At 39.5% G+C, this 231832-nt stretch overlaps 1 protein-coding gene and 1 pseudogene across 4 annotated transcripts; both read right to left on the bottom strand.

The window, feature by feature from the left end:
- Positions 1-24336: 24336 nt before the first annotated feature.
- Positions 24337-25630, bottom strand: LOC117424831 (putative nuclease HARBI1; annotated as a pseudogene).
- Positions 25631-37818: 12188 nt separating this feature from the next.
- Positions 37819-199839, bottom strand: LOC117424599 (protein BANP-like). Of its 4 annotated transcripts, XM_058992559.1 has the most exons (14): positions 199599-199839; positions 192009-192110; positions 189878-190073; positions 189285-189376; positions 183332-183531; positions 178611-178718; positions 176714-176889; positions 151987-152226; positions 146081-146254; positions 134993-135111; positions 131608-131679; positions 126900-126944; positions 62586-62729; positions 37819-39471 (listed from the first exon to the last, which is right to left on the bottom strand). In XM_058992559.1, the coding sequence occupies exons 3-14, from the start codon at positions 189945-189947 to the stop codon at positions 39355-39357; spliced, it is 1557 nt and encodes a 518-aa protein (XP_058848542.1). In that variant the 5' UTR covers positions 189948-190073; positions 192009-192110; positions 199599-199839; the 3' UTR covers positions 37819-39354. The 4 variants fall into 4 exon arrangements, with proteins under 4 accessions (XP_058848542.1, XP_058848543.1, XP_033897000.1 ...); XM_058992560.1 differs by lacking the exon at positions 192009-192110 and having other exon boundaries at positions 189878-189955; XM_034041109.3 differs by lacking the exon at positions 192009-192110.
- Between the last annotated feature and the right edge of the window lie 31993 nt (positions 199840-231832).

The following is a 231832-nucleotide window of genomic DNA, read 5'->3' on the forward strand; positions in this document are numbered from 1 at the left end:
TATCAACTAAATATTATAAATAATTTACAGGGAATAGCTGTCTCTCAATCTCATGTCACTGGTGTTAAAATTTATAAAAAACACCACTTTGAAAAAAACACAACATCCTTGCCAACTTCTTCCTGGGTGAAAGGTTCATTGGAGGGGGGGCTGTTTTGAAAAGGACATGGTGAGTGTGCACTCTCTCTTCATATGTTAGCAATTTGATGATTAATTTGGTAATTTCATGCGAGGACTGGTGTTATACAGTTTATAGTAAGGGGGAAGGAAATTTGATTAAAATAATTGATCAAATTGCATGATTAAGTGATTTATTTACAATTTAAGAAGTGTGGTTTGAGCTACTGTGGCCACCATCTTAGATATGCCATCTTGTCTGCAGATTTGTCACTGGTGTTATCGTCACTGGTGTTACTGTTCCTGCTGGTAACACCAGTGACATGATGACTAAATTCAGGAGACATCCGTTCAGCATCAGATGGCAGTACAGCATCTACCGGACCCTGAGGGAAAACCTGACCAATGATTGCCTGATCCATATAGACTTTAGTGAGAACTTAACTTGCAAGTACGCTTCAGAGATCCAGTCAGTTCACTTCAGGAGGTCACACAAGCAAGTGACGCTCCACACTGGTGTCCTCTATGTGGTGGAGGAGCCCCCCATCTCCTTCTGCACCATCTCACCCAGGCATGATCCAGTGGCCATATGGGCACACCTGGATCCCATCCTGGACATGATAAAACACCAATAACCTGCTGTGCAACACCTTCGCTTCTTCAGTGATGGCCCTGCCACACAATATAAACAGAAGGACAACTTTTACATGGTTTGCATGGAACCTTACAAGAAGGGCTTCCAAGGGACTACGTGGAACTTTTTCGAGGCCAGTCACGGAAAGGGTGCTCCAGATGGAGTGGGCGGTTCATTAAAGAGGTCAGCCGACCTCTTGGTCCGCCACGGTCTTCTACCAGGAGTTGAGGGACTCTGGCAGTCAAATACAGTTGTATTATGTCAGCGAGGAAGAGGTGGAAAGAAAGGCACAGAAGATGTCTGGGGTACCTCTGGTAACCATAAAAGGAACCATACAAATGCACCAGGTTGTAAGTATCACACCTGGCATCCTGAAATATAGGGACATAAGTTGGCGTTACCCTGGCGTTATACTGGAGGTCGAAGAACATAATGTGAAAGTTAAGTGCATGCACAGGAATAGAGTCAACAAGTTCTACTGGCCAAGCCCAAGAGATGATATCAACTGGTATGGGGATGACCAGATTGTTTGATATTCAATTATTTCTAATGTTACAACAAAAAACACAATGGTAGAAATAGAAAAATGTCACACAATAGAACTTTACACATACCTGTTTAAAGTAAATTATTACTAATCAAAACAATTTCTTAATATTATCATTAACCTTTTCTGTCTTTGATTATATATGCAAATTACATAGTCAAATTACATTCTGGAAAGCCTGAACTGTCATCTAAAATATAGGTAACACCAGTGACAAAAAGGCAGCACAAGCATTTTTTAATGTAATGTAGTAAAAATATAAAAATACATTAAGCTGTCATTTATGTTGATTTATAATGTTAAGGGGTTAACTATTATCTGACTATAAGTTTTGGTTTAAAAAAAAGAATTACATTTGGCTGTTCAAAAAGCCACCATTTTCGTAGAATGACCCATTACTGAATTACAAATGGTACATTGAAATTTCGTTCTGTTTGATATTTTATTTTAAAACACTGAAACTCAAAATCAATTATTGTAAGGTGACATTGGTTTTATGTTGGGAAATATTTTTAAGAAAAATAAAAACCCTGAAATATCTTACTTGCATAAGTATTCAACTCCCACACATTAATATTTGGTAGAGCCACCTTTCGCTGCAATAACAGCTTTAAGTCTTTTGGGGTAAGTATGTACCAGCTTTGCACACAGTGATTTTGGCCCATTCTTCTTGGCAGATTTGCTCCAGGTTGTTCAGGTTGGTTGGACGACGCTTGTGCACCATTACTCCACTCCCAGCCACTGAACTCTGTAGCTCCTTCAAAGTGATTGTTGGCCTCTCTGTGGCTTCTCTCACAAGTCTCCTTCTTGTTTGAGCGCTGAGTTTTGAGGGACGGCCTTTTCTTGGCAGTGCCTGGGTGGTGTGATGCAGCTTCCACTTCCTGATTATTGATCCAACTGTGCTCACTGGGATATCCAAACACTTGGATATTATTTTGTACCCTTTCCCTTATCTATGCATTTGTATAACTTTCTCTCTAACTTCTATAGAATGCTCTTTGGTCTTCATTTTCCTTCAGATTCACAGCCTGACCAATGATCCTTCAACAGTGGGGTTTTTATCCATAAAATGTGACAGCAACTTTAATGGTTCACAGGTGGAGGCCAATGGTAAGGTAATTGTGTCCTCGTTAGGGCAATTTCTTTCATCGGTGTAAACTGGGAGCTTCCACGGCACAGGGGTTGAATACTTATGCAAGCAAGATATTTCAGTTTTTTATTTTTCTTAAAAATATTTCCCAACATAAAACCAATGTCGCCTTACAATAATTGATTTTGAGTTTCAGTGTTTTAAAATAAAATATCAAACAGAACGAAATTTCAATGTACCATTTGTAATTCAGTAATATGAGAGAATTGGTCACGGGTCTGAATACTTTTGCAAGGCACTGTATTTTTCTTAATTATTTTTATCAGAATAAAATGAAATAGATAATGAGACACTTCTGCATGATCTGTTACTGTCTATATCTCAGGAATACTGTGGCCAATAACCAGTGGAAGAGCACACTCTGAATTTGGACAAATAATTGATAAGTGTTGTACTATAGTACAGAAAAGTACTGTTCATAGAATTAGATGGGCATAATGTACAATGTAAACTGTAACACTAGAATCCCATTGTGAACAATCAAAATGTTACCTGTGATCGGGATGTATTTTGACTGCAGTTGTGCTGCATTTACTTTGCATTTTATTTTATTAATTTTGTTAGGGATCTATAGTTTACCAATGTTGACTAGAGGTGACACTTCTGGTTGAAAATGTGACACAGTGGGCAATAATGCTGTATTGCTCACTAGAGGTCACTTTTTATAATTATTGACTGTTGATGGAAATCTGTGATGTTGTGGCTGTGGCTAATTTTTATTTATTTATTTATATTTTATTGTGGGGTGGCATCAGGTGGCACTATTGACTGCTCGACCATTTTTGAGCAACAGCATAAACTATTGTGGTCCTTAGTCAATTGGGATGCGTGATCTAAGGTTATAATAATGTAACATATTTCTCTGTGCATCATCTGTCACAGGCTCCATGCAGGTTGCTGTTCTTCTGTAGTTCCCAAGTAGGCTTTAAATGGTAAGGATCAGCTTTAGACATTACGATTGGGAGGACAATGATACAGCCCCAACAAGCCAGTTGGATTACAACATTTAAATAAATATGTGTTAAAAAAGGATTTGGGTTGTGTTATGACTTCTATACTGTACACGTTTGACAGGTATCAATTTAACCTTTACTTCTTGCTAAATACCGTATTTGTACAATGTATAGTACAAACACATTCCCATACCTTTACAAATCAATTAGTGGATCACACCGCCACTGATGTCTATGTCTGAGCTAAGAAAGAATACCCCCCTTTTTCAGCAGTACAGCTAGGTCTATGTCCAAAGGTTTTGCATCACCTAACATTTTAGGATTGAGACTTAATTTAAAAATAAAAACTATATGAACATAATTTAGATAATTTATTTAACATCATGTAATCAATGAAACTACTAAATGATATTGCAAAAGTCTACCAGAAGCCATAATAGTAGTACAGTATTTCATGTTAGATTTTGAAATGTCACATTTTCAATGTTTGTCAGTTTTTTATTCGGTATATGGAAAACTACAAAGCAGTATGTAAGTCAGCAAGTTTCAAAATGAGTTAATTCTGTAGGGTGATGCAACATTTTTGGCCTTAGCTGTAGTAGTAGGTTGTGTGGCTTAGCCTTGGCATTCTTCCAGCATTGCCATAGGTTCTCTATTGGATTCACATTTGAGCTCTAGGGAAGCCCGGTCTTCACTGTCAGAGGCTTAAGGAGTCTTGTAGTATGATTGGGATCATTCTCGTGCAGGAAAGGAAATCCTGGACTAATTAATAACTTCCCCAGGGTTGAGCATGTTAGACCAGGATATTGAAAGCATTCGGTTATTGTACATGCCATTGACCAGCAGATCTCCAACGAGGGACAGCCTTTGCTGTCTCTGGCAATACAATCTATTCCTAGTCCGCATTAACTTCTTCTGCTTGTTTTTGTTGCACAGCACAGTTTGTATGACAATGTTAAAAGTCTGTGTCATTCTCACAAACTCTTGTCATACATGTTCTGAAATTAATACGGTGAGCTTATGTCCTGGGTGTTTATTTGCACTCCAGTAAAGGGTTGTTTAGAAGTGTAATTGAATAGGCTATCATCCTTCATCCTAGGGGATTTTTGGGAGATGGCCGATACAGCTGGCACACAAAATCCTTTACTGAAGTCATCAGTATCAGGCCACGTCTAGCCCAATTGTTTGAAAAACCATGGGGGTGTGTGATAGAGAGAGAAAGGATTGATGCTGTAAATCTCCCTCCCGATTAGAAAGGGCGCTGTGTAAGGGGGAAGGTAAGCTGCCTCCTAGATCTGCCACCTCGGTGGTAGGTGGAAACCGGAAGGTGACCATATTAGGAGGGGCGCGTAGCTGCAAGTACTCAGGACGATTCCATTGCAGTCAGCTGCGGGGCAGCCCTCTATTGGAGAAACCATGGCGACGCGTTGACTGCAGGGAGGAGATTGCTGGGTACAAAGGGGAAGCAGCTACGTCAATTCCTCCTCTTGCGCTGAGAAACTGAGCCACCAGCCGCAGCTGAGAAACTGAGCCTCCAACACAATGAAGACCGAGGGTGACCCCCAGCGGGGTAAGAGTAGAGCACCCCTCCCCGTTGCCAAATCGGCAGCGGGACACGCAGGCTCCGTGGGCACCCTTTCACCCTACTTGTTACCGGTGCCAGGAGGTCGGCCACCTGGCTAGGAATTGCCCAGCAGCAATGGAGTGTGGCGTGGCCTCCCATTATGTTCTAACAGCACCAGGTAAGTCCAGGGGTAATGATTGGGAGGGGCCTTGCATTGTTGATGTACGGGTTGGTGAGGTGAGCACCCACGCATTAGTGGACTCAGGGTGTGGGCAAACTTTAATTTTGAAAGCTCTGTTGAAGGGGGTACCTTGGTGGTCACGCGGGGTTGTGGTCATTTCCTGCATTCATGGGGATAACAAGGACTACCCCCTCACCAAATTAGATTTGACCATTGGAAGTTATACCCGCCGTGTAATCGTGGCTGTGGCTGAAAAGTTGCCCTATCCAGTTATTTTGGGTCGAGACTGGCCACATTTTGATAGTATGATTTATAAAATGGTAAAACTAGTCTCCGGTAAGGCCATGGGAGCAGCAGGGGAAGCTATTGGGAATATTTTTCCGCTGCACACTGACCTGTTCCATTCCCGATTTCGCCCGAAAAAAACAAAACGAGAGCGAAGGGTTGAAAAATGGGAAGGAACATTAATAAGACAAGGTTGGGGCTTGGTGGGGGATGCTGCTCAATCCATCAAATGTAGGGGAAAGGGGATTGGGACTCAGTGTGATCTGCGGGGGGAGGTTACTGAGACCCCCAGTGCTGAAGCTACTTTAGCTCCGCTCGACATCCCGAAATTCAGGGACCGAGATGTGGACCTAGCATTGGAGCAAAAGAACGATCCTTCGCTGGTACACATCTGGGGGCAGGTTTGGTCTATCGAGGGGAAGGATGTAGAGGATAACCGGCCCTGCTGGTCCCACTGCCCTTGATCTCAGTTCCCTTTGAACGCATTGCTAGAGACATAGTGGGTCCATTGAGCCAGTCTGACTCTGGATATACACACATTTTGGTAGTGGTGGACTATGCGACTAGATATCCAGAGGCAGTACCATTGAGATCCACTAGTGCCGCAGTAGTTGCTCGAGAGTTAGTACAGATTATAGTGAGAGTAGGGATTCCAAAAGAAGTCCTCACTGATCACGGAACTAACTTCATGTCACAATTTTTGAAAGAATTATATAAATTATTGCAAATTAAGTCCATTCGAACCTCTGTTTATCATCCGCAGATGGACGGTTTGGTGGAACGTTTTAATCAGACTTTAAAACAGATGCTGAAGCGGTTTGTTAACCAAGAGCAGAAACATTGGGCTAAACTCCTCCCCTACCTAATGTTTGCAGTGAGAGAGGTGCCTCAGAGCTCGACCAGGTTTTCTCCCTTTGAGCTCCTGTATGGGAGGCAACCACGGGGCATTCTTGATCTTGTGAAAGAAGGGTGGGAGGAGCAAACAAAAACTTCCAAAAACATAGTCAAGTGCGTAATCATGTTAAGACACCACCTGGAATTGGTTGGTCATTTGGCACAAGTGAACTTAAAACTAGCTCAGCATCGCCAAGAGCAGCAGTACAACAAACAAGCAAGAATTCGGACCTTTTGGCCAGGTTGCTACTTCCCACATCGGAATCTAAGTTGTATTAAGTGGTAGGGGCCATATGAGGTGATATTGGGAATTGGTAATGTGAATTATGAAATTAGACCACCCGATCACCGCAACAAGACTGAAATTTATCACATTAATTAGCTAAAACCCTGGAATGAAAGGGAGGCCCTATTTGTAGCAGGTGACAGTGTAGAAGAGGATTTTGGTCCCACTGTCGATCCACCAGCTACAACTCATATTCCGATGGGGGAACAGTTACTTCCGGATCAGAAACATGAGCTCCACCAGGTGGTGGAAAGGTTTAGTGATGTTTTTTCTGACTTGCCCAGCAGAACTAATGTTATTTCTCATGCTATTATTACTCCACCAGGTGTCAGGGTCCGAGAGAGACCGTACCGGATCCCGGAGAGTCGCAGGGGTCCTGTCCACAAGGAGGTGGAGGATATGCTAAAGCTTGGAGTCATTGAACCTTCCCGCAGCGAGTGGTGCAGTCCGATTGTGATGGTGGGAAAGAAGGACGGCTCCACTCGGTTCTGTGTGGACTTTCGAAAGGTTAATGTCATCTCCAAGTTCGATGCTTATCCAATGCCCCAGGTGGATGAGCTTCTCGACCGACTGGGTAAGGCGCAGTTAATTTCGACCTTGGATCTGACGAAGGGATACTGGCAGATTCCACTCACTCAGAGCTCAAGAGAGAAAACTGCTTTCTCTACCCCAGATGGCTTGTTCCATTTCCGGACTGTGCCCTTCGGGTTGCATGGAGCTCCAGCCACTTTTCAGAGACTGATGGACCAGGTCTTTACTCCCCATCATCATTACGCAGCCGCGTACATTGATGATGTGGTGATTTTTAGCTCCACCTGGGAAGAGCATATTGTTAGACTTTTAGCCGTCCTTCAGTCTCTGAGAGAGGCGGGGCTAACAGCCAAACTGGGCAAGTGTGCATTTGGCAAACAAGAGACCCAATATCTTGGCTACATTATGGGTAATGGTCGGGTGAAGCTGATCGCCTCCAAAGTCCAGGCGCTGGTGGCGAAGGCAATCCCAAGAACCAAGTCACAGGTGAGATCACTATTGGGGTTAGCCGGCTATTATCGCCGTTTTATCCCCGAGTATGCCACCATAGTCAACCCCCTAGTCGAGTTCACCCGAAAGGCTGCTCCAAAATTAGTTAAATGGACAGGGCAGTGTCAGGAGGCATTTGATATGATTAAGAAGCGACTCTGTCAAGCTCCCGCTCTAATTTCACCAGATTTCAGCAAAGAGTTCATCCTGCAGACCGATGCCCCCCACATTGGTCTGGGGGCGGTCCTGTCCCAACAAGTTGACGGGGTAGAACACCCTATTATTTACCTGAGCAAAAAAATGGCTCCTAGGGAAATTAACTACTCCGTCATTGAGAAGGAATGTTTAGCTATTAAATGGGCTACTCATGCTCTTCGCTATTACTTGTTGGGGCGTTCTTTCTCTCTTATCACTGATCATGCTCCTTTAAGGTGGTTACATACGATGAAGGATAATAACGCTCGGATAACTCGGTGGTATCTGGCGCTGAACCCTTCCACTATACAGTGAAACATTGTGCGGCTAAGGAGCATCAAAATGCAGATTTTTTTTCGAGGGAGGGGGGACCATTGGGGAATGTAGAGTTGGCCGAGTGTTCCTTCGGCATCACTCTGAGGGGTGAGATATGTGATAGAGAGAGAAAGGATCGATGTTGTAAATCTCCCTCCCGATTAGAAAGGGCGCTGTGTAGATCTGCCACCTTGGTGGTAGGTGGAAACTGGAAGGTGACCATATTAGGAGGGGCGCGTAGCTGCAAGTACTCAGGACGATTCCATTGCAGTCAGCTGCGGGGCAGCCCTCTATTGGAGAAACCATGGCGACGTGTTGACTGCAGGAAGGAGTTTGCTGGGTACAAAGGGGAAGCAGCTATGTCAATTCCTCCTCTTGTGCTGAGAAACTGCGCCACCAGCCGGAGCGTTGTATTTTTTGGATTACGTGTTGTTTGCTGTGTGATTTTAGAGGCGGAGTAGGAGCGCGGGACTGCAGCCACGGAGCCAGTTCCAGATCACAGAGCACTACCTTCCCTTCACCAACATCAGCACACCCTGTGTGGATTACAGAGCACTCATGCACAGGACACTCGGGATTTCATTGTGGACACTTTCTGTTTGTTTTTGTGTTTTTGTTTGTCAGCCAGCTGTGTTCCCCCCAATACCCTCGCTTGGTAAAGGGGAGGTTTATTTTAATAAACACAGACGTTTTTTTGGGAGAAATACTGTTTCAGGACTGTTATTTATTCACACACCAATCGCATCCGTCACAGGGTGAAAGAAGCCCAGAATTCTAATATTGCTGACAGTTTAGATCACTTACAAACTGTCAATGTTAACAAACTGCACAGACACAGGCCGTACTGAACCTCGTTTCCTTACTTGGAATTGAATTACACTCGCCATATTGTTGCATGCAAAAATACATTTCTCCATAGAAGTGTCTTATCAGATTTTATAGTACATTTCAATTAGCCAAAGATAGTTCTCCAACACGGACTTTCCAAATGTAAACATGCCAGAGAATAGACTTGCTTTCAATGTACTGTAGTTGTCCTGATTGTACTGAATGACTTTACATGCTTTGTTCTGTCCTGTAGAAGTTCATGGCTCTGTGCACGTATGTTTAGTAATAATTGCAAACACCAAACAGAACTGCATATTTGAGACCTATGTAGCTCTTTTAGGATAAAATATATTATTTAAAAAAGCTGAAGTTTTTGTTGGCACAGCTTTATGATCGATTTCTAAAGTAGTTCATTCATCTTTTAATGCAATGAATAAAAAGCATGGCCCATTGCTAAATTGGTATTCAGAAATTTTGAAAGAAACACATTTTATAGCAAACATGGTGTTTGCAATTACTACTAAACATATGTACACAGTATGTTTACTGTGAACTTCTACAGCATGTACAAGACAGTAATGCACAAGCAGCCCACTTGCAGGGCACTTTGTTCAGTACAACAGGGTGAATGAATGTTCTACAGCTACAGTACATTGAAAACAAGTCTATTCTCTGACAAGTTTATGTTTGAAAATCAGTGTTTGAGAACTATCTGTGGCTAATTTGAAACATACCATAAAATCTGATGACACTTCTATTGAAAAAAATTAACAATATTTGTGCTGTATTTGGACTTTTACAGGTAAACTGCAGTACAGTAGACTCTCGCTAATCCAAGCAAGCTGAGACCGGAGACAGTTCAGATTAGTCATATGTTCGGTTTACTGATCACAATCTGTACCATACATACGTCTTTCATCATCATGGCATTGTTCAGATTACAGGTCAATTTGACTGGGGTTCACAAAGAACAGCAAGTACATTTGAATGGGTTCTGTTCCTTGAATACTGAGTTACCATCATTTTTCTCTATATACTGTATAGAGAGAGAGAGTAGCCGGGGTTGGCAGAATAGAGGTCATATTGCCACATGATTTGAATAAAATGAGAAAGGCTGTTCAGTGCAAGTTCTAAGGATCTCCAGCCTTAAAGCAAACTCCAAGCTAGGTGAAGGGAGATTTAGAGAAAACAGATTATAATTCAATACTGGAGCAACAGAAGCCACTACTCAGAAAGCATCATAACACTGTAAGGGAATAATGTAAAAAATATATATTCAAATGATCCTTGCACTTTTACAAGAGACTACTGTATTGTATTTGCCGGTATTAAATTCACAGTCGGAGATACAGTAAATTTAGACGTGGTCCTCCGTACAGAACACAAAGTGTGCAGGCTGTTCTATTGTATCTGCAGATAAATAAGATGCCGTTCACACAAAATGGTTCTGACATGAATAATAAGTAAAGGAGACACTTGAGCACCAGTGCATGACTGTACCATTTAGAGTAGCCACAATAGGACAATCAGATTACAGAGCAGTACCATTCTGCAGGGCGGACACACACATATACAGTGGTTTGCGGAAGTATTCACCCCCTACCAATAATGTCACATTTTGTTGAAATACAAATAATGTGGGCAGAGTTTTTCAAACAAACCTTTTTTTATTCAAAGCTGTAGTGGTTAAACTGAACACCGTTATATGAGGAGGAGGTTAAATGTCAGCAAAACTTGCAAAGAAAATGTACAAAATGAAATTTACTGGTTGCATAAGTATTCAGTCCCTTAAGTCAGTACTTGATAGAAGCATCTTTTGCAGCAATTACTGCTATGAGTCTTTTTGGCTAGGTCTCTACTAGCTTTGCACAGTAGTATGGTTACATTTTTGCCCATTCTTCATGGGAAAATTGCTCCAGTTCTGATAAGTTTGTTGGGGATCGTCGATGGACTGCAAAAGTCTCGCCATAAATTTTCGATTGGATTCAAGTCAGGACTTTGCCTGGGCCACTCAAGAACATTAATTCTCTTATTGTTCAACCACTCCAGTGTGGCTTTGACTTTCTGCTTTGGGTCATTGTCCTGCTGAAATGTGAATTTCCTCCCCAGTTTCAGAGTCTTCGCTGACTCAAACAGGTTTTCCTCAAGGATTTGCCTGTACTTTGCACCATCCATTCTCCCCTCTATCCTGACAAGCTTCGCAGTCCCTGCTGAAGAGAAGCATCCCCATAACATGATTCTATCACCACCATGCTTGACAGTTGGGATGGTGCTGACTGGGTGATGTGCAGTGTTGGGCTTGCACCAGACATAACGCTTGGAATTTAGACCAAAAAGTTCAATTTTTGTCTTGTCTAACCACAAAACCTTTTTCCACATGTCTGCAGTATCATCTATATGCTTTTTCGCAAACTCCATACGTGCTTTAAGATGAAGCCTTTTGAGTAATGGCTTCTTTCTTGCCACCCGTCCATACAGGCCAGTGTAGGGACCGGCTTATTGTTGATGTGTGAAAACTGACTCCCATCTCAGACACAGAACTTTGCAGATCTCTCAAGGTCATAGTTGGCTTCAGAGTGACATCTCGAACCAGTTTCCTGCTTGCCCAGCTGCTCAGCTTGGGAGGGAGACCTGATCTGGGTAGTGTCTGGGTGGTATGATGCATCTTCCACTTCTTAATGATGGACTTCACTGTGCTGAGAGGGATAATCAGCGCCTTTGAAATGTTCTTCTACCCTTCTCCTGCTCTGTGCCTCTCTACCACTTTATCCCTGGTTGCTTTGTTGGATCACTATGTGAGTTGCAGCTTGAAAGTCTTTATATACCTGAGGGAAACTATCTACAAGTTTAAACACAGGCTGAAACCATTTCATTAATTTTGTGACCTTTCAAATCATTTGCACCTGAGCTGATTTAGGGTTGCAGTAGCAAAGGGGTTGAATACTTATGCAACTGAGATTAATCTGTTTTTCTCAGTAAATCTTACTTATTTATATTCTATATGCATTTTTTTTAACTTTATCAATATGGAGTAGTTTGTGTAGATTCTACATGTTAAGTCTAATTTGAAAGCGTCATGGTGTATGCTCAGGTGCCAACAAAATGTGAAAAAATGTTGTAAAACAATAAAATGTGGAAAAGTCCAAGGGGGGTGAATACTTCTGCAAACCACTGTGTATATATATATATATATATATATATATATATATATATATATATATATATATATATATATACACAGTGGTTTGCAGAAGTATTCACCCCCCTTGGACTTTTCCACATTTTATTGTGTTACAACATGGAATCAAAATGGATTTAATTAGGTGTTTTTGCCACTGATCGACACAGAAAAAGTCCATAATGTCAAAGTGAGAAATAAAATCTACAAATTGTTCTAAATTACTAACAAATATAAAACAGAAAATAATTGATTGCATAAGTATTTGCCCCCTTTGCTATGACTCTGGTGCAACCAATTGTCTTTAGAAGTCACATAATTAGTTGAATGGAGTCCACCTGTGTGCAATTAAGGTGTTTCACATGATTTCAGGTTAAATACACTTGTCTCTGGGAGGTCCCACAGTTGATTAGTACATTTCCTAACAAAAACTACATCATGAAGACAAAGGAACATTCAAGCAAATCCGGAATAAGGTTCTTCAAAAGCACCAATCAGGGGCAGGATATAAGAACATTTCCAAGGCATTGAATAGCCCCCAGAGCACAGTAAAGTCCATTATTAAGAAATGGAGAGAATATGGCACAACTGTGAATCTGTCTAGAACAGGCCGTCCTCAAAAACTGAGTATCGGGGTGAGAAGGGCACTAGTGAGGGAGGCCTCCAAGAGGCCTATAGCAACTCTAAAGGAGTTACAGTCTTCCACACCTGAGCTGGGAACAATAGCTCGGGTGCTTCACAAAACTGGCCTTTATGGGAGTGACAAAAAGAAAGCTATTGTTGAAAAAAACTCACATCAAATCTCGGCTAGAGTTTGCCAGAAGGCATGTGGGAGACTCTGAGACCAAGTGGAAGAAGATTCTATGGTCTGATGAGACAAAAATATAGCTTTTTGGCATCAACGCTAAGCGCTATGTTTGGCACAAGCCTAACACCACACATCATCCTAAGAACACCATCCCTACCGTGAAGCATGGTGGTGGCAGCATCATGCTATGGGGATGCTTCTCTGCGCCAGGGCCTGGAAAGCTTGTGAAGATCGAGGGCAAAATGGATGCAGCAAAGTACAGAGAAATCCTGGTGGAAAACCTGCTGAAGTCTGCAAGGGACCTGGGACTTGGGAGAAGATTCATCTTCCAACAGGACAATGACCCCAAACAAACAGCCAAAGCCACACTGGAGTGGCTTAAAAACAAAAAGGTCAATGTCCTGGAGTGGCCCAGTCAAAGCCTGGACCTCAATCCAATTGAGAATATGTGGAAAGAGTTTAAAATTGCTGTTCACCAAAGGTCCCCATCCAACTTGACGGAGCTTGAGCAATTTTGCAAAGAAGAATGGGCAAAAACTGCAGTTTCCAGATGTGCAAAGCTGGTAGTGACTTATCCAAATAGACTCATGGCTGTAATTGCTGCCAAAGGTGCCTCTACCAAATATTGACTCAAGGGGGTGAATACTTATGCAATCAATTATTTTCTGTTTTGTATTTGTAATTAATTTAGAACGATTTGTAGATTTTATTTTTCACTTTGACATTATGGACTTTTTTGTGTTGACCAGTGGCAAAAACTCCTAATTAAATCCATTTTGATTCCATGTTGTAACACAATAAAATGTGGAAAAGTCCAAAAAGTCCAAGGGGGGTGAATACTTTTGAGAGCCACTGTATGTATATATATATATATATATATATATATATATATATATATATATATATAGATATATAGATAGATAGATAGATAGATAGATAGATAGGCTATAAAAAAAACAGGTGATTCCAGCTGGACTATCAATATTATTAATTATTGTTGTTGTTGTTAATGTATGTATGAATTTTCTTATAACAAATGCCCTTATCCAGGGCGACTTACGGTTCTTAGAAAAAAGCACATTACAAAAATCAGATCAGTGCAGACATGGAGCAATAGCAGTTTGATAAGCGCGATCACGGCTAATACTGAGAAAAAAAAATGGATGGTACTGTAACAGAAAACAAATTCAAAAAATGTAAATGGATTAGAATAGGTAACATATCTGTGTGACACCCTTCACAATTATGTAGAGAGAAGTAGAGAAATCATAACCTCATTTTCCAGCAAACAGCACAGCATAGATACATCTGTTTGAATTCCGTAGAATCTGTGATGGCCATTTAAATATTTAGCTTAGCCATGCTAATGCTTGTTTAAATGATAAATATTAGATACAAATGTATGCATGTGCGCAAATTTTATATGCTTAAGCACAACATTATTTGAATTGCTCTGAAGGCCAAATTTGAATGAAAATGGCTCAATTTTGTGATAAGCATGACAGGCTTGCAATGTGCAGAATGTTTCTATTACATGCATTTAGCTAATAGGATAGTGCCCTACCCTCAGCAACATTGGCAAAGGGCAGCAGTGCCCAATAGATCAATCTGTAAACTATCCCTGTAGTTGCATTCTCCAAAGGCTCCCTTTCCTTTTCATGCCACTCACCCGGTAAAGACACAGCTGACTTTTGTTTTAAGTATTGTTATTTATTTCTCATTGATATCAGAAGCATACTTTGACACCCACGATCTGCATTCCAAGCTATTGACTATGCCATACAGGTGTGGTAGGAGCAGGGGCGTGGTGAGTGGGGGGCAGTTGGAAGGGGCTTTCAGCAGGAGTATGAGTAAGGGATACACATGTGCAGACTGCATCCACAGGCAGCGTTCTTGGCCGGCTCCATGCTGAGATTCCCGTCTTCGGGGCTTCCGAATAGAGTAGTGTTTTCAGCATTGTGGGTTTGTTTCACAGTCCACATTTCTGTAAATATGTTCATGTATAGTGTAAGGAGCATGGGTCGGAGCTACTCTGGCTGACAGGTGTGTTTCTGTAAAATAAAGAGTGGAGTTTGATGCTACAGAGATATTTTGTCTGTCTCCTTCATGTTGACACTTATCCAGTTAGCAAGTTGCTACAATATATTTTTATTTAAGTTTTATGTTGAATAGCCTACACTATCATGTGGTCCTGTGGCAAAGTGGTAAGTGGTATCAGGTGTATAGCAGGTGCAGTGCGGATACAGTAATTCCAAGAACACACAGACAACAAAGTACGGGATATGATTGATTTAATGGTGTATAATCCAATGGTTTGATGACCAGCCAGTAAATAATAAAGAGCTGGCAATACACAACAATGTGTATTGCACAGTAATGAAACAAAGGGTTGCAGTCCCTCAAATAATAGACACGGTACAAAACACACACAATTAGACACACACGAGTATATGTAATTGTGGCAAAGTTGTAAGTGGTATCAGGTGTATAGCAGTATACAAAGTACGGGTGAAAATGATTGATTTAATGGTGTATAATCCAATGGTCTGATGACCAGCCAGTAAATAATAAAGAGCTGGCAATACACAACAATGTGTATTGCACAGTAATGAAACAAAGGGTTGCAGTCCCGCAAATAATAGACACGGTACAAAACACACACGATCACTGTTCCAAAGTGAGTGCTCTCAGTGCTTGTGGTGAAATACAATATAATACGTTCTATTAGTGAAACAAGTGCTGATAACAATGTTTATTCGTGACGGTAGTGCAGTGGTGATCCGGTTTCGTGCTGGCCCTTGGCGACAGCTCCAGATCTGTGTTTAGCCGTCTAGTGATAATAAACACAGACAATTACTAAACAGACAAACAAACAAACTCCTTTCATTAATTATTTTGGGCAATCTCCCGGTCCTTCCAGTTTCCTCGTAGCGAAACCCAAGCGAAAGAAAAGATTTACAATTCTCCAGCCCCTTTTATGCGATTATGCATGACCCCTTGGTAAACGATTGCAGCTGATTCTATTGTCTGCAGCTGCTACCTCGTTTACCTTCCAGGTCAATACATTCTCGCACTGGAGTCCTGTCTTTTTCCAGGCTGATTGACTTTCCAATCCAGGGAATGAACTGTCAGGACAACCTGTCCAAAGCCTTTCCCTTTCGCTATTTCGTATCCTCACAGGTCGAGAGGGAGATTTACAACCAGAACCAGTTTCATTTCTCCATTTAGTAGCTTATTTATATATTTGTGGGGGTGGGCATGCAAATTCGGGGGTGCCAATGATACCGATGTCTGTTAAGCTTTGATTCTGCATTCCATTTGCAGGTTACATTTGAGTGTAGACTCGTCTGAGGAATACTGGTATGTACTGTACATCTATGATATATATATATATATATATATATATATATATATATATATATATATATATATATATATATATATATATATATATATATTAACTTGCTTAGGGGGGCAATTATTTCAACTTAAATGAAACGAGCTGAACGGGCAATGGAATGAAAAAGGAGCACCTTTCATACATTAACTTTACATTCAAAACGCCGACAAAATGTACCAATGCAGTAATCAGTAGCCTAGCCTACTACTGTATAAGCAGTGTCTTTGATACTGAAATCTATGTGAATGCAAGGTAAGGAGGTGCAAACTGTTGCTGATCGATCTATGGCTGATATACTGCTGTATGCGTCTATTAAAGTAAAGCTTTCCTGCATTATACAGGTAGTTGTTTAGTATCTGCTGGCTCAGTCTATGTTACATGCCGACGGTATGTACTATGATACCGTGCTGTACTCTTGATTCTGTTTTGGCAGTTATTCTTTCAGCACCAAGAAAGCGTGCTTGAGAAAGTGATTCGTTTTCTTTCGGTCCAAAAGAACGATCATGATTGCAGCTTCCCTGTTTATTTTTTAAACATGTATTAAAACTAGTGATGCTGCTCTCACAATTGTTCTTTTGAATATAATCATTATATAGATGTGGATGGAACCTTGTGTGATCGCTGGGTGTTTTCCATTGTTGTAGTACCTCGGAAAGCGCCTGCATTTCACTTCAGTGATTGGGTGAGTGAGTGCTGGAGTGATGTGCGCGGAGTTAAGGTTTGCTTTTTAAAAGTGTTATTTTGTGCCTCGCAGAACTGGTTTTGTGCTTGGCGCACACTTTCGAACATGGCAGGATCTCACAAATTGTAGGCCACTCCCGCCAAATTGCGCTATGCATACATTATATTTGTGCACAGAGCAAAACAGATTGTGGCACGCAAAAAGAAGTTTTGAATATGGCACATTTTGCGCATTCGCAAACCTTTCGAATATCTGGGCCCTAATCAACCAATTTGTTATTCCACCAATGCAAACAATTGTACATAATGAAATAGCTGGTATCGAGCTATAATTTAATCCTTAGGGAGATCAAAAAGGGTAATGCAGACCCTAAATACTCTCCCTTCTTCTCAGTACTCTCCCTCTATTCCTGGGTTGTTCAAGAAGGTTATGAGTCTGCACTCTCTGTTGTAAGAAATGCCCCTGAAAATTCGCAATATTGCGAATTTCACAGAAATAGTGTATTTGGCTGCTTACTGTGAAATACGCATTTTATTTTCCTTACAGTATTTTCCATTACAGTACTCTTCACCTGCACTGTTGATTTTTATCAAGTAGAAGCAGGCTCAGCTACAGTAGCTGTACAGGTCTGGCACTTTCTCAAGCACGCTTTCTTGGTGCTGAAAGAATAACTCCCAAAACAGAATCACGAGTATAGCACGGTATCATAGACATACCGTTGGTATTATTGTTTTATTGTTATTATCATTGTATTTGTAGATGTTAATTTGTGGGACTACCAATGTTAATTAGCTGTAGCTAACTTGGGTGCTATGCATCGCATGTTTTAATCATGAATTTTTTTTATTGCACATGGTCCATAAAAAAAAAAAGTCATGCATTTGGTTACTAAGGCAACAGGGTCAAACAAATACCGGCTTCATGACTGGTGAAATGACACATACTACTAGAAATGTACAGTGTGTATAAAGAAAAACACAAAAGTTTCTTTTTTGTCATTTTAGGTTTGCAGTTAACGATTTTGGTTTGATGCAGCAAAATAGGCTGTAAATTATACGGTCATTTTAATTGTTGTACATCATACGTTTTAAAAGTTTACAAAACTCGAAAATGTTGCTGAATTTGTTAAAGATTGTTTTTAAAAAATCTATTTTGTCTGCTTGCTGCTTTTTCTGCAGTCTTGTTTCCAGCAGACATTTGTTACATTAAAGAGGCTAAATGTTAAAATGCTTCAGCCTTGGTTTTTGAATGATGTTCTTGATGAACTATCAATGGTAACACATTTTAGGCAATTTACATCAGTAGAATATAATGTAAATAGATTTTTTTTTTATTTCATTATTATTTTTTTAAATAAAATGTCGATTTCGTGACACTCCGTGAAATTCGTTGCTTTTTAAAAAAAATGTAATTGTCATTCGTGAATTTCTTTAAAAAATATCATGAATTCTCCGGGCCCCTATGACTGCTGCCATAATGCTCTTTCCTATCAGCTGCTTTCTGACTTTTGTTGCCCCAAATAAGACCAATTTGAAATTGAGAGAGGGATTCTACTCAAGGTATTTCTTGATGCCAAAAAAGGACGGCGGCCTTCGCCCCATCCTAGGCCTGAGACACCTCAACGGGTTCTTGAGGTAGAGGAGGTTCCAGATGGTCACACATCGCCACATCCTCCAGTCTGTCCGGCCGGGTGACTGGTTTACAACAGTGGACCTGAAGGACGTGTATTTTCTGGTTCCTGTCCGTCCAGAGCACAGGCAATATCTCCGCTTCGCCTTTCATGGGAGCGTCTTCGAGTTCTCTGTGCTGCCATTTGGCCTCTCCTTAGCCCCCTGCACATTTTCAAAGTGCATGGATGCCATCCTAGCTCCCTTGCAGCTGCAAGGGATCAGGGTGATAAATTACCTGGACGACTGGCTGATTTGTTCCCAGTCCCAGGAAGGAGCAGTGGCCCACACAGTGATTGTGATGGAGCATCTGTCGAGGCTAGGTCTCACCCTCAACGATGCAAAAAGCCAATTAACACCGGTGCAGAGTGCTGTCAATTTGGGTCTCCGGCTGGATTCCCTTGCAATGCGAGCCTACCTGTCGCACAACAGGGTAGCTGCTATTCGCAACTGCCTGACCCTGTTTCAACCAGGGTCCACAGTGTAACTAGTGTTGTGCCAGAAACTACTGGGTCTGACGGCCGAAGTGGCTCAATGCCTTTCGGCTACACCCCAAGCATGACAGACACCGTCAGTTGACAGTGTCTCGTCTGTGCTGGAAAGCACTACGCTGGTGGAGGCAAGCCCCTCACCTGAGCAAAGGCGTAAGGATGGGAGTCATTTACAACCATCAAGTGGTGACGACAGACGCATCCAACTCCGGTTGGGGGGCGGTCTGGGCAGACAGAGGAGTCCGCGGATCCTGGCCAGGCCGCTGGACGGCCCTGAATATAAATGCACTAGAGCTGAGAGCAGTCCACCTCGCGCTGCAATATTTTCTCCCTGTGCTCCGCAACAAACATGTCCTTGTCCGCACGGACAACATGTCTGTGGTTGCATACGTGAACCACCAGGGAGGGCTTCGGTCCCATGGGTTACACTGCATAGCCCCTTCAGCTGCTGATCTGGGCACAGAGGCACTTCCTGTCCCTCCGGGCTGTACATCTCCCGGGAGTGGTGAACTGGGCGACGTACTCCTCTCCAGGGAGGGTCCTCACCCATCAGAATGGCGACTGCACCCTCAGGTGGTGCAGCGCATTGGGGAATGCTTCGGGGAAGCCCAGGTCGACCTTTTTGCCACAGCAGAGATGACCCATTGCCACCTGTGGTTCTCTCTCCGCAGCTGCGGGGGTCAACTAGGAGTCCTTAGTGCACAAATGGCCCAAAGCGCCATTATACACTTTCCCGTCTATACCGCTGCTCCCTGCCTTTCTCAAGAAGGTCAGGAGAGGGGAAGCGACAGTTCTCCTGGTGGCCCCCAGATGGCCCTGGAGAACCTGGCTTTTGAACCTCTGCCAGCTGCTGCAGGGCCAGCCCTGGGAGATCCTGCTGCGAATGGATCTCCTCAGTCACACGAAAGGCATCCTCTGGCACCCAGAACCAGGCAGACTCCAACTGTGGGTCTGGCACCTGAATGGGACCGTCTGTCCGCCCTAGGGCTCTCAGACGCAGTAGTAAGTACACTGCAGAATGCTAGGGCTTCTTCCACAAGAGCGTTGTACGCCTATAAATGGAAATATTTTCAAAACTGGTTCATGGCCAGAGGCCATGATCCCGTGTATTGCCCTATAGCAGTTATATTAAAGTTTCTGCAAGATCAACTAGAGGCGGATAAATCCCCCTCTACGTTGAAAGTGTACCTAGCAGCCATATCTGCTTGCCATGTTCCCATCGACTTAGTATCCCCGGGCGCTCATATACAGACAGAATCGGACGGGACGAAAAGTGTATCGGACAGTATTGGATGGAACTAAAGGTGTATCGGACTGTACCGGACGGGTTTTAGTCACACCGCCGGTGTCGTAACCATGTGTGTCCCCGAGTATGATAGTGCCGCCGGATGCATTATAATACAGGGAGACACTATCAGATAGGCGAACCCGTCCGATTCTGCCTCCCGTTATTAATACACATCAAAACAACATAACAACCAGTAGTATTTGCGTGTCTGTATGAAACAAAATGAGTTCAAATGTATTAAAATTAGGTTTGGGTATTAAACTCAACATTTTTGTTGGATATCTAATCCACATCATATATTTGCAATATAAACCCGAAATAGAAAATGCATGAAGTAGTGCTATATGCACCAAAATTGTATAAAACCGTGATGATTTACTAAAGGTAATACTATGAAAATGTAATCAATAAACGTTAAAGTCGTATGCTGGCCTGCCCCACCGAATAAAATGTATTGTACTTCAAGCGAGAGATGTGACATATAAACCTACCTTTATGAAGCTACGTTAGTTTTATACCTCTACAATAGCTACTTTGATTTAGCCTTAACAAATCAAAATCCTCCAAAACCTGTTTTCATTTCAAAATGTAATCTGACAAACCAATAAGATTCAAACTGCTAGTTTTCCCTTAAATTCAAAATACCAATCAGCATGAGAAAAAAAAATACAATGTTTGAAATAAAACGGCAAATAAGGCTTTCAAATCGTTGGATGTGTAACTGACTTTCATCAAGAAGAGATTGTAGAAATGGAAATTCATTTATTAGTATAAATCGTCATGTTTTATTTTCAATATAAAATTGTTTAATACTTCTTGGACGTAGCCTGCATGTTATTTAGTATACTGTGATTTTAGTTTTTTTAAAGAGACTAATCAAAACCTTAATTTATATAAATAAAGCAACAAGCAAAGTCCTTATTCCTCATCTTTCTCTACTTGTACCTAAAAATATATTGAGGGCTTCTGGCTTTTGGTGTTTTTACTGTGTTTAACTGTAACTCCCCTTTTAAAATTAGCCTAAGCACTGTTTAATGTGTTTTGGTTTATGAATTAAAATGGAGCAATGTGTTAATTGTGAAATTAATTAATAAAGGAGGAGGCGAAAAGTTGGAGAAGCACCCAAAACCAGAAGCCCTAAGTGTGTGTAATAGGGACGGTCAAATCCAAAAATTTGAGAGTCAGTTCTAGAATCGATTCCTGATCTGGGAATCGATGGAATCGACTTTGAGACTATATTCTGAATCATATAATTCCCAATTCCGATTCTTTTTTTAAAAAAGGGAAAACTTTAAAAGCAACATAATATATAAACTATATTTAGAATGTATTTATTTTGTTGTTATCCAGATACTGTACTTACAGCAGTGACTTAACATCACGAATTTACCAAGAGGGGAAAAAAATGGATTGTTTTATTTTTAAATTGAGAATTACGGCAGAAATTGATTTGTGTGAATTAATAATCTGTGATGTTACAATACACCCATGAGTTACCAGCACAGTCAGAGCTACAAATCTAAACGGAATATAAACGGAATGCTTGGATGCTGCTTGCTGATTGGCTGTTGAGGATTTTTTTAACGGGTAGCTAGTAGCCTACTGTACATAGCATATTAAACTCGCCTTAAATATACACATTGTTGTGAACAGTCTTTTTTAAAAATGAGTGACACTCCTCATTCCTTTCGTCACATTTGATCTTTTCAGAGGCATGAGAGTGGACAAGTGGCTAGAATTACAAGAAAAAATACAAAGCAAGAGACACAAAGATTTAACAAGTCATCAACTTAATGAAATCAAAGAAAACACAAATGCTTGGGCAGCTGGTGTTTTTATTGATTTGATGAAACATAAAGAAATAGTAATCGACTTAAAACAGTTTGTCTTCAAAATCTAAATGGTAATTTATTCTTCGGTTGGTCAACAGTACTCATTTGATATGTTAGCCTCCGTGCTGGGCCCAGTTCCTCGTAGCTGGTTTAACTCATTCAGGCTAATCAGACGTTAGCCTGATTCAATTAACCCGATAAGTCAGGCTATCCCCGTTCCTCGACGGCAAATACAGGCTAAAAGTGTCTCGTTAACTTGATTTCGACTTAAGAAATCCGGATAATTGCGTGTGCTCGTGCTACCTCAAAAGGGAGAATCACAGAGCACTGAAACAATGATCTTCACGAAAGATGACGTTGAAAGAGAGAGCAACTTTTTTCAGCCCAACTGAGCAAGAGCTTATCATGGAAAGTTTTGAGGAATATAAAAGCATTATCACAACTAAATGCAACACTGCTGCTGCTGCCAAGTCCAGAGAGGAAGCATGGAAAAAAATTGCAGATAAGCTAAATGCGTAATTTTTTTTTTTTTTTATTACACAGGCTATGTATTTACCTAATTATTTCACACACGTCCAATTTAAATCTGCATGCTTGTAGTAATGGAATGTAACATGGACTGAGAGTTTGCTGCATGAGAATGGTTAGCTCTCTATTGTTTTGTCATAACTTGCCCTTGTTCTTTTTTTAATATATAATACTGTAGTATTATGTTGTACTAATTAATCTGTCTGATATAATTGGTGTTTCTTTAACTTTGTAGCCAAATTAACAGGAAATGTTTAGGTATTTCGCTTTTCCATACATGTAATAACAATCCCATGGGCATTAAACAGACTTGGCAGCAGGTTAAAGTAAAGTATAAAAACATTATTCAAAGTGGTAAGTATTTATACTAATTATGGCATGTCATTGTGTAGAATGACTTGTCAATGAGATGTGTTTTACAATATCAGCGAACAAGAAGACGGTGGAACGGCAGAAGACTGGAGGGGGACCTGTGGACATTCAGTGACCCTGCTGCAGCCGCCACCAATAATTTTGGACCCAGCAGAGGAACCTACTGATGTAAGTTAATAGTGCTTGGTCTGTCATGTAATGGTTCTCTATACGTAGGCTACATTGCGTGTGTTATCTAAAACCGATTAAATTGTTCCTGAGTTCCTATTATTCCTAATATTCTGTAGCAGACTGCTGATCCAGACGATGATGTGGAGACCATATCAATGTGCTCTATTCCTGAGGAGGTAAAAGCTACTTGTGAAAACTGAAGTACTATTCCTATTCAACTATGCTAATCACAGTTGATTAAACTGTCTCTCCATTGAGTGCTACATTGGACTAAACGTTACATTTCTTTAGGGAACTGAACCACACCCAGAGCATGCTGAGCCTGGACCTGTGGGAATAGAGAGGTGACTGCTCATTCAAGACATACCAGTGCCATTGTAGTAAGGAGAGGCAAGACTGTTGTGACCAACTGATTACCACATTAAACTGAATTATCAATGCTGTCTTTTAGAGAGACACCGAAAGCCAGGAAGATGTGAGGTCTCTATACAAGCGCTACCTTTGGCAGGAGATTGCTTATCACCAACTGAAAATGAGAAAACTAGAAAATGAAATACAATTGCTTGATAAACAGCTGCTGGATGTAAGTGTAACCATGTGAAGAAAGGCTTTTGTCTAAAAACCCATTTTGAGTGGTGTGGTCTGTCATGGATTACAACTGTACCAAAATAAATCTTCTGCTTTTCTATTAACAGGACCATCCATGAAATTCCAAATAAAGGATTTATTTTTGAACATGATGTTCTTGTTTTGGCATGCTATTGCTCACTGTTCGTAATGTTTATGAAAACTGGGGGGATCTTAACAAGGCAAAGATTAACAAAAAACAAAAGGAAACAAATCATATATCCATTAAACAAGTGAAACAAATCATACATCCATTAAACAAGTGAAATAAATCATACATCCATTAAACAAGTGAAATAAATCATACATCCATTAAACAAGTGAAATAAATCATACATCTATTAACCAAAGTAGTGGTATGCAATGCGATCCCTTGCAGCTCGGCCGTTCTGCTGATCCAGCTGCACCGGATCCACATCATCTTCGGGCTGGGCTTGGAAGACAGGGACCCTCTCCTTTCTTATGGTGGCAATGTTGTGGAGCACCGCACATGTGCCAATGATGTCGCAGGCTCTGTCTGGTGCAACCCTCAGACCACGAAGACAGTTGTCCTTGCAAGAGCCACATTGAATTGTGCTTGGGGCCCTGGTGTTGGTTCTGGGTATGGGGTCATTAAGAAGGGTCTACATGCACAGCCTCTGTCTCCAATTAGGACCCCATCATAATGACCTATGAGATGAACACTGTTAGATCACGTCATAAAATAAAAAATTAAGCAATGATTTCTGACAAATAAGATTATTTCCTATACCTTCCTCGAATCTCTGGCACAATGTAGACTCTCTGAATATTCTTGAGTCGTGGACAGAGCCTGGCCACTTAGCATCTGAGAATGATTGAGGTCAAGTCATGGATGACGTACAGTATTATCCAAAGTCTGACACCTACTGTCTAGCACTGGCATTGTATAATTGTCATTAAAATGTTGGATTATTTGCATCAGTTGCTGAATTGTAGCTCATTTTTTTATTTCATGTAAGTGATAAATACCTGTACATTAATGCTGTGAAAGGATTTCCTGTTCACAAAATCTGCTTCATTTGGTCCTGAGGGTGCCTTGATGGGGATCTGACTGCAGTCCACAGCACCAATAACGTTGGGGAACTCTGCATAATAATGTAGCCTACTTAATAAACGATAACGATGGGATTACCTATTCATTAAATTGCATATAAATCTAGTAAATTACCTGCGACTGCATAGAAGCCCTCTTTGATGCCATTTCCCCTTGTATGTCCCGGAAATGTGATGAACACATAAAGAAATCTCTTTAGGGTGAGATAGACCCTTCGGACTGCACGGCATGCAGCGGCTTTGTCGATATTTTCAGCATTGCCAACTGAGTACAGGAATGCGCCACTAGCCACTAGTTAAAAAACATATAGTCTGTGTTACTGTCAACGCACGGCTGCGCCGGGTGGTATTGGCAATGTACGGCTCAAGTAGATTTATTAGGTAAATGATACCTTGCCGACCGAATCTATAGCACTCAAATACAAAAACATCTGAATGATGCAAAGGATCTTGGCGATCTCTCAGTACTCTTTCCCTACGAAAAGCTAATCTAATTAAAATTGCTCCTTGATCTATGGGATCTCTAAGGAAGGGCGCTGCCATTTTAGAGGGGTGTGTCAAGTGCTTTCATTGGGTAGAAGTACGAGTTTTTATACAATGATCCGGCTGACTTTAAGATTAAGAATGTGTTGCTATGGTAACTTAGTCGGCTAGACTTTAAGCTTGCTTCGTGGAACGGAAAAAGCCAGACTTCTGTCAAGTTATCCTGAGAGTTATCCAGCTAACTCAGTTAGCCAGCTACGAGGAACAGGGCCCTGGTCTCAATCACTCCGTAAACAGTGCTGCTGACATAACCTACAATGATAGCCTGTTAGTCACCAAGCATTTAAAAATGCCTAGAAGCACTGTCCAGCCTGACACCACTATCAACAAGATTAAAAAAATAAAAATAAAATATTATTGAAATAATATTAAAATAATACAAATGTACTGTACGTTATATTGAATAAACGATTACCCCATACAGGCAGTAGTGGTCGGTAAATTAAAAAAAAAGAAAAATTGCTGAAGACGGCAAGATATTACTGAGCTTACGTTAAGCACAGCTGAAGGGCAGCAACCTCGGGAGAAAATGTGACAGATGGCGCACAATAAAGGCAGATTAAAACTGTGAAAAGATTGAAGTTGAACTAATAAGACCAATAATATCAATTTAAAGTTAGATGAAGTTAAGTTAGATAAGTAGACTTGTGAATTTGATTTTAATATTTAAACAGCTTAAACTTTTCTGTCTTTCCGCAAAGTAAGAAGTAAGGATGGGGAGTCGATCACAGACGAATTGATTCCCGACTTCGTTTTCGTCAAGTTGCGGAATTGATTCTATTTTTTTTTTTTTTTTTTACAATTTAGTCGTTGCCAATTATTTTTATTATTTTCTCCCAATTTAGAATGGCTGCTACCACCCCTGCGCTGACTCGGGAGGGCGAAGACGAACACACACTGTCTGTCCTCTGAAGCGTGTGCCGTCAGCCAACCGCTTTTTTTCACACTGCGGAACACACACTCTCTGTCCTCCAAAGCATGTGCCATCAGCCGACCGTTTTTTTTTCACACTGCGGACTCACCATGCAGCCACCCAAGAGCTACAGTGTCGGAGGACATCGCAGCTCTCGGGCAGCTTACAGGCAAGCCCACAGGCGTCCGGCCAGACTACAGGGGTCGCTGGTGCGCGGTGAGCCGAGGATACCCTGGCCGACCTAACCCTCCCTCCCCCCAGGCGACACTCGGCCAATTGAGCGCTGCCCCCTGGGAGCTCCCGTCCTCAGTCGGCAAAGGAATAGCCTGGACTCGAACTTGCGACGTCCAGACTATAGAACGCATCCTGCACTCTACGCAAGTGCTTTTACTGGATGCGCCACTCGGGAGCCCCTTATTTATTTATTTTTAAAGAAAAAAAAAACCTTTCAACTGAATGTACATTTTAGCAAAAAGACACTATCACACGGGGAAGCACTCTTGGTTATGACATCGGTGTAAACCCGGCGCTATGGCCTTAATGCCGTTGCAAACGCTTGATACATGTCCCCCATTGTGTTTCCCCTTTGACTGCTCTGTAAATTGCTTTTATTTTCTATGGTGCAATACAAAGTAAGCCTCCTCATCTCCCTGAACATTTCTTTTTATTTTTTTTACAGTATCGAAATTACGCAAGACATCCACCACAACTTTGTTTTTTCTTATTGGTTTTTAAACTACGCAAAATTCAAATAAAAATAAATTATGTTTTTGGAAATAAGGGAGTTTTAAATTTAAAAGGAGCATACAACATTCACAATTCATAATTTCAATACTGAATTATAAAAGCTGAGCAAAACTAAAACAAACTTCTTAGTCTGGTAGTTTACAAATGTAATCAATATCAATAGGTTAATAAGAAACATGCTTACATATTTTATAGAAGAAAATAGGGCAAAAACCTCCAGGACAGCTTTATAATAGACTTCTGAAGTCAAAGGATACATAAAGTATGAAAACATTATTAATATGAATGACATGCAGGAAATCTAGCAAATCATTAATTCAGTTTTTCTATTAAATAACTTTTTCCATTTAAACTTTCCAAGATTTAGCAGCAATGTGGTAACATTTTAGATGAAATGCCCCCTATCATTTTTAAAGTAACACTATACACTATTAATTATCCAGGCCATTAACAATGCATTACGGGGGTGTGACAGAAATATAGTTTTGGTTGTAAATCTCCCTCCCGACCTATGAGGGCGCTAAGCAGCGAAAGGGAAAGGCTTTGGACGGGCTGGCCTGACAGTTCTTTCCCCGGGCCGGGAAGCCGGTCAGTCTGGAAGAAGGCGAGACTCTGTTGCAGGAACGTATTGACCCGGAAGGGAAATGATGTAGCAGCTGCAGACAGTAAAGACAACTGCAATTGTTTACCAAGGGATCATGCGTGATAGCATAAAGTGTCCAGAGGTTCGTAAATCTTTACCTTCACTTGGTTTCAGAGCATATACGGAGCTGGAAGGACCAGGAGAGATTCCCTCTGAACTGTGAAAAAGAATTAGTGAGTGTTTTGTTTGTTTGTAGCACTGTTAGTAATTGTCTTTTGTTTTGTGAATTCACAAGACAGCTAACACGTCTCCGGAGCTGTCGCCTTGGGCCAGCACTACCCGGAACAACAACACCACAGTCACTGTTTGTTTGTTATCACCCACCTCGAGCACTACTGCACGCACCCGGACTGGTGATTGTGTTTAGTATTATTGTGGGGCGGTGTGACAGGATGGTCAAGGGGTGACGTCAGGCCAGAAAGCAGGAAGAAACCAAACAAAGTAACTGCGGTGTAAAGAGACGTGGTGTGTGCCGTTTATTTCAATAACAAAAATAAAATAAATATTTAAAACACAAACAGTGCTCATAGAGCAAAACAATCACGAACACAAACAATAATACGATCCTAGGTGAGGCTGGGCAGTTGCTGTCATTGTTCCTAGAATCTTTGCTTTATTTGTTATTTCCTGTCTCCTCTCACTCTCCCGTATTCTCCTCTGTACTCCCCACCACCCCGAAGTGCAGAGAGCTGCAGGTTTTTATACAGGTGACCATCTCCCGATTTAGCAACAAATTAATCACTTAATTAATTCGGGAGATGGCCACCTTCTGCATGAGGTTTTTAATTATTCCTGGCAGAGGACGAGCACCCAACCTCGCCTCTGCCAGAACACAGTTAAAATAAAAACAAAACAATAACAAACCACACGGCTACGGCGTCATATATATATATATATTGTGAGATAGAGGGTTGTGAGAGACAGCAGGGAGGGGGTTAAAACCTCCCTGCAATAGAAATGCACCGTTTTGATTTGTGTTGCTTTATTGTTTCATTTGATTTTCTAATTGATTTCTTAATTGTCTTATTGTTTTGTTTAATTGTTTTATTGTTAATTATCATCCGCACCTGGGCGCTATTGGAAATTAGGCCCAGGTGCGGGGTTTAAAAGGAGAGCAGGCAGTCTGCTCAGGGCTGCTAAGGAGAAGGAGGCAGAAGGGAGTGCTCTGCTTCCTGGCAGTCCCGAGGAAAAAGGTACAGTGCAAACCTGTGTGGTTAAGTTTTGTGGAACAGGGAAACGGCTTAGCCGTCCTGTGATAGTTAGGTTCCTGCGTGTGTAGTTAGTGCTCAGAAAGAGCTAGGTGTTTATTTTGTGTGCTTTGTTTTACTTTTGTATTCATTAAAAAAATAGCGCAACCGCGCTGAAAAAATCCATTTGAGTGTCCTGGGTCGTGTTTTTCCTCGGGACTGCCAGGAAGCAGAGCACTCCCTTCTGCCTCCTTCTCCTTAGCAGCCCTGAGCAGACTGCCTGCTCTCCTTTTAAACCCCGCACCTGGGCCTAATTTCCAATAGCGCCCAGGTGCGGATGATAATTAACAATAAAACAATTAAACAAAACAATAAGACAATTAAGAAATCAATTAGAAAATCAAATGAAACAATAAAGCAACACAAATCAAAACGGTGCATTTCTATTGCAGGGAGGTTTTAACCCCCTCCCTGCTCCCTGCTGTCTCTCACAACCCTCTATCTCACAATATATATATATATATATATATATATATATATATATATATATATATATATATATATATACACATAAATACAATAAATAAATGATAATACATACACAAATACGACTCAGGGGCGGGTCGTATTTGTGCGATGCGAAGCAGCAGGCAACCCCAGACGTGGCATCCCCGAGCGGAGCGGGCGTGGCATAAATAAACAAATAAATGTGCAGGGCTCCTCGCCCTGTTACACATCCCCCCCCCCCCCCTTGTGCAAAGCACACCTGGCCCAACGGCCACCTCCCCCCTTGGTCCCAAAGTCCCGCTTCAAAAAGTCCTGGTACGGGCCACAATGGCCAAGGGTGGCGGCCACGGTGGGAGGTCCTTCTCCCACCCCAACAGCTGTAGCGGCCAGGCTGACCGCACACAGGCCGGCTCCTCTGGCCAAAGAAATCTTGGCAGCCACCTGGCTGCCCATGGGGGTGGTCTCCTGACCGCCCACCCCTTCTTCATGGCCAGCAGCTCCCCTCTATGGGGCTCCAGCCACAGTATTTCCTGCTGGCAGGACTGGCAGCGATCCCAGGTGAAGCGGAACTGGTGACGACCCCAGGCGAAGCAGAGCAGGCAGCGATCCCAGGTGAAGCGGAACTGGTGACGACCCCAGTCGAAGCAGAGCAGGCAGCGACCCCAGGCGAAGCAGAGCCGGCAGCGACCCGAGGCAAAGCAGGACCCTCAGCGACCCCAGGCGAAGCGGAGCAACAGGCAGCCCCAGGCGATGCGGAGCAGCAGGCAACCCCAGGCGATGCGGAGCAGCAGGCAACCCCAGATAATGCGGAGCAGCAGGCAACATACCGATCAATCATCTCCTGATCACTCGTTTTATCACCAAACTCCTCAATAATGCAATCCAAGTCATTATTTTATTACTATAACATCTCAAAAAAGCTCTGCAAATGTCCGTGATAGTCTCTGTGCGCTGATACAGTAACAGCCAGCTTGTTTCCTTATGACCACCCATATGGGATGCCAGGGGCAAGTATGACTAATCATGCGATACGCCTTTTTTTATTTATTTATTTTTTTTATTGGCTTGTCTCGGCGCCTGTCGCTCCCACTCGGCCATTGAATAGTTTTCTCGGCTTTTTCCGGAGAAAAAACTACTAGAAACCCGTTTTTTGCGTTTTTTTGATGATGTCGGACACGGTCCGACAATGGACCGGATAGGAATAATTGCAATGTCGGACCAGGTCCGACAATGGACCGCAAAGGGTTAAAGAACTAAAAAGAAGCTAGGTATTGAAACTTAAAAAGAAAAAAGTAACCCTTTCTAGACAGAACAAATGTTTAAAACTAAAAAAGCTATGTTATACTGTGGCAAAGTGCCCCGCCCCTGTGTGCATTTGTGTGTTCTGTGTATGTATGTATGCGTGCGTGTGTTAATGTTGGTGTATAGTCATTGGTACACGGGATATAAACGGGTCTGTGTTTCACGTGTATTTAAAAAGTGTAGATTTGTATTTAGGCACGAGGAGAGCACAAATCACTTCACGTGCTGGTTAAATGTAATATGCGAGCACGGGGTTGCACAGAATTAATTCACGTGCTGGGATTCAAGTGAATAATTAATTAGTAATTGAATCCCAGCACAACAGTATATATAGAGACACATTTTCACTCACTGGTGGTTAGGTGTTCGGTGAGTGGAGAACGAGTGTGGAGAAGGAGGTAAAAAGAATAATAATAATAATAATAATAATAATAATAATAATAATAATAATAATAATAAGGAAAGAACTGTCTCACTCACCGTGTTTCGTTTGTCTGTCTGTCTGTTTACTGTCTAGTCCGTTTTGTTTGTCTATTTATTTTGGCGCAAGTGCCGTGTCCCGTGTTTTCTGTTTAAACCTTTTATTTTGTCATTAAACGCTGAGTGCAGCCATTGCACTCAGCATTTCTCATCACCATCACCGTCTCTGTGTATTCCTTTTCTGGTCTGACGCCACCCACTCTGGCCGTCTTTGTGACATATACCTATTTGATTTTATTTGATTGTGTTGTTACTAAGCATAAAGGTTTTAAATAAAGAGTATTCTGATCTAATAATAGAGTGACAAAACTCTCTGAAGAGAAATAATATGTTTTAAATAAATGGAAACAGAATATTTAAACTAACAAGTGTTTTTGCTTGTTTAACACTAGAAGGACCGGAGATATACTCATACCTAGAAGCCTCGCAGCAGTCTTTCTGACGGCTGTATTCAAAAATAGTATAATGAACTGAGAAACAGTGGGATGTAATAGTTTTTATTTTTATTTTTTATTATTGAGTATGTTACATAACCATCTGAAAAACCGAAGCATACATATATGTCAGCTGTGGATCTCTCCAGCTCCTTCAGAGTTACCATTGGCCTCTTGGTTGCTTCTCTGACTAATGCCCTCCTTACCTGGTCACCGAGTTTTGGTAGACGGCCTTCTCTAGGCAGAGTCGCGGTTGTGCCATATTCTTTCCATTTTTTAATAATGGATTTAACCGTGCTCCGGGGGATGTTCAAAGTTTGGGATATTTTTTTATAACCCAACCCTGATTGGTGCTTCTCCAGAACTTTATCCCGGACTTGTTTTGATAGCTCCTTGGTCTTCGTGATGCTGTTTGTTTAGATATGCTCTCTAACAAACTCTGGGGCCTTCCAGAAACAGGTGTATTTAATCTGAGATCATGTGACACTTTAATTGCACACAGGTGGACTCCATTCAACTAATTATGTGACTTCTGAAGGCAATTGGTTGCACCAGAGCTTATTTAGGGGTGTCACAGCAAAGGGAGTGAATACTTATGCAATCAAGACTTTTCAGTTTTTTATTTGTAAATAATTTTGAAAAATATGTAGATTTTTTTCCCCACTTTGACATTATGGACTATTTTGTGTAGATCAGTGACAAAAAACCCTAATTAAATCCATTTTAATTCCAGGTTGTAACACTACAAAAATGTGGAAAAGTCCAAGGGGGGTGAATACTTATGCAAGGCACTGTAAGCCCAGAGCAAGACCTCATTTGATACCATTGAACTTGATCTTGCAAGCTGACGTGGTCCATGCTCTGAGGGTCTCTGAAAACCTTTTCAAAACTTTACCCCTGCTGAGCCACCTGACTTCTGTATGATAAAGTACATCACTGTACTCAGCAAGTATCAATGATACTGAAGTCGTGGGGAAGCTTCAGTATTCATTTGAGCAATGATTCTCAGACTTTCGTAGAGACACTCAAAAGCTGAAGTTATTCGCTGACCCATTTCCAACTGACCCAGAAGCAGTGGAATCGAGTATTCAATTTGAACTTATCAACCTGCAATGCTGACTCGCTTTGCAGTAAATACCACAAAGGAAATCTGCTCAGTTTCTACAATTGCCTTTGAAAAGTTTCCAAAACTGCGACAGAGAGCGATGAAGTTTGCTTGTCTTTTTGGAAGTATGTTAACTTGAGAGTATGCCTTTTCTCAGCTGAGTCTCAACTAATCTAAGCAACGGAATCGGATTATGGATGATAATCTTGAAACAGTTATGCATCTGCAATGTCGAAAATAAAACCTGACATTTTGAAATTGGTTTCTGAGAGGCAATGCAACACGTCACATTAACCTACGTAAGTTATTAGTGTTTTCCATCCAGACATAAGTTCTCACTAACAGCCCAGGTTTTTGCTTTTTCCAATTAAAAAAATGTTCAGGGAAAAATAATAATTGTAGATTGCTTGTGCACAATAAACAATTCCCACAGTCCATTTAAGTCCCAGAACATGATTGTTTTAATTTGTAAAGCAGCGAATCATTTAAAATCAATGACGAGATGCTGGTTGGATCAAAAGCCCAGACTATTAATGAGTTCCCAGGACAGATAAAGACTGTAAAAGTGATTTCAAGCAAATTAAACTGTAAACTGTAAACACCGGTCATAGTTCCCTGCATTTTATATAACGTAACCATTATTACCTTGTTATTGTTTGGTAGAAATCTTAACAGAAACTAGGCTGTTAACAAACTTTGGCATTTGGGTCTTCATATATACAAAAAATATTAGTATCTGGTTTTGTACAGTGCCGTGAAAAAGTATTTGCCCCCTGTCTGATTTTCTGCATTTTTGCACATTTTTCACATTGTATTTAGTCAGATTTTTTTTGTGGGTTGTAGTAATATATAGAGGGAGTCTGAGAGAAAAAATGACACCAAAGTTTGGTGCTTCTTTCATTTGTTTGGTGTGCAAGGTAATCAAACATGCAATCTTCAGGTGTGAAAAAGTTATTACCCCCCCTGGTTAACTCAACCCAATTAAAGGGATAATTAGGGTCAGCTGTTTGAGTACTTTGGTTAACAACCAGGCCTGATTTGGGCCAGCCCTGCCCAATATAAATCTGACTACCTTTGGCCCTTACCATCAAAGTTGTCAGCATACACGTTCTAGAGGCACATCATGCCACAAACAAAAGAAATTCCTGAAGACCGCCGGAAAAAAGTTGTTGATGCCTATCAGTCTGGAAAGGGTTACAAAGCCATTTCTAAGGCTCTGGGGCTCCACCGAACCACAGTCAGAGCCATACTGTCCAAATGGAGAAAGTTTGGGACAGTAGTGAATCTTCCCAGGAGTGGCCGTCCTGCCAAAATCTCTCCAAGAGCAAGGCGTAAAATCGTCCAGGAAGTCACAAAGAACCCTAGAACAACATCCAGGGATCTGCAGGCCTCTCTCGCCTCGGCTAAGGTCAGTGTTCATGACTCCACCATCAGAAAGACACTGGGCAAAAATGGGATTCATGGCAGAGTAACAAGGCGGAAACCATTGCTCACTAATAAGAACATAAGAATGCTTATCTCAAGTTTGCCAAAAAGCACCTGGATGATCCTCAAGAGTTCTGGAACAATGTTCTATGGACAGATGAGTCAAAAGTGGAACATTTTGGCCGACATGGGCCCTGTTATGGCTGGTGAAAACTAAACACTGCATTCCACAGTAAGAACCATAGTGTCATGGTTTGGGGATGCTTTGCTGCATCAGGACCTGGATGCCTTGCCATCATTGAAGGAACCATGAATTCTGCTCTGTATCAGAGAATTCTACAGGAGAATGTCAGGCCATCCGTCCGTGAGCTGAAGCTGAAGCGCAGCTGGGTCATGCAGCAAAACAATGATCCGAAACACACAAGCAAGTCTACATCAGAATGGTTGAAGAACAAGAAAATTAAAGTTTTGGAATGGCTTAGTCAAAGTCCAGACCTAAACCCCATTTAGATAGTTGTGGCAGGACCTGAAACTAGCAGTTCATGCTCGAAAACCCACAAATGTCACTGAGATGAAGCAGTTCTGCATGGAGGAGTGGGCGAAAATTCCTCCACGGCGCTGTGAGAGACTAATCAATAACTACAGGAAGCGTTTGGTTACAGTTTTTGCTACTAAAATTCGTGTAACCAGTTATTGAGTCTAAGGGGGTGATTACTTTTTCACACGGGGGCATTGGGTGTTGCATAACTTTCTTTAATAAATAATGAAATATGTATGAAATTTTTGTGTTATTTGTTCACTCAGGGTCCCTTTTATCTAATATTAGGTTTTGGTTGAAGATCTGATGACATTCAGTGTCAAAAATATGCAAAAATGCAGAAAATCAGACAGGGGGCAAATACTTTTTCACGGCACCATATGGTTAAAAAAACAACAACAAAAAAACATGTTTTATTAGTGGCCCTCAGAAGTCATTCGGATTGTCAATGTGGCCCTGCCAGCAAAAAAAGTTGTGCACCACTGCTATAAGGTATATGAATTATATGTTCACTTTGGAGAATGATATATTGTATGTGTAGGATTTAAGAACATAAGAAAGTTTACAGACGAGAGGAGGCCATTTGGCCCATCTTGCTCGTTTGGTTGTTAGTAGCTTATTGATCCCAGAATCTCATCAAGCAGCTTCTTTAAGGATCCCAGAGTGCCAGCTTCAACAACATCACTAGGGAGTTGGTTCTTTTTTCAGGTCGGAAAAGTCCCCTGGGTCGACATTGTCAATACCTTTTAGAATGTTGAATGCTTGAATCAGATCACCGTGTAGTCTTCTTTGTTCAAGGCTGAATAGATTAAATTCTTTTAACCTGTCTGCATATGACATGCCTTTTAAACCTGGGATAATTCTGGTCACTCTTCTTTGCACTCTTTTCTAAAGCAGCAATATCATTTATGTAACGAGGTGACCAGAACTGAAAACAATATTCTAGATGAGGTCTTACTAAAGCATTGTAAAGTTTTAACATTACTTCCCTTGATTTAAATTCAACACTTTTCACAATATATCCAAGCATCTTGTTGGCCTTGTTTATAGCTTCCCCACATTGTCTAGATGAAGACATTTCTGAGTCAACATAAACTCCTAGGTCTTTTTCATAGTTCCGTCTTCAATTTCAGTATCTCCCATGATATTTATAATGCACATGTTTATTGCCTGCGTGCAGTACCTTACATTTTTCTCAATTAAATTTCATTTGCCATGTGTTCTGAATGCTGTCTAGATCATTTTGAATGACCTTTGCTGCTGTAACAGTGCTTGCCACTCCTCCTATTTTTGTGTTGTCTGCAAATTTAACAAATTTGCTTACTATACCAGAATCTAAATCATTAATGTAGATTAGGAATAGCAGAGGACCTAATACTGATCTCTGTGGTACACCACTGGTTACCTCACTCCATTTTGAGGTTTCTCCTCTAATCAGTACTTTCTGTTTTCTACCTGTTAACCACTCCCTAATCCATGTGCATGCATTTCCTTGAATCCCTACTGCGTTCAGTTTGAGAATTCATCTTTTATGCAGGACTTTGTCAAAAGCTTTCTGGAAATATAAATAAACCATGTCATATGGTTTGCAATTATCCATTGTCGATGTTGCATCCTCAAAAAAATCAAGCAGGTTAGTTAGACACAATCTCCCTTTCCTAAAACCATGTTGGCTGTCTCCCAGGATACTGTTAACATATTGGTAATTTTCCACTTTGGATCTTATTATAGTTTCCATAAGTTTACATATAATAGAAGTCAGGATTATTGGTCTGTAGTTACCTGGTTCGGTTTTCTCTCCCTTTTTGTGGATCGGTATTACGTTTGCAATTCTCCAGTCTTTCGGTACAACCCGTGTTGCATGATCTTGGTTAGCGGTTTGTAAATAACTTCTTTCATTTCTTTGAGTACTATTGGGAGGATCTCATCTGGCCCAGGGGATTTGTTCATTTTAAGAGCTTCTAGTCTTTAACACTTCTGCCTCTGTTATGCTAAAGTTATTTAAAACTGGATAGGAACAGATCAACATGTGGGGCATTGTTGTCCGTGTCCTCCTTTGTAAAAACTTGTGAAAAGTAATAATTTAATATATTTGCTATTTTTTTTTCTTCGTCTATGATTTTGGAAAAACATTTTGGAATTGGTTTTAGCCCCCTTAGCAATTTAGCGGTGGGCACTTTAGCTTTTTGCATTTTATAGCCTGAAGGCTAACCATATGATAACCATATTTGTATTACTGTATTGAAGTATTAATGCTGTTAAACCTGTAAAGGCACTGGAAACGCCCAGACTGCCTATTAGCAAGGATCCAAAGTGGCTTGCAACCACCTGATCCATTATTAAGCATTTAATAAATCGAAGGAGTACAAATATTGCTCTGATTCATTAAAACTTCAAATTAAATGAGTCTGTGTGATTTTCTTGATTATTAAAAAGTTGTCTGGACATATAGCACGCCCAGTGCATGAACAAAACCACTTACAGGAGTTTAAAACCCAACTGTATAAATGGGTAATTGTATGTAAAAATAATGTGATATCTGTATAATGTGAAATAATGTGATATCTTGTAACAATTGTAAGTCGCCCTGGATAAGGGCGTCTGCTAAGAAATAAATAATAATAATAATGTGCAAATCTGACAGCGTTGCACATGAACTAAACAAGAAAATGTGAACCGGCAGTATTTCAAGGTATTTAACCTATTCACACTACCTAAATAATGTGTTGATTGGGAATGAATTGAAAGAATCCAGTACCAAAGCGATACCGGAGAAGTGACAAAGAATATCAGTAGAAAGATGACAAAGCCAGAGCTAATGGAGCTCAAGATAACCGTTTTGGGTTTGTGGGCTTGGAGACTGGATTGTTTTTAATTTGTGTAAAATAATAAACACAGTCTTTGCAATGTAAATTACATATTATTTAATAACACGACAGAACCTATAAAGGCACTTTTTTTTCTTTTAAATTAATTGAATATAGGCATGGCAAATATGTCCCCTCAGCAGTACCATGTATAGACAGTCAAAGGCAAAAATTGCCAAAGTCAATTTTTTTTGCATACTGAAGTTAGTCATACTAAATAAATACCAGTGGAGGCTATTCAACTGATCTAATTGGTGGCAAATGCAAATACTGCAGAGGGATGGAAATAAAACCCACATTGCTGGGCAGTTTGACCTGGAGCTTAATTATCTGCCGTAGATATGTGACAAGCTCAGGTGTATCTTAATCATCCCATAGTAAAAGCTGTGGTTTTTCCTACTGCAATCATTAGAAAAGGGGCTCTCCCAGGTACACAAATCAGGGACCTGTTTCAACGATCAATGATCTGACCCCCATTAGCAGTTCTGTACAGCCCTCAAAAGGCTGAGACTCCACTGTGGTTGATGAGATTAGAAGTGCTCTCGTTTTATTTGTTTTTCATACAGTGGGTGCAAATGGGGTCCACACACAATAGTAAAAATGTTTTTTGTGGCACATGGAGCTACAGTAATATCAAATAACAACAGGGTTTAAGATCAGCCTCTCTTCAGATCAACTGAATAGACACCAATTATGCCTTTCCAAAAACAAGACTCCAACTGTACAGCTCATTTAAAAATGAGTGGAACTTTCCCCATTGTGTTTTCATTTTTCCTATATAGTTATTAATATTATTCAAATATTTCCATTCAGGCAATACTTTTAAAAGACTTACTGGACAGAAGATTAACCTTCTTGCTCTTTTTTTCATAACATCATGCCTGACTTTGGCAGTTTTTGCTTTAGACTACTGATACAGCTGCAATGTAAAATATGTTAAAAACGCAATTTATGTCCTGTGCCTGGATGACTGCATGTTTTACAGACTATTACAGAAAAGCAAAAATGTTTACAGTGTTTTCAAGTGACAAGTATTGTATTATTGATATTGAAATTGCTGAGTGTTCCCACTTCTGTTGAAAATAAAACCCACACCAACAGCTTGTACTGTACTGAGGCAGAGCAAAATGATCTGACAGTAGTGTTTGCACTCGTAGAACAGTAACAATGATACTGTAGGGATATTTCCAAATGAAAAAAAACAATACAAAAACAGCAGTGTCACAATCTGCAGCTACCATAAAGGATACTGGTAGTTATTGAACTAACAAATGTCTTTATTGCTGAAAAGAAACCTCTTGCAAACATTGTTACTGTATCTACTCACTGAAACACCAAAACAAAGCTGTCTTTTTTTTTATTTTTTATTAAACAATCTATACATATTCTCCTACTGGTTGTATTCTATGTGAAATAGCAAAGCTTGTCACAGAAGTCTTTGAAAGACGTGAAAAAAATGACAAATCGCAGTAGCACCTTGTCTGAAGCAACATACATTTTTTTGTTTGTTTTGTTTTCTGAAATTTAGTTTCAGATGTACTTCTTCTCCCCGGGGTGCGGTGTGGCTGACATCTCTTCAGCTGCCTGGCATCTGGATCTGTAGCACCTCCCCGTTCTCCCCCTGCTGGATCTGAATCGCCCCGTGCTTCATCTCCAGGTCAGACTGCAGCGTTGAAGTCAGAGCCTCTGTGCCCTACACAGCAGGGAACAAAGCAAACACACTTAGGCTTTGTCTTTATTTGAACTCTACCCCCTACAACAGCAGCGTCCAGCTTCCATTCCCTCAACACCCACAGGAATGGCGAGTGCACTGAATGCTGTTCACTTCTGGACACACTTTTCATATAATCTTATATCAGAGAGGAGGCGCCACTGGGACAAAAAAAATCATCTTTTGGGTTATGTCCCTATGATGTGGCCTTTTCTGATCCTGTGCACAGGACCTTTTCGATAAAAAAAGTCCAATAACATACACAACATGGTATAAAAGCAACTGCATTGAGAAGTGTATTTTACTTTGCGTTTTGTTTATGTGCAAATACATTGCCATTTATTACAAGGCTCTCTGTATTCATTCAAGTAGAAACCTTCCCCTTTAAGGTGTTTTTGTTTTCCTTGAATCGGTTTTTGTCTTTTAAGGGATTTAAATGTTTTTGCACGTAACTGGCACGCAGTCACAGTTCTGAAATGCAGTAAGGGAGAGGGAAAAGCAGTAGGAAAGAAAGGGAGTTCAGAGACCGAGAGATATATTCCTGTAGCAAATGAACCCGGCTCAAATTGTTTCAGAGATATCCTGTTGACTGGGATTTCTTAATAGACCTATGGCCATTGTTGTTAACTGCATACTTTCCAGCATATTGGGCAGAGGGGTTTAAAATGAATCTCTTTGTTTTTAAGTTCAAAAGCTCATTAAAAACAACAAAACTGTATAGTGTCATATGAGAAAATGCCAGCATGTTACTCATCTAATATCTTCGATGTACAATTGTAAAAATAGAAATGGCACATAAATAAAACTTTGAAGTAATTTTTCAAACTTGCACATAACTGCTTCCATATGTTTATTGCTAGATAAAATCTATTTCAATGAGATTAAAAGAAAAAATAACTAAATTTAACCCAGTGCGATTTAAACATTTACAACTGGGACTAAAATGTGTTTCAGATATTTTAACTTTCTGTGCAGAATCTGTTTGTTGTTTCAAGATGTTAAAATTGATACATTTCACATCATTCTTCTCAATACCGAATTTTGTATCTGTTCAAAGATCTATTGTTGTTTCTGCGTAGATCATTAATTACTAACTATTCCTGCAAAAAATGCTTCTGAAAAGTCTCCTGGTTTTCAGAAGTGAGGTGGGTAAAGCTATTACAGGTGCATTATGCACTGAAGACCTAATATGCTTCCCCACCTTTTTGCTGGCACACTATTGATCAATATTCCCCCTTTTTCTATTAGTTCTACACTACAGGGTACCATGTCGACAAACAGTTCCGCACAAGGCAAGGAGTGAAGCCACACATTATTAATAAATGGTAGATCACTGCCTTCCTTGTTACCAGCGAAATAACCAACGTTGTTGTCTTTTGCTACTTTATTGCAGTGTCTATTGATATATGAAAGGTCTGCCTATGTGTATGTAATGGACAGTATTGTGTGATACACTGCCGTTACAGATTCTGTCCTGTCCCGTAGGTGTGATGAGATCAGGGTAAAAGCTCTGAAGCCACGAATGCAGAGGAGCCCGGCTCTTTTGCATTATGGTTTAGACGCTTGCTTGTGTTGTGCAGGGTCACCAGTTCACGCCCAGCCTCCACCCTGTTACATTTACATTCACTGTCATGACTCATTCAACACTCATGAAAAAGCAGATAAGATATAAACCTGAAATACAGCCCTGGCGAGGGGCTAGCAATATAAGATTGGACAGCTGAAGTACCCTATACATTAAAAATTACATACCTCTTGAACTGGTAAAAACAAGTCTTTAAGTGTAATCACTATAATTTGAACAAATAAAATAAAATATATATATGTATGTTTGGTTTTCCTGACTACAGCAGAGTTGCAGGTGACACTTGTGTCTGTTTAAGTCATAGGCTTCAATGGAGGGAAGCATGAGTGCATGTTGTGGAACTACCTTTAGAACAAGGAAACAAAGTGGTACAATCTGGCACAAAGCCTAGTCTAAGATAAAGAAGAATGTGCAGAATTGTACAATACGAACAAATATATTAAACACATACATAGGAATCATATTTCTTGACACTTCAGCTCCAATACTCTACCAGTTTCCAAATACCATGTGTTACCGCTTTTACGCGTCAGTTTTCAGAATCATAGTTACAGGCTCTTATATACACATTGGCTTTTTAAGAATTGTCCTTTTTGGGTGTAAGTGGAATTTTAAAAGAAACAGGAGGATGCCTATTAAATACGTACAAAACAGGATCATAAGTACACTTACACCTGGAGAAGAGGCTTTTGAGGTCTCAAAAAACAGTGTTTGTATATCAAAGTTAATCTAATAAAACAGTATGAAATTAAAAACTGCCCTTCATATTCCGAAGAGAAGGCCTAATAAATAAACATAAAACAGAATACAGAAATTCTCTAATTAGATACCACAGTGGATGGATTTTCTTTTTAGGAATGCCAAAAATATGTTTATAGGCAACACAATTTAAAAAATAAAACAGCTGTCGGTTCTTCAGACAAAAAAAAAAAGAAAAGTAGTCTGATGACGTTGTGGTTTTCGCAAGCTTAACATTTTTGAATGCCACCAATACCACTAGAAAGAGCAGCCAGCCATTTATCTTCACAATAACACATGGCTGTGATGTTCATATTCTTGGCTACCAGGCAAATAGTTTGGTTTTGTTATTGTATCCTGTTATACATCACTGTTGCACAAATCCAAAATCTTACTCCTGAATTGAGTTGCATAAATGAAAAGTTTACTCCTTCTACCCTGGCACATATTGATAACATAAGAAAGAGAACTAATGATGGCTTTGGCATCCACACTACCAAGTGAGAATCCTGTCAGTCTACTTAAGGCAGGGGTCGGCAACCTCAACGTAACCAGGGACCGCTGTGACGGTCCACAAAACGGCTTGTGGGCCGCCACCGACAAAACTGAACAATTTTTAACTCAATTATCAGATTGTAATACCTACACAATACCAACGAACTTACAGAAACACACTGGCAAAGCATGGAGTACAGGTATACTGTATTTATTTAAAAAAAAAAGGAAATCTTTGAACAAAGACATTCCGCTATACCGCTCCACAAAACCACACAGAATTCAAATAGTGCTTAACACTAATCTGTGCAACAGCAAAGATAAATAACTATTTAAATGGGTTTCATTTACATTTACTAGCTGCATATTACTTCTGTCTTTCTCAAAGAAAAAAAATAAAATAAAAAATAAGTGCGCAAATAGTATTTTGAAGGTACATGGATTCCCACCAAAAGCAGCCATAACACACAAATGCAAGTTTAATCTATTTCCATTTAACATTACATGTGGTTATTAAATTATACATTTTGCTCCCAGCAAGAGAAAAAAAAAACATTTCTCTTAACAAATTAAAACAAACTATTTATTTAATTTGGCCAACTTGATTACGTACTTCCACGTGACGTTGGCTGCGTGCCTTGAAACTGCTGCCTAGCAACCACTGACAGACTGCGTGCGGCGTGAGAAAATCACTCCAGTAACAACACGGAAGCTGGCTGCGCAAGTGCTGAGGTGGCGGATCAAATTAATGTTTTTTTTAAAATGTAATACATAAAGAAACTCAGAGGGGCCGCCACCAAACCTCAAATGGGCCGCCATTTGCCGAACCCTGACTTAAGGTACCTCATTTGGTCACTGAATGTTTTCAAGTCAAAATCCAAAAGGCTGAGACTAATACTAAATGTGCTCAATGCTAGCAGTGTTAAGCCCATCCGCATCTTCAAACACTCGCTCATAAATTCCACGGTAAAACTAGAAGTAACTTTTCGTCTTATACCTTTGAGGGTATAGCTGATTTAAGCAAAACAAATGGAAAAGGGAAATATGGGTTCCTGAAGCAAAAGGTACAGTATGATGTTTGCACGAATACTGTGTTTTCATACACTTCTTCAGATAAGACAGTGTGACGGTACTTTCAGGAGTTGCTCTTGTTCTAGTTTCCTATCATAGATATGACATAGGCTAGATTAGTCAAAATGTTTTATAGATGATGAGCCAGCGCTATCAATTGATCTGGAACTTTGGCTCAAGTTCCCATTTGTTTTTCTGGCATTACACTGCAGTGCACTAGATGGTTCTGGTGCCTACTAATATACAGACACCGCTCTAGCCTATATTACATACATCTATGGCGTAAGAGCAGCTCCTTGGCAAAATTGGTAAGAAACAACAAACTTGTTTGTAAGCGCCTGTGACAGAGATCGAAATGATTATTGGTGTTAGATCTCCCTCTCGACCTGTCAGGGCACTGTGTAAAAGGAACAGAGTACCCTTAACTAAATGGCATGATAATTTATTCCGTAGGGTAGGTGGAGGTCAGTCATTTAGGAAAGGGGCGAAGCTACGGCATCCAAACTCAGTGACCCAGACAGTAAACGGTGTGGCATCTGAGGATTGGAGGAGCGGATGCGCTCGTTAACCTAGGGGTCATGAGCAAAGATATAAATAGGGGTCATAGCGTACGTGATCTGTTCCTTTTGTGAATGGTTAGGAAAGAACCTAAAAGGAGTCCCTGCATGTAATAACCATGAGTGTTCTGTTAGTCTGTCTTGTAAACATTGTTTGTTTGTTTCGTTTGTCTAAAAGATTACTAACACGATCCGGAGCTGCAGCCGCAGGCCAGCATTAAACCCGGACACCAGCACTTTCCACTGAGAACTGTCTTTTCACCACAAGCACTTAAATCACGCACCATAGGAACCGTGTCTGTGTATTTTGTGTTTTGTGTGGGTGATAAAACTGGAATTTTTGGTTCCGGGTCAAACCCGTTTTTACAAAACTGAAGTGATACACACCGCTGTAATCACTTCCAGCATCATTATTTACAGGTGTTTTGCCTTAAGGCTATGGACATTGTAGTAATTTATCAATAAACATACTTGCACCTGTTAGTAATTGTCTGTGTGATTTGTACCTGCACTGCACTCACCGGTATCCACTCACCACTTTGCCACAGCGCCATATAAATGACAAGAAACCAATGTATACTTGTGATATATGACAGTTCTACCTAAGATTATGTTCTGAAAATGTGTTAGTTCCAGATAAAATTAACAGCAATGAAGACCCCGTGGGCATTCAATAACTTGTGATGAGTCCTTAATTGTTTCCTGTTGTCAAATGCTTAAAATCCACCATGACAAACCAGTTGAACGCATTACACTGCTACATTTGTCTACTTGACAGCTACCTGGATTTTCAACATCATTTTTCTCAAGCTTGTAGTTGTTTGACCCCTGCTGTTTGGGGTAAATAAACAGCAAGCATTTTTCTCTTAATTAAAAAATGATAGCCTAACATACAACCTAATTCAAACCTACAACAGTGATTTTTAATTTGACTTTTTTTTGCCCTTTTTACATCTTATCAACCTATACCCATTAGGATAAGACACAGCTGAACCTTTTTAGAACATTTTACAGCAGTGGGGAATCATCCTGCATTGCATCAACCATTTCTTTTTGGCGTAATCCCGGGATAACCAAGGATAGGTGGCTGATGCAATGCAGGTTGATTCCGAAGTGCAGTAATCTTAATGTGGCTTATCCTGACGAGGGTATACTGGAGGTTGATCAAATCAAACCCTTGACTACTTGCTCACTTAATATGCAACATATTTTAATTGGTCAATATGTACAGTGTGCCAAAATATTAATTTATTATCAACATTTTATTTTTCTGTATGTGTGACTGAAAACTGGAATCACACTAAATATATTAATAGTAACTGGGATATTGTCGACACAAAAAGCCTATTATTATGCAGAATATTAACCATCTCTAGCCTTCTACGGTTGCCCTGTGTTATACCGCCCCCCTTTATAACGCCACCCTCGCATACCGCCAGCTATTCTCTCTGAACAAATGTCACCAATATAAAAACAGTGCTATTTTTACCTGGTATATCGCCACCCCGCTGTCCGCCATCCGCCAACTTCCCAAGCCAAGTTTCCCTCATTGTAGCGCCAGCAAAATAATCATGGCCAATTAAAACAACAAAGTTATGCAGTTAACCTTTGACTCGCTTTCCTAATTCGTTGTTAACTGAACATTCATACCACTGTGTGACAGAAATACAAGGATTCTTGGTTGTAAATCTCCCTCCTGACCTGTGAGGGTGCTAAGCAGCGAGAACAGAGTTCCCTGGACGGGCTGGCCTGACAGTTCTTTCCCAGGGTTCAAGGGAAGTCGGCCAGCTAGAAAGGGGACGGGACTCCATTGCAATAACGCATTGACCCAGAAGGGAAACAACGTGGCAGCCGCAGATTGGAGATGCGGTTGCACTTGTTTACCAAGGGGTCATTTGTGACAGCATAAAAGGGAACGGAGAATCGCAATCTGTTCCTTTGCTTGGTTTGTGTTTTGAACCTAGAAGGACTGTGAAAGACCCTGTATAGTGAGACCAGTATCATGAGTGTTTTGTTTGTTTGTCTGTGTATAATTTGTCTTGTTTGTAAATTACTAGACGGCTAACACGATTCCGGAGCTGTCGCCAAGGGCCAGCACTAAGCCGGAACAGCACTGCACTACTGTCACAAAATAAACTGTATCACCCTCCATGAGCACTACTGCACGCACCCAGGACTGGTGACCGTGTTGGTATTATTTTTTATTGTTTGGGTCTGCAAGCCCGTTGTTGTTTACCCCGTGCAGTACACATTGTTGTATATCTATGAATCTCTCTGTCTGCTTCATTACCGCACTGCATCACCCCTGCACCGGTTTCCACTCAGCCACACTCATCAACACTACCGCTCCCAAAGCAAAACAGAAAGTAGAAAATGGCAAGTCGACGCTACATTTAACACCAGAAAAAAATCTGCATGTATGCATCTGAAAATAAGAAAGCAAGGCATCGCAAATGTTTTCTCACCTAAGTGAGGCATACTGTTAATCGAAAGACAATCGGAGACATTTTGTTTCAAAAAAGTGTTTGCCTGTACATATTCAACATTTTTTTTTTAACTGCTGTGAGAGGGGAGGGATTTGGACTGACCGTCAGGTGCATGCTGGAGCCTGTAGGGGGGTTGTATTCTCTGCGTATTCCCACGCTGTCAGGCAATGTGTTATGACGGGACTCAGCTGTGAGGAAATCGGCTGACGTGCTGTCATTGGCTGGGGGGTGGGACTACACGGGGTGAATGAATTAATAAAAAGGCGCTGTTTTGTATTCTCTCTGGCTCATGCAGGAAACATAGTGCAGCATCACTTCACGGCCGAATCCTGAACAATCAGAGGCTCTGGAACAGCGACTCGGAGAGACGGAGTGGCACTTCAGCGTGAGGCTTACAGACTCGGGGTGCAAGCAAGGCACACAGGTTTACTTATTGGGATAGTATTTTAGTTAGCGAGTTTAGCGGGACTGAGCCGTCCCACAGTATACGAAAGGGTGCAGAGCAGTGCCTGTTCCTTGGGGCTCCCACCGCTAGAGGGAGCAACGAGCCGCGGAAAAAACCTGCACACTTTATTTTGTAGTTTTTCCTTAAAGTATTTTGTTTTCCTTTTTTCTTTCTGCTTTTTACTTATTGTTCTTTTGGATTACACACCTGTGTGTTGTATGAAGACGGGGCACAATACCATTGTTGGCAGAGTGTCCCGAACTGTAACAAAACACCTGCCAACTGAGCGTGAACTAATAAATCTGGGCACCTGTGTCGGCGTTTCATATTTGAACTTTGTGTCTGTCTTGTGTCTTCCCACACCCTACTGCACTGCTTAAAAAAGAATGCTGTTGAGCTTAAATTGCTTTGTGAAATAAATAGATGGCATTGTTCAATGGGGGATAGTATTCAGCAGGCTTACAGTCGTGCCACAAACAGTAAAGTTCAAATGACCAGTACAGTAAAAAAAAAAAAAAATGTTTTTATGGAATTGTTGTTTGGGTGATTTGACACTAAGGGCCGGACCAAATCAAAGTTACCACTTAGAGAACGACGACGCGAAAGCATTCGTGGTAACAAAACACAAGAAAAATTCCAAGCGAAATCTCACAGAACCAAAACAAGCCCTTTTCGCCCTTCAAAAAGCAGCTATCGCTTGTTGACTACATACAAGTGTGTTGAGAAGGGGGAGTGGTTTGCTATCGCCCGACCAAATCTACTCAATTCCAGCTATAAATCACATCACAAGACTTTCGCAGGACCGGATTTTATAGTCAACTTCGAGCTTAGAACATAAGAACATAAGAAAGTTTACAAACGAGAGGAAGCCATTCAGCCCATCTTGCTCGTTTGGTTGTTAGTAGCTTATTGATCCCAGAATCTCATCAAGCAGCTTCTTGAAGGATCCCAGGGTGTCGGCTTCAACAACATTACTGGGGAGTTGGTTCCAGACCCTCACAATTCTCTGTGTAAAAAAGTGCCTCCTATTTCCTGTTCTGAATGCCCCTTTATCTAATTTCCATTTGTGACCCCTGGTCCTTGTTTCTTTTTTCAGGTCAAAAAAGTCCCCTGGGTCGACCGAGGTGACCAGAATGGAACATAATATTCTAGGTGAGGTCTTACTAATGCATTGTAAAGTTTAAACATGACTTCCCTTGATTTAAATTCAACACTTCTCACAATATATCCGAGCATTTTGTTGGCCTTTTTTATAGCTTCCCCACATTGTCTAGATGAAGAAATTTCTGAGTCAAGCGAAATCGAAAGCTATCGTGTATTAAGCAAATAGTAAAAAAAAAACACTAAACATCATGATATTGAAAAAAACAGTACATGCCTCAAGATGCTCCACTGACCTCATATATCGAACACTCACACACAACACTGAATAATTTTAAATGAATAACGTACAGTATCAAATATTAGTATATGTATTATTCCTATTATCATAATATATGTTGTGTTTGTTGCACCCTTAAACGAAACACGCACAACATTTCTTTTGCCTACTTTTTTTTTTTTGTCACAGTTCGAGTTAAATGTTTAATAAAGCAATACGTATTATTTATTTAATACGTACAAACAATAAACTCTTTTCTACTCACGGAGAGGTTTTCTTGAAGCAGTGTCTCTTTCAGTGATGGCAAAGCTTTTTAGATACATTTTCTTTCATTTCTTATCTTTGTAGTAAGCTACAACTACGGACAGTACACTTTTTTTTTTTTTTTTTTTTTTAAGTCCATGGACATATTCACACGTCATCTGTGACGTCACCAACCTCTGTTCAAATTATTCTTTTCTTAAAGGCACAGTGCTCCATTACATTGAACTTTGATCAAACTCAAGGATAACAAATGTAAACAAACCAGAATACTAATAAAGAATGTATGAATGTTTTAACCACTTTAAAGATATTAACTTTTAGTTTTAAACATTTAGTTACTCTCGTAAAGTACTTCAACATGTTGGCCTACACAGAAATATTATGAAGCCCAAATTCTCGGCATGCAAGAACAAGCCCACCGTTCCAGTACAAGGGAGCACATTTTGGCTATACCGTGTCAGCATGCGGTCCCCTCGAAATGTATAAATCAGTGTATTTAACAAAATCAAGATGACATTTTTTAATTTGCTTTGGGTTTTTGACAAAAGAAATAATAATAATAATAATAATAATAATAATAATAATAATAATAATAATAATAATAATAATAATAATAAACTACCCGTTTAAAAAAATCCTGGTGACAGTGTTACGTTTGTTTTTGGATGTTCTATTCACCCCAAGTTTTTTTTTTATTATTATTATTATTATTTTTTTTTTTTTTTTTTTTTTTTTAAATCTTGGGCAGTTACTATGCAGCCTTGTGCACAGCAGGGCTCTGGACAGCACCGTGCCAGTCGGGTATGAGGATGCATTGCATGGTGCTGACACAAGCCAGGGAGCCAGGGCACGGTATGGATTTTTACAAAAATCATGAAAAATCATGTGGCGCGCTTTCATAAGTGTCAGAACAATGCAGCATGATGCTGCAGACGTCGTGGAAACGAGGTAATTGCCAAGTGTGTGTGCGTGTGTTTGTGTGTTTTCTTTCAAACTCACCTCAGTAATTTTCAATATTTTACACAATAAAAATAAAAGCAGATAATTGAAATTATTATTATTATTATTATTATTATTATTATTATTATTATTAATAATAAACTTTTTTTATTATTATTACTACTAGTCGTAGTTGTATGTAATAGCATTCATTCACGGATATTCAAATGAAACAGTAGTACAACACAGACAATTTTTTTTCTGCCCTGGCTGTCTTCGCCTGCCTTTTCGCATGTTACCGCCTTGTTACCGCCTTGTTTCCGCCCCTTCAAAAGGTCACAAATACGGTTGGGGATTGATCAACAGCTGTTTTCATGTTGCTTTCGGTGGTCCCTCCTACTCCTGCGAAACTTCTCTCCGCCCATTTCGCGGATTGGAAATGGCTAGTTTTGGTTTCGTGATAAAGAAAACGCGATACGGAAACTAGCGATATTATCGCATAAACTCTTTCGCATGAGCGATTGGGGTTTGATTTGGTCCGGCCCTAAATGAGTGTTTATTTTTTATTATTTTTTTTAAGTATAAATTGTTCCTCACAAGTAACCATGTATGTTTCATACAGATGGAAAAAGATGATAAAACATCACTAGCAGACCTACTGTTGTGTTAAGAACTAGTACTATAGTTTTAAAAAAGATGAATGTTTTATTAAAATGGCCTGAACATACTGTAATTAAAAAATAAAACGTTTGAATTTATTGCAAACATAAAAGGTTGTGTGTGTGTTTTTTTTTTTGTTTTTTTTTGACCCTCACTATAAACGCCACCCTTGCTTATTGCCCGTTTTTGCCCATGGCCCTTACCAGGTGGTATAAAGAGTGTTGACTGTATATTTCCACCTTCCCTTTATCCCACAGAAGCTATTTTTTTTCAAAAAAGAAATATAAAAAGTAACAGCTGGAACTGAATGTACATCTTCAGAGATTGCTCATCTGTGGTGTTGAGAATCATTCCTGTTAATATTTTTCATATTGTACAGTTGTGATGCATGTCAGCAACAAGAGATTGGGCTAAGACCTGTAAATAACCTTGCTAGTTAAAAACAAAGTCAACTAACCCTCTTTCAGCTGGCTGGTAACCTTGGAGCAGTTGTACTAGTTTTGGCAGTCAGTGCTACAGGAACATGGTGAAAAAAACAGAAACAAAGGCCTAGAAGCCACCAGTGCAATGAGCTTCGTGTCCTTAGCTCTTAACAACATTACCACACAATGTGTCAGTTTCTTCTTGAGAATGATAAGGCCGAGGGGGTGTGTTCAGGTCAGGATTGAGATACTGCTGGGCTGTGAGGGGAAGTCTCATGGCTTGTGTCTTTAACACCAATTGTAAGCTAGTTACATGAAAGTGTAAGGCTTTTACACAGTAATAAAAAAAAATACCTATTTGATATACAGCCGGTATTAAACAAATAAAAATAGATGTTCACATATGGCAACATAGCTTAATGGTTTTCATAAATGCTTTGCTGGAAAAACTAAAAATGTCTTTAAATATTATGGTTGTTCAATTGGACATTTCTATCTAGGTTTAGATAGGAAAGGTTTAACATTAAGAACTTCAGTTCAACCACAAGTTATTTCAAGTTGTTTCAAATATTTCCTCCCTGAAATACAAAGAAGAAGTGTTTAAAACCCATGTGTGAATTTCTTCAAATTCTAACTGAAGTGATTCTATGGCAACTACATAGCTAGCTTGTAAAAAAAAAAAAAAATTACATAAATTACACACTATTCAAGACACACCATTGCTGATTCAGAATTGAACATTATCAGATCAGAAAGCACCAGCACACCATAAATCAGTCATTATAAACGCAGCCTTTAAATCCTTCTCAAGTTTGCAGAAGATAGTCACTAAATTACAGGAGCAAGACAATTCTAAATTGCCTCTAAAGGAGGTCTAGCTGATTACTGGAGGAGGCTGTGTGGTCCAGTGGTTAAAGAAACGGGCTTGTAACCAGGAGGTCCCCGGTTCAAATCCCACGTCAGCCACTGACTCATTGTGTGACCCTGAGCAAGTCACTTAACCTCCTTGTGCTCCGTCTTTCGGGTGAGACGTAGTTGTAAGTGACTCTGCAGCTGATGCATAGGTCACACACCCTAGTCTCTGTAAGTCGCCTTGGATAAAGGCGTCTGCTAAATAAACAAATAATAATTATTGCTGCCATAGTTATGTTAAATAGTTGAGTAGTATGCTACAGCACAAGATCTCAGAGCCTGAATACCAGACAGCATTCAGCATAAAGGAAAAGAAAAACAAACCACCTAAAATCATTTATTTGTACTTATTTATCTTCCAGTTTCTCATGTCAAGTCAAACGTGTCTTTTCGCGCACCAAAAGTAAGCAACAGATGTTTTAAAGCCACTGACAGTGCTGGAGCCAGGCTGAGAAATGTTGTCATGGATTTGTCGTGCTCCTGACCAGTAGGGGTCGCTAGCCTCAGACAATAATCCACCCCATAGGAGAGCCAATTTTTGCCGCTCCCAGCCAAAATTGACAACCTCGCATTGATTACTATGCAATCCAAATGTCAGTGTTGAAGTGAAAAACTACGCACCCAAACATGTACTTTTATAATACAAGCCACAGAATCACTCTGGGAGACTGTTTGGCTCCAGTTCAACATTCCTACGCATTCACCTTTCAGTCTCATTTGTTTGAGACACAGAACTACAAGTGCAGCATCACTTCCACCATAGGACATATGGGGTGCTGAAGCAAAAACAGATTTGTATTAGTGTAAATAGTTTGATGGTCACAGTTACGCCACCAGTGGAGATGGGTCCTTATTGCCACCATGCTTGGGACAGCATTGCAGGGAGTGTTCAAAGAGCTGAGAGAGGAAGTTCTCATGGTGCCCACTGGCACTGTGGCCGACTGTCCTTCACCTCTCATGGACTACAAACCCAAAAAGGATCCTGCAGTATATTTTTGCAAGGGTTTTTAATGTCGCTAGTTGTGGGTTGTCAGGAAGGCCTGTTGATTTACTTCAAAAGCTTCCTGAGAAAAACAGGAATGAAGACATCACAGACAGAGCAGATAAAAGAGGGCGGCTGGATGAGGAATCACTAGAGGGAAGTGATGAGGTAACAGGACCAGAAAGAATCCCTTTGAACACATCTGGGGGAAAAAAATCATTCATTTTCATAAGTGAGGAAAGCTAGTCAGGCCTAAAAATATTAGTGCTGGGATGAACATGAGATTTTCATCTTCGGATATTCGCTCATAATTTAAATATTCATCCATTTTTCAAAAAGTAATAAAATCCATTATATTGCATAGCAGAGAGACAGCATAGCAGCAGAAGCAGGGGACGTGGCCGTGGCCCGTGTATGTGCCTTTATTTTATAGCAAGACCTTATAATATGTAACACGTTAAAATAGAAAAATATCCCAGGAGTAAAGAAGTTGTTGCGTAGGACTTACTTTAACCCAGTGAATTAACTACAAAACAAAGGATGCCAAATAACAGTTCAAGTTAAACATTGTTTTGTTTATTTTCCCGAAATAATACATTAAGACACAGCATTTTATTTTATTATTTAATTTTTTTCATTCCTTGCCACTTCAAATAAAACAAACGTGGAAATGGCGTTGTAAAATGGTGAAAAAAAACTCACCATTTTGCTTCTCGTTTATTACATTCCACATAACAAAAACAAAAAATATATAATATCAGGGCTAGAGGTTAACTTTAAAGCAGTAGTGAGAATTTGCTACCTGCCTGGAAAGTAGGTAGCAAAATGGTCTTATTCGGTAGCGGTTTATTCGACTAATAATTATATATAAAAATAATTAAAAAAATAAACACCTACCTACTGTTTTAAATAAGACTGAATATCCCAAACTCACATAGTAGGCCTATATTTAAATCAGAAAGCACTGAAACCAACTTGTGCTCAACTAAGCAATGGAACCAATGCAATTCCTTGTCGAAATGTATTTTGTTTTATCCTTAAGTTCTACAAGAATGCAACCATATCTGTCACCTAAGCATTTGATATGCCATCAGTACGGTTAACCAGGTTATGTTTCATTGGTGCAAATTAAGCGGTATGAAATTATGTCATCAGTTGTTGACTGAGATTTCGGTAACTAACAAATCATTACACACATTTCACGGGGCGGGAGCCAGGCTACCTGTAGTGATGTTGCATGACTTCTCGGAGAGCCGCTCACCGTTAAGACCAAGCCCTCGGCAGGACGAGGTCCATGTCATGGTGAGGTCACCACCACAGATTATGAGAGGGCTGTGTCATGATGCAGCTAACTCCAAGGCTGGGCGCCCGACACCCTCAGGGACATAGAGGTAATAAAGATTGAAAACATATAAAAGAGAGGGCCCCGCTGTTTGCGAAGGCTCAACATATAGAAGGGGGGTCCCCGGCGTTTGGGGGACCCAACACACAGGAGAGGTCTCTGCCGTTTGGGAGATCCGACATACGAAAGAGGGGATTGCCTTGTGTTACGAAGGAAGAGCTCCTTCTGCGAGGTTAGCTAGAAGAAGCTTAGATCCTTGGATTGCAAGGGGAGCGATAGCATATGAGATGCTAAAAGGTTGTGTTTGGCCGGGGGTCCCCTCTGACTCACGGAGAACCTCCCTCAGTAGGTAAAGGAAGCGTAGCTTGCACAAAGGTCGAGGAAGTGTGACTCACTAACCCCCCCCCCCCCCAAAGGATGGACCCCCGGCTCCCTGCTAAAGATTCTTATGAGTGCAGACAAACAAAAGAACTGCCAATGCATATTCAAAGAAAGAAAGAAAGAAAGAAAACATTAAAACACAACAAAGAAGATTAGTAACTGGATCCCTACTAACTAAGTGAAGACCCTCCGCTCAGTGGAAAGGAAAAAAACCCTTTCTTTTTAGGGGGAAACCTTTAGTGGCCCCGGCGGAAGGGTTGTCCCCACTCAGGACATACTAGCAATAGACTGTTGTGCAGAAGATATCTCAGATGGGGAAGAATGTATGTATGATTCAACTGCTGATGAGGTCCAGCTCCTCATATTTTTAATTAGATGCTGGTTGATCATTGCTCTTGCTGCTGATGTGGCTGCCCAGATTCTGAATGAATGAGGAGTATAGAATTGCCGGCGAAGTCCTGCTCTGGAAACCAACGTGAACAGATGAGATGTGGACCAATTCCTAGATGTAACGGTCCGACTTGCATTGATGAACAGGGGGTCAGAATTTGAAATATGTTTGTGTTCTGCGATATATTTCTGCATGGAAGCAAATGGGCATAGGAGGAGAGTCAGTTTTTTGATAGCTGAATAAACTGACCTTGCTGAAGCTTGGGAATGTGCAGGAAGAGGATAAAGTGGGAATCTAAGATGAGCGTGACATCACTGCAGTGAATACCCAGCATAGGAAAGCTGGCAATAGAAGGAAATGCGTATTCTGAGCATCTTAAAAAAACAAAAAATGCAGTTAGACATATAGTTTCCATTGTTAGGTCATCAAATGTAGAGAAGCAGCCTTGACGAAAGATTGAAATCAAATTGCCCAGAATATCTACAGAGATAGGCAGATGAGAAGAAGCGGTCGGAGAGCTCTTAGAGATTCTGCACAGGAGGAGACGGACAGCTGGTATTGATAGGAGAGTTGGGGAGGTAATGGATAGCAAGTGAAATTGGTATTGTATTCCTGACAGATAGGATTTGATTATAGCTGGTGCAAGATGTAAAGAGTGCACTATAAAAGCCATAATCCAGTCCTGGTTGAATGGGGTCAGATTAATCCTGCTTTGGGAGCAGAAAGACAAATAGGTTGTCCAGCCAGTGGAATAAGAGGATCTGGTGGAAGGAGCCAGTGCTGCAGCCATGTATACTTGCGCTGCATTGAGTAGTCTGCTGATAGTTGGATTCAGTTGAAAATTAGCTGGTTGAAGGGTGTTACTGCTGGAGTTGGCAGAGCTGTAGGAACCAGATGGTGAAATCTGGAAATGACTGCAGTAATTGCATAATAAGAGGAACAGCCTTTATTGATAATATGAACTGTAGATTTGTTATCGCAAAAGAATAGTATTGATTTCTTTGACCAAAGGTAATCCCATAGATGTGCTGCTACGACTACTGTGTAAATTTCAAGAAGAGCTGTGGATTTTAGATATGCTGATAGGTTTTCAATTTCTAGTGGCCATGCACTAGAAAACCATTGATTGTTAAAAGACCTCTGAATCCCGTAAATGAAGCATCCATAAATAATGCCAGGTTGGGAGGTGCTGAAATTAAATCATCATAGAACATAGACAAGCCGGTCCAATGCTGTATGAGAGCAGACCACATTTTCCTAGATTCTTTCCTAGATTCTGATGAAATATTGATGTAGGAGTCCAAGATGGTTTTAGAATGAGCATCCCTGCAGAAACTGCACATATGGATGTTTTTGTACTGCCTGAATGAGCATATGTTGGAGTTGAAATTATTACAGATTTGTCTTCCTCCTGCATATCTGATTCTTTGCCCGAACTTGTCTTCCCTTGTGGATTTCTCAGGTGGGGCTGAAGAATGGATGGAGTTAGGGATCGAGATTCTGTTTAAAAAGGGGAAGGAGTGATGCAGACTGCTGATCTGGAAGAGGTTGATGCTATGGCAGCTTTCGGGCAGAAAGAGGTTGAGTGGCCGGTGGAACCGCAGAGCCCACATGCATTAGCTCTGAGACCACTGAAAATCCTGTTGAACAGATCTAAATCAGGTTGTGCCCAGTCAATGATGTAGTAATCTGATGCCAAAATAGCTGCTGGTTTTGCTGAAAAGGATTTGTTGTAGTCGAAAAACATTGTCCCTCCATACCTGACAGACAGCTCCACGATGTAGAATTCATAAGAATCCAGTTCTTGCCTGCGGTTCGGTTATACAGAACATAGCACATCTCTGTACATAGAAGGCTAGGACGAATTCCCCCAGGGTAAGATTCTTCAGTAATCTGGGGTCTCTGGATTTCAGCGTGACTGATAGATCTCCGCAATCCACAACTCTATGGTTCAGAAACTCAGATGCAGCCATCAACAGTGAAACCAGGTTAACATACTTACCTTTGATTATGCTTAGTCGAATCTGCAGGGATACTGAGTGACGAATGGCAGTGGTTGAGGCGACGGAACCATATGCTGTGGCAGTTGCAAGGTTGTAGATTGGAAGCTCAACTGTAGGGACCGGGGACCAGGAATGGAGGAAAATACTGTAACTGCGGAATATACACGCAGGGTTGATATATACAGTACTGTGCAAAAGTTTTAGGCAGGTGTGAAAAAATGCTGTAAAGTAAGAATGCTTTCAAAAATAGACATGTTAATAGTTTATATTTATCAATTAACAAAATGCAAAGTGAGTGAACAGAAGAAAAATCTACATCAAATCAATATTTGGTGTGACTACCCTTTGCCTTCAAAACAGCATCAATTCTTCTAGGTACACTTGCACACAGTTTTTGAAGGAACTCGGCAGGTAGGTTGGCCCAAACATCTTGGAGAACTAACCACAGTTCTTCTGTGGATTTAGGCAGCCTCAGTTGCTTCTCTCTCTTCATGTAATCCCAGACAGACTCGATGATGTTGAGATCAGGGCTCTGTGGGGGCCATACCATCACTTCCAGGGCTCCTTGTTTTTCTTTACGCTGAAGATAGTTCTTAATGACTTTCGCTGTATGTTTGGGGTTGTTGTCATGCTGCAGAATAAATTTGGGGCCAATCAGATGCCTCCCTGATGGTATTGCATGATGGATAAGTATCTGCCTGTACTTCTCAGCATTGAGGAGACCATTAATTCTGACCAAATCCACAACTCCATTTGCAGAAATGCAGCCCCAAACTTGCAAGGAACCTCCACCATGCTTCACTGTTGCCTGCAGACACTCATTCGTGTACCGCTCTCCAGCCCTTCGGCGAACAAACTGCCTTCTGCTACAGCCAAATATTCAAATTTTGACTCATCAGTCCAGAGCACCTGCTGCCATTTTTCTGCACCCCAGTTCTTGTGTTTTCGTGCATAGTTGAGTCGCTTGGCCTTGTTTCCACGTCGGAGGTATGGCTTTTTGGCCGCAAGTCTTCCATGAAGGCCACTTCTGACCAGACTTCTCCGGACAGTAGATGGGTGTACCAGGGTCCCACTGTTTTCTGCCAATTCTGAGCTGATGGCACTGCTGGACATCTTCCGATTGCGAAGGGAAGTAAGCATGATGTGTCTTTCATCTGCTGCAGTAAGTTTCCTTGGCCGACCACTGCGTCTACGGTCCTCAACGTTGCCCGCTTCTTTGTGCTTCTTCAAAAGAGCTTGGACAGCACATCTGGAAACCCCTATCTGCCTTGAAATTTCTGCCTGAGAGAGACCTTGCTGATGCAGTATAACTACCTTGTGTCTTGTTGCTGTGCTCAGTCTTGCCATGGTGTATGACTTTTGACAGTAAACTGTCTTCAGCAACCTCACCTTGTTAGCTGAGTTTGGCTGTTCCTCATCCAGTTTTATTCCTCCTACACAGCTGTTTCTGTTTCAGTTAATGATTGTGTTTCAACCTACATATTGAATTGATGATCATTAGCACCTGTTTGGTATAATTGTTTAATCATACACCTGACTATATGCCTACAAAATCCCTGACTTTGTGCAAGTGTACCTAGAAGAATTGATGCTGTTTTGAAGGCAAAGGGTGGTCACACCAAATATGGATTTGATTTAGATTTTTCTTCTGTTCACTCACTTTGCATTTAGTTAATTGATAAATATAATCTATTAACATGTCTATTTTTGAAAGCATTCTTACTTTACAGCATTTTTTCACACCTGCCTAAAACTTTTGCACAGTACTGTATATATATATATTTATTTTTCACTAGTTAAAACAGGAGAAGTACGCAAGTTTATAAAATAAACTTCATACCTTTAAATTGTATTCATGTTGTTCTGTACTGTAGGTACTTGAGTATTTAGCCCCTTAAGTCAGTACTTGGTAGAAGCAACTGTTGCAGCAATTACTAAGTCTTTTTGGATAGGTCTCTACTAGCTTTGCACAGTAGGATGGTGACATTTTTGCCCATTCTTCACAGGAAAATTGCTCCAGTTCTGATAAGTTTGCACCATCCATTATCCCTCTATCCTGACAAGCTTCCCAGTTCTTGCTGAAGAGAAGCATCCCCATGACATGATGCTGCCACCACCATGCTTGACAGTTGGAATGGTGTTGACTGGGTGATGTGCATTGTTGGGCTTGTGCCAGACATAACGCTTGGAATTTAGACCGAAAAGTTCAAATTTTGCCTGACCACAAAACCTTTTTCCACATCTGCAGTATCATCTACATGCTTTTTCGCAAACATGCTTTAAGATGAGCCTTTTTGAGTAATGGCTTCTTTCTTGCCACCAATCCATACAGGCCAGCTTTGTGTAGGGACCGGTTTATTGTTGATGTGTGAACACTGACTCCCATCTCAGACACAGAACTTTGCAGATCTCTCAAGGTCATTGTTGGCTTCAGAGTGACATCCCGAACCAGTTTCCTGCTTGCCCAGCTGCTCAGCTTGGGAGGGAGACCTGATCTGGGTAGTGTCTGGGTGGTATGTTGCATCTTCCACTTCTTAATGATGAACTTCACTTTTTATATCATATTAGGGTGAAATCACTACCTTCAACTTCAAGAGGTCGTACTGTATACAGGAAGGCAGGAGACATTGAAAACATGTCAGTCAATGGAAAAAGCAGTGACTGGGTGGAGATTTACAAAAGTAATGGTAACTGATTTACTGGAATTATTATGCCTGGACTGCTTTGGAGTGTGTGGAGAAGCTGTCATTTCAATCAATCAATCAATCAATCAATCAATCAATCAATCTTTATTTTATATAGCGCCTTTCATAGTGGACCACCATCACAAAGCGCTTTACAAGATAGTGAGGAACAGTGCATAATACATTAAATACAGTGAAATACAGGGCATATACATTAAATACATTGTGGATGCGTGTGTCATACAGAATAAGATGAACCTGAAATAGCAATTTAGACAGCAGCTAATAACATATATCCTGCTTAAAGAGCATTGAAAGCAAGAGAGAACAAGTGGCTCTTGAGAGTTGATTTGAAGCGAGCGCCTGTGGGAGCTTGTGATAGAGAGAGAAAGGATCGATGCTGCAAATCTCCCTCCCGATTAGAAAGGGCGCTGTGTAAGGGGGAAGGTATGCTGCCTCCTAGATCTACCACCTCGGTGGTAGGTGGAAACCGGAAGGTGACCATATTAGGAGGGGCGCGTAGCTGCAAGTACTCAGGACGATTCCATTGCAGTCAGCTGCGGGGCAGCCCTCTATTGGAGAAATCATTGGCTGCAGGGAGGAGTTTGCTGGGTACAAAGGGGAAGCAGCTATGTCAAAACCTCCCCTTGCGCTGAGAATGAAACGCAAACGGCTGGAGCCTGTATTGTTTTTATGATTTTGGATTACGTGTGTTTTGTGTTGCAGAGGAGGAGTGAGCCGCGGACCGGCGATTATAAAGAGCACGTCCTTGCACTGCACAGCACAGCACAGCACCGCACTGCACCACTCACGGCACCACGCTTCTCTGGAGCGAGAGCACTGCGCGCACAGAGAACGTGGGGACGGACAAAGTCCCGTTTTTGTTTATTTTTAAGAGAGCTGCCGTGTACCCCCCAATACCATCGCTGGTAAAGGGTTGGACTTATTTTGTGTTCTTTGTTATTATTTTTATTATTATTAAAGTCCACAGACTGTTTTGGGAGAAAGGATTGTGTGGACTTGATTTATTTACTGCACCACTGCACCTGATCACAGAGCTACACGCACTAAAGCTGAGAGAGAGTTCCAAAGAGCGCTCTCCTAGTGTGGTGCACTTTTGCTTGGGTATAACAAGCAAGCCAATCAGAGGATCTCAGCTTGCATGCAGGGACATAGCAGGTTGGAGAGATACTCTGGACCTGGAGGAGAATTTTGAAAGTAATCATGAACTTTATAGGTAGCCAGTGCAGCTGGGCAAGACAGGGGGTGCAGTATCTCTGCATCCGGGAGAGAAAGGTGATGTTTCAGAGGTGGTAGAAGGAGGATTTGACTACAGAGGAGATTTGGGCATCAAAGGAGAGGTTACTATCCAGAAGTACACCAAGGCTTCGTACAGTGGGGGAAGGCAGCAGCAGACAGTTTCCGAGGTTCAAGGCAGCAATATTGAGATTCTTGAGTTGCGTTTTTGATCCTATTTGAAGTAGTTCAGATTTGTTAGTGTTGAGCTGAAGAAAATTGGCAGACATCCAGGCCTCGATGTCTTGGATGCAAGCTGAGAGCCAGACCATGGCAGAGGGACATCCAGGATCTAGTTTTACGTAGAGCTGGGTGTCATCTGCATAGGAGTGAAACATGAGGCTATGTTGGCGGATGAGGTGACCCAAGGGAAACATGTAGATGTTGAAGAGAAGAGTCCCAAGAACAGACCCTTGAGGGACACCACAGGTGACCGGGCTTGTGTCACCACTGCTTCCATCATAGAAGACAGACTGCATGCGTCCAGATAGGTAAGAGGACAGCCAGGAGACACAGGTTCCAGCGATCCCAGCATACTTCTGAAGACAGTCAAGCAGAATGCTATGATCTATGGTATCAAAAGCAGCAGTTATGTCAAGGAGGACAAGGACAGGGGGAGCAGCAGCAGCAGCAGCAGCAGCAGCAGCAGCAGCATTAAGCAGAAGACCATTTACAATCCGGAGCAGAGCAGTTTCGGTACTGTGATGCGGCCGGAAGCCAGACTGCAGAGATTCAAGCAGATTGTTATCTGTGAGATGTTTCATAAGCGGGCTGGCTACAGCTCTTTCAAGAGTTTTGGAGAGAAAAGGAAGATTGGACATGGGACGGATATTTTAGTCTTGTTGCCTGTCCTGGAATGGTGCTCTGGAAAGGAAAGGCTTTGTTCACCTAACTGACTGATCAAAGAGGCAGTTTCAGAACAAGAGGCTATCATCCTCTTTCACCCAAAAGTGTTAGATTATTACAGTAGGCAACCCATTAGCACTGGGTTTACAGACAACATTAGAGTGCTGCTGTGTGAAAAGAAAATGATAGGGCAAATTAGATTTGCTTAACCCTGGCGGTATCTCCCCACCTAGCACATTTAATTGGATTATTTCTTGCTAGCGAAATCCGTATGCTGCCAACAAGCTGTGCTGTAGGAAGGAAGGAACCTATGTTGGGGGATCAGCAGACTCCCCCGAGTCTAGCTGTGCCCAGGCAAGGTGTTAGAACCTGAATCGGGATTATAGTATTTTTGATTCTTTGGTAACAGGTATCCTTACCTTGAACCTTGAACAATGCAATGGGTGCAATCTTACATTTCTGTGCATCAATGAGAGAAACGAGCCTTCCTAAGAGCGTACCTATATCGTGTAGCAGTGCTTGAGGCATAGCAAGAAGACACACACTTTACAGCAGTGTGGAGTAGTGGTTAGGGCTCTGGACTCTTGACCGGAGGGTCGTGGGTTCAATCCCACGTAGAGGACACTGCTGCTGTAGCCTTGAGCAAGGTACTTTACCTAGATTTGCTCTAGTAAAAACCCAACTGTATAAATGGGTAATTGTATGTAAAAATAATGTGTAAAAAATAATGTAATTGTATGTAAAAATAATGTGATATATTGTAACAATTGTAAGTCGCCCTGGATAAGGGTGTCTGCTAAGAAATTAATAATAATAATACATTTCAGCTTTAGCAAGTCTACGGCCTTGGTTTGTTTCTGTTGCAACAGATACCCTTACTCCAGGGTACTTGAGACAGGCAAATCTTTCTTTCCTTCTCGTCTGTGGCAAGATCCACCGAGGTTCGATCATTAAACCCCAACTGTCCTGGCTAAAATGCAGTTCTTACATGTTCCAAAAATCACCACTAATAACAACAACAACAACAACAACAACAACAACAACAACTAAAATGGAAGCACTTTGAGTCATTGGCTCTTTGTAAAATTATTTTCCTTCCCTGGCAATGAGATGCTCAGCAGATCTGTTGTAAGTGAAGTGGGGTGACACGCACTGGCCTGTGAGAGCTCTGGATCCCTCAGGAGAGGACTTCCTGAGCTGTGCTGGAAACACTTACCTGAACTGCAGCGGAGTGGTCAGTTACTGGAGCCAGCTGGACATACTGGACTTGGATATCGCTGGCTTGGAGGGGTGACCCGTCCACTCCTGCCGTGGAGGCATCGGTAGATGCCACCGCGATGAGTTGAGCACCTCGGAGCACCTGAGGAGAAAACAGAGGAAAGGTCAGGGCCACACACAGTAAGCATCTGCTTAACGGGATCAATATATTGCTAGTTGGAAAAAAGAAATACATAGCTGCACAAATCTTCTAGTAATGCTAATGGTCAGGAAGGTGCTATTCTGGCCCTGTTACAATTCAAGTGTATTTACTGTATAGCAGCACTGAGATTTTTTAGGTTATGAAAATCAAACAGGTAGTGTGCATTTGTGTCTCTTTAATGTATTTAAAGAGACTTAAAATCTCTTTAAATATATGTAAAATACCAGGGAGAGATCAATACGAAAACAATATCAGAAAAGCAGACTGTGTAATAGTAGACTATGTGAGTTTCCGTGTTAACAATGCCTTACAATAATTGAAATGCTGTGTTCATAAAATGCGTAATTGTTGTTCAACTACACAATTAAAAATAAAGACATTTTCTGATAATATGTTTAACTATAGCCTTGTGGTTTCTTTCAACACATTCATTGAGATCTCTAATAAAAACAAAAATGTAGATGGCAGGAGCACTTGTTGGCAATTTTTTTAACGAAAACTTAGAAACTCAAATAGGTCCAGCTGTTACCTTTGGCTAACAGCAAAGTCATGTAGCCATTTAGCTGAACTTGTGTAATTGCAAGGGTTTTCCCTTGAATGTCAAAAACTGGCAACACAAATAACTACCAGACTAACCAAAAATAGGGAAGTGGGACACTGATATTAATCTGTGGAATTTCTTTATTTGTTTTCCCTTTGCAAGCTTCAATCTGGAATGGAGGCTTGTTAAATTCATCAAAAACTAAAGAAAACAGACACGTGATTAGCCAACTGTCTTCAGAATCAGTTTCTTTAGGCTCCTGTCACATTAGTACTGTGTCGGCCTCAAACTGTGCACAAATTAAAACCTCTAAAAGCCTTGTCTTTCCAGGTTTGTTGTTTCTCACAGCTTGCTTGACTTTCTAAAGGAAAATCTGGAATTTTAATGCTGCACAGAACAAGGCCTAAGAAACGCACTTGATTGAGCGTCTTAAATTAGAGAAAGAATTTTGACACAAATCCTCATGTCTTCTGTGTGACCTCTGACACCTAATCTCATGGGATTAAGTTTAATTTGATCCACATTTACGGAAGTCACCGTCTCCTAGACCGGATACACTCGATTCAGCTTGGGTTGGCGCTGCCTTTTTTATGTCCTCTCAAATCATTCTCATGACCTTGTATTCCATTTCATTCCGCACAGAGCAGCTTACAGAATATAGTACTGCTCTACAACTGGTGTTGCTCGCTTTTATAACAAAAATGTACCCTAAATGAATAGGTTTCCTGATCTCCAGGAAATTCAAACTTGACTGCTCTGGAAGACTGAATGAATGGCACAAATCAAGTTAACCCATCAATGCTAAAACTGTAACCTGACAGCAATGGTTACTTTCAAGACAATAATACACCCATCTACCATGCCAGAATAGTGTGTGACTGGTTTGAGAAGCATAAAAGAGACTTTAGGCATCCTCCATGGCCACCACAATCCTTGGATCTGAATCAAGTTGAGCATGTTTGGGATGAAATTGAACAAAGTATTCATCACTGAATGGATTAACATTCCTCAAGACACCTCAATCCTACTGCTTTCAGTCAAAAAAATAAACCATGCAGCAAAGGGCTAAGTAACACTGTTTTATGCCCAATGCATACATATGTTTTTGTATAATAAATGAATAAATCAATCAATCTTGTGACATGTACAAAAACAATTCAACCTTGCAGCTAACTTGGAAATTAAGTACAATAGTTTTTCCGGTTGAGGTGGAGGGGTTTTTTTGCAAAATAATTGCTGAGTAGCAACCAACTGAAGAGAGTCATGCTACACTTACAGATAAAGCCTGTCAGTAAACCTCCATTGACTTCTGAATGACTCAAAGCATAGGAAGGAGGTGGTTTAATTGGCCAAGGTGGTTCCCATTAAACCTTGCCTCAGGCACAGCTTGGGATACAACTGCATGTACTGCACTTACAAAATACAATAAGCAATTATTTGAAATGTTCAGTATAACAATTTATAGTACTGCTCCCTGAAACATGGCCAGATTGTTTTATATGTACAGTACTGTAGTTCAATTTGGAAGTACAGTACGTATAAAACGCAAGTTTAAAAGCTCATCAATTCAATTGGCATAGTTCAAACTCACCCCAATGGTCCAACTGCAATCAGACCATGGGACCTACAGCAAAGGTACCAGGGTGCACCAATTTGTCAATGTAAAATATTTTCAGCACTAAAATGGAGACCAGTAATAATGCCATTAAGAAGTAAGAAAATCAATTTCTAAGCTCTGATGCTGGTATTCCTTTAATTTGGTGGCAAACTCAGGCTAGACTAGGAAGCAAGTTTACCAAACTTTTGAAGGAACTAAACTAGGAAGCAAGTTTACCAAACTTCTGAAGGAACTAAACTAGGAAGCAAGTTTACCAAACTTCTGAAGGAACTAATCCTGCCCCATAGGTAGTTTCGCTCAAAAAGTAGTACAGCTAAGGACTAGCTGTACTACAATAAAAGTACTGCAAGCCAATATCCACATTGCACACACTTGTTCATAAACACCCGGTCCATGCTGCTTGGTTCTGCTGTTTGTATTGATAATCTGTCAAATACAGTAGTGTGTAAGCAAATTCCGAAAGAGAGGAGGTCATTCGGCCCATCAGTGCTCGTCCGGTTTCTAATAGCTAATTGATCCCAGGACCGCATCCAGACAAGCTCTTGAAGGATCCCAATGAATCAGCAGCAATAACATGACTTGGCAACCCACTGCTCTCTGTGTGGAAACGTACCTCCTACCCTCTGTCCCAAATCTGTCTCCACTCAACTTCCAGATGTCCTCTGGTCCTTGTTTTTTTGTGTTGGTGAATAGGGTTGATGGTACTTAGCTTCAACCCTTTCAAAATGTTTTATTAATTTATTTTTTTATCTAGGCTAAATAGGTTCCGTACTACCTAACCTCATAATTCACACACGTTAGACCCGGGTCTAGCTGCTCTTCTATAAGCTACAATATCCTATTTGTAGAATAGAAACCAAAACTGAACACAGTGTGGTCTCACCAGGGCACTATACAGTACAACCTCCCTACGCTTACTAAAGTACATAACAAAGCATACTGTTCGTGTTTTCATTGCCTTGAAAGCAGTAATCCTGTGTGAAGACATATCCTATTATTTTACTGTACAGTGAGTTCGGATTCGCTTCTTCTTTTGAAGGCTACTCACAGTACATTCTTTACATCTACAGACTGTTAATGTGATCTGTTTGTCTCTCAGTAATACAATAAATGTCTTGAACTTTCTCCAAACTTTTTATCAGACTCCCAACCTTCTGCAGCCATTTCAGATAGCATTTAGACATAATCCAATAAACAGTTGATTTTATACAAATGAAACTAACATTTACGGTGCTTTACTATGAGGATCCCCTATGCTGGTTTAGTATTTACAGACAAGCTGAGGGATGTGTGCATCATGTAGTTTGCACTTCTAAGGGTCCAGAGAAAGGCTTAAAAATTGTTCATATTCCATTGTTCATAAACATCCGGTCCATGCTGCTTGGCTCTGCTGTTTACATTGATAATTTTGTACCTAAACTAATTGAATCTGCTTAGACAAGTAAACAGGGGTTTCAATTACTTAGACAAGTAATCAGGGGTTTCAATTACATTTTTTTTTATAAAATCCAAAAGGATAGTACTATGTGGCACAAATGAAAGTTGAATAATAGCAAGTTCAGCAATCAAATCAATGACTTTGGTGCATCCTCCCTGTAAAAAAAAATGTGTAGCAATCCTATTTTGTTTTCCATCACCAGAAGTTGTATGTCTGCAACTTACTTTGTGCCCATTATTGTATCCCTAGTGAATATGATGCTCTCCACTAAAGAATTCTGTAACTTTGCTGAGAATATGCCAAGTCGGTCAGATCAGCTGTCTTGCATCATCAAAGCACTATTGTTGACTTATTCAGTGGTGTCTATCTTACCTCATCTGACATGCATTGCTTGTCTTAAATTGATAGGGGTTTGATACAAAATTAGATCCACCTGTACGCTTTGTGTAAACAGGCTGTCTTTCACAAGGCTGGCTATAATCCAAATAGATGCCTGTACTCTGGAATATATCAAATCTTCCTCTGACAAATGCCAGTTTTGTTTGCGATGAGCAAGGCAGCAGACTTAACCGACTTTAACAGTGGTCACGGTTGGCAGGTATGTCTGTATCACTGGAGACTGGTTAGGTTTCCAGAACAATTTAAATATCTTGCAATTTTTTTTGCTGTGCTGAAATGCCTGGCTTTCAAAGAGATGGGAGTGCCCAGGAAACAGCAGGTCCTAAAACCTGATTCAACACATCTCTCACGCCCTCGGATAGATCACTTAAAAAGTACTTAAGAACAGCTTGTGTGGTGTAGCATCGGAACTGCATTAGAGCCGTGTGCGGGAACATTTAGCAGTAAAGGGCAGGATCTTGATAAATCTGCCCCAAAGGGTTTTATTTTAATCCCATTACCTTCAATGAATGAGCACTGCTGTTTTACAGTCTAAACAATTCAATTACATTTCAAATGTCTGAGTTAGATTTAATATAATAAAGTAAACACTTACATTAAACTCTTTAAAATCAGATTAATATTGTTGGAGGAATTAGCTGAAAGATCTGTCCAATATCACTGGTATTTTATAGCATAATTTAAATTATTTAATCCAGCTATTAGACAAACATTTTAACTAGGAGGGAATTTATCAAACAAAAAAATCCAAATATCAACTAAAATGCCGAACATAGCAAATCACACCAACAATTACGCTCATAGATCTATTAATAGTCAACAGTTTGGTACAAAAGTCTGTAACTGTGTGTTTCTGTGTGTCATTCTTTGATTTTCAGATCAAAGACTTTCATAGAAACAAACTATAACACATACCATACAACAGGTCAAAACCATAAGCTAATAACTTTAACACTGAGTTCCCATAATCCAATCAGATTTTTCCATGGCATTGTGCAGCGGCAGGGAATTTTAATCAAACCGGTACTGTCCTCAGGATCATGTTTATATAAAAAGCAGTAAAACCAATGTGTAGCAAGTCTCCATTAAAATCCAGGCTGAAACCAGAACATTTAATCTAAAACAGACTGAAAAAAAGACCTAGCATGAATGTAAAACTAAACCCAGCTTTTAAAGAACGAGTTTGAGGAACATTTGTTATTGCATTATGAAAGTAAATCAGACTGTTTTCCATCACATTTAGGAAAAAAAAAAAAAAACACACAGCAGCCATTCTTCTTTTTTGCTTTTTAAGCTGCCCCACAATCCAAATATTGCGGCATTAATCAGTAGAAACAAAATTTGAAACAACACGTGTGGAGTTATTGTAACATATCTTTGGAAGTAGTCATTGTGTAAGACTGTTGTTTCCACAGCCAGTGACAATTTACCCTTAATTGTACAGATTCCCTGCAATGGAAGGAATCTGTCATTCTTTAAGAAGTATGCTTCGCTTCAAGCAGTTCAAGTAAAGTGAAATGGTTTGCTCTTTCCTCCATGGAAATATGTTAGAGGCAACATGCTCTCTCTAAGAATGTGAAAGTAAGGCGTTATGAACCATGTGTTGGAATTCTGTAATTACAGTAGCGTACTCCTTTCCTCCGACACATAATGATGCAGTAACACCTTCAAATTCTGGAAACAAGTACTTTTGTTTAAGCAAACCTTAATTAAGATTTTAAAAAACAAATCTTTTCAGTGCATAAAACTGATTTGAAAGCTGAAAGGCAAAATGACACTTGTATAAGTGCTGATAATGCCCTGCTTAAAAAAATAGTAAAGTTTCTTCCTAATTAATTTCTACCCTGTTTAATATCTTATTTGTGTACTCTATTATTCTCTATTCTTGTTTTCATTATTTACCCACTATTCCAGCCAACATGTCCTTTTTCAAATCAGACATTTGTAATTTCAGCCCTTTCTGCATGTGAGTTAGTAAATCTGTACAGAGAGAGAGAGAGAGTTCGGTGACATATCATTTTGTTTCTATTACCATTAAGGTAGTTTTAGATGCAAGGTCCACACTTCTGTGCACTCAGTCACACTGAACTAAACAGCCACCACCCACTGCTACTACCTGCAGCAGGAGGAGGTAAAAAAAAGCCATATGTAAGCTATGTTTTACAACAAATGCATATAAAGCTAATATGTTCTACATAGGCTAGTGAGTTGAAATCCGCTTTATATGTAAAAATGTAAATTTGGGGGCACTACACCTTTAAATAAATAAAGAGATGTTAATAGGAGGCCTAGTGTACAAGACATATAGAGCCTAAACCAGACTACTGTACATATGCTACATGCTTAACTGTGAAGAACAGGTGGTGCAATAAAGCCATGTCTTGTGCAGCAAAGACATTTACTAGCTGCATCAAAGAAGTTAAAAACACTATTAAACAACTGATTTATGAGGCTGGGGACCATAAGTGTGATGCATTTCATCAGAAAAGTCCAAGCTGAGCATTAGAATAAGCACAATATATATTTGTAGGCTAAAAAATAAAAACACAAAATGTCAAAAATGTGAAGTAAAATGGATAGATCGCTCAAGCCCTGACAGCCAAAGAGAATAAGAATCCAAAAGATTTCGAAAAAAAACTTTGGTACTGCTGACACTGATACGGTTTGTTTAATCCCTTCTCTGCTGAGGCCCTTGTAACGCCCTGTGCTACAGGCATTTTTTGAATTTGGGACTGTCCTGGCTTGCATCAAAATTACTCTATATTCCTTTTCAGCTACCCCTGGCAAACTATATATATTTTTTTGGTCACGTTTCTATTGGTGCCAAGTTTTTGTGGTTTATTTGGACATGTGACCAAAAAATACAGCTATTATTGTAAACAAAATGCAACTTTTTCATAAAATGTATTATACCTGCATCACATTTAGTCCCTAAAATGCTAATGTTTGGTGTAAGAATGCAGAAAGTTTTAAGCTGCTGGATGTGCCTGTGCCTATGTGGAAATCTTTCAATTGTTTTTGGGGGGTTTACATGCTCTAGACAGATACCAGACCACTTTTAATTTGCCACTTTGAAAAACGCAGCCCATTGTCTATTGTACACACCCTGATTTCAAATGGCTACTACTCAATCAAAGAATAAGAGAAGTATATATTTTCTGAAACTGCACAAGATAAGGATTTTATAAATGGGTAACATGACCTTGTGCGTCAATGGGGTGTTACCTATAATCCTTCTGCAATTTGAGGTAATGTCACTGTGTGGCAGGATGGCTTGCAGTGGTGAGGTGTGGTGACGTCACGGACCAGGAAGTAACTGAACCAAAACAGTGGATGGGCGGGTGAAGCTGAATGCTACGGCACTCAGAGTGTTTAATAAATAAATAAACAAAACAAAAAGATTTAAACAATAACAAAACACAAAACAAAAAGGCGCAAGGGCCAAACAAACCACATACAAACAAGTGTCATGCTGGCTAATCCAGCACGTTTTAGTAATTGTTATTTTAAATTCTGTCTCCTCTCTATCTCCCCGTATCTCCTCTCTGTACACCCAACCCTGCCGAGGGGTTAACTAGCTGTTAATTATCTTATTACCCCTCGGCCACAGTCTGCACGCGTCTGGTAAGGATGCGTGACTGTCAGCTAGATAAATAATCAGTAGCTGATCAGCCACGCATCCTCACGGGGTTTTAAATTATCCACGCCAAAAACAAAAATACAAATAATAAATAAATAGGGGTGGGGCACTCTGCCACACACTGCATATCGTAAAAGTCACTTTTTTCCTTATATTTGGACCTGTGAATCTAACAGCTTTTGTTCCTCTGTTAAAAAGACAGTGTTTCTGGATTGCCCCGAGTGTCCTGAATTCAGAAATACCAAATATGTGCACCTTCTATAGTTTGTCAGGCATTTATAGGTCCTAGACTGAGGCTAGGTCACTTTGACTGTCCACTTTGAAAAACGCAGCCTATGGTCTATTGTACCCACCTTGATTTCAAATGGCCACTACTCCACCAAAGAATAAGATAAGTATATATAAGTACATATTTTCTGAAACTGCACAAGATATGGATTTTATAAATGGGTAACATGATGCGTCAATGGGGTGTTACCCATAATCCTTCTGCAATTTGAGGTAATGTCACTGCATATCGTAAAAGTCTGTAAGGTCTTTATAGGTCCTAGACTGAGACTAGGTCACTTTGAACTTTCCCCTTCCAGGTAACGTTGCTGCATGACAACAGCTGACTTTTAGTACCTTTTGTTACATTACTGGTCATGGTGGTTTGTTCTGGGGTTTAGTCATTCTAGTACTCATGTACCGTGTGGTACCTTTCAAAACACTCCTCCAAACAGAGGCCTGGCTGAGAGGGACAGTGTGGACAGTAGTACCGTGTATTTCTCCGCATGCCCTTGTGGGCATACACGGCACTTTTTTTGTGGCCTTGCTTTACTCCCAGATGGTGGCAGCATCCATATAAAATGATGTTCAGTAAGTCTAGCCACTGTCTCTAATCTTATTGTTTCTGGCATTTCCTGGCTTGCAAATATGAGTCTGGAGATGACAGAAAGGTCTGAAAGGCTACAAAAGTAAGCTTGTTTTCTGTAGCCGTGCAGTACACAACATGGCTGTTGTATAATGAAATCTGGACCATGTACATGGCGAGTTTTTTTATACCATGCCATGGTCTTCCTTGCAGCACTGTACGGCTCCAGCATTTGTTCTGACTTATCTACACCTCCCATGTGTCTATTGTTGTCCAGCACACACTCAGGCTTGTCAAATTCAGGATGGTCCCTCAGAAGAGCATTAGAATTGTCATTACAGTGTAAAAAATTTAAAATTAATTGGAACCTGTCCCGGTTCATGGTGGCAGGGACAATTTGGCAAGTGTGAACAAGGTCAGTGGACCAATATAAATCAATTCTAGGTTTATTCACCAGTCCCATCAGAAGGGATAAACCCCAGAACTTTTTCATTTCAATTAGATTAGTGGGGACCCATTTGCGTACCCTAGAATATCGCCCCAGGTTGTCCCCATATTGTGCCATGTATTGCTGGGCATACAAATTGGTCTGAATAACCAAATACTCAAAAAAGTCATCAGTGATGAACAACTGGAAGACGTCAATTGGGGTCAATCCAGTTGTGTTCACCCTGGTACCTGGTGTGCCAGAAAAAAGGTGGAATTTGAGGCTGGATGTTGTTAGGGAGGTCCAATCGTAGAGTGGCTGAAATCCACCACCCCTTGGTCCAAGACCTACTGTACCCTGTTCTGGTAGGGGCTCAGGCTCAAAGTTTTTTTTTTTTTAGCCTGTGATCGCTGAGTTTACACCATGGGACAAAAAAAAAAAAAAAAAAGATTCGAACTGCAGTACCTCCTACACACTTGATATGTTACAATGGCGTCATTTGATAAAAGCCAGGAGCAGGAAGTGTCTTCCTCTACCTTCATATAAACAAGATGTAGTCAAATACAATAGGCAGACGTTACTGCAAATTTCATGAAACACAGGTCGATAAAACAGCTACTAATCAAAGGTAAACTTTTTTTATTGTCAATCCACATTGAAAAGAAAACGAAAGTTACACAGAGTGTTTTAAATTCATTCGGGATGTTTCACAGTACAAGCCAAAGACAGCCACCACTTGCGTTCAAATAGGCTGTAAATTACATTTAACAACTGCGTCACATCAGATATATTTTGTCGGTGAAATATAGTGAAATTAAAGACAACAACTGAATAAGTTATGTAATAACTCCTCAATGAGCGACCCCGAGTGAAAAAATCTGTTTTTTTTGTTTTTTTAATCATGTATTTCAATTGGATGTACCACGTACGTCCTTAGCACTGGGGAAGCGATTTTTTGGATATACCAGGTACGTCCGTAACACACAAGAGGTTAAAGCAGCTTAGCTGGATGTCAAGAGTGGTAAATGCTTTATTAAACACAGGTAGAAAGATATAACAATCACACTGTAAGAAGGCCAGCCAGGTATAAGAGGCAGTGGCTATGTGAGAACCGCAGCGCATAACCGGTCACAAAGAATGCCTTCTTTGTTTAGGTGCTGATGGGTTCCCAGGACCACCAGTTCAGCTTTGTAACTCTTATCTGTCTGTGACCTTAAGAATCAGAAAGTGCAGTTAAAATCCTGAACAATTCAGTCCTGAAAGTCAACTTCACCTGCTGGGTCTCTCTCTCGCTTGCTCTCTCTTCATTTAAGAAGGGAGGGCTTTTTTTGTATTTATCAGAAGTCTTTTCAATGCTTGATTGCAGCATGCGATGGGAATGGTCCAACGGTGAATACAGTGAGGACAAGTGAAACGCTAAGCCAAGGTTACGTCAAGAGGAGCTTACATTACCGTATACACTGTGGGGTTAGCTCTGTATGGGTTTTTAATTTGACCTCATTTGAATTCAGGGGAAGGCGACTGTAGACAACGGTTTTTAAAAACATTGTCTCTTGTTTGTTTTATTTTTTTTTTATGTTTCTTCAGAAAAAAAAAGTATGTATAAAAAAACTTCTACTTCTCTATTCTTGTAAATGTTAGGCTCACTCTATAATATCCTTTCCTGCCTTAGGGGAAAATTAAACATGAAAAGCTGTATACTGCAGAAGGCACGAGCCGAAATGGCTGTCTACTTGACTTGTAGTTTTACATTAAAATGAAAATCCAACTCTCATCGTTCTTGCTCAAATCCACAGTCTGGCTTCTTCCCCTGTAAGTTAACTGGTGTCAGTGAGCTTGTAGTTGATTTTCAGACAATCCCCACAGAACACAGTGTAGACACTGTAGTGCCTTAGATTACATCCAGCTGATTGCACAACACCTGCACAGTATTACTGTAGGCAGGCCCTGCCTCATTCATTAAAGATACTGGATCTATGCAGGGCAGCGCAGATGTACTCCTAAAATGGTAACTGACAACACACTACACCAGCCTGCAAAGCGAGGGCCAAACAGTGCTCTACAGATTACATCATGAACTTTGAGAGTTCTTGAAAGCACAGAGGAAATAACCAATGATAGCCCTAAAATTGTACCTTACAGCATCAAAATCTTGTCTCACAATCCTATCAAATTCCACATTACTGTATAATCAAGGATAAGACGCATGAGATGTATTTGGTTCCATGCCGTTTTCTTTGAAACTGCAGTTACTTTTTTGTTTTCCTATATAAGCCCAGCCACCTGTGTACAAGTATAGACTGAAGATAAGTGCAAATGCTAGACTTAGATGTGTGTAAGTTACCAAACCATCAGGAATGGAGAGTGTTCAGTCTGAAATGCCTGTAACTCTCTTGTAACAGTAATTTCTATAAGTTTCAATGATGAATGTATGGATACTGTATTGGGTACTGTATTAATAAACACTGTACCCATCTTAACATGAGGAATAATAATAACAATATTTAACTGGTAGCATTCCCAGCATCTGCCCTACAGCCAGGGCCAGCCTTAGGCTGTGCGGGGCCCTAGGCGGTGGTGATTAAGTGCAGGGTCGAGAGCTTAAAGTTAGTATATAGGTGCATTATGCAATCATATGCACCTACATATACTAACATTAAGATGCGGTACATAACATTAATGAATACTTGTTTCAGTTTGTTTGTTAGACTTTATCATTTTATATAATTCACAACTTTAAAGCACTCACAATTCCAGTCTACTTCAAACATATCACATATTAACTTTTCCTAAAATAACCATGCCACAGTAGGCCTATTGAAAAATACTGTAATGCCTGACTATAAATGGGTTCGCGGCGAGAATAACCAGGCAGAAATAAATAAATAACCCAGTTGCAGTGGGCTAAGGAACGAATACACTGGACACTGGAGGATTGGAAAAACATTGGCTGGTCTGATGAATCCCGGTTCCTGCTGTTTCACGCTGATGGGAGGACTAGGGTATGGAGAAAACCACATGAGTACATGCATCCATCATGCCGCTTGTCAACATTGCAGGCTGGTGGTGGTGGTGTGATGGTGTGGGGTGTGTTTTCATGGCACACATTGGGCCCCTTGATAAAAGTGGAGCAACGTTTGAATGCCACAGGAAATCTGAACATCATTGCCAATCAGGTGCATCCCTTCATGGCAGCAGTGTATCCATCTGCTAATGGATTTTTTCAGCAGGATAATGCCCCATGCCACAAGGCTAGGATTGTCCAGGAATGGTTCCACGAACATGACAGTGAATTCAGCTTACTGCAGTGGCCTGCCCAGTCACCAGATCTCAATCCAACTGAGCATCTGTGGGATGAGATGGAACGAGCTATTCGGAGTAGAGATCCACTACCAGCCAACTTGACACAACTGTGGGAAGCATTGGAGTCAACATGGGCCAGCATCCCTGTGGGACGCTTTTGACACCTTGTAGAGTCCATGCCCCAACGAATTGAGGCTAATCTGAGGACAAAAGTGGGTGCAACTCAATATTAGGAAGGTGTTCCTAATGTTTTGTACACTCAGTGTATATATATGGGGTGCCATGTGTGGGGAAAAAAAGTATTTTTTTCCAGATTTAACTTAAATCTTGTATTTCTTCCCCAGATTTACAAATGTTGTGAAAATAAATACATATTTTTTTAAATGTGTACATTCAGATATAATTTATAAATCTAGTTACAAGATTTAACATTTAATGTTGCTGGTGCTATATAAGTTACCCTAGCGCTAGAATCTAGCACCATAGCGCCAAATTTGCACCCCTGAGCGTTTTGCGCGCACATAACAAACACATTCAATCTCACAGCAGTCCGGCTGAGCACAGACCCTCGCTCACCTTGCCTTAAGGTCGGCCCTGTCTACAGCTATGGCCAAAGCTTATGCATCACCCTACAGAATTAACTATAGAACCAACACAGTTTAGTTGGTTCTTTTGCCATGCAGTTGTTATATTAATTAGGCAGCCTATTTCCGCGCCAGCAAGAAGCGCCAGCAAACAGAAGAGCTTCAAAAAAAGAGCCGGGAGTCTAGCTGTGGGAGTCCACAAACCCACCACGTGTGCCCTGGACCCTCTCCCCACTCACCTCTTTCAAGCTGCTGCTCCTGCTCTACTTCCCTTCATCTTCTCCCTTATCAACACCTCTCTCCTTTCTGGTCTTTTTCCCTCTGCCTTCAAACAAGCCTCTATCACTCCCCTCCTCAAAAAACCTACCCTCGAACCCACCTCCCTCCAGAGATACCGTCCTGTCTCCCTCCTACCCTTCCTCTCCAAAACCCTCGAGCGGGCTGTACACCGCCAGCTCTCTGCTTTCCTGTCCAACCACTCTCTGCTCAACCCTCTCCAATCTGGTTTCCGCTCTGCTCACTCCACTGAAACTGCCCTCCTGTCTGTCACCAACTCACTAAACTCTGCCCGAGCTGCCTCTCTGTCCTAATTCTCCTCGACCTCTCTGCTGCCTTTGACACTGTCGATCATTCTATTCTACTATCCTCTCTCGCTGACCTGGGGATCTGGCCTGGTTCTCCTCCTACCTCTCCAACCGCACTTACCAGGTAACCTGGCATGGAGCAACCTCCACACCTCGCCCTCTCTCAACAGGAATCCCCCAAGGGTCAGTCTTGGGTCCTCTCCTGTTCTCTCTCTACCCCCGCTCCCTGGGCCCCATCATCGCATCCTATGGTTTCTCATACCATTTCTATGCTGATGATGCTCAGATTTTCCTCTCCTTCCCCACCTCTGACTCCACCATCCCCTACCGTATCTCTACCTGTCTGTCTGCTATCTCCTCCTGGATGCACTCGCATCACCTCAAACTCAACCTCTCTAAATCTGACCTCCTGTTCTTTCCCTCCTCTGATCTCTCTATCTCCGTTCCTCTGGAATCTACCACACTCTCTCCCTCCCCCTCAGCTAAGAACCTCGGAGTCACCCTGGACCCCTGCCTCTCTTATTCCCAGCACATCTCCACTCTGGCACGCACTTGCCAATTCTTCCTGAGCAACATACGAAGAATCCCACCCTTCCTCACCAACTACGCCACCCAGCTCCTGGTCCAGGCCTTGGTACTCTCCCGCCTAGACTACTGCAACTGCCTTCTGGCTGGCCTCCCTGCGTCCGCCACCCGTCCGCCAACCGTCCGCCAACCGTCCGCTCCAGCTCATCCAGAACTCCGCTGCTCGCCTGGTGTTCTCTCTGCCTCGCTTCTCCCACGCAACTCCAGTACTCCACTCACTCCACTGGCTCCCGACCACCGCTCGCATCCAGTTCAAGACTCTTGTACTAGCCTACAGATGCCTTGACCAGACTGCACCCAGCTACCTCCAGACCCTCATCTCTCCCTACACCCCCACTCGACCTCTCCGCTCCGCCTGCACTAGAAGACTGGCTCTACCTCCGCTACGCTCCCCTGCCTCCAGAGCCCGCTCCTTTTCCACCCTTGCCCTGCAGTGGTGGAATGACCTTCCTACAGATGTCAGGACTGCCCAGTCCCTGACCACATTCCGGCACCTCCTCAAGACTCACCTCTTCAGACAGCACCTGTAGAACTCCTCTGTTTTTCCCCTGGGACACTTATCACCCTTCCTTAAATGCGCTTTACTTGCTCTTATCTGCCCCCTATTTTACTGCATTTAATCCTGTACTTCAGAGTACTGTAATCTGCCAAGTGTTTAATCTGTAGTATTTTGTATTTAATTATATCCTGATGTAACTATCACTGACACTGTTATCTGCTGTATTATTGAATTGTATTTTGTCACACTTGTACTTGCTTGAACCAAAGTCATTGTATTTATCATTGTATTTATCTTGCTCTTAATTGTATTATTACCTGCACTGTGTTTCTTGAAATGTATTTGTTTACGACTGTAAATCGCTCTGGGTAAGGGCGTCTGCTAAGAAATAAATAATAATAATGATAATAATAATAACTAATTCTGCTTCACAAAGATCGAATGAAACCTGCTGAATAATGTTACGTTAACACATTAAATTGCATGCTGTTTTGTAGTTTTCCATATACTTAAACTGGAAAATTTGACATTTTGCAGGTTTCCCATGAAAGATGCCACCAGCCTCATTAATGCTGCCATGCAACACCGGTGCACTGGGGATCTGTAGCCCTGCCAGAATCTCTCAGTTTAGCCTGGGTGACATCCTAATGGACTGAACTGGTATTTAAAACCATGTCCTGCAGAGTTATAAAAGCCTACTTCCCATACAGTGTCATAAAAAAAAATGGCTTGGTTTCTTGTTTTTTGTTTTCTTAAGCGGATTCATAAATCTTACCTGTCATGCATTTCCTTTTGTTATTTAGGTCTCACATATGGAGTTTTGAATAAAACACATGTTATATCAATTTCCAATGCTAGGTTAAAGAGAGTTCTGTTTGCATGCTTTAATTTCAAGTAGCCTTGCCCATTCCTCATCAGACAGATCTGCATAAAATATGGAAAGTGATTGTTTAACCAAATATTGACCCAACAACATTAATGACAAAACCGAATGCCCAGCTAACTTTAAACACTGTCTCAGTAAATTAGTTACAATGTATACAGGGCTGTAGCCAGCCATTAAAAATGACAGAGGCACTAGCCAAAGTTTAGCTAACAGGTTTTTTTCTGAATAAGATACTATTATAGAATTTTCAGTATAAAATAAAATAAGAAATGTAGCAATGCCAGACACTATACTTCATTTTAAATCCTAATCTATCAAACAAATCATTTTAATAGTGATGCCATTATCCAAATACAGAGACGAGTGCTTGCATGCATAAAGTTTTGTGTGATTAATTACAAAATCACGTTCAGCAATAAAATTAGCTTAAGCGGGTTGACAAGACAGAGAGAGTTTAGCTGCGTAAGCACATCATAACCAATGAGGGCTGCAGCTCAAGCTATTCGGCTGACCAGTCGATTTGATAGGCTGTTTTGCTGTGTTCTGATTTATACTCATAAATATGCATTTGACTTCTATTAATGTGATTGCGAGGCTCTTTGCAAACCGCAGCCCTATGATCTCTATACAACCCATAAGTATCCCACTTACTTCAAATGCAAAAAGTGATGAAATACATTTTTATTAGCAGCAAAGCAACGTGTAAAAGGGCCTAAATAAATAATTATTAGTATGATTTTAACTGTAGCACATGGCTTGGGTGCCTCATAGCTGGCTATGGCCTTGGTATACAACTGCACTATACATATAATGGACTATTCAATTAATCTAAGCACTGGATAACTCAAATACAGCCATTGTTTAAAATTAAAATAGGACCAAACCTGGCATTTTACTTCCTTTTTAGATTGTACTTTTAATGGTTAAAACGATGGCAGTATTTTGATCCACCACCTTTTAGATCATTTGAATAGACCCCATTATATTAAAAGCCCAAACTTACAGTTTTAACTTGTGTGAATTCTGACCATCCCTATAAGCAAACTGTCCATTTAATACTCTCAGGTCCTTTTAGAAAGGATGCAATCCAAAGGCATAGGAAAGGGTGGCCTGACTAAGTTTGTTATAAAGTATCTTTTAGTATTTCTAAAGGGAGGTCCCACTCGCTGACTCAGAGTAACACCTATAGACAATGCGTTCATGATCACTGGGAAACCCACATGAGAGGCTGCAGTGATCAGGTCAGAAGGAACTTGTTGTGTCTGGAGGACTCAATGGGAAAAAGCCTGAGGTGCTAAACATGACTCACAATAGGGGCTTATACAAAAAAAGAAAATAAAAAACCCAGAAACAGCAGCAAAACCTCAAGGTACGAAATGTTCCCACTTTAGAACAGTGCTCTAGACAGGTCACATGATGGAGAGGGTAAACCCAGCTGTCTGAGGTTCTGTCTTACATGCCATAGCAGTTAATGCATGCAGTATCTCTGACTCACAAGCACAGAGATCCAACAACCTTTAAAGGGGTAGTGCACAATACTGTAGGAAAAAGTTTTTACATAACTAATTCTTCCAGGACAACTCTAGGACAACTAAATAAAAAGTTTCAATGCTATAGGTAGTAGCACGCAAGTAAACAAACTGGACAGCCATCAAGGTCTGGTTTGGGATGAAGTAAGTGTACAGATGGGTAAACAACGTAGAAAACAGTCACCCGAATAAACTAAATGTGATTACAGGACACTGAAGCTGTAAGACACAGTAAAAATAAAACCCGCCTTTTCAGATGTCAACATCAATTCAAAATGTTTCAGAAGCAACTAGGGAATTGTTACTTAATATTTTTTGGAAGTAAAATGTGCCTCGTATTTCCAAGTATCCATCACGTTTTATATTTATATCCTGTCTGCTGATTTTGTCCTGGAATATTTGTTCTTTGCTACAAATCAACTTGTAATAACATGGTCTTCAGTTTAACTATCCAATAATTACCTCTATAGTTCTTGTGGAAATGTACCAAGAAAGTGAAATTATCCCTCCACAACGACGGGCAGCTTGTATATCATTTCGTGGTATTTACAGAATTAGCCAATATTATTATGTCTTTGATTACAGAAATGTCACTGTTAATTATTCAGTCATTTAGACTCAAAAACCAGTGTTATTGTATCGAACTCATGGTATAGTAACGAGAGCTTTAGTAGCAAGTGATTTTCAAACTAAATGTGTTAATTAAATCAATCCGTTAATGCTTTGAAATTGAGTCGATGAGGTCGTTAATGAAAGCTTAATTACCTTGGGTCACATACATCACTTCCCGTCTCAACAACTTGAAAAGGGGAACTCGTTAATCAAAATGCATGTTAACGAGGTCAAGAAAAATGAATGGAAGCATAATTCACTGTTATGGAAACTACTAGTGTAAGGGAGACAGCTCTCGCACTAGCCAAAAGGAAATAAAAAATAATGGCAATATTTATTGTGTGTATAATTTCTAATCTTCATTTAAAATTGTACATTTTGTCATGCAGAATGTACATATAAAATGCTGATTTACGATTATCTCACGTGTGGGTAAAAATCGGACGGCATGGATTAAAAAATAAATTAAAAAAATAATTAAACACCATTAGTCATTTATCCTCATTTGGGGGGATATTTTGCCACAGTTTACTATATACAACTCTTTTAATGTGCATGTTGCAATCTTTTTTTGGAAAAAAAGAAATGAAAAATACCGTAAGCCATCTATATATATTGGTTGGAATTTATTTTCTTATGATAACTTTTGTATGTATTGTAGCTTTTCCTCTTTTTGGGACAGAAATGAGACTGCAACCGTGAGTAGATTAAGGCTCTAGTCGTTTATTTATGGTACAGCAATAATTAATAAAATAAATTCATAAAGTGAGGGAAAGGAACTGGGAGTCAAAAATGAAAATAAATGATTACAATTTCTTAGCAGACGCCCTTATCCAGGGTGACTTACAATTGTTACAAGATATCACATTATTTTTACATACAATTACCCATTTATACAGCTGGGTTTTTACTGGAGCAATCTAGGTAAAGTACCTTGCTCAAGGGTACAGCAGCAGTATCTCCCACCGGGGATTGAACCCACGACCCTCCGGTCAAGAGTCCAGAGCCCTAACCACTACTCCACACTGCTGCCCAATTTTGTTGTTTATAATTAATTGTTCAGTAAAGTCCTCTAACCGTGCATTCTCTCTGGTAATGTGGTTTTTATGATCATGTCGCCTTAAGTTCTAGCCAGGATTGTAGATATTTCTTTTCGCCTACTGATTTCACCACTGTACTTTATGCATCCATGCATCCCTTCCTGCGATGTCTTGGTTATGAATGTGTGTTCAGGGCTTAAGGTTACAAATTGTTAAACCAAGTGAACATTCATAGCCACAAGTATATAAAAGTCTAAAATATTTCCATAACTACAAATATTGAATTATCTAGGTAGTCTCTGTATCGTCTGCGTCACAGCCACTGTCTGTTACATTTCTGTTCCAAGCCAAGTTATAGTCTTTCGTTAATTAAAACCCAAATTAGCAAACTAGCTCCTGAAATTATGACAACACGGACTTGCTTTTAAACTCCCAGGCAAACAAAATAAATAGTCACAAGAAACCCTGCTTGTTAAGATATTAACATTATGGGGCTCCCGAGTGGCGCATCCAGTAAAAGCACTCGCTAGAGTGCAGGATGCGCTCTATAGCCTGGACGTCACCGGTTCGAGTCCAGGCTATTCCACAGCCGACCTTGGACGGGAGCTCCCAGGGGGCAGCGCTCAATTGACCGAGCGTCGTCCGGGGGGAGGGAGGGTTAGGTCGGCCAGGGTGTCTTCGGCTCACCGTGCACCAGCGACCCCTGTAGTCTGGCCTGGCACCTGCGGGCTTGCCTGTAAGCTGCCCAGAGCTGCATTGTCCTCCGACGCTGTAGCTCTGAGGCAGCTGCACGGTGAGTCTGCAGAGTGTAAAGAAGCGGGCGGCTGACGGCACACGCTTAGGAGGACAGCATGTGTTCATCTTCGCCCCTCCCGAGTCAGCGCAGGGGTGGTAGCGGTGAGCTGAGCCTAAAAATAATTGGGCATTTCAAATTGGGGAGATAATAATAAAAACTAATTGGCAACGACTAAATTAAAAAAAAAAAAGATATTAACATTATTTTGTAAATGAACATAATTTTGGAAATCACATTAGGACGACTATGCTTGAAAATGCCAAAATCAATGCTACATACCGATTTCTTAATTAACATTGGAGTTACCATTTACGAACTTTTGAAAATTTTGACAGTTCCGGCCTTCAAAAATCAATTCGTACTTTCAAATTATTTTCTATTTATTTTACAACAGGATTTTTCCATATGACCACAGTTCAAAGCACTTGCTTACTTGCTATACAAATGGAATCCCTAACCTAAAGCTGCACTGCTTGTTGCACGTCACTTTAGAGCAATACAACAGATCTGACATACTTTGATAGAGGGCTTCCTTATATATGAGTGCACAGACACCCAGGCTGGAGAACATATTTCCTTCAACGTAGCCCTCAAAAATGATCCAAAGCCACACACACGCTCCCTGAGGTGGCCCAGTCTGTTGACAGAGTTTGGTGGATTTTGAAGACCTTCACCAATTCCTATAAGCAAAAGATGATCATCTATCTGCATTCCTCAAATGCAAAACAGCCTCTAACTTCAAAAGCAACCCCTCGCACCCACTGTGTAGGGATAGATGAGATAACAGTGACTTCAGTCAGTGCTTGACACAGATAACACGAGCAACTGTACAATTACACCTACATCCCAGGAAACCCTTTCAGATGAGAGGGATTCTTTCTTGATCTCATTTTGTCTGATAATGTACATTTGAAAGGCCTACCATAACACTGTCAAAAAGGTGTCTGGCAACTGACTCAACTTGACAACATGCTTACATTTTCCTGGGGGGATACTGGACCACCTGTGACTCCTTCAGAGAGAGTGGGACTGGAAAGCTGCAGCAAAGACAGTTCTTCAGAATGACCCACCCGTATTAAAGATACAACACCCGAGTGTCAGTGCAGACTTACTGTGTGAAAATGCTGTATTAGTTTTTCATATACACCTGTTGACACTAATGGAGTCATCTGGCATTAAGTATTAGATTGCCACAACTGTATCCTACTCGGTCTTTCCAGGAAAACTTGCGGGATTCCAAAAAAATATAGCGTTATCCGTCCCCAGGTGTTGCTACAACTGTTTAAATAACGTACCTGTAATTTTTTCTTTTCATTGTTAACATCCTGACAGCTTCTTACACTTACAACTTTAAAGTCTGTTTCAAAGGTTTTATTTTCAAAATGGCCGCTCTAGTGCACTGGTGTTTGAGATCTGTCCTCTAAATCACTGCAGGAAGAGTGACTAAAAAAACACAACAAGCGCTCTGGCTTTTCAGTTCCGTACCACATCATGGATTGTTATTGCTGTGTTACCTGTTTGACAATGTGGTCAATAATCCTTATGTTATCAGTGCACTAGAGCAACCATTTTGAAGAGCTTTGAAACAGACTTTAAAGTTATAAGTGTAAAAAGTTGTCAGGATGATAACAATGAAAATGAAAATAAAAATATTACTCATGCTTTTCTGTAAGGTTTCTTCTTCGGAGAGGAAGGGCTTTGAGGTGCAATGGGCTCATTTATTAGCCTGTCATTCCTTTAAACTGGGTTCAGCTAAGATCACAAGTAAAATAGGTCTGCCGGTCTCAACCAGACATTAGTCCACAAAAACAGCCACGCAATTCGCCTCAACTGTCAGTCTCTGCTTGAGAGAGGCTCAGGACTGAATGCCAGGCAGGGGGTATTCAGATCGCTGGTAGAGTTGTAGAGACTGGAGTGTAGCATGTGCCATTGTCCCTCACCTGTCATAAACTCATTAATAATGCAATTAAAAAGACTATTGGTCTTTTTTTTTTTGTTAAATAACGTGACAATGACAATGTAAAATTGCCAAACAAAAGTTCCCCTTCAGGTAAAAGTCAGCACACAGTACAGTAACACGTCTCTGCATGTAGCTTTTGCAAACACATCAGCATGAATCAAACAAAAACGTCAATGTCCTTAATTTTCCTATTGAACCCTTAAGAGAAACCAGGTGTTGGGGAGTCTTCCATAAAGAACTCCCCGAACGACTTAAAAACTACAGTAACAACTGAAAAGATTTATGAGTGTAATGTCTTTATTTGGCTCTGTTGGCCCTGTGCTTGTAGCCACAGCAGCATTTTTTTTTTTTTTTTTGCTTTAAAATATGTTCTCTGCTACAGCATAAACCCTTCAATTGTAAGGTAAGCTCTTTTGGGCTTTCATGAAATATACCCAACACATTCACATCTATATGGAAAAATTCTTCACACTGATAGAAGAAAAATCAAACTATTGAACTTGTATTGTAACGCTTGAAATGTTTTTGCTTACGATTGTAAGTCGCCCTGGATAAGGGCGTCTGCTAAGAAATAAATAATAATAATAATAATAATAATAATAATAATAATAATAATAATATACTCAGTATGCAAAACCATGATGACCACCGACCAAAGTCGAGAGACAGGGGTGGTAAACTAGATTAAATGAGTCTGGTTTAACTGCTTCAGCATCGACACAGGTTTGAGTACTGAAAGAAAAATTTCTCCAACAGCTTTCCAATCCACCCTCCTGCTTTATACCTCACTGGAACATGATTTCTATACTCTGTATGTACGGTATTAAAGCCTGATTAAACCTGATTTTATCATTCAAAATGGAACCTGATTATTTGGACTGTAAAAAAAAAACACTATGTTGAACACTATACAATCTAAACCATTTATGAAAAACTTTTAGTGACTAAATGGAAAACAAATGAGCCACCTTTCCATAAACAGCAGGCAACAAGTGCACTGCTAGTGAACCCTGAAAACAAGGTTGAACCACTGCAATCAAGGGGGGGGGGGGTTCCCAGCTGTGACTCACTGAGCAGGGAATCAGTCTTTTAGCCCCAGTCCTATCTTACTACAATATAACTTCAAAACAATGTGAGTCAATTTAAGTCACAGAGCTGGAACGGAACCTGTCCTCTGGGACTCTAGCTGACTCAGTTAACAGGGAGGTCTACCGTCTATTGGGAGAGGAGTGCAACCAAGCCGTGGGTTAAGCCATTAATATAAAAAATATTTTTATTGGTTTGCTGTAACACTATCCAAATATTCCCACACTGGAGTATTGTATTTTGGTTATCTGGTCACATGTCTCAACACAATATTCTTGTATTGATACTCGTTACAGCAATGCAATATAGTATTTATCATATTAGTATAGTTGTCCAATATCCAATATTCTTTTTAGGGGTATAATATGTCATTAACAGTAGATTGAAGTGTTGGAAGATATCTTTTGGTTTCCTTAAGCCCGCCGCACACAGACCGACTCAAGCCGCCCTGACTCATCTCATCTGAGTATGCACAGATTCTGCGATCAGTTGTGCTCAGTTTTGGTTTGCGGTCACAATTGAGTTTTTCCTGATTGGGTGTCTGTGGCAATGTGCCCCGCCCCTGTGTACATATTATGTGTTGTATGTTGCGTGCGTGTGTTAATGTTGGTGTATAGATTGGTACACGGGATATAAACGGGTCTGTGTTTCACGTGTGATTTAAAGATGTAGATTTATATTTAGGCACGAGGAGGGCACAAATCACTTCACGTGCTGGTTAAATGTAATATGTGAGCACGGGGTTGCACGTAATGAATTCACGTGCTGGGATTCAAGTGAATAATTAATTAGTAATTGAATCCCAGCACAACAGTATATATAGAGACACATAGCTCTCACTCGGGGTTGGGTGTTCGAGAGTGGAGAACGGGTGGGAGAGAAGGAGAATGTAAAGTAAAATAATAATCTATAAGTGTTTGTACTCACCGTGTTTGTTTGTCTCTCCGTGCACCGTTTGTTAAGTGTTTAGTACGTTTTGTTTGTCTATTTATTTTGGCGCAAGTGCCGTGTCCCGTGTTTGTCTGTTCAAACCTTATATTTTCTGTTCTGTTTATTAAATGCTGAGCGAAAGCATTCGCTCAGCTTCACCAAACCCCAAATCTCTGTCTGTTTATTTCCTGCTTCTGGTCTGACGCCACCCACTCCGGCCGTCTTTGTGACAGTGTCGCACACTGCTAAGACTGAATTACTGACCACAACTAGATACTGGGGATTACTATGTATGCAAATTTAATTAATACTGCCCTGTACACATTTTTGTATTAACTTAGCCCAACATAGCGACCCTCACATTATGCATGGCGTCGTATGCTGATTAGACGGTGGAAACAGCTCCGCAAGGCAACCAAAAGAAGCGCTTAGCCTATTAATTAATTGACCATTTACACCGTGCAAACGTTTCAGGCAGTGTTTGACTTTTTGTATAGTTTGTCTACTACACTTTACCCTGTGGTAAATAAAATCCAACCTGTTGATTTTTATTTGACATTGGCGTTTTTTTCTCAGCGTGTGGATCTAGGGGCTTGTGATTTGTGACCTATTGGAGATCGACGCACCGGTTACTTCTGTTTTAGCGCAGTAAGGAAATATAGGTTGCCAGTAGATTGATAATAAAAAGGTAAATTTATAATTTACCTTTGATTAGTAAACACCTAAAAAAACTATTCAAACGTGCACATATCTAGTATTTTTGAATTCGGGACACTCGGAGCAATTCAGTACTATTTTTACCTGTGGAACTAAAGCTGTCAATATTCCGCCATCTTGTATGACAAACCTGCTTCACCATTGGTCGACACCCTTATGACTAATCGGTCTCAATCAGTCTTGGTCGGCAACTGCCGCACAGAGACAGACTGATCACATCTGAATGAAACTGCGTCTGAAAAAGATTCAATATGTTCTATCTTCAAATCTGTAGACGTCCCGACTGAAATATGCATAATCTTGGTTTTAAGGGCACGCACACTGCTACGATTCATCCAGACTCTGTACAGCCACTTGAGATGAGATGAGTAGGGACGGCTTGAGTCGGGCTGTGTGCGGTGGGCTTTAGTCATCCAAGTTGTGTGGAAGTTGTCTGTCAAGATATCTTAAAAAGAATGGTCAGCTCATATTTTGCACATGTTGGTTTATAATTAAATCCACATTTTCTGTTGATTACAGGAAATGTGTGCTCAAGAGAGCGGTGGTGATGGTGCTAGAATAAATAGAATGTCCCTGTTGTCCAATATTAACAAACACAGTGCCAAGCTGTCAGACTGAGCACCTTTAACACTGTTAGACCAACGTTTTGGCTAGGGCCTTTGATCAGTGTAATGTTGCCTCCATTATTACAAAATCCTATTTTATATCCATCTGCTTAAGAGGGTACTACTTTGAATTGTATATGCCACCAAAAATCTGAGGTCAATTGCACTGTGTAACCAGTCCCAACAGTCTAGCATGCAGAGAACTCCCCCAGCTGGGAGTACTTATAAAACATCAGGAAGGGATCAAATCTTCCCAGTGGACAAACCAATAGTACCCCACAACAGAATAAAGTATGTTTTTTGTTGTTTTCCCAAAAGCTAGGGCTTTGCTGGCTGAGCTAAAGGAAGGGCTCCCTCCTGGTAGGAGTTCCTTATTAGCCTGGACAGCATCCGCTTATTGGGTTTCAATAATTACAGCTACTTTCCCTCCCTACAGGGTGGTCACTTCCCACTATCAAGGCAATTCGAGCTATTAGTATCATAAAAATTAAGTCACCATGACCTACATCTACTGTACTGTAAAGTATGCAAATTCTGCCTTTATTTAAATGAAATGCAGATTAGACAACAGTCTAGTTTCTCCATATGTCCCTCTCAATAATTTGTCTCAAAGTTTTCTCACAATTGGAGATGAGCGGATCTCTAGTTATACAGTGCTATAAATTCACATCCTGCCTGACATGTAATGGGAGCCCTCATAGTTTCGTATGGGCAGAAGATGGGGTCCTATTACCTGTAACACAGGAAGTGAACTATAGCATTGTGGGAAGAAAAAAAAAAGGGTTTGCTTGAAGAAAAGTGGAATAAAGACTAAAAAATAAAAAGACCATCAGCAAAAGAAAGGTGTTATTTATTTCAATATAAATGCACGATATGGTCAAAACCAGAATGTATGTGTGTGGCAATAATTAAAGAGTAAATAGATTCAAATGCCATTTTAATTGTACAGTGTTTTTCGTCACTCTGAGCAGTTCTGTAGTCTGTTACTCCCATACTGAATTGGTATTATTTTTGAGCTTGTCTGGCGTATCATTGACTGCCTTCCTTATTCCATTCAGATCATGGGACAATGAAGCACCCAGGATGAAATGGTAAAGGAAAGGGATATTAAAATGGCTTTTGTAGTTACTTGTTCTATTATAAAAAACAAAAAATACTAGAATGAAAGAAAATACTTTAAAGGAAAATGTTCTCTGCTTTGTATTTCGATGCCAGGATTTTTCCACAGTGCTCTGCAGATGTGAAATCACCTCGTCTGGTTCAACATCCTATCTCAGCAGTCTGCCCCTGTTCCCTCAAGCAATCCTCACTGTTTCCATGCACGCTGTATTATTTGGGGAGAGCTGAGCACAACAATTACAAGAAACATCTGGTTCACTTTACATAGGTATCACCAGGCCCACAATTACACATCTCTACGGAGGCAGTAAACTGGAGCATCCTTTACATCGTAGCTCAACGCAGAGAGATGTATTCTTATTACTCCAAATAAAATGACAGTAAATACTACACACACTAGCTAGTGGCATGTCTTTGAACAGCTTTGCCTTGCCTTTCGGAGTGGAATTGAGATCAATTTAAATGTTGGAGCGATTAGCACTGGAACTCCTGGGAAGGCTAATTTTGTGTGTTCACATGAGATGTTTACATGGCATTTTACTGGTGTCTGCGCATGGAAAACATAAACAGACAACAAAATTGTACCATACCATAAATGCAATACATTATGGAGGACCGCAGGATTTTTAAACAACAATCTAGAAAATTTCTTGTTTATTTTATTCCAAAAAACAGACTTTTAGAAAAATGTTAAAGTTTAGATCAGGGGTTTTCAACTGGGGGTACACATACCCCTGGGGGTACTTCTAAGGGTCATAGGGGGTACGCAGGACGACTCAGAAATGCACAAAAAAAAAAAAATGAAATTATTTTTTTTACAGTATTATACAGTGTCTCTAAACCACTGTGCACACACATTACATTTTTGTTTACAGCTCAAAGCGAACTGCAGACAAAATTAAAAAATAAAAAAAACACAGAATATATCACGTCCGTACTTATGCATACGTGATTTCGATTGAGTGGACAGGATTTCCATTAGGGTGGGTGAAGCAGGCGTCTGGCGATTGTGCCTACGGAGAGCGTTCTGTGCTGCTCATGAACTTTGCTGTTTTCAGCTTGTTGTACAATTGAATACTAATTATTATTACTATTATTTAGTCATTTAGCAGATGCTTTTATCCAAAGCAATTTACAGAGACTTGGGGTTTGACCTCCTGGTAACAAGCCCATTTCTTTAACCACTGGACCACCAAGCCTCCTATCAGTGAAGCGCAATCTTTCTGCATTTTTTAGAAGTACAGTCTACAGAAAATGCAAAATCGACAGAAAGTTATACTGAATCCCTTTGGATAACTTTTATGTTGGCTTTTATAAAAACGTTTATCAGTGTTAGTAGTTATAGTTTTATCTTAGTAAATGTTAACGTAAAAAAAACATTTACAATTGTACACTATTTTATTTACTGAATAGAAAGCAAATACAACTCTTTCCAAAGAAATTACTAAATACTTGTCTTTTAATTCTGTGCATTCCACATACTATAATTAAAAGTTTTAAGAATTAAGCCCACTGTTTGTTATTCTGTCCTAAACCACCAGTTTGTCACCCAAAATAATCAGTTTGCTAGTATTTATTTTTTATATATATTTTTGCCGCCACCACCGTCAGTTTGTATGTAACCCAGTTTATGATACATCACTTAATTAGAGAGGAAAGACTTTGTATTTCATGGCTGGGTTGCAGCTTTATTAAGATTTTGTTTGGTTATTTTGTTGTCTAGCTTTAAGAAACTGAAAACAGCTACGATATATGTGGTGTACATTTTGTGGAAATTGGCTGTATCGCACATGAATGGTTGATTCTACAACATTCAGGAAACACAGAAGTACTAAAACATAACGGGTAAAAGACAAACTTTGAAGTGATACCATATACAGTCAGCACTCGGATATCCGTTACCCGTTTTACCAGCCTTTTATTAAAAATAAAATCAATCCCCATTATATATATGTAACAAATTAATGCACTTACCCGCCACACACGATTTCCGACTCTGTCGCCAATTTTCTAATACAAAGCCCATCTCTTCAATGTTACAATGTACTTCTTTATCCATCACAGAAAGTGTTTTTTTTTTCTCTCATGCCAAATCAGTCTGTCTTTATTGTACACACTCCAATTTCACATGACGAAAATGCAATGTAAAAGTTAATTAAACAGTTTAAGATACTGCAATACATTTTTTTTTTTTTTTTTTTTGCTTTTGTGCATTTTAATTTGAAAGTGAACTGTGGCATTAAGGCCTTATCGAGCACTATATTCTGCAATTTTGAATACTGACTTGGGATACTGTTTTAATTATGGAAACTTTTAAAAAAACATTTTTATCATTTGCTAAACTGCATAGTCTTTTACGTTTTACGCAGTTCTGTGCATGGGTAACATTTAGATTTAATTTTGCTGTTTGGTTGTTAATGGAAAATTTTGCATACTGCTACAATATGTACCGGATTTAAAAGTACGTACTGTATTACAGTCCACGTGTCCACAGTCATCTCTTTTGGCAAGTGATATTTTCAGAATCATATTGTTCTGATTAAAATACTTATTCTGTTGAAAATATAGTACTGTACCAACAAAACCAACTACAGTACATCTAAATGGAAGCCTACTTATTTTAAAACACAGTCCTTTCAGCTATGTATTTTTTTCTTCTGATCAAATTTTTATTTGAGAAATGAGATATACATAATACATCAAAATGTAACAAAAGAACACTCCCATTCTCCGTTTAGCAGCACGACCAAAGGAGAGCGAGGAATGACTTTCCCGAGCACCGTTGAGCAAACCCGATCCCAATATACAGCCACATCCGGATATTCCCAAATCATGTGAAAAAAGGTGCTCATGGCTCCCTGGGGACAAAGTGCACACAATGGAGTATCAGTAAGTTTCATTTGGAACTGTCTCCGAGGAGTTAGGTATATTCTATGAATAAAATTAAAATGGATCAGCTGTTGATTAGGGTTTTTAGAAGCACAGCATAGAGTATCCCAGACAGTATCCCAGCAAATGTCTTCATTTGCAGAAATGTCCCTATTCCAGATAGTTTTATTCACCAATTGTTTATATGTTTATATTTATATCTTAATAAATGAGTATAAAGTGTAGACAGCAGCCCTTTTGTTTTACCCCGTGTTCAGCATATCATGTAAAGTATGAGATGAAAGCTCTGTCCCCCAGGGAACACCACAGACACGCATTGCAGAATGAAGACGTAAGTAAAAAAAGAAAGAGGTACCTGGAAGATTATAATGAAACTGTAAGTCCTGTAATGTACATAGGTAGTTGTCTTTAGTAATATCTGCTAGAGCATGAACCCCCTTTTCACTCCAGTGAGGGAAAAGAGAAAGGGCGGCCATCCGATAAGAGTGCAGTGAGGAGACCACTTTGTTCGTGATTTAGTGTGCTTTTTAACAAATGCCACACCATGATCAAATAAGAAATTATGGGTCCAAAACGTAATTTACATAGTTTAAGGGAAATTCCAGAATAAACCAAGTCTAATAGGAGACACTAAGTTTTCTTCTAATTGTCGCCACGATACAAGAGTATTAGCATCAAACCACACTGTAATCGGTCGCAACACAAAAGACGAGAAGTAAAATTTGAAATTTGGAAAAGACAGCCCTCCTGAGGATTTTTCATGATGTAATGTATGAAATTTAATGCGTGGCTGCTTCCCTCTCCATGGAAACTTGGAGATCACTGAATGCAATTTGTCCCAATAACCCACCGGGGGAGGGAGTGGAAGCATCGAACTGAAGAAATGTATACGTGGAAGAATATTAATTTTTATTCAGGAAATGCGGGCTTGAAATGAGTTAGGGAGTTGTGTCCATCTGTTTAGATCATCCTCCATCTGTCTGAATGTCTTATTAAAGTTAGTGATTACAGTCATATGTAAAGATGAATACATTTCAACTACGACATATTTGAAGTGTTTTACAACCTGTATGTCTATGGGCAGCGCTATATCTGCGATGCAGCATTCAAAGGCATCAGTGCAGATTTTGACCAATTAATTTTATATCCCGATAGTGCACTAAACTCATCAAAAAGGCAATTTTTTATAAATAATAGTACATTGTCATCATACAGTGAGATGTTGTGTATTCTTGATATCAATGGGGGTAAAAGTAACAGATTGACGGACTGCTTGTGCTAGGGGCTCCAGTGAGAGAGCAAACAGCAACGGAGAGAGAGGGCAGCCCTGATGAGTACCTCTAGAAATATCAAACTGCGAAGAGCATTTGGTGCCAGTAAGACCCATCGCCGATGGATTTGCATATAAAATTGTTATCATTTTGATTAACTCTGTCCCAAGTCCCATGTGATCTAACACTGACCAGCGATCATCCCATTCAAGACAGTCAAAAGACTTCTCAGCATCTAACGAGAGGACAGCACACGAGGCATCAATATCCATAGCTGAATGTATAATATGCTGGAGACGACGAACATTATCTGCCGCCGACCGGGTCTTAATAAAACCAGTTTGATCATGGTCGACTAATTTAAGCATATGGGATTCAAGCCTACGAGAGAGTACTTTGGCATAAAACTTGACGTCTGCCTCTATCAATGATAGGGGGGGATAACTAGAGAAGGGTCATTTTCTTTTTTCAGCAACAATGGTATAATGGCAGTGTTAACATCTCTGTGGAAAGAACCCCTCTCTATAGCCGCCTGCACCATCCCCAGTAGCACGGGTCCCAGGTATTCCAGAAAGTTAATTTGGAATAAAAGGACAGAAATTCAGTATTTATTAGGAGTGGGTCAGATATTATGACCTTGCACGGTCTTCACAGATGACAAATCTGAAAAGCGTTCGTTGCTGCGAAGTTTTAAGGCTAAGAGGGGACTTGCTCTACTGCCATTAAAATAATAGTTCTGAACCCTGTGCATAAAGAAATCAGCACGTCGTCTAAGTAAAAGATTAAGGTCCTTCCTCGTGACATCCAATTCGAGCGCAATGGTTTCTGAAAAATAACTCTGTAAAGTATGCTCCAGAAGAGCCATTTTGGTTTCCTGTTCTTTAATTTTACTCAAACGTGATTTATTGAGATGAGATACTATGCAAATACTATGGTATTGTCTCTAATAAAACACTTTACTGCGTCCCATAAAATACGAGGATCATTAACTGAATTACGGTTAAAATCGAGAAACCCATCAAGTTTGGACTGAAATGAGGTGTGGAAGGATTCAATTTGTAATAATGTTGTATTAAAGCGCCACTGTGTGGCTCAATTTGGGGTATCAACAAGTACTAGTCTACAAGACAAAGCGCTGTGGTCCGAGAGAGACATCGGTAAGATATCAATGTTATATATTTCAGAAAACAAAGATTTCGAAGCAAAGATATAATCAATCCTGGAGAAGGATTTATGTCTAGTCGAGAAAAAAAGTAAACTCTTTAGCCGATGGATTGCATACCCTCCAAACATCAAGAACTGCGCAGTCAGATGAAAAATCTCTGCAAATGCCAAGGACGGTGGAGTCTGTGTACTAGAACCTTGCTGTTTAGTCGATCTATCGAGAATCGGATTCATCACCGCATTCATATCCACTCTATTAAACAAACTAATTTAATTCAAGTAATAATTTGGTTAATGAGTTAAAAAAGTGAGGTTCAAATATCATCGGTGCATATACTGAATATACATAACGGTGCATATACATAACGGGGGAGTAGTGGTTAGGGCTCTGGACTCTTGACCTGAGGGTCGTGGGTTCAATCTCCGTGGAGGACACTGCTGCTGTACCCTTGAGCAAGGTACTTTACCCAGATTGCTTCAGTAAAAACACAGCTGTATAAATGGGTAATTGTATGTAAAAATAATGTGTAAAAAATAATGTAATTGAATGTAAAAAATAATTTGATATCTTGTAACAATTGTAAGTCGCCCTGGATAAGGACGTCTGCTAAGAAATAAATAAATAAATAATAATAATAATAATAATAATAATAATAATAATAATAATAATAATAATAATAATAAACAAAGACTTAAAGACCAACACTCCCTCAGGGTCCCACATAACAGTATGAGGAAGTAAACCAATCAAGGTCCCACCCCCCTCCCACAATATAGCCACCACTGTCCCAAATCCCCCCCAACTCAGCAACATCCCCCCAAAGAATCAAAACAATGGTACAGGAAAAGAAAACGTCAGTACCCCCCAACCTATACAATAAGTACTCATGGCAAATTAAACAGCTGAATTCAGAAAAATACTTTTTCTATTGTTTTCGGTTTATCAATTACTTTCCTCTTCTCATATACATATATATAAAAGAAGAAAAGTAATTAATAAACTTAAAACTCACTACTTTAATAATGACCTAATTTCAACATCAATTGCTTTGCGTCTTCATGAAGAAGTATTTCTAGTGATAGATGAGTATCTTTTTGTCTCCCGATTCTCCGTGGATGTAGAGTTATAGAACAGTTAAACATTAAACTAAAACATAAAAATCCACTTCATACTTAATCTGTCTTCATATACAGAGGGAAAATAAACCATTTTTCAAATAGTAATACACTTGGCAAGCCATCCAGTGAAACATCACTCATATTAACACAAACTGGAGGTTTAATGCACTTTTTGGAAGCACCAACAGACTGTTTCTATGTTGTTCCTCTGAAATATCTGCTCCTCCTGACACACTCCAGCCCTTGCAATGTCGGTCTCGCTGGGTGGAGCATACGAGAATCTCTTTTGCAGTAATAAAACAAAACTCAGGTTATGCACGGGCTTCGCAGCAAACTCTGTATATAAATATAAGAAAATCCCCTGGTCTACAATGAAAGCAATCGTTAGAAACCTCCATCCGCACAGCAGGCTTAGTCTGAGAACTGACTATACAGTATGACATAGACACAAAAAACAAAACATGAAGGAGAAAGCATGCACTGAGCAACTTCAGATCCCCATGTATAACTCTGAAGTGTAAAGCACACCTGTGGCTTCAAAAGAGCTCTCAGAATCATGTCTTACCTCCAAGTACAGCAGCGTTGAACCTGCCCCCAGGTAAGAAACTGCCTCAAATGATAAATACCACATGGGGGGGGGGGGGGGGGGGTTACACACTGGTGTACCAGATGTACTTCGAAGTTACGCATGATTCTGAGAGCTCTATCGAGACCATAGAGGTACATCTGAGTTTTTAAAAGTCATCAGGATGTGAGGACTGAAACAGAAATGTATATACAAAGTGAATCTAAACAAAAAGAAAGTATTAGTTAAGATAAATCGTATATTTCATATGTTTTGCTGTAAAAATAAAATATTATGCTATATATTCTGGGATTTAAAATGTTAGTGCTACCAAGACTTTTTTTTCCATCATCCTGTATTCTGTGAATGGTTGCAAATTTCTTTTTAGACACAAATCACTGTTTTGATTTGTTTATTATTACTCATCAGTGACTCGCTACTAGAGTCACTTCACCACCCACAACTCACACCCTTCCATTTTGTTGTTTGAATATCAAATTGCTGTACTATAGTTCAGAAAGAGGGTCATTAATTTAAACTAAAACTCACAGCAACAAGTGTCCATGTGAAAGACTGGAGCAGCTACAAGCCATTGCAGAGACTGTGAGCCCCATTCACAAAGCTTTAACCCCAGAGTTATTTAAAGACTTGTTTTGATGACTGAACAAATAAAAAAATAATAATTTAAATCAATTAAGAAAATCCTGTGTGAAATGGTGAATAACATTAAATATCACTGAATCAAATCAAATGACCTGCTTCTGGATTGACCTTTCGACTAGACAAAATCGCCTTCGGCAGGGATATGCATCCCCATTTCTTAGTTAGTTTGATCCTTAACGGACCACGTTGTAGATTAAAGTTTATCTCCAGCACATAATCCTAATAAACAGTCATAAAGTTTATACCATACAGTACAGTTCCCAAGAGATAAGATGCAAGCTATTTACTTTATTTCTAATACATTAGCAGGGCCATGTAACTGCGAAGCATGAATAAACACAGATAAGCACAGGTCTGTTTTCCTTCTTCTTCCAACACTCCCTGGAGAGAGTTGCTTCCAGCCCAATGCTGCATGCCACTCGCTGGTAGTTTTTCTTGCACACCATTTTAAAAACAAAGAAAAGCCAAAATACAAATAGAATTAAGAACAGACATTTATTCTAAACAAATCCATGTATTTTGCAGTACAATTGTTTGGGTATTTATGGTGAATGTGTGTTTTTGGAAAACTAATTCCAGCAATCGATAATGCAAACATAATCGATTATTGATCTGCATTATTTTTATAACAAAAAATTCATTGATTGATTAATTGTGACCTATTTTGAGCACATGCATGCTTTCAGTTGTTTGAATACTTCTAGTTTTTGAATAATAAAGCGTTCTCAATGCATTGATTATTGTTGATCAATACTCCAATTATTCTTTCAGGAAATGATGGTGATGGGATGGTGTGTCTTGAGGCATGGGCAGTGTTAGGTTTGAGCCACACATAGCGCTTTGAGTTTTGGCCAAAAAGCGCTATCTTGGTCTCATCTGACCAGAAAACCACAAAACCTTTTCCCACATCGCAGCTGGGTCACTCTCATGCTTTCTGGCAAACTCCAGACGTGCTTTCAGATGGTACTTTTTGACTAACGGCTTCTTTCTTGCCACCCTCCCAAACCGGCCAGTGTTATGCAGAGCTCTTGATATGGTTGACTGGTGCACCATTACTCCACTCCCAGCCACTGAACTCTGTAGCTCCTTCAAAGTGATTGTTGGCCTCGCTGTGGCTTCTCTCACAAGTCTCCTTCTTGTTTGAGCGCTGAGTTTTGAGGGACGGCCTTTTCTTGGCAGTGCCTGGGTGGTGTGATGCAGCTTCCACTTCCTGATTATTGATCCAACTGTGCTCACTGGGATATCCAAACACGGATATTATTTTGTACCCTTTCCCTTATCTATGCATTTGTATAACTTTATCTCTAACTTCTGTAGAATGCGCTTTGGTCTTCATTTTCCTTCAGATTCACAGCCTGACCAATGATCCTTCAACAGTGGGGTTTTTATCCAGAAAATGTGACAGCAACTTTAATGGTTCACAGGTGGAGGCCAATGGTAAGGTAATTGTGTCCTTGTTAGGGCAATTTCTTTCATCAGTGTAAACTGGGAGCTTCCACAGCACAGGGGTTGAATGCAAGCAAGATATTTCAGTTTTTTATTTTTCTTAAAAATATTTCCCAACATAAAACCAATGTCACCTTACAATAATTGATTTTGAGCTTCAGTATTTTAAAATAAAATATCAAACAGAACGAAATTTCAATGTACCATTTGTAATATGAGAGAATTGGTCAGGGGTCTGAATACTTTTGCAAGACACTGTATATATATATGGAACGGCATATAAACTCTATGGTGACTATTCAATTGATTTAAATACTGCCGTATTTAGATTCTGTTGAGATCAATCAAATAGACCTCTATGACAGCTACCAAACAAAACAAACCCAGAAATCTCATCCACAAATCTCACACCAATTCCTCCCAGTAGAACTTATGCTAAAGGAATGCCCATACCAAGTGTACTCCCAATTAGACTAGCAGTTATTATGATATAGCTAAATACATAATACTGTCTACACACTCACAATTAGGGGGTCACCACTATAGCCCTGTCCCCCTGAGGGGGATAATAAACATCACCAGGAACATAAAGAGGATGTCTCAGAAGTACAAACAACGGTGAGGCATATTCAATTGTTTTATTCAGGTTTGGATGTTATTACCGGTTTTACTGAATTCATTAATAAATTACTGTTTTTTTTTACCTTTTAATGGTAACTCAGCTTCTTTAGTGTATTCTTTCTGTAAAAACATATAACACTTCATGGAGTATGTTTGTTATTGCTTGAATGGCGATGGTACTCAGATCCAGCACTGTTTACATCGATTGAATAGAGCAGTGGTTCCCAAACCGGTCCTGATAATTTGCTGAATTTTCAGCTCTTGTTGCATATTTCACATTAGCTATAACATTTTCTAAGTAACTTGAACTCTGCAACTGTTTAAGAGCTGAAAACAATTAGAAAGGTCTAATTAAGCAAATTATCAGTTCAATTAAGGGTCTAGTTAAGTAATTGAGAGCTCAGTTAGAATGAAAACCAGCAGACACAGGGGGTCCCGAGGACAGGGTTTAGGAACCACTGGAATACACCCCAGTGTACAGCATATGGGCCTTCTAGAGCCCAAAACCTTCACCAGAGCAGTATGTATCACACAGGATCCTACAGCACATGTTAACACAGTTCTAACTGTAGCGAATAACACAGACCTGGTCTGTCAACTTACAGATAATATACTTTTTTATATAAAACTTCAAAGCAACCTGATAAATAGGAGGCACAGCTAGATTAGGGTCATGAAAAGTTTAACAATCCCTCTCAAAAGCCCTGAGCATTCCAAGACCTCCAAGCCACACCACGTCTGAAACATGTATTTACTCTATGGGTTACAAATCTATACATTACTCTTTAAATGCAACCCCCTGTCCCCTCCTTCCCTCGAAAGATTTATTAAACCACAGCGTAATTCAAACAACATAAATCTGCAAAGATGGCCTGTTCTGATACCTCTGTTGCTGTATATTGGGGATTGGGGATGGGGTAGTAGGGGTCTGCTAGTCACTTACTGCTCAAGTTTTTTTTTTTTTATATGGTCCTGTGGGGTAACCACTGCTATAAATTCATTTTTTCAATGTTATTATTTTACTGAACAGCTCTTGGGTCCTGCCACTGAAATCTTGACAGGTATTCAGGGTTGAGGAGAATTCCTGTTTTTCAATTTTATATTCCATTTCCAATTCATTTTAAAAATCAATTCAATAGGAATTGGAATTGATATTTGAGAGACATAATTGTTGTGATTGTTCAACTGCTTTCATTTGAAGCCAATTTAATTAATTAATCAATCTATTTATTTTGATATAGCGCATTTCATGGCAAGCCATCCCAAAGCGTTTTATAAAACAAGCAGAAATTAAACTATAATATCAAACATTAATTACAACAATTAAAAATACTAACAATCGAGAATACCATATTCTCTTAAAATGAGAATCTCATTTTAAGAGAATACAGCAAATTGCAATTTTGAGCAATGATGTGTTGGAATTCATTATAAGGGAATGGGAATTGGGATTGAAAAACAGGAATTGACCCCGACCCTGCAAGTATTTTTGTTTACAGTAACAGTTTTCAATATGGTTCCTATGGTGTACTTTAGTGTACTAGCCAATGTTTGTTCACTTGTAGTAGATATTAGTATGATAATTACAGTGTAACTACATGTAGTTCATTTACCTGTATTTTGAAGCCAGTCTATTTTTTGGATAATAGTTAACTGTAGTAACCTATTTTAAAACTAATAAAAATAAGTTAAGCTATTATATTATTAGACTTTGTATTAAACACAGAACCTTTCAGATTATAGCCTGGTCTGATGTGAAAAAGCTTAACGCAGAAACGTCAGCTATTAAACATCACTTTGCCGTAGTAAAATGTATTGGAGCTAAGCTTTAAAGTGCTGATATCAGCAGTACGGTTATGTCAAGTTATTTCTTGGCCCATTTCAGAAACTGCTCGTGGCTGACCCTAACAATCTTGCCTTTCATCTAGTGGTCATGGGTTAATAAACATGAACCATCTCATTATTATAGTTTTTACAGCCTGTACGTGCTACTCACTGTTTTACTGCTCCTAATGTGCAAATCAGTGGTACAGTACACCCTGAAAACTGGGGGTCCATTTTACCCAAGTGTTAGAGGACTTTACAATAAAGGCCAGGATCTTTTAGGCCCATGGTATGCACTGCTAAAAGTGGCACCAGGATGAACAGGCCTTGGTTAGGTTCTAGGCAGGCTAGGTTAAAGCAGCTGTGTGTCTGTACTGATCTTGAGGGGACTTCACTGCAATGTCTTGTAGGAATGCAGGAATAGCTGTGATCCATGAACCTCTGTTAACATTGGCTTTCTCTCTAAATAATAAAACATTTCTGGGAAATGAATGAGACAGAAGAATTTATGGCTTTCTTGCATGAAAAGAAACAAGCAGATGCGTTATACACTTCGAATGTCAACAGTTACAACGTGGGCATGTAATCGGGAGTCCATAAGTCCTGCCACCTGGGTTCATATTTCAGCATTCTCCAACATGCGTCATGCTCGGGCTGTCACCATACTGTACAAGGACAGGACAGCAGATTGTAGTCTGTGACAAAAGGGAGAGATTATAACCCCCATTTGAGATCCCCAACCCCAGCAGAGTAACACGCTCTACTGAGATCAGCAAGGAGCTAAGCAAAGAGCGCCTTACTTATGCCAGAAGAATGCCATAAAGAAATGTAAATAGTAATTAATTGCAAAGCAGCTTGATGTCAGAGAAGTGCCATGTGGTGCTGGAGTATATAACTAATAGTAAATCACCAAAATATGGCCTGAACTGGAAAAGGTCAATGCAATCCCAGATGTTGCTGTGCTGCTGAGCTCTCCCCTGGTCATGAGACAGCACAAGCAGGGGATCCCTTTGACAGCTGCTTGTTGTAGCACAAGGTGAGCGGCGTCACCCGAAGCGCCTTGCGCAGGATCCACCAAGCCTTAAGGGAGACTGTTCAAAATCTCTTTAGAAAACAGGTATTCCAGTAAATTAGAAGCATTACTGAAAATAAACTGACATTGTGGGTCTAATTCTCATGAGATATTTAACAGAAGAACTCTAAAGAGGCCTAGGAAGAAAATATATCCACTCAAAACCAGCTGGTGCAGGCAAGTACAAAGATTTTGAATGACTTACATATAAAAACACAGATGGCTGGTTTCACAGACCCTGATTAGAACTAAACTTGCTTTATCCAAGGTAAGGTAGTCTAAGGTTCATGCTTCTGTTGTCTTTCGACAAAGTTACTTACCCTTGGATTACATTTTTATTATGGTAGCACTATCTTTCTACAGGCTTTTAATTAATGTCAACACTGCCTTAAATGCTAAAACCATCATTATCATTATATATAGACTGTGGTTGGCAACCTGACTGGCAGAATTCATAAACAGGGAATTATTTTTCCTATTTGTTTTTATTTCAATGTGCTACCCCTGTCTGTCTGCTCTATAGTAAAGGTGTTTTTTCTAGCGGATTTAGTGTAAAAGGGGAAAGAAGAGATGGAAGCCAGTCATGGCCTTAAGGACAGGACATGAATCCTATTCAACTGTCTGAGAAACAAGGCCAGCCTGGCTTGTCATCAAATCTGTCTGCACCTCAGCAAGCAAAACAATAATACCAAAATAATATAAAACCTGTATATGTTGTTAAAGTACTATGAGTGTTTGCACTGGGAGGTCAATATTTTTTAAAAAAACAATATTTCAGTTGGGTTATCCGAGACGTACTGTCCAAACGAGACAGATAAGAGGAGTTGGAGAGGCCGTAACCATAGTAAAAACATTTTTGGGCTTTCCTGAAGGATAAAACAAATGTTTCCAACTAATGTTTAATGACGTTCAAATACTTGACCATGGGTGGTAAATTTGGTAGCCTGCCAGCAATGTAGATTGGCCCCCCTAAAATTCTGGGCATTTGTAGCAGAGCAATGCCACATATGAAAATGGGTATGTCAAGAACAGTACGTAACAGTATGTCACTATGACCAGCATTCTCAGAACTTCAAATAACATGTCAGAAATAATTTTATCAAATCATTAAAGTAGTACTGTCCGTAGCGGTTTAATATCTTTAAACATCTTACACCATGCTATATCTTTGATTTCCATTACCTCCGTACACAAGAACCTTATTTTGATGACATATCAGTGTTGTATTGAAACAATTTTCTTTTTATTGCTGTCCTAATATAACAAAGCTGTGTTCAGTAACCGTCTGAAAAAATTGGCAAGCCCAAACGATGGCTATACATTTGAAATAAACCACAGTTGCACAAACAACTTTACTTTTAGTCCCATTGAACGATTTAGGCTAGTTGTGATTAAGAGGGAAATAAAAAAAAATACGAATCGTTCACTGCAGAATTCAACTTGCAGGACTACCCCAAAAACATCACAAAATTATGAGAAGTCCCCATGAATAAGCTTATATAATAAGACTAATGTATTTTTCTCTTTGCCTTAGTCAGTGCTTTCTTCATCCAGCATCAATAACTTCAAACACTAATAAAGGTCTGAGGTAAACTATAGAACCTCCAGTTTGGGGTAAAACGTGAACTTGGTCTTCCAGTTCACTGAAAACAACAAAGTTCTTCCTCGTCAAAATATTATAGGTATTGCTTTTAAATAAATAGGTAACACTTTTAAAAGCAATACCTATAATATTTTAACAATTGAAAGCCAAAATACAAGCATAAGGGAATTCTACTTTTATAAACCAAATGTTTTATTTAAATCAAATTTCTGTATAAAACTATTTGCTAATTAATTCCTGTGTAACACAGTGAGACACTCGGAGGCACAGATAAAAAGAACATTCCTGGCACATGTTGTATAAACACTGTAAGAACCACAGGCAAATCATCAATAGCAATGGCATGATACATATTTCACAAATTCTGCAAGGTCTACCGAAATGGTTACCAGGGAAACTGAAAAAAAAGTCTCCATGTTCTAAACACAGTAGATGCTTTCAATTATTTGTCAGGGTTATTATAAGCATTAGATATTGTCTGGAGAAGTTTTTCAGTTCAAATTAAAAGTCATTAAGAGTTCAGGGTTTTCTTGTAGTCTGAGTACACAGCCTCTTTGGCAAATTATTTGTTTCCCAATTACTCACAGTGCAGAGTGACTAACTTCTGGACTTTTCACATAACAAGCTGCTGACATGTAGGTAGATATGTGGATGAAATTTTTTTTTTAAAAATTCAGCTTACTGAAATACGTACAGGCACAAGGAATAAACAATAGGCTGAGAGTGCAGACAGTGGCTGACTCATGGGCTCTATTCACAGAACATTAACTCAGGAGTTATTTTAATTATTATTTTTCAGAGGTTATTTTAATTATTATTTTAATTACTATGTTAATTTTCTTGAAACTCTTCTAGCCTGTAGTTGTTTGTGATTTCTGCTCATGACTTCCTCACTTCCCTCATCAAATTCACACTGTCTTGCCTCATGAATGCAAACACATCCCTAACAAGGATATGGATTCAATCAGAAAATCCTGGTTTCCCTGTACTAGAAAGACATTCAATCAAATTTTCCAGCATTCTAAAGCAGTTTTAGGCACTTTTTTCCAACACAATGGAATATTTAAGGAAAAAGGTCTACATCAGTGGCCGGCAATTAAATTTGACGGCTGGCCATTTGGCCCGCTGGCAGCCGCATGAATTCAATATTAAAAGCAGAAGCACGAAACAGGTTGACAAAAGAATCTTTGGAGGACTGCCTGTGTATTGTTGTCACGTCTATCACACCTGGAGTTCCAAAGCTGATCGCAGAATGAAAGTGCCATTTTTCTTATTAAATTTGTCATGATGCAATGAAGCATTTAAAATAAAAATGCATGCTACTTTTGAATTGTGTTTGATGTTATTCTGCATTCCTGACTATGTAGGAAAAATGCCCTTTCTCATTGAATTTGTCAATGTAATGAAGCATTAAAAATATATATATATATATGCTACTTTTGAATTGTTTGATGTTATTCTACGTTCCTGTCTATGTAGGAAAAGTGCCATTTCTCATTGAATTTGTCATAATGTAATGAAGCATTAACAAAAATGTATGCTACTTTTGAATTGTGCTTTATGTTATTCTGCGTTCCTATCTATCATGAGGATTCCAATACCCTAATGAGGCATAAATGTATCATCACAATCAGCAAGTATTGTACTTTGGAATTGATATTGCTAAACACTTAATTTTCGCAAGAAATATATGAAGGTCATACGGAGAATCCCCCATGACAGTCCGTTTGCGGTAATATTAAAATGAAGTTCCGCTCTCGCTCAGCCATTGATACAGCCCTGCCAGGAGGCAGGAGTCTGGATGAGCTGGCCGGTCTAACTGCAAGACTGCAGGCTGGGGTAAATTCAGAATATTGCACTGCTTAAAGTAGTATTAAACTAGAAATAAGAGTTTTAGTGAACAACTACTAGACAGCACCCGTAATGGAACTTTATTGAAAGAATCATAGAACAGCAGTGTACCAACTGTAAAGACAATGTCTGAAAGCTTGTGGTCTGTATCATTAATGTGGTCAGAGGTCAAAACAAGTACCACTGGTACATCAAAGTGTAACTATTAGTCACTGCCCCCTGCAACACTCTGACCCTAGTACAGCATCAAGACAAGTACCTCTGGTACATCAAAGTGTAACTATTAGTCACTGCCCCCTGCAACACTCTGACCCTAGTACAGCATCAAAACAAGTACCACTGGTACATCAAAGTGTAACTATTAGTCACTGCCCCCTGCAACACTCTGAGCCTAGTACAGCATCAAGACAAGTACCACTGGTACATCAAAGTGTAACTATTAGTCACTGCCCCCTGCAACACTCTGAGCCTAGTACAGCAGCAGGTATAAAAAAATTTCTAAAAAAACACATCACTAAGAAATATCACAAAGACCTTTTTTTTTTTTTTACATCCCCTGGGACAGTGTTGATGGGGGGCAGGTTAATGGTTCTACTCTGTTTTACCTGCTGGCCTTTTGAGGTTCCTGGGTTTTCACAATTAATTTTATAAAGAGACCCAAAGAGGCTTTCTTTGAAGACATTCACTGGCAAAGCCGTAGTGGCACTACAATGGCAATTGTTTACAAGGAGGCAGCTATAATAGTATGAGGCTGATATTGATGGAATCGCACCACTTTTCATGTTTTGACCATATCAGTACCATGGAATATGCACAATACTTGTTCCAAATCTATTGGTGTTGCCATTGCTGGTTACGCTGTGGTATGTGAAGAGCTCTGCCCTGCGTACTACAATGGTATTACTGTACTGTATAACTGTAGTTTTCAGTAAAGGGAATGTTACATAGAGTCTTTTTCATTATCTTAGCTAACAAACCGTCGATACATGTTTCTCTTTTTTTTATTCATGGGAAAGTTTTTCAGACACATTATTATTATAATTTTTTTTTGTGAAAATACTTTTACATGAACACAAGGTTAGAGTGTAAGGATGGTAATGCTTGTCTTGACATTGGGTTCATACGGTTTTAAAGACAAATAATGTTTTTTTTTATTTTATTTGACCAAGATAATTTGACATGAAACATATTGCAGTACAAATAAAGCAAGCTCATTAAAGTTTTCTTTCGCATTCATCAGCAAGCTAAAACCTTTTGAATACAGTCCTCATTTAGTACCAGCATCAATTACAGTAAATAAATGGTTTTAAAATTTCTATTGGGATACCTTTATAATCCCAGTGTCAACCTGAAGAAAACCTAGCAGAAACATTACCAGACCACAGCATTATCAGCAACAGCAACAAAACTAATTCAGAACCAATATACCACAGTGGCCATTATACTGCAGTATAGCACACTTTCTGGTACCATGTCACTACAATGGATTACCAGTGTATTGGGTTAGGTATGTTAAAATATTTCTGCCGTTGGCTTATACAGGGTACTAATGTGACTGCACCTTCTCCTGTGGTACCATTATACCAATAATGGCAGTCTAAGAAAAAGGGATTTAACTGAAGTTTATAAAATCCTCAATGGCATAGGTAAAGTTAACTTGGGTCCCAACTTCAATCAGATGTGTAGGACTAGAGAGCACTACTGGGGACGATACAAAGCAACCACATTCCGTCCTATTAAATAAGAGCTGTTTCCACGGCTACAAATGCTGTTCTGAATACCATGACTGCCTTGCACGCTGACCAGTGATTGCCCTGCTTTCCGCTTGCAAGCAGGTTCATTGAGGTCTCAGTGAGAATGGTTAGTAAAGCGTACTCAGGGCAGGTTGAGTGAGCACACAGCACGGCTCAAAACAGGAATGACAGCATAAACGCTAAAAGTCAAAATCATAAACTTCTTCATGCAAAGCTGAGCTATAAAACAAATGTGAGAATGCTTAATTATTTGTATTAATTAGATTTGCTTTTTTTTCACTGTTCTCATCCCATTGGTTTTGCCCTTAGTACAGAACTTTTGTTTTGCAGATCATCTCCTAACATCACAATAAGTGCGCTTGGGTTTGTAGAGTGAGTGTTATGGTCTTTTAACGCGACAGATGATTTTAATTTAATTTAAAAAGTACTTTCTTCACAGCCCCGAGGGATCCAGCACTCAATCAGATGCTAAGCAGTAGTTTTTTTCAAGCTTGGAACAATGGACAATTCAAAGCCTCACCTGAAGCAATTATATAATTTGCAGCAGATCCACCTAAATATGAGGTAAATATTATAGAAAAACAAATGCATCACAGATTCGATAATCCAGATAAAAATGTTTAATGACAGAGCTTGTTATTTATTTCCTAGTGAACCAAATATTGTGTGGTGTAAAATATGTAATGGATGTTCACATGATACCTTTTTATTATTTTTTTCCAAATGCTGGTCCACACCATCAGCATAGCTGTCTGCTCCTCAACCTAATCATTCACAGCTTGTGGGCTTTGACCAATTAAGTATAATCTAGGACAGTTTCAGTGGGACTGCTGCATTGCAAAACTGAAACAGTGGTGATGTTTTCGCGTGACTTTGTCAATCTGGTGTGAATAGACAAGTTTCACATAAATTATGAATTTATTCATTCAAATGGCTGAATCTTTTGATATCACTTCAAAAGGATACACACACACACACACATATATATATATATATACACATATACACACACACATACATATATATCAGGGTTAAAAACGAACAATATTTTGCTAGTCCTGATGTTAACTTACTTGTCCTTATGTGAAGTGCCTATGTTGGAATCAACAACAGTTGGGGTCCCTAAAAAGAGACCTAAAAACTTAATTTTCCCCAAAAATAAACACTGTTATAAATTTAGATTTATAATAATGAATGTACTCACATGCACACGCAGTCTTCAAGTCCAAATTTAAAGACAGTATGTTTCACTGTAGCCCTCAGGATGAAATTATTAGCTAGGTGGCTAAATTATTATTATTATTTTTTTTTTTTAAATTTGCCTCAGGTGAGCGGTTCTCCCCAGGAATTTTGTACAGCTGGTTGGCAGAACTTTTAACGCAAAAACAAAACTGTCTTACCTTAAATCTATAATAAGACAAAGAATTATAATAATGATAATGAATAATAATCCACCCTAATTCATACCCAGGCTACACTGCTCCATCTACCCCCTGATCCTTTGTGATCTTTTTTGTGTTTCTGGCAGAGCTTGCACATCCTACCACCCAATTCCTTGCTGTAAAAAAGCCATTTCTATTTTTTCCCCACATAACATCATACCCACTATCACAATGTTGTTTTTTTTTGTTTGTTTGTTTTTTACACACTGGCATTGGAATCTGTGCAGAATGATCTCTGTGAACGCACCCCTAGTCTGTTAGCAGCACAATCAATTCTTATCGTTAAAGGCACAGTAGCATCTGCAAGACGGGCGGATCGGGGTTGTTCAGCTGGGCGTCCCCCCAGCTATAACGGCCTGGGGAGAACCCTGTATATATTATATATATATATATATATATATATACACATATATACATACACACAGTGCTCCTATTTTATAAGGTGGCCCTTTATACTGCGTTACAGGTTATAAGGTGGTGCGGTTATTGCTCCCATTTGCCCCATAATGCTATTACACTAACACAGTATTCTCGTTATAAGGTGGAACACAAACAACACAGTCTCTTAACTATGGCTCCCGACTACAGCGTTATAAAGGGGGAGCACTGTATGTACACACACATATACTCCAGTTACAACCCAAAATCACATTACAACCAAAAGCACATAAAAAAGTATGTTTTCAATTTAGACTTATTTGCGGTCCTATGTTGGACCAGGTCCGACATCATCAAAAAAATGCAAAGCACAGGTCTCTAGTCGTTTTTTCTCCGGAAAAAGCCAAGGGAACCATTCAATGGCCGAGTGAGACCGATAGGAGCCGAAAAAAAAAGGGGGTGGATCTGAGCAATACACATAGCCCTGGCACCACAGAGATAACATGGCCATAAATGAACAAGATAGCTGCTTCCGCATCCAGCACTCAAAGAATATGAGACGCGCTGAATAAATGGACCGCTAAGGGTTAAAATAATTCAATGTTTCAACCTGCCTAATGGTTCCACAACCGAGGAGGACAACAGCAAAAAGATCTAGCTCCAGTTGATTTACGACTGCATGTAAACCTTCTAATCTGATGCTTTTGTTAAGGAGAAATCGGTCATAAACTGCAAGTTATAGTAACTAAACTCAACCCTATTTCCGCCTGCTTTTCATTGTTTTCATTTATGTATGTGTAACTACTGGATAGTTTGTGCTGCATGCATGTAACTTATACCAAATGAAAGGCCACAAAAATTCCTTTCATATTATAGAAGTTGCAACAGGATCAGGCTTACTATATGTGGTAGAAAATACATGTTAAAAAAAAAAAAAAAAAAAAAAGGCTTTTCCAAAAGAATCATGTTTGGTCACTGCTACATATTTTGTAATCATAGATGGCTAAAACACTCTACCATTGAACTTCAATATGAAAGGAACATGGGGAAAAAATAAAGCAAATTGTGTGAAAAACAACTGTTTTATTAGCACTTTTACCAAACTAGCATAATCGCAACTTTTTTTTTTTTTTTTTTTTAATGAAATATGGAACACTGAAGATAACTATTTACAATTTTACATGCTCAGGCCATGTCTATTACTTTCTGTGCTATTCTGTAAAGCAGTTCCTGTCTGGCACAAGACACAATGGATAAAACACTCTCTCTGGTCTACAGCTTCTCTATCAAGCTCTCTCTCTCTCTCTCTCTCTCAACTACGTATACGGGCATTGCATGTATAAGCTGAGACTCCAATGATACTGCCCCTTTCCGTCTAGCTGGTAAAATGACAGAGCAAATCGACTCAATTTGGAAAGCCCAGTTCTTTTAATTAATTTTTATTTCAACCCAGCTCACAGCTGCCACCCCCGCACTGACTTGAGAGAGACAAAGACAGACACACGCGTTCTCCGAAGCGTGTGCCATCAGTCGTCCACTTCTTTTCACTCTGCAGGCATATTACAGGCAGGCCCGCAGGCGCCCAGCCAGTCTACAGGGGCCTCTGGTGCGTGGTGAGCCGATGACACCCTGTCCGACCTAAGCCCTCCATACCTGGTCGTCGCTCGGCCAATTGTGCGCCGCCCCCTGGGAACTCCCGTCCACAGTCGGCAGTGGAATAGCCTGGACTCCAGGCTATGGGGCGCATCCTGCACTTCACGCGGAGTGCTTTTACCGGATGCACCACTCGGGAGCCCCCTTTAACTGGAGCTTTTGTCCAGGACATTTTAAATTAGTGATAATAAGTGGAGGAAGACATTAATAGGAGTGATATTGTGGTTTTTTATTATATAGAAAACATTCCCTGTTGCAAATCCATTTCAGTCACTATGGGCCAGCCAGACTGCCATGTTGGTAACCCTACTGCCTATTGACGGTGTCATGGCAGGTGTTTCTAGTTTTTTGTATCTTCCAATACAACCCAAACGCACTGGTGAATTTGCATTGAATACAAAATATACATTGCAAGAACTGCTTTCTAAAAGAGAAAACAGATCTATGCCACATGGTTCTGCCAGTTATGCTAATTACTGTACATAGCTGTAATCTTCATTTTTTTCCACAGGCCTCACTTTGTAAAATTTGAAACAGGAATGACTGCTAGCACGATTGTGGTTTAACTTCATTTCAAACCAGGACAAACATGTTGACTGCTTCTACATTATTCAGTTTGGTTTGGAAAATGTAAGTGTGACATATAAACATTATACATGTATACAGGATAGGATACATCAGCCAAAGCGTCTTTATAGAAGGAAGAGCCAACACCATCTACTGGAGTCATCAGTTATTTGGGATCAAGTTTTCTAAGGCATTGCTGGCAATAGACAACTGAGCAGAAGGCACACTGACCAATCAGTATTTCCATTCCTTAACGATGCATGAGTCCTTGTTTTCATACTAACATGCTAACAGTCAATCAAGGGGAGCTATGTTGTTCAGCTCCTTTGAACAACATAATTGCCTCACAAGGTGCACAATTTATTTCCATATACTGAGTGGCCACAATCCCCTCTTATATTCCTACATATAAAATTCTTATTTTAAGGGCCACTTTTTTTAGTTTATTAACTGTTAACAAACGTTTATTTTGAGCTAAGGGTTATACATTAGATCTTTATAAACTAATGTAATGGGCAGTGTTGTGTGATGCACTGCCGGATTCTGTTCCCTGTCGCTGAGATTAGGTTAAAAGCTCTATAACCACGAATACAGACGAGTCCGGCTCTTCTGCATTGTGGTTAAGAAGCCCGCTAATAAAAATCTTAAATAGCTAAACATTACTATATCAAAAATTTGAACCGATTTTAAATATATGATTGACTTGGAATTGATAACCCATAGGGCTCTGATGTTTGTAGTTTTAGCTGGCCTATTATATATTAACTAACAACTAATAGAAAAAGAAATAATGTATATTAACATGTTTATCAGCTGGTTGTTAATAGTTAATAGGCGGCCCTTGAAATATAGTATGACCAAAATCCTTAAGCACTAATACTACGAACTAATACGAACTAATATTTTGTTAACCTGAAATGGGTCATATTGTTTTAATCTGGAAAAACTCCTGTACTGCAGTCAAGGGCAGTTACAGCTTTGGGAAGAAAAAAAAAAAAATCTGACAAGTGAAGTTAAACAGCCTACTGCCTTTTAAATTACATTTAGAGCTGAGCTGTATATACGTCTATCAGGTTTAATGATAAATGTTTAATGTGCCTATCAGGTTTAATGTTACTGTATGGGAAATCAGGTTGTTGTTACAGCAGGTACTATTAAATGTGTTGTGTCATATATGATTTCAAAACTACTTTTTAGAAATGTGAAGTTGTTAGGTATTAATTAAATGTGGTCCTTCTGTTTGCCTGTTTGCACAATGACAGTCGGCGCCGTTTTATTGGGATGCCTCGGGAGATGTAAAAATATCCTGAATAAGCGGCTGTCCCAATTAAATGAATCGCTGTTTTTTATTTCTACATGAAATGAAAAAGAATGAAATCACATCTCATCACAAGGTGAGACATCTGCGATGTTGACACGGCAACTTTCTTTGTAACAGCAGTAACCACTGGGGACTCCAGCTCTTTCAGGAGTTCAACATGGCTTACGCAATTTACCAAGTCACAGTGTAAATCACGTACTCACTGCACTGTGCTACGCGAATCTGTCTTCCTCTGAAAAGCGATCTCCGTTCATCATTTGAAAGTACCGTATCCCAATTAAACAAAGTGACATCCCAATTAAACGACAGAGCACTGTGAAGAACCGTCTCCCAGAATTGTATCCCATTTAAGCAGAAATCCTGATTATCAGTTTCCCAATTAGTTTCAATCAACAACAATCTGTGTTTTTAATATAGAACCCGTCATGACTAAACTAACTAAAACTATTTGTATTTTTAAACTAAATCGTTTTATTTTAACTTTCCTTAGAAATGCATCTTCCGCAGTGAATTGTGGGATTGTAGTTCTGGGCAAGATGTAATCTCCGATTAAACTAGACAAAGAAATACAAATCCCAGTTTCCACAGCGGTAGCTCTTAAGTTAGGTTTAAGGAATAGCCGCATTTAAACGATGAATCAGCTGCATTTGCAGCTTTGCAACATGTTTTCATTGTGAGCTTACAGCCTCAGTATGGCAGTACAACAGTAAAATTGACAGTGCCCAGGATGAGAGGAAAATTAGCTTCCAATCTGCTTTTAAAACACTCATTGCGGAAGTTAATTGCCATTGATTGGAACTCAATTGTAAAGGTGATGGAAGGTCCACTTTTCTTGTTTTGAAACCAACACGTTAAATGAATGGATGTATTTAATGCCTGCCGACAAATACTTCTTAAAGTTAATTACTCGGAAAATACGAGCATCGCCACACCCAGACCACCCAAGTGACCTGTATTTCGCAGGTTAGACCTGCAAATTGACATTAGAACCCGCAGACACGCAGTCATTGCACAACCCGCAAAATAAAAAGTATATGAAAGATTCAATTTAAGCTGAATCTTGGTTCCCTGGCCTCAGTGCACAGCACAAAACTGGAGTCTTATGTGACCGCGCAGTTATCAGCTACAAGACGGTCTTGTTTGTAGAGTATAGATTGCATGTACACTCCATTCATTGGTGGTTTCTGAATTCAAGTTGCAAATTATAGCATTTTAAATTAACCAATGTTGTTGTTTCCTTTTTATTTTATAGATTCGAAATGTATTTTAAATAATTGAAGTCAGATTAATCATTGCCCAAAACTTTCTCGAGGAAAGGGGATACCCCAAACCCCCCACCCCCTTCGAGGGGAAAGGGACTATAACTATCTTTAGGGTATTTAAACTAGAATATTTCTGATAACTGCACAGAAGGATGAATGTAGTACATACACATCAGTAGTGTAAAATCAAAGAGGGTGGTTGGGCTCTGCTTCCTTAAAGGTTCAAAACACCCATTTGCACAGGTAAGTTGGGTCAGATTGCTTTACTGCGTGTTCGGTGTTGCTTTATTTTTTAGCAACTGCAGAACGTAAACTCTTCCGATCAACTCTCAGAAGCAGCAGTTCCAGGAAAAGCACAGCGAGTTCAGGTTTGTTGAGAGTATGGGTAAGAAGGAAGGAACTCTAAACAACTCTAAAAAAATCTCTCAGTCTGGTAAAGAATATGTACTTAGAGCTATCGGATGTACAGTAGTGTGCAAATTTATTAGAACGACTCAAGATTTCATTTATATCCTTTGTATACCTACCTGAATGAAATAACTTTTATTTCACTTTCCGTAGAAATGTGTCATCTCTGCAGTGAATTGTGGGACTGTGGTCCTGGGCAAGATGTAATCTCTGATTAAACTAGACAAAGAAATACAAATCCCAGTTTATATTTACTTTGCTCTTAGCATCACGTCTAAGTTCTCTGTACACTGAAATGTAAATATGAACTAAATATGAACTTTGAGTTCATGTTGTCCATAGAATATCCTTGAAAAATCAGGTCTTAAATCTCAAGGTCATGGTACTGAAATTCCATCTCTTCACCTTTTTGTTGTGAAAAAAAAAGGCAGATGGTATGTATGCTGACAGTGGTTTAATGAAGAGCAGGGGAACATTCCAGCATTCAAAGTAAAGTGCAGATAAAAGCTGTACACACCACCATAAGCACAAAAACTGTTTGAAAAGCAACTTGCTAGCAGCCTGGAGATACCAAAACGCAGGGGAATGAGTTTTTTGACAGTATACTTGTCATTGGTAAGGGGTTAAAACATACTGTACGCAATATTGCACATGCTGTACAGTCAGCTCTCACATATCCGTCCCTATAAAATGTTGACTTTAGTGACGGTTAAACGAGTGTGACGTATATCTGATTATTTAATCTGATCTGATGTGTATGTAGGTGAGCACGTTGTAACCTGCCCCCTACCACCCAAACAACCCCCTGCCCTGCACACACACACACACACACACACACACACTTTGTACGGAAAGAAAAAATATGACTTGGGGAACTGTACAGGGAGACATATATTGTAGCACATACTTTTCTTTTCTTTGGCACTGTTGCCGTTTAATTTCTTATTTTTTTCTTATATCTGACATATCACAAGAGATCGCTCATGGTGATGGTAGATCGCTCATGGAAGATTTGATTCAGCAGGGTCAAGGCAGGGTATTTGCAGCAATCAGTCTAAAATTTTAACTATCTGAAGACGGTCCTAGTGTTAGTTTAGTTTTTTATCCAGAGGGGTCTTTCATTGAAATGTGTTACGAGTTGGGGGAATAACGAAGCAGTAAAAGACAAGAAAAACACTGTCTTTTTTCAGGGATCACAAACAAGATAGTGTCAGAAAATACATAGCTGAAAGGACTGTTTTAAAATAAGTAGGCTTCCATTTAGATGTACTGTATTGGTTTTGTTGGTACAATATTATATTTTCAACAGAAGTAGTATTTTAATTCAGAACGACATGATTCTGAAAATATCACTTGCCAAAACAGACGACACGTGGACTGTAATACAGTACATACTTTTGAAACCAGTACATATTTTTCTAGCATTATGTAAAATTACCCATTAACGACCCAACAGCAAAATGAAATCAAAATGTTACCCACGGACAGTAATATTTAAAAGGCAATGCAGTTTAGCAAAAGATTTAAAAAAACACCAGTTTCCAGAATTAAAACAGTATCCAGAGTCAGTATTCAAAATTGCAGAATATAGTGCTCGATAAGGCCCTAATGTCACAGTTCACTTGCAAATGAAAATGCACAAAAACAACTAAAGATCACAGATTTAAAAAAAAAATGTATCACAGTATCTAAAACTGTTTAATGGTTAACTTTTACATTTCTGTGCCTTGTCTCGTTCGCTTTTTTTTTTTGGAGGAAGCGCTGTCTAACTGCACAATAAAGACAGACTGATTTGGCATGAGAAAAAAGAAAAAAGAAAACGCCAGCTGTGACGGATAAACAAGTACATTGTAATATTGAAGAGATGTGCTTTGTATCAGAAAACTGGTGACAGAGTCGGAAACCGCTTGTGACGGGTAAGTGCATTAATTTGTTACATATATATATAATGGGGATTGATTTTATTCTTAATACAAGGGCGGTAAGACACGACTGACGTGTATCTGGTAATGGATATCAGAGTGCTGACTGTATATAGCAAGAGCAGTACCATATTACTAGTTCTGCAATTCATCCTTTTTTTCTTAATTCTGTACCATGTATTAGAAGGAATAAAATACACTAAATGAACATATACCACTTTAACCTCATCTAGGAGTTCTGGTCAGAGGATAAACCACAAGAGTGGTTGACGAAATAACAGCCTTATATGTGCAGTGGCAAATATTATTATTATTATTATTATTATTATTATTATTATTATTATTATTAAGTTTGGGATTTGGCTCAAAGGACTACATAGAAAGCCTCAACAGCTATTGGTCCCCTCACTTGTTTGAAACAGGAGAGGGGACCAATATGCCCCGATTCTGACTGCACAGAAGAGATTGATTTGCAGCCTCCCTCTGTCATCCTGTGATGTCTTTCCACACCACCAGTGATTTACTCTCCGAGCTGCTGGTCTCTGCCTTGATCAGAAAGCAACTTTATAAGGTGGGCATTAACTAGCTATCAAGTTGGCTCCAATTTACAATGGCTGCAGTTACCCAGTGGAAGCCATCACGTCACTCTCAGCATTTGCTGCGGGAGCTCAGTGTCAGACACTCTGTGGTCAGGATGCAGATTTCTTTATCCTTCTTTGAAATACTGTAAGTTCTGATCTGCTCTGCAGTTAGGGTTTGGATTACAATTAATGAAAGAAAGAATGATTTCATCAGAGAATGGCTTTCGTTGTGGTGAAAGTCATTTCATTAGGGTTGGCTTCCATTCCTGAACAGAAGAAAACATGAATAAATTACACCAGCAGCCACACACAAGGGGGGTTGTGAGAGTTTGAGCAGCTACTGTACACAAGATGGCGGCTCCTACTTTGCCATAAGCAGCTTTGCTCAACCCAGTGTTGATCAAGGCGTTATGGTGACGGCTCCCAACAGCCCCATAATTCCAGTCGGAACACATATAGTGAGGGCTCTTATCTATGGCTGCAGACAACAGGGGGTGCATTGTAGCATATTCTGCTTGCTGGTAACTTTTTAAAACTCAGAAATACCACATTTATCCAAATTGGTATTTCTACCTGATGTATTTCTTACATCCATTAGAGGCAGATTGTTGCAGGGGTGGCAGGTTAGCGGTTACATTATGGTGTACTGTACCAGATGCTGTTGGAGGTTAAACATGATTCTGAGAGCTCTATTGATGATGCTTTAAACGGATACATTTAAAAAAGTAATATGATAACAAACAAATATTGATAGGTGAATTAAAACAACAGGAAGAATACATTAATTAAAGATAACTCGCACCCATACCAATTCTGTACACTTTAGCCCATAGGAGGAATTAACAAGAAAAACGTTCCAAAGTGTTGCTCTCTTGGCTACTACAACACTGATCTATTGTTTAGACAAACAAAAAGTAAACTTCTGTTTTCAATATCAACCATCTGGTTGGAGCTGACTTGCAGATGCGCTTTATGAATTAAGAGCAGGAAACAAGCTTAAGCAAAGTGACTCATGGTTGGAGCCTACAGCGGGTAGCATATTCCCTCTCGGTTTATAGCGGCCCGTGGACCCCTGAATGGAATAGCAATGGCTCGAGGAATTCCTAATATTCCCTGCTACGGGAGCTGGTTCTCACCGATTTGGGATGGCTGGGAATAGTTCAGGACTGTCTTTACAAATGGGAAGTGTCAAGAGTTTGTGTTAATAGGCAATCCATTCGACATCACTTCTCCCCAGAAAAACATCTTTGGGACAGCAGATTTGACATAAATTAATAAATCTGTGCATGTGTCCTATGAATAAATCAAAGGTCCTATATTATATGGAACTGTAGTAATTGTCTACCTCTAAACTGTATAACACTAACAACATAACAAGAACTTTTGCTGTCAAATTAAGCTCTAAAATACCAGGACCAAAAGATCTGCTTCAGTAAAGGCACTTCCAAACAGATTTATGGTGTTTATTGAAAGTGCAAAATGTTTTGTATTTGGGGCTTACTCATTTGATCAAATTAACAATTGAGAACACAAACTGAAACACAATGCATGTGCTTCAACATCCGATCCAGTGAGCACAACAATAAATTACATGCAACAAATCAACCAATCACAGTTACACATCTGTCAAAACTCCAGTACATCTTATATTGTGTACAGATGTCTTCATGTGCATGACACAAACGTCACAACACATGTTTAGGGTTAATATTAATTGCCGAGTAAAATCTTTTGGAAGGTGTCTCTTATTATAAGCGACATCATCTTGCACAGTTTGAGCTGACAGAATCCAAACTGGAGAAGATGACATCTCGAATACAATAAGAGACACCCTACACACAAAGTATTAACTTTATAATGTATTTTTAAAACAGTACAAGCTCCTTTTAGTTTGCAAATATCCATTGTGAAAGAAGCATCAGGAATAATAGCTCTCATATTTTTTTAATCCTGTATCTTCTTATGTGTACGATTGATGGATCTGAAGTCAAACTCACAAGGATTGTGGAAGTGGTTCAGTCATGCCCAGCAGGTTTCTATTGGTATGTGTGCCCACATGTCTTCAAAGGAACACAGTGTTCTGTTACATACTCATATTTGTGCTTAACGAGCAAGCTTGCATCCAACATACCAGTTGTTTACAAACAAACCAAATGCAATTCTGTTTTCCATACTGACAACAAAGGCAGACTGCTTGCATGCATCTCCTTATTTCATTTATAACCTCAAGGAAAAATGGATGGTTGTAATTGACTACAGCATTTACATTCATTTAATTTTTTTTCTCCTTATGAAAATGTTTCTTAGTTGAATTAAGTTGAAGGTTTATACACTGCTCCCACACAGGAGTGCTGCCACTGTTGCTGTGTGGGTAAGTTAGCAAATATAAAATTACCGAAACACCATCTTTTCTTCTCGCTCTACTCTATGACACCGTTCACACTACTGGGCCCATATTTAGGTCTGCAACCCTGTTCACATTTGCGTTTTTAAGGTGCCTTTGTGCAAAAGCAGGCCTAAAATGTGGCAAACTGCTTGTTTTTTTTATGGAACGATAGCCTGCACTCAGAATGGAAGAGCTACCAGGATATACAGTAATACTTTTATAGCAGATGTGTCTTATTAATATTATTTTTTTTCAGTAAAGCACAGTAACAATTTTATGGTATATATAAAAAAAACATATTGACTATTTTGACTTACTGTTATGGTGTGTAACAGGGTGACGGTTCGAGCTTACCCCCACCCACAATCACATTATTCTCGTAAGAACACAGAGGTATTTAGAATGCGGGAAACAGCAATTTGCTAGTGTTGACAGGTATAAATCTTTATTTTTGTAATGGATACTTCACTCAGATTGCAAATGACTATCAGGTTGTATACAATGACTGACATTCACAAGACAAACTCACGACTGACCACCTAATATTATTATTATTATTATTATTATTATTATTATTATTATTATTATTATTATTATTATTATTTATTTCTTAGCAGATGCCCTTATCCAGGGCGACTTACAATTGTTACAAGATAACACATTATACATTATTTCACATTATACAGATATCACATTATTTTACATACAATTACCCATTTATACAGTTGGTTTTTTACTGGAGCAATCTAGGTAAAGTACCTTGCTCAAGGGTACAACAACAGTGTCCCCCACTGGGGATTGAACCCACAACCCTTCGGTCAAGAGTCCAGAGCCCTAACCACCACTCCACACTGCTAATAGTACTACCGCTCCCTCCGAAGGAAAGACACGGCATTAAATAATGTTAAATACATTACACATGTTTCTTTTCATTTATACATATTTGTTTAACCTGCATGCATACCGTCTTTGTTTACAAACACGATCGTTAAACTATTCTATCGTTTACTCATTATTATTACCATTGTTATTATTCTCTAGTCCCTAACCATTACCAGTTAAGACTGAACATTAGCATTACCCTTTCTCTTGGAAGATTACCAAACATATGGCTATAACTAGGGCCACGGAAAATTCACGATTTCACGGAAATCGTGCATTTGACTGCCTACCGTGAAAATTATTATTTTTTTTTTACATTACTCTTCACCAGCTTTTTTCATGTAGAAATCATAGACAATTACATAGAATTGTCTGCAACAATAATAAAACTACGACTAATAATAGATCTTATCATGGTGTCAGTCTTGGATGTCACATCTTTGCCACTAGATGCAATCCCTGATTTCACAAGCTGTAGAGATGAAATTGAATCTTACAAGCACCTTGCTGCTGAAAGTGGCAAAAATGTCAATATTGTTGATTTCTGGGTGAGGTCTGAAATCAGATTCCCAAACATGGGAAAAATTGCACGCTGCTTTTTGTCAATTCCACCAAACTCTGTGGATGCAGAACAAGCAGTTTCCGCATATGGACAGGTTTTTACACCACAAAGACAAACCATGAGTGTTGAAACTGCAACAAGATGTACGATGCTGGCCTTCAACAAATAACTAGTTTGCTGGTCATGGGCCAGATAATTATTTTGTGTGCGTGCGTGTGTGTGTGTGTGCGTGCGTGCGTGTGTGCACAACACGCTAGATGGATAAAAAGTCACATACGATTTCTTCTTCTTGTTTTTCCTGTTCTTGTTCTTCAGATTATTTTGTATAGGTTGATTCGCTCAAGTAGCATGATGTTATGTGGTTTTAAAACGTCATATATAATTTAGTGTGTGTAAAGAAAAACACAATGTTTCGGTTTTGTCACTTGCACATAACCATTTTTAACATTTTGTTTTTCAAAGTCAGCATAACGCTATACAACACAGTCCGTTTAATTACTGTATGAACATAGCCTAAGTTTTAAACGTTTACAAAACTCGACAAAGTTGCCGAATTTGTCATTCAAACTTGTTTTGTTTTAATCAGTTTGTCTGCTTGTTAATTTTTTCAGCCAACACATTTAAATGACCCTTGTTTGCTACATTTTAAAAGAATGTTTTAAACATTACAATGTAAATGTTGACTCAGTAGCTACCATTAAATGTTAAAATGTTTCAGCCTCTGTGATTTTCTTTGATGCGTTATTAATTTTAATAGACTTACAATAGAAACTTACAATAGAAACTTTGAAATTTTACATTGAAATATTACAGTGAGGGTCTCGGCCTCACATGGTGCATCTTAATATTTGTGGATGAGAGCAGTATTTTATGTGTGTGTGTAAAGACGCACACTTCTGTAGCTATGTATATCATTGCGTGCAAAATAAACAATGGTGGCTGAATATGCCAAGTCGCCAGCACCATTATTGATCTTTATTGAGATCCACAATCCTGCAGTTTTTATATATATCCCTTAGTTCCTAAATAACAAGAAGAAAATCTAATTGTGACAATTTAAGTATAATTATGAATGCACTGCAGCTTGTATATTATGTGAAAGAAACAACTAACCTGCAGAGCATTCAGCTTCCTATTTACCTTTCGCGCGTCAGAGTATGGGAGTGTCTACTGAGCTATGCAACCACACTGGTCATGTGATAGGAAAAGGCCCGGATTGCAGGCCCTGGACTGCATCGAAACGCCAGCCTAAATCTGGGACAGCCGTGAGCTGCCTTTTCTTTTTTGGAGCATTCACATATGAGAAAAGGTGGCCCTGGGCAAGTGTGAATGGGGTTTATGACCACCAACAAGCAAGTATTTTGATCTGATTATTTATTTAAAATGTTGGCACTTGTGAATTTAGTTCTCATGAAAAGTAAAGGTCAACGGCACTGACTGCAGTCATGAGAGCTTTCCCTCACAGCTCTGCACCCAATCTTCACCTGAACATCTGTGTGCCTTTAATCAGTACTAGGCCTCTCTCAAGCAGAGACTGACGTGGTTTTGTGATGTGGGTTAATGTGAACTTTGGACAAAACCAAGCTTTTGTCTTGTGTCTACAGCTGTGTTCACACTGAGTCCATTTAGAGGGTTTGGTCCGCACTCTGTATGGTTGGTGTGAAGTGTGAACAACAAAGTCTGCTTGGGAAACGAACCATACCGAGTCCACCTTGGCAAATGCACCGAGTCTGGTTCACTTGCTAAACCTCAATGTGAACAACAGCTGGACTCGATCCTTTTGCATAGAGGAAACTAACTATACTAGGTAACCTGACTATGAAGTAAACATTTCGCTGTTTAGTTCATATTCTGAGGAAAGAAGTAGAGCAAAAAAAACGATAAACGTCTCGGGGAACTACATTTGGGTTACCAGACACCTTATGAAAATTTAGATTGTCACAGTCCTTAATTTTTTGCCCCTTTCAGAATCAGTAAAATTGTTAGTCATCTTGGTTTTGCTATTGTATTTTTTTTTTTTTAAGTACAAAACTGTATCAGCGTGTTCAGCAAGTTAATAGCAGAGAACTGTATTAGCTTGTGTGTTAGCGCCATTCAAAAATAAAATAGACAATCTTATTGATTATTTGTTTAATCATTTTGATTGTGTATACCATATGTTTAAATGGTAATACCTTAAAACTTCAAATAATTGCAGGTCTCAAATAATCACCTGTCTCCAATATGCACCGGGTCTGCTGGCAAATATTGTAAATAAACGCTGAGTCTCTATTAAACGCTGGGGTCTCTGTCATTGAACTGAGGGAGATGAGGAGGAGCTTGAGCATAATGAACTGCATATAAGTGACAGCGTTGAAAGTGACTCTCAGGATTATTATTAATAATAATAATAATAATAATAATAATAATAATAATAATAGAAAACCTACATGTAATGCATATTTGTTTGATGCAGTTATTATGTTATTAAATTTTGATAATTTTATATGCGCTGGGTCTGCTGGAGGCGTTTAATTGAAGTTTTACGGTAGATTAAATCTGGCTTTTTGTACTTTTAACATGTTTTGACAAGGTGAAAAATATAAAGAAAATAATGAGTTGTTATGATCTGCAATAAATTCACCAAATGTTTAATTTTTAAACTGTTATTGTGTTATTTTATATACTGTTATTTTTGTTAACGGCTTAAGATGCCTTGCAGGATGAGGCAGCAGTGTGGAGTGGTGGTTAGGGCTCTGGACTCTTGACCGGAGGGTCGTGGGTTCAATCCCAGGTGGGGGACACTACTGCTGTACACTTGAGCAAGGTACATTACCTAGATTGCTCCAGTAAAAACCCAACTGTATAAATGGGTAATTGTGCGTAAAAAATAATGTGATATCTTGTAACAATTGTAAGTCGCCCTGGATAAGGGCGTCTGCTAAGAAATAAATAATAATAAAAATAATAAATATTGTAAACATCCGGTTCTAACACCATATAAACAAGCCGAGTGCACATGCAAACTACACTGTGAACACAAAGAAACTTGGTCCTGAAAAAAATTGAAAAGGACCAAAAAAAAAACATTTAGCTCACATCCAAATGAACTCTGTCCCTTTGCAAATAAGTGTGAACAGCAAGCACATTGATACATTGTTTCAAACTAAACGAAACAAACCGAGTGTGAATGCAGCCTTAGACGCACCACCTAGCCCTTCATCTGAATGGATCTCAGTTTCCACTATGACTTTTAAATTGATAATACCACTTGCGCTTGTTTTAGCAAGTACAAATTATGCTCTTGTTGCATCAGAAACAAATCATGCGCTCAACACTTCTTACAAAAGTTGTTCGACATTTATACAAATACAATAATCAACTTTTATCAATTTAGTCTATAAAACTACAAAATGCCACCTGGAGAGACCTTCTAACATTACTGAATGACAAATGGTAGAAAATAAATACACATCAAGAAAGTTGTATAACAGCATAATTTGAGCCAAATAAAGTGCCTGCACCATATTCTTATTATTGTTTAAATCATTTTTTAACTACAATTTGACCCCCATTTTAACACCCAACTCAAGTCGCCTCACTACTGCAACCCTCATACCAATCAAGAGGACTGAAGATGAAGAAGAGAGACCTCCATTCTCAAGCCAAAAGCCTCTGCCAAGCTACTGAACCCTGTAGGCAAGGCACTGGAGACGCTATGGCCAAAGCAGCGCCTCCTACAGATCTCTAGCTAAGATAGGCAACTCAGCATTGAACCCGCATTCGCTTTTGAACTACTCTATTTATTTTCAACCTTTTCCCTGCCATACAAATCTACAATAACACTCTCTGTAAAGTTTAATTTAAGTATTATCACCTGTTTAAATAATGGGTAAAGGATATGCAAATATCAAACTTTATCTAATTAATCAAAACTTTCAGTCTTTAAGTTCACTCTTCAGGAGAAGCAGCCATAGTCTTTTATGCCAACTCTGAGAGCTGTTGGTAACACATACTGCACTGCAGCCCTATAAACTAGTTGCATCTCACGGGTTTATGATTCCACTCAGTGATAAGGCTCGTACAATTCTTTATCTGTTGTCTGGCCAGCCCGTTAGCATCTCTACTCTGCTGATGATACAGGGAGCTGTCTTGCCAGGTGTGATAACAAACATCCATCCTCTTTAAGAGGGCAGTGTTGTTCTTGTGTGCCAGTCTGTTTCATTCCACAAGTACAATGGTAACCTAAACATTATCAATTTACTGCTAATTTAGAATGAGTGGCTATTGTAGATCGCTTCCACGCTTCTATACTGGGGCAGCAGTGTGGAGTAGTGGATAGGGCTCTGGACTCTTGACCGGAGGGTTGTGGGTTCAAATCCCGGTGGGGACACTGCTGCTGTACCCTTGAGCAAGGTACTTTACCTAGATTGCTCCAGTAAAAACCCAACTGTATAAATGGGTAATTGTATGTAAAAATAATGTGATATCTTGTAACAATTGTAAGTCGCCCTGGATAAGGGCGTCAGCTAAGAAATAAATAATAATAATAATAATACTCTTATTTTATTGTTGCACCAGAAGGTGCAGCTTAATCTATGCAATAGAAGTAAAAGCAAATAACCCAAATATCTTCTGCACAATGAAAGTGAGCCCAGTGATTATATTAAGTGGTAAGAAAATACATTTTAATACCATCATACGTTTGTCTGTCTTATTTAATTCAGCACACGGAAGACTATAAATTGCCTATGGAAGATTAAAGATGCTAGTGCCTATTAAACCTAACAATTAAACACACAGAATAAACATGCGAAGATACCCAAGTGCATGGGAACTACAAAACTCAACCACCATCTTTTTAATAGGTCAGTAAGCACTCCATACATTGCAGTCTTGGAATTTTAACAGAACCACAGAGTGTCCAACAGGGAAGGTCTGCAGTGCTTTATAAGGTATGGCTGTGTAACTATCATGGTCTTAAACATTTAACAGGTTCGCGCATAATTCCCTGTGCTCATTTACACAAATCCCTAGTTTGATAGAAGGAAGCTGTTATAGGCGGTACATCCAGGTCAAAGACGACCTGTATCAAGTTTTTGCATAATTCCCATTTATAAATTCCTTTACTAATCTCTATAGGATGCTAATTTGTAAATGTCTTTAAATCAGAGAGAGTTACAGAGACTGATTTCTGCCTGCAATCAGGGATCCTAACTGGAGCCGACAGAGTCCCAGTTCAAACCAGTTTCATCTCATGCTGCTGCTAATGGAAACAAACCGGACTGATCTTTCAAACCTCTTTCAACACAGACCCAATGGCAGGTGGAAACTAACTGAGGAATACACTGTGAAGTGCAGACGGTTTAACTAACTGTAGCTAAATTACTTTATGAGTGAGCATGCTGGTTTGTTTCTACCAACCCACATCTATTCAAACATATTTAAAACTACAACAGTTTACACAAAATGCCACAATATAGTACCTTCAAGGGGGTCACCATATAAGTATATTTATTGCTTGCAAAAAGGTAGAAAATAAATATACTGATTTTGTAGTTTAAATACGTTTCTTTTTTTTTTTTTAAAAGAGTAATTTACTCTTTACCACTGTAATTAATAAAAAGCACAGGGCAGTCTAATTAAACTCCAATTAAAACAGGACTCAAACTGTGCAATGGGTCTTATTTTAAATTTTAGGTGCCTTTGTTATGCTTGAAAATGTTTTATAATACAAACCAGAATAACTGTCCTGTTCTGTGAATCAGATGGGGATTTGCAAGCGTCTCATGATCTCTACAGTTTATCAGTCTCACATGGAAGGTCTGCATCAACCTTCTCTTTGATGTTAGGAAAATGTGTCCAAGAAAAGATAACACAGAGGATGAGGGGGTCTCTCGTAACCGCATCACCATAGGGCTAGTTTTCCCTCGTAGGCAATAAAGCCTGATTCTTTTTATTTTTTCAATTTCAAAATTGGACTTGATCTGATTTTTAACTGAAAGAAAAAGCAAAAATCACGTTTGCATGCTGGTAGAGTACTGTTCTAGACACCTATCAGTTTTGCATGGTAATGTTTGAGCTAATGATCAATTGAATAGACCACAGTGTCTTTGAAAGGGGTGAATAAAAATATAATTTGCATATGTATCTATACTCTATTGTAATTGCGCACTGAGCCAAGGCATCAAAGCAGGCTTCACTCAGTTACAAAACACAACTTTGTAATTGGCCCATCCAAATAAAAGATGCTACTAATCGTAAACAAGCAAATGCACGACATGGCTTTAAAAACATAAAACAAAGCGAATCTGACAACGGGTAAGAGAAACCTTAGAATGTTTTACTAAAAAGGAAAAGCAAGGAAGGTAGCTGGTTTTAAATTTCAAGATCAGTGTTGTTTAGGCGTTCCAGGCTCTCTTGTGTGTGTGTGTGTGTGTGTGTCTTTCTCTTATTCACCACAGCTGGAGGGAGAGGTAAGGGCTTGAGAAGTAGGCCCTAGAGTTCTGGGCCATGCAGCTTGCAGACAGAGCAGCACTGAGATTCCTAGTGTTCCTGTGTGGGACAGGCAGCTCATACTGGTGGTGTTAATAATCAATCTCTCTCTGTCTCTCTCTCTGACAGCCATAGAACAGGGCTATAGTGTGTAATTGGTCCTGCTGTGTCGCTGCTGCCCTCTTTAGGACAACGAATCTTAAAGAATATGCTGTAGACAGACATGCTGGGAAAGTGAGATGCTTTGAGCAATGTACCCTCTATATTTTCACAAGCTTAAAAAATGAAGTTAAAACCAAAAACCTTCCACTAAGCTAACATGTAAAATCAAAGTAGGTAAAGACTTACAATTTAACCTAAGTTACAACTTATGCAAAGCTGGTGCAAACCAAGCCAAGCTATTTGTCCCAACTATGTTGCTAATTGAACCAAATCTCATTCCAGGCCCCAAAGCTGTTAATTAATTTTTAAACCTGGTGCAGAAATGGCCCTCCAGGACCGGAGTTGCCCAGCCCTGCTCTATGGCTGTGTCCAAGAAAAGACCAGATAAAGCTTGGAAGTTTATTTTTTAGGTTCACATGTGTGAAATGGGATTTATGTGTTTGTGACCCGAGTTCTGGAACTGGTTCCCCAAAACAGCATTCCCCTGCGAAAAGTCAGAAAGGAAAGTAAGTCTTACCTGACCATCTTGTCCGACATGCACTTGGTGTATCTGCAGGTTACCCTAAAAAATAAAACCAGAAGAGTTATTTATAATGAAACAAAAAAACACACAACACAACTAAGATTTGTCTTGCAAAATAATTTAATATGCTAGGGATGACATTCATCACACCTCATGGGATATCTTAACATAATATCGCAGTTTTTTTATTATTTTGCCAAGACATTAGATGGGCCGTGAAATACTACAGTCAGAAAGCAGAATAAGATTTTGTCTGACCTTTTATGATTATAATTTTAATTATACAATGAAGAGTTTTGGTAAATCAAGAAAATATTTGTAAGCTAGCTGTTATATGTCACATAATTTGAGCTGTGGAGCAATCCATTCATAGTTTGCGCTGTGCAACAATTCATCCATCAATCTTTTAGAACTTTTAGTAACCCTGTTTACAGAAAGCAGGGTTGAAACCGCTGAGAACCCTTATCACTTCCCACCCAGGTAGCGCAGATATAACTTTGCTGCTGATAAGAGTTCCATAGGAGCACAGCTTAACTGAAAAGCCTTTGCGCTACTGTTAATCCTGTTCTAATTCCTTCCTCCCTGCTGATCAATTCTCTTTATCAGTGAATTATTCCACGCCCCTCTCGCGGTGCAGCACATCAAAGCTGCTGAACTACTAAAGCAATAAATTCCCAGACTTGATGCTCTCCTCATGAGCCCAAGCCAAAACCAGGCACAGCATTCCCTTAGGAAGGAACTAGAAGCTCCTGGAATTGACAGTAGAGAAAGTGATTAAACGCTATTTCACTCCCTTTGATTCCTGCAAACGAGATGGCAGGATTCTGTTCCCGGATTTTTAGACAGGGCGGATCTCCTTATTACTGTAAAGCTTCTACTTCTATCATCTTGCTTTACTCAAAGATGACAAGAAGAACATACCGGTATGCAGCGTCGTCGTTAGTTAAGACTTGTTTTCTTTTTAAAGAAATTCTGGTTTAAACTGCAGAAACAAATAAGGGCATCCCAAACCTAGTTGGACTGCGAGTCCATATAAGAAGGCTGGAATAGAAAGTAAAATTTGAGTTCCACTGATTTCCATCCCAATACACTTAAAATAATTGTAATACCTTCTGGTGAGCATACAGTACCATCCTCACACTAAAGTATATTTAGATTAAAATGACCTTTTCCAGAGTAAAACTGAAGCTTCAAATTACAATTTCAAAGTTATCGTTTTCTTACTGTCCCTTCACCTTTTTTGCAACCAAACTGAGCGGCTTTTATTGCAATTACTCAAAAAAATCTGTTTTACTATTTAATATTTCCTGTGTTGCGTGCTTTGAGTTAGGCGCTGCTCTTCTATTCTGCCTTAGACACCTGTAACCCAAGCTAGATTAGCCAGTGTTTTTAAAGAAGAGCCCACAGCAGTTAAACAGGTGGCGCTGGCTCTTACTTTCAAGCCATAATAATACAGTGCTACCTCATTATAAGGCATCCTTTTAAATAACCATGTGGGTCAATAAACCTTCCAGGGGAGAAAACATCAGCAGGATTAACAAACAGTCTCTCCAAAGAAGCCATTTCTCCCTTTAAAAAAGCATCAGATAGGTCTCAGTCATATTTTCCCCCCATAGTCCCCATAGTGTTCAATCCTGAGGTAGCCAACACAAAGGGATACACAACAATTACCTTTTTTTTTGGCTCTTGAAGCATTTTTGCCTCCAATTTGGTTTTTGTGTAGATATTTGTAGACTGATGGTCTGTATGCACTACAAACAAGCTGTACAGATGTTGTTTATGTGAATTTGTGTACTGGCGCAGAACAAGCCATGGGAAATACAATAACGCAAAAAGAAAAAAAAATGACCATGAGTGTACTGCTGAAACAAATGGATTATGAGCAGCTATAATTCAGTGTGTTTAAGACCTCAGCTCATTTCTTTAGCACTTCATTGCTTGTTATGTTAATACTCATACTCAATTAACCATGTTGTATGGGCTTAATGTTTTCTTGTTCCAAATTCTGCACTCTACATACGCTAGATAAGCCCCAGCATGTGTGGATATACCCCTCTGTGTATTTTGGAAGCTGGACTTCAAAAAGCATGTTTCTCAGAAAGACACCACAGTTTCTGCGCAATTAGCTGGACCAACTTTCCTGGCAGCTTTGCTCAAGTGGAGGATGATGTGTGGTTTGACATAAATTGTCCTTCCAGTCCTACCTGCAGAAGGGGTTAACGTTTAATATGAGCTGTAAAATCCCACCGATACTTCCCAGACAAATTTAAAAAAAAAATGTTTTTTTTTCTAATTATATTTATCCTTTTGTTTAACTTTAGTGCCAATTGCCCTGGAGTCAAACTGGAAAAACTTGCAAAGCGGACTTTAAATGAGGTGCAAAAGGTGTGCTTAGTTTTGAATTAAATATTTACAGAATAAATAAGCTTCAAGTCAGACTAGACTACATATATTTCTAAACATAGATTGTACATGTTAATGGTACTAATTCTAAGCACATGCATTGCAGTTAGGGGTCACAAAATGACACGTGATAGACCCTATGATGTGGAATAAGATAAAATGGTCAGCAGTGTGGAGTAGTGGTTAGGGCTCTGGACTCTTGACTCGTGGGTTGTGGGTTCAATCCCAGATGGGGGACACTGCTGCTGTACCCTTGAGCAAGGTACTTTACCTAGATTGCTCCAGTAAAAATCCAACTGTATAAATGGGTAATTGTATGTAAAAATAATGTGTAAAAAATAATGTAATTGTATGTAAAAATAATGTGTAAAAAATAATGTAATTGTATGTAAAAATAATGTGATATCTTGTAACAATTGTAAGTTGCCCTGGATAAGGGGGTCTGCTAAGAAATAAATAATAATAATAAAAGAAGGAATATTTTGTTAAAAGGAAAAACTTCATTGAGAACAGGGGCCCATGTATTCACATCAACAATAAAAAGACCCCCATTATCTTCATTTTACCCTGAGGACCTTGACTTATGACACATTGCCAAATAAAACTGGACAACCATTTGTTACCTATTTAGAGGAACGCAAAACAAAAACGTATCCTAATAATATTTCAAATCCGCTTGAGATGTAACATAAACTAATGAGTTTAACATCAGCGATTACAAGGCATTCATTTGTCCCACCAGCTGCCTTTTCTTCCTTCAGATAAGAAAGCGGTTTCGAAACGCTGACCAAATTTCATAAGCGAGAACTCTGAATGCTTTTCAAACTAGAACAATTGAAAAGAAAACGTAATCAGCAGCACCGCCCAAAGCCAAATAGGTGAAATATTTCATTTTATTCCCTTTAAATATTAAAGCTTTCATTTATAAACCGATCACTTAATAGCGGGATACTAGAACAACTATTTTAATGAGGCCGTTGTGAACTGTTGCTGAAAGATTCATATTCTTTAATGTTTTTATATTGTTCTTTACATACATTTTTCACCCAGAGAGTCTGTGTGATGAAAAATAAAAACTGGCTTTTCATTTGTCCAAAGAAACAATGTACTTGACTGGTAATAAGGAATTCCATGGGTATTTTTGCAATTTGCGGATGAGATGTTAAATCAGTGTCCTAATGTAAGTGACTGCAGAACAGCTTTCTGTTACAAAATAATCAATGGTGTGTGCTTGAAATCATGCAGTTCACAGCCTACCTCTGTAAAGTGCTTTGTGATGGTGGTCCACTATGAAAGGCGCTATATAAAAATAAAATATATTATTAGTGGGGCCCCACTTTAAATCTTCGACATACTTCTTATTATTATTCTTTGGCACGTTACTCCTCTTACACCATTTAATCTAGAAACGCCGTTCAAACTTTAAAACATGTAGACCGGTCTGGAATAGTGTGCTTGTATACAACTTTTTGATATATTTTATACTTTTTTCAACTATTAAGCTTTTTGTCCTTTTTTGTCCATCTTTATTCACATTAATGGGACTTTTTTCAACATTCTAAAGCTCCCCATTGTTTAAAAACTCCCAGACTTCGGTGATCGCCTGAACTTCAAAACATGCAAGTTACATTTGGTTTAAATTTTAGATTTAAATCATTCCACTTTACAAGGACATAATCCACAGGTTTCCCAATAATGCATCCTCTTTAACAATGTGCTTTCAGATAACGAATTCAAGATATTCTACCCTTCACTGTGATCTGTGTAAACAGGCTGGCTGGACCCCACTGTCCTCTCCTAGACTGAAGCACTGGTGTGTGTCTGTGTACAAAGCCATACTGGGATCCATCTTATCTTAACGACTGGTTAACTCGCATTAACAGAGCTTATAAACCTTGGCATCTTTGCATGATTTCAAGCACACACCATTGATTATTTTGTAACAGAAAGCTGTTCTTGTTTTTGTAAACTTGCCGATAAGGGCTTTGATGACATATCATTTTAAGTGGATGATGTTTGTGTGATATGTAATGTTCACTTTCCGTCTTCGTGGCCAGATCTTACTTGTTCAAATGTTCTTATAACATTCACCTGCAAGACACCATGCAACTTTTAAACTTAAACAACAATATCAGTCTACCCGGCTATTTCTACCATGCTATCTGAAGAAGGCGGAAGGCGACGTGTTGAAGCTAATTATTAAAATAGTGAGTTTTCAGTTAATCAATTACTCATTATATTATATTATATATACACACACACACACACATAGAGTATGTGTGTGCGTGTGCATGCTCACCTCACTGTCCTGTGTGATCTGGACCTGCTCCCCCTGTGGTACCTGGGCAATGTGTAGGTGCCCCTGGGGAATCTGCATGGACAAAATGAGACAAAGAGCATCAGAAGATCAGAAAAACTACTGCACTTACCATCCTAAACTTCGGTCACAATTCCTGAAACCCCTTTAAACAGACATGAACAGCAGAGTATGGTAAGAGATTGATCCACAAGCCAGGGTACTGGCTCTGCTCTATAAATTCAGTTCATATTGCACTAACTGACTCTCCTGTACAGTCTATCAAGGTTTGGAGTGTGACTCTGGGAGAACTGTTAAAAGCAAGGAGTAGGGAAGCATAATGAAAGCATGGTAAAGAGCAGGCAGGCATGGTCAATTTGAAAAAGTATTAGATTTTAAATCCTGCAAGAGAAATCAACCATTTGTCAAAATTCCTGTACATCCTATCCTGATGGAATAGTTCTAAAGTTAAAAAAAACAACAACACTTTAATTCATGCAAAGCCGCGTAAATGTATTGTCTCTGCATAGTATACGATAAACTGCAAAATGATCAACACTTTTAAAAGGGGGGGTCGCCAATCATAACCACGTTAAAATAAAGATAATTTATGACACTTTAAATCCGAAAATGTAAGTTCACAACTTTAATAGCTATGAAACAGTATGGTATGCTGTTCTTCCCTGCCTATTTACTGGCAGTGCAACTAGACGCACAGAACATCAAAAAGTCTTACAATATAATGTTTTTCAGCTGCCACCTTGCATTTAGGCAACTGTTTAAATTTTATAAGCTCACTACATTTAATGAAAGTCTGGAAGCAATTTTTTACAGTGGCATCTAAACTGGAAAGTCTTCATTGTTCTGTCCCACTGTGATCAAATATCTCCTGTGCTGTGACAACTGGAGAATGTGGGAAATGTTTCTTTCATTGATTTAGGATTGGCTTCACCAGGGCTGTGTTCAATTCAGACTCTACATTGTCCCTCAACGTTTATTTCACTTAATAGCCTAAACCCCCCAGCCTGAGAAGTAGATAGTGGTTGAATACAGTCCACTTCGAGACACAATTTGGAAGTGTTTAACCCAATAGTCCATTAGCATCTCAAGCTTTTCACCTCTGAAGCCTTGTAGAATATGTTCATATGGGAGAAATATAACAAAGGTTGTTCTGGTGATACCTTTTAAATTAAATCAGCTGAATACGTATATAGAATACACTGGCAAGGTCTTGAGGTGGACATTTAAAAAAAAATGTATGAGGCTGAACTGTAAGAGGAACATTCCTTTCCTTCAGTTTCCACTTCCCAACTGAAGAAGAGTCCTTTGTGGTCTTGAAAGCGACTGTGTTTTATATGCATATTTACACAACTCTCATTGTCGTCTCAGCCAATCGGAGCATAGATTTCATTTATCACACAGCAACAGCACATACCCAACCCAAAGAATGGAAATATGCCCGCACCCATGCAGTTATACTGCTAGACGTGTAATTATAGCCATGCAGTTACACTACAGCCCCCGGATGCAATTTGTGACCTGGTTCAGTTCAAACAAAGCACATCTCAGTGTTGTCTCTAAAGCTCCCTACCCACCGCCTCAGTACTGTGCTGGACCAGCCCCCACTGAGCTCACATTATCTGCCCTTTCTAAAACTGCACAGATAGAAGGAATCGTACATTTTAATATACAAAGTGTTGCATGAATAAAATAATCAAGCAGCATCACCTGGTAACCTTAGTAACAATTATACAGTGTGTTTGGCTTGCCGTGTGTAAATATTCCCTTGGTAAGAAGCACTGCTACTCTACTTGATTATTCCATATTCAGTTGACCCAAATAAAAGGTATCCCCAAAAAACATTCTTTAATGTACCTCTAAAGGGTCTCAAATCCAGTTTGCAAGAAATTAGTCTCTACGTATCCCCCAGTGGCTATAAAACCAACACACAATTCAGCCCAGGACAGAATGACTGTGTGTGTGCCTGCCAGCAGTGAATGAAGCCAGAGCCATTGTCACTCACTGTTCACTTCACTAAATTCACCAATATTTAAAATAGAAAAAAATAAATGCATTCAGACTATGAAAAGGGGCATCTGATCCCTCTGAAAAAAAAAGTCTATCAAGCCTCAAGTCTGAGGTGCCTGTCTTTTTTATCAGCCTGAATGAAAGAGAAGTCATATTAAAGATTTCCAATCTGGAAATCCATCAAGGTCCCCTTTCTATTTAAAAAAAAAAAAAACATTCTGCAGCAACGATTGTGAATTTCAAAGGAACAAAGCTCTGTATTTCAAACAGTTTCATTTCCTCTGGAAGGAAACAATCTATTTAAAGGAAGAGAAAACATACCGTACGCATCAAACTGACAATAAGGATCGCATCAGCAGTGTCAGAGGGCACCCTGAGTGCAAACAGAACACTTTGCATTGCTTTCCTCTCGGGCCAAGTTCGCAGTGGTAATGCAGGACCATCTGCTGTTAAACAATCAGCACAAGGCACAGATGTGTTGTGTCTAGTGCAGCTCATTTCAGACCCTTTTCCATTTGCTGCAAATGGTTCTAATGTAACCCACCAGCACAGTTTACAGTAACATTGCAGATATTCACAATAAAAATGACATTAAAGTGCACAACTGGTGTTTTACTGCTGGTATTAGCTTTCACAGATAATGCCAAGGGATATGATGTGCTGTAGAGCAATGAAACTTAGCAGGGAGCAAAAGCAGACCACAAGGAAATGGATGGTATAATCAGCGCACTGCATCAAAGGGGTTGCCATTTGTTTCTAAAAAGGCTTGCGTCCTTGCGATAACAATACCCAGAGTGGAATGCCATGAAGTGCTTACCATTCCACCTAGTTCATCCCATAGATGCTCATACCAGTGGACTGGGGATTGATGACTGAAGTCTGTCTCCTTAAAGCAATCATGGACGATCTCAATGGATGGTGGTTTTCTCATTTTGAAATGTCCGCAAGGGTACACTTCGTAGGGTAAAAATGTCCCGCAACAATGTCCGAGGCATTATTTGGCCTACAAGCAGACTCAAAGGAGTCAGTCTCGTTTGCAATGCAAATGGGTGAGGGCTTATAATAAATACATTCAGCAATGAGTTTTCTCAAAATACAGATTTAAGATCCCTCTTGCTTTTGTTATGGCTCTTTTAGCCAAAAAGACTGGAGAGCTCTAATAAAAGTAGAAATGTCAGTTACCTACATCCCCTGCCAGTTTGAAGTATAAAGTGAGAGCCATCAGTATCATGAAAAGTAGGCCTACAAGCATGTAAAAAAAAACACTGACACATACCCATGTATCCCCAGATTCTGTCATACCCACGTTTCACTATTGGAGTTCTCAAGATGCAGGTAATAAAGCTGAACCTGCACTTACCACCTGCACCTGCCCGTCCTCGCCAATGCGGTGGATCTGGACTTGCTGTGTATTGGACAGGGTGTAGTGCACGGTCTGCTGGCCGTCCGTGGGAGACACGTCAGTGCTCTGAAGTCCATCTGTAAAAACCAAGGGCCTCTGTTAGCATCAAATCGTCCAGAACTTCAAATCACACTCAATCACACATACTGAGGTTACACTGTAAGGAACTGAGGCAAGCTGAAGGCATTTACAGAAACATTGAAGTTTTAACTGATCATTATGTACAACCTTTCAAAACGTATTAGGGTGAGATTAAATAACAGAGTGACCCGGATGGACTATTTGTTGTAACCCTGCTCAGACCGGCTTGCTCAATAAATATCTTGGTATTCCTGAATAGATAATCGATCATTATAAATATAAATGAATAGCCATCTTATAAGTGCAGTGGGACCCTAGAATCCATTCTGTAACGATGCAGAGCAACTGATATTTATAACACATCTTTTCCCACTCAGGTTTAAAATAGCTTGGTGAGAACCTGTGATGTCTGCAAAAAAATCAAAAAGACTGGAAAAAGCAATCAATGTCATTGTATTAATGTAAAAGGCATACCTGACATGTAGTGTTTAAATATTGTGTCTCTATATTGTTAGTCAGTCAGCTTCTGAATCCAAGATCCAGTCAGCTTCTGAATCCAAAATTACTGGTGTTTGACAAAGAACTGTCTCAATAGTTACTGACACTGCAGGCCATTCTGGGGAAAAGACTACACAACAGATTTCCATTACCAACTTCCTGAAAAGAGGCAGTCATCATTGAGAAATGATTCTGTATCCCTTTAAAAAAATAAACACCTTGCAGACCGTCATGGCTGCCCGTGGTAGTCCTATACACTATTGACAGTGTTATGGCAGGTGCTTTTTTTTGTCCCTGTGTCCCTGAATAACGACAAGTGCTTACAGTATCTTGTGCTTGTTTTTATTTTCATATAAAAACAAGAGACTAATCTTTAATCTCATAACTGAACTCCAAGGTAAGAATGCTGGTTCATAAATAATGATTAAAGCATGTTTTGGTTAAGTTCACTAATTGGTAGGATCTAGATCCAGAGAAAACAGAGAAGGGAAAAGTCTGTTAAGATAACCATCTTAACCATATTGATGTTGGCTCAGGAACAGGGTGCTTACCAGGCATCAGGGATTATTTCTATACTTGGTCAAACAAACAATGGCAGGCCTCAAAATTCCACCCACCCAATGAAGTCCACTTGATGACTGCTTGTGTGCGATTGCGTTACATTATGTCAAGATGTGTACTTCAGACAGGGTAAGCACAATAAGAGGAACCTTCCATTGCGGTATGATGAACTGTACTATCTTTTCATGACCAGCCTATCTCACAGCTTAGCGTATCATCACATTATATTTTCAAAGCATTTTCTCCAGCATATAATTAACCCTGTTCATTTTAAAACTATAGCCAAACAACAGAGTAATACAATTCTTGGAGGGCTTTCTATGATGTCAAATGTGTTTGAAGTTGAATTACTTGAGAAATTAACAACAATTACTTGGGAAATTAACAACAACATACATACAACTCCCCTAGATTGTGAGTGAGTACGTACGTATGTATGTATGTACGTATGTATGTATGTACGTATGTATGTATGTACGTACGTACAGATACGAAAAGTTACCAAAATAACTAGATAGAGTTGGATGTACTGTTGTGTTGAACTGACAGGCAGACACAAGGCATTGGCAAAATAAAAGAATTCATTCAGGCACCACTGAACATTAGGTTATTATCATAACCCTGGTTCCCTGAAATAGAAATGTAACCATTACCTCATGGGTATTAATCCTTTGATACTGTCTAAACTGACTAGATATCCCAAAGCTGCATGTACTGCCAGTGACACAGTCGCGCTCCGCCCCCAAGGGCATAAAAGAGACTGTTGACACTCAAAATGTCATCATTATTCCCTCAAGACTGCTGCAATAAGACGCAGCGACCTTGAAGGTTAATGGTTATATTTCTATTTCAGGGAACCAGGGTTATGATAATAACCTAATGTTCCCTTTCAAGTACGAAATGTAACCATTACCTCATGGGTAGACATACCAAAGCTGATGCAAGGATTTTGCAGACCAACTGAAAGCTACAAGGCACAGCAAAGGCCACCTTGCGCATTACCATGAGGAACCCAGTACAAGTAACAAGGCTAAAAACATTGAGGTCGAACTCAAGGCCATCCTTAACATTCTTGGTTCCAAACCCAGGGTTTGTGGATCTACGACATTCAGCCGGTAGAAACACATAAAAGTGTGGGGTGTAGCCCACATCGCTGCATCGCAAATGTCTCTGACAGTTGTGCCTTGGAATAAAGCCCACGAAGTTGCCATGCCCCTGGTCGAATGGGCAGTGAGCTTCTCTGGAGGGGGGCAAGTTGGCTCGTTCATATGCAGTCTGAACCGTATCTGTGATCCATCTTGATAGTCTCTTTTTAGACAGAGCTTTCCCATTGGACAGCCCCATAACAGATAAACAATTGCTCAGACTAACTCCAACTTTTGCTGTTCTCCACATAATACACTAGTGCCCGCACCGGGCAAAGTGTATAAAGTTGCCGCTCTCTATCAGACTGGAAAAGAGGCGAATGAAAAGCCTCAAACTCTACCATCTGGTTCATGTGGAATGCTGATGGTTTTTGCAAAAAAGCAGGATTAGTGCGAAGTGTGACTTTCACCCTGGCTTCTGCAAAAATTAAGCAGGCTTTTGCAAAAATTAAGCAGGCTTTTGCAACCGAAAAGGCTTGCATCTCACTCACTCGCTTCACAGATGTAATAGCAAGTAAGAAAGACGCTTTCATTGATACATATTTCAGCTCCACGTTAAGCCTCTAGCGAGAGACAATGTCCTTCATAGGCGGCCGAAGCCGCCGAGCACCCTTTAAAAATTGCCCAGCCAGGAAATGAGCTCCTGGGGAGACTGAATCAATCTTAATATGACAAGCCGAAATGGCTGCCAAATAGACCTTAAAAGTAGAGGGGGATTTCCCCTCATCAAATAGGTCCTGTAAATATTGCAGTATAACTGCTATGGGACAGGTTGTAGGGACTAACCCCTTGGGCAGACACATTTAAAAAACGCCCCACTTGTACCCATACTAGGAAGGCGTGAATTGCGCTCTGGCATTCTGTAGAGTGTCAGTGACTATTAGACAGCCCCAGATGGCTCAAATGGCACCATTCTGGGGCCAGAACCAGGGCTGCAGGCTCGATGGGTCGGAATGCCACAACGTCCCCCACACTTGACTGAGCAGGTTGTGGCGTTTTGACTCCACGGCTGACTTTTCAGGAGCTGTATCAGAGCTGTCTCCTGGCCCGGTCCTGCCTGATCTTTTCTAAGCACAGCGGGAGCATGGCTAGTGGAGGAAAAGCATATAGCAGCTGCCTCGGCCACTGGTGCGCCAAGGCATCTATTGCCAGCGGATCCCCTGCTCCTGAGAACCAGAGGGGACAATGAGTCGATTCTTGGGAGGCAAACAGGTCCACCTGTGCTCTCCCGAACCGTTGCCAAATGAAGTTCACCACTGGGTGAAGCCTTCATTCCGAGGCACTGGGGACTGTCCCCAAAGGAGGTCCGCTGCCCAATTCATCACACTGGGAAGATGTACTGCCCGCAGTGTGAGGAGGTAACGGTGCGCCCTAAGCAACAGCCTGCAGTCAACCCAGTGGAGACTGGGGGACCTGAGGCCGCCCTGGTGGTTCATGTATGCCACCACAGTAGTGTTGTCCGTCCGTCTACCCTGAACCGCCTGTAAAAAATTCTGCAAGGCTAGAAACACTGCCTGCAGTTCCAGAATATTTATATGGAGACCCTGCCACAGGGGTCTCCATACTCCTTGCGCTCCCCTACCATTCCACATGGCGCCCCGGCTGAGGCTGGATGCATGTGTGGTTATAACCTCCCTCCTGGTAATGCTGCCCAGCGCACGCCTAAGCGTAGGTGAGCGGGCTGTGTTCACCAGGATAGAGACAGCAGACGGCCACAGTTCAATGCAGGCTGAAAAACTCTGCTGTTGAACCAGCCTTGGAGAGGGTGCATGTGTAGAAGACCCAAAGGATCTGGGAAGCTGCTGCCATCAAGCCCAGGAGCCTCTGAAACAATCACTACTGTGAGCTTTCTGTTGAGCTGAAAAAGCTTCAGACAAGCGGCTATTCTCTGCACTTTCTCCTCTGACAGAGTGGACGACATGGTCTTGGAATCCAGACGCACTCCTAAATAGAAGGCTGTCTGTGAAAGTGCAAGTTGGCGCTTTGCATAGTTCACTGACAGACCTAACCGAAGCAGGTGGTCTGTGATGAGTTTCGTGTGAGCCCTTGCCTGCGCTGGAGATTGAGCACAAATGAGCCAGTCATGCAGATAATTGAGCACTCTGATGCCCCCGAGTGTCAATGGGGCCAGAATAGCTTCTATGCACTTTGAAAAGGCACAGGGGCTAAAGAGAGGCCGAACGGCAATACCTGAAACTTGTACACTATCCCCTGGAAAGCAAACCTGAGATACTTCCTGTGCCCTGCTCTTATACAGATGTGGAAATAGGCATCTCTTAAATCCACCGTAGTGAACCAAATCGCCTGGCCTTATTGACTGCAACAGCTGCTGCATGGTTAACATTTTTAACCTCCGTCGACTCAGCTATGGATTGATCTGTCTGAGATCGAAGATTGGTCTGAGGCCACCATCCCGTTTGGGCACCAGGAAGTACTTGGAGTAAAAACCTTCTTCTAAGTGAAGAGGATGAACTGTGCAAATAGCCCGTTTCAGCAGCAGGGCTGTCACCTCCTAAGACAACACCAATGCGTCTCTTGGATCCATGACTAACATTGTTGTCACGCCCCGATATGGCAGGGGACCATGTCTGAATTGCAGAGAATAGCCCGTCTGTACAGTATTGAGCACCCAGGTGTTCGAGGTGCATTAGTGTGTCCTGGAGTAATGGGAGCATCCAGCAATGGTGCCTTTCGCTATGTGTGCCTGAGACAGCCAGTGCTGACGTCTTGCAGCTACTAGCGCAGCCAGGTTCCTACCCACTGCCTGCCCACTGAATTTAGATATACGGAGCAGGTTTTTATTCATCTGCAGCAGTTCTTCGAGCTGCTGTGGTGTGGGTCTGTGACTCTGTGAAAGAGACTTTAATAAACAGCTCTTGCAAGCCACCAAGATGCTGTTATAAATTTCCCAGCCACGCAGCAAAGGCACCTGCTGAATAAGCCTTTTTAAGCATGATCTCCGAAACCCGGCACTGTTTATTTGGGCAGGTAGCGTCCTTGTTTAAAAACGCTAGCTTAGGGGCTTGTACCAATGATGCGATAGCGGCATCTACTGGTGGAAAATCAGCCAAGCCAAGTTTATCTGCCTCATGCAGGTTTTACAGCGCTCCCAAGGAACGTGAAGCAGCAGGCACTGTAGCTGGGTGACCCCAGGATGAATGCACCTCAAAGAAGAAATCCGGGTGTACCGGAGGAGACACTTGAGTGCGAGCGGGACCATCCTCAAAAATTGAGTGTTTCCGCTTGTCATCTACAGGCCATGGAACATTCAAAATCTCAGTGGCCCTCTTAATCAGTGGCAAAAGCTCTGCTGATAGTGACACCAGTGCTGCTCGTGTTGCACTATCCGAGTCACCTTCCTCAGAGAGGAATGCAGTGATAGACATCAGATCCTCTTGCTGCCATTCTGCGTGTACTACTCCTTGTGACTGTAATGGCACAGAGGGAGCAGGTGTAACAGTGCGTTCGTGAAACAGCTCAGCTAACATGTTTCCCTGTTGGGAGACCGCCTCCCAGAGCTTATCCAGCTGCTGAGAGCTGTCTGATTCATTAGACCTATGGCTATTTTTTCTCCTCTTAGGGAGCCGGAGGAGGAGAAGGGGAAGGAGAAGACGAGGAGGACCGTGAAGCCGGTCTCCTACGTGTTCTCCTACTTTCCCAAGGCATAGTGCACTCATGAGAGTATACAGCTCCCTTTTGAGCTGAAGAGGGAGGGGAGCCTTGTCCAGGTGGAATGGACAGCGAGCGCTCTACAGAGCTGCGCAACACTCGTTTCTCTAATGTACGAGTAGAAAAGGACGCACAAAACTTGCAATAGCTACGGTCGGCAAGTGCCTCCTTAGCATGCTCCGGACCTAGACAGGCAGCGCATCTGCCATGCCTGTCCTCAGTGGGGAGACCTTTCTTGCATATGTCGAACAAATGAAACCCTGGCATAATGTAACTGCAGTGGTGTGCAATGCAAACAACCTTGAACTGTAATTGCTATCAATATAGCCTATATTACTAATATCAACGTATTGAATGCTTAACACCTGCACTATCTTCTATAGTGCACAAGCTTCTCACACAAAACAGTAATCAATCAATTATCATTTTTTAAAATATTTTTTATAATAAAAAACAAAAATGTTATTTTACGCTTCAACCGAAGCTAGCAGCTTACAAGCAAGAACCAGTAGCTGGCTTAAGGTGTTCGATCCCGGGGGGCGGAGCACAGTGCCGCTGAAGAACTAACGAACAACCACGGCTGAGTGCACAATATGTGAAGTAATCTTTACTAAAACACATAAAAACAACAATTCACAATAAGTGATAAACACAAGCGAACAATAATAATACAATCAGATATAACACTATGTGTCACTTATCTGTTCGTAGATCTCTCTCTCTCAGGTCAGTGAAAGGAAAAATGATGGCTTTTTAGTGTCAACTGTCTCTTTATGCCCTTGGGGGCGGGGTGCGGCTGTGTCACTGGCACTACATGCAGCTTTGGAATATCTATTCAGGTTAGACGGTATCAAAGGATTAATACCCATGAGGTAATGGTTACATTTTGTACTTGAAAGGGAAGTAAAAGCTGCTCAAATAATGAGTTCGGCAGGGGAAAAAACAATTATGTGATCACTGAAAATGGACATTACGAAAGGCATTCAATGTTAAGTATTGATGCCAAAATGTACTGATACTAAACTAACCCTGAGGAATTTGTAATTTCGGCTTTTAACCTTTGTTCCCTCATTACCCTGGAACAAGAATACGGGCAAAGGATGCCAAAGAGGTCTTTTATTTATTTATTTATTTATTTTTTAATTCCTCCAAGTTGGGAACCTTATCAAATCTCATCTTATTGGCTGGCTTTGTTAACAAACAAAAACACAATGGACCCTGGTTTCCTTAGAGAAAGGTCCTTCTTCCCTTGCTATTACTTTACATGAACTGCATTCCTGAACCACCAAATTTAAATACCTGCCATTGCTCTGTTAACTGCTTCCCCAACTGGGTGCTGGAAGGGTGCTGTGCAGAGCTATCCTTGCCCTGCATAGTACAGTTAAGCCTATTGAAGAAACACTGGTGTATGGAGATGATACATTCTTAACTAACTACTTATTGCAAATTATGGTTTTTTTTTTGTAAAGTGCTCTCACTATGAGTTCAGGAGCTGCTCTTTAGTTCCAGTTGCCTGCCATAGCCATTTATAATGTATGCTAGATCAGCCAGTGTCTTTATGTTGGTATATTTTATTGCCATATATTGTATTGTCATACTTTCTGACATGTTTAATAAACACTAACACCTGTTTTTATCACTATACCCACTTTTAATTGTTTCCGCATAAAAACACAAGTAAATCCTTTTTGCTAGCTGTAGCCATTTATAAATCAAGTGGTAAATGTCAACTTGAAAATAAAAAAGCTTGTATAAACGAGTCTCCCGCTCGTGTCTCCACTCACTGTACCTAAGCAGCAGCCCCTGCCTTCATGTCTAAAAGAAGCATCTGTTCCTTAACAGCAGTCTGTCAGCAGGCTTGGAAACCAAAAGTTTCGATGGTGGCAGCAAGCTTTCAAAATCAGTCGAAGTGGGCTTTTTTCTTATGGATAAGAAGAATTAAAATTAAATCTTCAGCAGGTCACTATAGTCTGGATTGAATCCCCCAAAAAATAAAAAAAATAAACACCTTATCAAATTCATCACAATCCTTCGAGAAGCTGTGTCAATTACACAAATATTGACCAAAGGGTTGGCGGTTAAAAAAGGGACACACAGTGGTTTATTTGAAGTCAACCCAAGACACAGTGTGTGCTACAATGTAAACGCTCCAGTCAATATCTGTTTTATTACACCTTAAAGTGTAAATCAGATCAACAACAGTTATTTGCCACTGACTTCTACAATGACTATTTTTGATCATGTGATACGCTAATAGTAGCAATCTTCTGGTTGCTGTAATTTGTAACATATGTAACAAAAGAGTTGATTCAGAATTATTTTGATTCCATGTTTAATGCATCACTCTTGTAAGACATTTACAGACTGCTTGTGAAATGTGCAACAGTAGGTACATGATGCATCTATTGTCGGGGGATAATCAGAAAGACCAATAATGAACCTATATGGTTAAAAAGCCTGCATCGTGGTGCTTTGCTACAATCTATGTGGGAACACACAACACTGGCAAAACACTTGAAATTGTCATAGAGACTGGAAGGCAATGCTTCAGTCCTGATCTGATTTAATCCATCCAGCGTCTCCTCTTGATTACAAGATCCACAGTCTGATCAGGTAGGCCCAGCACGTGGATGTGCAAAGCCGGCCTCTATCCAGTCTCCCTGTCCAATCTCATTCAAATCAAATATTGGGACAACTTAAGAGAGATATTTGAAGTAAGACCAGACGCATGCCTCTTAAGCTTTACTTCTCTGCAATCTGAGTGCTGACTGACAGTTTTGATCCTGTTAGACTTAACTGACTGACTGAAGAATAAATCTAATAGGTTCTTGTGTTTGAATAATGCAAATAAAAAGGTTTGAAAAGTTATCTGTTACCGTTTAAGCTGTATGAAATAAAGAGTATTTATTTGAATCAGATGGGCTTTTTGGTTCTTAAAGCAGCCGCAAATGTGAGATTGTTACAGGTCTTTATTTTTATTTATTTATTTTAAATCAAGAGGACTGAAGATCAGTGGACGACCTCACTTTTTCACTCTTAAGCTACTAGGCTCTTTTTAACCGACCAAAAACAGATTTTGTCAAGCTACTGAACCCTGGTGGCAACAAAGACCCAGCCTGGATAACCTCCACCTGGCCTTGTCAGGCACTTGACCAGTAGGGGATGCTGAAACATAAGGAGGTGAACTTTGCCCATTTTCCTCCATAAACCACAAGAGTGCAAGTGTCAAATGCAGTGCTCCCTGTGGGCCCCCAGCCCTCTGCCATAGAACTACATCAATGTTTGGCCATGGGTAATTTGCATCACTACAGCAGTAGAACTGTGTCCAAGCCGGTGACAAGTGGGGTGTTGGGTCATCATACCATTTAATGATGTTTGCAATCATTCTGAGTGGTTCTTGTTGCAGTTCCTCAAATATTGTGTTTTTGTTCACTTTTTTAAATAACTCTTGAGTTTTCCTTTCACCCGAGACACACAGGATACTCTGCAATAAGCAGCTACATAAACGTCACTGTAGCTGCATGGCACATCCACTTATTTTTAATACACATAACTGCAACTACAATATATGATCAAGAAAATAACTTTGTTGTTAATATGTATAGTTATAGCTTCACAACCGAGATGCTTAGTGCATACAGTAAATACCAGTGAATGGTAACTATGCAACTACAGTTAATGTAGCTATATTTGAAGTTTATGCGACATGTAATCTAGGCTACCTCAGATAAAAAGGGTCTGCAAAACAGTAAGCGCCAGTGCGACTCAGTACACAGTGACTATGTATTGCCAGCTGTAGTGTCTAGATGATGCCAGCTCTTGCTACTTTAAAGACAATTTGGCTTGTGAACACAGGCCACATCAAAAAGTGAATAATCAAAAATGTCAATAATAACCACTCAGAATTAATGTAAACTTCATGAAAAGGTATTTATGATGGTAAAAGAATTATGAAAATGTCATTTGAAGCTACTTGCTCTTATATAAATACCCTCTTCTAATCAGTCTCTAACTATATGGTTTGGCAGTAGGAGATACGGTTTGGCAGTAGGAAACCTGTGTGCATTTCAATTTCCAGGAGATCAATCACAAGCCCCCACAACGATGGAGCCCCCTCCCAGGTCTCCTCTCCCCTCTGATTACGACACCCTCTCAAAGGATTCCAGGCTCATTAGCCAGGCCGGGATTCACCTCCCATTTATTTACATTATACAGACTGCGGCAAATCAAAGCTGTGTTGGGGCCTAATGTAATTAAACACTAGATTAAACCACAAATACCAAACAAACAAAGGGTGCTTAATTGGAAGTTGAGTAAAATTATGTTTAGAACAGAAGGTAGGAATCATTTTTTTACACAGAGTTATATAAATGTATTGAACAACCTACCAAGTGAAGTCACAGCATCGATAAAACTAAGAACATTCAAAATAACGATTGTCCCTCTGAAGTAGATCCCTAGTAGTGACACGTCGTGTGCTACAGACTCTGATAGTTTCTTTAAAGCATTTTAAAAAGGGGTAGAAACCAAGGTATTTAAAAGCTCTCCTAGCTAGAATGACTATATATTTATATGTATCTGTTTATTAAATATATGCGTGTTTTTAAATCATCATTTACTGCTTGTCCTGCACACTGAATATTTGGCGTTGTTTTATTGCCCTCATGAAACAGAAAACTTGTTACAGGTTTCACATAGTGTTTTCTATTGCATGTGCTGGTTTTGGTTTTTTTTTATGTTGGTTTTTTTATGGCCAGGAATGCTGGGAATTTGTGTGGTGTGGGAAAATAGACAAAAACACAGATTTTCTATCCTGTTAGACAATTTTAGTCAAAATTCAGTTTTTTAAGTTTTCGGTAACAAAATCAATATAATCATCAACCCCAGTGAATTAATCTTTAGGTTTACATGAACTGGCACGTCCAATTTAACTGTTGCCGGTCTTCCTCTTGGTCGGGGCAAAAGGACAAGCCGTGATGGAATGACAGATTTTCATGCATTTATTTTATTTGTTTTTAAATTATGGACTTGCAGAATACTAGCATCCCTGGTCATTGCCCCTGCTGGCTCCATGTCATGTAGCCGTTCCTACCTGTGCTGGAGTAAGAAGAGGAGGAGGCGGCAGGAGTGCGTCTGGAGAAGCTCTTAACTGCCAGGCTCTGCCCGCGCTGTTTCCTGCGCCAGGCCGTCCTACACTTTGAGTCAATGCTTTGCTTGATCCGATACCAGTCCGACTCTGTGATACCGAACTTGTAGAACAGGTGACCTGAAAACACATCCAAACCCATATTTGAAGTTAACGTGCTGTGTGTGTGGGGGGAGGGGGGCTCTTGTCTTCTTGTTATAATAGATCTCGAGCAAAGCTAATGATAAGAAGCACCGAACACAGACCACTGGATTACCAAAAGCGGCATTAGCTGTTGTGATTGAACGCAGCCAAGCACGAAACAATGCAGGCGCGGTGTCTTACGACTAGCAACAGTGCTAATGAAAAATAGTATTAAATTATCAATCACAAAAATGTATATTGTAATCAGAAACTACTATTAAATACAAAAAAAGAAGAATAATGGCGTGTGATTTATGCAAGATAACATGTACTGAAGCCTTAAGGGTGATAATGGTTGATTTCATTTAGAAAAACCATTTAAACTTGGTAGAGGCTAACTTGATGCTACCTCCCTCACTCAGCTGGCAGATGTCAAGATATGATGTTTTCATGGATAAAATAGTATAGAAGTGCCATAAACACTCACTAAGACCAAGGGGTCTATATTGGGGAGAGGTTTCATGGATGTGAATGATTTACTAATTCTATTGCAAAAGGCTCAAATGATTATGCTAACCTATGCTGTTTAATAGTTGTACCACAGTATTACACAATAGGAAGAATGTGGTTTAATTGCCATGGGGTCTACCACAACATCTTGTTACAAGTAACATAACCAATAAATCTTAACAGTTACAGGAAAAGGCAGGACATGACTCAAGCTTTGAAATAATTATACCGGTATGTCATTAAAAAAAAAATAAACACATATTTTACACTATACTATATTGGCAAAATGAATTTAGTTGTCAAGGATTTTAAATGTGTATCTGCATGCACATGAAATGAGTCACACTGGGTGTATCACAGTACTATTAATTGCACTGTGTAGTGAAATATATGTGGTTGTGAAATATATGGTACACTTTGAAAACCTGAATCTCTCTGCCATTCACTTTCATTAGAATTTCAATTTATTTTTCCTGCAACAGTTTGGATAAACTAATTCCATAAACAGTCTATTGACTGCATAGAATCGGTAGCCTGTCGTCAATTCGAATGACTGATTTGATTGTGGTCAAACTCAGAGCAGAAATTACTTTAAAACAAGGAAAGGCTAAACCACTTGTCATAATATAGCTATAACTAGAGGATGCACTGTGTGTACCGCGAGACAACTGACTCCCTTGCAATGAAAAAATACAGTGCCACTATATCATAATTCTCCTTACAACAAAAGCGTCACAAATGCCGCCAAGCATGAAACTATGAATCCATTTTATGACTGAACCCACAGTCCTAAGGAAAAATAAAATTGGCATACCATTATAATACCAGCAAATGACAGAAAACCATATTGCACAGTGGTTCTTATACGGCAATAGCTGTCTGTCTGATACTAATATGGTACCATGTGTTTTGTGTGTCCATAAAATGATACCACTGTATGCCCAAATATAAAACAATACTTTAATTTGGGAAATATTTAATGTAAGAGGACCAGAGATAATGTTGCTAGTGCTAATAAGGGGTAATACAGTGGCTTTTAAATTATTGGTTACCACTCATGGAAAGTGGGGGCAGAGGTGATGTTTTTATGACTAATAAGATGTAAGAAATTTGAATTTAAAACCTGTATCAGCACTCCTTTAAGCTGCAAGGGTGTCTAAAGGGTTAACAAGATACTGTAAAAGCTGATTTACATGAACGTCTCCAATGAACTTCTGTTAGTCATTATCAGTTGGCGCGTTCAGATATAAACGATGCTAACATATTTCTTAAATTGTTTGGTAATGTTACCCATATGCTGTTATAATTAAATGAGTACAGTTGAAATACTGATTTTAATTCAATTAAGCTTGTTCTATATAAATCAAGAAGCAGAAAAAAGCTAGAATATCAACTGAATTGCACGGTGGCAATTTAAAGCCAAAAGGATTCCTGGGAAAAAAAAAAAAAAGAAAAGAAAGAAATGCTCCCAAGATAAAACCCTGAGCAGCTTTTTTCTCAAATGTTTTCCTTTAATGAAGTTATTTTGGTCAATTTGTATCTAAATCTAAAGTCTATAAGGTCGCTAACAAAATAATTCCTCAAATTTTATGTGCAGTTTTAAACAAACATGTATTTTTATTTTTTAATGAGGATATTTGGTACTATACCAGGTTAAAGGTCAAAGTTTGCTTACTTTCAGGTACTTGGTTACGGTTTCACTTCCTAGGTAATTTCCTAGCTTCAGCAGTGTCTTCGGAGTCTAAGTAAGTCACTGGCTGTAAAGCACATCAGTCATTGGGGAAGTAGCTGACTAGTTAATGACAGGCAAAAAAAAGGTGTTGAAGGGGTGAAGACAATGTAATCCTCCAGGTGGAATGGCCAAGGTCCAAGACTACCTTAAAGTAAAGTTTGCAATTCTAGAATAGGACCAGATATTTTAAAAAGGGAGAATGCATGTTTGAGACTACATAGTAAACTGAAGTGCAGGACAGGTAAGATTCACAGAATTATTTTGTTAGCGACTTTCAACTCATATACCTAACATCAAACTCTTTTCTCTGTATATTTAACAAACGTCTGCCTCCACTGCTTCAAATAGAGGCAAATCAGGGCAGATTGGTGGTTTTAGATATTTTCTCAGTGCTTAAAAAGCATGATATTTTAGACCTGCCCAGTATTGTGAGCTGAAGCAGGTTAGGCTTAACATAGAGAAAAGGGAAAAAAAGTAGTTCTTCCGTCAAAACAGAAGCTACAAATTGCTTTTTTTATTATTATTTCTTACTCATGGCAAATAATTTCAGTTTAGTATAGCAAGTTTTACTTAGGGATGTACAACTGTCAAAGCCGTGCTCCCTTGACATTTCACAAAGTCAGTTAACACATGGTTAGTCTATGTTGACTGTAAAATGTAAAAAAATACTATATGTTACTGTATGAAGGCACTATATATTTCACTGTACATAACTATAAAAACATAATACGTAATAGTAACAGTCAATAGATACGTGTCACTTGTAAAACAGAAGCCATCTCTGGTAGAGAAAAAAAATAAGTTCATGTGTAGTATTCAGTTATCATGTGTAGTGTAGTACTACACATGAAATTACTATTAAACATAAATTTAAAATAAAAAAAATAATAAATAAATAAATAAATAAATAAATAAATAAATAAATAAATAAATAAATAATTGTGTACGTCTGTACACAGGATAAGATAACTGAAATATCCTTAACAACAAATGATTGTTTTTTCATATGTAATTTATAAGAAAACCAATGTTATGAGAAGTCAATAAGATAGCTGAAAGGTTTTTCAAAGGTAATTTTATGTTTCTTTTAAATATTGCTGCTAAAATGTGCTCCAAAAAAAAAAAAAACCTGGCCTTTGCTACCAATGTAGTGTTTTTTACCAATGTAAATTTTGATTAATTCAGCGTATTATAACCTTGCAGTAAGTTCTGTTCCTAGAAACACAAATTATTACAAACATTTATTTTCTTTTGATCACAAACTCCATGCCAAGTCTTGTATATTAACTAAGCACATTCATTTTTAAGAAACAAAAAAGTATGTATTTATCAAACCTCCATCCAGCCTGTTGACTTTGGCCTGAGAAATGAGTTAACTCTGGACTGAGTTTGTTTTAGGACCACACAGCTCATGTGTGTGTCAGTCAGATGGAATTAAGAGTTGAAACTGTAACAGTGGCTTCTGAGAACCATGGGCTGAGGCGATTCGTGTTTGACAATAAAGTAAAATCATTCTGATAAAGAGTGTCAAGGGATCAACACAATGTAGCCTTAACAGTAGCCTTCTGCTGTAGGTCAAGAAAACAGTTGTCAAATAATTTTAATAAGATGTGGGAAGTTTTCTTCTATGCAAATTGTTCTAATGTATTGCTTTATTTTCTAATACATAAAACCTATATGCATTATACAAATAGATAATGTTCCATGCAAGTTTTATTAGTAGTTTAGCATGTCGATCTTATTGGGGAGGTAATTTAACAGCGGTTTGATACATTTGTGGCCTTAACACAGGGATGGCCTTATTATTTTATACTGCCATCAATAGGAGCAAATCTGTACCTTAAAAAAGTGGCTTTAATTGTGAGGTGGTCTTTATACTAAACATTAATTAAGGCTCCTTGAAAGCGATTTTATTGACACAATTAGGGCTACTTTGAAGCTTAACATTTTATTGTTGCAATTTATATGCCCAAATACAATAAAGAACATAGTGGAAAACCAGTACAGGTTTGGTCAGGTTTAGGCCAGTGGAAACAATACTGTTTGGATCATTACTATAGAACCTAATGATAACTAGTATTTTATTTTAAATCAGTTTTTTTAAAACCATATTAAATATACAATTATAAGAACTAAAAAACACAACAAAGCAGTTATATACCACACACATCAGCCACACAGTTTAATTTGTAAAGTACCAGTACATTTTTTAAAATAATTATTATTTAAACTTGTTTATATTTTAAATACAAATCTCATGGGTTCCTCCATATACATTTTCAAACTAAATAAGTAAATATAAAACTGTTGCTTCCTGCTACCTTATTTCTTCCTGTGCTATAGGTCACATGGTTTTATTGCAGCTTGAGCACTTAAATGCAGAACAGAAGGTTAGACATGATTCTGCGAGCTCTGTTGAGGCCTCTATGGTCACCAGGATGCGACTTTGAGAGTAAGTAAACAATGCATTTGTTGTTTGTAACTCTGATTAACAGCCACACCAAGTTGTTCTCAAACACCCTTCTCAAATATGTTTAAAACTGCAGGGGCCTCTCAAAGTGATACTCATAAAAATGAACGGACAGGTAAAAGAATAGTGCCACAGTCTCTTAAGAGATACAGAATTTCATTTGAGACGCAAGAGTCACACAACCCTGTCTGTGTGTCTGGATGGCAATATCCAGCGCATCACCCGCCAAAATAAACAAATGTATGAATTAACAATGAGGGTTCAGACCTTGCGATGGAGCTTGTGGGTTTGGAGCAGACTGCTATGGCCGATATCTGGACAGAGCGTGAATTTATTTACATGTCAAGTTATTTCAGGTGACTGGCTTTTCTCCGCCTCCAATGACACATTCAACAAAATTGTAAAATAGAAGAAATATTTTAATGCTGCTTTGAAATCTCATTAATGAGATTGTGCAACTCTTCTTTAAGGTTCCGGACCACTTTTACAGGATCCCCTACAGTACCTGAATCTATGGGTGTGTAATGTATGTACTGTACAAACATTTAACTGTGGAATGTACCATATGCACTTGTATACATGGACATTGTTTTGATTGTGCCAAATCCACCAAAATCTAGGTATCAAGTCACGTAATAAAATAGATACACCAAGATTAAAGAAGTAATAACCAAGGTTTTCAAATCTATTTTCTTATTGCACAAGCAATATTGGGCTCCCGCCTGAAGTCCATTTCAAGTACTGTTTTTTTGAAGAGTGCTGGTTTTATGATATACTACAACAGTGTATTCAAAACTACGTATATGTAACATTTATCTGTATAGACTAATACTGAATATTGTATAAATAACCTTACAATGTACACATCCTACAGTTTAAACACCACAGCTGATATCAATATCTGACATGCACAGCAGTTAAATGTTTAGGAAAAAATTCTAAATGTTTAACACTTGGTTTAACATTTAACTATAAACTATTACTACCCCTCCTTTGAACTTGCCAGCCCTTACTCACATCGAATGCCGTATATCATGAGGGGGTCCAGCTGCTTCTTGCCATGCTTGCCCTGGCCAGAAAGGTTGGAGACGGCCTGGATCTCTCGGTGGAAGAGGTAGTCCAAGAGAGTCAGAGCCATCTTCTCCGCGGTGCGGCAGTTCGTGCTGATGTGCAGCATGTCCGCGGCCGAGATGGGGCAGCGAACCCGCATCTCGGCGTTGCTCTCGTCTCCCAGCCACGTGCCGCTTGGGTAGTCCTCTGCAAGATAAAATGAAGAAAACTGTTTGATAAAAACTGTGGATGCTCCTGTAGTTGTATGGGGGTACATTTGCTGTTTTTGTTTTGTATTTAAAAAGAGGCAAATTATTTTACCCATGTTTTGTTCTTGATTTAGAATGTCCAATTATGTTTCCTCACAGCAGCAACTCCCCACAATAGCTCAGAAGAACTGGCGGATGCATATGATCAATATGTGGACAGAACTACTTTTCAGTATGACACGGAAACCAACTATTTATCTTAAAATATACCACTAGAAAGGGGTAGGGTTAAAGAGGCTTAAAGGCTCAGAAAGCCTCAATTTGCAAGCCCTTCACCCATTTGAATCTGGCTCAAACCACGATAAGGGATGAGTATGGTGGTCCAGCCTAACCTGTTGTCATACTTATCGGAAGCACACCGAGCCACCAAACAGTATGGCCAAGTTGAGAGTTCAGAGAGGCCCAGGAATGAATGGCAGGGGGTGTTCAGGATTGAGGTATGCAGAACTGTAAGGGGAAGCTCTCATAATGCCTGCTTTCTGGCTCCATGCCTGACTTTATCCAGTGCTACTGTCCGTCACCTTCCACCAGCACCGAATAACAAATAAAGAAAGCCTAGTAAATGCAACTTCTGCTGCTGCCTTTTGCTTTCTTTTGAGCTTTCTTGTTCTCATCTCTAAAAATGTAGACATGATTCATGTAAAATGCGTTACCATTATGAGAACTAATTTCATTTCCGCCCTTCGGGCCAGCACTGGTTTTCATAGCTTGAAAGCTAGTGTCCATATCGGGACAAATTCATTATTCTGTGAAGTGATAACCCTTTTGTCAAAAGCAATATCTTTTTTAACTTTCGTGGCAAAATGGGTTGTGCATTTATATAAATGGTAGGATCTCAGCAATAAATGTATTTCAGTTAACCCAATGATATACTCTGTAGGAATGGAATAATAGTTGTCAGAGCAGCCTGTGGCAAACTAATTTATAAGGGTTTACGAAAATGAATTAAGACTTTTAGGAAAATAAAATCCTGTCGATAACAAACATCAGTTAAGGAAGGAAGTAAGAGCCATAATTACTGTGGTACTGCAGGAATGTTCTATTTGAGTAGCAGTCAAAAGGTAAATGTTTCTAAAGTGTGACCTACAGTACGTACAATATGCATCCCCTGAATAAAAATGTACTACACCTCTGTAATCGACTGACTATGTGTTAAAAAATGTGCTTTAGAAGGTAGAGTTAGCTAATGTGAATCTGTATCATCAGTTTTCAGTATTCAATCCAAGATCAAAGAATGGTGTCATAGAAATTTAAATGTTTCTAAGAACAGTCATATACACAGGACTAATATCCTCCCACCGCACAACTCGCTAACTTTCATACTAAAATGGGTCACGCATTTATACCAATCTGAGGATCGCTGAGAACAAATGAATTTCAATTAACTCAGCTATACACCCTGTATCATTTTAATAACACTGTAGTTCCCTAAAGCTATGTGCTATCATCCCCAATTTAGGAAAATCAATTTAAATGTTCAGACAATGTCGATGATGTACAAGAAGTGTATCAAGAAAGCTTGGGCTTGGTTTTTGTACCTTAATAAACTGAGATTCCAGTTGACAAAACTTTCACGCTTTATTTAAAGAGGGCTTGTGATCATTTTTTCCAAGGTTTGAGAGGTTTATTTTTTTTATTTATTTTTTTTAAACACAAGAAAATTCAAACCCTCTTTTGAGGTGTCTGAGAAATGTTCGCCAAACCTTTTTTAAAGGGGAAGTGTCATTCTAATCGTATTTATCTTACCTGAATTCAGCCTCTCTGGTTAACAATGCACTTTTTTCTTGGCCCTAACATCTTGAGTTTATGTATTCTGTGTACAGCCCCTAATGAGCCAGCAGACTTCCGGTTTCTTTTTTATTACAGTACCGCAATGTATCCTATGATTGAGTGTTTGGATGACATCTTTATCATGTAAAACACATTTCATACAGCCAGTGGAAAATTTAAGAACCCAGTGCAGTCTTTTTGTTCTCTACATGTGTTCTGAGAAGAAACGCAACAAGTGATGTGTGCTATCAATGTAGCCCACGTATTCGGTATTAATGATCAGACTGGGTGTTGATGTTGACATAACAAACCAAACCTATTGCTATCATTAAAGAGCCGCCATGCTCAGCAGAGTGGCTCGGTTTAGCTTGTGTGTAACCTGGCAAAACAATAACAAATAAGAATAGCGTGTACTGTATGTTGATTTTCATCTGAGTGTCGACAAGCCAACAATAACTGGGCGATTCATTTGGCCCAGCCATTTTAGCAGCAGGAAATGCGGCAATTAACTCTGTCGGAGGGCCTTACTTGGGTTACTTGCCTGTTACTGGAAACTAAGCAGCTGCTTGCATTAGCCGGAGGATTATCCCTGATTTTGAGAATTTTATTTGGCACAGATTTCAGTTGACATTCGTTTATTTAAATTTTACAATATCTCTAACTTCCATCTCAGGAACAACCACAGGTGCTTATGGAATGGTCCATCATATGAGAGTAGGTGGGGCTGGCAGTTGAAAGGCCACATTGTCAAATGATTTGAATGGAATGAGGAAGGCTGTTCAGTCCTGGCAATTAGGATTCTCCAGACAAGCTTAAAACAAGTTCAAAAGGAAGGTATTAAAGGCACAAACTAAATATGGGAGCAACAGTACTACAAATCACTCATTGATCATGACAGAAACCCAGTTTGGGGGGTAAAATGATCCCCATGTGTTCTAAATTCAAATACATAATACTTGAGATATCACTGCACTCCTGGGATGAACTGATAACTCACCCTATCATCATGGGCGTCCATTTTCTCCAAGAGACATCCTCCCTCTCCTACATGTTGAGATGAGTTACACAAACACACACACATACACACACACACACACACACACTAGGGCTTCTGGCTTTCGGTGTTTTCTTCTGATTTTTTGCCTCTCCTTTACGAATTCATTTCACAATTAACAGTTTCTCTAAGAGACATTTTCTCCAAGAGACATCCTCCCTCTCCTACATGTTGAGATGAGTTACACACACACACACACACACACACACACACACACACACACACTAAGGCTTCTGGCTTTCGGTGTTTTCTTCTGATTTTTTGCCTCTCCTTTACGAATTCATTTCACAATTAACAGTTTCTCTGTTTTAATTCAGAAACCAAAACACATTAAACAGTGCTCAGGGTCATTTTAAAAGGGGAGTTACAGTTAAACACGACAAAAACATGGATGCTGGCAAGTAAATGACTCATGAGATGAATACTATGTTAATTTAAGGTAGGGCTAAGGAAAGGTGACGTGTGCGTGACGAATCATTACCATTTTGCTAATTTGCATACGTTTTGAGTCGTGTTTTGTATCATTTACGGCAGTTCTGACAGCACTCGTGATGAAGATGCCAGGGCCCAGAATGAAAGGAAAGTTTGCTTCCAAATGTTTTTTAAACCTCATTCCGTTAAGAAAAACGTCCTCGATCACACATGTACCATCAAAAAAAGACACACTGAATAAAAACCACCACTCTACAGCAAGCAGTTCTCAGAAATCCTGCTACGATGTCAACACGAAATGTGCTGTATGTAAGTTTAAAAAGTGGACTGAATGGGCTAACACTGCTTCTAAAACGTAAGAACATAATAACATAAGAAAGTTTACAAACGAGAGGAGGCCATTCAGCCCATCTTGCTCGTTTGGTTGTTAGTAGCTTATTTATCCCAGAATCTCTTCAAGCAGCTTCTTGAAGGATCCCAGGGTGTCAGCTTCAACAACATTACTGGGGAGTTGGTTCCAGACCCTCACAATTCTCTGTGTAAAAAAGTGCCTCCTATTTTCTGTTCTGAATGCCCCTTTATCTAATCTCCATTTGTGACCCCCGGTCCTTGTTTCTTTTTTCAGGTCAAAGAAGTCCCCTGGGTCGACATTGTCTATACCTTTTAGGATTTTGAATGTTTAAATCAGATCACCGCGTAGTCTTCTTTGTTCAAGACTGAATAGATTCAATTCTTTTAGCCTCTCTGCATACGACATGCCTTTTAAACCTGGGATAATTCTGGTTGCTCTTCTTTGCACTCTTTCCAGAGCAGCAATATCCTTTTTGTAACAAGGTGACCAAAACTGAACACAATATTCTAGGTGAGGTCTTACTAATGCATTGTAAAGTTTTAACATTACTTCCCTTGATTTAAATTCAACACTTCTCACAATATATCCGAGCATCTTGTTGGCCTTTTTTATAGCTTCCCCACATTGTCTAGATGAAGACATTTCTGAGTCAACATAAACTCCTAGGTCTTTTTCATAGTTCCCTTCTTCAAATTCAGTATCTCCCATATGATATTTATAATGCACATTTTTATTGCCTGCATGCAATACTTTACACTTTTCTCTATTAAATTTCATTTGCCATGTGTCTGCCCAATTCTGAATGTAGTCTAGATCATTTTGAATGACCTTTGCTGCTGCAACAGTGTTCGCCACTACGCCTATTTTGGTGTCGTCTGCAAATTTAACGAGTTTGCTTACTATACCAGAATCGAAATCATTAATGTAGATTAGGAATAGCAGAGGACCTAATACTGATCCCTGTGGTACACCACTGGTTACCTCACTCCATTTTGAGGTTTCTCTCTAATGAGTGCTTTCTGTTTTCTACATGTTAACCACTCCCTAATCCATGTACATGCATTTCCTTGAATCCCTACTGCGTTCAGTTTGAGAATTAATCTTTTATGCAGGACTTTGTCAAAAGACTTCTGGAAATCTAAATAAACCATGTCGTATGCTTTTCAGTTATCCATTTTCAATGTTGCATCCTCAAAAAAGTCAAGTAGGTTAGTTAGACACAATCTCCCTTTCCTAAAACCATGCTGACTGTCTCCCAGGATATTGTTACCATATAGGTAATTTTCCATTTTGGATCCTATTATAGTTTCCATAAGTTTACATATAATAGAAGTCAGGCTTATTGGTCTGTAGTTACCTGGTTCAGTTTTGTCTCCCTTTTTGTGGATCGGTATTACGTTTGCTTTTTTCCAGTCTGTCGGTACAACCCCTGTGTCAAGAGACTGTTGCATGATCTTGGTTAGTGGTTTGTAAATAACTTCTTTCATTTCTTTGAGTACTATTGGGAGGATCTCAGCTGGCCCAGGGGATTTGTTTATTTTAAGAGCTCCTAGTCCCTTTAACACTTCTGCCTCTGTTATGCTAAAGTTAAAGCAACAAGTAATTTACTCCTTCGCAGAATATGACTTCTGAGCATCTATATTTTAATAAAATTATGAACACCCAATCCTAATTAATGGAGGCACATTTACAGTATTGGTTTTCATCGGATTTTAGCTTAAGTCTGAGTTGTTAATGTAAATGAGGCTTAGAAGAATTATTATGCAATACAAAACCACGTTACCCGACTGCTTTTAAACACCTTCCCCCCTCTAGAATTAATTCTGTGGATGCCCATGCCTGTCACAAACTGCATGGCGACCACACAACAACTGCCCTGATTTTGCACCAACTCTTTGGACATTTCAAATTAATACAAATGCGGTTATGAAGTCCCTTTGAACTTGCCAGCACTGGTTTTTAAAACTAACCTTGCTGAAATGTGTTACTGCAATTATCAGGACAGGACTGTGCCAGCAATCAGGCCCATGCTAAACCTGGATCATTTTCTGCATTAAGTAATCAATTGAAGACCTACAGACTCTGCAGAGACTTGTTAAGAGCTGAATAACTCTGTTTAGAGCAGACTTCGATGACCATTTTATACCATTTCAAACCCTGGCACATCATATACAAATCAGAGAATATTGCACTGAGTGATGCAATCAAGGGGCTTGAATCCAGATATAAACACTAGTAGCACAAAGCCCTTCACTAAACACAGATTAATGTTAACCAAACACACACATTCCTCATCTTTTTCAAATAAACAGTTTCTAAAAGGGCAATTAAATAACCAGATAACATTTCTGGGAACTAGCTGACGGGGAGATTGTAACTTATTGTTTTCAAAAAAATATTTGAATAATATTGCTTATAATATCCACACATACAACACTTTTGTCGCTTTATCAGCATTCAGCTGTGATTTCCCACAGAAGCAACGTTGCACATGAAACAACAAAAAAGTGATTATTTGTCTAAATGGGACTCCGTGCAGCCATGGAATTAGTAATGAGACCAACTGCTTTTGCTAGCCGGTTATATCTTAAACATCTGGAAAACTCTGGAGTAAATAAGTCAACAGAACTCTGAAGACCAAAAAATAAATAAATCAACCATAACTTGCAAAGACATCAGCAGATTTGCACATTGATAGGGAAATCTCTTCCATATATTTACATTCAGGCTACTGTAAGTTTGCTTCATGTTTACTTATTCAGAATCGTTTTCATTAGCTGATGGTTTGCCTCAAATACCCCCTCTGATGTTTCTTAGGTTGAAACTTCAGCTACCTTTCCACTCCTAGTTACTTCAATTTAAATTGTGTACAGGACCACAATCACCAGGTGTAGAACAGGACACTGATTTTCTCAGAAAAACATGAGGAACTCACTAACCTAACGGGAGTCGATCATGTGCCTCTGTTTATGTGATAATCAACCGTTTTAAACTGACACATGTCTAAACTAAGTATTATATATACAGTATGTATTTTATTTGCAGTCAGTGGCAAATTTGAATGGATTCATATCTACTGTGTTTTAATAGGCTTGATCTGCCAAAAGCACTTTTATTCTTTAACAGAAGCAGGCAGAACTAATAAGAGATTCTAAAATGTTATGCTGTTGCCCTGGTCGACCATCCAGGCTCGCTCAATTTCCACTATCTCAGTGCTAGTGTGAGAAACAAGAAAAAATGCCAGCTGCTCCAAATGAAATGAAACATCCCTCCATCTATGTGCAATGTGAACATGTAGGGTGCTACCTACTGACCACAGTATAATATGTCCCTGACTCTGCCCTTGCTTATTAGGTCCATTCCTCCTGCCTTTAAATTAATCCTAACATTAAAGTCACTGTGAGATTGCAAAACTGCTTTCCAGTCCCCCAGCAGGACAAGTGAAATAATACTCTATAAAAGAGATTCTATTAAAACTGAATAACCTGCTATTCCTGACATTCTTGTACATTAGGATTAGTTTGTTCAGGTGGAAGCTAACCTTGCTGCAAGCCAAGGATTAGAAATGTAACCAGCGCAGAAGTTACCAACAAACTAACAGCCTGCCAAAAGACCTTTCCGCATGCTCAGTGATAAATTAAATTCTTTCCGGAGTTACAATTTGTCAAAAACAACATTTGAACACATCAGGCCTTGGTATTATCTTTTGTCTAGTTCTTACAGCCACTCAACGACAGTCGTGACAAGAGTTCAGGCAATAAATTAATACAAAATAATAATAAAGCTATACCTTAATCAAGGTAGCAGTTTAGACAACCACTGTATTGCTACTACTCCACTCCATGTTTCCACGCCTCTTTTAGGGGATAAATGATCATTAGCAGGGATCTCGAATTGCACAACATCAAACATAGTAAACTAAAATGACACAGAGCTGCAACAACTAGTCAATTAGTAATCATCATGGCTTTTAAGCTGCAAATCTCAATTAGACATTCGTTGATCAACCTATCGCACACTTGTATTTAAAGTTTTGTTTTTTTAATTTAGCATTTTATCTTCCTATTGGAAATTGATCAGGTAATTTTCTCCATCAATGAGACAACGTTCTGCCAGCAACCCGAAATCCCGACTGTGGCTCACCAATGACAGACCCTATCCTTGTTCTGCTGCCAATGTAAATAAGTTGGACTAATTTCAAATCACTTTATACCCCAGTGACAGATGGGCAAAATAAGGTACAGGAAACACCTACAGTTGCAAATTCTACCTGTAAAAATGTTTAGAGTTGAATACATATGTAAATAACACTTGCTATCAAGGCCACAAATGTCTTTTCTTCATATGAGAAGTGGACGTGTAGGAAACGTGTAACAGAATTAGCCCACGTGGTTTTGAGTATAAAATCTACAAATTCACAGGTTCCCTGTTCAAGAGAGAATGACAGGCATCTATTACTAAAAGTAGCACATGCCTAGCTGTGTTTTTAAAATGCAAGAATGCAAATGTGAAAGACCTTTAGCTCCATCTAGTGTCTAGAAATCACAAATCTAAAGAACTGACAGGAACATTGATGTGCTTCCTTATTTTTTTTTTTTTTTGGTAAGCCTCCTTGTATTTCAGTATCTGGGGACTCCAGATTTCAAAGCCAAAGGCCAGTGCCATTTATCAATCATATTGTATTAAGAGCAGCCCTCCCAAGAGGCTCAGACCACTGGTTTAAACACCCCTGATTAGATTTGATCTGTTTAGACTAGACACCAATTGGTAAGCTACTTTGCTATTGTGTTTAAAGCAATTAGCCTACATGATTTGGTAAAATAACTGCATTCCATATGTTAGTTATTGTGTAAAGGGAACCTGATCTACAAACACAATACAGTACTACTTATTTTGTTTTGCTTTATTTGAAGCAGAGAACAAACAAAATAATTCCAGTTAACCGTACCTAATGTATCACCATCATTTCATTGGTATCACATTTTCCTATATAAAAGATCTGGCTAAATGTGTATTATATTTTTCAGTGGTATTTTGTTTAACAGGAAACTAATTAAAAAACAAGAGGACGAAAACAAGCCAGTCATTAGAAAAGCAAAGACAGTTATTGAGAAGCACAGCAAAAGCATGAGGCTTGGAGTTTTTGCAAAATCTCCAGAAGCCACCCAGCTCCTCAGTAACCAATCAGTGTTTTTTTTTTTTTTTTGGGGGGGGGGGGGGGGGGTTCCCCCAATGATTCACTAGTTTTAAAAAATGAAGTTCCCTCATGTTACTCATACAACAGAAGTGCAGCATTGGAATATCTAGAAGGAGTCATGGATACAATTTAGTTAATTCGTACTACTAAAAAAACAGGTAAACGTTTACCACAATGTGTCTTTTATATCCAGTGCAGTCACTGTGTGCGCAACTGCACCATACTAAGTTTCCTTTCCATGTATCTATTTTATAATGCATATGTGTTTTTGTTTTTTTTCCAAAGTTATCACAGGGCAACTTCTCAAACTCCATAGAGTTCACACAAACTGTTTTAATTTCTAAAAAGTGTAATAAAAAATGTGTGACCGAAGGGGCGCCTGAGTGGCGCATCCGGTAAAGGCGCTCCATGTGGAGTGCAGGATGCGCCCTATAGCCTGGACGTCACCGGTTCGAGTCCAGGCTATTCCACTGCCGACCGTGGATGGGAGTTCCCAGGGGGCGGCCAGGGTGTCCTCTGCTCACTGTGCACCAGCGACCCCTGTGGTCTGGCCGGGCACCTGCGGGCTTGCCTGTAAGCTGCGTTGTCCTCCGACGCTGTAGCTCTGAGGTGGCTGCATGGGGGGCCTGCAGTGTGTAAAAGAAGCCGTCAGCTGACAGCACACGCTTCGGAGGACAGCGTGTGTTCATCTTCGCCCCTCCCGAGTCAGCGCGGGGGTGGTAGCGGTGAGCTGAGCCTAAAAGTAATTGGCTATTCCAAATTGGGGAGAAAATGATAAAAAAATTGCCGACTACGAAATTTAAAAAAATAAATAAATAATTGAAAAAAAAAATTAAAAAAAATTGTGTGACCAAAATGATAGTAATTCATATAGATCTACGAGAATTATTTTCAAATAAAAAAGAACTGACATCGATTAGATATTAAAAAGCCCAGAACAATATGTCCCTTATTAAATGGCTATAAATACAAAATATTACTGATTGAGAAAAGTTTAAAAAAACAAAACAATAACCTGCACCCACTCTATTCACATAAAGTGTCACATACAGGCAGACAGAGAGCCCCAGATTCTGAACACAAGCTAAAGGATGTTTTCAGAAAGTGTCATCATTATTGGAAAAACAGTTCTCAATACATATGCAAAAATGGAAAAGTGACAGACAGACAAGATTCTCATACTATTTATTACTGTGTCACTACAGACGTGCTTGATTACTGTGTCACTACAGACATGCTTACCTAGAAGCATCTTCACTATATTCCCTTATTCAGTAATAATACAGAGTTTAATAAAATAATTTTAATGCATATTGATGGAGTGTAAAATTGTCCTTGAAATTGCATGAATGATCTAGAATATTTTTTTCAGCAATTCACAGTATTTAGGATTCGATAAATGAGATGTGTGTTTTGATTACAAATAATTGACTGGCAGCTAAATAACAAACATACAGTACATGTCTATTTCTCTCGAATGACGAAGCTGACACTGTAATCTAAGTTAATTGGAACCCCCAATACCATGAACCTTTAACTGCAACATGATTTAAGAAGCAGGAAGATACACAAACCAGAGACCAGGCAGTTGTAATATCAAGACTTGGGTGTCTTGTGAAATTGTTAACCACAAAAACACATTTCCAAGTAGAAGTATACTACAAACACATAAAGGGGCAACCCACAGGAAACTCTGGGATTTGTTCTTGGTTTTAATTTGAGTTTTTCACGGTTGAATATCAAACTGTGGGTGGCTACTGTAGGGCACAATTTAAGGAAAATCTCCCTGGACTGCACCAACCTATTATTATTTTTTAGAGGTGATCGCAGAACCAGGGGTATGTAGTTGATGCAATCCAGGGTGATTCCCCAGAGCTGTAAAAAAAAAAATAAAACCCTAATAAAATACAGCTGTGGCTTATCCTGTTGGGGTATAGGTTGCTCACCTTTAAGTCAATAATGCATTGCTGAATATTTGAACGAACATTGCTGGATCATAAAGAGATAATATTAATGAGAAGATATCCCTGAACAGATCCCTGCCACAAGGTGTTATTTTAAGTATTAACTGACTGACTGAAACGTGGTATTTTAGGACAGGAGAAACCCTAGGGCCAATATAGTAGAGGAGAACTGAAATATTTCATCAGATATAAATTTACAAACAAAACTGAAGTTTCTTTCCTTTGTGGATATATTTCTCTACTATACAATAGATTAATCTAAAATGTTGAAAGAAATAATAAATCATTTAAAATCCATATTGAACTAAATACTGTTATTTAAGAGTAGATATTCAGTATTAGTGTCAAACAAATAGGACAGTAATGAACTGCTCTTTTTAAGGGTGTCCTTTTGATTTAAGACCAGTCACACTGAACAGTCCCTGTCTGAAACAAGATAAAGACTACGATGTTAAAGAATGCAAGATGTTTCATATCTTTATAAAACAGATCATGTGTGTTTTCCGCTTTAATGCGCCGAATGCTGATTTCTAGTTTCTGGCAAGGACTCTGAAACAGATGTCTAGTTTTTGCTGCATTTCCGCCAGCTGCACATGGTCCCCTTGCACAGAAAGAATTGCCGGCTGATCCCCCAGGGGCCTCTATCTCGGACTGTGATCCTAAACAGATGAGATTACTGGAGGTCCCAAATAAGCAATACAGCCCCCATACATCATTCACCAGTCGGAAATGACAGAGTGCTGCAACAAGACAACACAAACTCTCTTGTGCTTGCCATAAAAAAAAAGCCTAGGACTTATTTATTTTTTTCCTTTTAACCGTTTCGTTACCAGTCTAAACTAACAAGTTTCTTTCGTTTTGCTCAGACTATTACCACATCACTTTAAAAAACCCATGTGTGGTTAGTTTAGAATGGTGCTTTACAAGACTGGAGCAATGACATTCTGTTTAGAGCCTGGATATATAGTAAAAATGAAAAGCAAATCTTATAGCGAGGCTCAATTAGTTTTTTCACCCCAAAACTAATCCAGTAAGGGTTTCTACATTTCCTTTGAAATCCTGCATCAATTGAAGTTGGTTTTTAATATTAAAAAGAGGCTAAATTGCTAAAATACAATAAGAAATAACTTTCATTTCCAACATACAGTAAAAAATTTTTTTTTTTTTTAAATTAAAAATAAATTAATTTTTAAATATATATACATATACAATCAGCACTCGGATACACATCAGTCGCGTTTTACCGCCTTTGTATTAAGAATAAAATCAATCCCCATTAGTGTGGAGTAGTGGTTCGGGCTCTGGACTCTTGACCGGAGGGTCGTGGGTTCAATTCCCGGTGGGGGACACTGCTGTTGTACCCTTGAGCAAGGTACTTTACCTAGGTTGCTCCAATAACTATAATGAGTAATTGTATGTAAAAATAATGTAATATCTGTATAATGTGAAATAATGTATAATGTGATATCTTGTAACAATTGTAAGTCGCCCTGGATAAGGGTGTCTGCTAAGAAATACATAATAATAATACTACATGTAACAAATTAATGCACTTACCCGTCACACGTGATATCCAACTCGTCACCAGTTTTCTGATAAAAAGCCCATCTCTTCTAAGTTACAATGTACTTGTTGAACCGTCACAGTACGCGTTTTTTTTTTTTTTTTTTTTTTGCAGTTACACAGAGCTTCCTCCAAAAACAAAGCGAACGAGAAAAGCTACAGTAATGTAACAGTTAATAATTAAACAGTTTTAGATACTGTGATGTTTTTTTTTTTTTTTTAAATCTGTGATCTTTAGTTGCTTTTGTGCATTTCCATTTGCAAATGAACTGTGACATTGGGGCATTATTGAGGATTATATTTTGCAAGTTTGAATACTGACACTGGATACTGTTTTAATTCTGGAAATTGGTATTTTTTTTTAATCTTTTGCTAAATTGCATTGCCTTTTATGTTTTACGCAGTTCTTTGCATGGGTAACATTTTGATTTCATTTTGCTGTTGGGTCGTTAATGGGGAATTTACAGTCCACGTGTTGTCTATTTTGGCAAGTGTTATTTTTAGAATCATATCGTTCTGAATTAAAATACTTCTTCTGTTGAAAATATAGTACTGTACCAACAGACCCAACTACAGTAAATCTAAATGGAAGCCTACTTATTTTAAAACACAGTCCTTTCAGCTATGTATTTTCTGACATTATATCTTTTTTGTGTTCCCTCAAAAAACAGACAAGTGTTTGTCCTTTATTGCTGTGTTATTCCCCTACCCGTGCGCTAACAAATTTCAGTGAAAGAATCAATGAAATACCCCTCTGGATGAAAAACAAAACTAACAGGAGGACCATCTTCAAATAGTAAAACATTCGACACAGATTGCTGTAAATATCCTGCCTTAACCCTATTGAATCAAATGTTCTATGAACAATCTACCATCATCATGAGCCATCTCTTGTTTTATGTCAGATATAAGAAAAAAATAAGAAAAATAAAAACAACAGTGCCAAACAAAAGAAAAATACACGCGACAATATACATCTCCCTGTACAGTTCCTCAAACCTAAGTCATACTTTTTCTTTCAAAATGTGTGTGTGTGTGTGTGTGTGTGTGCAGGGCAGGGGGTAGTTTGGGTGGTAGGGGGCAGGTTACAACGTGCTCACATACATACACGTCAAATCAGATGAAATAATCAGATATGCGTCACACTCGTTTAACCTGTCTCTGAAGTGAGTGCTGACTGTGTGTGTATATATATCAAATTCATACTCCACTGTACTGCACATTTCAGTTACAACACAGCAATTTTGATGTCTTTTTTTTTTTTTTATATAAATTTAGTCGTTGCCAATTATTTTCTCCCCAATTTGGAAATGGCCAATTATGTTTAGGCTCAGATCACCGCTACCACCCCTGCGGTGACTCGGGAGGGCGAAGACGAACACACGCTGTCCTCCGAAGCGTGTGCCGTCGGCCGACAACTTTTTTTCACACTGCGGACTCACCATGCAGCCACCCAAGAGCTACAGAGTCGGAGGACAACGCAGCTCTCAGGCAGCTTACAGGCAAGCTCGCAGGCGCCCGGTCAGACTACAGGGGATGCTGGTGCACGGTGAGCCGAGGACACCCTGGCCGATCTAACCCTCCCTCCCCCCGGGCGGCGCTCGGCCAATTGAGCGCCGCCCCCTGGAAGCTCCCGTCCTCGGTCGGCAAAGGAATAACCTGGACTCGAACTTGCGACGTCCAGACTATAGGGCACATCCTGCACTCCACACGGAGCGCCTTTACTAGATGCGCCACTCGGGAGCCCTGCAATTTTTATGTCTTAATGTTTACAAGGTATTCTGACACTGACTGCCTTTTTCTAACACAGTACTTCATACATAGACCACCTTTTATAGTACAGTTCATTTTAGTGGGACCCCCTCAAGAGTGAAGGTGGCAAAAGGTTCTATAAAACTGCAGCTACCAAAAGCAATGCCATCCACTATGCTGCAAAAAGGCCCCTTGTATTTTAAAGGGATACTGTATATCATCCACCTTTTTACAATATTTGATTTCTTACCCGTTTAGTATCCTATTACATGTGTTCTGTAGCATTCTCTATGGCTTTTTTTTTCCTAATTTGCTGTGCTTACAAACAAACTTACTATTCCAGAAAGAAAAAGAATATGCTTCTGAAAAGACTCATCCAGGCTGCCTGTTGGGAAGTGAGGTTGAGAAGCATTGTTGCACTGGCTTATGCTTACCTCATATCAGATCAGCAGCAATTTGTGCTGGAATAGTTTGTAAGCAGGCAAATAACTATCTAAAACCCAACAAAAGAGAATCATACTACAGGACACATAATCGGGTATGGCACAGAATATTAGGAAAATATACTGTAGTTGATATAAAGTATGCCTTTAGGCCACATGAGCCACATCAGACAAATATTCCCGTAACATTTCCTTAGGTCTATCGCTAACTCCGCTCTTTGTCCGCAAACCTCTTCTCTTCAGTCAGACTGCGTCAGCTGCCACTGGACCCCAACAGAGCGAACAGACATCTTTCGCTATCTATAGGGAACAGAAAGATGACATGTAGGGCGTCCATCCAATCACATCCCTTAAAGGGGCAGAGATCAACCTGATTTTTAACAACAGATCCTATTTTCTACAAACAAATCTATATATAAAAAAAACATAAAAAAAACCCAAGTAATATTGATCTGAACAGACCATAATACCCAAACTAAACAGCAATCCTTTGATGGCACCACTTTCTGTCTAAAGAGGCTATTACAGAAACACAAAAGCTTTGGAGTGGGGGTGGGGGTGGGGGGCACCATTTGTACGCTGCAACAACCAAAAGATATACCAGAAACTGAAACATTTATGAGACACAGACAGATACTTTCTTACTGCATTCCTAGTGAATATATTTTATTATCTCTTACGTATGTACGCATGAATGATGGAAACGTGAGTATTTGGATTTTAAAACAATTAGCCTTGAAAAAAAGCTCCTGGTACTTTGGGTCGTCGCTACTGCAACAGATAAATCTTTCCTCAAGGTAATTCAAACAGGTAAAGCCTTTCTTTCTTTCTTTCTTTCTTTCTTTCTTTCTTTCTTTCCTGCAACTCATCAGGATTCCTTCTGTGGCTTTGCTATCTCTTCTGTTTATTACAGGAATACCAGTATATTTTTAAAATTGTGAAATGTGTGATCTAAGAACTAGTATTTATTATACGAATACCGGTATATTTTTAAGTACACATTTCTGTGAAATATGTTTTATAATAACTAGTATTTATTAACTGCTTTAATAAATATTATGTTTAAAATCGTGAAATATCTATTTTTAGGTCATGATGTGCTGTGAAACAAATACCGCCCAGGCTATTAGTTAGTCGAGATTAGCCTATTTATAAAACTAATAAAACAGGTATGATGAAATAAAACCTAGTCTAATTTGCTAAACATTGCTACAGTGAGATATTTTAAATAAATTGAGCCACATTTCAATAATACGATTGAAGTAGAACATTCTTAAGTATGGGTCAGATGGTTGCTGAACAGTATTAGCTATTTATTAAGCATTAAAAAAATGAACAGTATGTTAGTTGGCTAGTTGTTAAAGGGTATCTTTACCTAGATATGCTGTTCTTTATATCATTAAATAAAGCCCATTATTAAATGTAATACTCAGGAACAAATACTGAATGTTATAAAAAGTTCCAGGGAAGAAATTAAGGTAGAGGAGAGTGAGAGAGAGATCTGTCAAGGTGATTGGAAGATATGAAATAATGCTTTGATGCAATACTGGATTTTCAATACTATACGTCATCTGTAAAACACATTCCACGCAATGGCTATAAATACAAAATCAGATCTATCAATGTCATGAAAATGTAAATGAACATGGCCAACCACCACTGAATGCACAGTCTGACATAATAACTTATCCTCAGCCTGTTTCAGCACAATTGGTGTTCTAGATATATATAAAAAGCAGTTCTCCAGTATATGCAAAAATGTAAAGATTGACTGCTTCAATACATACCCCCCTTAAAATATGTACATATGGGCGACTTCATTATATCCTCTCCCCCTGTCCTTGCCTCCACCGCTCTCTCACCTCCCTCCTATCGACTCCTTCTCCTAACTCTTTGTACTCTGCTACCTCCACCCTCTTCTCCTCCCTCACCTCCTCCCTCTGTCCCCTCACCTCCCGACCTGCTCGCCCCTCCCCTCCCCAACCCTGGCTCTCCTCTGTGCTCCGCTCAGCAAGAACCACACTGCGATCTGCTGAAAAGAAATGGAAGAGAACCAAACTCCCTGTTGCCCTAGACCTCTACTGCTCTCTCCTCTCCTCTACTCTCTTCTGCTAAATGTTCTTATTTCCAATCTATAATCCAAGCCTCCACTAACAACCCACGTAAACTATTCTCTACCTTCTCCTCCCTCCTAAACCCTCCCCTCCTCTATCTCCTCTGGTGACTTTGCCTCTTTCTTCTCTTCTAAGATCTCAGATATCCGCAAACTCTTTAACACCTACCTCTCCCTCCCTCCCACCCACCCCCTCCCGCTCCAACCCCTCCACACACTGCATCCCCTACTAACTCACCCTCCTTCTCCACCTTCTCTCCGCTCTCAGACTCTGATCTCTCCTCCCTGCTCCAGGGTCACAAACCCACCACGTGTGCCCTGGACCCCCTCCCCACTCACCTCTTTCAAGCTGCTGCTCCTGCTCTACTTCCCTTTATCTCCTCCCTTCTCAACACCTCTCTCCTTTCTGGTCTCTTTCCCTCTGCCTTCAAACAAGCCTCTATCACTCCCCTCCTCAAAAATCAACCCCACCTCCCTCCAGAGCTACGATCCTGTCTCCCTCCTACCCTTCCTCTCCAAAACCCTCGAGCGGGCTGTACACCGCCAGCTCTCTGCTTTCCTGTCCAACCACTCTCTGCTCGACCCTCTCCAATCTGGATTCCGCTCTGCTCACTCCACTGAAACCACCCTCCTGTCACTAACTCACTAAACTCTGCCCGAGCTGCCTCTCTCTCCTCTGTCCTAATTCTCCTCGACCTCTCTACTGCCTTTGACTTGTACTTGCTAGAACCGAAGTCATTGTATTTTATCTTGCTCTTAATTGTATTAATACTTGTACTGTGATTCTTGAAATGTATTTTTGTTTACGACTGTAAGTCGTCTTGGATAAGGGCGTCTGCTAAGAAATAAATAATAATAATAATAATAATATCCTAGACGCTGGGGAAACTATTTTTAAGTTTTGTGGTGCAGTCGTGTTAGTGTGTAGTAGCCTCAAGGAGCCTTCGGAATACACCAAATCGAGTTTTACAGGATTATTGAGCCGATTTAGAAATATAGTAGGCAGCAATATAAGCCTTACGTGGTTAACCTTCATGATTATGGCATGCAAAAACACTTGCATTCAGTTAACGCAGCAATTCTCATCAGGTGTCAGGCTGGGCATCTGCCTGCTGGAGTTGTGGTACTCTCTTGGGAGTTAAAAATCATTTTTTGTTGGTCCGTTTGTTTTACTATATGCATTTGAAATAAATAAATAAATAAATAAATAAATACATAAATAAATAACTCAGGTAATATGAAAATGGATTACAGAAAACTGTATTCCCGCCTCTATTCTTGTAACCACATTCTTCAATTCTTCCTCAACAAAAGAGCCGGGAGTCTAGCTGTGGGAGTCTAGCTGTGGGAGTCCAGCGAGGGGAGGCCTGCGCCGAGACACTGTTGGAATAGATTCGAACCTAACAGCGCTCTGGAAGAAGCCATCTACTAGTCAGGTCTGTACCCTCCACCCCACTGCTCCCACTGTGCCTATTTGTCTTGCCTGTCCTGCTATGACTGTCTCTCACATCCCTGTTCTGTCCTCTCGCCCTCGTCCTCTGCCCCCTCTCCGCTGCTGCTCCTCCAACCCCTCTAACCTCATCCCTCTGCCTCTCCCCCCCTCCCGCACACTCTCTGGTGCACTCTGGAACTGTCACTCTTCTGCTAACAAAGCTGATTTCATCTCTGCCTTTGCCTCCCACCTCTCTCTCGATTTCCTTGCTCTCACTGAAACCTGGCTGTCCCCTGATAACACTGTAACTCCTGCTGCCGTCCTCTCTCTACGTCCTGTCCCATACCCCGCGTCTCACTAGACGGGGAGGTGGGACTGGTCTTCTCCTCTCTCCCTCCTTACTCTTTTCTGTCCCCTCCGATCTCTCCTCACTCTCTGTTAACACCTTTGAATTTCATACTGTCCAACTAACCTCTCCCTGTCAACTCCTGCTAATTGTACTGTACCGTCCCCCTGGACCTCTCGCTCACTTTCTCGATGAACTCGACTATCTACTCTCCTCCCTCCCCTCTCTGTCTACCCCAACTGTCCTGTTAGGTGACTTCAACATCCATCTCTCCAACCCCAGCCACTCTGCTGGATTCCTCCCTCTCCTTCACTCCTTCGACTTCTGTCTCTCTCCATCCCCCTCCTACCCACAAAGCTGGCCGTCAACTGGACCTCACCTTCTCCAGGGCCTGCTGCCCCTCCACCCTCTCTGATCACTATTTCATCTCTTTTTCTCTGTCTCTCCCCTCTCTCCCTGCTCCTCCTACCCCCACTGTCACCTCTCGCCGTAACCTCCGCTCTCTCTCCCCCTCTGTCCTTGCCTCCACTGCTCTCTCTCACCTCCCTCCTATCGACTCCTTTTCACAACTCTCCGTACTCTGCTACCTCCACCCTCTTCTCCTCCCTCACCTCCTCCCTCTGTCCCCTCACATCCCGACCTGCTCGCCCCTCCCCTCCCCAACCCTGTCTCTCCTCTGTGCTCCGCTCAGCAAGAATCACACTGCGATCTGCTGAAAAGAAATGGAAGAGAACCAAACTCCCTGCTGCCCTAGACCTTTACCGCACTCTCCTCTCCTCCTTCTCCTCTACTCTCTCCTCTGCTAAATGTACTTATTTCCAATCTGTAATCCAAGCCTCCACTAACAACCCACGTAAACTATTCTCTACCTTCTCCTCCCTCCTAAACCCTCCCCCCTCCTCCTCCCTCCTCTATCTTTCCTGATGACTTTGCCTCCTTCTTCTCTTCTAAAATCTCAGATATCCGCAAACTCTTTAACACCTCTCCTTCCCCCGCACCCCCTCCTGCTCCAACCCCTACAACCACTGCATCCCCTACTAACTCACCCTCCTTCTCCACCTTCTCGCCCCTCTCAGACTCTGACCTTTCCTCCCTGCTCCAGGGTCACAAATCCACCACGTGTGCCCTAGACCCCCTCCCCACTCACCTCTTTCAAGCTGCTGCTCCTGCTCTACTTCCCATCATCCCCTCTCTTCTCAACACCTCTCTCCTTTCTGGTCTCTTTCCCTCTGCCTTCAAACAAGCCTCTATCACTCCCCTCCTCAAAAAACCTACCCTCGACCCCACCTCCCTCCAGAGCTACCGTCCTGTCTCCCTCCTACCCTTCTTCTCCAAAACCCTCGAGCGGACTGTACACCGCCAGCTCTCTGCTTTCCTGCCCAACCACTCTCTGCTTGACCCTCTCCAATCTGGCTTCCGCTCTTCTCACTCCACTGAAACCGCCCTCCTGTCTGTCACCAAATCACTAAACTCTGCCCGAGCTGCCTCTCTCTCCTCTAATTCTCCTCGACCTTTCTGCTGCCTTTGACACTGTTGATCACTCTATTCTACTATCATCTCTTGCTGACCTGGGGATCTCTGGCACTGCTCTGGCCTGGTTCTCCTCCTACCTCTCCAACCACACTTACCAGGTAACCTGGCGTGGAGCAACCTCCACACCTCGCCCTCTCTTAACTGGAGTCCCCCAAGGGTCAGTCTTGGGTCCTCTCCTGTTCTCTCTCCACACCCGCTCCCTGGGCCCCCTCATCGCATCCTATGGTTTCTCATACCATTTCTATGCTGATGCTCAGATTTTCCTCTCCTTCCCCACCTCTGACTCCACCATCCCCTCCCGTATCTCTACCTGTCTGTCTGCTATTTCCTCCTGGATGAACTCGCATCACCTCAAACTCAACCTCTCTAAATCTGACCTCCTTTTCTTTCCCTCTGATCTCTCTATCTCTGTTCCTCTGGAATCTACCACACTCTCTCCCTCTTCCTCCGCTAAGAACCTCGGAGTCACCCTGGACCCCTGCCTCTCTTATTCCCAGCACATCTCCACTCTGGCACGCACTTGCTGATTCTTCCTGAGCAACATACGAAGAATCCCACCCTTCCTCACCAACTACGCCACCCAGCTCCTGGTCCAGGCCTTGGTACTCTCCCGCCTAGACTACTGCAACCCCCTCCTGGCTGGCCTCCCTGTGTCTGCCACCCGTCCGCTCCAGCTCATCCAGAACTCCACTGCCCGCCTGGTGTTCTCTCTGTCTCGCTTCTCCCATGCAACTCAACTACTCCGCTCACTCCACTGGCTCCCGATCACCGCTCGCATCCAGTTCAAGACTCTTGTACTAGCCTACAGATGCCTTGACCAGACTGCACCCAGCTACCTCCAGACCCTCATCTCTCCCTACACCCCCACTCGACCTCTCCGCTTCGTCTGCACTAGAAGACTGGCTCTACCTCCTCTACGCTCCCCTGCCTCCAGAGCCCTCTCCTTCTTCACCCTCGCTCCGCAGTGGTGGAATGACCTTCCTACAGATGTCAGGACTGTTCAGTCCCTGACCACATTCAGGCGCCTCCGTAAGACTTACCTCTTCAGACAGCACCTGTAGAACTCCTCTGTTTTTCCCCTGGGACACTTATCACCCTTCCTTAAATGCGCTTTACTTGCTCTTATCTGCCCCCTGTTTTACTGCATTTAATCCTGTACTTCAGAGTACTGTAATCTGCAAAGTGTTTAATCTGTAGTATTTTGTATTTAATCATATCCTGATGTAACTATCACTGACACTGTTATCTGCTGTATTATTGAATTGTATTTTGTCACACTTGTACTTGCTTGAACCAAAGTCATTGTATTTATCTTGCTCTTAATTGTATTATTATTTGTACTGTGATACTTGAAATGTATTTGCTTACGATTGTAAGTCGCCCTGGATAAGGGCGTCTGCTAAGAAATAAATAATAATAATAATATTCGTTCGAGAATCCTTTTGAGGCTTGAAAAAGTCACCAGGATGAAACAGACGAAGATATACAGTACAAAGTGAATCTATACAACAAGAATAATACAATAGTTAAGATAATTCTGGTATTTCAAACCCATATCAAATTGCTCTTTGAGAGCCGTATCCAATAAAACTACAAATGAATATTGTGACCCTCAAGTTTCTATTGCACAGTCACACATGACAGCTTTATACCATGTAAATTGTACTAAAATGTATCGCACAGTGACAAAAATACCTACCTTATCGGATGCTACAGTATCAGGAGATAATCAATTACTAAAAAGTATGGCAATTATAATCAATTACCATACCAACCCTTGTAGTAGGTGTCTTTTTGTGAGAACTGAACACTTCACCTCCATGCATTTCTTTTACTTCAAGACATGTGTATTCAAACTGGCAGCTGCAGAACATTTCTATATCTGACGGTACAAACAGCTGTAACATAGCTTAGAACACGTCATTACTACATGGACTAGTACAAGGCACTGTGAACAGTTACACTTGATTGAGAGTGGCACTTCCAATGCCTCTCCATGTCAAAAATGGCATTCACAAGCCTGCATCATCTCTGCGTACTTCTATCAAAGCATTAATCCTGCCAAACACAATTGCAGATATTTATACACAACGTTTCATGTGACAGCTCCTAAAGGAGCTGATGCATTCTGTAGCAAGTGCAGCTTTCAATGATCACAGCCTGCTGGGAGTAGCTAGAGACATCAAAGAATGCAGTCATCTGCTGCCTGTCTGTCAGCCCTGTGCGGCTACGTCTGCTTTTGATTTTACGGCTAGTCTATTTAACACAAACTTCAGAGAAATATTCCCTGCAGACACCTGGCCTGCTTTTAAATCCACTTACTATTTTACAGGAAACATTGCTTTGTACAGTAAATATCACACACATTTAAACAAGCACATTAAAACCAACTTCTGTGCCCACTCACTGTACTACTGTGTGGTCTAACCAAAGTGGTTAATTCCATTAATTCCATATATCCTTCTTACACTTACATGTGCTATGTAGGATTTGCAAATGCAATACAAATTATATATATATAAACAAACAAGATATCAGGTGGCATGCCTTACTTTCAGGAAATCTGTTACACTTGATTAGTTTATCTCTTGGCTGTTGGCTGGAAAGCATGTCAGTCATTAGGGTAAGCATGTCAGTCATTAGTGTAAGCAGCTGGTTGGTTAATGACAGGGAAGAAGGCATTGAAGTGAGGGAGAGAATTTCCCTAGAATGACTCTGGAAATGCAAGTATATGTGGAATAATGTACATACAACTGTACACAATAAAGCTGTAATGTAATAAGTCTGTAAATAAAGCTGTAAAATCCTGTAGTTTATACAGTGTGGAGTAGTGGTTAGTGCTCTGGACTCTTGACCAGAGGGTTGTGGGTTCAATCCCCAGTGGGGGACACTGCTGCTGTACCCTTGAGCAAGGTACTTTACCTAGATTGCTCCAGTAAAAACCCAACTGTATAAATGGGTAATTGTATGTAAAAATAATGTGATATCTTGTCACAATTGTAAGTCGCCCTGGATAAGGGCATCTGCTAAGAAATTAATAATAATAATAATAATAATAATAATAATAATAATAATAATAATAATAATAATAATAATCTTCTTTAAGTAGCTTACAAGTAAATGTTGTGATTTCTCGTCAAAATAATCTTTTTGGTACTAATGAGCGTAAAAATAAATATTGTTATATTTCCTGCCCTGCCCAACATTCACCACCATACAGCCACATAAGAGACCCTAAACAAAACAGACTCCACTGTGTCTGTTAAACGCCTGCCTTAATCCAGCATGACACGCCACTGCAACACGATGACTAATTCGAAAAGCTGGTTCAGAGACTACTGAGCTTTTAACTGGGTCTGCGGTTTCTTGGTCGACTTCGTTGATAATGATCAGTTTCATTTGTCTCAAAGCTTGTGGGGACTCCATCAAAAATACAAACACAGGCATGCAGTTGCCAAACCCCAGATGTGCTTTGAGGCATTCTGCCATCACAGTCATGTTTGCTGACACATTCAGTTGTGCTTTCCCATTTATTATAATTAGGGAGAAAAACCTTCACACAAATACAGACGTGGAATGGCCACCCAAAACTCTCTGATCAAATAGCTGATATATGCCAGCACTCATGTTTCATTTTCAGCCTCTCGTACCATTGAAATTGCGAGCTTAAAGAGTGCATAGCTTCACCAGGCGCAATCTCACAATATAAGCAAACAACATATACATTAGAACTTAAGAAATGTTGGCACTCCCGAGTGGCGCATCCAGTAAAGGCGCACCATGGAGTGCAGGCTGCACCCTACAGCCTGGAGATCGCAGGTTCGAATCCAGGCTATGTCACTGACGACAGTGACCGTGAGTTCCTAGGGGGCGGCGCACAATTGGCTGAGCGCTGCCCGGGTAGGGAGGGCTTAGGTCGGCAGGGCAATCCACGGTTCACCATGCACCAGCGACCCTGTGGCTGATAGGACGCCTGCGGGTCTGCAGTGGAGTGTTGTCCTCCGGCACTATAGGTCAGCAGTGCGAAAAATGACGGACCGGAAAGAACACGTTTCGGAGGACGCGTGTTTCGGAGGACATGTGTTTCAGCCTCCATCTCCTGAGTCACCGGGGGGTTGCAGCATTAAATCGTGAAAAAGAAAAATAATAATAATTGGGCATTCCAAAATTGGGGAGAAAACCGGGGTAAAAACCATTGGCGACGACTAAATTAAAAAAAAAAAAAAAACAGATCAATGTTGTGTTTACCTTACTGTAACATTAGTTCCCCAGTATATCACCGATTGTTCAATATGCCCGCCATTTAACATTTTAGGGTGCAACTGCACTTGGATGGGATGATTACATCTGCAGGAATGCTAAGGTAAAGAGGGGTGGGTAAAACAGGCCACAAATCTCCAGTCATGTGCCCCAGTAATTGGTGTGTGGTGACACCTAATGAAAGTACGTGATCAAGCCCACTGGATGCCCATACCTTCAGAGTTGAGGGTGATGAGAGTGACATTGTTCCCCATGGCGCCCCCCCCTCCCTGGCCGCTGTTGGAGACAGAGTCACTGGCCTCTGACCCGCTCTCAGCCTCCTCGTTGTGGCTATCGTCCGCCGCTGGGACCTTCACCAGGATTGTGTTCTGTCTGCGTCCGGGAACAGCACTGGACAAGAAGGGAAACACAAATCAACATATCAGCTACACGCTGCTGCACGGAGCACTGCTGGAGGTTCATACACAATTTCAATCGCCTGCCACCTCAATCAGTCAATACAGAAAATACTATGTAGCGCAGCTGACTAATTCATGGGTTATTCATGCTCTTGAAAGCTGCTCATGCCCTTACAGCATGCTAAGAATCTTAGAAACAACACACAATGATAGGAAAACACTCCTAGTATATAATAATATATCACACAGGTAAAAAATATTAGGGAAATTTAGATATAAAATAGCTAATCCTTTTAATGTAGTCCAACTTGGCTACCCTTACTGCAAAGTATTAATTAGGATACCACGAGAAACCTTAGAAGAAACCCTAGCAGAACCATAAGCAAATTATATCATGACCAGGGGTGGCAACACAGAGGATTTGGAACACCAAAGTAGTTTGATATGTTAATGATATACTTCAATGGATATTGTGTTCATACCACTGGTATGTCAAAATAAAAAAACGTCATACAATTACACCAATGGTGGTGTCATATATTGCAACTACTGTTTTGTTGCGATAGCCCCTTAGTCTAAAATCTATAGCACTGCGATTCTATAGCACTCTCTGTATTGTCATTATAGATCATTAAGTGGAGGTGGAGATAGGAGGAATGTTTTCTGACTATAAATAAGATAGACAGAACTAGGGCAGTTCCCATAGTAGAGTTCAATAGGCTCAGTTTGCCAAAGCCTACAGAGTAAATTATTTGGGTTTTGCACAGCCAATTCATCTCCAGGATGCTTGAGCAAGTCAGATCCCAGGACCAAGGCTACATCCCAGGACCAAGCTGCTGTCCCTTGTTGGTTATACATCGCAATGTGCTGTTTTCAAATGGCAGCACAAAGAAACATGCCATCCCTGACATATACAATTGGAATATCTGAAATTCTAGTTATTAAGATAAAAGTATTTTTTACAGTGGCCCTTTGCTTTTGGACTGCATATTGCACTACAGATTTAGTCTAGAAAGCCCATATTTTTAAATAAATGTTCCTTCATATATATATATATATATATATATATATATATATATATATATAGTATATGGCACATTTATAAAAGCACATTTATAATGCAAATACAGCAGTCGTATTAGGCCAAAGGTGAAGTTAAGGTAAAAAAAATAAATAAACTCAAGTAGACAGACAAGTAGACAAACGTTTTGGCTTGTGCCTTCTTCAATGTACTGATTGACAACTGAATGTGGTGGGATTTTTATACCAGTGAAGGCGACACTAGACAAAGTGTCTGTCTGCTTGACTTAATAGTTTAGAATTCTGATTTAGCATTTTTAAATTATGGATGAAGTTCAAGGTCACTGCCACAGTTTGCCTGCAGTATTTATTTAGTAACAAATAACAGTGATATTTCTATAATTTACAACAAATGTGACTGCAAAATTGATCATTTTTATAGGACAATTACCATTTATGATCAATAGAAGGCAGCTATGTACCAAAAGTCCAAGTGTATGGTCTCTACCATTGATATGGTCATGATGTTAAAACAATGTGGCACAAAAACTAGTAACTTCTCTTGGACGCTACCCAAAAGAATAATAGAATACAGTTGTGTACAGAATATGAAGCCATCTCAAATGTCAAGGTCGGAAGTCATTTATGAAGGAGTTACAATTAAGGGGGCGGGGGGGAGGATTGGCCACTGACTTGCTAAGAAGATTCTCCAGTGATTCGGTTGCTCTGGTGACTGTTTCCTCCTGTCCTGAAACCTTCGGCCGGTCACTACTCACAATGACATTAGTCTGCGGAACCACGCTATGAGAGGGAGAAACAAGAAGGGTCAAAGTTAAATATTCAAAAAACGTCCTTATACAACTTTTACCAAATGCCCATCTTTTAAAGGAAAAGTTTTTTTCTCGATTGTGTGATAATAAGTCCGTTTTTCTTTGTCAAACTATAGTAATCTTGGCTGAATTTATCAGTTTTTGCCACTGATGTAGCTATACTTTATAGTTGTGGTGGTGTCATAACTTTATCCAGACCTCTGACTCAGATGAAGCCAGGCTATAAAGAGTTCTCTTCCAGTGTTACGTGAATTATGACCCCACCTGAACCCACATAATTTCCAATGTGTAGTGTTCAGGTGGAGTCCAATAACCTGTAACGTAGAAAGTGATCAATGTTATGGTAGGGAAAATTGGCTTCACTGAGTCAAACTGAATCTACAGTTTAAACAAGTGTGGTATATACCATGTATTGAATATTACATCAATTTATTTAAAAATATTTCTGAAGAGAGTGTTTATGGACCAGTTTTAAAGACTATCTTCACCTTATTTTGACAAACACACCCTTTATGACTGTGCACTTCAGACCTGCTTAGACAAAACTGAGAAATCCGGCAAAGAAATTATGTGCCGCTAGACAGTAGGCCTTGCCAATGTCTCCGCTGTCAGGGTCAAGGGTTAAATATGTTTGTTTTGGTTTATTTTTCTTAGCCTGGCGAAAGAACAGAGTTCCCAGTGGAATTGCAAATTCTGAGCTACAGATCAGCAAAGGTTAGAAAAATATAGAGTAGATCAGCAAAGGTTAGAAAAATATAGAGCTTAGTACTGCAGGTAATTTCTTTCATTTTCATTGAAAGAAAACTAACAGACACTAGTGTCTACTCGCACTTGTCATAAAACAAATGTCAAAGCAGACGGCGAAGCAGACTAAAGAACAAGCCAGTGCAGGTTATGTATGTCACCTTGAGTGTTAACGGTGAAGAGTAATTGGGTTTAGAGGGCAAAGCAATTTTACATGGTGCAGTGAAAGAGTGGTCACAGTTCACAGTCTGACCCTCATTTTCATTGTGTGAAAACTCAAACGTAGTTTGAAATAACATGTGCTTAATTAAATAAACTACCCTACCTATCTGATGAAATATAAGCATTGACAGTAGTGCTTGATCCAAACTCACAAACTCAAAGCAGCTCAAACACTGTATAAATAATGGGTTTTCCATGAACTATTTCAATCAGAAGCAGCATTATCACTTGCCCCCTTTTTCTTGTGGAGATGTTCGGTTGGTTGTACTTTATTTCAGTCTCATGTAGGAATTAAATAATATTTTGCAGATGAATTTAGGACAACCGAGTCTTACAGCTGACACTATATTCTTCATAAGTAACATCCATTGAAACAGGCATCACCCTGAAATTAAAATGTCCCACAGCCCTTTAAAAAGCAATTGCTCAGAGAAACAGTAATTGGTCAACGTTTTCCATTGCAGTGCTTTCTTTTAAACACCCTTCCTGAACTAATTCTATGATCTGAACCCTTTGTACTGGAGCAGCGACCCTGTTTCATTATCGTACTTTCACACATTCCCATTTCACTGCCTATCTACACTTTAAAATACTCCAATTTTATACTTGGCTGACCTCGGAACTTTTTCTTAATGCTTCTGTAATCTCCATTTCACACGGCAAGGGTATTTTTGTTTTATTCCAGCTTAGTATATCCAAAATCTTTATCAAAGGCGCCATCCAATGAGGGAGTAAAGTTGAAGACTTTATGGAATTATGCAGAACTGGTACCAGATTCTCACAGATGGCTGCCCAGCCAGACTACGCATATCTGAGGTTCAGCAATACAGTGAAATCACAATGCAGTATGTACTATATCATGATAATGTAGAAGTACACCTAACCCCATATAAACTATTCATTAGGGGGCACTGCAGTGGTGATGTCAGTTTCCTATTTACTTCCTGATTGTTGCTACCTGGTTGTAAACAAACATGCATTTACATTGATCTGGTATCAATTTGCAAATATCATTAAATAATTTTAAATAAGAACAAGACGTTCGTGTAAGGAAAAAGTTAATGATAAAACTATGACTGAGATGCAGCTGTGCTGCTGCTATGTGGGCAGTGTATGCTGCTATCAGGAAAATAATGTTTTTATTGTCTGGGAAAGGAGCTATAAAACGAACAGAACTGACCTCACCTGACTTGGTGCAAGTAAGAGTGGTCTGGTCAAAATGTTGCTGACACACAGAGATAAGCCAGCAACTAAGGTGTAGAGATTGTTATAAAACAGCAGGCACTTGGAGATGCATCCAAGAAGCAGCCTCTGAGTCCTCTCCTGACCTCCCATGCCCGTGCTTCTTCCAGAGGATTAGGTGATTGAGCACCTACTTCATTTCTGTTTATAACTAGGGTTACATTATTATGTCTAAATGATAATGTTTAAGCAATATGGGTGTAATGTTTGAATATTGGAATTAGTAAAATGATTTTCTGTTGAAATCCTTGTTGTGTGCACTCCTTCACACAGAGAAATAAATAAATACATATAAATAAATCATTTAGTTTCCTTACATTAGTATCTTCGTATGTATGTTGATGAACATAATCCAAAAGCATTGGATTACTTTAGCCTATCATCCATCCATATATGTCATATCAGAGATATATGCGTTTCCAAAATAAATACACATTTTTTTGTAAAAACTTTTGGCCATAGCTGCAGATGCTGCATCCTGGTACCTTTGCTGTAGGTCATCTGGTCTGATTGCAGCTAGACCATTAGAGGGAGTCTGAACTACAAAACATGAAGTGATTTGGTACTAGGAAGCAGGAGGAGATTGTCATCTATACCATTGTCTTTGAAATATCTGTACAAGCAAGGAACCAAATGATAAATCAACAGAAAAAAGAAAGACCAATTATAATATTGCTAACCAGAAGTGAATCACAACTTCAATAAAAAATAAAAAAAAATGTTTTAACCTAATTATGTTAAACACTGTGCAAGAAACAGCCCAGTGATTATAGAAATTTAACCCACATGTGGTGCATACTAAATGAGCAAGCCAGTGCCAAGAATGTGCTCCATCCACAATGTCAGGGACAATGAACGACAATGAACATAAAGTGAAAAAATATATAAAAAGATGTAGCAATAATTAGATCTTAAGCAAGAAAGACTTGGACAACACTGGGAGTCTGTCCCTCTGGTTCTGGTAAAGCCAAATCATTCCTGGATATTACAAGCTGCCAAGTATTCATGTTCACTTCTCGTCATGAACAGCAGCCGATTGAATGTCTCCAGCCTGTCCTTACTGGTCACAAGAAAAATCTATTGTGAAAGAGGTGCGTCTGTCTAGATTCTTTTAAAACTGCGTCAGTTAAATTGATTCATATAACAAAATAATTACATTCATTTTCCACGACGTGCCTGTACGGTTCACAAAAGTGTTGCTTTCATGGTCGTTTTGTAAGCATGCATTTTCATTTTAAAACATGTTATCTGGTACTGCACTATATTGAAATCTCTGCTTGCAGGCCTTGCTTTCAGATAGTCTTGCACTTTTTTGGTCATTTTTCCTGGAGAGTGAAATTGTCCTCATCCTCGTCACTAACCAAACAGCTGCTTCTCCCATTGACGGATATGCTTTGCAGCAGGTAAGATACTTTGACAGCCTTAACTATGACTTACATCCAAAATAAGTGCATGTGAATGTGACATGTACATACGGACAGGCACCCCAGTACAGTATATCCCCAGATTCTGATGCTTGAAATACCTTTAGGAAAAGAATGTCCTTACCAAGTTTCATCACAAGTCGTTTTCATGATGGAATATATGTAAAAATATAAGTGCAGCCAGGAAGAATATTGTAACCAAAACAAGTAAATACTTTGAAAGACACCACCTGCACATAGCCTTTCTGTTGAGGGTTGACATAGCTGCTTTTTTTTCCTGCTCAGGTGCAGAGTTTATAAATGTGGCATCCCTCCAATGCCACCTGCCTTCTGAAAAACGCTGGTGCTTTAATCAAACCTGAACACGAGTCCTGAGGTCTTAATTAGAAATAATCAGCAACTGGAACAGGTTTAAAAAAAACAAAAAACAGGGAAGGCAAAAAATGTAATCCTCTCACTGTGAAACCGAGATTGCCTTCAGCCAACTAAAACTGTAGCATTGCCAGGATTTTATGTTATTACATTTGTATTTATTTTTTTACCTGAAGACATAGTTTGGAACATACAAGGGAAGTGCTCACCTGGCTTCAAAGGATAAGTCTTTAACTTAATTATTATTTTACTAATGGAGATGTTCCTATAGACTAGGAAGGCAGTTTAGATTATATTGCTCTATTGAATGAGTATATACATATTTTTTCAATTTCAAACTATTTCAACCAAAATTCCCAAATTCGCAAGCTATTGAAACCCTGTAGACGAGGGCCCAGCAGAAGAAGTCCCCGTCCCCACTCCAGGCTCATTGAGCACCTGAACAGTAGGGCTGCTGAAGCGAGCGAGAAGAGATCCACTGAAATCCTGTAGGTTCTAATTTACCTGAAGCGGAAAGCAATTCAGTTCTGATTAAAACATGGAGTTGAGAATCCCCGAGAGCCCCCCTAGCCCCCCTTACCATCGCACTTTGTTCCAGGTCTGCGTGGCTCCCAGCGGAGATCCTGCCACCATGGGTACCTGGATGGGACCCTGGTTCTTGTTCATCACCATGTCCAGCTTCTCCTCCAGGGACTTGTAGGTGGCCTCCAGGGCCTGCAGCTTGCCTTCGATGTTATCCAGGCGCAGGCAGATCGTCTGGTTGATGGAGTACAGCAGGGACTGCAAAGCAAGTCAACATGTGAATCCTGGGGGTTAATATGAACATCATCACCCATGGCAGTGCTTCTAATTGCATAAAGCAGTGACTGGATATCATGGAACCCATTTTCAAAGTTGTTTCCACCAGTTTTTCAAGTTTTTGGAAGATACTTCAAATACAATGCAACATAATAAAAGTAGCTGGTCCCTTCATCTTCCTGTGTTATAGGTAGCTGCAATCAGACCATGTAACCTACAGAAAAGTAAGTGATCCGGTACCACGCAGAAGCATTTTAACTTTTTACTGTAGTGGGAAGTCTTTTAAAACATAAATAAATACAAGGATGTGATGAAATTGCTTGAACTAATAAAAGTAAAGCATTAAGACAAAGAACCATATATGTGCACTCCAGGCAGTTTTTTGACATATTGATTTCTTTCAGATTTTAAATTCTTGCAACAATGTCAAATTGTATGCATCATATTGACCCTATTCTGCAGGTGTAGTATCGGCAGATATCCACCAGGTGGCCAGGTAAAAGACGAAAAGGAGCTATCTCAGGACTATATTTACAGCTTAACACACACACTGCTAAAATTGCAAGTTCTTTTTTTTCTGAAAAGATTCAAATAAGAAAATATTTAAAAAGTGTTGGTTAATGCTACTGCAAAAAATATCTTTAATTGCTAATCGCCACTAGAAAGTGCACTATTTCTAAAGTTAGTAATATTGACCAGGAGTCCAAGTTTAGAACCGTCTAACTGCAATCTTTCAGAGGGCGAGAGATGGGGTGTACTGGGAGGTATCGAGTGACCCTGAGGGGGAGGGAGAATATGACAGAAAATAAATGCTGCACTCGGACAGGAGGAAAGGAAAGAGGAGATATCACGATACAAGAAGTGGGAAAGAATCAGACCTCCCCTGCTGAGTCATAATTCAAAGCGGAAAATAAATTAGCACACATTTCTCACATCTCGACAAGTCCCCAGGGGAACTGAGCTGATTGCACTGTACAAAATAATGTCTCACGAAGCAGAAGACCAATTGTGCTAAAAAAAACAAACCATCGAGTGAAGGCGCCTCTTATTCAGGAATAAACAGCAAAGGTTACTTCAAACAAACATAAAACAGTCACTACAGATGGGCAGGAATGTTTTTGAAATAAAAAAGGCAGCACTATTGTTTTGCATATCAAAGGTCTATTGGGCAGCAATCACTGCCAATGTAAGCACATTACTTCACAACTCAGTCTTTGATCAAACACTGGGATATTATTCATACTGTAATGAATAAACTATATCCCACAGCCCAATACAGTGGAACTGCAATGCACTTTAAAATGTGAACTGGACACGCAAGGTTAAAGCTCAATAATGGAAAGCACAGACAACTGTGTTTCAATGAACGAAAAAATGAATAGCAGTACACTTGCATGGGCCTGCTCCAACTGGTTATGATTGCAGGACTTTTCACACCTATTCAGTCTGGCTCTGGTCAGGTCTAATCGAGCCCAAGTATTATGCATACACAGTGCCCAGGACTAATATAGTGAGTCAGTCATCCAGCTGGAAATCATGGTATTCACCTTTGCCAAAACACTGGAGTAGGCCTTTTAAACTTATGACTAATTTGAAATAGTTGAAGCTCAGCGATGACAAATACTGAAGTAACAGAAATGCATGACACTATTCATTAGGTAGCTTACATATTGGAGTCTGTTGGATGTTTAAAGTGTTACATTTGAAGGGTGTCCTTGAAAAACTACATAACCAATATCGTCGCGTCATATTAAAATCCAAATACAGTTTCTGAAAAACTTAAATGTTTGTAGGTTATCCAGGTTTTTCACCATATCTCCAGACTGCAATAAAAAACTAAACTAATTTAAAAAAGGAAAAGAAGAAAAAATAAAGACGACAGTTGGGAGGTACTTGATGTTCCACATGATTTATATAAAGATGATAGGAAGCAATTTACACACAAGACCACTCCCTGATTACAATTAAGCCAGCGTCATATTCAATAATATGGGCAACACGGCACTGTACAATATTTATAAACATTTTTATGTTATGGAGAACTGGTGATAAAATAAACTAGCACATGCTTTTGTGAACTTTTACGGCCTCATTCACTAAACAGCGGTACCGTGTTTTGCATGCAGTAAGCCCCTTTACTGCGTGCTTTGTACACCTGCTGTATTCACTAACCAGTGGCAGGCAACCTAGAATGTGGAAAAGTACCTCTTATTGAAACAGAACCAGCAAAACAGCTGCATAGGAGAGTGAGAAGAAGTCAGGGAGAAAGTATTTCGGACCAGGCAGAGGTGACTAGGGCTGTGTGAGGAGGAGGTAATAACTAGATACACGTTGAGCACAGACCACACTACCCTTATATGTAGGGCCCCCGGAAAATTCACGATATATCACAAATTTCAAAGACAAATATGTGCCTACGTACCGTGAAAAATATGCATTTTATTTTCCTTACAGTATTTTTCATTACTCTTCACCTCCCGTTCATTTCATACTTTTATCAAGTAGAAGCAGCGCTACAGTAGCTGTACACGGTCCGGCGTCAATGCTGTGCATTTGATTATTACAGCAATGGGGTCAAACAAATACCGGCTTTGTGATTGGTGAATTCCTCATACTATACAATGACGTAACATGCGAGTCAGAGGCGGGATGTTTAAAATGGTTGTTTAAATACTGTTGAATTATTAGCTTGCAGTGTATGATTAACATTAAAAATGCAGACAGCTGACAAATAAAAAAAAAGCTCAATTCATTTCAACAGAAGATCGCGTTCAGAGCTAAGAAAAGGGGAAGTGCATGCAGATGGTGGGATTCTGTTTTGCTCAACTTGTAATGTGTCTTTGGATCATATAAGAAAAGGTACTATCAGTGTTGCCAGATCAGAGGTTTTCCCTCCAGATCTAGAGGTTTTTTTTTTTTTTTTTTAAGGTAAACTTTCATTTCAACTGATTTTTTAGAGTTTTTTTTCTGCAGGTTTTTAGGTTTGCAAACATTCATTACTAAGATGGCAGATAACAAACAACACATGAATTGAATTGACTTGTGTGCCAACGGCACAAACAATGTTGCAAATCACAGATGATGTAGCAAAACTTACAGCCAGGTTGCAGTAGATGGGCTAACGTGCAGATGTGTTAGCATGCACACTGCAAGGTGAAATCAAAGGACTGCTCCAGCCCCATAACAGTCTTTCCTGCTCAATCTCTGGACAGTTGCTTAGTAACTCTTAACTATTATTACACCGTGTAACATTTTTTTTTTTTTTTTTTTTGTTCCTGGGTAGTAAGTGTTATTTCCTAATTGTTTATGCCTCAAAAGTATAGAAAACGGCTATTATTCCCCACAAACTTTGCTTTTGTGACCAGGACAGTGATATTTTGAAATTTACCTATTTCCAATGAGAAAACGGGCGAACTTGTGTCTTTTTGTTCACATAAAGTCAGAAAAAAACAACATATGAATCCAAATTAACATGTATTTATACTAAAGTAATACAAAAATGACTACAAAAGACTTAGAAGTGAGTAGTTTTTCGAGATTTACGATTATACTGTAAATCACTTTCACGAATCAGCCCCCAAATGTAGTCTCCCATCATGTTCTCGTTATACTGTCCTTGGTAGCTGCGTTCAAAGTCCAGTATATCCTGGTGGAAGCGCTCGCCTTGCTCCTCCGAGTTCGCTCCCATGTTCTCCTTGAATTTATCAAGATGAGCATCAAGGAAATTGCCTTTGGGACAGCAGGGACACCAAGACGCACTACCACAGGCGGGACTGGCCACAGCGGACCAAGTTCTCTGTGGGGAGGAACAACGTCAAGTGGGAGCCACTGGTGGACCCCCGGAAGGTGCTGATGCCACCACTGCACATCAAATTGGGCCTTATGAAACAATTTGTCAGAGCTCTAGATAAGGAGTCGGCAGCCCTCAAGTACCTTCAAGACTTTTTCCCTAATCTGTCTGAGGCAAAGGTCAAAGCCAGTGTCTTCGTCGGACCACAGATAAAGAAGATCCTGGAGTGCAATGAATTCCCCAAGAAGCTCACTAGTAAGGAGAAAGCGGCTTGGAACAGCTTTGTCGCAGTGGTTCAGGGCTTCCTGGGCAATCACAAGGCCGAAAACTATGTGGAGCTGGTTGAGACTCTGGTGAAGAACTACGGCACAACAGAACATGGGAGCGTACTCGGAGGAGCAAGGCGAGCGCTTCCACCAGGATATACTGGACTTTGAACGCAGCTACCAAGGACAGTATAACGAGAACATGATGGGAGACTACATTTGGGGGCTGATTCGTGAAAGTGATTTACAGTATAATCGTAAATCTCGAAAAACTACTCACTTCTAAATCTTTTGTAGTCATTTTTGTATTACTTTAGTATAAATACATGTTAATTTGGATTCATATGTTGTTTTTTTCTGACTTTATGTGAACAAAAAGACACAAATTTGCCCGTTTTCTCATTGGAAATAGGTAAATTTCAAAATATCACTGTCCTGGTCACAAAAGCAAAGTTTGTGGGGAATAATAGCCATTTTCTATACTTTTGAGGCATAAGCAATTAGGAAATAACACTTACTACCCAGGAACAAAAATTGTGTTACATAGTGATTCAGTTTCCAAGCACCTGAAAGACAGTGTCCCTCATTTGGTAGTGGTCAAGTGTATTTGCCAATCTTTCCACCTGGCAGCCAGCAAAGCAACAAATGTTCTGCCCCATCATCTCGATTTTGTGGTACGGGAGGTTCACAACTGGTTTGCACACAGCACAATGAACAAAGAGCATCCACTGAAGCCGATGCGTCCATGTGAAAACAGATGGCTGAGCCGCGAGGATGCCATTAAAAGAGTGTTGGACCAGTGGAAAAAAAAAACTCAGTAATTCCGTTAGCTGTTCAGTTTGATGCCCTTTTTCCTGGATCTGTTGATGAAAGGGAATGGCAAGCTTTATCAAACAGTGTATGTTGCACTTTGACACCCGATCTGGAGCCTGGTGAATTTTGGGTAAGAGCTTTAAAGGAGACACCACTTCTTCTGCTAATACATTTAGCTCCTGGTCTGTAAACTTTAGATTCCTCACTGTGTTCTCTTTGGTTGCTGTCATTGTGACAACTCAGAACCGTACTTACCTTTCCTTTCGAGTGCCCTTATATATAAACTATAATACAGTGTGTGTAAACTCGAAATTGAGGAATTCCGCGCGTTGTGACAACTTGCAAATTAACCATTTAGCTTGCTTTATTTGTGCATATAATTAGCTTAATGAATAGAGCTACTGCTGGTTCATTTTTGTGCGTGGTGTGGCTTCCCCCTGCCACGTGGTAATTCTGGTCATTTACCGCCGTTTAGTGAATGAGACCCTTAGTGCTGTACCTGCATCACCACTACAAAAGCTCTACCATTTACACTGCAATGCTGCCACCTAGTGGAATGGAAATAGAAATGTGTTCCAAATTGTGTTTTTACACAACACCTGATTTTAGGAGTGTTTACCCCAGTCATTAATTTACTGTTTTGTAAGAGTTTTCTCCTTTCACAAAACCAGGCAACTAAATAAAATCTCATGATTTCTCATTTTGTATTTGTCTGTTTTCATAAAATAGGGGTTTTAATACAGATTGGCGTGAATGTTTGGAAATGCCCCTTCAATGTAAGTTTTTAACAAACAAAATCGCACCTCAACCTTAATTTGGACCACCTGAAAGAGTTGCTAATATTTGAAATGAAAAGGAATCCTCACCTTGATTGTATCCTGACAGTTGATGTCTGTCCGCTGTCTTTTTCTGTCCGGTTTGTCGCAGTCTTCAGTCTCTTCATGGTTTTCCAACACCACTGACAGAAACAAACAGATTTAAAATGCATGTTTTGAACAACTCTTCCAGAAAAACAGCAAACTTTTGTTTTCTTCAAATAAACCATAAAAAAAAAAGTTTTACAAACACCATCTTGCACACGATTTAGTGGAAATGATTTCTCCTTAACATGACTGATCCATTTGCCTTGTACTCCCCGTATTACATAAAAGCTGGATATCCCTGTTTTGGAACAAGCATATCAAAATATCGATATTGGTGCCCATCGGTAAAAAAAATAAATAAAAAAAAATGTATTTTAATACATATCATGTAAGGAAGTCTTCATCACTACACAACAGGGATGGAAATAAGACTCATATTGCATAGCATTTTCACCCAGTTCAGGTTTTAATACAAGCTTGATTAGGCACAGTGAATAGGTACGAGCTCAGGTGTTTTATTAAACTCATAGTATAGGTGAAACTGCTATGCAGTGGGAGTTTTATTTCCATCCCTGCACACGGAAAGCCTCCCTCACCTGGGTGGTCTTGATTCAAGTCCTCCACCGCTATCTGCACCATCTCCGCCAGGTCCTGTTCAGACATCATTCAGAGCGCTGTCGAGAAACCCACCAACCAGAGAAGAACCTCAGGAATTAACCAATCATCAGCAGACTGGGGAAGGCACCTCCCGTACGGACGAGGGATCCCACCAATCAGTTTGCTGTTGCAGCACTTTATTTGAGAAGAGAACAGGGCAGAGAAAACAACAGGCATCCTGTCAAGAAAAATGAAAATGAAATGAAAACCAAAAAAACAAGTTTAAGTTTTGTTTTAATGGATTAATTAGCATGCCCCATACTTGGTTTTTGACACTTCTGGCAAGGTGCTGCTATAGAGGTGTTAAACTAATGTTTTAGGCATATTTTAGTAAAATGTGCTACATAACTGACCCACATGCTGAAAGTAAATGAGACACACTGCAAAACATGCAAACTTTAGGCTTTAGTATTTTGTTTAAGATTACGAGATGTGATAAATATTAAAATATGGCATTGTTTAAAGAAGGCACTCACTTTAAAAAAATGGTCACAAAGTACAAAAAAATGACCTTAAAATGAGCCTACATAGGATTCAGTACACATGGAAAAAATAAGAATGTGGCAATAGACAAGTTATTTTCTGCAAATATTGCCTATGGTAATTGTATTAAAGGTGAAACTTCCATAGTAAATATTTCATCACTGTCCTTTATTTACATAGTGGCGACCACTCAGAATACAATGTTTCCAGTTGTGTGTGTTTGACCTATAGCTGATGTTAGCTCCTCCCTGCTGACAGGGAGGAGCACAGGTATCAGGTACACAGTGTGTTGGCCTTGATTTAAACACATCCCTCGTTATGAGGGTTTCAACAATACCTGTATTGAAGCTATTGGTTTTTCAACATATGTTAAATTTGAGCTATTGTGTGTAGTCACTATGTTCCATTGAGCACTTGTGATCTGCATGTTAAAATGAACTGTTAAATACACTTTGGCCATCTCTATAAAACATAGCACTTTTATTTGCAACTGCTCGTTAAATAAAATTAACAATGAGCTGGATTTAAGCTTTTTTTTTTGTAGGTTTATTTATTTATTTATTTTTTAATAAAACTGGGCAAGTTGCTTGCAGTAATTTGCAGTTTGTAACAAAAGAACGAACAAAAATAATCTAGCACTTTATAAACTCAGTACACACATACTGTGGGTCTTCATAATCTCTGTTAAAATGTTTAAAATCATCAGTTAGTGGATTATACACCAATGCAATCCTAAAGGAAGCTTGGAGTCTATAATAAAAGTCTGGACAGACACAATCAGTGCCTAAGGACCCTAAACACAAGCTAACCTATGACTATTACATACCGGTATATTGTTGCATTACCCTCCAACAAGTATTGGTAGTCCCTGCCTTTACATATTTCTCCCAAGAAAGTAGAATTACACCTTTATCATATGTTTTTTATTTATTTATTTACTTTAGATGTGTACCATATGTTCATTTGTATATAGGCAAATACCTATTTCTGTGTTTTGTAATGCTGTGTTTGTTAAAACTACCAGAAGCCTTGCAGTGGGGTTGTTAATACTTTAAACTGGCCCACCTGGTTCGAGAATCACCAGTGTTTTTTAGTCTCTACGGATGTATTAGCTCTTCATATTCAGGCCCAAACTCAAGGTGGGGGCGGTGGGGGCAAAACGGTTTAAAAGATCACTGGACGTGCACACGAGATATTTCTGTGCCCAAGCCCCGTTGTTTTCACGCATTGCCATTGAGTTCTACGGCAGCTAGCAACAAATATTGTAAACAAGACAAAACTAATTCTGTGGCTAAATAAAACAGCACATTTAGCACTACTGATTTTCTAGATGTACAGGACGTTCAGCCAGGGGCGGACTGGCTGGGTCACAGGCCAGGATGCTAGTGTACAAGTACAGGCCACTTTTCTGTAGTCATCTGTAGACAATAATAGAAAGGAAAAACACATAAATAGTTCACAACTACCACTATAAAGCATGATCCATAAAAATGACTCCCATGAAATGAAATATTTTTTTCTATCATGTACAAATTTTTAATTTAGACAATAATTACAATAAATAATAATAATAAATACTGTACTCACTTCTCTGACTGCTGCTACTGCTGCCTTGGTCTCTGACTGTTACTGCTACTGCTGCTGACTTGAGGTCTCTGACTGCTACTGCTGCTTTCTAGGAGTCTGTGACTATGAATATTTCAAGGTTGAGAGATTACATATCAGATGTGTGATGAACATCTAAGTAGAGCAAACATTTCATATGAAATGTGATGAAGCACACAGACGTTTGATAACCTCATCATATGTGATCTGAACCTCTTTTTCAATGTTCAGAAGCATAAGAGCCTCAAGATGGTCATCCCTCAACACAGAGGGCAGTCTGGTTTTAATCAATTTTAGAATGGAGAAGCTGCGTTCACAAGAAACTTGGGTGAATGATAAAGTTAAAAGTTTCAGCACACAGACTAAAGATCCATAACTTGCAGAATGGGTTGCAAACGAGTATGCAGCAACATATGCACATGAAATGCATTTTCCACATTGACTTTCTGATGTTAAACTGCAGTGTAGTGAGTCATGCTCATCAGTGTTCTCATCTGGTTCAGAGTCGGTACCTCTTAACTCTGACAGTGTGACATTATCCCCTTTTCTATGCTTTGATTTGTCTATACAGATTTCTGCTATAGAGTCATAACTGCCAGCAACAGCAAGCAAATCATTCCTCAGATCTTGGACATCAACATTAGCCATGGTGGCAATAACTTCCAGACTTTCAGGCTGAAACACAAAACCTGGCTCCAAAAGTGTCTTATAATTTCATGGATCTCACACGGAGGCATCCTTCTTCAAGTTTGTATGTGTCATAAACCTGTTCTCAAGTGTAAAAGCAGCCTTGTTGAATATAACTTTGTATACTTTAATCTCATAGTCTCCAACAGATGCTCTTTCATCTGGAGCAGTCTCACCCGGCAAACAATTCTTGCTTTGGCTTCTTCTCTTAGGGAGAGATGTAGACCATTGCACTCCTTGCAATTCACTTTCGGAATACTTAAGCATTTCTTTATCCATCAAATCTGCAAACTCTTTTGCCAGAGAATACACAGCTGCAAACTCATTCAGAGTTTTCATTAAGTTGTTTTCAAACTTGACAACAGTTGCCATGCTTGCAAGTAGTCAAGTTTTGAAGATTGAAGGCAGTCTGCAGCACTTGAGCTCAGTGAGAACAGTTTCAGGAAGACAAAGCCAGTAAGAATCATATCAAATTTCATCAAATTGTTAATCAAGAAATTTGCGCCAGCTCTTGATTTGGCATCAAATTGCTCAGTTGCATTTCTTATTACCATCAGTGCCTTTATGAGGATTCTGAACCGTTTTCTTTCAGAACTAGAGGTAGAAAACCCTTCAAAAACATGCACAAGGGCAACTTCCCGTGCCTACCACCTAGCTTCTGTAATCGAAGAAGACTCTCACTCCCAACAGCACCAGATTCCTTCAGTGTTTTCTTCCACACATTCATTCTTTTGTAAGAGTCTGAAGTGAATGTTGCTAACCTTTTAGAGGCAGTAGCAGCCTGAGTTACAGCCAGGTTAAGTACAGGACTATAGCAGTGAGTGAAAATCGAATTGGGGGCCTCTTCTTCATTAGTTTTTGAAGTCCAGTTTTTGCTCCACTCATATTAGGTGCACCATCATAGGCATGGCTGACAATTTTTTTAAGTGATCGTCCGAGTTTTTCTGCCTTTAAGTTGTACAAGTCCTGAGACTTTGAAGAAGTAGTGACAGGCAAAAATCTAAGTAATCATTCCGTCATTGCACTCTCCTTTACATATCTTACACACAATGAAAGCTGATCAGTTACTCCAACATCTTGTGATGAATCTACCATTAGGCTGTAGTAACCTGCTTCTTTTATTTCTTAAGCTATTGACTCCTGAATAATAAGACAGATAATCCTCAGTATGTTGTAAATGTTTTCTTGGACAGGAATGTCACAAGTGAACCTCGTCTTCCTTTTCCGTGCATGGATTGTTTGCGTTTTCTGCTGCTGGCAATGCTCATCGTTAAATGTTTATCTATCAATGCATCAAATTTTGACCATGACAGAAGCAGTTCCAAAAAATTACCATGATTTGTTTCTGAATTTTCAAGTGTGTAAGCTTCTTCTCTGCGATGGGCTCTCTACCCTATATCTTGTCTTCCAATGTACAGAACTGCTTCAATGATTCTGCTCAGAAAAAGTCATCTTTCTTTTACTTGTTGATGATGTAGCTCTGGTAGTTCTTTATTAATGTTACATTCAATGTTTCTCATTTCTAGCTGCCAAATACCCAGCAACAGCTGTTGAATGGCAACCTGACATCTCATGTTTTTCTATTTTTACATAAACACTTTTCACTGAAACGGTGAATCCTGATTTTCAGAGAATCCCATGCAAACACTGCAAAACAGTTTGTTGTCAGTCTGTGAGAAAGATATCCACTTTCTTTCAGTTCTTTGGGGACTGTCTTTTACTTCTCTATAGTATGTCTTCACAGGGTGATGTTCAGATAAAAACTGCAATTTTTCTACAACTGAAGCATGCACTTGTGGTGGAACAAACAGATTTGATTGAAAATAACTGCTTTCTGTTTCTCTTGCTTCACTATCCAGGTCAGTGTCAGTATTTACTGTCCATTTCAACAATTGACTGAACTGTCTCTTCACTTTCATACTGTACATCTGGTGTATCAAGAGACTGAACAGCTATGGATGAAGATTTTGGATCTGCGCAGCTTGTATCTAAGGCTTGCACAGGAGCCATTTCACCAGTGGAACCACTAAAACTGTGTCGATCACGATTGCAGGCAGGGTTACTATCTACATGCAGGCAGAACTGACCTATTTTATTTAGAGCAGAAAGTGAGGGAGATGGCAAATCAGTAGAGTGTGGAGTAGTAGTTAAGGCTCTGGACTCTTGACCAGAGGGTCGTGGGTTCAATCCCAGGTGGGGGACACTGCTGCTGTACCCTTGAGCAAGGTACTTTACCTAGATTGCTCCAGTAAAAACCCAACTTTATAAATAAGTAATTGTATGTAAAAATAATGTGATATCTTGTAACAATTGGATAAGGGCGTCTGCTAAGAAATAAATAATACATACACATATAGACTCTTCTGTTGAAGACCGACTAGGTTGAATGTATAATATCGTGCACTCGCTCAGTTGTAGGGAAGAGCAAGGGAAAGGGGTGTGTTTCACAAGCTGTATTAAAATGATCCTACAGACTTATTACTCAGCATGAAATGTTGGATTTTCAATACCACCATTATCCAAAACAACCAACTGCAAAACCGAAACAATGTGCTAAAATAAATTAAAGCCCTAATATTTTAAAAATAAAAACATTATGATCTGATGGGAATTATTCATAAAACACTTCCCTCTAGCTCTAGGCTAAGTTTACTCCTGTTTTTTTCCTAATAAGAAAACAACAAAATGTCACATACATCTTTATTATTATTATTATTATTTATTTCTTAGCAGACACCCTTATCCAGGGCGACTTACAATTGTTACAAGATATCACATTATACATTATTTCACATTATACAGATATCACATTATTTTACATACAATTACCCATTTATACAGTTGGGTTTTTACTGGAGCAATCTAGGTAAAGTACCTTGCTCAAGGGTACAACAGCAGTATCCCCCACTGGGGATTGAACCCACGACCCTCCGGTCAAGAGTCCAGAGCCCTAACCACTACTCCACACTGCTGCCACAACTTTCACTACAGGATGCTAATTTAAGAGTCCCTATGCGCAGTTTAAACAAGTTTATATAAAAAAAAATAATAATAATCTAGAGTCAGTTGTTTTGCTTTATTCATAAAAGTGCAGTAAACATATGATGGCAGAAAATGCTTCATGAATATGGCCCGATATGTATTTTCCGAGATGTATTTCAGGAATTCCGGTTACTGGGGGAAAAAAAGCAAAAAGTATATAGTAATACTGAAAAATAGCATTTTCTGCTCTGTCCCAACTTTCAGGCTCCTTGTAACAACAAGGCCATGACAAGCCACCGTCAAGGTCTCTGCCTGTCTGCTCTCAAAAGCAAACCCACCAAATTGAGTAAAATGATATTATCTGACCTTAAGTTTTGTCTCGTCACGATCTGGTCATTGGATCGTCAGAATTTTTATTTTTTGTGTCTGTCCTGTCTTTCTCTGTACTCTCATTATACTATTCAGTCTGCAATGCAATGCATGTTTTTTCCCACTGCAGTAAAAAAACAACAACAACAGCACAGACCAGGATGCCAATTGCAAAAGCATCCCGTGCCAGTCCACCCCTGCTTCACACACTTAACAACCCCTTTCTTTTGAAGTTAGGCGCAGGCCATTTTATCATGGGAGGGGGGCCAGTACACTATAGTGCGCGATCACACACACAAAAAAAATGCGCAGGCCAGCACAGACAGGCTAGGATGCGAATAGCATCCTAAGAATCCCGGGCCAGTCCCCCCCTGCCCGCAAGTGTATGCTTGCCTAAGGCCCAGTGATGGATTAATCCGGCCCTGGATATGCTGGGTCTCAAAACGTCTATCAAATGAAGCAAAAACATTTTTTTTTTTTTTTACTTGCTGTGACCTTCCATGCATTTTTAGTTTAAAACATGATATCTGATACCAGATTTGGTTAAAGAAACCTCTTTTTGACATCAATGCTTTCAGAAAGTGTTCCACTGGCTCGGTCATTTCCTGTAAATAACCAATCAGCTGCTCCCCCTATTGGCTGGCATGCTTTCAGCCAGTAACATGTTATGACCCAGTAGACATCTGAGGTGAAATGACCCACGAAGTACAAATATAACATACTTCCTGTGAAAAAGGCAGAAAAAATGTAAACTTTCTTTAAATAGTAACAGATATGCATTAAATCCAAAACCTGCACATCTGAGATCTATGTAGCTAATGGAAGTGTAAAATAGGTACGATTTATGAAATTATTTTGTTAGCTACAATTACTTCAAACTTTTCAGTGCGTTAGTAAGACATGGCGAGTTTTTTTATACAGGAAGCAGGTCAAATTGGTGTCAGCTGAGGTTCATATTGAGTAGGCCTTACTGAAATGCAAAAAATGCACTTTATAATTTTACTGTGGGTTGGGGGTTTGTATAAAATGAAATGCAAGAACCATTTTCAGGAAGTGATTAGGTACCAGGAGGCAGCATCAGAAGCTTTTAATCTACTGCATGTTTCTGCATATATTCAATACAAGGGGAGGCAGTTTTAATCCTGCTGTTGCTGATACAGTATGAGGTAGGAAAAGGATTTCAAAGCATTGCTTACCACTCCTTATCTCGTATTTTAATTATCATTATTATTATTATTATTAAATGGTCATTTAGCAAACGCTTTGATCCAAAGCGTCTTACAGAAACTAGGGGGTAAACTATGCATCGACAACTGCTGCTGCTGCAGAGTCACTTACAATAGGACCTCAGTTTTAAGTCTCATCCGAAGGACAGAGCACAAGGAGGTTAAGTGATCTGCTCAGGGTCACACACAGTGAGTCAGTGGCTGGGATTGAACCAGGAACCTCCTGGTAACAAGCCCTTTTCTTTAACCACTGGACCACTAAGCCTACTGGTCTCCCTGTTGTACTGGGAACCTTTTTTTAAAAAAAAAAAATTAAATTCTGCATATGGAAATATATCAAATACAACATGTTAGCTAGATTTGTGCATTGTGGTCTAGTTGCTGTCAGTCACCGTCTGATTGCAGCTAGACCACTGGAGGGAGTTTGAACTACGACAAAGGGTTCAATCAGGTATTTGTCTCAACCTGTCTGCCCCCTCCTACCTCCAGACTATTATTTCTCCCTACACCCCCTCACCCCCTCCGCTCCTCTGCCACCAGCAGTAGCCGTACCCCCCCTCCACCTCCCTGCTCCTTCTCCACCCTTGCCCCTCACTAGAGTCCTGGACTTGGGTTTCATGCTGTACATTTATATAGGAAACTATGTGGCATTAGATGCGGTCATATTCAATGTAACACAGGAAGGAATGTTTAAAGTAATCTCTGGAAAACAAAAAATATTTTTAACATGGTGGTTATGCAATCTAATTGCTACAAGAGTAAAGTGTGAAGGGTAACAATTCAATATGTATAGAGGATGGGGAGACTCCTGGCAGCATACAGTAGCCACTGCTTTTTTTAAAGCCTTGGTTATTTCACCTTTGTCAAACATGCAATGTCTATGCAATTTCTTTCTGTTTTTAATGACAGGAATGGTTATACAAGAGACCAAATCTTTTCTGAAAATACTGCATTTTCCTATGGGTTCTAAACAAAACACAGCCAACAGAAGTTGAATGAATGATGGTGTTGAATCTATAAGACCATGAACTGAAGTGTATTGGTTTACAGTTTGTAAATCACCAACTGTTTAAGTGTACAGTATTTGTTCAGTTTGTAGATAACTCAAACAGCTCCAAAAGCAGAAGCTGCTTGCCAAACTGTACCCTAAATATTTATTGTGAAAGAGACACTGTCCAGCACAGAGAGCATTGGAGGACTCTAAGACACACGTACCAACATGGAGATAAAAGTTGCTCTATAGCATTGCACCTTTGGAAGATTAAATTTGGGGCATTACATTTTTGGGTGCCCAGCTGACTTCAGAAAGAAGCAACTGCAACAAAATGGCAGGATTGTTCAAGAAAAGGTCTTTACTGAACCAATGATCCGAAAATGACTTTCTTTTTACTTTTGCTGCAACAATGTCCCCCTTTATAAATTAATAGGGTTATTTAACGTTCCATTAAAAGATTACCAGTTTTTTGTTTAAAGCAAAACTAAATTTGTTCTTAAAGAAACCTGCCTTTCCTAAGCAACATAAATGCATGTCTTTAATTGACCGATCAAACTATGGCAAAAAGATTAGATTCATTCATTCAATGAAAAAAAAAAGTTGTTGTCCACTTATATAGACTGATGTTGAATTTGGCGTTTTATGCCCAGTTCTCTAACAGCTAAGTGAATCTTAGGGCAACTTTACTGTCAATAACAGTTTTTTTTATTTTTCAATAATACAGTACTTAGCTTTTAGGACCCATGTTTGGTGACCAATTCAGATTCGTAATGACGAGGTAAAAGGTACGTAATATTAATAGAACCGAAAAAATAGCTAGGTATGTCAAACAAACTTGTAACCGATAATAAAATAACAATAAGTTACTCCATTTAGTCCTCTTGTCACGCAAATAAAAAGCGTAAAATAAAGCAACTTATATCAATCAAACAAGCTGAAAGTGTTGTTTCATATTTAAAAAACACAAAACGCTTAGGCAAAAAAATGCAACCTTTACAACAATAAAAAAAACTTGATTTTATTATTATTATTATTATTATTATTATTATTATTATTATTATTATTATTGAGTAACTCGTCCTGGATATAACAATGTACAATTGGTTTAAAACTAGAAGCTCGTTCGGGCCTTGCTGGCTAAGCACTACAATGAGCACAGACACCGAATTATCTTCTAAGGTCATTAATAAAACAATGTGTAAAAATAATAATAATAATAATTATTATTTCTGAAAATATAATTCAATCCTTTGTCCCCGAACTCCCCAAGTCTCCCGGTGTGCAATTTGACTGCGTCAGTTTGGTTTATATTACCGTGTGAATGATGAATTCTCGTGTTGTTTGTTAGAGATTCCGATAATGGCGTCCTTCCTCGCGAGAAAATCCTCCGATTATTTTTCTGGCTCTGTGTGTCTGTGTTCTTCGCTGCGCGGCAAAACGGAACCTGCCGCTGTGGGAGGAGGTGCGGCGAGCAGCGGTGGTGCAATGGGCTGACCAGACCAGACCAAACGAGACGAGACGAGGTAGAGGGCGGTAGCAAAGCGAAAGGATCGAATGGGAGGGGAGGGGGGTGATTACAGAAGGGAAAATGTACTGTATCAAGCGACAGAACCATCTCAAGAGTCCAAACAAGCCCAGTAGGGATTCCAGCTAGTAGAATTACGCAATGTGTTCTCTTGTTCTTCGTTTGCTTAGCAGCGTTTCATTAATTTATGTATGACCTAGTTTTTTTTTTTCAAAAGAGAGTTGGGTGTCAAGACGAGCTGGATATTCTTCTATTCTGCTGTTATCTCTTAATGTTTTTGTTGTTTTTTTTTGTTTTTTTTAGTAGTACTGTAGTAGTATTTAAACCTGCGTAGATAATATGACTCGGGAGTCTGTTGTGCCGTTTTCATCTTAGAATTCTCCATTTATTTGAACAATTACATTGTAACTGCGACGTGGGCTGTATAAGCTCGACACTTAAATACATACATAGACCTACAGTACAGCCATATGACTTGTTCGTATAGTATCTTAAAGTGCACACATTTTACAGCTTATACAGTTTGTGTGAACAAATGACTACTAATAACACATTGACATTATTCATTCTAAAATATTGAGGTTAGACCTCTGAGAAGTTTGTCTGGGAAGTTTTTTAACATCACTAGGAAATACATCACTTGCATACCTATAGAATACGGACATCATTTCTGTTTAATAGTGCGGCATGGTGGTGTAGTGGTTAGCGCTGCTGCCTCACAGCACCAGGGTCCTAGGTTCAAATCCAGCTTAAGGTACTGTCTGTGTGGAGTTTGCATGTTCTCCCTGTGTTTGCGTGGGTTTTCTCCGGGTACTCTGGTTTCCTCCCACAGTCCAAAGACATGCTGTCCAGGTTGATTGGTCACTCTAAATTGCCCTCTGTGTGTGGTGCCCTACGATGGACTGACGTCCCGTCCAGGGTGTAGTCTCGCCTTGCACCCTGTGTATGCCGGGTTAAGCTCCGGCTCACCGCGACCCTGTAAAGGAGTAAGTGGTTAATGATAATGGATGGATGGATTTCTGTTTAATTGCCCAGCCCCATGTTTCACAATATGAATCTTATTATCGTGGCACCTGCAGGGCCAAGCCCTGACTGTAAGATATACAGTATTAAACCTGTATTTTTAAGTCGTGACATTTTATAACTTTTTCTACGTTGTGGTGATGGTCACATATATACAAAAAAACACATTCTTAACATAATTTCCTGCATCAGTGTGACAGTTGTGGCCAAATTATCAGCGTAGATAGGAGTCTAAAAGAGATAGCTTCACATATCGACCTTCATTTTTATGACGTTGGCAACTTTCCTGTTGTTTTGCTGGCAAAACACTGCTGTGTACTCGTGCTCACTAATATAAAGATAATGGGTGATCTAGCCTATGTCTATAGCAGGAAAACTAGAACTGAAGTAACAGCACAAAGGGTTATCAAAAAATACAGTAATCAAGTGATAGTGATAAAAAAACAGATTGATTGCAAGCATCATAAAAGTATGTGAACAAACACAAAGAAGGTGCAATTTGAAGCGGCTTACTCTTAAAACAGTAATCTTGTCTGTATAGTCATGTTTTTCCAGAATACAATATTTATACAATACAATTACTATAATCTTTATTAATATAATTATACAATATTTCTGCTACTTACGTACAATATCGACTGGTTATCAACAGTAGTAATCTACACTGAAAACATACTAGATGAATAATGGTTTTCTAAAGTGATTTAAACAGAAACACTCTAGTCTAGATGTTCTTTTGTTTTTTTTTGTTTTTTTTCCTTGGAGGTGGCAGTAACATACAAACCCCTACCAAGGATTTAAGCATAACATTACAGAAGCAAGTGCTATGAAAAAGAATGTCTCTCATGATTTCCATTTAAAGTAGAATTATACCTCATAATAACAAATATCTATGCACAGTTAACAAGGGTTTCTGAGATGCAGCCTTCAACATCTCAACCAATCTGGTGTTACAGAACTTTAAAAAGTAGCTCACCTTAATCTACACTCAGTGTGTGAAATAACTTTTAGAAATGTAATTCTTCATTGGTCTAACCAATCAAGGGAATAACTCCTCAACATTCACTCTAAGCTAGCATGTGATTTACTGTAAGCGCATTCCCTCCCCTGTAACTTTATTGTGTTTCTCAGTAATGAATGTAAATGCTTGTAATGAGTAAAAAACTAAAAAACAAGAATGTGTCACAGGCGGGCCTTTGGGGGCCTTGCCCGTCCAGTTTAGGTCCAGTGCCCCCCCAGTTTCAGATTCTAAATTGATTCAGTACAGTCAGCTTCCAGTTCTAGCGGTAGATGCCCGCTGGAATGTCTCAGCATCAACTGTGAATCAAATTTAAAATCAATCCGCGCAAGTGCTGTCTTTTTCTTTTTTACTTGCTGTGTTTTTAAGCGTAGTTCACTATTGGACAGTAAATACTAAACAAAGACACAATGGGTCAATTGCAACAAACTTACAGAGTTAGTACGGAGCTGCGTACTAAGTTGCGTACTAGCTAGTACCGTACTATTTCGGGATAATCCCCAGCTGCGTACTAAGTTAGTACCAATTGCATCGAAAAAACAAGCAGAACAAAGTTGGAGACTAGCTGATCCCCAGATTTAGTACAGTACTAAGGATCAAGCATTGTTGTTGTTACCAAACAGGAACTGAAGGGGGCTCTAAATCATTCATTCATTCATTATCAGAACCGCTTCTTCATCCTTTTACAGGGAGCCAGACACGGTGCAAGGCGGGATGGCTCTGATTCAGAACATTTGAAATATTTGTAACAGTAATGTATGTATTTTACGATATTATGAGCTAATAATCATTTTTACAATGTTACAAATAGGCCGACATTTATATATAAATATTAATTTGTCTCTAACATACATTTATGTGTGCACGTAATATTTTTCTTTATTTTATTTAAGATATATATGCATGGTAAAATACTCCATATCGGGGCACACGGACTGCCTGTAAAATACTCAACCAAGTGCAATGCCATGAAATAAACTAGCAAAGCTGGTTTTTGACACTCAACACACACGGGCTGTTTCGACACCGTTCTCATTGGACCACAACAAGTACAAAACAGGGAAGGGGTAGTATTCTGAAGAAGTATCATAGATAATCACTTCTAAAAACACACCGAGAAGAGCACTGTTTATTTTATTTTTCAATGTGCCCCCAGGTCCTACTGTGTAAAATAACACTTAACTCACATTCTACCCACTGTGTCCCTACTCCTCGATATCCCTGCTCGCCCTAGAACCACCAGTGTCGAGTCCCCCGTCCCCCCCCCCCCCAAAAAAAATAAATAAATACGTCTCTCAAATGTGAAACCTACTATCACATACTACAGGCTCTACATGCATGACTGTAATGCTGCCAACACCTTCATTATTAGTAGTTAACAGTATTGTAGTCGTAATGTAATTTTATTTTACTATTACAATATCTGTACAGGCAGCAGATGCTTCAAATATAGTGACGACGTATATATGTGTATATTATATGCACACATTATTATTTCAACAAAAATAAACTGCCAGTACATTCTGGGACTTTCACATGTCTTCCACTATTCCACTTAGTACGATACTAAAATTCTTAGTCCATAGCAAGAGTTAGACTAAAGTTAGTCCCGTACTTAGTATCCTCTAGAGGGCAGCAGCAGTTATTTTTGGGTTCGTTGCAATTGATACCTTTTTTAGTACGCAGCTGGGGACTAACTTAAACCGCTAAATTCGTTGCAATTGGTATTTAACTTGCGTACTAACCACGGAATCATCCCCAGTTAGTAAACTGCTTTCCGTTCGTTGCAATTGAGCCAATTGGTCCAAATTATTAGCCACCAAAACCAGCCAATCAATACTTTGCATCAACGAAAGCAGCCAATACTGTACCTGCAACTGCCGAGAGCCAATTACAGACTATCAGCTCGACTGGCTCACAGACCCAGCATCTTTCAACAATAACAAAGCGAGACGCGGACAGTTCAGTTTGCTCCATTCATATGTAGATTCAAGAGAGTCAATCTCCTTTGGCAAAAGGTTGCAACATGGTCAGTTATCAGGCATTTTAGAGTGGTATTTAATGAGAGATTGTATTGGTAGATCAGACTCTATCATTCATTCCTTAGGCAATGTCCAGATTATAAATAGGGGTTTAAAGTCCTAATAAATTAAAAAAAAAAAACATTTAAATCTATTTAGTAATTAAAATGGATCGTTTTTCTCTTTATAGTATGCCATCCTTGGTTTTTATTTAAAAAAATGTTGGGGACTATTTTCTTAGAACGTCTTTACTCAGCGGAAAGGTACCTGACGAATCAGTTCAAGCTAAATTTAGGTTTTAAGGTTTTTTTTGTTTGTTTTTTTAAAAAAACAATGGTAAAATAATTTTATAATAGAGATAGTGCCCTCTCGATGATGGCTCTATCGTGATAGTTAACCTTGATTTTCGTTAGTGGCCTCGCCTTGGGCTCGGGACTCATAAATCCAGTCGCGGTCAACTATCACACGTAGAGCCATCATCGACGGGCACTATCGCTTAAATAAAATAAAATTTATGAGAAGTCATTAATCAAATCAAATTAAAGTAAAGCATAATAATAATAATAATAATAATAATAATAATAATAATAATGTCTTGTTGCTTCTGGTGTTTGGAAACCACTTCGTAGAGTCGCCTTGTCTGATTGTTTACATGAGCGTCTGATTTTTATATTGTATTGATTTGGCATGTGTGGGAATCTGTTTCAATCTCTGTAGAAGGCCTGCTCACGGTATGATTGTATTCCTTTCAAGTATTGTTGCTTAGACACCCCGTTGTTGCTAATGCGGTAATAATAATAATAATTTAAAAGAAAAAAAAATCCGGAAAGAGCCGTGGTAATTCGTGCTGTGTGGATAGTTCATAATTGATTTTTTTTTTATTTTCCAATATGAGCCCCCCTAAAAAAAGTGCCTAACCCCCCCCCCCCCCCCCCGAAAGCGTTCATGCTGTCGCCAGGCCTGATGTGTTATTTCAGTTGAGGACAGAGTTCAGCTACAATCTGAACTGCAGGCATAACCAGGAAATGAACTTGATGTACTGTTACTTTTCACCTTATTATGGTACCCCTGTGCCTTCTATAGTAAAAACAAAAAAGTTGGCTTATGAACTTTCTATGTCTTGTTTGTCCATAGTACCTAAAAAGATGACAGCTTGCAGTCAGCAATGCCTCAGAGCTATCAAGGCTTATTATTGTTACCAATTAAACAAAACATTATTTATAATTTCAATTTAGAGCCTATGTAGACCTTAGACACGTAGCCTATAGATTCCTGGTATCTGCTCATTTCCTGTGCTATAGGCACATCTTCCAGTTGCAATTAAAGCATTGGTGTATATCTGACCTATAACATAAGATGTGTGTAAATGTTACAAATCAGGGTTTATATTATACACCCAGAACAGGTTGGGGTCATATTATGGCTGTTCCCACCAATTTCAGACACATATTATTACTTGGATTTTGTTAACATTCAAAAATGAATTGCTGTTTTTTTTTTTTTTCCTAATACTAACCAAACACACACCACCAACCACCTTGTCTATGATATTATAGCTCATTGTTGTTTGCTACATTATGCATCCTACACTTTACCATAAATTGCAGGGTTTGTGATCCAGTTAGTTTACATCCCCCGAATGTAAGTTCATTTGTATTGGAAAGAATCCCTCCCCATTTCAAACTTGTTATTATACTGTACCTTTGTAGTTTTTGTATCTGTAGTTTTTGTGATTTCTTCCAGCTGCTGGATGACAGTTCAAAGCACACCTTAAATGAAAAAAGTTTCACATCAAAGTAGGGGTCAGAAAATAGCAACTGGCTGAGAAAAGTGGTCGTGCCTACTTTTACTGTAGCTGTCTTGGCAAGTCTAGAGTGCTTTAACTGTGTTACTTGAAACCTAAAACAGAAATAACAGTAAGTTAAATTAACTGTGTTTTGTATCGATGTACATAACAATCCACATACTTTTTTATAATGCACTAATTTATAATATGACTAGTGATTCAAAAAAAAATTCAGGTGTGCGCTTGCTATTTATTTTCTAGGCTACAGTAATTAATTGTCATGATATCCATGGATGTGTTCAGCAGTAAAACCTTGAAAGAACAGGAGTTCATCATTTACTGCATCTATGTGCTAAAATCAGATGTTGACACTCATCCTGTGGGTACCTCTTTCATAATTTGTTTCACAATAATCAAATTACAGTATTACACGATAAAACTTGTATTAAACTCAGTGATAAAATTAGATTGAATGTACTATTGAGTAATGACCAACTTTCATGCTTGTATTTTTATGTTGATATGAATTGTATTCTAATTCACCAAATTATCTTATATAGTTTATTCATTGGAAACAACTCATTAAGAATCAAACCTTGCTATTGTGTCCTGAATATCATATGCAAATTATAAAGTAATAAAATATCTATATGTTTAACTTTATGACTAGAGGACTGATAAATGAGTACTAACCATGAATTTTCTTACATACAGACATGCTCAAATGTGTTGGTACCCTTACAGCTCATTGAAATAATGCTTCATTCCTCCTGAAAAGTGATGAAATTAAAAGCTATTTTATCATGTATACTTGCATGCCTTTGGTATGTCATAGAATAAAGCAAAGAAGCTGTGAAAAGAGATTAATTATTGCTTATTCTACAAAGATATTCTAAAATGGCCTGGACACATTTGTGGGTACCCCTTAGAAAAGATAATAAATAATTGGATTATAGTGATATTTCAAACTAATTAGTTTCTTTAAGTAGTATCACACGTCTCCAATCTTGTAATCAGTCATTCAGCCTATTTTAATGGAGAAAAGTAGTCACTGTGCTGTTTGGTATCATTGTGTGCACCACACTGAACATGGACCAGAGAAAGCAAAGGAGAGAGTTGTCTGAGGAGATCAGAAAGAAAATAATAGACAAGCATGGTAAAGGTAAAGGCTACAAGACCATCTCCAAGCAGCTTGATGTTCCTGTGACAACAGTTGCAAATATTATTAAGAAGTTTAAGGTCCATGGAACTGTAGCCAACCTCCCTGGGCGCGGCCGCAAGAGGAAAATCAACCCCAGATTGAACAGAAGGATAGTACGAATGGTAGAAAAAGAACCAAGGATAACTGCCAAAGAGATACAAGCTGAACTCCAAGGTGAAGGTACGTCAGTTTCTGATCACACCATCCGCCGCTTTTTGAGCGAAAGTGGGCTCCATGGAAGAAGACCCAGGAGGACTCCACTTTTGACAGAAAAACATAAAGCCAGACTGGAATTTGTTAAAATGCATATTGACAAGCCACAATCCTTCTGGGAGATGAGTCAAAACTGGAGCTTTTTGGCAAGTCACATCAGCTCTATGTTCACAGATGAAAAAATGAAGCTTTCAAAGAAAATAACACCATACCTACAGTGAAACATGGAGGAGGCTCAGTTATGTTTTGGGGCTGCTTTGCTGCGCCTGGCACAGGGTGCCTTGAATCTGTGCAGGGCACAATGAAATCTCAAGACTATCAAAGCATTCTGGAGCGAAACGTACTGCCCAGTGTCAGAAAGCTCTGTCTCAGTCACAGGTCATGGGTCCTCCAACAGGATAATGACCCAAAACACACAGCTAAAAGCACCCAAGAATGGATAAGAACAAAACATTGGACTATTCTGAAGTGGCCTTCTATGAGTCCTGATCTGAATCCTATCGAACATCTATGGAAAGAGCTGAAACTTGCAGTCTGGAGAAGGCACCCATCAAACCTGAGACAGCTGGAGCAGTTTGCTCAGGAAGAGTGGGCCAAACTACCTGTTAACAGGTGCAGAAGTCTCATTGAGAGCTACAGAAAATGTTTGATTGCAGTGATTGCCTCTAAAGGTTGTGCAACAAAATATTAGGTTAGCGGTCCCATCATTTTTGTCCATGCCATTTTCATTTGTTTTATTATTTACAATATTATGTTGAATAAAAAATCAAAAGCAAAGTCTGATTTCTATTAAATATGGAATAAACAATGGTGGATGCCAATTACTTTTGTCAGTTTCAAGTTATTTCAGAGAAAATTGTGCATTCTTCGTTTTTTGTGGAGGGGTACCAACAAATTTGAGCACGTCTGTATATAAGCACTAACAATATTATCACTGGTTGCCGTTTTCTTTTGTTGAAGATGGTTCTTTGCTAGTATTTCATACTTTAATATGGAATGTAGATATTTCAAAGACAACACTAGAGAAGTAAAAGTTGATTCTTCTTCCTGGTACACAATCCCTTCCTGTGCAGTAACTGAACTCCACTCCAGTGGTCTAGCTGCAATCAGGCCATGTAGACAGCTGGGACAAGATGCTGCTTGATTTTAGAGAATTTTATAGCACTAGGCAATTACACATAAAAGAAGTGGTTGATGTAATCCATGGATTCATTGGTGCTGTAAAATTCTCTAAATAAATTTCAACTGTGGTGTATCCTGGTGAGGTATAGGTTGATCACATTAACCCCAAAGTAACTTGGCATCTGGCACCATGCTGGGTTAGAGAAAGTTCTCTCTGCATGCCTTTCTTTCAGTTGCAGCAGTAATCTTGCACGTCCTAGTCATTTCACCCTGCAGAGTCGAATTGTTTACACCTCTCCTGTCATTAGCCAGTAAAACGTGAGCTTTCTTTAACCTAAGACAGTATGAAATACCTTTAATGGAACAATCGTATTCAGTTTTATTGAGAAATATGAATTATGAGATAAGGATACCTCTCTGTGAATTCTGCCTATTCTGCTTCACCTTGTAGGCTTTCTAGTTCTAGGTGTAGTGTTAGAAAGTGGTACATCGTCAGAATGAGGTACACATACCAAAATGTGACCTATGTAATGTCAGAAAGTGGTACACTGTCAGATTTTTGTACAGGTGCATTTACCATTAATTATACATTATTTTTTTCAAACTTAAACTGGAAATAGAACCAATTTCTCTAAAAAGAAAAAACAATTTATGACGAGTAAGTCAAAATGAGAAGTCCACCGCCAAGTTGCACAAGTAAAACAATGTACAAGACCCCATGTATTGCATATTATAAATATTTGCATACTATGTTCTTAATGGTGGAAATATATGATACATTAATACATTAACAACGACGTAAAAGACTGGAAAATATGATAAATTCAATTTGAAAAGATATAAAAGACTGATAACAGCATAACGTACCAGATTTGAATGGGTGGATCTCCACTTTCTTAGCAGAAGTTGTTTAGGCATGGGCAAGAAAGCGCAGTGCCCTGCGTACCACCTTTTACCGCGTACCTGAAAATAACACTACAGCGGTAGTAATGCCTGTAACATAATAAGCACAATCACTGCCTCCTTGCACATTTAAGCTTATGTCATGTGTGAAGTGAACTAAACAGACAAGTGATTCTGCTGGATGTCGTTTGAAAACTCTGCTACACATCTTGAAAGCAAACGACAGGTTGCAACACAACACAACTACACGTTTTTGGGGATGTTACATTTTAAAGGACGAAAACAGTTCTACCCGATCAAATGCATACACGACATGAAACGATGCAGACATGCAGGTAACAAAAATTAAATAAATAATGAACTCATTAAATGTTACATTTAAACAAGTATCGAATATTGAATTTTACAATCATATTATAAATACTAGCATTAAATATTAAATGAATGTATCAAATGTTAAATTTTAAAATCAAATAATAAATTCAACATTGAATATTAAATGCAAGCATTGAATGTTAAATGCAACAGTCGAATGATAAAAAAAAAAATAGCATCAAACATTAAATATGAGCTTTATCCATTCGATGCATGCACTTGCAAACTGTCAATCAATCCCATCCACCCCGCCCATTACCACCCCTTCCGCGGAGATCGGTGTTTCTCCTTGTTACCTGTTACCTGTTCAGCCAGTGAGAGGCATTGATTTTCAAACTGAAATACGGTAGCTGTCTTGTGCCGTCTGTAGAAATTAAAAAGGGTCTTGTTGTTTTACCTGTTTTGTATGTAAAAAGTTTTTTTTTTTTTTTTTTTTACAACGGTTTTTATTTTATTTTATTAGGTTCACATGGCTGAGCTGCTAGGCCCTCGACACTCGACAACAAATTAATCTAGCGAGAAATATGCTAGAAACTGATACAAGTGATGATACCATTTTGTACATTTAGAATGGCTTCATAGTATTTTGATTAATTCGGAGGCAAGCGGAATTTATGCGAACGGCCCGTTGGTGGAAGTTTTATCTGAAGTCATTTCTGAGTTACATCTTGAGTTAACAGGTGTTGTAACCAATTCAGTATCGCTCAGAAGCCTGTTTCCCCTGGCGCATGCGTAAAATGAGATCGTCACACAGGCGCGTGTAATTTATCTTTTGCTCGTCTGAGGTAAAAATACGAGTGATGTGCACGCGCAGCAGTTGTCGGCTGCGTTTTGCAATCATTTCTTTTTCGACAGGACGGCATGATTTCCTTGTGATGTGTATAATCAGTTATAGTTTGTTTTCATTAAAAACGTCTTTGACATGCGCAGCTAAAACAGTCTTTAAATAATGAATGCTTAATATATTAACTATGCAGCCTACCTGTTTATAAACGATTGTGCCGATTTCAAAGTAGCCTATTTTTTATATATTTTTTGGATTTCAAAACTTGAAAGTTTTGCAGTACTAGTGTTCTTGGTTTAAACCAGGTTTTTATATACAGTGAAACTCTGATACAACATACTACCTTGGGACTGTAAATACAGTACAGTAATAATAAATTATAGAAATAATAAATGTCGTCATAACTGGGTTAGATAAACTGGTTTAACTGTAATCTGGACGTGAACCGTGTTCGAGTCTGATATCCCCTAGTGCTTTGCGGTAGTACACTGCCGTAATCCCCCGGTTACATGAGACGAGAATAAAGAAAAGACAAGCCCGAATTAAAATACAGGAGGATTTATTCTTGTCATGTTTCATTGGTAAAGTCAGATATGCTAATGTACTGTAGTACACAAAACTTAAAATGTGTCCAAAACACTTTTTAAATTTTCTTAGATGACATCACATATAGCAAGTTTAAGGCCTTTATTTCGACTTTTAATTAAATTAAAGAACGTCTTATCCGCCCCAGATTTTCCCTTTGTGCAAATACCCATCTAATTTATTTACTATGACATGGGCATTTTTTTCCTTATGCACTTTCTCATAGCTCCTCCGTTCTGCTCCCGTGTTCAATGAAAATAAACAACAACATTTACGAGGGGGAAAAAAGAAAGAACATGTATACATTACAGTGGTTTCTGGGATACAGTCATCCAGGGAACTGTTTTTTCAACAACAGCTGGGTTAAACTAACCCAGTTTTATTACAGCAGTCTGGCTGTTGGGCTAGGGTTCAGGTAAATCGGTTTTTAACTCGGTTGTCGATTTTTTTGCTCTAATGTGGACTGGGCCTTAGACGACTGCTCCAGTGACTGCTGCTTTTTAAACTTGAGCTCTTTGACAACATAATTCTGACTGCTTTCATCCCTTTAAGATTTCATCAATAATGTACAGTTTGTCCTTAAGTGAAATTGACGATCATTTAGCGCTGGCCATGATAATACTGCATAAATTACAGAGAGCAAGGTCAAGTTCAAACAGCAAGAAGCAGGCCTACGATTATGCAACATGCGCAGCACAGACCACTGTGTGCCACTGTGGTGCGTTCGTAATAACAGGAAGTATGCACTATCAGAGTACGTACTAAAAGGAGAATTTAAACGGGATGTAATATGATTTTATTAGCTGCCATGATACTGGTTCTTTATATCAGTGTGTACGTTATATCCCAGGCACATTATAAATGGGTTTGACTGTATATAATTTAAAAAATGCAAAAGTACAAACATCCAAACATGTTCAGTCTCAGGTCTACTCTTGTCCTATTATCTAACAGCTTTATGAGTTCAAGTTTTTGGGTCAACGGTCACTTAAAGGAGTAAAAGTAATACGCAATTAAGTAGGTGATAGCATGTATCATCTTGCGACCCCCCATACACTATGCTGTACAGCACAAACTACACGTTAAAAATATTATACTTGTTTAAATAGAAAATAGAAAACGTCCTGTTTTTGGCGGCATCTATAGGCTGTTTTGCGGTATTGCATGTCTTTTTGGTAGGATTGTGAAGTCCATAAGTTTAAAATTATTATTATTATTATTATTATTATTATTATTTATTTCTTAGCAGACGCCCTTATCCAGGGCAACTTACAATTGTTACAAGATATCACATTATTTTTATATACAATTACCCATTTATACAGTTGGGTTTTTACATGCGCAATTTAGGTAAAGTACCTTGCTCAAGGGTACAGCAGCAGTGTCCCCTACCAGGGATTGAACCCACAACCCTCCGGTCAAGAGTCCAGAGCCCTAACCACTACGCCACACTGCTGCCCTAAAATGTCTGAAGCAGATCGAGATTCGTCATTTGGAGCAGGTAAAATGTGTCTATGGAAGGATGGGTATTCACTGACACGGGAGACAGAAGAGTGTATTTGACAACACCGCACAGGTGCCCGGTTTTATTTATTACTTTTGTTTTTTCTTTTTCAAGTGTTTTAGTTTAGCCCGCAGAGGGCGCTGTTGTCTGTGGCCTGAATACCAGCGATGGTAGCCAGGACCACAAAACTACCCACAAGTAACAGACCCGCTGACGCACTCACAGGTGCTCTCAAATAATAACAAAAGGCGAAATCAAAAAGAGAAAATAAAACACAGTAATCAAAAACTACAAAGAAAAATTGCTGCACTCTGCAGCGTTACCCCGACCGTCACTACCCGCGAGGCCCGGGTCCCTGTCCTACACTTTACCGCTCCCTCAGCCTGCTTCCTATACACTCATTGGGTCTGCCCAGGGTTTCCCCGCTATCAATATTTTTAATTTTCTTCTCTTTGGGTTTCTTTTAGTTTTCTTTTCCGGACGTTCTCAGAACTGGAGCAGAGCTTCCGCTAGCTCGTTGTTTCGTTGTACAGGGGCAGAGCTGAGGGAACAACAGAACATTATTTTATAGGGCCAGCAATCCCCCCCAAGGCCCGCCTCTCAGCCACTCAGAGAGAGGGAAAGCCAACACACCCTCTCTCCCACCTCTCTGTGTCACTGCCATGACTGGCAGGCTGATATTGCAAGGCTGCTGCCCACTTCCTGCAGCATTATGAACACACCAGAAGAGTCAGCACAGATCTCCCCCCTGTTACAGTGCCCTACTTAACTTTTAGGACTAAAATCATATATTTTTATGTTTTTAAAGGCTTGCAGATTCAAATCTATATTTGAATCAAATGTAAGTGTTTAATTTAACTTGAGTGCAGAGTAATTAATGTACAATAGGACTACAACTGGACAATAGACTCGTTTTATCTTCTGTTATGTTAGAGCGTATTGAGGTTGATTGAAGTAATTTCTATACTTGTTTTCAAAAAATTATTTTTTCACATAAAAATGTATGGTAGTATTTCATAATAGTACCATAGCCTACATTAGTAGATTAATAAATTTATTCATTTGATCTTCTGATCCAAAGGGCAATAATAATGTTGTGATTCCAGTTAAGACGGGCTGTCAATCCATGATGCAACAGAACCTGAGGAGAGCATCTACTCCCACTTGTGATGTGTGGTGGAGGAAGCAGGATACCCTCACATTTAATAGAACCATTCCACCCACAGGTGCACATTCCAGCTGCCGTTAAAGTTCAAAGAGAATTGAGTATTTAGAAAAATACTTTCCTTCAGAAATTTTCGAAACTCTAGCTGAAAAGACAAACATTGTTTACTTTGAAAAACCACCACAAAAACCTCCAGTGCATAGCAGTTGAAATGAGAAAATGAGTAGCCCTGGATTCAGATGTACTGAGCTACATCCCTCCCTCTCCTACTCTCAGCAGATCTCGACTCTGACACGCTCCTGTCGCTTCTTCCTCAGCAACATACACAGAATTCGCCCCTTCCTCACCGATTACTCCACACAGCTCTTAGTCCTGTCCCACCTTGACTACTGCAACTCCCTCCTGGCCGGCCTTCCTGCCTCTGCTACCCGTCCGCTCCAGCTCATCCAAAACTCTGCTGCTCGTCTTGTCTTTTCCCTTCCTCTTTTCTCCCACGGTACACCGCTGCTCCGCTCTCTGCATTGGCTCCCTGTCGCTTCTCGCATCATTCAAAACTCTTGTACTCGCCTATCTCTGTTTTGACCTTTCTGCTCCCTCCTATCCCCAGACTATCATTTCTCCCTACACCCCTCTTGCTCCCTCCGCTCCTCCACCTCCGGCAGACTAGCTGTACCCCCCACTCCTATCCCCCGCTTCTAGTGCCCGCTCCTTCTCCACCCTTGCCCCTCAGTGGTGGAACAACCGACTCACGGATATCAGGACTGCTCAGTCCCTAACCACCTTCCGGCACCTCCTCAAGACACACCTGTTCAGACACCATCTGTAAACCTCAACTCTCGACTATACTGGACTATACGGCACCCACTTGTACCAGTTCTTGCATCAGCTTGTATCTGCACTGAACTGCTTTGTATCTTGCCGCATTCAACTACTGCTCCTAACTATAACTGTATCTTGTATTTCATTTTACTCATGTAGGTAACTGTACTCATGTTTTTTTTGTATTTGCTCTTATTGGGAAATCATTCTCATCCATTTATCATACTTACTACATGTTTTTACTGGACTCATATAAGCAGATATTTATTATAAGTTATAACTTCTCTTCGTCAAACTTGTTGTTACTTATACCTTACTGTATTCTTTATTTTGCTCTTAAGTTTGCTCTTAAATTTGATCTTATTCTACTTTCATAACTGCTGTTATCTGTATTATGATATTCTGTAATGTGATATTTTATAACGCAATACTTTAATATGATATTTTGTAACAATTGCAAGTCACCCTGGATAATGACATCTGCTAATAAATTAATAATAATAGAAGAAGAACAGAGATGCCACATATTGCAGACACAATGACCAGAAACAGGAGAAGATGCATGCAAACGAGATCATTTTTGGAAGGTCAAACAGGTTTTGGAAGGTTAATTAGAGATGTAAAAACCTTTCAAAGATGCAGAAATCCAGGCTGAAGGATCTCAAGTTTTATGTATAAAGTGCAAGGTTTCCCTGTGTCTGAATAAATGCAGATTGCTTCAAAAGTTTTCATACATAAGGCAAACGGTTCATTCTAAAATGTGTATGAAGTGTAAGATTCTGTACTACAACATGGGAAGACAGATTGCAACAAACAAGCAATAGTGCAAAAGCTTTAAGTTGAATGTGTTAAACAAAGCGTTTTCTTTTTGAATAAGCAAAGAATGCTGCTTTAAATGTTTCCACGCACATAGCTTTTAATGTGCCTTTATTTCCTGTGTTGTAAGGCTAGACTTATTTGTCTCATTTGTGTGTCCCCAACATGCAGCATTCCAAAAACAATTATTATACCAAAAAAAGCCTCGGTCTCAAGAGGATATAATGGGTTTGGTTAATATTGTTATAAAATATACTTAGTTTAAGTTTCTCTTACAAGTGATGCAGGTTGTTGAAACAGTAAAGGGCTGGTTGTTTGCAGGTATAAAGAAACTGTCAAATTTTGAAAATGGTCCATAAAAAAGGGTTAAATGTATAACCACAGAATTGCTGCACAGTTTTTATATTTGTAACACAGTAAGCAACAGATAGTTCTAATGTATTTCCTCACTGATCACATTTCATTGATGCCTTGTGTTTGAATAGGTTCATGTTTTATTCTTCGTCTGTTTCTGCTGAGTTGGTGCTTTTCCAAGCCTTTAACAATAATGGGCATCTACCTGTCTGCCAGATTCCCACAAGCCTGTGGTACTCCCCATCTGAAAGCAGGTTTCAAATAAAGGGTCTTTCAGTGTGCTCTATCTGATGTGGTATATTTTACAGTCACACCACTTTTCTGTTCCCCTTGGCACAGTTTATTTAGGATGAACTTTACAAAGGAAAAAAAAAAAGCATTCTGCAAAGGAAAGGCATTTCTGAGATTATGCCCCATAATCAGAATTTTAAAAGGACTCTTATCTTTTGTTATTTTTATTAACACCACTACTGTACATGCAAAGAACATTATTCTAATTACAAGATTGAATTCTTAGAATCTGGAATGTGCTCTTGGTTGACACAAAGGTAACTTTATCTGTGAGGCTTATAGTTGTCCTCTCCAAGGTAATAATACTTTTATTTAGTTAGTTAGTTAGTCAGTTTTAATAACATCTGTTCTATAAACCAGGTTGTGCAAACTGTTCTTCATATCAGTACAAATACCCCGCTTTTGTATTTCTTGTCTTTTTGCAAAGTCGTAACACTTGCATATCATCCCATTTTGAAATGGAAGGAGACGTTGTTGTGAACAGTGGAGGTGGGTAGTTACATCAGTTTACAGGCCTACCTGTAACTGCACTGTTGCCTGTTAAACAGGCTGTTCTGATGAATAGTTTTTGAAAACTAGACGATTTTGTCGACTGCTAAATTTCCGACCACCTGGAAGTTGGTTACTTATTCCCGGTTCCTTATTTGCGATGTAGTTGACAAAGCAGCGCGTCCTTTTTCTATGTGTTTTAAATCACTTACACATCTTGCTCAATTAATATATTGCCACTATTTAAAAAATAATCGCTCCTTCTTTTTTTTTAAAAAAAAGAAAATATTAATAACAAGTCTGTATCAGCAGCATAGCGGCTCCCTATATTACCCGCTTGTTTCGCCCCATTTACGCCCCCATGCGTTCTGCATAGGTTATAATGGGCTACACTTTGGGGTGCAGCTGATCGTGGGGTACGGCTTGCTCACTAAAATCTTTAGTGTTTTTGCAAAGAGGAGGCGATAACCTATCTAGGGATAGCGCGAAATTTAGTGAGCAAGCCGTCTAAGGGGGTACACCGGGCATCCAAAGACGTGCCCCCATGCGTTCTGTATAGGTTATAATGGGCTACACTTTGGGGTGCTGCTGATCGTGGGGTACGGCTTGCTCACTAAAATCTTTAGTGTTTTTACAAAGAGGGGGTTATACCCTATCTAGAGATACCTCGATATTTAGTGATCAAGCCGTATAAGGGGGGTAAATGGGTCGAAACAAGTGGATAATATAGGGTACCGCTATGCTGCTGTTACAGATTTGTTATTAATATTTTAGTTTTTTTTTTTTTTAAAGGAGCGATTATTTGTTAAATAGTAGTAATATATTAATTGAGAAATATGTGTAAGTGAGTTAAAACACATAGAAAAAAGACGCGCTGCTTTGTCAACTACATCGCGAATAAGGAACCGGGAATAAGTAACCAACTTCCAGGTGGTAAATCTCCGTGCTGCCTATGCTGCAAGACGTCCGCTAAGCTCTATAAAAACCTGCTTTTTCCAGACATTTCTTAGGGTGCTGTCAAGTCTATTAAAATGTGCCAAGCAGGGTTTGGAAATGTAATCTTTAATTTCTTTGACTAAAAGTATGTTTGCAAATATTAATGTAGGTATCTATGAGCTCTGCGTCTTACCAACCTTCCTAAGGACAAATAGAACTTGTGCAGTTCAGGGTTCAAAAGCCGGCTTATTTTACAGTTTGCGCCCTGCAGCTATCGACGGAATGTGCAGTTTTAAAATGTCCTGATTTAAAGGTGCAGTGTAGCACTTCATGTTTCATGTATTGGTATGTCTTTACTACATTCTTTCACGGTTTATTCTAAACAGTTTTTATTAGAAACCTTGGGCAAGAAGAAGATTTCAACGTTTAGTTTTCCGTAACGTGTACTGTACACTAAAGAGGTTAACATGAGGAAGTTTTGCAGTCTTGGAATTGTTGCAGTCTTCAGCTATCGACACATTTTTTAAATGCATTTTGTTTAAAGCTGCACTGTCCCACAAAATTCATTTTTTTCTCCTTTCACTCTTTCATGTACTTATATAGTACTTTTATTACATGATTTGTGGAGTAGTACCCACGTAACATGACTTTTAGAATCCCACGAGTATGTTCATGTGGCAGGAAGGTAGTACAGCGACGGTACAATAATAAAAATAGATGCACTGTTAACATTGCGCAGGGTAATGTTGTATTAAAGCATGCCACGAAACCGTATAAATGCAGCACATGTTTAAAGGCAAAGAAAACTACAAGACCCACAAGCACTAGCAAAATCAGCCGATGCATGATGGGTAGCAGACCTGTATTTAAATCGGCTGGTGGGAATGTGGAAAGTTTTAAGGTGAAACTGCATATTGAGGAGTGTGTACGAAGATGCCGACGGCTTTGAAAACGGTAGCTTGAGGTAATGCTACGTGATTCGTGCTGTGTTGGAGGCAAGTTGTAAGCAATGACTCAGAAAGCAAGCAGAACGCTGTACTTTAATCAGATTGGACAACGAAGCAATGTTCCAATCCAAACAAAAGTAACGCAGTAAGTCGTCTTTACACACCCTCAGTGCGAATCTATGCATTTAAATTACTTTGCCATTTAAAAGTGCCTGTGCGTGTGTTTATACCAGCAAGTGGATTTATTTATGCACAGTTTCCACGAGCATTGTGTAGAACAGAAGCGCCACGAAGGGCCAGAAGTGAAACACATAGGTGATATTATTTTAAAGTAATTACGACTGTATGCGGGACAGACTTTGTGTTGTTTTTTTTTTTTTAATCACCGGGATAACTGTTCTAAAAACGGTTTAGAGAAACGGGACTGTAAAAAATAGTGTAGCGTTCCCCATTGACTGACCCCACAGAAGCACTCCGGATCACATTGTTCAGGTACAAATAAATATTTATTGCCCTTTAACTGTTTACATGTGCCAGCCCACTCTAACAGCGTACCGGAAAGTTACAATTAGCTCAGCTCTGCCGAGGCTAACCCCGCGCACCCCTATATAATCATTCTTTTATCCCGCCCACGAGAGTCAATCCCCTCTCATAATCCCATATTAAACCCGCGAAAACACTCATGGGACCCCCACTTGTCAATCAAGACCCCCCTAACGTGCTATAGGGAGGCGGGTCCCTAATCCGGTTTCCCCTGTTTCTACAATGGAGGTGATAGCACGTTACAATAGTAACAGACTGCAAACCTGTTTTAGCTGCAAGTTTGTTTACGGTGTACAAGCAATACTGAAGTACCGCACCAACTGTCTAGCAGCGTGGTACAGCCTGAGAGAGAGAGAACCAATACTCTGGTTTTAATAAAGATAGAGGACAACACACTGAAACCAGTAAATTAGCAAAATTAAGTTTAGCTTTTATTTTACACAGAATTGGGTGGGGAACTGTTAACTGTTTCCTTGCAAGTATAAAGTGACCATTGGTTCCACGGAGTTTCGGGAGGGGCATTAGGGAGCCAGTGGTCTTGTACTACCGCGGAGATCCAGGAGTGGCAGCACTGGAGCTGGGCTGTTTGTTTCAAATCTTGGAGCTACAAATACTTACATGGGATTGTCGGCTCAGCAGCGCCCTCTGCTGGTCATTGTTGGAAACCTGGAAAAGGAAAAAAAAAGTGGAACAGCCAAACCACAGAGCTCATTAAAATTGCGGGACAGTGTTTTAAATACTCACCTTGCCATTCCACGCCAGGAGGTTTAAGTTGACGGTGGGTGGAGCTCTGCACCAGTTCGGGACTTTATATATAAAAAAAAAAACAAAACAAAAAAAAAACAGAATTTTTGGGTGTTAATATTATTTGAACTTAAGTTGGGTTTAACCCTTGAACTCTGGTAAGAAGTCTACTAGTAAGTCGGTTCTCCCACATACCTTTTCTATACTTTTCTAATTAAGTGCACGGAGCCACAACAGACTGTGTCACAGTACAGTAAACAAGGAGTTTGGGGATGCCTTTTCTTAAGACTTGTTGATTTGCTGTTATATAAACTTACTGACTGGTTTAAACGCTATTGTAATTTTATTGGTTGAACTGTTTATTGATGGAAGACTATTTCAGGAAACCTCTGTCTGTCTTTAACACATTATGGTACTTTGTTTCATTGTTTGTTTCTTTTTAAACCTTTTGCAGGAGATATTGCAGCAAAACCAAGTACGGGTTAGCAGGGATACGATTGCATTTGGTCAATATCCTATATTATGCTGAGTTGGAATGTACCTCTTTGCTATAGACATTTTTCTCCTGAAAGAAGTAGATGACCAATATTAACAATTATGCTTATGATGCCTGACCTTGGAACACTGTATTGAGATTCCTTTTCCCTTTTGCTCCACCCTGCCCTCTGCTGTGCTGTGGAATAGAACCTACTACATGCTCTGCTCTGAATATGGAATCAAGCAAAATCCTATTGGTTAATACTCTGAACTGACTTTAGACTTTATTTATTTATTTATTTTTAAACAAATCCTGTAGTGTAATTCAGTATTACTTTCAATGCAGGCCTGCATTATTACTCTATTATTCTGTAATAAAGATGTAAAAACCTGCATGTGTGAAATGTATGCAGAGTATTCTTGAGTAGCCGTGTAAAATCAGTATCTGCTGAATCAAATGACATTGCCCTGAATTCTTAAGGAGTGTGTTTCTTGTAGGTGGGTGTATGTGTGGTGGTTCCCCCCCCCTCCCTCTCTAGTTGGCCGTATTCCGCAGCCAGCTCTTCATATCTACTGACGAGCAGAGGACCATGGTGAACAACCCTTTTAACCCCAGTATTCTCTTTGAAGAGAACAGTAGTTGGTAATTTTGTGAGTTGACGATTAGCTGATTTTTTTTTTTCTTTTTTTTCTGGAAAATTGATTTTTTTTTAAATTGTGAGTCTTGTGTTTTTCCCACGCAACTCAAGAATATTATCCAAGAACACAGCTGGGACCTTGCATATTGGTATATTTAAGCTTTTAAATAGATCTAGTTCATGTAGATTTTGATGGAGTGGAGTTTCTTATGTATTTCATAAGCTAGTTGGTATACTATGCAGTGTTTTCTGTTAAGGTGTTGCAATCGTTTCTCCTGGACGCTGATCATAGCTTTACAGATCTATTATTGCATGGTCATTATGGCTAAATAATACAGTAACTGCAGTTGCTGAGTTCTATTTTTTGTAGTCACCAAGAAAGTATGCATCATGTGGTTACATAAATATTAAGGTGGCCACTCCTAACACTTACCCTGATTTGTACTCTGGGTGAAGCAAAACAGCAAAATATTCAGTTAACATGTTGGTTAAGGCAACATTTTTTTTTTTTTTTTGTAAACCAAATATGAGTTCAGTTTTGAAGCATTCTTTACTGTTACAGTTCGCTGGTTGTACTTCATACAGGGATTTTTTTTTTAAATGTAAGAAACAAAGATGCACCATACTGGGCTCTTGCAGCACATACATGGTTCTTTAGTTCTTTGCTTCTTAATAGTGCAAAGTCTTCAACGAGGAGCCTTTTTTAATGAAATTAAACCTAAACGAAGTCACAAAGACTAAGCTTTTCAGTATCGTCAATGGTTAACTGGAATGTTTGTCTAATTGACATAGTTTTAACTGATTTTTTTTTTTTTTTTTTTTAGATCAATTTAAATAAGGGCATCAGTAACTAATACCTTCATGTGACAGGATGGGAGTGGTGTAGAGTGAAAATAGAAGGTACAAACACTATCCCCAAAAAGTCTATTTTAATACAGTCACACAAATAATAATTCAGTTGTCCCTATACCAACAATCATACGGCGGGTTGCAGTCCCAAACAGAAAAAGAACATTCCTTAAACCACAGTCCTCCGTGTACAAAAATGTGCTCCTTGTTACCAGGGAAAGTGGTGGTCGTGTCCATGCTGTGCTATGCGGTGGGGTGGTGACTAGGGGTACGTGCTGGCTCCGTGGCATCAGCTCCCGATCCTCTGTCCTCCTCTGCAGCAACCAAACACACAACAGTAACAAACATACAAAAACTCTGGCTGTGAATTGCATCTTGGTGTAAGGGGGCCTGGTACTGACATAGCTGCTTTTTCTTTGTACAAAACTCCTCCCTGCAACCAACCCATCACCATGGTTTCTCCAATCGTTGTCTGCCCTTTAACTGATTGCAATGGAGTCCTTCCGTGAACACGCAGCTACACGCTTCCCCTAATATGGTCACCCTGCAGTTTTTGTCTACCGTCAAGGCTGCCTATCTAGGAGGAAGCATACCACCAACCTTACACAGTGCCCTTTCTGGTTGGGAAGGAGAGTTACAGCTCTCTGTCCTTTTACATTTCAGAGTTCTTGAACAGTGTCTTTGTGTATTTGTATCTGTAAAAATTAGGCAAATGTCCATTGGGAAACTATTTAATTGATTTTTAAACAGCTACACTAGCATTGCCAAGATAACAAACAACAAATTACGAGTGTTGTCTTTGGTGTATCCAGAAAGACATAGTTAAATATTTGTACTGTATTTGTAAGGTGTTTTGTACCACTTTGTCACAAAAATGCTGTCAAACCTCTGGGTTATTAGGGGTCATTCCAGAACCACAAATTAAAACTGCCTTATGAACTTTACACATGCAGTGAGACCAAGTAACAGAGTTTTAAGGTGCTGCAGTGCAATGCTGTTTGACAAAGGGAAGCAATTGCATCACGATCCCCAGCTGTAAGGTTTTAAACGCATAGCTTAAACCCATTAGATATACTGTAAACTTGCTTGGTTGAAGAATGCCTTTGTCAGTAACATAGTGTACTTTAAAGTAAAGAGATTTTCTGTTATAGTGCCCAAGTAGTTTTTAATTGAATGAACATTTAATACATTAATTCGTGATTATGAAAGTTTTTAATCGGTGGCAAGGAAACATCATTTAGTTCCTCGAGTGGAATCAGAATGCTGTATTTCCAATATGCTAACTTCTGAAGTCTGGATTCAGTAATTTATGTTATACTCTAACATGTTATTAACATGCTTTGGTTTGCTAATCACTTAAAATGAATCCTATTTTTTTTATATTATTCTAGGCTAACTTTATCTAGCGAGCTGTCCCAAAGGGTGTTTACTGCCAGCTTGGGAGCTGCTTCATTTGTCTTGTAATGGACATAATGGTCCATGATCTTACCCCTCAAATTGCCAACTTAGTGTTCCAGCAATCCAAATGTAGACCGTGTGTTAGAGCTGATAGTTCTCTTGCCATAAGGCCTAATGTTCATTTATTTTTTGCTAACTTTATAGCTTCCAGTCCACATTGCATATTGTGTGTGTGGGGTTTCTTTTTTAAATGTATAAACTGACCCCATAAAAAAACAGGCCTTTTATGGGGTCGTTTAATTTAAGGCAAGCCTGGGATATTTTAGTGCATTGCCATATTCCTTGTGAGAACTTGAGAGGTGTCTAGGCAAATGGTGAACTAAGGTTGTCCGCAGCAGCATTGAAGAGACTTGTTTTGAAGTACAATGGCTATATACCCGTTGTCTTCAGCTTTGATTTAATAACAACTTTCTATTACAGTACAGCAGATTAAGGATTTTTTCTAACAATTGCAGGATATTAAAGTTTTCAGAAGACGTCTATATTTTAATAATGCTCACAAAAAAGGAATGTCGACTGATTGTCATCCTGTTAGATACATTTCCCCTATTATCTTTCTTATGATGGTAGTTGTAAGCAGGTTAACCAATGTAAATGGTAATCAACCTGATAACTGAAAGCCAGAGAACAAATTATTATAAGGCAATAATATCTTGGGTGGATTAATGGTTGGCTAGACTAGTGCTAATCGGGGTCTGTCAAACTAGCCATATGAGTTTGCAAAGTGTTTTAGATTCTATTCTCCGCAGGATAACAGTTCATTTTAGATTGCCGGTTTGATTGAAAGCAATCCAAATAAATACAGAGGCACATTGTTTAAATCAGTTTTAATGATATATGACAAGGGTCCATGTAGAGGATTACTGGATTTGGGTACACATGCTCTTTAAATGATTCTCATAATGCCAAAACCTTTATATAGTAAGAATACAGTAATTGCACATTAAAGGAGAGACAATATACAGCTACACATATAAACTACAATTATAGGCTTATGTACTTGGATGGCCAAGCACTCTATCATGTGCTTAAAGTGTAAAGCTTTAAGTGTTGATCTCAAACATGTGTGAGCTTTAGGGTTTGTCTGTGTAATTGTACTTGGATCATTTTAGGAATGTACCTCAAGCATAGACCTGTAAATAAATGTACGTTGATTTTAGAGAGTTTGTTTTTGAAAAAATAAATAAATAAAATAAAAGGCTATCCAACATAAACAAAGCTTTACTCTTTTTTTCAGGTTGGTTTTTTGTAATGTTTTGCAGTTGATTGTTAATATGAATAACAGCAATAAAGAAAATCACAGAAAAAAACAAAACAATATGCCATGTCTGGCAAGAGAGCAGCGCTTTCATGCAGTCAGCATCTTGGAAGCTGGATGAAGGCAGCGTACTGTGGCTCGCCATCTTGGGTGCGCCCAGCCAGCAATTTCAAAGCTGGCGAGACGGTATAACCAGACACACTGTCAATGACAGGCCGCGAACTGGGAGACCAAGAGTCACAACACCTGCCCAAGATCGACAGATCATTTTGCAGCATCTTCATGATGTCAGTTGTTAATCAGCACAATAAAAAAGTCACTGCACCTGCTCTAAAACAGAGTTTGTCATTTTTCTATCACATCTAGTAAATTTTATCCAAATGTAAGCGATACGTTTCTTTTGAGCACACTCTTAAACTCCGGGGAGACATTTAAGGAGGACGGAGATGTTTTAATCTCTTGAAAGCGCTTTTGTTCATGTACTGGGCTTGCTATATGTCCAGACAACCTTTTAATAATCAATAAGTTACTATATTCTTAGCCTTCAGGCTATAAAATGCAAAAAGCTAGAGCACCCACAGCTACATTCTAAAACATTGAATATACCACTCTTAAGACTAAAACATAATTTCCATATCTTATAGCAATGCATCCAGTATAAACAGGATATCAATTCAAATATATGCTTACCTTCCAGTATATGGAAGTGTAGTGTAGTATATATGAAAAATAAGAACGGTCTTCAAAAGGCAGAGACTTCTGACTTTGACCAAACAGCAATCTGTTTTTCAGAGGCCCTCGGAGCATGGACCACATCAGCTTGCAAGATCAAGTTCAATGGTATCGAATGGGGTCTTGCTCTGGGCTTATATAAGATTTTTCCTCCATTGAATACATACATTTAATCTGATCATCAATCTGCCTTGACAGTTCTTATCTTTGAGTTAATGATATATTCTAGAAGTATCCGGTCAACTCTTCTTAAAAAACTAATTGGAGTTATATAAAAACATTCAAATTAATTGGATAGAACTCCTTTCCAAAATATTGGAACACAATCTCATAGTTCTCATTTTCAACCCCTCCTTTCTCTGTTCACAGTATCCTTTCTACAATACAGGTTTATATGGGAGATGGGTTAGCACATTTGCCAGCTTCTAAAAGGCTTTATAAATAACTGTAGCTCTGCAATCCCTGACTTTCAAACAAGAGGATAATAAACTTCATTCTGGTAACCCCGGCATCTGCTGCTGGAAGACGCTACAATGAGGATTCCCAATAAAAAAGCTTAAGGTACATTAATATGGTTTGAAATCTGCAATAGGCAGCGATGTAAATGAGTCAGTATACTCCGGTATGCATACTGGGAAGAAATAAAGTGGATGGTATGACACAGGCAAAAGGGGGTTTAAAATTAATAATATCTCTATACTTTTTCAGCAGTATAAATGTTATACTGCTGCTGCTGCTGCTGCAAAAAAAAAAAAACCCTGACCTCACTTATTTAGTTAAAAAAAAAAAAATGTGAGTGTGTCTACACAGCATGAGTATGTTTCACCTCAGGTCATGCCCTTGGAAATCGTACCAGTCAAACCCTACTAATACGTTTCGTGTTGCATTTCATCCGTTTTATTTTTGTATTCTAGTTTTATGATGTCAAAATGAAATATATGGGAATATGTTATGAATATTTAGTGTACATGCATTTGTATCCTGCTGTTTCAAGTGTGTAAAGCACTCTCTTTACGGTATGTCTTCACTGTTGAGTCAAATGCCTTCCCATTTGACATACATGGGCAACAATTACTACCTGCTAATCGGCTGTTGAAATTGTGGACACAGATCATATGTTACTGTAAACTCCCGGTTGTGAGCTTCATTTACACACAGCGCTCGCTAATTTATTTTTTAAACAAAAAAGTGGACTTGCGCAGACTTACATTTTATTTCTTGAAACTTACTTTCACACAATGCAGTGTCCCTAAGTAGTCGGTTAAATATTTACTTTCTCCAAACCTAAACATTGTTAAACAAAATACTTCAGACTGCTGTTGAATATGTTTTTTTATTTCCTGTAAACTGTAGATAAACTATAGTTTTATCTGTTTCATAGTCTTTTTTCTGAGCTTTCTGATCCCCGTCTTGGACACGTGCCTGGGTGATGTGACTTTAAAATAATTCCATCTAGGGTTTGTGACGTCATAAACTACGAGACTGTTAGGTCAAGTAATTTATAAACTGTTACAGGAACCCGACATGGAATTATTTTCCTTTGACTCACTGAAGCCCATCTATTTTTTTTTTTTATAGTACATGGATATTAGTATTTGTAATGAAAAAAGACAATAAAACAGGTGTTAAGGTTCAAATTGCAAGTGAATTTAATGAATAATAACACACATTGTCTATATTAAAGAATCTTAAATATAATTCCATGTTCCTGAATTAAACTGGGTAGATAATGGGATAATAAATATTGAAGGAAAATGTGTTTCAATGGGGTATGCTTTTTTTTTTTATTAGTCGCTGAGTTGAAGATTTGTGTCACTCGCTTGGTTGATGCTCCTGTTGGTGAAGGATGATTAAAAGTGCCTAAAAAACACGAATTGTGGGTGTTGTGGAGTGATTGAAATTTTGAAAGTCAATTTTTTTGTTTTTTTTAATGTATTCTCATTTTGTTGATCATTAATGAACATTTCTCTACTGTGGGCGTTGTCGAGCGATTAAAAACTAGACATTTTGTGTTTGAATTGAAAGTTGGCTCGAGGAGTCTATTGGGTCAAAGTTAAAGTATATTTTTCTCTAACGGAGACATTTGATGTTTTGACGTCACTACTGTGTTATTATGCCTTTTTTTCTCAAATGGCTCAGGATGCAAATATAGCCTTCATCCATATATATATATTGTAAGATAGCAGGGAGGGGGTTAATATCCTCCTGGCATAAAACGTGTGCGTAGGCACATTCAGCTTAATTGTTTGATTTATTTTATTGTTAACTATCCCCTGCACTTGGTGGTAATTGTAAATGAGTTAAGTAGCTTAGTTAATTTTAAAAAGGTTCAAACTCTGAGGTTTCTCATATGCATGTAACAAGCGCAATTTAAGAACTATTCTATCAACTTCTATGTTGTAATTACAATTACTCTGGTTCCACAAGGGAAAGGCAATGAAATTATACTCAATGGTTCCTTGAAGACGCAAAAGTCTGCAGAATAAATCTTCTGTAAAATTTTCACTTCGTTTTCACAAATCTTCAAAACCCAAGCTGGGTTTTTTGCACACTTCCCATGTGTTCCTTTGTCTTCAAAACCCAAGTGGGAGTTTCACACACAGCCTGTGTGTTTTTTTCTTTCCTTGAATGCTTCGCCTCAAGGGCAGACACAGTCTTGTTGTTCTGTGGTTATGACTGAGAACAGAAGCTTGAACCCGATGGTTCTTTTTTATACAGATAAACTGACTTGCAGACATCTAATTTTCCTATCAGCAGGAGTCCTGAACATGGAGCTTTCTTTGACGTTTGTTTATTGCAGGGTACAGAATCTTCTTGCAGTCAAGAGGTATAAAGCTTAATGCTATCTTCTATTATGGAGCCACGTTCAACTCAGAAACCAATTCAAAGTTCTTGCTGCAAGTTGCCAGTTCTTAGAGGACTTTCACATAAAGACCTATACATTACCCCCACAACTGTCTTCCATTGTGTTGGACAATGGGTTGCCTCGCCCTGCATGGGATGAATACATTATCTAATTATGACTTCCTTCTGATGTCTCCAGCTTTCGTTTCCTCCATAAATTCTGATCGGATGTTCCGATCCTTTATGGTCCTGTAGAGCCCCTTTGTGTCGGGTTCAGTTAAAGTCCACTGGTCAGAGAGATCACAACCCCCTCCTTTGTGCTGGGTGCTCGGAAGCTGCTCCAGTCAATAGTTCACATGCTGCCTTGCATACTGTGTGCTCAAGAATGAATCCAAAAAGATTAGTTCAGATATGTACTTGTATCAAAAATAGTTATTAATTCCAGGCAATTGTGCCTACATTAATCGACTACTTTTCAAGGTACATTGAAGTTGTTCATATGCCAGACACTCTTTGCAAAAGAGTTGTGGCTAAGTTGGAGAGCAGTTTTGCATGTTTTGGAATTCCAGAGCAGCAGGTAACCGCCAATGGGCGACAGTTCACTGTGTTTGAGTTTCGGGACTTCCGAGAACAATACAGCTTTGAGCACATCAACTCTAGTCCACACTTTCTCCATGCCAATGGAGAAACGGAGAGAGCTGTGCAGACTGTAAAGAAGCTCTTGAAACAAGACGACCAATTTCTTGCGCTTCTTAGCTACAGAGCAACTCCTATTGAAGCTACAGGTTCAAGTCCAGCACAGCTATTCATGGGACGACAACTGCGAACGACAACCAACTCACTGAAAACCTAGCTCCCAAGTGGCCTGACCTGGAAAAAGTATCAGAATTGGACTCCAAGGCCAAGGATTCCTGTAAATACTTCAACAGACCTCATGGAGTCAAATCACTGCCACAGCTCAATCCAGGGGACCCTGTTCAAGTTAAAGTAAATAGTGAAAAGGGTTGGAATCCCAAGGCCGCACTCATCCTTGATTAATGTAATGTATGCAATATTAAATTTGTTTAAATTGTGATGCTGCACCATCAGAGATCTTTAATGGTTGCAGTAACAAACATTGAGACTGAGTATTCTTCATGTGAAAGATAGTCACTTATGAAAGCATATGGAGTGGTGGTATCGGAACCCATCCATGCAACAGCTGTGAAAATAGCAACCTGCTCATGACAGAAGTAGGCACTCTGAATTTCTGGTACCTAGCAGTATAGTTTTCTGCAAAATCCACCTGTACAACAGCATAGCAGCTGTTAGTTTTTGCTTTTTAATGTTCAAAGTGTCTGCTCATTACATCTTTTGTAAAACAATGGACACGGAAATGGGGCAGAGATTCTCTAAGATTTAGGGCAAGTTCCATTCAGCCAAAGTTCCATTCTTAACCTTTGACATTCTGGAGCGTCCACTGTTTCTTCCTGCATGCATGCCCTTGTACTACTTCTGCTTCACACTCAATGAAAATTTGCTGAAAATTCTTGCAGACATCACACTTAAACATACACCGTTTATTACTTCTGTCACAGACAATGTTCTCAATCAAAGCTGAGGATTTGCATGGAAATCCAGGAACATTTTGGGCAATGGTTTGCAACATGAGATTTACATTTTCATGGTAATGACATAGACATGAGTCGTGGGGGAGTGCTGACATTGGTAGCACATGTTTAGGCCGAATTTCCTGGAATATGCCTATTTTAATGTCCAAATTGTCTTTGTTCTTAGCTAAAAACAGCTGATGTGCTTCACCCATTGTCATGATCAAATGTCGTTTCTGAGCCATCTGACTGTCTCACTGAAATTACGTCCTTTTTACCCGGAGCTTGGCAGCTAATGTCATCACAGATATAAAAGTTTTGCACACCTTAGATAGTTTGGACTGGTAATCTATTTCCATGATAAACTTTCAATTGCTTTCAAAGAAAATTAGCTGAAGATGGTTTTCTGATGACTGCTTTTCGCTTTCGTGGGCTTTTTGGCAACAATCTTTTCACTTTATTAACAGCCTTTCCAAATGACTGTGGAGAGAGAGAAGTGATGTATGAGGACCAGCCTGTTCTTCACAGTCTCACTGTCCCTGGCACGTTTCTTTCTCTATACTTTTTAACTCACTTGTGTTTGTTCACGTTCCTTTGCCTTACTCTCTGCAGTTTTTCCCTGTGCTCTCTCCAGCCATTTTTGTTCTTTATCTTTATTCTTGTAAACTGCATGCTTTTCTAGATTAGCCCTCAGTCTTTGCCTAGATAGTCTCATTCTTTCTGCTGCAGACTTTGCCATTCTGTTTGCTCTGCAGTTTAACATGTATACCATTAGAATAGCCATTTAAAAATACTTGCTGGGGAGATCTTTATTTTAAATAATGTATTACCCAGACAAAATGTTTCTCTGAAAGCCTTCAGTATAGTTCAGAATGATACATTTACCAAAAAAAAATACTAAAAAAGGTGCACCAACTATTATCTTATTAATATTAAATTAATCTCAAAAAAACACATACACACTACTAGAGGCTGGATATGAATCGGAGGCCACACACACTGCAAGTGAGCCGGGCTTGCAGGTGTGGTTTTGGAGCTTTTAACATCATCTCACTGATGGTGGTCAGAATTTGTACAGTGCATCACACAACACGGCCCGTTGCATACTCTGAAATGTTGTTTGAAAGGCGTGGAAGCGCCAGTCAAATCAACCAGAGAGCCGTTATCTACATTGTGAAGAAAGGGGTGCAGAAGATTTCACGTTTTCATTGACTGGTGAGTGATTAGTTTAAATCTAAAATGTGTTTATTCAGACAACTTGTTCAGACGGTAACTTGGTTTCAGGAGAGTAGGTTTCAGGCCACTGCACTGCACACCAGGGGAGACTTGGGGTTTGATACAGCAGATTTCCCTCTAACTAGGTTTCAAGTCGCTGTTCCTGAAAAAGTGGCATCGTGTTCCCTCAGCTTTAGTCAACCTTTTTTTTTCTTTTTACTGTGAAAAGATGACTGCAGGTTGTGGTGTCCTTTTAATAGAAATGGTTGCATTTAACCACTAGGGGGCACCATAAGCTGAAGTCTTATACGACGGGTTTCCAAACTGTGGGAATAATGAAGTGTAGCAATACAGTATTGGCAGACTCAATTTAAAGCAGAAATTCACAAATCAGAGCTAACAGATTGCCTATCTGTAAGCGGGATGTAGAGGGGGAGCACTGACAGGATTTTAGGGCAGTGTTAATGTAATGTGATCGCTCTGCTGGTAGATGTAAAAAGTGTGTTCAGTGTTAGTAAAATTACAATATGTCGAATCCGCTACCAAAGAATACGTTTTGCAAAGCGTAAAGAACAAAAAAGGAGTTACAGGAGTTTGAATGCATTTGTACCATGGGCTCAGTTTTGAGGTGCTGGAATGGGTTTTTTCTTTTGTAGAAACGTTTCCATTTTCATACTAACTTTTGTATTTCTACTTAATAACATTCATGTAAAAATTCAGTTGATGCCTAGGAGGAATATGTTTTGTCACTAATTATCTATTAACATATCGTATCCCCAAGCAAAAGTGCACCACACTTGGAGAACGCTCATTTAGCTTCATGGCTCCAACTCTTTGGAACTCTCTCCCAGCTTTGGTGCGTGATGCTCTCACCGTCGCTCGCTTTAAATCAACTCTCAAGACCCACCTGTTCTCTCTTGCTTTCCATGCTCTTTAACCCTGATATCTGCTATTAGCTGCTGTGTTGCTGCTACTATTTCATGTATTATGCACTTTCCAATGCTTTTTTTTTTTTTTTTTTTTTTTTTTTTTAACTGTATATCATGTATTATGCATTTCTCTGTATTTAAAGTAATGTATTATGGATTTCCTGTTGTTACTGCATCTTGTAAAGCGCTTTGTGATGGTGGTCCACTATGAAAGGCCCTATATAAAATAGATAGATTGATTGATTGATTTAAAATATTGAGTTCGTTCATGTATGTTTTAATATTAACTAAATCAAGTTATTAATCAAATTGATAAATCTTGTTACATAACGGTAATTGGTTTATTAAAATGTTTGGATACACATTTTATTCATTACTGGCTCGTTCACAGTCAT

This window comes from Acipenser ruthenus, chromosome 19, assembly GCF_902713425.1.
Source record: "Acipenser ruthenus chromosome 19, fAciRut3.2 maternal haplotype, whole genome shotgun sequence".
In the NCBI taxonomy this organism is placed as follows: domain Eukaryota; kingdom Metazoa; phylum Chordata; class Actinopteri; order Acipenseriformes; family Acipenseridae; genus Acipenser; species Acipenser ruthenus.

Bases quoted from the DNA above. Each gene is read 5' to 3' on its own strand.
- LOC117424599 (XM_058992560.1), bottom strand. From the start codon at position 189,947: ATGATGTCTGAACAGGACCTGGCGGAGATGGTGCAGATAGCGGTGGAG. The intron at 152,227-176,713 runs GTATGGGCATCC...TTTATCTTGCAG, and splicing joins CATCACCCTCAACTCTGAAG to AGGACTACCCAAGCGGCACG. The intron at 62,730-126,899 runs GTAAGACTTACT...TTTTCTCCTCAG, and splicing joins ATGTCGGACAAGATGGTCAG to GTGCTCCGAGGTGCTCAACT.